Source organism: Mesoplodon bidens (genome assembly GCF_964165515.1).
Source record: "Mesoplodon bidens genome assembly, chromosome: X".
Classification (NCBI taxonomy): Eukaryota; Metazoa; Chordata; class Mammalia; order Artiodactyla; family Ziphiidae; genus Mesoplodon; species Mesoplodon bidens.
Genome location: NC_138163.1, coordinates 100,880,653 through 101,169,010, shown reverse-complemented (window position 1 = coordinate 101,169,010; position 288,358 = coordinate 100,880,653). Strand labels below are relative to the sequence as shown.

At 40.5% G+C, this 288,358-nt stretch overlaps 2 protein-coding genes, 1 long non-coding RNA gene and 1 pseudogene across 4 annotated transcripts; 1 reads left to right on the top strand and 3 right to left on the bottom strand.

Annotated features, from left to right (window-relative positions):
* Nucleotides 1-65,153: 65,153 nt before the first annotated feature.
* LOC308608961 lies at nucleotides 65,154-66,206 on the bottom strand. Its single transcript, XR_014014253.1, has 2 exons — nucleotides 65,971-66,206; nucleotides 65,154-65,524 (listed from the first exon to the last, which is right to left on the bottom strand). It is a non-coding gene; the product is annotated as an uncharacterized lncRNA (long non-coding RNA).
* Nucleotides 66,207-108,621: 42,415 nt separating this feature from the next.
* On the bottom strand, nucleotides 108,622-109,647 carry LOC308608960 (protein FAM3C-like; annotated as a pseudogene). Its single transcript has one exon. The product of its transcript is annotated as a protein FAM3C-like (transcript).
* A 12,130-nt stretch (nucleotides 109,648-121,777) lies between these two features.
* On the bottom strand, nucleotides 121,778-283,755 carry EFHC2 (EF-hand domain containing 2; the record flags this gene model as incomplete). Its single annotated transcript, XM_081222351.1, is given in 18 exon segments — nucleotides 121,778-121,977; nucleotides 121,980-122,029; nucleotides 133,540-133,580; nucleotides 133,584-133,632; nucleotides 135,361-135,515; nucleotides 135,519-135,541; nucleotides 135,544-135,554; nucleotides 178,725-178,855; nucleotides 181,811-182,001; nucleotides 184,870-185,006; nucleotides 193,455-193,611; nucleotides 199,669-199,803; nucleotides 200,189-200,306; nucleotides 202,468-202,719; nucleotides 205,589-205,812; nucleotides 216,821-216,971; nucleotides 256,922-257,110; nucleotides 283,629-283,755. Coding segments are annotated over 18 exon segments (2,256 nt in total). The 5' UTR covers nucleotides 283,671-283,755.
* On the top strand, nucleotides 226,415-228,939 carry LOC308608835 (putative deoxyribonuclease TATDN2; the record flags this gene model as incomplete). Its single annotated transcript, XM_081222167.1, has 4 exons — nucleotides 226,415-226,439; nucleotides 226,761-226,822; nucleotides 226,987-226,994; nucleotides 227,094-228,939. The coding sequence occupies 4 exons, from the start codon at nucleotides 226,415-226,417 to the stop codon at nucleotides 228,937-228,939; spliced, it is 1,941 nt and encodes a 646-aa protein (XP_081078293.1).
* Nucleotides 283,756-288,358: the final 4,603 nt, after the last annotated feature.

The window sequence follows — 288,358 nt, the reverse complement described above, 5'->3', positions numbered from 1 at the left end:
AGGGACTTTCTCATCGAAGGAAGCCGGATGGGAGGAGTAAAGGAGAAGACTGCCTGGTAGCCAGATGGGGAGGCAGAAGAGCCCTGAGGAAATATGGTGAAAATAGGGAAGACAGAGATATGAACCTCCCTCCCTCACTCCCCCACCTGTCTCCATCCCCACTCCATTCAGGTGCCCTATCCTGAGCCAGTGTACTCATATTCTAGTCACTACTGCTGCAAAACAAATCATCCCCCCGCCAAGAAAACCTCTGGCTTAAAACAACAATCATTTTATTATCTTTCCTAGTTTTTGCAAGTCAGGAAGTCGGGAAGGGCTCTGCTGGTCGGTTCTGGCATGAAATGTCGGCCAGTGACCTCAGATGGAACAATGAGGGGTCCAGAGCAGCTGGGGCTTGGCTGGGCATCTCTTTCTCTCTCCATGATGTCTCAGGGCCTCTCTACGTGGTCCCTCCATGTGGCCTAATCTGGGCTTCCCTAAAGCATGCGGACTTCAGGGTAGTCAGTCTGCTTCAGTGAAGGCTCAGGGCAGTGAACATTAGTGTTGCAGTGAGCAAGGTGGCAGTTGAGTTGCCTTTTATGATCTAACTTCAGAAGCCTCATAGTGTTACTTCTGTCATACTTTATTGGTTGAAGTAGTTCCAACAGTCCACCCAGCTTTGTACTCCCACCTCGTGATGGGAGGAGTGTCAAAGCCACACTGTAGAAGAGTGTGTGAGATGGAAGTTACTGGTTTGGGCCATCTTTGGGGAACATACATGGTTTGCCATGGACAGGAAGAGAGCTAACAGCTATGGGGTCTCTTTCCTTCCCACCAAATTTTTTTCCTTATACCCCTCACTCACCCACCCACACATACACCATACTTGTTATTCTGGTTGTATTTTTCTTTTTGTTTTACACTAAGGGAATCTGGCACAACGTTAATCTTAAATACCTTAAGGTTTCTGTCTAATGCATCTGAGTTTAGATTTCGTAAGACTTAAAAATACCACAGGTTTGATTGTTCACACACATTCCCAAGTAATTTTCCCAAGGAAATACTATTTCAAATTCTCCATTAGGGGGAAAAAAAGTTAAATGAAAATCAATACTGATGGGTAGTGCTGTACAGAAAATGTGTGTTGTAAGTTATTTTACCACAGAGGTAGTTTCCTGTGGAAACTGTGACTGGTGGTAAACTCAGTTTTAAAATATTTTGAGATACAAGCCAAAATCTTGGGTGGGGAAAAATAATTTGCTATTACCCAAAGAAAAGTCAATTACTTAGTACTAACATCTTAAAAGGTATGATTCAAGTACGTATCGTTTCGAAAAGTAATTTGTAGCATGTTCAACAGTAGCAAGGATGTATTGGCAATTAATTACTAATAAATTCAATTCACAACTTGTAGACAACTTTCTCCTTCTAGTAATTATAGTTTTCTTAATAAAGAATTACGATGTTTTTAAATTTCACTGAAAATATCTAAAGCAAGCAGCAAATGGCTATTGAGTTTGGTGAGATAATGACTATTATCCTTAATTACCTCAGTAGCAAAAGCTGGCACCATTCAATATATTCTATATATAAATTATTGCAAAGGGAAGATTCAAACCATCACAGATTTGTATTTCAAAAAGGAATATAAATTACCCCTGTCTCTGTTTTCCACATTGATGACCTGTGTAATGAGCTGGAGAGGTAAAATTCAGGAAACCATCTTCATTAACAGTAAACTAAGGACAATTAATAATATTTTTAAAAGAAGAGGGAGGGCTTCCCTGGTGGCGCAGTGGTTGAGAGTCCGCCTGCCGATGCAGGGGACACGGGTTCGTGCCCCGGTCCGGGAAGATCCCACATGCCGCGGAGCGGCTGGGCCCGTGAGCCATGGCCGTTGGGCCTGCGCGTCCGGAGCCTGTGCTCCGCAACGGGAGAGGCCACAACAGTGAGAGGCCCGCATACAGCAAAAAAAATTTAAAAAAAAAAAAAAAAAAAAAGAAGAGGGAGAAATCATTACCCAGGACTGGATAATTGAATTGTAGAAACATGTTGAACCTTCACTCTAACTATAAATGCATTTGCAAGTAATTATTACCCACAGCATAAATAACTTCATAAAATCTACCTGAGTCAACATTAGTCAGATTTGCAAAGCACCAAGGAAAATAAGCAATTAGTTGATCCCTTATCCAAGAAAAACATATTACTTAGTTACAAATAATTCTAAAATTTCCAAAGGAATGAGTGGGTGGAGGCTGGTTCTGTACAGCCAATGACCCAGTTTCAGGAGATGTGGCAGGGGACCTGCTGATCAGAAGGTCACCTTCTGGTAAACTGTGGCTCAAGCTTCCTTTACTTTTGTGAAAGCCCATAATAATAACACAGAGCTGTAAGATGTTGAAGTCTGAGAGCTATTACTACGTAACCTGCCCATAAATAGTACCTGAAGCACATCTCTTGATGGGCCCCAGAACCAAGTTTTCCAAAGACCCTCTGCCAAGAGCTTCAGGTCTGTGAGAAAAAGGCCTCAAAGTGAACCATGTAATCAGACTGTGAAATTCCTGAACTATACTATACCAAAACTATCTGAATAGTATCATGACATAATTTTTAGTACAAATGTATTCATCTTCCCCTCCCTACAAAAACTTCTGGCTGCTCTGCTGAATCCTATCAAATAATTATTGGGGACTTGTTTTTCTAGAATAAACAAAGGGCAGGACCAACCTTTTAAGAGCTAAAGTTCAGAAGAACATCCGTGTTTGAAATCTCACTTGTATACTCTCAGCTGCCATATTGCCCATAGTTCTTGTGGACAAGGAACCAGCCAAGGCAGGTGCTGGAATAATTATGGTCTCTTAGCTCTAGCTTCAGACTGATAAATTGCTGGGCACTGACTCCTCACTGAAAGCATTTCTGCCCAGCTCAGTCTGAGTTGTCACAGCTGTTTCTTTGAGGTACATATGGGACGTGGTGCCCTAGCTCATCTTAGGAATGAGCTCCTGTGAATGAAGGAAACATGTTACCTGCTTCCTATCTGATTATTTGTTTATAAACACATACCTACCTCTAACCTTGTCCACATGCCAGTTCTGGATCAGCCCAAGGCACTCATTTGTTGTCTTAACTTTAGAAATTCTATCCCAATAATCAAAGAAAGCCTAAATCAGTAAAAGTCATCAAATTTCTAGGGAAACTATTTTATAATACACAAGGTATTATTAAGCAGAGCAACTGAGTCTGCGCTTCTTTCCTTTTATTCCCCTTCTAAAAATCTCCATTCACAACTGAGAGTAGACTGTAGTAATATAAATCGTCTACATATACACCGGTTTATTTCTCCCTAGATTCTCTGCGTGACAGTCCTCCGGGAAACTGAGAACTTTTCCTCCCTTGTTGCCAGTGAAGATGCTCTATGATCTTGAGAGTTCTGCTGTCAGTGGAGAGTGACCATTTAACCCAGAAAGATCCCCATGTGTAGTAAAAGACTCTACACATGGGTGTAGTTATATCGTCCTGGATTGTTTATTTGAAAAGATCATTTTATACTCAGAGTTTCAGACCTCTGAACTCACTCACTCAGGTTAAAGGAAAGAGCCAGAATTCATCAAAGTCATATACAAAAGACAGCAATATTTTTCTTTGTGTTTTATTTAAAATGTTCTATCTTTTAAAACAATACATATGTATAATAGCCATCCATCTTTAGCTTTCAAATTATAGAGTTTTATTATTATTTGTACCTAGTTTTCAAAGTATAAAACTGTTTTCATACTCGCTTCAAGGCCCACTCATGAGGTAGTAAAGACATGAGAAGCTGAAGGTCTGTGAACCAGCCACCCTCACGCAGGCACTTTGGTGGTACTCTCTGAGTAACATTTGGATATGCTCTTCTTTAAAAATTGGATTCAGAGGAAAATCAGATTTAGGACTTTGTGGTTGGCATAGGGGTAAGTGTTGAGAAATGTTTCCCTGGCTTGCATGAAGGAAAGAATATGGCCATCCAGAACCTTTTTTAAAAAAACAAACAACCCCTTAATCTTCCTGTTATATTCAATTTCCTTTTATATGAGGAGTGTGGGACTAGAATTGCTTATTTGAAAGAACTGTAAGGAAATAGTAAAGAAGAATGGGAAAGGGGGCAGCTCTCAGTTCCCTCTGTTAGGTCCTATTCTTTTGAAAAAACATATATGTATTTTATTGAAGTATAGTTAATTTACAATGTTGTGTTACTTTCAAATGTACAACAAAGTGATTCAGTTACACACACATATATATACATATATATATTTTTCATACTCTTTTCCATTGTAGTTTATTACAACATATTGAGTAGAGTTCCCTGTGCTATACAGTAGGTCCTTGTTGGTTATCTATTTTATATATAGTAGTGTGTGTATGGTAATCCCAAACTCCTAGTTTATCCCTCCCCACCTCTTCCCCATTTGGTAACCATAAGTTTGTTTTATATGTCTGTGAGTCTATTTCTGTTTTGTAAATAAGTTCATTTTAGATCATATTCTTTATATAATGTGTACAAAGACACACACACACACACACACACACATTTTCTTATCACACCTCCCCACCCATGTACATCGTGTTCATCAATATCCACTGGTCCCAATACCTTTTCTTGGCTTGGTTCACTCACACCGACTTTGCATTTCTGAGGTAGGAGCAATTACATATCCCACATGCGTTCCTGTCCTCGATCTGTTTTCTAAATATGTTTCCTGACCACAACCTTTCCTTTGTCTCCTTAGGGCAAGCATGGAGTCTGCTTCTTTGGCATCTCCCATTGCATGATAGGACAATGCTGGGGACAAATGTCCGTGAGACATACTTAAAGAATGTCAGTGACAGTGAACACATTTCCTACTTGTCATGAAACACATTTTCCTACTTGTCAGATTCATTTTGAATCTGAATGTCCCACAACACTACTAATCGTTTCCTAGATGATGCCTGACATCTTTTATGGACTTCACACCTACATAGAGTGCCTTAGGACCGTCTTATGTGCAGAGTGTGATTCTTGCACATTTTTACTTTCATCCAGTTTAATCCTACCCGAACTCCAATTTTGCATATGATACTTGATTCTGTCTGCTGAAGTCAACATCTAGCAATCCTGAAGCTCTGCAACAGGAAGACAAGGGACAGTCCCCTTTCAATAGCATATTTATCACAGTAGAAGAGGAATCAGGCAGTGTTTGCTCTGTTGTATTTTCCAGGGAAGATTCGTGGGTGTTGCTGTATTAGTGTAGATCAGCAGGTGAAGGCGACATAGTTAGGTGTCTGCCTGACTCGACTTTGTCCCAGAAAAGAGTGCGAGCTCCTGTTTCCCTGATATCTTTAAGGACAATTCAGGGCTTTTCTCTCCACGTTTATTAAGACTTCATTGGAAGCAATCGATGAGATATCTAAATGTGTTTGTGTGCTGTTATCTAGAGGAAATATTGACTTCTAGGTACAAAAGCAAAATCTGAACTAAAGAAAGTCTTACACAAATTTTGCATGGTTATTACAAGGCTCAGCAACACAAAATACACATCCCTAGCAGTTTCAGTGAAAATCTTAGTCCGTCTAAGAGACTGACATGGTTCCCTGGGATGTTGGTCAGTTAGAGAACTACATGATGGTCCTGGCAAGGACAGTCATTTTTCACACCATAAGCTACATAATCTTCACCCACGCCCAACTGTAAAATAGCCAGGGGGAAAGTGAGGAGATTTGTGAACAAACATATCCGAAAGAGCTGTAGAATTAGCCACATGATTTATACTAGCATCAATAATTAAAGAATGAAAAGCCTTACTACCAAGTCTGAGTTATACGTGAATGGCTTAGAAGCCTTTTATTATTTTATTTTAAAAAAATTTTATATTGGAGTATTGTTGATTTATAATGTGTTTGTTTCAGGTGTACAGCAAAGTGATTTAGTTATGCATGTTCATATATCTATTCTTTTTCAGATTCTTTTCCCATATAGGTTATTACAGAGTATTGAGTACAGTTCCCTGTACTATACAGTAGGTCCTTGGTGATTACCTATTTTATATATAGTAGTGTGTATATGTTAATCCCAACTTCCTGATTTATCCCTTCCCCCTTTCCCCTTTGGTAACCATGTTTGTTTTCAAAGTCTGTGAGTCTGTTTCTGTTTTGTAAATAAGTTCATTTGTATCATTTTTCTTTAGATTCCACATAAAGTGATATCATATGATATTTGTCTTTCTCTGTCTGGCTTACTTCACTTAGTATGATAATCTCTAGGCCCATCCATGTTGCTGCAAATGGCATGATTTCATTCTTTTTTATGGTTGAGTAATATTCTGTTGTGTGTGTGTGTGTGTGTGTGTGTGTGTGTGTGTATACCACATCTTCTTTATCCATTCATCTGTCAATGGACATCTAGGTTGTTAGAAGCCTTTTATGCACTCAAAGGTCTCCAAGGATCTGCGGACAGTCAGGATGCATCAGTGAATCCACTAGTCAGATATCTTCCCTGTGTCCCTTCATCTCCAGTCTCCACCTTTCTCTCCCCTGCTCTGTGCCCAGACCCTGCAGGTCTGGACTACATCAACAGGGCTCCCATGTCCTCTGGCCCCAGTTGTGTTTGGCCAATGGAAAGCATCTTCAGATGATCAGAGATAAAGGAGAGTGAGCTCGGGGTATTATGGCCTTGGTTCCCTGCCTGAAGTGTTGCCTCGGGTGGGCTGCATCCCTCAACCACCTTTTCTGGGTAGCTAACTCTCTGACAACTCCAAGACTCACTCATCCCTTCCCAATTCTACTACCCATCTCCTTCCCTCAACCCTTCAGGCCTAGAAGTGGTAACAATTTGGTGTCTACTAGTTACAGGTTACTGCACTATCCTTCGTAGTTCCCCTATACCAATCAACCCTTAAATTATCTTTCTGGAGTATGTCAGCTATTTCCTGTTAGAACTCTGACCGATATACCCATCGACTAGAATGTTTGGATTTTTCAAGTTCTCTGAAGGACACTTACAAGGCAGTGCATACAATGAAAGCGAAGTGCCAACCACTCACAAGGTCAGTGTGGAGTGTGGGAGCTGAGGTCTGGGTGTGTGGGGATGCCCGTGGGGAGCAGCTGGGAGAGCTAGTCACATTTTTGTAATTCATCATTTTCCATCATCAGGGTACACTTCTCTACTGCTCCACTCACAGGTGAGTGGAGAGAAACTATAGGACACTGAGTCAAGAAAAAGGGTCCCAGTCTCCCACCTCATGTCCCCCTCCAGGGAACTATGTCCTGAGCTTGTAAGACTCTTCATTGACCGACTTCCCCATGAAGGTCAGCTTAAGCCAGCTTTATAATTAAGACGTGAGTGTCCTTTGGAACTATTTTTCTTAAATCTTTTAAACTCTGTAGGAAAGAGTCAAGTAATGAAAAGTTATAGCATGATAAGTTTATGGTAGAGAGATGGCATTTAAACACTCTTAGCCCATGTATTTATGAAAATAAAGAAACATCAAATTAGCTGAAAGTACCAGATACTTTCTTAATGACACTGAAATAAAGAATTGTGAAAAATCATCCAAGTCAACTTGCTCCCCCCAGGTAGGATTAATCATGTTTATTCCATCCAATTCTGCCTATTGCAGAAGATCTTTAGAGAAATGGTAAGGTAACCATCTTTCTTACTATCCAGCTCTACAATGAAACAGAAATGAAGAGTTAACAGTTATCTTTGTAACTGAGGCTGTATAAGTGGTGACTATGGGATAGGCCAGATCAACATTCAATCTCTAATAGAATGTTTTTCTTCCTGTCTCACCCATCCAGCGTTGGAATTCAGGAACTAGACACCTGCTTCAAGTTTTTAAAAATATAAATATATATTATGTCTGGGCTGATGATAAAATGTCCTGGGGGAAATTTCTGAAACTAATACACAATCATTATGGTGCCTCCTGGCTTGATCTGTCTATAGATTATCTTGGTTAATTTCTACTACACTGTATACCCAATTTTTTAGAAATTTATATTTATTTATTTTTTTTTGCTGCGTTGGGTCTTTGGTGCTGCATGCGGGCTTTCTCTAGTTGTGGTGAGTGGGGACTACTCTTCGTTGCTGTGCAGGGGCTTCTCATTGTGGTGCCTTCTCTTGTTGCGGAGCACAGGCTCTAGGAGTGCAGGCTTCAGTAGTTGTGGCACATGGGCTAAGTAGTTGTGACTCGTGGGCTCTAGAGTGCAGGCTCAGTAGTTGTGGCGCAGGGGCTTAGCTGCTCTGTGGCATGTGGGATCTTCCCTGACCAGGGGTTGAACCCATGTCCCCTGCGTTGGCAGTGGGTTCTTTACCACTGCGCCACCAGGGAAGTCCCTACCCAATGTTTATATGAACATGACACATGATTGCTTGATTGGAAAACTGTTTTCTAAGTAAAATTAAGGATTTATTTTTTCATGACATGGGAATATAAATATTTGAGGTCAGGCCCTGACTCTGCTACCTAACACCTGTACCTCAAGAGTTTGTCACCTTACTGCCAGGGGCTTGTCATCTCAGTGACATGGCTTTGGTGTTAATGGGGGGTAGGGGTAGATGATAACTAATGACCTCTTCAGCTGGAATTAAAATCCTACTATTTGAACATGGGAAGACTAAGGCACCCAAGTGTATTAATCAGGATTGTGCTGAAATAGTTCTGTGTAACAAATGACTCTAAAACTTGATGACTTTTAACAATAAGCATTTATTTCTAGTTCAGGGATCTGAAGATTAGCTGTAGTTCAGCTGGGCTCCACCACAAGATTCAACTTGGGTTCCGGTTTGCTCCACATTTTTCTTCATTCTGGGGCCAGCAGCTACCTGGGGCATCTTGTTCTCATGGTTGATGGCAGAAGGACAAAAAATAAACAAATAAAGAAGTGAGTGGAAATACACAATGCCTTTTAAGATCTTAGCAGGAAACTGACACCCTTTCACTTCTACTAACATTCCATTGGTCAAAGCAAGTCACATGGTCAAGACCAAAGTCAATGGGTCAGGGATAATCTTTTGCTCCTGAGGGGCACTGCAAACTCACATGGCAAAGGGCGTGGAAGTGCACTTCCATTGCAAGAAAGGAATAAGGAATTAGAAAAACAAATTAAATCTACTACCCATTATCCACAAGGCACAGCCTATAATCTCTAAATTTTCTAGTTCTGATCCATGTGCTTGTTCATGCCCTCATGTACAGCAGTAAACCTACACATCATCAGTGAACTTTACCAACCAAGCAGAGTTCCAGTTCTTAGAGAGGGGGCCACTGGTTGTCTGAGACAAGGCACCCTGCTATTGGCCAACCACCCCAAGACAATGCTGAGTTGACATCAGTGGTCTAAATCAGATGGCCATTTCTTGAGGGCCCACATTCATCTAAATTCAGGACAGAACAGAGCTGTCTTCAGGTCCCAGAGACATTTTATTCACCCTGATGCTTCTCCAAATGATTCCACAACAGTCTTTAGGTTCTCCAGTACAGTATATTTCTTAGCTCTTCTCAAAAGTTCTCATATAAGCAATTCAATAGAAAACTCTGGAAGTTTCCCACAGTGGCTGGCCCAGAAGGCCTGACAGTGTTGTTGACTGCCAGAAATGCAAATCACCAGACTTGCATCAACAGAAATCAGGAGTTTCATCTCTCACTCAAAATCGATTCAGTCCTCTTGAAATCTGATCTTTAGTCTTGCGTGAGTGAAGATGTGCATCTAAGTCTGAGTCAGGAAAATCACCAACCTACTCTTCTCAGACCCCTGTAGGGTATTCTCTTCCTTTGTACCCATTTGACCCTTAGAATTATGGGTTGTAGTGGAAATGGCGCAATCTGAACTCTAGCTGCAGACTGTACAAGGGGGCCTCATGTTTATAATTTTCTTTACATGTAAGCTGCCAAGACATATACCCGTAATGTAAACTTCCTTGGTTTGGGTTTATGAATTGGATGTTTTTTTACAAACTCTAAGATCTGCAGGGAAATCACTCTGTCATTAACAACTCTGTTTATTTAATGAGCCATTAGTGAAAGAAAGTGTGGGAGAGAAGCTCAACTTGTATCTATGTTCCAAGCCTCAACCGAAGAAATACAATTCCTTTCAAATGGGGAGACCTCCCTTCTATGGACAGTCATTCACCAAACCTGTGAGAAACCATCATGGGCTGTTTCCAGGCTGAATCACAGCCATGACTTCATCCAGCTGCTTCACTGTTAGACCAGACAGCTTCAGTTGGATGAACTTGCTGGCCAGAGAGGGAGAGAAAGGATCCTACAAACAAGCTACTGGCCATGGGCCAAGATGGTCATCTCCCAATAGTGACGCAAGCTTAGAGCTACTCCTGGAAAAGAGGCTGTCTCCAAAGGATGTGGAAATGAGCTCAAGCATGAAATAAGACTTGTTCAGAGAAGATATGATTCTGTTTATATGACTGCTTTAATTAATATCCTCTCTGGAGTCCATTCCAGCATATTCTGTTGATAAAAATTGATTTTAAAAAAATGTCATTAAGATCAAGTTAGTGAAAGATAACTTTCCCTTCAAGAGGAAGTGGAGATTTAAAAAAGGAAATATGGAATAAAAATTGGCCTTTGATCAAAGATGAATTTTAACATTCTATAATACTAACAAGGGGCATTGCTGTGGCGGACCATTATATTCAGTTTACCAGAACTTCCTGGGAGAATTGTTTCTGCTGATTATTTAGTCCCTTTAGGAGATTTCTTCACTGACGTTTTAGAATCTTTAACTACGTAAAAATCTCAGTTTTTAAAATTTTATATAGATATATTGAAATAATGTTCTTTATAGGCAGAGAACAGCAGAAAGAGATGTTTTTTTGTTCGATCATTCCATACTAGTGATCCTGTGTTAACTATTACTGTGTAACAAATTACCCTCAAAATTGGTGTCTTAAAATTTAAATTTATTATCATTTACATTAATTATTTCTTATAAACAAATTTATTATCTGACAGTTTCTGTGGGTCAGGAATCTAGGTGTGGTTTACCTGGATCCTTTGTCTCAGGGTCTCTCACAAAACTACAGTCAAGGTGTTCGCAGGGCTGTGCGTTCATCTGAAGGCTCTACTGGGGAAGATCTGCTTCCAAGCTCACTCACATGGTTGTTGACCAAATTCAGGTCCTCACAGGTTATTGGACTGAGAATCTCATTGGTTGTTACCTGGAGGGCTTCCTCTGTCCCTTCGTCCCTTGCTGAATGGGCCTCTCCAGAGGGTGGCTTACAACATGATAGCTTACTTCCTCCAGAGCAAGGGCTCCAAAAGAGAAAGGGTGTTTAAGAGATCACAAGCAAGAAGGAAGTCAGTCTTTTTGTAACCCAGTCTCAAAGTGACATCCCATCAACTTTGCTGATATCTATTTATTAGGAGCAAGGCACTAGGTCCAGCCCCCACTCAAGGATGTGAATACTAACAGGCAGAGAGCGCTGTGAGGCTTTTAGAGACTGCTTGACACTGATCTTTTAGCCATTTAATAAAATATTGCTTAAGGTAAAGAAAAATATGTTTACACAAACATATCAGAAATTGAAACTTAAATGTATGTTGTCCCTATTGAACTAGACAACTTATAAGGCTCTAACTATTCCAGCAATGATACCCTTACTCAAGTATTTTCTGATCAATTTTTAAAATTCTTTTTCAGAGTTTCATTTAGTACCTGTGGCACATTCCATTCTTTGCAGTCCCCAAGTTCACCCCAGCCCAAAGTTATGGCTTTGCAGGTAGATTTGAATGATAGGAAGAGTTAAGAGTTATTCAGATAAATAAGGTTAGTGACCAATGTCAGTAATGCTGTTTTTCGTCTTGGCTTTTGTAAATATGAAATAAAAAAGACTGATTTCTGTATGTGGCTCAAAATCAGCCCAGAAGGCAGAGCCTGAAAAGGATTATTTTGATTTAACCTTCATTTGAGTGTTTAAAATCTGGTACTCATCTGAAGATTTTCAATCTGCATCCTTCTTAGCTATGGTTTATGTGTTTACACATCTTACTCTGCATCTGATACTCCAGGGCAAATAGAAAGCATAAGGCCACGTTGGGGCATGTTGGAACAGAAGGAGACACTAGGGAGAGACTCAGAGTTCCCTAAGTGGGTTGCAGCGTGCACCTCCACCCCACAAACAGACAGTGCTTTTACAGCGGTACACACGGGGATCACCCATGTGTGCATCAAGACCGCCTTCGGGTTTGTAGTTAGTGAGTCAGTATGAGACTGATATGTCCCACCCACACCCTGGGACCCCTTCAGGACTAAGGGAAATCTGAGAACACCCACAGCTACCACCCTTAACCTGGTTGGGAGGAGAGAGGCAGAGTAACATTACATCACAAATGAGGGGGGATTCTTTTCTGGGGATCCCCTCCAAACTCAAAATCTTCAGGACTACAAACTATTTACAAACAGAATGCATCCTATTTGTTCAATAAACATCTCGGATTTTGTCAAGCTTAACAAAACTGTCATTTCCATTAAGCTCCATTTTCCTAGGTCCAGGGCTGGAGGTGAGAAGCTGGGCTCTAGTTCTGTGCTGACTCCTTACCCTGTGCAAAACGACCTTGAGCTTCATCCTCCTGTTCCCTCTAATCACTCCTCCTCCCTCCCCAAGACACCTCTTTCCCTTTCTCTAAACCTAAAGAGCAAACCTGTTACCCCAAGAGCTCCAATAATGACTTTCCTGGATGAAGAATTGCATTATTACTGTATGTTAAACAAACCCTCATAAAACCCGGAAGCAGTGCTGCTCACGCTCACAGCAACAAACTTTTGAGCATGTCATATATTTACCTTCATAAAACTAAGGTAGCAGGATGATCCTGGCAAGTTTTGATTTCTTGATTCTTTTCTGCATCATTTCACTTTGGTGATGACCCCTCATGCACTTTGGTGACCAGATTCTCTCACTTTCTGTGGTGGGCTTACATTCCTGGCCCCTGATGGATTGACTATACCTCCTGTATCTGTGCCCTTCTGTAGGACCCTCCCACAATGCCTTAGAGTTTGATCATGTGCCATGTGACCTGCTTTGGCCAATGAGACATTAGCAAGCACGATGCAAGGACTCATCTTCTTAGAACACCTTTTGGAAGATCATTGCCATGCTGTAAAGAAGCCCAGGGTAGATGACTGAAAGGATTTTGGGAGGCCACGCACAGAGAAACCCTGAAGGACGAGAGGCCAGCTTAGATGCTGCTACCCCAACAAAGCTCCCAGCTGAATGCAGTCAAGTGAGTGATCTCGACTATGTGACATGAAGCATAAGATGACGCCAGCTAAGACCTGTCCACACAGAGAATTGTGAGAAATAATAAATCATTGTCTTTTTGTTGTTTAATTTAATTTTTATTTTATATTGGTGTATAGTTGATTTACAATGTGTTAGTTTTCAGGTGTATGGCAAAGTGATTCAGATATATATAAATCCATTCTTTTTCAGGCTCTTTTCCCATATAGGTTATTACACCAAGTTTTGGAGTGATTTGTGGTGCAGTAGAAGATAACTGAAGACTCCTCCTTCCCTTCCCCAATCTTAAAACCTGAAAGTATAATACATTAGTCTTTACACTTGGGGATTGATGACCTGGTTGGAGGTGGTCTGAAGGTATCTCAGCCAATAACTGAGGTCTGCATTTCTAATTGTGGATTGGAAGGTGAGGTCTTTTGGGGAAAGGTCTCTTCTCTACATGGGTATAATGAAAAGAGGACTTATTAGGCTGCAACTTCTAGGATTCCACTCTGAGAAGTAGCCAGGAAGAGAGGATCCCTTGTCCCTCATGGCTCAGTCCATTCCTTCCTCTCTTACCTTTTCCACTGACCAGCACCCAACTTTTATTTCCTTTCATGCTCAATCTTTTCATCCATTTCTTTTTTGTGTGTGTGGTACGCGGGCCTCTCACTGTTGTGGCCTCTACTGTTGTGGAGCACAGGCTCCAGACGTGCAGGCTCAGCGGCCATGGCTCATGGGCCCAGCCACTCCACGGCACGTAGGATCTTCCTGGACCGGGGCACAAACCTGTGTCCCCTGCATCGGCAGGCGTACTCTCAACCACTGCGCCACCAGGGAAGTCCTCATATTTTCTATTGCATTAAAAGATGTTCATCTGGCGAGCCCCTCAGTTTGCTCTTCCATACCCATGTTCCTCCCCTCTCTGTGCCCTGAGGCTGACCTCTACGGTGCTGCATCAGTTGGGCTCACCAGGCCTATGGTTTCTGATTGGGTTGGGCCATTGTGAGGCACTGACAGGAAGTCAGAGGGGTGGCGGAGAGAGGCCAGGAAATGTATCTCACCCTTACCCTACCTCCCTGCCAAGCCACAGTTTCCTCTATCAACAAGGCAGCATCAGTCAGGTAGCCCCTCTCCCAAAGCCATAGTTCTTTCTGGGTTCCAGGAACAGTGCCCACAACTTGCCCCTTTAATTCTAGGGTGGTAATGGCCTCTTACTTTTGTTAGTACCTGGGGTGCATCACCAACCTTGTTGGTTCCCTTGACCCTGTCCACAATTTGATTAATAGTCCCTTTCTCTTCAATAACTCCTAGAGTGTGTCATCTGTTTTCTGCAGGATCCTGACAAAGACGTTAACTGAAAAACAAATCATACTCATTTTAAAGCAATTTTAAAATTTCTTATTAATTAGAGATATGCATAACTGTTAATATCTTCTCACCTACATCAAGCCAAGAGCTCCCGTGATGAATTGGTATCATTCCAGCCAAAAGCTAAGTTGCATGGGGAAGTAGAAGGAGCAAAATGACCATGTTGGTATTTATAAAAATTTATTTTCTTATTGAAGTATAGTTGATTTACAATGTTGTGTTAATTTCTGCTATACAGCAAAGTGACTCAATTATACATATATATACATTTTAAAAAATATTCTTTTCCATTATGGTTTATCCCATGATATTGAATATAGTTCCCTGTGCTCTACAGTAGGACCTTGTTGTTTATCCATTCTGCATATAATGGTTTGCATCTGCTAACTCCAAGCTCCCAATCCATCCCTCCACCACACCCCTCCCCCTTGGCAACCACAAGTCTGTTCCCTATGTCTGTGAGTCTGTTTCTGTTTCGTAGATAAGTTCATTTGTGCCATATTTTAGATTCCACATATAAGTGATATCATATGGTATTTGTCTTTCACTTAGAATGATAATCTCTAGTTGCATCCATGTTGCTGCAAATGGCATTATTTCATTCTTTTTTTATGGCTGAGTAGTATTTCATTGTACAATATATATGTACCACATCTTCTTTATCCATTCATCTGTGGCTGGACATTTAGGTTGTTTCCATGTTTTGGCTATTGTGAATAGTGCTGTTATGAACATAGGGGTTTGTGTATCTTTTTGAATTATAGTTTTGTCTGGATATATGCCCAGAAGTGGGATTGCTGGAACATATGGTAGTTCTATTTTTAGTTTTTTGAGGAACTTCCATACTGTTTTCCATAGTGCCTGTACCAATTTACATTCCTACCAACAGTGTAGGAAGTTTCCCTTTTCTCCACACTCTCTCTAGCATTTGTTATTTGTAGACATTTTTTTCCCACGCTGCTTGGCATGTGGGATTTTAGTTCCCCGACCAGGGATCGAACCCATGCCCCCTGCAGTGGAAGCACGAAGCCTTAACCACGGGACCACCAGGGAAGTCCCTGTAGTCTTTTTAATGATGGCCATTCTGACCGGTGTGAGGTGGTACCTCATTGTAGTTTTGATTTACATTTCTCTAATAATTAGCGATGTTGAGCATCATTTCATGTGCCTATTGGTCATCTGTAAGAAAATGACCACTTTGTGTTTCAAGGGGTAAAAAGAGGCTGTACTGCCATCCCTGAGATGGAGTCCCCAGGACTGGAAAAAACAGTGGTGTATGTAGCTCTGCCGGGAGTGGATGCCTGAACTCCATCTGGCTGGGAGATTGTGCTCTCCTAATGGGCCACAGTGGCCTGGGGCCAGCAAGATTTCACTGTAACAAAGCCAGCAGCAGCAGGCAGATGGAGGGGACCATGGAGGGGCTTTCGGGTGTCCAAGAGCACAGACCCTAAGCAACTGGTGGGGTACGGGAGATGGTTGACACAAATGGAAGAGGCTGGGCCCCTTGCCAATCTGGCTCTTAAGTCATTGTAAATTTAATTTGAAGAAAGTTGATGTGCTGGAACTGGATCCCTGAGGGTTATGGAATGGATTTTGGAGAGCTGCTTTGTACTGACTATTTTTTCGATTATGGAGATGTTTACAGTAAAAATGTCTTTCATGTGAAATAAGATTCTATAAATACACAGAAAACCACCTCAAATCTCTGTTGCGAGTCACAAGTCAATCTAGAAGAGGAGGGTATCTGTTGTAAAACTCACTTGAGAACAATGGTCTAATCAGGTCCAGCCATGGGTTAGGGTTAGGTGGTTAATGGGAAAAAGTCAAGTTCAATTCCTAGAGACTGGTTTTTGCTATGACTTTCATATGTAACACACGGAGTCGCAGGACAGATAATTTGAAAGGATACAGTTAAATGTTGGGACAACAAGGAAGGAAGGAAGAAGGAAGGAAAGAAGGAGAAAGAAGCTGTTGAAAAAATAGAAAACATTTTGTGTAGAGAGGTTACCAAAAGATCTCTCTAGAAACATGGCCACATCTTCCCCATGTGCATCACAGAAAAAAAAAAATAGGCTTGTATATCTGCTATGATGATTCTACTCCACTACTCCCTTCATCCCACAGTCACTTCTGTAAAGTCTTGAATTATGCATTTTTTCTTTATTTCCATCTTACAAATTAGAACTCCCAAACTGGACACGAGGAATGAGACTTTAAATGTATAGAGATATTACTACAGAACAGGTGCTATATAAACATTATCTCCTGGAATCCTCGCAGCAATTCTAAGCAATAGATATGGGTGCCTCAGTTTTGCAAATAAGGAAACAAGCATAAAGAGAATCAGTGAAACGCTCAAAACCTCATGACCAGAAAGCAGTGGGGCTGGGGTTTGAGCCCAAGTTCGTGTTCTTACAACTATGCTGTCTTCTACATTGGAAGTGGGAAAAAAGATTGGTGGGGGGTGGTGGCAGGGAATGGGATCAAGTAATTGGCATTTTTGGAAAGTTGATTTATGGAAACTTTTAAATATCTCCTTTTAAAAAAATCCTACTATTTTGTTCATTATTATTAATGCCAACTCTGTATTGGTTTTTAATAGTGGTTTTTGACTACAGACAAAACATTTGATTAGGAGTGAAAATAGGAGATTTGGGGGAGGGCGTCTTATCCCACCAAGTTGGGTGGGTAATCCAACCACTTCTCTCTGTTTCACCTTCTCGTTCCTTGATGGGCTCTTAGAAGGGGACAGCCTTCTCCCTTTCAATTAATTTTGAGATGTGTTTTTAGTGCCTGTTCATCAAGGCATAAACATCTAAATCTGCAGAAATAAAATGATTTAGATATTCATGCAATTCTCCAGAACATTTGGTATGAATTCCAGGACAAAAAGCTCCTCTTTCTGCAGAAAAAGTATATGGATAAATTGGAAGATGCTCATTTGCATTGAATATGAAAAATAAACTCCCAGCATGCAGTGAGTTGGATCAAATTTTCTCCTCTGCCTCTCAGATGGAGCAAGTCCACTTCTAACCTGCTACAGCTCACCATGTCAATACGAGTTGATCTCTCTTGGCTGCCTTTCTTTCCAGGGACAGAGAGAGACACCATCCACAGGACACAAGGGTATTTGCCCAGTCTGCTTTGGGCATATAAATCTGTGCCAGATCAATAAAGAGAGAGGAAAAAAAGGGAGGTCAAACGACTGAAAATGACAAAGTGTCATATGCTCGACCTAGTTGACCTCTGACCTATTCCTTATTTCCTATAAGATCATAACCCATGTGACCTTTGCCATGGAAACTGGGTCTGTGTGGCAAGGTGGATTTTGAGCATATTATTTATCTCTGATAATATTCTGAGCAGGTTGCTGATATCTGTGCAGCAGGAATCTGCTTCTGAAAGTGAAATGTTAGCTTCTTCTGGATCACTCCAAGCCGATATAAGCAAAGCCTTAGTTATTCATGTAAATCAAATTACAGGTGTGAAAATGAAGCTGTGGGAGTCTAGGTGTGTGTTAATGAGCATTAATGTCTGAGGAAAACAGTGTCAGTTTATTCTTTAACATATGTTTGACTTTCAAAGCTGCAAATGTGGGAAAACTCACAGGATGCTAGCATGTGTGAATGTGGCAAGATTCACAGTCAAAAGGAGACCGGGGTGATGAAACCATTGCAGCGGCAGCATCCTCTTGCTCATCTCCATCCCACTTTCGGCTCAAGAGCAGCTGCCTGTGGGTGATGCAGAAGATCAAGAAAAATATGTTTGGTCCTAGGTGAAAAGCAGAATTAAAGCTGTATCACAGATGTATTTGCAGTAGGATGGTCTCCGGAACCAGTGCCCAGTGGTGTGCTGGTAAATGTTTAATAACCAGATTTCCAGGAAATAAAAATCCCTGATCTGTAGGGATGCCAATTTCCATAGCATCAGTACTTCTACCATAGTCAATTTCAAGCTATCAACCTGACCTCACTCAATGCAGAATTGGGAAGAAATGTGGAGCTGGTTCCAAGACACCAGAGTATGACCCTTCCCTTCTCCAACCCCAAGCGCTCCACTTGAACGGGACACCCCACTGAGTGATATGAAATTGACCAGTTTCTGTTTCAGAGGAAAAATGACAGAACAATCCTCAGGGTTTTTGCTCACGCTGCCTCCTCTACATCAAACACTCTTCTCTATCCATCCTTCAGGTTAGTGTAGAAATCTTACTTGGCTCTCCACCCCCAAACCAGGTGAGGTTCCCTTCCTACAACCCTGGGGTTCCTACCCAGCGAACATTCATTTTAAGAGTCTTTTTAGTGCTTTGGGAGCTCCTTGAGAGCAGGACCTGATCCCCTTCACCTTTAAGACTCCGGAGTTTGGAACAGTACCTCGCACAGAATAAAAGCTTATTTATTCATTCATTCATTCATTCATTTATTTATTTATTTATTAAACATCTTTATTGGAGTATAATTGCTTTACAATGGTATGTTAGTTTCTGATTTATAACAAAGTGAATCAGTTATACATATACACATATCCCCATATCTCCTCCCTCTTGCATCTGTCTCCCACCCTCCCTATCCCACCCCTCTAGGTGGTCACAAAGCACGGAGCTGATCTCCCTGTGCTATGAGGTTGCTTCCCACTAGCTATCTATTTTACATTTCTTACTGTATATATGTCCATGCCACTCTCTCACTTCGTCACAGCTTCCCCTTCCCCTTCCCCGTGTCCTCAAGTCCATTATGTCATACAGAGTGAAGTAAGTCAGAAAGAGAAAAACAAATACCGTATGCTAACACATGTATATGGAATCTAAAAGAAAAAAAAAAGGTCATGAAGAACCTAGGGGCAAGATGAAAAGCTTAGTTATTGATTGAAGCTGGGAGGAAGGGAGAGAAAGAGTGAGGGACAGACCTTGAATTACCATCCTCTAGCTGCTTCCTCCAAGAAACACAGCTGAACAATTGATAGAGTCACAAAAACAATCTGTGGTTTGAAATGTGCTCATTTACTTGATCACTTGGATTACAAGTCATTTATTTAGCTATCTAGCATTTCCATGCGGGCTGCATAATGTGGCTTTGGACTGAGACTCCCTGGTTTGAACTCAGTTCCTTCACTTACAAGCTCTGTAAGTTGGGGACCAGCTCCGTATTTTTTTCTGTGCCTTAATTTCCTCTTCTGCAAAATGGGGAGAATTATTCGTAGCATGTAGCTCATAGAGAGGTTGCAAGAAACGAGGAAGCAGCGTGTTCAGCACTTAGCTGAATATCTGGTTCATTTGACTCATAACTAATACTGATAAATTGTTCTCCATATTTTCTGTCAATTGATTTAACCAGAACAAAAAGTCTTCCCCAAGCCGTAAACACCCAGCTCAAGAATGTCATTTGCATACGGACAGCCAGTGATTGGTTCCTTGCCTTTGCCTTTGTCTGCCCACCCCGTGACTGCTCCTGTTAACAGATGCAGTGGCAGGCACCAGGGCCAATGGTGCTTGGCCACCACCTCCTTCCTTGTCTTTTAGATTATGTACATCTTTTTTTTGTTTTACATCTTTATTGGAGTATAAGTGCTTTACAATGGTGTGTTAGTTTCTGCTTTATAACAAAGTGAATCAGTCATACATATACATATGTTCCCATATCTCTTCCCTCTTGCGTCTCCCTGCCTCCCACCCTCCCTATCCCTCCCCTCTAGGTGGTCACAAAGCATCGAGCTGATCTCCCTGTGCTATGCAGCTGCTTCCCACTAGCTATCTACCTTACGTTTGGTAGTGTATATATGTCCATGCCTCTCTCTTGCTTTGTCACAGCTTACCCTTCCCCCTCCCCATATCCTCAAGTCCATTCTCTAGTAGGTCTATGTCTTTATTCCTGTCTTACCCCTAAGTTCTTCATGACATTTTTTTCCTTAAATTCCATATATATGTGTTAGCATACAGTATTTGTCTTTCTCTTTCTGACTTACTTCACTCTGTATGACAGACTCTAGGTCCAGCCACCTCATTACAAATAGCTCAATTTCATTTCTTTTTATGGCTAATATTCCACTGTATATATGTGCCATAGAGTCATGTACCAAAATGTTCATTGCAGCTCTATTTACAATAGCCAGGAGATGGAAACAACCTAAGTGTCCATCATCGGATGAATGGATAAAGAAGATTATGTACATCTTAATTCATTCCATCTTGGGCGATCCTGCTCCTCCTCTTCGCTCCTCTTTGCCTTGTCTCTGTTACTACACATGCTCTCTGTTTATTCCCCCATCCCTCTTCCACTTTTTCTCCCTCCTCCATTTGTGAGCTCCAAACAGACATCAACATGAGGGAGACAGAAAGTGAAATAAGGCAAAATAGAAAATCATCGCAAGTAACCTCTACAGACCTTTAAAGAAACCTGGAAGATTCCCCCAGTCACATTTTATATTTTCAAATGCTTCCAAGCGTGCTTTTATCCCAAACCCCAGCATTCTAAATCATTAAAAACAAAACATGTATTTTTTAATTCCAATTTTATCGAGATATAATTGACATACAGCACTGTATAAGTTTAAGGCGTACAGCGTAATGATTTGACTTACATACATCATGAAATGATTACCACAATGGTGTGTTAGTTTCTGCTTTATAACAAAGTGAATCAGTTATACATATACATATGTTCCCATATCTCTTCTCTCTTGCGTCTCCCTCCCTCCCACCCTCCCTATCCCACCCCTCTAGGTGGTCACAAAGCACCGAGCTTATACTCCAATAAAGATGTAAAAAAAAAAGTAAAAAAAATAAAAAATAAAAAAATGAAATGATTACCACAATAACTTTAGTGAACATCTATCATCTCCTATAGATACAAAATTAAAGACATAGAAAAAAATTATTTTCCTCTTGATGAGAACTCTTAGGATTTACTCCCTAACAATTTTCATACATAACATAGAGCAACATATATTATATTTATCGTGTTGTACATTACATCCCTAGTACTTATTTATCTTCTAACTGGAAGTTTGTGCCTTTTGACTGCCTTCATCCCCAAACAAAACACATATATAAAAATTTTTTTCCTTAATAACTCATTTTGCCAAAGCTTTCTTTCCAACTAAATGTACATTATTTGTACTAATAATATCCTAACTAAAACTTTTCTGCTAAAAATATTCTAAAATGATTCCAACTCAAATGTACATTCTGATTAGTGTTGTTTTTCTTGGGGGGGTGATACAGACTAACCTGGGAACCTGAATACCCCAATAACATTGCTTCTATAGGAAAATATTGTAGAGCATGAACTATAAAGGGAGAACTCCTTGTCTATGCTGTTGATTACAAATAGTTGAAATTATGGGCTTCTTTTGTCACTCGGTGTCTTTTTAGGCCCAGGGAGGCCGGGGCAAGGAGAGATTACCCCAAGCACCACATATGCACCAACAAAGACACACTCAGGGTACAACCTTTTCAAGGGACATGTGTTTTGCTACAAGGAAACGATCCTTTGCTTTTGTAAGACAGTCTGTTCAGAATGTGTGGAGAGCGAGTACAGCAGGACCCAGCAGGATGTGTGTTTTGCTGAATATCAGCATGTTGATCCTAGACACAAAGCTTATCTGCTTTGCTCAGAAAAACATTACTTCTGCAATTCTGTAGAATTGGATAGCAATCAACATGGGGACTCTACACTGGCTCACCATGAACGCTGTTTAACTGGAAAGCTAGGGTGTTAGGGAAACTGCCCTTTAGAAGTCTGAACTGAGTTCAACTATTTCTTATCCAGTGACCTTTAACCTTGTTTTGAAAAACTCTTCTCAGTGCAGGAATAACCGCTTTATGATTCCAAATATATGGTTACTATATAAATGATATAGTCATGATATTAAATTAAGATATACTGGTAGGCTAGCAAGAAAGTCTTTATAAGGAGTAGAATACTGGGATGTGTTCCCTAATGGCAGTTATCTGGAGAAGAAGTATTCCTTTAAACCAAAGCCAGACCTGAAAATAAGGTTTTAGGTAGGTAGAGGAAACTTGGTAAGTGAAATCAAGTTATGTCGAAAAGCCCTGGGTGATGGGCAGGGCCACTAAGTACAGTTGGGCAGGTTGTTCACTGTGCAAAAGTGCCTGGTTGGGGGAGTAAGTTGAGGCTGCAGTTCAGGCCACCCTCTGCTCCCCAAGAGAAGAAACCACAGAGCATATGCCCAGAGGGGGCACCTTTGTCAAATTCACACAAAGATGCCTTATAGGCTAACCAAGACCCTGGGTGACAGGCTTCATGATGGCACCAGTCAGATGGCAACAGAAGCAGAGATATAAAGGGGTCAGGTAAGAGCCTGACAACTGGGGCTTCAGTACACAAATCTCAACACAGCACATGAAAGGGCCTATGGGCTAAAAGCCCTGGAAACACCCTGACCAAACCAGGGTCAAAAAAACTATTTGTGAATCTTGTACCTCTGTCTGTGTTTATTTCCCTTTGTTTTTCCTTAGAATTGTACAAAACTTTTAGAGTTCCAGCCTGCCTTGACTATGTTTAGAGGAACCTTGGGAAAGGTTTTGTTTGACGTTTGGGTCACAGTATTAGAGAGTCATCTGCCCCCAGTGCCCAGAAATGTGATTACGGAAGAAATTAGCACGGCCTACCTTCCCTCCACCCCTCCCTCTCAGGGGGTCTTATAGAGTTCAGCCTATTTGGGAACACCCTTTGGTCTGATTTTCTTTTGAATTCATTGAAGTTAGGGAACTTAGTAGAATTTCTTTATGTCTCTTATGGGGGAGGGGGGTAAATGCTGAGGGCCTTCCAGCCATTCCCATAGTTGATTTTCTTTGGGGGGAACAAAGGAAATTGTCCAGAAAGAGAGTGATGAAATACTACTTTCTGCTTTTTGTGAGAATCTTCAAGGAATGCCACAAGATTGTAACTTTCATCTCAGCCTCTCCAAAGGAGACTCAGGCACTCACTCTAGCAACCGTCTGAGTAGGAAGCCATCTGTTTGGGTGTCTTCTCCTCATAAAGTTGTGAAAAAAAATTTTTGCTCTTTCTAGCACTGTCGAGGCTTCCAGCAGGGCCTGAAATCATCACACAGTTGGCAAGCAAGTGAACAGAATCAACTGTTGATTCCTTCAGCCCTTAGAGTGAGGACTTGTCTTGTTTCTTCCCATTAGGACAGGATAGCTCTGGGTCATCTTAAGATGGCACATAAGAATGTTTGGGAATTTTAGAGATGAAGCCGGATTGCCTGTGTTGTCAAAAATGCCTTCTATGGCCCTGGACTCAGTAAGAACTGCCTTTCATTCTCAGTATGTAGCTCTAAGGCCAGAGAAAGAACAATGTCTTGGACTGTACTGGATGCACACTTAATGTGCACCACGGCCTGGGGAAATCTGAAAGCTCACCAGTGCTATCACTTTCCATTTTTTTGGCCACGCCATATGGCTTGTGGAGTCTTAGTTCCCTGACCAGGGACTGAACTCGGACCCCGGCAGTGAAAGCACCGAGTCCTAACCACAGGACCGCCAGGGAATTCCCACTTTCCATTTACTCTTTTTTCTTTTTCTGTTTTTAATTTTTAAAATGAAAACATTTTGTAAATTGTAGTGAAATACACATAACATAAAATTTACTATCTTAACCATTTTTAAGTGTATGGTTCAGGGGTATTAAGTACATTCACATTATTATGCAACCACTGCCACCATCCTTTTCCAGAATTCTTTTTGTCTTCCCAAACTGAAATTCTGGACCCATTAAACAACAATTTCCCATTCCTCCCTCCCCTCAGCCCCTGGAAAACATCACCCTACTTTCTGTCTCTGTGAGTCTGAGTAGGTACTTGAGTGGAATTCAACAGTGTTTTTCCTTTTGTGCCTGGCTTATTTCACTTAGCGTAACGTCATCTAGGTTCAGCCATGAGGTAGGATGTGTCAGAATTCTTTTTTACAGCTGAATATTATTCCATTGTGTGTATATACCACATTTGTCTATTCACTCATCTGTCAATGGACACTTGGCTGGTTTCTACCTTTGGGCTATTGTGAATACTGCTGGTATAAACATTGGGGTACAAATATCTCTTCAAGACTCTGCTTCGAATTCTTTTAGATATATACCAATAAGTGGGGTTGCTGGATCATATGGTAATTCTATTTTTAATTTTTTGAGGAACCATGGTATTTTCCATGGTGGCTGCACAACACAGCTTTTCATTTAGACCCATGCATCCTCTGGGTCCTTTTTAGGAGTTTCTACGCATAAGGATGAAAAGGACCAACTTGGTCATTTGTAACAGTCTTTCCCCTGCCCCTCATCCTCCACCAAAAGCAGGACACCTAAGTGGAAGAGACTCTTCTGATTAGCCTCAATGACAGTTTTGTTTCTTGAATTGGGAAAAAGACATCAAAGTTCCCATAATGGTATAGGTCAACCCATGTTCTCTTTTCTTGGGGATATTCTGACCAAGACTAGTCACTGAATTATTGGTAATAATCCCTTGGTCTTTATATGGCTTTGTACTTCCAATCATTCCTTTCATCTCAGGTTCACAAAAGACTTCTCTCCCAAGTAACTATGACTGAGGACTATCATTTTATGATTGTGGAAGAAATGAAGAGCAGAACATTTAAATGACTTGCCCAGGGTGACTGGGGGTGGCAGGGGCGGAGCCAAGAAGGAAAGCCAAGAGTCTGTGGTCCCCTGTCTGAATCCTCAACCTGCACTTATTCTAAGCCGCACTGGTGGATCCAGAGAGGGCCGTGGTTTCCAGAAGCTGCCCTCTGAGGGGCTGACAGGTTAGCCAGATCCAGCCGAAGAGAACAAGCAGCATTTGCCACTGGGTTTACCCTACCAAGGACAGGAGAGTGTGACCTCGGACAGTAGAAAAACAGCTCGAGGAAGGTTATTTTCTAGTGGGGGGTGTAAGGAAGAAGTTATTCTCTTGAGACTATTATAAACAAATAAGAAAGCAAGTCATCAAGTTCAGTTTGGCAAAAGGATGCTCTTTAAAGCATCTGCTTCCTCAGTTAAAATGCATGTCTGAGGGTTCACAGAATACTACCAACCAATGAAAAATTAGGGCGCATCTTGGCTTATCGAAGCATTCCGGTCTAGTAAAAGTAAACATGGGTGATATGGATCAGCAAGGCAGCCAAACACCTCTGGGGCCCAGTGAGCACAGACCCTGGTTCTAATAAAAGACTTCATCCTGTTCTTTGAGAGGGTATACACAGCTCCCTAAGGGATTCTGTAAAATTCCTTTGACTTGCCTACAACCTCCCTATATTTGAGTGTTTTGTATTTTCTAGATTATGTAACAAGGAGAAAAACAATACGTGCCCAACTGCATTGAATTTTGCTTGTTTTCTGTGACATGATGGTTATTGTGTATAATTTACAGTGATGCAGAGGAGAAAACACACTCCTTTCTCACAGAAACACTGCATAAACAGAGCTGTTAATCTTCCAAAATGAACATATCGTTCTTTGTATTGTATGTCTCTGGAAAATGTTCAACCCAGTTGGGGTCATGTGGGTTCTGTAAAAGTTACAAACCAGTTAGACCTTGCCCTTTCAGCAGCCATGCAGGAGTTAGAGATTGAGGAAAACGGAGGGGCTCTTCCAGAATTTTCCTGTTGCCTATTCCCTACACATGCAAACAACAAGAGAATGTTTTAAGTGATTAATTTCGATAAGGGTATTGGGTACGCAAGAGTCTATTTCTGGTACATAAATCATCCGTAAAAGATAGACCCCAATCGGAGAACTTTCTTTCTTTTTAAGAGATTTTAGGAAACGTTTCTCTAATCATGACAGCCTAGACAGAGCCAGTCTTAGGGGACTGGGGACAATGGTGCCTCATGCTAGAGTGACTCAGGAGGCATGAGAGGGGAGAAGGATGTGGCTCTATGAACTGGTGCTAAAAATAGCTGGAGACATAGGCAAGAGTGCCATCTCCCCAGGACTCACGCCCAAGGCCAGGTGGGCAGTACTACCCGTTCTCCCTTGGTGCATCCCTTCAAGCTACAGACCTTTGTGTGGTTTTAATCTGCTTCAAGGCTGTCTGAGGTTTATTTTAGCTTCATTTTAAGCTAACAAAAATGCTGTGTTTAGAAGATAGGGAAAGAAGGGAGGGAAGGAATGTATACTTTGTCCCAAGGTTTAAACACCCTGCCTCTGAGTCACCTTTATTTTGTTTGTTAGGTCATATTCTATCATGTGTTGCAAATCACATCCACAAAGACTATCCAAAGGGCTTCGAATCTTACTCTGTGTGAAAATTTTGCACTGGCAGTTACCTCACTGACCAGAGAGTAGTAAATCTACAGTAGTAAATTGGTTAGCCTCAATCTACAAAAGCCTTTAGCAAAATGTACAGCCATGTGAATGATGGTGGCCTTGTCCAGAATTTGTCACAATCCTGCAATGCATTATGAATTGCCTCCCAGCTTGGGGTAAACCAGGCTTTCCATATTTATTATTTATTTTTTCATCGAAGCCAAAAGAACAAAGCAAAATGCATTCAGTGCCAGAGACAAGATGAGACATCCAGGATGATAAAAGCCTGAGCAAGTGCTGATAGGTCACTAAAATGTACCGAAGACTCTTCCTTTGCCTTCTTGTTTTAAAGAAGTTCCCCAACTATGTGGTGATTGCATTTGATTTATGCTCACCGAGCTCAAAGAGAAAAGCAGCCATTTTCCCCAAATGACTTTCATAGTTTTTCCCCTTCCAAAGCATTTTTACATCTCTTTGGCTTCACAAAATCCTTGGAACTCTAAGTAGGACAGGAATTCGTACTGACTCAGCTTGGCAGGGGGCTGAGGGTGTTCTCCCAGGTGGTATAACACTTCTGTAAAGCAGGAATTGGACTCTCCCTGGAGTAAGGAAGACCCAGACTAGCCCACAAGATCTCCACGCCAGTGTGTCTCAGCTGATGCTTAAAGGTCAATTTCTCTCCTCAGTGGCTCTGTTCTCCTTACTGGCCCAGGCTACCCAATGAGAGCCAGCCCAAATCACTTTCCAAGAAGCAAATCACACGAAAGATAGCTACAACAGGGAGGGGGTGCCTTCTCCCTGCTTTCAATTTCATTGGGACACCGAGAAGCTATTAGTGACCTGAGCTGTCCCCAAATGGGAATCAAAATAACTAACTTGTCAGGAAAGAGAGCCTGACTAGGGTCAACAGGCTCCTTATATTTTGGTTCCTAAATGCTCTGCATTTCTTTGTTTTCTGTGCCAATTAGTCCATCGTGGTATGTATCTCATGTAGAGAACACCCTCATAAATCTAACTGGAAACCAGAATGTAGCACGATCATTTGATTCTGGGAAAAATCCATTTGATTTATGAGGTATTATGACCCAGTGAGCCGTATTGTACTTTCTTCTCTGCTGCCTGGCTTAACTATGCTGGCAATCAAGTTGGCCTCTCGGCCTCACAATCCCAGGATTCATGGCCTGCTTCTAGCAGCCACATGGGTCAGGGAGGGAAGGGTGAAGAGAAGGGAGGAAGAGTTGCTCTTTAATTACCGCTTATTTGAATATTAAATTATTCCTCATGAAAATAGCTAGATTCAGCAGTCTGGGGCTGGGGCCACATTTTTCTGTGAATATGACCAACAGCTTTGCTTCAGAAGAACTCTGGGAAAGCCCACACTTGAGTAAACGTCCTGGGAAGTCTTGTGAATCAAAGGCAAGCTGACATTTCCAAAAGGGACACCATTACAAAGGCCTCACAATTCGGTTACTTTAAGGGAATTTGGTCTAGAGAGCACATCAAGTAAATGACGATTCCTCTGAGAATACTGCCATGTACCTACTTCTGGCACTCCGAACGGCATTTTGATGGAGGCTGGTGATTTCCTTTGCTGCGTGCTTGGGAACAGAAATTGACTTTGCTTCCATCCGTGAGGCTAGCGTAGGTGAACCCAAAGAGGGGGCAATGGCTCGTCCTCCCACACAGGTGCAAAGTAGCCAATTACCGGAGCAGCCCACCAAGGAGCACTGCTTTCAAAGGAAGCACAGCAAAGTGATCTGTGCTTCTTACCTCTGCAGAGGGCCCAGCCCAAGGGCACGCTGGGAACTCCTGGTCACAAAGAAAGCACAAGCCAAGGAGGGCTGGGGTAAGAATGGAAAGTGGGGAGTCCTCTGGGGCCAGCAAATGTTCCTCTCTTGACAGGGAGGGTATGTCAGAGCAAATCTCTAAATCTAAATGGGCATAGCAATCCAGGTCTGTCAAAATATAGGGCAGGGAGGCAACAAGGCTCCCAAGCATGTGAATGGTGCCTATTTGAGCAGACACGAATGAGTCTGAAAGAAGGAGCCAGGCTGGGGAAGGGGGCAGAACCTACACTATAAGCTCCATGAGAGCAGAGGTCCCATCTGTTTCATGTCCACACTCCCCTGTGCTGAGGGCATGGTCAGGTACACATTAGGGGCTCGATAACAATGTGTGGAATGAACGAGATGGTTGGGGCTCCCCAGCTGGTAATGGGTGTAATAATAGTTGTACCCGTATCGAAGAGTAATACTTAACAGGTAGCATGATATTCATTTAGTTAATGCATGTACAATGCTCAGCCCAGTGCCTGACGCATAATGACTCCCCCTGGCATGTCTATTAATGAATAAGATGCTATATCCATTCCTTCAAACTATTGGTGAGGGGGCTTCCCCCATCAAGACACGCCTCCATTGATTCCAGAACTTATTGGGGTCCAGCCCATAGATGGATGAAGATAAGACTGGCAGGGACCAACAGACACATTCAGGCCTGAGTGAAGTCCCAACTTGGGTCTTCTTCCTCACTTTTCTATAGTTAAGAGTTGAGGCTTTTAAGTCAGAGAGTCGGGTTCAAATCCCTGCTCTGCCAGGCAAGTTGCAAAATTCTCTGAGCTTCAGATCCCTCATTTGTAAAATGGGGATGTTAATAGTACTTACTGAAGGGTTATTGTGAGGACTAAATGAAAAAATGTTAGATTTTAAGCACAGGGGCTGACTGTTGAATACGGTGACCATTACTGACGCACCCAATAATGGTAGCTATAGCTAGTACTTTTGTTAATCAGACATACTATGATCTAGTGTCTCATTCTTCCCATTGTTCTCATGCTTGGGACCCTGAGACAGTGCCTTACGTAGGGTGAGTATTTAATAGGTGCACGTGCCTAACTCTTCCTCTTTTCTCTACCCCTCTGTTGGGATGCCAGTCAACAGAAGAGCTAAGCTCTACTTCAAGCTGCAGGTCCAGCTGGCTCAAGGGAGTCCCAAGTGTGTCTCGTCTTCTTCTCGGGACCAGTAGTTGAGGCATGTTCTTCTCATGGTGGTGTCTAAAGCACAAGAGTGCAAGCCCAACCATACAGGCACATTTTAAGCCCCTGCTTGAGTCATATTTGCAAACATCCCATTGGCAAAGTATGTTGCATGGCCAAGTCTAAAGTCAAAGTGTGGGGAAATACACTCTAAGGGAAGAATTGCCATTACATGGCAAAAGTCATAGCTATAGGGAGGGGTGAAAAATCAAGATCAATCATCAGAAAGCCTTCCCTGATGGTGCCCCAAGATACTCAATCCCAATCCTATATATAGTATGCCTCCACACCAGCACTGACCACACCAGCTTCTAGATATGTTTCCTAGGCTCCCTGCAAGACTGGAAGTGTTTCAAAGGGAAGAATGGTGTCTTTTTTTTCTTTTTTTTAAATTTTTTAAATTAGTTTCTGCTTTATAACAAAGTGAATCAGTCATACATATACATCTGTTCCCACATCCCTTCCCTCATGCATCTCCCTCCCTCCCACCCTCCCCATCCCACCCCTCCAGGCGGTCACAAAGCACCAAGCTGATCTCCCTGTGCTCTGCGGCTGCTTCCCACTATCTATCTACCTTACATTTGGTAGTGTATATATGTCCATGCCTCTCTTTTGCTTTGTCACAGCTTACCCTTCCCCCTCCCCATATCCTCAAGTCCATTCTCAAGTAGGTCTGTGTCTTTATTCCCGTTTTGCCCCTAGGTCCATCATGACTTTTTTTTTTTAATTCCGTATATATGTGTTAGCATACGGTATTTGTCTTTCTCTTTCTGACTTACTTCACTCTGTATGACAGACTCTAGGTCTATCCACCTCATTACAAATAGCTCAGTTTCGTTTCTTTTTATGGCTGAGTAATATTCCATTGTATATATGTGCCACATCTTCTTTATCCATTCATCTGATGATGGACACTTAGGTTGTTTCCAGCTCCGGGCTATTGTGAATAGAGCTGCAATGAACATTTTGGTACATGTCTCTTTTGGAATTATGGTTTTCTCAGGGTATATGCCTAGTAGTGGGATTGCTGGGTCATATGGTAGTTCTATTTTTAGTTTTTTAAGGAACCTCCATACTGTTCTCCATAGTGGCTGTACCAATTCACATTCCCACCAGCAGTGCAAGAGTGTTCCCTTTTCTCCACACCCTCTCCAGCATTTATTGTTTCTAGATTTCTTGATGATGGCCATTCTGACTGGTGTGAGATGATATCTCATTGTAGTTTTGATTTGCATTTCTCTAATGATTAATGATGTTGAGCAAAGAATGGTGTCTTATTCCTTTCTCTAATTCCAGCACCTAGCACAGTGCTTGGCACACAGTAGGTATCTCATGAATGAATGTTTGTTTTCATTAATGAATACATGTTTTTTCCCATGAATGAATGGATGTTTGTTCTCGTGAATGAATGGATGTTCATTACCCTTGTTTAATCATCTCTCATCAGTGTGTGGACAATCAAGGTTTGGGATAACTGGGGCTTTGGGAGATGGTGATGAGCCCACTCACCATCATTAGGGACCTGTGTCCCAGATAGAACCCTCTTCCATAAGTGGCTCACAGACCTCCTCATTGGTTGTCTTCATCGTTCTCCAAAGCTCCAGTTCACCTTCTCACCCATATTTAGGACCACTTTTAGGGGCAGGTCTCTGTTTTGTTTCATTCCTAAAGAAGGGAAGTGTTTTCCTCTCAAATAAATATAGTTTTTAGCCTTCCTGGGTGCTTTAACCGCAACTCTTTTTAGGTCTTCAGAAGTCACCTTTATCTCCCCAACATGAAACGGTTGTTTATCCAGCATCTTGAAGCAAGTTTTAGGGGGATAGGTCCAAAGAGTATTTGAGCAATGACCAACAAATATCTGAAAGCCAAACACCTTTCAGCTCTGTCCCTCTCCAGAATGAGTTCCCAGTGACAATCCTTAACTCCCCACACACAATCCAAAGATTTATGCAGCTTTCTTCCCTTTCTGTCTTGATCCTTAATCCCAGTAACCCAGGAGGCCAGGAAGCCTTCATGCAACTAGAACTAAAGTCTTGCCCTGAAAGCTCAGATTTCTGAAGGTAGATAGCAGATTAGGCCCGTTGCATAACTGCATTTGATACGTACTGCAAACAGATCAACCAAGAATGTCAGGAGTTGTTGGTTTTATTATAGAAACATATTTGGAGGGCTCAGTTTACTTTTTATTCTTCATTGGATTTCATAATAGTGGACACTTCTATGCTCTGTCATAGATTATTTGCTTTTCTAAATACACTTTTACAGTAAATTAAGAAACATTTTACTCAATAAGACACTTTTTGAATTTCCAATGGGAGTATTTTTGCCCAAAAGGGAACTAGTATTGTCAAAGTTGTCTTTGTGATTTGCACTTGAGGTCAAATTAAAAACAGCCTTTGGAGCCCAATTAAAGAATCATAGAAATCGTAGGCCTTGAAGGAAAAATATCTCTTTGACTTCCTGGAAAAACAGTCAGACTTGAACTTCTAAAGGTTGAGCTAGAGTGAGAACTATGAAAGGAATATTTTCTCTCTTATTCCAGGGTTGGGTTCAACTAAAAACTGGACCAATCTTACAACAAAAGTACCCCTAACACCTTTTCTGTGCCCAGCTAAGTGCTGTGGGAGAGAGAAAAAAATTAGAAAACTTTAGATTCACCAGTCACACCCTGGAAGCGACCAGAAAGAATACTGTATAGTGTGTTCTAGTCTAGAGCTTCTTAAACTTTAATGTGCATACAGATCACCTCTGATTCAGGAGTTCTGGCATGGGGCCCAAGAGTCTGCATTCCTAACAAGCTCCTAGGTGATGCTAATGTTGCTTGTCTGTGGCCCACACTTTGAGTAACAAGGTTCTACTTGTGGAACATTCCAGAATATTGTGGAAGAACATAAAGGTGAGAGAGATAATAAAGGTGAAAGTGCGGAGGAATTCTTCTCAGAGGAAGTATGCAGGTCTGAAAACAATGTACATCTAGCAGAGTCAAATTCCCACCAAGCATTCTCACTTACAAAGGCCCCGTGAGGAGCCCAAAACAATCCTAGAGTTAATTATAAACATGGTGCCCATTAACTCAGGTTTGCTCATGCATATTCTCACTCAATTGGTGAAACGTAAAATTGATTCTGCTCCCACCTAAGAAGACAGGGTCCTAATAATATATACATAATATATTTATATATATACTTACATATTACATATGTGTAAATTCATATTCCTTGCTGATCTATTTCCATTGAATGTTTTGTGACACAAACACGCAAGTACAACCTCCAAAGATCTTACTACCCACCTAAGACTAATTACAGTCAACCGAACTTCTGAACCTGAGTAAAATTTGGTGCGGAGTGCCTACCAGAAAAGAGTGATAGACTTAATAAACTGCCTTTTAAACCCCATAATACGCTTCCACAAAAGTTATGTGACTTGGAAAATGATAAAAGAAAACTGAAGAGAGAGCAGAAACTACTTAAAAGACAAAGAATTTGGTTGATTTTTTTCACGTTTGGAGGTTTTTAATTCACTTTTATGAAACCTGAGCTGTCTGAGAGCATCAGGATACAGGCACAACGCAGAGAACAGTGGGATTATCTGCTGGTCCTCGCCTTCCCAGGTCAGGGAGAAGGAGGTTTCATTACAAGGACTGCAAGTCCTCTCAGCTCCCAGTCAATGCTCTTGGCTCAAACAGGGGGAAGGGGAGAAAATAGGGGATGGGGGGACGTTCCTGAGGCTCAGACACTGCTTGCTTCTCCCTTCTCCTTATTCCCTTCCCTTCCCAGCAGATCGTGGCTGGCCTTGGGCAAAACAGAGGCCCAGGGGCAGTTGGAGGGAGGGGGATGGGACAGAGCATTAAGGGGAAGGCCCTTGGCCCAAGGACCCAGCCCTCCCCCCTATAGCTCCCCACTGAGTTCACAGCACAGCAAATACCTCTAGTCCAACAGCTCTACTTGGAAGTATACTGAGTCCAGGGTCCAAAGGGGCAGGTGTGTGTTGAGCACTTGGAAGGGAATTAGAAAGTGAATCTGTTTCTTTATGTTATTTTTATTAATTAAAAAAAACTGTTGGGAGTTTGGGATTAGCAGATGCAAACTGGTATATATAGGATGGATAAATGGCAAGGCCCTGCTGTACAGCACAGGGAACTATATTCCATATCCTGTGATAAACCATAATGGAAAAGAATGTATATATATATGTATAACTAAGTCACTTTGTTGTACAGCAGTAATTAACACAACCCTGTAATTCAACTATACTTCAATAAAAACCAAATTTTGAAAAATCTAGCTTTTCCCTCCATCACACCTACTAAAAATGTTGAATAAACATTTATAGAATATCAGTGTGAAAAAGCACACAGCTATTATCCCGGTGTCCCCATCACCTCTCTCTAAAGGAAAATGCTTTAGCCTGGTTGAAGAGTATTTTAGGCAGGAAGACAGTTCAGGCAACGGTGGCAGTACTGTTTGCTTAGAGCTGGAAAGAAGGTTGTGGAAACTCAGGTCGCCAAGGCAGGTTGTGGCCAGATGGTGGGGAACCAGCTGAATGCCAAGCTGAGAGTCTGGGCACTCTTCTTTTTTAGGTAAGCATGTTTTTGACCCAGAGATGAAATAAAATCTGAAATTGGCCGTATTGAAGTACTTGGTAATTGGCACTTGGTGCTGCTTGCTGTAGGCCATTCACCCACTTGACAGCTCCTCAGGGAGTTCTAAGGGTGGTTCAGTAGGGAGGGGCATCCAAGTTCAAGGTAAATGCAACAGCAGACCTCTGAAAACAACAGGCTAATCCCCAGCACCTTGGGCCCAGACTCAAACCAGAGACTTCTCAGTGAGCTCCAAAAGACATAGAGAGTAACTGGCCCTCAGAGGGGCACAATGGCCGGCAGGTCCCCCAGATGGGGGCATCCATATTTTTCTCATTAACTTCTTCGTGGCATGAAGTATTATGTCTTGCTGAGGATGGTGGAAAATATTTCACTGAAGTCTTAAGTTGGAAAAAAAAAGAAAAGAAAAGTTAAATTTTTTTCTTTCTCTTTATGACCCCAGGCCAAAGAAAAAGTTTGTCACTCTGAATGTTTATGAGAGGGGTAAGCCAGAAGAGCAGACATAGCCAAATCCCTCTGACTCATTATGAGCAGTAGTAGTGGCACGCTCAATTAGTAGGCAATATAATTTACCGAGCCCCTAGGGTTGGAGGTGGTGGGACATGGGGTTGGGGGTGGCGGAGTGAGGTGGAAATTAGAATTTTCAAAGTTATAAATTTACCCAAGTGAATGAGATAGCGGGTGACCCCTCTGAGTGAAGCCAGGGCTACCTGGCCATCAGTCACCTGTGAGCTCCGTTAGGTCACTTGTTTGACCCTGCTGTCTATATTGCTAAAATGAGTAATGTATTAGCAATGTGAGAAGCCTTGGATCATAAAACCAAAGGGGAATAAATCCGCCAAGACTGTCAGGATGTGGAAGAGGCAGAAATTTAGAGCTGGGACCCGCTGGGCTGGGTGATGCTCTTCTCGCTCTGAGGATGCCAATTTCTTCCTCCCATGGTCAGGTCAGCTCCAGGGCTGCCCTGTACAAGAAGCAGCCCAGGACTGAATTTTCTGCTGCTCCTGGTGAGGGAGGGCTGTTGGTGATAAATAGCATCCCATGGAGATTTTCTTGATTGGTGTGATTTTTAACACACTTTTGCTCTCTGTTTCACCCTGGCGTGCTCGTTCATTATTTTCTTCATTTATTTGTTCATTCAGCTAAGATCATTTACACACCAGCTGTGTGCCAAGTGCTGTGCAAAGCATGGGTGACTACAGTGCTGGCCAAGACCCAGGCCTGCCTTCAAAGGGCTTTCAGTAAAGAGGGGCATGCTAGTCTGAAAGTTTTGGGTTCTAGATGATTGCAGAATGGCCCATGCAAGAGGCCGCTCCAGACCACAGGGCAGTATACGTCCTCAGGGAAAACTGAATCTGGCTTGGACTGAACAAGAAAGATTTCTCTGACTGCCTCGTGGTTTGAGAGGGAAAGAGGTTTGGTGGAAATTAGTCTAGAACTTTTTTCTCCCTGTCATCCTGTGTGAGTGATAAGATCTCTACATGGATTCCCAGACTCAAACCCGGACCAACGTACATGAGGCTTCACTTCCTCTTCTGCCCAAGCCTGAGTGTCACACACCCCCAGCCCCAGTGTCATTCTCACACTCAAAGCTGCCCTGTCCCATATTGGCAGTTCTGTCAGAATTAAACACTGGCTCTTCCATAGTGGATATAATCGCTCGATGGTGAAACCAGAGAAATCTAAGAGTGAAAGACTAATTTTCATACCTGGAGAGTAAAAATAGTATACGTACTACAACATTCCTGAATAGGGATGGGCCTCTCAGGAAGACTATTCTGTTCCATCTTAATGTGACAAGATAATTTTTGAGGTCTTAATTGATGTCCTCCCTCTCCCTATGTATTTTTCCCTTTTCTTTTTCCTGTTTCCAGCTGATAACCAGACTCTGGGCTTCCTCATCTCAGAGAAAACTGGCAGTGGGACAACTGAAGTTGATAAAGTGGAGCGCCGCTGGGGCCACAGGGAGAGGAGATGCCTTAAGGCAGTGAGTCTAGAGGAGAGAGAGCCAGAGAAACCCAGGATGGGTCGCATTTTGTGGCTTCTGAGAATAGAGGAGATCTGCAGATCTGCAGCCTGGGGGCCAAGCAAACGTCATAGGGGAAGGACTGTGAGATACTCCTTAGGGAAGCTTCCACTGGCCACAGGGGCTCCCATTCTAGAGCAGAGCGCTGTGCTCCAAGCACACCTGGGGAGCAGGGGAGCATATGGGCTGTGAGGAAGGACTTCTCAACAGTCACAAGTATGGCAGTTGACCTAAAGACTTAAAGATACGTGTATGTGGTCTTGTCACTTGGAAAACCACAGGATGTTTGCATCACCCTAGGAGTCGGGGGAGCTTCTTTTTTTTAATTTTTATTTAATTTTATTTTATCTATTTTTGGCTGCGTTGGGTCTTCGTTGCTGCGCACAGACTTTCTCTAGTTGTGACGAGCGGGGGCTACTCTTCATTGTGGTGCGCGGTCTTCTCATTGCGATGCCTTCTCTTGTTGTGGAGCACGGGCTCTAGGTGCGCAGGCTTCAGTAGTTGTGGCACGCGGGCTCAGTAGTTATGGCGCACAGGCTCAGTAATCGTGGCACATGGGCTTAGTTGCTCCGTGGCATGCGGGATCTTCCCAGACCAGGGCTTGAACCCATGTCCCCTGCATTGGCAGGTGGATTCTTAACCACTGAGCCACCAGGGAAGCCCGGGGGAGCTTCTAAAGCTTTGGATTTCCTATCAATCCAGCCTGATGGGATCATAGTATAAATGAAATTGATTTAAGTACAATTAAGAATTGCAATATTCCTACAATCCTGAGAGTATCTACTGAGTCATACCTGTTACTCTCCCCAGATATTTCTTTCTTTACCTGTTTTGGCCAGAGTGGGGATATCAGGTCTAGCATTCAGATTGATCTTAGTGTAAAGCCTGCCCCTCTGAGGTAGACAGCCTCACCTGAATAAAAGCTTTTCTGGAGTAGCATCCTCCAGGACGTACATATACATTTTATGCTCCTACATGTACATTCTGTGCTCCATGCCTCCCTTCTCTCTCTCTCTCTCTTTCTCTCTCTCTTCTCCACCTTTCCTCCCTCCCTCCCTTTTCCCCTCCTTCTCTCCCTGCTTTGGCTTCAGGGTTTATGCTCTTAACCATTACGCTATACTCCTTGTCTGTCACTTTGCAAATACCAAGAAAGGATGGTCAGTTCTATATGGGTTAATATGAAAATATATCTACAAGAATCAAGGTGCAGAAGAGTGTGTATGGAATGATTTTTTGTGTGTAAATAAAGGTAGAAATTTGAATGGCTAGACAGATAGACTGATTGATTGATTTCTTGGTATATACCTAAATAATTTGGGGGGTGGGGCGGGAGAGACGAAATGTATTAATAGTAGTTGCCTTTGGGGAGAGAGACTAGAGGTGCAAGGAGAGAAATGTTTACCTTCAATTTTGTTCATTTATGTACTATTTGAATTTTCTAACCACGTATATGCTTTACTTTTTAAAACTATCTACCAAGATCATATAAAAAGTGAGATTTATATAAAGCTTTTTAAAACTTTCTTCCCCAGACATCTTTTTGTACAAACAACTCATAAATACAAGTTACCAAAAAAATAATAATAATTGCATTATGCTTGTCAAATAATTCTAATATTCTTATGCTTCCCCCTATAGGCCAGGAGAATTCTGAGGTGATCCTTAAGACACCGCCCATCATGGCTGGCTTTGTCAGGGGGTCGGATTCTAGATTGGTCTGGATGTGAAGAGGCTTGTGTAACAGATGGAGAAGGTACCTGTTGATTACATCTGCTTTCCCCACCCCCAAACCCTCAAAGACCCTGTGAGGAATCTAGAAACTGCTATGAGGATGAAGCTGACATAGCCAAAGCATTGTTTTAACATCTTTATTGGAGTATTGCTTTACAATGTTGTGTTAGTTTCTGCTGTATAACAAAGTGAATCAGCTATATATATACATATATCCCCATACCTCCTCCCTATCCCACCCCTCTAGGTGATCACAAAGCACCGAGCTGATCTCCCTGGGCTATGTTGTTGCTTCCCACTAGCTATCTATTTTACGTTTGGTAGTGTACTATGTCCATGCCACTCTCTCACTTCGTCCCAGCTTCCACTTCCCCTTCCCCGTACCCTCAGGTCCATTCTCTATGTCTGTGTCCTTATTCCTGTCCTGCTCCTAGGTTCTTCAGAACCATTTTTTTTAAAGATTCCATATATATGTGTTAGCATATGGTATTTGTTTTTCTCTTTCTGACTTATTTCACTCTGTATGACAGGTTGTAGGTCCATCCACCTCATTACAAATAACTCAATTTCATTTCTTTATATGGCTGAGTAACATTCCATTGTATATATGTGCCACATCTTTTTTTAAATAACATCTTTATTGGAGTATAATTGTTTTACAATGGTGTTTTGGTTTCTGCTTTATAACAAAGTGAATCAGTTATACATATACGTATGTTCCCATATCTCTTCCCTCTTGTGTCTCCCTCCCTCCCACCCTCCCCATCCCACCCCTCGAGGCGGTCACAAAGCACCGAGCCCATCTCCCTGTGCTATGCAGCTGCTTCCCACTAGCTATCTACTTTATGTTTGGTAGTGTAATATGTCCATGCCACTCTCTCACTTTGTCACAGCTTACCCTTCCCCCTCCCCATATCCTCAAGTCCATTCTCTAGTAGGTCTCTGTCTTTATTCCCGTCTTGCCCCTAGCTTCTTCATGACCTTTTTTTTTTTCTTCTTAGATTCCATATATGTGTGTTAGCATACGGTATTTGTTTTTCTCTTTCTGACTTACTTCACTCTGTAGGACAGACTCCAGCTCCATCCACCTCACTACAAATAATTCAATTTCGTTTCTTTTTATGGCTGAGTAATATTCCATTGTACGTATGTGCCACATCTTCTTTATCCATTCAACGGTCGATGGACACTTAGGTTGCTTCTATGTCCTGGCTATTGTAAATAGAGCTGCAATGAACATTTTGGTACATGACTCTTTTTGAATTATGGTTTTCTCCGGGTATATGCCCAGTAGTGGGATTGCTGGGTCATATGGTAGCTCTGCTTTTAGTTTTCTAAGGAACCTCTATACTGTTCTCCATAGTGGCTGTATCAATTCACATTCCCACTAACAGTGCAAGAGGGTTACCTTTTCTCCACACCCTCTCCAGCATTTATTGTTTGTAGATGTTTTGATGAAGGCCATTCTGACCGGTGTGAGGTGATACCTCATTGTAGTTTTGATTTGCATTTCTCTAATGATTAGTGATGTTGAGCATCCTTTCATGTATTTGTTGGCAATCTGTATATTTTCTTTGGAGAAAATCTATTTAGGTCTTCTGCCCGGTTTTGGATTGGGTTGTTTGTTTTTTTGATATTGAGCTTCATGAGCTGCTTGTAAATTTTGGAGATTAATCCTTTGTCAGTTGCTTCATTTGCAAATGTTTTCTCCCATTCTGAGGGTTGTCTTTTCATCATGTTTATGGTTTCCTTTGCTGTGCAAAAGCTTTAAGTTTCATTAGGTCCCATTTGTTTATTTTTGTTTTTATTTCCATTTCTCTAGGAGGTGGGTCAAAAAGAATCTTGCTGTGATGTATGTCATAGAATGTTCTGCCTATGTTTTCCTCTAAGGGTTTGATGGTGTCTGGCCTTACATTTAGGTCTTTAATCCATTTTGAGTTTATTTTTGTGTATGGTGTTAGGGAGTGTTCTAATTTCATTCTTTTACATGTAGCTGTCCAGTTTTCCCAGCACCACTTATTGAAGAGGCTGTCTTTTCTCCACTGTATATTCTTGCCTCCTTTATCAAAGATAAGGTGACCATAGGTGCGTGGGTTTATCTCTGCACATTCTATCCTGTTCCATTGATCCATATTTCTTTTTTTGTGCCAGTACCATACTGTCTTGATTACTGTAGCTTTGTAGTATAGTCTGATGTCAGGGAGCCTGGTTCCTCCAGCTCCGTTTTTCTTTCTCAAGATTTCTTTGGCTATTTGGAGTCTTTTGTATTTCCATACAAATTGTGAATTTTTTTTGTTCTAGTTCTGTGAAAAATGCCATTGGTAGTTTGATAGGGATTGCACTGAATCTGTAGATTGCTTTGGGTAGTAGAGTCATTTTCACAATGTTGATTCTTCCAATCCAAGAACATGGTATATCTCTCCATCTGTTTGTATCATCTTTTATTTCTTTCATCAGTGTCTTATAGTTTTCTGCATACAGGTCTTTTGTCTCCTTAGGTAGGTTTATTCCGAGGTATTTTATTCTTTTTGTTGCAGTGGTAAATGGGAGTGTTTCCTTAATTTCTCTTTCAGATTTTTCATCATCAGTGTATAGGAATGCAAGAGATTTCTGTGCATTAATTTTGTATCCTGCTACTTTACCAAATTCATTGATTAGCTCTAGTAGTTTTCTGGTAGCATCTTTAGGATTCTTTATGTATAGTATCATGTCATCTGCAAACAGTGACAGCTTTACTTCTTCTTTTCCAATTTGGATTCTTTTTATTTCTTTTTCTTCTCTGCTGTGGCTAAAACTTCCAAAACTATGTTGAATAATTGTGGTGAGAGTGGGCAACCTTGTCTTGTTCCTGATCTTAGTGGAAATGGTTTCAATTTTTCACCATGGAGAATGATGTTAGTTGTGGGTTTGTCATATATGGCCTTTATTATGTTGAGCTAAGCTCCCTCTATGCCTACTTTCTGGAGAGATTTTATCATAAATGGGTGTTGAATTTTGTCAAAAGCTTTTTCTGCATCTATTGAGACTATCACATGGTTTTTATCCTTCAATTTGTTAACATGGTGTATCACGTTGATCGATTTGCAGATATTGAAGAATCCTTGCATTCCTGGAGTAAACCTCACTTGGTCATGGTGTATGATCCTTTTAATGTGCTGTTGGATTCCGTTTGCTACAATTTTGTTGAGGATTTTTGCATCTCTGTTCATCAGTGATATTGGCCTGTAGTTTTCTTTCTTTGTGACATCTTTGTCTGGTTTTGGTATCAGGGTGATGGTGGCCTCATAGAATGAGTTTGGGAGTGTTCCTCCCTCTGCTATACTTTGGAAGAGTTTGAGAAGGATAGGTGTTAGCGCTTCTCTAAATGTTTGATGGAATTTGCCTGTGAATCCATCTGGTCCTGGGCTTCTGTTTGTTGGAAGATTTTTTATCACAGTTTCAATTTCAGTGCTTGTGATTGGTCTGTTCATATTTTCTATTTCTTCCTGCTTCAGTCTTGGAAGGTTGTGCTTTTCTAAGGATTTGTCCATTTCCTCCAGGTTGTCCATTTTATTGGCATATAGTTGCTTGTAGTAATCTCTCATGATCCTTTGTGTTTCTGCAGTGTCAGTTGTTACTTCTCCTTTTTCATTTCTAATTCTATTGATTTTAGTCTTCTCCCTTTTTTTCTTGGTGCGTCTGGCTAGTGGTTTATCAATTTTGTTAATCTTCTCAAAGAACCAGCTTTTAGTTTCATTGATCTTAGGTATTGTTTCCTTCATTTCTCTTTCATTTATTTCTGATCTGATCTTTATGATTTCTTTCCTTCTGCTAACTTTGGGGTATTTTTGTTCTTCTTCCTCTAATTGCTTTAGCTGTAAGGTTAGGTTGTTTATTTGAGATTTTCTTGTTTCTTGAGGTACGACTGTATTGCTATAAACTTCCCTCTTAGAACTGCTTTTGCTGCATCCCATAGGTTTTGGGTCATCGTGTTTTCATTGTCATTTGTTTATAGGTATTTTTTGATTTCCTCTTTGATTTCTTCAGTGATCTCTTGGTTATCTAGTAGTGTATTGTTTAGCCTCCATGTGCTTGTATTTTTTACAGTTTACTTCCTGTAATTGATATCTAGACTCATACTGTGTGGTTGGAAAAGATACTTGATATAATTTCAATTTTCTTAAATTTACCAAGGCTTGTCTTGTGACCCAAGATATGATCTATTCTGGAGAATGTTCCATGAGCACTTGAGAAGAAAGTGTATTTTTGGATGGGATGTCCTATAAATATGAATTAAGTCCATCTTGTTTAATGTGTCATTTAAAGCTTTTGTTTCCTTATTTATATTTTGAGATGTCCAAGCAATATTAGAATGCAAATATCTGGGCAGCAGTTGAATGGGCAAGTCTAAAGTACATGATAATAAATTAGGTCAGAGGTACAGATTTAAGATACATGACATACAGAATAAATGTCAAAGATATATATAGGGGCTTCCCTGGTGGCGCAGTGGTTGAGAGTCTGCCTGCTGATGCAGAGGACACGGGTTCGTGCCCCAGTCCGGGATGATCCCACATGCCGTGGAGTGGCTGGGCCCGTGAGCCATGGCCGTGGAGCCTGTGCTCCGCAACGGGAGAGGCCACAACAGTGAGAGGCCTGTGTACCGCAAAAAAAAAAAAAAAAAAAAAAAAAAAAAAAAATATATATATATATATATATATATATATATATATATATATATACACAATGGACTACTACTTGGCCATAAAAAATAATGATATTTTGCCATTTGCAACAACATGGATGGACCTGGAGGGTATTATGCTTAGTGAAATAAGTCAGACAGAGAAAGACACAAACTGTATGTTTTACTTATATGTGGAATCTAAAAAATAAAACAGAAGAATAAATATAATAAAACAGAAACAGACTCACAGATACAGAGAACAAACTAGTGGTTTCCAGTGGTGAAGTGGGGCTAGGGAAGGGGGAGGGACAAGGTACAGGTAGGGAATTAAGAGGTACAAACCAGGTATAAAATAAATAAGATACAAGGATGTAATGTACAGCACAGGGAATATAACCAATAGTTCATAATAACTTTAAACAGAGTATAATCTCTATAAAAATATTGAATCAGTATGCTGTACACCTGAAACTAATATAATATTGTAAGTCAACCATACCTCAATTTAAGAAAAGAAACAATTGTGAGATTTTGATAATATTTGGCCAGGAAGCCAGGAGTGCCCAAATCCTGTTTATGATAACTGTTCCTGGCTCCCACAAGTAGGATTCGGCTCCAGGAGCAGTGTCTGTGAGTAGGGGAATGAAGCAAGCCTGGTAGCTGGAGCCAGGCCCACATCTGCAAGGCAGAGGCTCTGGTAAGAGGGGCTACATGATGGCATCCAGCAAATATATAGATGCTCAGGGGGCAAAGGGCACAACCCATCTTGGTTTGCCCCAGACTGCCCCCATATCCCAGAAAATCCCTCAATTCCAGGCAAACAGGATGATTGCTGTTCATTCTACCAGTTGGTGTCCTCACAGAATTTTAGACCCAGAAGGGATCTTGGTGACTAATTCAATTTTCTGTCTACCCAAAATTTAAGTAACAAAGGTTATTATTTGATTCAATTTGCTTTATATGTAAAAGTTGTGTGTGTGTGTGTGTGTGTGTGTGTGTGTGTGTGTGAGAGAGAGAGAGAGAGAGAGAGAGAGAGACAGAGAGAGGGAGGGAGGGAGGGAAAGGGTTGTGAGAGAGAGAAGAGAGGGAGATTCAAAGTGGGGAAGGAAATTGCTTTGTTCATCCAACAGTGATTTACTGAACACCTACAGCATTCTAGGAACTGTGTTCAGTAAAGGTTTGGTGCAGTCTTCAGAAAGAAATAACTAGAATTTCCATAATATTTTTAATTTTAAACAATAAGAAATTAAATAGACTTTGATGATATTTAGTATGCTGGTTGAATTGGCATCCTCTCAGAGGTCACATGAGACACACAGTAGGCACCTTATTCTGAGAAAAAGGAGGGAGCTTCAAAACACAATGGGGACCAAAGGCAGATGGGGGAATTGCCAGGGGCTGGGGAGAGGGTAGAATGGGGAGTGACTGTTTTAAAGTAAAAAATTTCTTTTTGAGGTGATGAAAACATTCTGGAATTAGATAGTGGTGATGGTTGTACAACAATGTAAATATGCCAAAAATCACTGAATTCTACATTTTAAATGATTAAAATGGTAAATTTTATGTTATGTGAATTTTATCTCGATTAAAAGAAAAAATATTAAATACAACGGGATGGCCAAGGCATCCTTACAAGTTCACTTGCCACCTGCCTTGTGAGGGATTGAAGTTTGAATGCTCATTTAGGTAGATTTATGGTTTATGGATTATATTACCTTAAATAGCAGAATCTGTATAAAACTTCCTGGTGGGATGGGTAATAATCATCTTCCGCTTGCACCATATGGGGAAGATCTTGTTGGAAAGGAATTTTAAAAGTAGTGAAACTGAAAGATGACTACTGCATTTTTTTTTTACTCTAAATAAGGGTTCCAAATTTGCTAACCTTTACTAGGATGTCAAGTGATCCTAACTTTTGTTATTTAGCATAAACTAAAGAAAGCACATGATCTATCCATTTGAGATTAAAAAATTGAAATTTTTTAAATGAATGAGAAATTAACTACTTTTTGAAAGAAATCTACGCTATGGAGAGAGCATAGATATTTGGAAGATTCCTTCATTGTGTTATTTTTGTTGCAGAAAACAATGTGTATGGGTGACACTTATAAAAACTTTCATATCTTCACACATTAAAAAAATAGAAATGAAATTTTCAATCCTGTTTACCTATCTTCCAAATGAGGATATCTTCCAAATGTTGCATCTTCTATTTGTTTTCTTAGAACAATGTGACATTAAGAGATAGAAATTCACTAGTCAATTTTCAACAAAAATCTTTGCAGAGTTGGTATATGGCTTGAAAAGAAGATTGTTGCAATTAGTCAGTGCAGCCAATGATCCACTTCTTCCTTTTTTTTTTTTTTTTTTTTTTTTTTTGCGGTACACGGGCCTCTCACTGTTGTGGCCTCTCCCGTTGCGGAGCACAGGCTCCAGGCACGCAGGCCCAGCGGCCATGGCTCACGGGCCCAGCTGCTCCACGGCATGTGGGATCTTCCCGGACTGGGGCACGAACCTGTGTCCCCTGCATTGGCAGGCGAACTCTAAACCGCTGCGCCACCAGGGAAGCCCCACTTCTTCCTTTTGAATTTACATCTTTGTCAATGTCTTTTCCAGCCATGTCAAGCCATTACAACCAAGTTTCATCAAAATAAATGAAACTTAGAACCAGACGTTCAAATCACATTTTTACAAAGTGTTAAACTGAGATTTTGCAAAAGTACAAAGCATATTCAATCACATTGCTTTCACTTACAAAGGAATTTTAGTAAGATCAAAAAGAGGTTTTGTTCCTCTATTTAATAATAATAATAAAAATATTTTTTACCAAGCGGGATTTATTCCAGGTATGCGAGACTAGGTCAATGTTCAAAAATCAATTAATGTAATCTGTCACTTCAATAGGCTAAAGGAGAAAAATCTCATGATCATATCAATAGATGCAGAAAAAGCATTTGACAAAACCCAACATCCGTTCATAATTAAAAACTCTCGGTGAGCTAGGAATAGGGGGAAACTTTCTCAACTTGATAAAATCAGAACATTTACAAAAAACCTACAGCTAATATCATACTTAATGGTGAGAAACTTGAAGTTTCCAACTAAGATCAGGAACAAGGCAAGGATGTCCCCTCTTACCACTCCTCTTCAACACTGTACTGGAAGTCCTAACTAATGCAATAAGAAAAGTAAGTAAAATGTATACCGATTGGGATAGAAGAAATAAAACTATCTTTGTTCATAGAAAACATGACTGTCTGTGTAGAAAATCTGAAAGCACAAACAAACAAAAAAACTCCTGGAACTAATAAGTGATTTTAGCAAGGTTGCAGAATACAAGGATACTATACAAAAATTAATCACCTTCCTAAATGCCAGCAGTGAACAAGTGGAATTTGAAATTAAAATAAAGTTTATTAACAAAAAATAGAATGACTACAGTCTATAGCAGTGATCTATATAATTTTTTACGTGCATCACGTCAGTAAAATATTTAGCATATGCTTCCTCAGTGAATGCCCATTTATCTTTTATAAATTTTGTAAGTAGTGACTATGATTATACTAACACATTGTGCACACTATAACAAACTGAAAACAGACATTCAAAAATTATTTTTATAATAATTGTTTATTTTTATGTTTATTTCATCCTTTCAGAACTTCTTAGTGTATATTTTACAGCATATATAATAAAATAATCATGCATATAATTTATAAATAAACAAATATGCATTCATTAGGGGTGGACTCAGAATTTTTTTTATTAAAAGGGGTTCAAGTTCCACCAGAAACAGAGCTGAGACAAAACCTTGGTGCAGGGATTTCATCTGGTAGGTGATCCTGGAAGCAAGAGTGAAGGAAGAGGGAACATGAGACAGGGAAGCTGGCAAAGCCAATACATGGTTGAGCTGGTTACCTCTGTGGGCAACTGAAGCTCAGTCCTACTAGGAACCCCCTGAAGAACTACCAAGTGTACCTTGGAATTGGAAGTGTTCCTTCAAAGATGGGAAGGTGGAGCATTTATCTGCTGACTCCCATCTCTCACTGATGAAAGGTCCCTCCCACCCCCTAGTGTTAACTCCACCCACACACGCTTCCAGACTACCCTGTGTGGGCTGAATGAGTTCCTGAAAGCAGACAGAAGTGACTAACACTTGGGGTGGGACTCTAAATGTGTATGGAAACTGTCCACCACAAGCGATGTGGTGTGGAACACCAAAAGCATTTGCTACAAGGACTATGTTAAAACAAAAGTTTGGAGAATCCCTGGTTGGTTGAAATGAAGATAGGATCCCCCTTCACCCTGTAAAGGAAACACATCCACGCAAACGTCAATGGTATTATCACACTAATTATTATTGCTGTTTACATATATATTTCTTTCCACTGTCCTGAAAGTGGTTCCATGAGGTTCTGACATCAGACTGAACTCGGTGAATATCCCTGACCCTTTTCTTACTGGCTATGTGACTCTGAGAAAGTGACTTTCTTTTTCTCAGTCTCAGTTTCACCAGCTGTACACTAGAGATAATAATGCCTACCTCAAGGTTTAAAGTTAGGATTAAAAGCAGATATATGTGTAAAGTGCCTGGCACAAAGACACCACCAATAAATAAGATTTGTGGTTTTCTTTTTTCATTCTTTGCCTCTCCTATACCCTGAGGCAGTAGTCACATAGCTTGGGGGTTAACGGTATAAATCTTAAGACACAAACACTTCAGAGCCAGGCTTGGTCAAGTACCAATTTCAGAAACTTGAACAAGATCTTTCAAGTCTTGTTGAAACTCTTTCTTGCTAATTAATCCACCTCTTTATCTAAGCATATATAGAATATTGAGCATAATTTAAATAGGGTGCCTATCACTGTACTTCACACTTGCATCATGCATCTATTTCTTTTTTTTTTTTTTTTTTTTGCGGTAGGCGGGCCTCTCACTGTTGTGGCCTCTCCCCTTGCAGAGCACAGGCTCCGGATGCGCAGGCTCAGCAGCCATGGCTCACGGGCCTAGCCGCTCTGCGGCATGTGGGATCTTCCCAGACCGGGGCACGAACCCGTGTCCCCTGCATCGGCAGGCGGACTCTCAACCACTGCGCCACCAGGGAAGCCCTATGCATCTATTTCTTGATTTTATTTTCTCTCTTGAGATTTAGGATCTCACAGTGTCTTGGATTATCTTTTCTTAAATTATGGAAAAGTTTAAATGGATACAAAAGAAAGAGAATAGTATAATGAGCCCCTATTACCCAACTTCAACAACTACTACTTTTCTTTCATCTATACCCTCACTCACTTCTTCCTCTCCCATATTATTTTGCAACAAATCACAAACATAAGATCACCTTATCCAAAAAGATTTCAATACGCATCTCCAAATGATAAGGACTCTTTAAAAAAACATAAAGACAATACTATTATCACAGCTTAAAAATTAATAATTCCTTAAGATTATCAAACACCCTTAAGATTATCAGTGCTCAAATTTCCATTTATCTCCTAAATCTTTTTTAAGCATTTATTTGTTTGAACTAGTATCTAAATAAAGTCATCACATTGTGATGGAATAATCTGCCTTTTAAATATCTTTAATTCTGTAGATACTCCTTGTATCTCTTTTTTTTTTTCTTTCAATTTGTGAAGACACTGGATTGTTTGTCCTGTAGACTCCCTAAAGTTTAGATTTTGCGGATTGCATCTTCATGGTGTCAATTAATAGGTTTTCTGTCTTTGTATTTCCTGTAAATTGGTCGCAGGATCTAGAGATTTGATCAGATTCAGGCTTGCTCTTTTTGAGAGGAATGCTTCATAAATGGCAGTGTGTTCTTCCATCAGGAAGTACATAATATATGATTGTCTCTTTGTGATGTTACCAGCCATTGATGATCAATGCCTAGATCCATTAATTTCCTAGGGGTGGCACACTGACACTCTAGGTCATTAATAAAGATGTTAGATAAGGACTCATCTGAAAGTGACCCCCAGCAGCTCTGTTAGATGTCTCTTTCATAAATTGGAAAGCCATGGAAGGGTGAACTTAAGCAGGATACTTTGCATTATCCCAACGTCCCTTTGTTCATGATGTTTCAATCTGCTTGAATTCGTTGAAACAACTTTGAAGTCCAGATTCAAATCAAATCTAGTGTGTTGCCTACAAACATCTCCTTAGGCTCTGGAACAAACTCATCAATCATTAAATACCAAACATGTGCCATGCTCCACACTCTCTGAATGTACCATTTCTATAAGTTACTGAAAGGGAATAGTTCATTGTGATAACATAAAGTGTCCTTTTTCACCATTCTGGGGCTTTCTAACTGAGCCAGCTGTGGCAGTGGGGTGGCGGGGGCGGGGGCATTTGCTATCAGCTAACTCCTTATTTCACATCTTTACTAATGACCTAGAGTACATCAAACTACCCATGAGTGAGTGACCCACTGAACTGGAAATAAGGACAGGTCACACCTGAAATGGAGAGGAAAATAGCAATGTGTTGTGACGTCGTGTATGAACAAGTCCCTTGTATAATGGTCCGGGGAATGGGCCAGACCTGTTTCTTCACTCCAGGATATGTAGGAAAGCAACTGGTCTGCCACCTGGGAGAAGGTCTGGACTGAAAAAGGTGTGTGAGAATTATAAAAATAAATGCCTGTGCATATCTTACATAACAAAAACTGAAGAGGAATGGCCCCAGAAATTACAGAACAACACATGTCATTTCTGTTTTTTGGAAAATGTAGGAATAACTGAAGCAAGATAAACTGTTAAGTTCTAAGCATAAAATGGATACAGGAAAGTAACCTTCATAGCTTTGTAAGGAATTAACTCAACAGAATTTCCCATCTTAAATCACTGCATAGACAATATGCGTACTTGCTCTTGACTTTAAAGAGCCTTTGATTTTGTTTGGAACAACAGATTCATTAGCAAACTAGAAAAATCCATGCAGTCCAAACCACACAGTTTGGGGGAAGGGCAGAAGTTCATACCCAGAGACTCATTATGAATGGAGCGGTCACCAAATAGCAATCTCTTGGCTATGCCAAGCGCTTTACAAACTCCAATAATCCTGACAACTTCGTGAGGTTGCTATTATTATCTCTATTTTATTGACGAGGAAATTGAGGCTCAAAGAGGCTAAGTGGCTTGTCCAAGGTCCCTCAGCCAGTAAGTGGCAGAGCCTGCTTTTAAACCCTAGGTCTGTCCGTCCAAGCCTCATACTACTCTGCCTCATGACATTTTGGAAACAGCACAAGGACATGACATTTATAGAGCGTCTTCATCTAAATTGCCCATCAAGGGCCACCACTTAGCTTGCCCAAAGATCAACAAATAAACACAGTGCTCTTAACAGCTATACTCTACCACCAATGGGAAGGTAGTATGAGACCTCACACTTGAACGATGACCCTGAAGGTCAGTCTTAAATCCATTACAAAAGTGACCTGGGGGACAGAACAAGTCTGATCAACATGTTTACACATAATGGCATTCTGGACATGGGGAATCCCAGGGAAGAAGCTGCCCTGGAATCTAGGGACTACAGTATTGAAAGCCCCTAGTAAAACTCAGGAAACAGTTATAAAGCAAGAGGAAAGAGATCAGTAAAGGTAATCGCTAGGATTCAATACAATAAAATTCAACAGCCATGCCCATGTATGACTAAAATACCTGCAGACTTAATTCCTAAACATGTTAGCTAAGTAGCTCTATTATTTAACAAAGATCCAAGAGAGACATATAAGCAGGAATACTGCATACAGGGGCTAAAAGAATTTTTTCACTGTAGGGTATCCCCTTCTGATTTCTACCATTTAAAAATTCAGAAAGTCTGCATGAAAAGTTGTAGAGATGATCGAACAGTCCTACTATAAAATCTACAAAAGAAAGTGAAAGAAACTAGGAGTTTTACAATAGCCAAAAAAGAAAAATAGGAATAATTTAATCATGGGCTCTAAGGAAATTACAGATTTAATCTTGTTGGAGATATTCAATTGCTAGGCATGATCTTAATATTAATCCATTGTAATGAAATAATTAGCTCTATCAGGGAAGTTTTTCTTCTACTCAACCCAAATTCCAGATTTTCTTATTCCTTTCTTTCCCTGGAATGGTGTGAGACAGTAACTCTTTTGTGTAGCTAATTCTTTAATAATTATTTTAATATAATCTGGCCTTTCCATTTTAAATGTTCAAAGAAAAACTGAAACAAACTAATTGGCTAGGCCATCTTGGGGGAAAGTCCTGTAGGAACTAAAAGTAATAAAATGTGGATATTTCTATTCATAAAAGAATGGCCGGGCTTCCCTGGTGGCGCAGTGGTTGGGGGTCCGCCTGCCAATGCAGGGGACACAGGTTCGTGTCCCGGTCCGGGAAGATCCCACATGCCGCGGAGCGGCTGGGCCCGTGAGCCATGGCCGCTGGGCCTGCGCGTCCAGAGCCTGTGCTCCGCAACGGGAGAGGCCACAACAGTGAGAGGCCCGCATACCGCAAAAAAAAAAACCCAAAAAAACAAACAAACATAAAAGAATGGCCCAAGAGTAAAAACAATCACACAGCACCAGCATTGTAGTCAAATTGTTCTTTCCAGATGGGTGATTGGTTCTAACTTATCCTTTTGGCTTAAGTTTCACTTTGAAGCAACCCAGAAAACAAGAGTGAAGAAGTGCAACAACAGTTTAGTTTTATAAAGAACTTTACAGTTTATAAATCATTTTTTCATTCTTTTCCCATTTGATCAGCCAGCAAACTCTGTGAGAGAGATGGTGTGGGAATTTTGGTTCTCTTCTGGCAGATAAAGGCCCTCTCTTCTCAGAAACTGTTGGCAAAATGGTTGGGATAGAACTAATAAGATATTCAATTGTCCCCTGCATTAGGATTCTCCAGAGAAGCAGAACCAATAGGAAATAGGAGATATATCTATACCTATACCTATTGATATAGAGATAAAAGGAGATTTATTTTAAAGGATTGGTTCATTAGATTATGGAGGCTGAGAAGTCCCAAGATCTACAGTTGGTAAGCTGGAGACCCATGAGGGCTGATGGCATAAGTTCCTGCCCAGGTCTGAAGGCCTGACAGAGAGCCAATGGTATAATCCCAATTTGAGGGCAAGAAGACTGATGTCTGAACTCAGTCAGACAGAAGAGGTGAATACTCCCTCCACCTTTTTGTTTTTTTCAGACCCTCAACAGATTGGGTGAGGCCCACCCACAATGGGGAGGGCAATCTGCTTTACTCAGTCTACAGATTCAAATGTTGGTCTCTACCAGAAACACCCTCACAGACATACTCAGAAATCATGTTTAGCCAAATATCTGAGTACCCTATGGCCCAGTCAAATTGACATATAACATTAATCATCACATCCCCTAATCTCATCTCAAGGAGGCAGTTTCCACCTCTGAGGGGCTCTACATTTACTCTACCCTGGTGGTCACCTCAAGACATTTCCTCCCAAGGAGGCCTGGATAAAATCCCCTCTGAAGATCTCATGCAATGCTGGACACCAGAAACCTATCCATGTGAAAACATAAACTCATTAATAAAAGTCAGGACAGGGTAGCCACCAGTGAGAATTAAAGAGACTCTCCAAATGCAGAGAACAGTAGCACAGAATTCATTTAAAAATACAATCTCAAATATTTGGTGTGGTGCAACCTGAGGGAGAGTTTGAGATGATTCTTAAGTCAGACTGAGAAGGATGCTAATACCAGCTCTGACCCTTCTCATATGACCAGGGCAAGTTCGCTAATCTCTCCAATCTTCCGTTTACTCACAGGTAACATGGGGATTAAAATATCTCACCAGGAACTGCTAATAAACACAATAACAGCCTCCCACAGACCTCATGTGGAGTGAAAAAAGACAGACACAAAAGAATAACACACTGTATAATTCCATTTATATGAACTCTCAGTAGAGCCAAAACGAATCTATGGGGATAGAAGTCAGAATAGTACTAGCCTCTGGAGTGGAGAGAATTGACTGAAAAGGAGCAGAAGAGAACCCACTGTGGTGATGAAAATGGCCTGCATCTTGACTGTGGTGTGGGTTACCACACCAAAATTCATTTACCTGGATGCTTAAAATCTATGCATTTTACTATATAGTATATTTCAATAAAATTTCAAAAAAATGCATATCTCATTGGGCTGTTGTGAGGGATGAAGGAGATAATATAAGAAAAATATCTTCTGGTGGAGTACTTAAACACACATCAAGAAATGATGGCTAAAGCATCTTTCTTAAAAGTTACCAACTAAATGTCCATCAACAGATGAATGGATAAAGAAGATGTAGAATATATACACAATGGAATATTACTCAGCCATAAAAAAGAGTGAAATAATGTCATTTGCAGCAACATGGATGGACCTAGAGATTATCCTATACTGTTGGTGGGCTCCTCCTACACTGTTGGTGGGAATGTAAATTGGTGCAGTCACTATGGAGAATAGTATGGAGGTTCCTTAAAAAACTAAAAGTAGAGCTACCATATGATCCAGCAATCCCACTCTTGGGCATGTATCTGGAAAAGATGAAAACTCTAATTCAAAAAGATACATGCACCCCAGTGTTCATAGCAGCACTATTTACAATAGCCAAGACATGGAAGCCACCTAAATGTCCATTGACAGATGAATGGATAAAGAAGATGTGGCACATATATACAATGGAATATTACTCAGCCATAAAAAGAAACAAAACTGAGCTATTTGTAATGAGGTGGATAGACCTAGAGTCTGTCATACAGAGTGAAGTAAGTCAGAAAAAGAAAGACAAATACCGTATGCTAACACATATATATGGAATTAAAAAAAAAAGTCATGAAGGACCTAGGGGCAAAACGGGAATAAAGACACAGACCTACTTGAGAATGGACTTGAGGATATGGGGAGGGGGAAGGGTAAGCTGTGACAAAGCGAAAGAGAGGCATGGACATATATACACTACCAAACGTAAGGTAGATAGATAGTGGGAAGCAGCCGCAGAGCACAGGGAGATCAGCTCGGTGCTCTGTGACCACCTGGAGGGGTGGGATGGGGAGGGTGGGAGGGAGGGAGATGCATGAGGGAAGGGATGTGGGAACAGATGTATATGTATGACTGATTCACTTTGTTATAAAGCAGAAACTAATAAAAAAAAAGAAGATGTGATACACACACACACACACACGCACACACACACACACACTGGAATATTACTCAGCCATAAAAAAGAATGAAATAATGCCATTTGAAGTAACATGGATGGACCTAGACATTATCATACTAAGTGAAGTAAGTCAGAGAAAGACAAATGTCATATGATATCACTTATATGTGGAATCTAAAAAAATGATACAAATGAACTTATTTACAAAACAGAAATAGACCCACAGACATAGAAAACAGTTATGGTTACCAGAGGGGAAAGGGGGGAGAGACAAATTAAGAGTTTAACAGATACACACTACCATATATAAAATAGATAAACAAAAAAGACATGCTGTAGAGCACAGGGAACTATATTCAATATCTTGTAATAACCTATAATGGAAAAGAATCTGAAAAAGAATATATATGTACATACATATGTATGTACAACTGAATTAATTTGCTGTACACTTGAAATTAACACATCGTAAATTAACTATACTTTGATTAAAAAATAATGTGGTGGTATAAATACGGAAAAGAAGAGTAACTGACCTCAGAAATCTTAATTAGTCTGCATAATCCAGAAATCCCAGAGGATTCCAGAGTGGGGTGGATATTAGAGATTTTCTCCCTCCTTCAGTAGCCTATTGTGGTCTCCCACCAGCACAGCACCTTGGCCTCACCGAGCAGGCAGGTGAGTACTGTTCAAAGAAGCTGACAGCAGGCAAGGACCCATAGGTGCATGGGTCTGAGATGGCCCTGGGCAGGGCTGCAGTCCCAGGAGGCTAAGGAGGGGACTGGCGAGGGAGGGATTCCCAATCCAGAGGAAATGAGTCCCAGTCTGGGGCCCCAGAGACTGAACTAGGGAGTAGGAGAGAAGGGGCAGGGCAAGGACCTGGCTTCTGGAACTCAGTGTCAAGTCAGGGCCTGGGCAGGAGGCTGGGTCCACCTTCTAGGACAAGCGAGGAGGAAAATAAAGGTCTTCCTGAGGATTAGGCTTACCCTGGAGCCTGCGGTGAAATCAATCCTGGGTGAATCCAGTTGACTCTGCTACCACTCAAGTTGTCTAGAATTGTCCTGGGATGAACACTAGAGCAACACTTCTCAAAGGTTAATGTGCACATGAATCACCTGGGGATCCTGTTGAAATGCAGATTCTGATTCAGTAGATCTAAGATGATGCCTGAAATTCTGCGTTTCTAACAAGTTCCCAGGTGATATCCATGGATCACTGGGATTACCAAGAACCTCCTAGGAGATGCACAGTGTGGCAGCACGCAGGTGACCGGGATGACTCCTGGAACTCTTCAATTATCTGTTTCCTCTGACTCTGGGCTCAGATGAAGAGAGAGGGGAACAACCCCCAAAACACACACACACACACGTACCTGCACACACAACTTTAAAATCATGGAAGTCAATATTCTATGAGCCATTCTAAGAACCTCACTCCTATTTACTATGGGTTTAAAACACTGCCATAGGGCCTCCCTGGTGGCGCAGTGGTTGAGAGTCCGCCTGCGGATGCAGGGGATACGGGTTCGTGCCCCGGTCTGGGAGGATCCCACATGCCGCGGAGCAGCTGGGCCCGTGAGCCATGGCCGCTGGGCCTGCGCATCCGGAGCCTGTGCTCCGCAACGGGAGAGGCCACAACAGTGAGAGGCCCGCATACCGCAAAAAGAAAAAAAAAAAAAAAAAAAAAAAAAAAAAAAACACTGCCATAGATGGTGTTGCAAAGAGATTTATAGCTTTTAATCTTCTCATATGGCACAACTGCTAAATACAGTATAATATATGTGACAGGAATTAGTCCGGAATTTATTTAAGACTTTATCCCCTCAGTTCATATGTCAAAAGATTGCCATTTCCAATTATTTATTAGGAATGTGATGTTTTTCAAGGTGGATGCATTACTGTTGTTATCTGCTTTCAATTAGCTGAGAATTTACTATGCTCAGCCAAACGTCCATTCATCAGCAAATTCCAGATTCCTGGCAGTCTGATTAACTTCCCAGGGCTCTTCCTTTATAGTTAAAATAAATGAGGCTGTCTATATCCCTTGCTTTCTTGCTTATGGAAGGAAAAAGAGTAGGTTTTGGAATTGAAGAAGAGGAGGGGGAGGAGGAGGGGGAGGGAAGAAAATAAAGCTTCCTCAAACAATCAGGAAATATTATAGATAGTGATAAATGCTTACCTTAGACCAAAAGCTACTCCACGCTAGAGTTTTTTGAGCCCTATCAAAGCTACCAGTTCGGTAGTATTATACAATGCCTTCAGTGAAGGGCTGAAGGACTTGAACTTGGCACATTAGTCATAGCTGTGGGGCCTGGTGTAATGGGAGAAGCATAAGCTTTGGAACCAATGGGGCCTGGCTCTTAAAACTGGGGTGCATGGGCTAAGTTTTCTAACCTCCATTTTAAACGCTCTAAGCTTCATTTTCTGTAAAATCATGGCAATAATGACTAACTTGCAGATTTACCATGAATGTAAATGAAATCGGGTTTATGAAAAAAACATGTCAACTAAGGTAACCGGACCTTGAGTTTCAAACATTTGTTCAAACTGCATCCACTATGTGTGGAAGATCTCAAATCTCTCCCAGTCTCTCTGGGGACTTGAGGAGGGACTGGGGATAAAGGGATGGGGATGGTTAATGTTTGTCCTGGCCATGGCTGGCCACTAGCTCTTCTACCTTCTGAATTAGTCCTGTTCGGGATTCCCCACTGTATGTACGACATAGGTCACCCCTGCTCTTGCCAGTGTATTAGCACCCATCCCCAAATCAAGCCACTCATGCAAGGTCATGTGTGTGTAGCAGATTTTATTACTGAAGATAAAGAGGAGGCTTACCTTGCAGCAATCACACACTTAGAATCAAATATTTGCCACCCTGCACTTACAAGCTTACAACGCCATTTTTGTTAACTATGACTCCTGTTGTCAAACACGTGACTTGGCCCTCTTTTGGCCTTCTCTCTATCTGTCTCTTTCTCTTCCCCTTCTTCTTGGGTCGGTGGGAGGAGGCAATAAAACGAAACCTAAAATCTCTTGCATCCCCTCGCTCGTATCGGTTTAGCTCCCAATTGGCACTGACCTTACTTTTGGGAGCCCACCTTGAACCTGAGTCATGACATCTCATTGACTCTTCAATGTGCTCTTCTAGGGAAGCACAATTCCTCACTCTCAGGGATTTCTGTCTGAGTGGTTCAGATCACTGTATTAGAGCCCTACATCAGTCAGACACATACAGTGCAAGCTTGATGCATGGCACATATAGGTACTGGACAAAGGTCGCTCTCACCTTAAAGTTTGCCGAATACCAGGCCTGCCTTGGGGGAAAGTGGCAAGGCTGGTGAAATGTGCCTTCCATCTGATTTTCTAATTTTTCTCCCCTGTGTTTCATTTCTTAGTCTTTTTTTTGTATTTTCTGGGAAAATTTTTTTCGGCCACAATGCATGGCTTGTGGGGCCTTAGTTCCCCGACCAGGGATCAAACCCAGGCCCTCAGCAATGAAAGCACGGAGTCTCAACTACTGGACCACCAGGGAATTCCCTGGGAAAAGTATTTTCAACATTATCTTGCAACCCTCTACCCAAACTTGTAAACACCCTATTTTAACTTCCAAGAATTTGTACTTATCTTCCATTTGTTCTGCTTTATCATGTCATGTTCTTGATTCACGAATTCAGTGTCTTCTCTTACAAATTTAGGAGCATTAATTATTATTGGATTTTTTCTTTGCTGTTATTGTTGAAGTTTTCTCTGTCCCCTGAATTTTCTCTAGGTCCCTTCATTTCATGAATTTACTTGTTTGATCTCTGTCTTTTGGGTGATGGCTTTCTCCAAATGTCTGCTGACCTTTGTCTGTCTATCATATTTAACAGAGCTAAGCTGATTGGAGGTTGTGTGTGTGAGGGTAACCTTTGTCAACTGGTAGCCTTCACTGAAGGGAAACCTGGCAAAAAAATGAGCTGTTTCATTGGTTTTACTAAAGAACTTTGGTCTAGGATCACTCAGTTTCCTGAGAAAGAATCTTTTCATTTTCCACGCTTAAGGCAAAGGTAGTAAAGAGTGGGAAAAAGAGTGAAGAAACATAAGCCTGGAAGGCAGCACTCTTGGAGTGGGATACGGAGAGAAAAGAGGTGGGGGTCTCATGACGGAGCATGGGATCTTTAATTCTTCAGCTTTTCTGGAGTTCTATGCCATAGAGCATAATGTGTTTCTCAAACTTTAGCTCACATAAAAATTACCTGGAGGGCTTGTTAAAATACACATTGCTGGGTCTCACCTCCAGAATTCTGATTCATCTGAAGAAGTGACACAAGCCCTGAGATGTTTTCCTCTACCAGTCAAATCTATTGGACAGTTGAAAGTGGCTGATGGTATGACACGAGACACTAAAAAACGAACAAACAAACCCCTCTCTTCCAGCAACTATAGCAAATAAATGTCCGGAGTTAAAGAGTCCTTCCCCTTGGTTAATAAACTCCCCCTTTAAACTATGACTATTCATGGAATGCAACTCATTGAGGAGTAACATCTATGGCCCCCCTCCCCTTGAGTCTGGATAGGCTGATGACTGTCTAGACCAATGGACTAGGTGAATGTAAGACTGGGTAATTTCCACCTCTGGGTCAAAAAGGCAACACAGCTTGTGTTTAGTTCTCCTGAAACATTCACTCTTTGATGGCCCTCTTGGAATGCTCCCTCTTGGAATTGAGCTGCCCTGATCTGCTGAGCCCGAGCCACATGGAGAGACCACACGTAGGGGCTTCGGTTAACAGACCCTGCTGAGTCCAGTCTTCAAGGCATCCCAGCCCAGGCTCCAACTGGATGAGTCATCTCCAGATGTCTGCAGCCCCAGGCTTCAAGCCATCCCAGGTGAAGCCCAGACACCAGGGAGCAGAGACAAGCTATTCTCGCCATGCCTTGTCTAAACTCCCAGCCTTCCTCATCCAGAAAAGACTCTGTGCTTCACACCTGCTCAGAGCAGCACGAACGGGAGCTGCAGGTTCACATGGATGCATGTGGTGATGTGCTTCCTGCCTTTCTCCTTAAGGACTGTGAACAACTTGAGGTCAGAGACACACTGCTTTGTTCATTTCTATATATCCAGGGCTTAAAACAGCGCCTGGCATATGTAGAAGCCCAATTATTTCACCTTACTTATTTATAAATGGAGCACTCTAAGCAAAGCCTTTCAATTACTGTGTTAATAAGTCCAAATTCTGCTCTTCACTTGGCTCAGAAGAACAAGTATTGCCTAGTGCAAGGCTCGGTGGTCACACAGGTGGGCTTTGAGGCTGGTCTGCCAGAATGTGAAGCCCAGCTCTGCTTCTTTCTGGCTGTGTGATCTTAGGTGAGCTAAATGCCTTTCTGGGCCTCATTTTTCTCATCTGTAAAATGGAGATAATGACTGTACCTACCTTTTAGAAGCATTGGGAGGATTAAATACATGTATGTGTAATATGCTTAGTACATCATTTAACATTTAGTAGGCACTCAATGGCTGCTAGCTATTTGATTATTGTTGTTGTTACTGCTATTATTATTATTACAAGGCAATTCCTCCAGGAACCAAATTGCAAATTTCCCCTTCTCGTAAAAGCAGCTCCAAAAGGATGCTCCTGGCTCTGAGCCAGCTGTTGCCAGTGCCCATGGCACTTCTCTCCACTAGACTTTTTTTATTGGCCTTAGTTACAAGGGGTCTTATTGAGTTTGCTACTCACCACGCATCTGCACATATCATGTGTGCCATTGGGGACTTGTAAAATCTGTTGCTTTTTACACAATGACTCTTGGGTGCAGAAGGATCACCACGGAAGCTTGCTAAAAATGAAGATTCTAAGGCTCTGCTTTAGCCAGTCTGGAGTAGGGCCCAGAAACATGCTCTTTTAATAAGCCTCCCCAGGAAGCTGCAATGCAGGGGTCCCTGGAAGATCTGTTTCAGCAGGTGGTCTCCTTAAGACACACACCACCCAAACCTTGACATCACCACTGATTACTCAAATAACTGGAGTGGATTTTTTTCAAATTCTTTGACACAGAGTATCCAAAAAAATCAAGAACCTCCAGGATAAATGTATATTTAAACAATAATGTTAGTTTCTATTTCAGATAATATGCTCTGTACATTTTTTTCCAACTTCAGAAATCTCCTAAGGTGAAATACCTCTAAATTTAAAGCAATGGGTCCAATAGTTAATTATGAAAAAAAGTTATATATAATATATTAAATATATGACAATCACTATATTACAGAAAGCTAAAAGAGTGTATTTATAAATACACATTTGTCACTTATAAATAAATACACTCCAGAGTGTCCATAAAGTCTAGAAACATTTGAAAATGTAGCTAACATACTGCTTGATAATAAACGTATCCTGTGTTTCCCGGACGTTCAGACACCTTGTAGAATGTCAGTACATCACTGTAGTTACATGATTCTGATATATCAGTGCCCACATCAAGCCTCCCTCCCTCCCTTCCTTCCCTCCCTCCCCCTTTCCCTCCTTCCTTTCCTTTCTTCCTCCTTCCCTCCATGTCTTTCTCTTTCCTTCTACCATCATTTCCTGAGCTCCTAAAATATGGGGGAGGCAGAATCCATACTCTTAAGGAACATTCTCCTTGGGGTGTAAAATATAAACATGTGACACATTTAAATGTTATTATAAGCCACATCTCAATTGGGTGAGTGATTCAGAGAGTGTGTGCTATAAAATTCTGGGGCAGAGGTGTCAGGCTGTCCGGGACAGTCCAGATCACTTTCAAGGCATTTCATTATGCTGTGTGTAGACTTTCTTCACTATCTCTCTATCTAGGAAACAATCACACAAAAGTCCAACAGCAGGTCATAAATGAGCCCTATGATACAGTGAGAAAAAAAAATGTTTTTCAAATTTTATATGAAAGGAGATCTTGATTCAAGGAGATTATGCTTAATTTTCCATGCTGTGGGACCTGACCCCAACTCAGGGATGAGGACAACGGCATGTCACCCAGTTTCTATTCCAAGGTTCTGACACAGGTTGGACATTGACATAGGTAGCGAAGTGAATTTCCTTTGTTTAATTTTGACTGAAATAATGTTTATCTGTTTTTAATATTGTTTATGCATAATATTCATCATTTACATAATGTTACTATTTTATGAGGTTGATTTGCATTCAATTTTTTTTGAGGCTATGGAAAATTTTTTTTTATTGAAGTACAGTTGATTTACAAAGTTGTGTTAGTTTCAAGGAAGTAAATTTTTTCATCTCATTTCTTCTGGTTCCTTTCATGCAGGTTACTTCTTTGAGGAGGTGAAGAGATGAAGGAGATATCATCATCAGTCTCCAGAAGGCAGGAGAGAGGAGAAATTTCCTTGCTCAAAATTATCATTCATCATCCTGACCAAGAGAGTCTGCTGAGACAAAGCCTCAGACTTTTACAGAGATCATCCATGAGAATTTGCCCAGAGTAGGGTTTCTCAACCTAGGCATGATCACCACTTGGGGCTGGATAATTCTTTGCTGTGGGGGGCTGTTCTGTGCACTGGAGGATGTCTAGCAGCATCCCTGGCCTCTACCCACTAAATACCAGTAGCACCCGCCCCCAGTTGTGACAACCAAAAAATGTCTCTAGACACTGCCAAATGTCCTCTGGCGGAAGTGGTCAACAATTACCCTGGGGAACAAAATCACATCTGGGCTGCACACTGGAACCACCAGAGGAGCCTTAGAAAGTACTGATGCCTGGGACTCTCCCCCAGAGTGTCTTATTTGATTGGTCTGGGGGTGGCCTGCACTGTAGGATTTTTAAACACTTCCCAAGGAATTTCATTGTGGACCAGGGTTCATCTCAGATTTACCCACAAATTCTGACTCTGACACGGACCCCCTCGCAAATCGCATGTTCAATGCCATGTTGGCCTCGTGATTACCCCAGCCTGCATCCTCCTGGCTTATTGGCTCAGCGTCGGCTTTGGTTTTTCAGGTTAGAACATTGCCTTTTCCACAACTATTTGTCATCCATTTATATGTTTTACCAAGGAAATTCAGATATCGACATCAGGCCAATGGGGGACATTTTGGGGTCAAGGGGTCTTTGTGACATTCCCACAAAACACCTCAAGAAGGCTTCTCTTTGCAACCCATCTTGTGAGAACGGAGGCCACGTGTGCATGCCTGGGTATGTGCTCAGGAGAAAGCACACGAAGTAAAGCAAAGGGGGAAAGACCACAGTTTCTCCTCTTGGAATTTTCTCAGACTAGCCCTGGAATGGCAACACACCAAAATAATGAGCATCCGTGCTTCCACTTCTTTCAACCAAACTTCTCCTGAATGAATTAGGACAGGTAGAGTTCTGATCTAGGAACTCTGTTCCTAGCTCTCCATCCAACAGAAATGTTTACTTATATTACCAAAAGATAAGTACTATAATGTTCATAGCAGCACTCTCCATAATAGTCACAACTAGGAATTACCCAGATGCCCATCAACAGTGGGCTGGATAAACAGTGATGTATTCACACAAGGGAATACTACACAGCCATGAGAATGAACGGGCTATAACTTCACACAACACACTGATGAATTTCACAGATAAAATGTCGAGCCAGGGCTTCCCTGGTGGCGCAGTGGTTGAGAGTCTGCCTGCCAATGCAGGAGACGCGGGTTCGTGCCCTGGTCTGGGAGGATCCTGCATGCCGCGGAGCGGCTGGGCCCGTGGGCCATGGCCGCTGAGCCTGCGCATCCGGAGTCTGTGCTCCGCAATGGGAGAGGCCACGACAGTGAGAGGCCCGCGTACGGCAAAAAAAAAAAAAAAAAAAAATGTCAAGCCATAGAAACCAGACCCCAAAAAGTGTATATATTGATGACTTAATTTATATACGTTCCCCCAAAACAGACGAAACTTATTGGTACTGTTAGATGTTAGGATAGGGGCCACTCTTAGGAATGGGGATAACGAGTGGAGAGCATAAAGGGGCTTCTGGGATGTTTCAGGTCACACTTCGTTTCTTTTTTTTTTTTTTTTTTTTTTTTTTTCTGTACGCGGGCCTCTCACTGCTGTGGCCTCTCCCGTTGCGGAGCACAGGCTCCGGACACACAGGCTCCGCGGCCATGGCTCGCGGGCCCAGCCGCTGCGCGGCATGTGGGATCTTCCGGGATAGGGGCACGAACCCGTGTCCCCTGCATCGGCAGGCGGACTCTCAACCACTGCGCCACCAGGGAAGCCCTTTTTTTTTTTTTTTTTTTTTCGTTTCTTGATCTGGGTATTGGTTATGTGAGTGTGTTTGGTTTGAGAAAATGTATCGATGTGTACATTTATAATTTGTGTACTTTTCTGCTTGTCTATACTTCAATAAAAATATTTAGAACTTAAAAATTACCTTCTGTTTCTCAGCTGCTGCCTCTTCCCTCCCAAGCTGGGAGATTGGGGGCTTTGACACAACACTGGTGAGTTGGGAGCTGGGCAAGTCCCAGATAACCCCTCTTATCCTTGTCATCATCCCCACCCCTACACTGCTGCCCTCCACTCAGGTAGTCATGCATAGGCTGGAAGCAGATAGCCTAGAAGTGAGGGGACTCAGTGTCCCATGGCCTGTCTGCTGGAACCAAGACAGTTCTACTGACGATCAACCTCCTGAGACCACAAACAGAGTCCAGCTCCAAACTGGGCAGAGAGCTGTGCGATTTTTTTTTCCTTTAGTCTAGATTGTTTATCCCTAAATCAACAATCTTGCAGCAATGACAGAATCGGGCTGCAGCTCGAGGGTGGGATCCACTGGTGTGGCCTTTTGGCATGCACCACCCCAGCACGTCACACTCCAGGCTGCACATCAACTCTGTCCAGGGCCTCTGCCCCTCGCAGCAGCTAATGTGTTTTTCCCACAGATGATACCACTGTATTTGTCCCAACATCTGGATAATATTCTGGATCGCTCTCATATGTGAATCAGGTGTTTATTTTACTAGTGAACTACACCTGCAGCCTAAATAGCGTGTGCTGAGCAGCTGTTGGTGACTCTGAATTGAGACCTAGGTGAGGAGTCATAAACCCGGGAGGTTCATCCTTAGCCAGAAGGATCCAAGACTTTCCAATTCAATAAATCTGGACACTATTGAGAGAAGGGAGACATCATTACAGACAGATAATGGTCCAAAATCCCAGCCAGTGATGACTGGGGAAGCAGATGTAAGCCAGGATGATTTTTATATGTTCCGATAGCCCCTGCCGGGTGGGAGATGAAATAAACAAAAGGTCTGATTGGTAACTACATTTGGGCCACTGAGCAATTGCAGAGGTAAAAGCAATCACATTGCCTGTGCTTGCCAGAAGGAAAAGGATGGGGCAATCGACTTGTCACATAGCTTTATGTACTCAGACATTCTCAAACCCAGTTACATAATCCACCTAAGATGCTGCCCATCTGGGACAGTTACTGTCCCCCACCCCAATGTATTCAGTTGTTCAGCCAGTCCTTCTGATGTTTGAAAATTTAAAAAAAAAGAATATTTATGCATGAAGTGAAGAACTGGGAATATAATAATGAAAAACGTGACCCCTCCCCTCAAGGAGTTCATCATCAGGGTGGCCTGGTTATTGGCTGTTACATAAGAAGCCACCCCAAAACTTAGGGTTTCAATATAATAACAGCCAGGGTGACTGTCTTAGTCAGCTCAGGCTGCCCTAACGAATACCATACACTGGGAGGCTTAAACAACAGAAATTTATTTCTCATAGTTCTAGAAACTGGAAGTTCAAGATCAAAGTGTCAGTAGATTGGGTTCCTGATGGGGACCCTCTTACTGGCTTGCACTGTGTCCTCACATGGCTTTTCTTCTGTGTGTGTTCGGAAAAAGAGATCTCACCCTCTTCATCTTCTTATAAGGGGACTAATCTCACCATAAGGGCCCCACCCTCATGACCCCATCTAAACCTAATTACCTCCCAAAGGCCCCACCTCCAAATACCATCACATTGGGTGGTTATGGCTTCAACATATGAATTGGGGTGGGGAGACTCAAACATTTAGTCCACAACAATGACCAACTGTACTAGTTTGCTCCGGCTGCCATAACAAATATCACAGGCCAGGTGGCTTAAGCAACAGAAATTTATTTTCTCACAGTTCTGGAGATAAGTCTGAGATCAACGTGTCAGCAAGCTGGGTTTCTTCTCAACCTCTCTCCTTGTCTTGCAGATGGCTGTCCTCTCACTGCGTCCCCACATAGTCACCCCTCAGTCTGTGTGTTGTTTGTGTCCTAATCTCCTCTTCTTAGAAGGATACCAGGGCTTCCCTGGTGGCGCAGTGGTTGGGGGTCCGCCTGCTGATGCGGGGGGTGTGGGTTCGTGCCCCGGTCCGGGAGGATCCCCCGTGCCGTGGAGCGGCTGGGCCCGTGAGCCATGGCCGCTGGGCCTGCGCATCCAGAGCCTGTGCTCCGCAGTGGGAGAGGCCGCAGCAGTGAGAGGCCTGCGTACCGAAAAAAAAAAAAAAAAAGAAGGATACCAGTCAGAATGGATTAGGGCCCACCCTAACGATCTCATTTTACCTTGATCATATTTTTAAAGACCCTGTCATCAAATACAGTCACATTCTGAGGTCCTGGGGGTTAGGACTTCAACAGATGAATTTGGTGGGACACAACTCAGCCCGTTAACACAAACCATCTTGGTTTGCCCAGGACTGAGGGGATTCCTGGGATGCAAGACCTTCAGTGCTAAACTCAGGAAAGACCCAGGCAAGCTGGGACACATTGGTCATCCTAAAAAACATTTCTTTTGCTCTGTAACATGGGTAGGGCTCAAAGGAGACAGCTCATATCTGCTCTAGTCATTGGCTGGGGCACCTGAAAAGCTGGGGGTTGGACCCATCCTAGGTTCATTCAAAATCTGGCAATTGACACTGGGGAGACTCACACAGCTGCAGGCTGGGACAGCTGTTGCTTCTTCGGCATCTATCTTCTGTGGTCTCTCTTTGTGGCCTCTCTGGCATGGTGGCCTCCAGGTAGCCAGACTTCCTACATGGTAGCTCCAGAATCCCAAAGCCTCTTTCCCAAGAAAGCCAGGCAGAAGCTGTGTTCTCTTTGATGACCCAGCCTTTTAAAGCCACGTAGCAGCACCTCTTCCACTTTCTATGTTACCATGGCAGTTAACGAGGGCCATCCCAGGTTCAAAGGGAATAGAGAGAGACTCCGTCATGTGGTGGTGGATTGACCAGAACATATGGGCATACAACATATTGTTGTAGCCCCTTTTAAAGTTTTTTAATTGTGGTAAAATACACAAAACATAAAATATATTATCTTAACCATTTTTAAGTGTATAGTTTAATGGCATTAATTACATTCACATTGTTGTACAACCAATCTCCAGAACTCCTTTCATGTTGCAAAACTGAAATTCTATGCCAGTTAAACACTAACTCCCCATTCCTCTTCCCCTCAGGCCCTGGCAACCACCATTCTACTTTCTGTTTCTATGAATTTGACTCCATTAGGTACCTCGGATAATTGGAACCACACAGTATTTGTCCTTTTGTGACTGACTTATTTCATTTAGCACAATGTCCTCAAGGTTCATCCATGTTGTAGCACGTGTCAGAATTCCCTTCCTTTTTCAGGCTGAATAATATTCTGTTGTATGCATCGACCGTGTGTTCTGGCCATTTCTGATCCAATCTACCACACTAGAGGACGACAGAGCCTGGTCAACTCAGTTATAGGACAGTGGGGTGGGTACTGTGATTAGAATACCATAGAATGCTATGAGGGCACAGAGGAGGGGGAAAGGCTTCCTGGAGGAGGTGATGGGTTTTAGGTAGGCAGACATTGTCAACTCTGCCTTCCGGACAGAGAGAGCAGGAAGCATAAGGTCCCTGGGGACAAAAGTGAGCAGGGTGTTTTGGAGAGCTGCTGGCAAGGGTAGGGCAGGGCTGCCTGGTTCAGGTTGTGCACTCTGAGCTCTAGAGGACACCACTCACAAGACGGCAATGGCGCCCTCCACAATGGCGCTGTGTCCGACCGGCTCATCCATCTTCAGCGGTCCCGTGAAAGAACAGGGCGGGGGCAGGGAAGGGGGGAGAAAGCAGGGAGATGAAGTGCTCAGAGACTAGGTCGCCAGAGCTCAGATCAAGAAGAGTCTTCTACAAGATCCTGAGGGTTTGGGAATTGATCCTGGAGACAATGGGAAACTGCCAAAGGATTTTAAATGGGGAGGAGCAGTAACCAAATTCAGGAATTACTATGATTAATGGAAATAAAGGTACCATCATGGACTGCGGGAAGGGGGCAGATCTCTTCTAGCTCTCTCTTTTTATCTCCAATGACTGATTCACCAATCAATACCTGGAAGCCTCAGGAAGCCTGGTCAGGAAGTGAGATAAGTACATACATTTTCTTCCTGAGTCCAGCATTCAGAACTCCCAGCTCTAAGCCTACATGGCATTTCCATTCCAGTCAAGGGAGAAAGACAACAGGAAGTGAAAGAATGACTGGAGTCATTTTGGATGGAGACTAGTGTATGGGGAAATAAAGCCAAGTGAGCTGGTAGAGAGTGACTGGGTAGAGGCAGGTGATCACTGAAGGGCTCTCTGAAGAGGGGACTTTTTTTTGCCTCTCAGACATCACTTAAGACCTTCTCAGCCTCACCTGTTGATGGTGCCTTTGGCAAGGTTGTCTGCCCTGGTACAATGGTGACCAGCTCTGTATGAGCTTGTGATTAACTTCAAATAGACAGAATCCAACATCACCTCACCTCCTATCTCCTCCATGTGCCTCTCACCTCCCCTTGGGATTTTCCCCCTTCACAAGGAGGCATGTATACCCCTAAGTGCAGGGAGTTGATGTCTTATGTGGAGCTGATGTCTTCTGACCCACAGGAGACAGAAGTTGGTATATTCCTCCACCTTCCTCCCCTTGGACAGACTGTCTTGAGATGCAATCCTTACATGGCTTCTTGGAAGCCAGCCCATCAGCTCGAGCAATCAGTTTCACTTGATACTAAATCTGTAATACACGCTCCATTGGCTCGCCACCCTTCCCTGCCTCACTTCCTTCGTCCCTCACTCCAGTTTCCTGGGATTGCACATCCTAATGTCATAGGACCACGTGAGCTTTCCTACAGACTATCTGGGGCTAAAATAGACATATGCAGATTTGCCTTTTACAAAGGTCACTCTGATTTCTGTGTGGGTGGTGATTATGCAGAGACTAGTGTGGAAGTCGGGAGAGACACATGAAGAGGCTCTTGCAGTTGTCCAGGCAAAAGACGATGGCTCCTGAGAGGAAGGGATGGTACTGGAGATGGAGGAGTGGATAGGTTCATGGTATATCTTGGAGGCAGAGCTGACAAGAACAGCTACTGAATTGGATGTGGCACAAGAGACAGATCAAGGCTGAATTCTAGGTTTAGGGCTTGGGCAACTAGCCAGTGATGGTGCCTTTTACCGAGAAGGAGAACATTGGAAAAGGAGCAAGTTTGGAATACTTAATTTGCTCATCAAATGTTTTTGGAGCATCTACCGTGTGCCAGTGAAGGGGTTCAGAATATGCCACAGTGACATAAGGGTTATTTTGAACTGAAGATATTCAAGATTCAACAGCTGCAGGAAGAGACTTTTTCTAGCTTTCCCCTTATCTTCCTAAAAGCAAAGCCTCCCCAAATAATTCAAAACTCATAAATATCCTCCCAGGAGTTTCACAACCAGGGACAATTGACTCTTATCAATGAAGAGGAGAAGTAAACACAAGTCAGCATTTGGATAAGAAGTCACTTCAAACAGATATTGTCATAAAACTATCATATCTCCTATCTATTCTCTTAAGTGCCCATTTGCCCTTCCTAAAAGTCATTTGTTCTCCCAGAAGTACTCCTCTGCCCTTCCCCATCTCCTATTAAGGTGATATGTAAAAATTGTAACCACCTCCTTGGGTCACATTTTTTTTTCTGAACTCCTGAGCATAGGTACTTAATTAAATCTGTTTTCCCCCCTCTTGCTAATCTGTCTTTTGTCACTTTAATTTGCAGACCTCCAATTACTGAACCTAAGAGGATAGAGGAAAAGTTTTTCCTCCTCAACACTAGGCAATGTGTTAGGTGCTTTGGACACAGGTCTGAGAGGCCCAGTCTTTGCTACAAGGGGCTCAGCAATGACAGTATTGTGGAACCATGAAAATACCAAGGGACATCAAATGTCACCTCTGGGGAGGATAGAAGGAGTCAGGGAGGGAATCCTGGAAAAGCTTAGGAGGAGTTTAAAGTGTGAGAGACTTACTCAGAAAAAAGGAGCAGGGAAAAGGTGATTAAGGTAGCAAATGCAAATATGCAGCAATGTGAGAAGGCTTGGTCCAAGGAATTAAGAATGCTTAGGGAGGGGCTTCCCTGGTGGCCCAGTGGTTGAGAGTCCGCCTGCCGATGCAGGGGACACGGGTTCGTGCCCCGGTCCGGGAAGATCCTACATGCCGCAGAGCGGCTAGGCCTGTGAGCCATGGCCGCTGAGCCTGCGCGCCCGGAGCCTGCGCGTCCGGAGCCTGGGCGTCCGAAGCCTGTGTTCCGCAACGGGAGAGGCCGCAACAGTGAGAGGCCCGCGTACCACAAAAACAAACAAACAAAAAAAGAATGCTTAGGGAGAAGGTAAAGGAAGGGAAAGAATGAAAGAAAAATTTCAGAAGCAGAGAGGCCAGCCAAGTGAAGGGCTTTGTAGGCATGCTGCCATGTTTGCCCTTTAGCATAACAGCTAAGGGGAGCCACTGAAGTGATTCCCCAAACCATACAAATATTTGACTATTTTGTGCTTTTGTACATGGGGTTTCCTCAGCCTGGAACATTCTCCCCCGTCCCCAACTCCTGACAAAGTCCTACTCATCTTTTAAGGTCTTAGTCTTTGGCTATCCTCTCTCTGTTGGATCCCTCTTGAAACCTAGCAGGACCCTGTGGGGTTCCTGGGCATGGGAGCCTTTCTGTTCAGCCTCCATGACCTTCCCTGAGTTCCAAAGGGCAGGTTCAAACAGCCACTAATTAGGGAAGGGAGGGGATGCGGAGACAAGGGAGGAGCAGTCAAGAGAACCAATAGTGCAGCCTTGGGGCAGGGTCCTGGCTCTGCCTCAAGGGATACACATAACAATATCTTTGAGCTTTTCTGCAGAACTAAAACCTCCAACAAATGGAAGATGTTAACTACTTGATGAAGCATTCTTCGTTCCAGAGAGAACATCAGGAGACCGACTGAGGCCAGATTAAAGGAATGCAGGCCCTTCATACACCCTGATCCTTATCAGCAACCCCACCCGCTGTAAAACTCCTTACCACCCCCCACCCCCGGGTAGGGACACACAGTTTTGGAGAAAGCCTCATGGAGAAGGCTTCCTTTTTTTTTTTTTTTTTTTTTATTTGGCCGCACCCTGTGGCTTGCGGGGATCTTAGTTCCCTGACAAGGGATTGAACCTGGGCCCCTTGCAGTGGAAGCGCAGAGTCCTAACCACTGGACCACCAGGGAATTCCCAGGGTCACACAGTTTTGAAGGGCACAAGCCCACTGTGTCTCCCTTTGCCTGGCAAAGCAATGAAGCTATTCTATTCTACGTCACCCAGAACTCCGACTCTGAGATTCAATTTGGCACTAGTGCACAAAGGCCAAGTTTCGGTATCATTCTCTGTCCCCCAAGCCATAGTTGACTGCAACTCATTGCCGCTCAGCTCCAGGATGCCATGAGCTGGCTATGGCCTTGGCTTCCCCCTTTCCTGCCAGGCTATGAGATCCTTAAGGCTTGGACTCTCTCTTTCAGGTTAGAGCCCAACCCAGGGTCCAGAGAATGTAGAATCTGCTCAGTAATTGGCTGAATTGAATGTCTTTAAAATGTGAGAGAAGCTTGAAGCCATAGAGAAGAGACACCACCCACATCCTTGGGAAGAAGAGCTGTCTATACAGTCAGATGAGAGGAGGCACTGAAAATCCATCAAAGACTGTCTAAGAATGTCTCACATCAGCCTCAATCCAGAGACATGGGAGACACTTTCCATTGGGTCCAACCACTCTTCAGCTTCTGTGCCCTGGAGTCAGATCTGTTGGGCTCGGGCCAGTGATGTAGGCAGTTATCCACATAGACCCACCAGACCAAGATCATCAACCTTTTTTACACAGCACAAGACATGGCATTCATTGAAAGGCTGATATGTTCTGCCAGTGCAGACCCGGGTCGGCCCTGAACCAATGGTTGGAGGGAGAAGGTGAAAATTTCCATGTCTCCTTTTCTGCTGTTATTCCCTCTTGCACATATGGGAATTATTCTTTACAGGTTTAAATGTTACATTGAAAATAAACTCAAATGACCAAAATGTTTCACTGAACAATCCATAATAAAGATAAAAGCCACCTGCATTGAGGGAAGCACCGACAGCCATCTCTCAATTGCTCTAGTGTTTGGAACTTCCTGAATGGACTTCTCAAGTGCTTTCTGAGCAATTTAAAGAACTCATCTGTCCAGGGTTGATTAGAACTGTCCCAAACTGGGCTCATCATACCTCAATCAAACAAAAAATGGAGGAAAACAAAACTTCCTGGGAAGACAGAAACAAAATAAAATAAAATAAAACAAAGTCACAACTGCCCCCAGTGGATTTGAATAGCATGGAGTTTCCTTATTCTTGTACAGAATCCAGTATATATATGTATATATGTGTATGTGTGTATATATGTATGTGTTTATATATATATATATACATATACACACACACACACACACACACATATATATGTATATACACATATACACAGACACACATATAATTTTCCTTTTATCCCACCATGGAATCTCAGTCTAAGATGGTAATGTAATGAAGAGACTTTTATGGTCATCTCTACTTTTATGGTCATCTTTATGATTGACCTCACAAAATAATGTGAGTTATATACATGCATGTACACATAGGCCAGATTCTCAACTGATGTAATTCTATGGGAATTCACAGAGTTATATTGGTTGAGAATTTGGCTTCAGCTTCACTTATTGTAGAAATTCCCATCAACTAGCCTGAGATGAGTCTCCACACACATTGCCACAAAGCTTCATAGGCTGAGAATCTGGCTGACGGAGCACAGAATAATGTCCATCTAAACATCGGCTTGGATTTTATCTGGCCTTGCTTTCCAGAGCAGCTTGCATGATGGAATGAGCAAATGCCTTTGGCCTCTGGAGCTTTATGAATCAGTGTGACCCACTATGGGAAGCCCCAGGCTGTCCATCCATCCTGGAGGGGCAGAGTCCCTTCCCACCTCAGTCTCCCTACCTGGGAATTGGGTGGGACAATCACTTGCCTCTCCCTTCTCCCTCTGAACATTCTCTGCTATTTATGAAAGTACAGTTTGTAAATAGAACTCCCAGAAAATAAGCATTAAGAGCTGGAAACCAGCATTGGGTGCCAGGGAAAATGCATTCATTTGCTAAGTTAGCAAGTGCCAATACCATTAATTGAATTTGTGCCAAAACATGCATTTTTGCAAATGTTGTTCTGTTCCATTCATTATTTATAGAACATCACCTAAGGGCAGTGCATGCTACAAGCCAAAAATCTCATCCTGCATTTTATCAGAAACCCATTGCAGGGAAGGGGAGAAGGGAGACGGAGGGAAACTATAAAATGAGATTTCTGGAAAAAGCTAAAAGAACTTGTCTGGCATGTTTTGTCTGGACAAGTAATGCCCACAGGGCGACTTGATAATAATCTCCAAATGCAAGGGGACTGGAAACAGCAGCTGCTCTTTCTTGCCACTCAGGACAGAAGAAGAAATGAACCTCCACTGCCACATGAAAGAGTTAGGCTAGTTAGAAGGGAAAGCTTCTTTAACACGGACTGTTATCAAGAGAAACTGAGAGCAGAAAAGACCTTTAGATGTGGGAAGTACTTCATGTGTTCCAGATAGTCTAAGGGTAAGAAGTCAATTCAATATTTCCTCAACCCTGAGACAATAGATGTCCCTGGAGGTCACTGCCACAGTAGGAAATTGTCCTGGTCCTGATGGTTTGTCATCACATTAGAGGCATGGGTTTTGGTGCGAGAAACCTGCTTTGACATGCCACATTTGGACAAATTATTTGATCTCTCTCTATGCCTACTTAAGCATTTGTAAAATAGGAATAATTACTCATTCAACACTATTACTGCACCAGGCATTGTTCTAGGGGATGGGGGTACAGCAGTGAATACAACAGATTCAAAAACCCTTGCTGATTCTAATGGAGAGGGAGGCTTAATATAATAATAAAGGATAAAGAAGTAAAATATACAACGTATCAGATGGTGATAAGTGCTATGGAGATAAATTAAGGAGGGAAGGGGATGGCAGTAGGGAAGTTTCCACTTTAAGTAGGGTTGGGGGTGGGGAGGTCGTACACTGAGGAAAGATTTGAAGGAAGTGAAGGAGTGAGCTAAGAGGGTGCAGTGGGTTTGGGTTGAATGGTGGCCCCCAAAATGTTATGTCCATGTTCTAATCCAGGAACCTATGAATGTGACTTTATTTGGAAAAATGGTCTTTGCAGATGTGATTAAGTTAAAGTTCTTGAGATGAGATCATCCTGGATTATCCGGGTGGGCCCTAAATCTAATGGCATGTGTCCTTGTAAGAGAGAAGGGGAGAAGACAGACACAGAGAAGCCATCAGAAGATGGAGGCAAAGATTGGAGTGATACAGCCACAAGCCAAGAAACACCTGGACCAAAGAAGCTGGAAGAGGCAAGGAAGGATTCTCTCTTAGAGCCTTCAGAGGGACCATGGCCTTGTGGCACCTGGATTTCAGACTTCTGGCCTCCAGAACTATGAGAGAATCAATTTCTTTTGTTTTAAGCCACCAAGCTCGTGGTGTTTTTCATGGCAGCCCTAGGAGATTAATACAGAGGGTATCGAAGAAGTGGTTAAGCAAGAGAACAGCAGGTGCAAAGGCTCTGAGGCAGGTCTTTTGCCTGTCTGCTTGGGAAAGAGCCAGGAAGCTTGTGTCTTTGGAGTGGCAGGAGTGATGGGAGTCTGCAGCTGAAGCAGACTCTGAAGGAGTTAACAGCTGAAGGCTCTCTGCTGATGGTGCTTCCCACAGAGGAACAGCAACTGGGTGGCACATCTCTGTGCCCAACACAAGCAGTGAGTCTAGGGGTAATGTCATTGCAAAACAATGATGGCTTGGACCAGGTTGATAGGAGTGGAAGAAATGAGATTCTGAATATGTTTTTGAGGCATAGAAACAAGTGGATTTATGGTAGATTGGATATGGGATATAAGATAAAGAGGGAGGTCAAGAATGGCTCCGAGCATTTTGGCCTGAGCAACTAGAAGAATGGAACTGCCATCAACTGAGTTGGGGAAGGCTGTAGATGGAACCGGTTTTGGGGAAAAGATCAAGAGTTTGCTTTAGGACACGTTAGATTTAAGATGCTTGTTAAACATCCAAGTGCAGATATCAGATAGATATATGACTGAAGGGGACATTTCTGATCTGGAGATATACATATGGAAAAATTTTTTACTTTATTTCTTAACTTACAGAAAAATTCTTGCTTTCTGTTGTACAGTTTTATGAGCTTCGAAAAATACATAGTCATATAACCACCACCACAGTTAAGATACAGAACTGTTCCATTATCCTAATAAAATCCCTTATGTCACCCTTTTGTACTCAGACTCACCCTTCATCTCCAGCCCTTGGCAACCACTGATCTATTCTCCATCCCTAGAGTTTTGCCTCTTCCATAATTCATATAAATAAAATCATACGGTATGTAGCATTTTGAATCTGGTTTCTTTTTTCAGCACAATGTATTTGAGATTCATCCATGTCGTGTTTATCAACTCCACTGTATGGATGTACCATAGTTTGTTCACCCATTGACCCATTGAAGGACATCTGGGTTGTCTCCCCTTATTAGCAGTTATGATAAAGCTAGTATAAAAATTCATGGTCTTTTGTGTAAACAAAAGTTTTCAGATTTCTTGAATATATAATGAGGAGTAGGATTGCTGGGTCATCCAGTAAGTATATGTTTTCAAAACTGCCTACTGTTTTCCAAAGTGGTTGTGCCATTTTGTGTTTCCCGCAGCAATGTCAGATTTTAAATTATTTTTTAAATTTATTTTTAACCACCCTAACAGGTGTGTAATAGTGTCTCATTGTGGTTTTCATTTGTCTTTCCCTAATGAATAATGATGTTGTGTGTCTTTTCATGTGCTTATTTTCCATACAAATTTCTTCTTTGGTGAGGTATCCATTAAAATCTGTGCCCATTTTTAATTGGGTTATTTGTTTTCATACTGTTGAGTATGGAAAATTCTTTATATAGTCTGCTTACAAGTCCTTTGTCAGATATGTGATTTGTAAATATATTTTCCAAGTCTGTAGCTTGTTTTTTTATTCTCTTAAAAGAGTTTTTGGCAGAGCAAAAGTTTTACATTTTTTTAAAGATTTTTTTTATGTAGACCATTTTTAAAGTCTTTATTGAATTTGTTACAGTATTGCTTCTGTTTTATGTTTTGGTTTTTTGGCCACGAGGCATGTGGGATCTTAGCTCCCCGAGCAGGGATTGAACCTGCACCCCCTGCGTTGGAAGGTGAAGTCTTAACCACTGGACCACCAGGGAAGTCCCAAAAGTTTTAAATGTTGATGAATCCCAGTTTATCATTTTTTTCTTTTACAGATCATGATTTTGGTTTCATATCCAAGAACTCATTGCCTAAATCAAGGTCACAAAGATATTCTCCTTTATCTCCTTTTAAAAGTCTGATGGATTTATGTTTTATATTTAGGTCTCTGAACCATTTTTAGTTAATTTTTTACAAGCCTTGAGGTACAGTCAAGGTACATTCTCTTTTGCGTATTGGGTGTCCAAGTTTTCCAGCAGCATTAGTTGAATCTCTACTTTCCTTTTTAATTTTAATCCTCTTTTAGTTCTCCAGATTTGATAATTTCTAATTACCTATTTTTAAGTTCACTTACTTTTTCCTCTATCATCTCTATTCTACTGTTGAAGTTATCCAGTGATTTTTTAAAAATTTTAAGGTATCATATTTTTCAGTCCTAAAATTTCAATTTGGTTCTTTCCATAATAATTTCTATTTCCTTCTTGAGAGTTTTTATCTTTCCATTCATTTCAAGAATGTTCACCCTTACTTCATGGAACATGGTTACGATAGCTGCTTGAAAGTCTTTGCTAATTCAAACATCTGGACCATCACGGTGTTGGCATCTGTTTATTGTTCTTTCTCTTGAGAATTGGTCAGATTTTTCTGGTTCTTTGTATGTTAAATAATTTTAGATTTCTTTCTGGACATATTGACTATTATATTCTGAGACTGGGTCCTGCTAAAATTCTCTTGAGAATGGAATGTCAATAGATTTGTTGTTGTTTTAGCAGGAAGTAAACACCTTAGGTTAAGACCATAAGTTTTGTCCTGCTTTCTGTGGGCGGTGGTTCAAATATCATTTCAGGAGTCAATGCCATTGTTTTTACTGCCCAGTATATGTGACACTCAGGAGTGTGTTTGGGACTTGGGAGTGGTTTGTATCACAGCTCAGTTTTCAGAGATTTTACTCTGCTCCTTTTGGGTCTGTGCTGCTCATGCACAGCTTGGTGGTGAGCCCAGGATTTGTGTTAGTTCATACACAGAATTAGAGGGATTCCTTTTTCCAATTCTTTTCTCTCTGGGATTTTCTCCACATTCTCTGGCTCCCAATATCCCCCTTTTCCAATTCCTTTGGCCAGAAAAATGGATTTTTCTCAGACTTTTAGCCCTCCCTCCCCCACCACACTGTCTTACAATTCTATGTCACTGGAACCACCCTCAGGGTGAAGCAGCAAGAAAAAAAATAATGGGGTTTCCTCCTACACTCTTCACACACAGGGATTCCTTTTTCCGGTTCCACTAGTCAGAGAGACAAGGTTCAGGTATCTGCACCACCTGTTGGTGGACCTCCACAATGTGGTGACCAACATTGTCACCACAGCAGTACAGATCCACAACTGGGGTTGGCCTCCAAGACAAAGCCAGGAGAGACAAAAAGAGAAAAAAGCAAAAAATGAGGATTACCCACCCCCCCACTTACTGTTGGCTCTCAGGGATCTCTTTCTCCAATCCTCTGGCCAGAAAGAGTGGGATTTCTATTGGAGTTTTGGGTGCCCACCCGCATTTCAAAATTCTGTGACTCAGATCTCCAGGCCACCCTCATATCAAGTCCAGAGACACAAGAAGAAAAAAAGAAAAGGAATCTCCCTGGTACTGGTCGTTCTTCCAGTTTTGATTGCTATTGTTTACTTACCAGAGTCATCAGGTAGTTGCTTTGTATATTCTGCCCAGAGTTTTCGGTTGTCATCAGTGGGAAAGATAGACTAAGTAGGCTTACTCTATCTTGGTCGGCCCTGGAAGTTCTGGGAATTTTATGTGTGTGTGCATGCATGATATTTATGATATTTCAACCATTTAGATTGGATAGTTATGATATTGAAGCAATTATTCAGATTAAATGAGATCACCAAAGGAGTGGGTTTAGATAGAAAAGAGAAGGGGTCCAAGAACTGAGGCCTGGGGCACTCCAACAATTAGAAGTCAGGTAAATGAGGAAGAATGAGAAGACCAGAGATAAGATGAAAACTCAGAGAACCGAGTGTCCTGGATGCTAATAACAGTGTTTCAAGTAGGAGGAAGTGATCCATTGGGTCAATTACTGGCAATAAGTAATATGAAGACTGAGAATTTGCCTTTGGATAATTCCTATGGTTGTGGGGGGAATTAAGTGAGATGCTAAGTAGAACAAATTCAATGCAATCCCTTTCAAAATACCAAGGCCATTTTTCAGAGAACTAGAGCAAATAATTTTAAAATTTATATGGAAACACAAAAGACACCAAATAACCAAAACAATCTTGAGAAAGAATGGAGCTGGAGGACTCATGCTCCTTGACTTCAGATTATACTACAAAGCTATAGTAATCAAAATAGTATGGTACTGGCATAAAAACAGACACATAGGTCATCGAACAAGACAGAAAGCCCAGAAATAAACCCACGCTTACATGGTTAATTGATGGCAAAGGAGGCAAGAATATACATTGGGGAAAAGACAGCCTCTTCAATAAATGGTGTTGGGAAAACTGGACAGCCACATGCAAAAGAATCATACTGGACTACTTTCTCAAACCATATACAAAAATAAACTCAAATTGAGCTGGTTATTTTTTAAAAACCAGCAGACATGGGAGAAGCTTTGAAAACCAATAAAAGTTACCATTTTGTAAGAGATATTTATAAGGCAAATCTCCATTTGTAAGAGTGTCTCCCTCTATGTACCAGAAAGAGAAGGATGACTAAATCTCTAGAAACTCTTACCAATGAAGATGGCAACTGACTTGAATGTGTATAACAACCTTATCCTTGTTTACTATGCTTTTCCTGATAACCACCCATACCTGGCCCCTGCACCCCCCCACCTCCCCCCACACCCCCAAACACACAACATCTTCTTTTGCTTTAGCTGGAGATGGTATTTAAGGTGGTGGCTTGGGCCATTTTGGAGAGTTACTCAGTTCTCCTGGGTATCTTCCATTTATATAAGAGGTATACATGTTATTAAACTTCTGTTTGTTTTTCTCCTGTTTATCTGTCTTTTAATAAAAGGATGGTCTTATCCAAGATCCTAAAAGGGTAGAGGGAAAATTATTTTTCCTCCCTTACAATTCCATATATGATATCCTCTCAATTAAGATAAGGAAATCAGTGATCAGTCAAGATTGTTTCCTATTTCAACCATTGATCCTACAGTAGCCATCTTCCTGCATGACCAATACAAATTTGCAATGAACTTGAAGGAACAGACTCCTTTTTATCTATTCTTCCTCTCACTTGGAGAAAACCACCCTCTATGTTGAATTACCTGTGAAAGACACGACACCATCCTGTATTTCTTGGGGTCACAAATGGTGGCTTACTATCTTATTTATGGTCCTGATCCCATTTTCTGAAAACTGTGTCATGGTTGTTCTAATAAAAGGGAGATGCCTTCGGAGAGACATTGACGATTTTTAGGGAGAAATTAATTTATAGTAAATAAGTTGTATGCTTTGTTTGTATCCTACATCAGCCTCACCTCTGGACTGGACCAAGCTTTGGTGCATCGGCCATTACTGTGATTTATCATTAGCTGATTACCTAGTCAATTGTTCTCTTATTGAAATAAAGTGAGAAAAATCAAACCTTCCATTCAATGGAAGGTATTACAAATGGCAGTTCCTTTTACACTCAGGAGACTCCAGGCAGCCCAGATGATCACCTGGTATGATGTGATACACACAACTGCCTAGCAGGTACAATGTGGCTCTCCAAGGGCACATCCACCTCCAGTCATTTAGTGCTTGTCTTTGGCCATGTGTGTGTGTGTGTGTGTGTGTGTGTGTGTGTGTGTGTGTGTGTGTAAGCAGGCAACGAGAGTTATTTGGGAGGCCAGGACTGATGCAATAAGTCAAAATTCTTAACACCAGATGCATGTTCATCCTTCTGTGTTAAATTATTGTGGGATACTATTATTATTATTATTCACACAAAGGGAGGCTACATTTACTTTCCTGGGTGTGGAAAGGCAGAACTGGACATTTAACTCTAAAAAGTACTAAAGAAGAGTGAAGCCACGCTGGGGTTGGGGATGGTGGTGGGGGATGGAGGCTTTGAAGTCAGCAGCTCACGACTTTCCAAGAGGGAAGAGCCAAGTGTCAGCACAGAGCATTCACCCAGGTTGGCTTAAGCTGGGCCTATACAGCTCCTTGATACCTATACCAAAACTCCTCTGGATAAAGTGACATGGGAACATGCTTAGAGAGGAAAGCACATTTTTCTTAAGTGGCTGGGTTTATTTATTAAAAATTAATATGCCTCTGTGGGGACTAGTTTTGTGACACGTTGTGTCATTTGCAGAACTGGTTGGGGGTCCATACACCACAGCTGTTCATTTTCTCAGGTGCTGCATATTCCCCATGAGCTAGTCTTCATCCGCCATTAGCCTCATCCCTAATGGCCTATATTAATTTATAACTGAGGGGAATTGCAAAAATGCACTATGTTTCACAGAAGCAAGGCGAGCTCTTGCAACCCTCTAAAGTCATAATAAATTAAGCTGCAAAGTATGCCCATATTTATCTTGCATCATTTTTAGAGTTATTGCTGCTATTTTTCTTATGCTACCTTAATTAAGATATGTCTTTGGAGGATTAACTTCTGTTGGAAAAAAAAAAGCAGAATTTTAAAAAATAGGTTTGTTTTGTTTCTGTGAATAAACAGTAGGTGCTTTGGGTTGACCAGATGGTAGAAAGAGGTGGGGAGCTCTGGCCTGGGAGTCTCATTCTGTTTCTACCTTATACTAGCCAGGTGACTTGGGTGTTACTTGCCCCCCTCTGGGCTTCAGTTCTGGAAAAAGAAGAAGTTGGACTAGCCAATCTCTGGGGCCCTTTCCTTGGTTCTTTGACCGGCCCCTCCCATTGATAACTAAGCAATCAAGCCAATGGCTATCAGATTTGTTCATGTTCGTCATGAAATTCACTGAAATAGTTAAAATCTGAGTTAGTTTTTAATGACTGAACTGAGTAGGCTACTCAGTATCCAGATAGATCATTCCACAGCTGGTTGTTAGGACAACCAGAAACAATGCTGCAAAAGCCAAGGACTGAGTGGAGAGAAATGGTCACAACCAGTGGCCCCTCTGCTATGGGAGCTTTCAAAGGGCCAAGTTGGCCCTGTGGATTTGTCCTCTCCAGCCCAGGGCCAACAGTGGCCCCATTAGTCTTTCTGATATGAGGTTTTGCACTTAGTTATTTTACAACAGCTTTGTATTTAATCTACAAAGCAACCCTGAAAAATCCCTTGGTGTAGCCAACCGTAGCCTGCTCTTCAAGCTAATTATTTTTCTTTGTTAATGAAAAAGTATCCATATGCCTAGTAAATTCTTGTCCGTATACATCTTTATTTTCATTAATTTTATGCAACATAGCTCAAGCAATAGGTCAATCTGTCTGGTTAAGAAGGGCATACAATGCCCTTTTTTTTTTTTTTTTTTTTTTTCTTTTTGCGGTATGCGGGCCTCTCACTGTTGTGGCCTCTCCCGTTGCGGAGCACAGGCTCCGGACGCGCAGGCCCAGCGGCCATGGCTCACGGGCCCAGCCGCTCCGCGGCATATGGGATCCCCCCAGACCGGGGCACGAACCCGTATCCCCTGCATCGGCAGGCGGACTCTCAACCACTGCGCCACCAGGGAGGCCCAATACAATGCCCTTTTAAGGTTTTACAATCACAAAAGATTTCCCCTCTTTAGTTCCTCTTGAAGAGGCATACTTTTTTTCCAGGTCAAAGAGAAATAACACAGCAATCCTTCCAGCCAGGCTCTCCTTCAACAGGCCACACTCCACCAAGCAGGAGGTTGGCCGTTACCACTTTCGGTAAATCACTAGACAGTGGAGCCATCTTTGCCAGTCAGAAATATTTCCTCACCACACTGGTTCTGTTTGATTGGTCTTGGGTTTATGCAGTTCCTGGCACAGGGAGGGCCTTTTCCTCCTCTGCCAGGTTTCTTTCAGCCTTGCTACAGCCTAGTTTCAACTCTGGCTTAGAATCCAACCCACAAAACTACCTTTCCAATTGCTCCTTTTGGCCCAAAGAATGTCATCCGGTTTCCAGTGAAGGCCTCAGTCAAAGGCCTTGTTGTTCTGGGAGGTGGTACCCCAGTGGGATGGGCCATTGCCAACCATGTCTCCCTCACCCACCCCAGCCCTGGGGACTATTGGGGGACTTTGCGTTCCCACAGCTCCATAAGCAGGCACTGAGGGTCTGGGATGCCTTTGGACGAGGTGGCAGGGCGTAATTAAGGGGTTCTGAAACTCATGACTTATAAAGACCCTGGTCAAGCTGACTCTGAAAATAAAAGAAAAAAAAAGGTTTTCAAGCAATAGCAAATAATAATAATATGGATTAGGTCTCAAACTAACACAAAGTAGTTTAGGATTTGAGGCCACTTCGCAGGAAACCTCCCATTCATGTTCCCAGAACTCTATCCCTCCCTGTTGTCCACACACAATGTTCCCTTTCTCAGGAAGTAATTTCTGTTAAAAAGCTTTTATTGCTCAGTTTATGGGGATTTCATACTCGGATTTACAATACTTCTCAGGCTCCATACACACAAGTCATGGGATCTTGATTTCTGAAGAGGGAGTAGCTACTGATATCTTAAAGAAGACATCAGCTTTGGCCAATGCCCCAACTTCTTTAGGGGAAGACTTTGTCCCTAGAACCGAGAAAGGAATAATGCTGGAAATGCCATGTGGTCAGTGGTGGCTGAACCTCATATGAACCACACGTCACCTGACCCCACCTCTCTCCATCCCTGCCCCTCTCACTGCTGCTCCCACTTATTTGATAATGGGATGGGAGACATCAGGCCAAAATATTTATTAAGCACACTGTGAATGCAGAACAAAGTCCAAGGCAAAAAGAATGGGGAGAAGGGAATCAAAACTTATAGTCCAGACCTTAATAGTCTTTCAGTAGGACTCTCACTACAGCCTGATAAATGGTCTTCATGCTGCTAGCTTCTCCTCCATACTCTAATCTAGTGGTTCTCAAACTTTAGGGGCATCAGATTTACCTGGGGGGGATGATTATTAAAGCACAAGTTTCTGGGCCTCACTCTCAGATCGTCTGATACAGCAGGTCTGAGGTGGAAGCAAGAATTTGCAGTATTAGAAGCTTCCAGATGATTCTTATATTCATGGACCAGGGACCACACTTTGAGAACCACTGCTCTTATCCATTCTTCTCCCTGTTTCCAGAATGATCCTCTAGCATAGGAGTCTGATCAAGCACTCACCACCCAGTCACCATGGAATAAAGTCTCAACTCAACATGACATTTAGGGCCTCCCCACCAGGGTCCCAGCTGATGTGTGCAGTCACAACATCACACATCCCATGTTTTAGCTTTTAGCTTGGGTTCCCTCAGAAGCAAACCCAGAGACAAGGATTTGAAGGGTAATGCCAGGAAGCAATAGTGTAGGAGGCAGTAAGTAAGACAGGGAAAAAAAGGAAACCAATACAGAGTTAGTTAAAGAGAAGATTACTGCTGTGGGCAACTGGGGTCCAATCTCACTGGGGGCCTCTGGAGGACTGCATAGAGAACACCTCAGAGCTATCCTGCCCAAGAGCTGAAGTACCTGGGGAATTATCCACCAATTTCTGTCAGTCTTTCGTTGAGGGCTACCTCTAGACCCATCAACTGCCTGTCACTTCCGGCGTGCCCCTATGCAAATCTAGGTCACTGTGGAGGCCAGAGAAAGCACTCAGGCAGAGCCCTAGGTACTTGAAGTAGGAAGCCATCAGGTCAGAGTACATGCAAATGGTGACTGCTGAGCGTTCTTTGATGAGCCGCCATCAGCTTCTACTCTACAAGTCCTCTTCATACCCAGTTCTTTCACACATCTCTTCTCTTGTGCAGAAGGGCCCAAGCCTGCCTTCTCCTGCTCTGGCTCTCTGGAAGACAGAGTTTTGGATGGGGCTGAGATGATTCTTTAGGGCTTAGGTTGGCAGTAGGCTGGGTGATTATCAGCTCAGTAGCACACAAGTCTGTATGACCAGACATAGTTAAGGAGCCCAGGGGCAGGTGGTGAGTAGAAACAGCAGCACCAAGAGGGCCATGAGCACTAAGGAAAGACGCTGCAGGGTGGGGTGGCGGCGTGGGGTGCTGATAAAGCAGCTGAGGGGGTGTCTGCAGGCAGTATTTTGAAGTCATCCTTTGGGACAAATTTTGAGCCTTTTGGCCTTTAGGCCTTTGGTGGCCACCTGCCCTGCAGTGATTATGAAACACAATCGAATGCGAGATGAAATAGTGGAATTACATCATCCTGTTGCCCAAATGGTAAGTCTTAGAGCACAGGCTGGTGAAGAAGGGTTTGCACAGCACTCGTGGGTGTGGTTACTGTGACCATACCCTGGCACTTAGGTGACATGCTGCCCCTTCCAAGTGCTGTTAGAACCCCCTCCTTCTCAGTCAGTCTTTGCCTCAGGCACTGAGCCTCAGATATTGTTAATTTCTTGAGAACCCACCAAGGTGAGAATATTCTCTCCCTTGATTTTCAGACTTCTTGTTCGGCTATTGGGGTTATGGGAGTGCAGAGTTATGGATGGCTTAAAGTGATTCCGGGCAACAAGGATGTGTAACACTGGTGTGTGTGGGTGGGCAAGAAAGACAAGAATAATAAACAATCAAAAATTCCCATTTAATGTTATATAGTAACTTAATATTCACTATATAAAAATAAAATGTCTTCTGTAAAAAAAAAAATAGAAAATTTTTCCTAAGGAAATCTTCTGACTGAAACAGTCTTAAGCTCATGAAAATGTTAGTGAGTGGCTGGTTCATATCCTTTTTTTTTTTAACCCCTTTATCCTTTTTAATCACAGTTGAAGTGATATATGCATGAACTTTGCAAGGCATAAGAAAACATAATTTACTTGACATGATTTGGGGAGAGAAAAACTGAAATATATTAAACATCACTCAACCACATTATTTAGAGAGAATAAAATCAGAGACACTAATTGCCCATGATGGCTATTTATACAATGCGCCACTGGAGTGAAGGGATCCTGGCGGCTCTTGAAATAGGCAGTTTAAATTTGATCCAGAAGGCAACCAGCGGAGCCAGTAAAGACACATAATCTGGGAGGTGACATGTTTTCTCTGTTAAAGTACAGCTATTGAGACGGTAAAGAAACAAGAACAGGCCCTAGTCTAGTCTCAAGTGAGACTGCAGGGTGGAAAAACTTTGCCCCCTTTCCTATCTCATTCTCCTGCTTGATGTCCTTCCTTCAGGTGTCCTGAAGATGACCCCTAAGTGTCCCAAACTCAACTAGGCAATGACTTCTGCTTTAGAATGATCCTTTCTTTCCTCCACATCCACCAAAATGTACCTGTTCTATGTCTTAATCTTCAAAAGTTTGCTATGTGATTAATTAGCTATCATCTATAACCTAATACACAAATTCCCATAGAGACTCAAGGACAAATGGTGGCACAAGGAGAATCCATCAGTTTCCCATGTCAATTTGGGGATCACATAGAGAGGTCTTCTTTTTCTTAATGCATCCTGTTAGTGTGAATAAAATTCAAGTGAATAAATGCACCCGAATAAAAACACCTCAGGGTTTTAAGGATTCTAGTACTTCCCAAAGAAGTTGTGATGGGGATGCATAGGTTCAGTGGCCAAATCATTTTGTTCATGGTGTTGACATTTGAGGATCCCGATTAGAGAAAGGAGAAAGGTCTACATTCACATTCTTCCAAATATATAGGCTTGCTTGCATTTCCTAAAAATAAAAAGGTCTAAGGAAGTTACCTTAGAATTTTCAGTTCTAATAAGTTAGAAATAGATTTTTACCTTTCCCTGGTGAAATTTAAGTTCTAGTTTCCAATTTCTCAAATCATTCCTTTAAGCACTATACTACCTGGAATGGCACTGGTCTCTCTAAGCCTTGACGTATCTTTGTTTTTACGCACTGCCAGGCAATATGAATGCCATCAGAGTAATAAAGAGCCAGAACAGCCACACAAAAGACACTAACCAATTTGTGCCGATGGTATAAAGGCTCACCCCCAGGTTCTCCACAAACGGCATGTGCCCACTGCCAGGTGCCCTTCACACCCAAAACACTATTCCTTTGCTCCCAAAGATGTTGCAGTTAATACCATCAATTAAGATTACTTTCGGGGGGCTTCCCTGGTGGCGCAGTGGTTGAGAGTCCGCCTGCTGATGCAGGGGACACGGGTTCGTGCCCCGGTCTGGGAGGATCCCACATGCCGCGGAGCGGCTGGGCCCGTGAGCCATGGCCGCTGAGCCTGCGCATCCAGAGCCTGTGCTCCGCAGCGGGAGAGGACACAACAGTGAGAGGCCCGACTGCCGCAAAAAAAAAAAAAAAAGATTACTTTGGGGAAGGGAATGGAAACTAAGTTAAACTAGTAGTACGTGCAATATACCAGGCAATGTATTAAGGTGCTTTCATAGACCTTTATTTCCTTTACTTGCCCCAAACACTTGTAAAATCGGCATTATAATTCTCTACTCCTCAAAGAGAAACCTGAAAAAGAAAAAGTTACTTGCCACCTAAATTAAGTAGCAGAACAAAAACTGGCTCCAAGACCCATGCTATTTCCTCCAAATTAGTGGTTCTCAAATGTGTCACTCCCCAGACCAGCAGCGTCAGCATCACCTGAGAACTTGTTAGAAATGCACATTCTCGGGCCTTGCTCCAGATCCACTGGATGAGAAACTCAGATAATTTGAGAAGCTCAGGAATTTGTGTCTTAACAAGCCCTCCAGTGAGGCCGATACTCCACAAAATTGGAGAACCCCTGTCCTAGAGCACAAATCCACATGACGATACCCAGAAATGAGCTGATCACAGTGTGGCCCCTTACCAGGAGCATTTAATCGTTATAAGCCCAGATACAAGCTCCCTCCTCTGTAACCTCCCTGTTCTCAGACGATCTCTTAGTCTTAACAGCTATCATTGTCCACATCATGTTTTTGCCATTTATCACTTATGTCTCACAACAACTCTTCCACTGGGGCCTGAAACTCTTAGATCTTTGTAGTGATTTAATTTTTCACATCTGTCTTCCACTTAACAGTGCCTGACAACAGTGGCTTGCATAAAGCTACAAGCTCTATAAATATTAGTTTCCATGATGAATGGACATATCAGAAGAGCTTACAATCACTTTGTATGCCTCAAAAATATTGGAATATTCTTCAGTCTGGAGAGAACCTATTAAATGAAATGCTGACAAACGAGAATGTGTTCTCCTCAAGGTCAGTGCTTCTTCAAGTCCGATGTGCCCACAAACCACTTGAGGATCTTGTTAAGATGCAGATTTCATTCAGAAGTCTAACTTCCTACAAGCTCCCAAGTGATGTCCATGCTGCTGGTCCACAGACCACACTTTGAGTAGTGTGGTTAGGGTGTCCATGATCTCAAAGGGTCTGAAAACTGGGACACAGGAAGAATAGTTGCGGTGGAGTCCTCTGTGGTTGGATTTGGATATTTGGAGGTGAAGGGTAGTACATTCACTCTTAGCTGGCCCAAGGGCAGTGACGGGATGTTATATTACATTTAGAAGATTTTGATTTCAGCTCAACAGACAGGAACTCCCAAACCATCAGAATTGTCTATGCAGTAAATGGGTTGCCTGAAATTATCTGTGCCCTCCCCACCTTCCCCAGTCCGGGAAGTGTTCCATGGCAGATGAGAGATCAATGGGCAGGGGTATCACAGAAGGGAATCCTGAATGGGACAAGTTGGACAAGATGGCCCCAGGGCCGATCCAGTAAGGTTTAGGTACAGTCTTTCCTTCTCCAACTGAGAGCAGAGACCACGTCTCTTCTTCTTTTTTTTTTTTTTTGCGGTTCGCGGGCCTCTCACTGTTGTGGCCTCCCCAGTTGCGGAGCACAGGCTCCGGACGCGCAGGCTCAGCGGCCATGGCTCACGGGCCCAGCCGCTCCGCGGCATGTGGGATCTTCCCGGACCAGGGCACAAGCCCGTGTCCCCTGCATCGGCAGGCGGACTCTCAACCACTGCACCACCAGGGAAGCCCATGTCTCTTCTAATTAATAATGTTGTCAGTGCTCCTAATATAGGTCAAACATATATTCTGAAGAAAATATGAATTTATAAAAGTGCAAAGGAAAAGTGAAAAATCAATTAAGTACTATTACCCAGAAATAACTACTGTGAACATTATAGACTATTTCCTTCAAACTCTTTTCTAAGCATATATTTTTAAACGGTTGAGATTTTCTTGATATAAAATTTTGAACTCTGATTTTTTTCCCTTAGTATTTATATCTTAAGTAATTCCTGTCACTAAAAAATGCTTCATAATGCTTCTTAATCGCTGCATCATATTGTTTTCTTGTACGTACTGAAATGGATTTAATCAACCCCTAATCACAGGCCATTTCTGCTATTTCCATATCCTCACTACTTTACATGTTACAAAGATTAACTTAGTGCATAAATCTTGGTCTGCATCTCTGATTATTTCCTTAGGTTGCATTACTAGAGTATGGATATTTTAAGGCTCTAAATAGATATTCTCCAATTGCTTTTTAGAAAACTTGTACCACCAGAAATGAGAGAAAGCATGGATTCCCCATTTTCCTCAGCAATAGGGAAATTACCACTTTAAAAAATTTATGACATTGATTTCATAGAAATAGACTCATTCTAGTATTCCAGTTATATTTCTCTGACTCCATTTAAGGTTAAATACAATTTTAGGTTTGTCAGCCATTTTTATTTCTGTTTTGTGACTGAATTCTTGGCTTATTTTCCATTAGTCCTAGAATATTCCTTATCAAATGTGTATGACATTCTTTTTACATATTGAAGATAAATCTGATAAGCCATCATTTGTTGTATCTGCTTAAACTATTTATTGTCTAATGTTATGTTTTCAATGTTCCAAAAGTTTTAATTTCATTATCAAATCTATTAATATTTTTCTCCTCCCTTCAACGTCTTTTATACTTGGAAAGTCTTCTCCAAGTACAAAGATATACTTAGTCAATAAATGTTCAATTTTTATGGTTTGAATTTTGACAGTGAACTTTAATCCACGTATAATTAATGTTCAGGTGGGCTATATAGGTTTCTTTTCCAAAGAAATACATTCTAACGAATGTATTGAATAATGTGTATCTTCTCTCACTGAATTTTTCTACATTGAAAACTTTTGTTTGTTAAAGGTACAAAAACACTTTGTTCTGTCAGTTTATTAATATTTCTAGCGAGAGCATATGACTGAGTATGCATCATTTAAAAAAAGTCTTGATTTAAGACTTGCAATTTCAAAGTCTCAAACCAAGTTTATTTCTCAAATTTTCACTTTGAAAAATTTCAAAACTACAGAAAAATTAAAATAATAATACAATGAATACCCATATACTCTCCACCTATATTCACCAATTGTTTATAGTTCAACTTTTTATACGTTCTCCCTCCCCTCCCTTCCCCTTCCCCCTGTTTTGTTTTGTTTTCCTGAACCACTTGATAGATGCAATCATTTTGACACTTGAACTTCACCCCAAAATCTTCACTATGTATCTCCTAAAAACAAGAGCATCTTCTTACATAAACAAAATACTTGGGAAACAACATTCATACAGTAGTACCATTAGCTAATAAATTGTCCATACTCAAATTTCCCCAATTGTCCCAGTTATATTCTTTATAGTTTTCCTTTTCCTAATATAGAATTCAATCAAGGATTATACATTGTATTTAGTTCTTGTGGCCCTTTAGTCTCCTTCTTTTGTCTCTCATGATACTGACAGTTTTTCAATATTTCAGGCCAGTTGCCTTATAGACTGTCTCACACTCTGGCTAGCCTGAGAGTTTATTCAAGAGTAGATCCTAGTTAAATATTTTTGTTAGAAAAACTTCATAGGTAGTGTTGTGTCTTCTCAGAGCATCACATCAGGAAACTCCTATTGATTTTTTTTAATCAGCTTAATTGACATATAATGTACATGCACTAAAATTAGCCAATTTTAAGTGTAAAATCGAATGGATATTGACAAATTTATAGTCATGTAACCACCACTTCAGTCATGATTTAGAACACCTGCAACATCCCAAAAGGCTCCCATGTGGCCCTTTGCAATCAGTCTCCTGCCCACAATCTTGGCATCAACTGACCTGCTTTCTGTCACTATAGTTTTGACTCTTCTAGAATGTCATACGAATATATCACACAGACTTCTCTTGTCTGTCTTCTTTCGCTTAACATAATACTTTTGGATTCATCCATGTTGTTGTATGTATCAATACATCATAGCTTGTTTATTCATTCACCAGTTGATTGACATTTGGAGTCTCTTCTTTTTCCTCTCTTTTTTTTTGGCTTGCACCCATGGCTTGCGGGATCTGAGTTCCCTGACCAGGGATCGAACCTGTGCCTCCTGCAGTGGAAGCGCGGTGTCTTAACCACTGGACCGCCACGGAAGTCCCTGACATCTTTTCAATTTGGGGCTATTATTAACAAAACTGCTATGAATACTTGAATACAAGTCTTTGGACACATGTTTTCATTTCTCTGGGGTATATACCTAGGCATGGGATCAATGGGTCATATGGTAGGTATGCTTAACTTTATAAGAGACTCGCAAACTATTTTGCAAAGTGAGTGGACCATTTTGCATTCCCACCAATTGCTCTGCACCCTAGCCAGCACTTGGTATTATTAATATTTTTTTTTAAATGCTAGCCATTCTAATGGGTGTGTAATGGTGGCACATTGTGGCTTTGATTTGCATTCCCTTAAGAGCAAATAATGTTGAACTCCTTTTTGTGTGTTTCTTCGCCATTTGAATACCTTCACTGGTGAAGTATCTCTTCAAATCTTTTGCCCATTTTTTAAATTGGGTTGTTTGTTTTCCTAATCTTGAGTTTTGAAAGTTCTTTATATATTCCGGATACAAGTCTTTTGTTGGATATGCTATTTACAAATATTTTTTTTCTCCGAGTCTGTGGCTTCCCTTTTAATTTTCTTACTATATCTTTTGAAGAACAGAAGTTTTACAGTTCGATCAACTTCAATTAGTCAATTTATATGCTATAAATATCCACATATAGGTTTTTGTATGAACATATGTTTGCATTTCTCTGGATTAAATGCCCAGGAGTGAAGTTGCTGGGTCATATGAAAGGACACGTTTAGTTTTTTTTAAAACATTTTTATTAGAGTATAATTGCTTTACAATGGTGTGTTAGTTTCTGCTTTATAACAAAGTGAATCAGTTATACATATACATATGTCCCCATATCTCTTCCCTCTTGCATCTCCCTCCCTCCCACCCTCTCTATCCAACCCCTCTAGGTGGTCACAAAGCACCGAGCTGATCTCTCTGTGCTATGCAGCTGCTTCCCACCAGCTATCTATTTTACATTTGGTAGTGTATATATGTCCATGCCACTCTCTCACTTTGTCCCAGCTTACCCTTCCCCCTCCCCGTGTCCTCAAGTCCATTCTCTAGTAGGTCTGCATCTTTATTCCCGTCTTGTCCCTAGGTTCTTCTGACCATTTTCTTTTTTCTTTTTTTTTTAGATTGCATATATATGTGTTAGCATACAGTATTTGTTTTCCTCTTTCTGACTTACTTCACTCTGTATGAGACTCTAGGTCCATCCACCTCACTACAAATAACTCAGTTTCGTTTCTTTTTATGGCTGAGTAATATTCCATTGTATATATGTGCCACATCTTCTTTATCCATTCATCTGTCGATGGACACTTAGGTTGCTTCCATGTCCTGGCTATTGTAAATAGAGCTGCAGTGAACATTGTGGTACATGACTCTTTTTGAATTATGGTTTTCTCAGGGTATATGCCCAGTAGTGGGATTGCTGGGTCGTATGGTAGTTCTGTTTTTAGTTTTTTAAGGAACCTCCATACTGTTCTCCATAGTGGCTGTATCAATTTACATTCCCATCAACACATGTTTAGTTTTTAAGAAAGTGCCAAGTTGTTTTATAGAGTGGCTATACCATTTTACATCCCCACCAGCAAAGTGCAAGAGATTCAGCTTCTCCACATCCAGTCAGTATTTGTTGTTGTCACTAATTTTTTTAGGCACTCTGAGAGATGTGTACTAATATTGCATTGTGACTGTTTGCCTTTCCTTAATGGATAAATGATATTGAGTGTCTTTTTATGTGCTTATTTTTCTGCTTATTTTTCATTTTTTGGTGAAATTTCTGTTCATGTCTTTTGTTCCTTTTGTAATTGATTGTTTACTATTGAGCTTTCTTTATATGTATCTTTTGTTGGATATATGGTTTGCAAAGATTTTCTCTTGGTCTGTAGCTTGTCTTCTCATCCTCTTAACAGGGTCTTTTGCAAAGCAAATATTTAAATGTGATGAAGTCCAATTTATCTTTCTTTTTCTTTTATGTATCATGCTTTTGATATCAAGTCTAAGAACTCTTCACTTGCCCCTTACCCTGAATGTTTTCTCCTGGGTTTTATTTTTCTGAAAGTTTTATGGCTTACCATATTACATGTAAGTCCATGATCCATCTTGAGGTGATAGTATAAAGTGTGAAGTTTAAGTCAAAGTTCTTTTTTTTTTTGACTTATGGATGTTCAATTACTTCAGTATCATTTGTTGAAATGCTATCTTTCCTCCACTGACTTAGCTTTGCTCATTTGTCAAAGATCAGTTTGTACCATTTGTGTGGGTCTATTTCTGGGTTCTCTCTTCCCTTCCATTGATTTATGTGTCTATCATTCCACCAATGACAAACAATCTAGATGATTATAGATATATGATAAATCTTTAAATCAGATAGACTGATTCTTCTTACTTTGTTCTTCTTTTTCAAGATTGCTATAACTCTTCTAGTTCCTTTCTTTCCCATATAAATTTTAGAATAATGTTGTCTATATCTCCAGAAATTCTTACTGAAATTTTGATAGAAATTGCATTAAATCTGTATACCAATTTGGGAGAATTCACACCTTTAGTATACTGAGTTTTCCAGACCATGCTCAATTGGTATATTTTTATTGAGGTGAAGTTTACATAACATTAACTATTTTAAAGTGTAACTTTTAGGGGAAATTAGTACATTCACAATTTTGTATAACCATCACCTCTACCTAGTTCCAAAACATTTTCATTGACCCAAAATAAAACTCTCTATCCATTAAGCAATTGCTCCCCATTCCTCTCTCCTTCCAGTCCACTCTGCTTTGTCTCTATAGATTTAGCTATTCTGGATATTTCATATAAATGAAATCATACAATATGTGAACCTTTTCTGTCTGCCTTCTTTCACACAGCATAATGTGTTTGAGGTTCATCCATTTTGTAGCATATATCAGTACCTCATTCCTTTTAACAGCTGAATAATATTCCACTGCATGTTAATACCACAATTTGTTTGTCCATTTATCTGTTGATAAACATTTGAGTTGTTTCATTTTTAGTTATTATGAATAATGCTGCTATGAACATTTGTGCATAAATATTTGTTTGAGTACCTGTTCTGCCTTCATTTTTGAAAGATATTTTTACTGCGCATAACATTCTACATTATCAGTTTACTACTTCAGTATTTTAAAGACATTAGTCCATTTTCTTCTTCCTGCATTTTTCCTGATGAAAAATCTGCTGAAATCCTTATTTTTGTTCCTCTGTGCATAACGTGTCATTTTTCTGTGGCTGGTTTTAAGATTTTCACTCTATATCTAGCTTTGAGCTGTTTATGATATTCCTTGGTATAGTTTTGTTCATATTTCTTGCGCTTGGGTTGAGATTCTTACATCCATGTGTTACTTATTTTCATAAAATTTGGAAATTTTTAGGCCATTATTTCCCTTTCTTCTCCCTCTGTTATAATAATTGCATATTAGAGTGCTTTAAGCTGTCCTGCAGCTCACCAATGTCCTGTTCACTTTTTTCCAATTTTTTACTCTTTGTGTTTCATTTTGGATAATTTCTATTAGTATGTCCTCAGGTTCATTAATCTTTTTCTTCTGCAAAGTCTAATCTGCCATTAATCCCATTCATTATATTTTTCATCTCACCTCATACACTGTAGTTTTTATCAACAGAAGTTTGAGTTGTGTCTTTTTAAATATTCCATGTCTCTCCTTAACTTTTTGACTATATGGAAAACGGTTTTAATAGCTGTTTGATTGTCCATTTCTGCTAATTATAACATCTGTGTCAGTCTGGGTCAGTTTCTATTGATTTCTTTTTTTTCCTCGTTGTAAGCTGAAGTTTCCTTTTCTTTGCATGCCTGGTAATTTTTTATTGGAGGCAAGACCTTGTGAATTTTACCTTTTTGGTTGCTGAATATTTATGTATCTCTATCAGTATGCTTAAGCTTTTTTTTGGTGAGACGTAGCTAAATTATTTGGAAACAGTTGGATCCTTTTAGGTATTCCTTTTCAAATGTGTCAAGTGGGATAAGAACCATGTTTAATCTAACGTTCATTATTCCTTATTATTGGGGCAAGAACTTTCTGAGTACAATTCTCCATGAGAGACTTTACAGTCAGGTTGTTGAGAATAGGCACTATTATCAGCTTTGTGCAGACACTAAGTACCATTCTCTCTAATCCTTTCAGGTGGTTCCCCAGTCTTGGGTAGTTTCCTCACACACATGCACTGCTCAGTACTCCACTGAATACTCAAGGAGCCTTCTGAAGATCTCTGAAGCTCTATCTCTGTGCAGTTCTCTTCTCTCAAGTAATATGTCCTTTTGAACTCTAGCAACCTTGGTATTCCTAGACTCTCAGTCCCATCTCTTCTAATCAGAGAGGCCACCATATTCTATTTCGTTTCCCTCTTCTTGTGCCATAGGCCAGAAACTTTCTCAAGGCAGTAATCTGCGGCAATAGTGGGGTTCACCACACTTGTTTCCTGTCTCTCATGGATTACTCTCCTTCTCTACCTGAAATCCAGTGCCTTAAAAAGCATTGTTTGATATATTTTGCCTGTTTTTCAGTTCTTTCAGGGAGAAAGGTAAATCTGGACCCTGTTACTACATCTTGGCCAGAAGCAGAACTCTAACAGTAATCATTTTTAAAATTATTACTCCAACATAAAAGTGAGATCTCGAAGAGATATCTGTATTCCCACGTTCACTGCAGCATTATTCACAATCGCCAAGATATGGAAACAACCTAAGTTTCTATCAATGGATGAATGGGTAAAGATATACATATATACAATGGAATATTATTCAGCTATGAGAAAGAAGGAAACCCTGCCATTTTGTAAAAATATGGATGAACCTTGAGGGTATTATGCTAAATGTAATAAGTCAGACAGAGAAAGCAAATACTGTATGATCTCATTTATGTAGAATCTAAAAAGGTTGAACTCAGAAGAACAGATAGTAGAGTAATGGTTATCAAGGACTTGGGGTGGAGGAAATGGGAAGATGTTGGTCAAAGGGTACAAGCTTCTAGTTATAAGATGAATAAGTTCTGGGGAATCTAGTGTACAGCATGGTGATTATAGTCAAAAATGTTGTACTGTATACTTGAAATTTGCTGAGAGTAGATCTTAAATGTTTTCACCACAAAAAAGAAATGGTAATTATGTGACATGATGGAGGTGTTAGCTAACACTACAGTGGTTATCATTTTGCAATATATAAATGTATCAGATTAACATGTTGTACACATTAAACTATGCAAAGAAGAGCAAAACTGGAGAATTAAAACTACTGATTTCAAGACTTATTATAAAGTTACAGTAATCAAGACAGTGTGGTATTGGTGTAAAGACAGACACACAAATGAATGGAACAGAAGGTCCAGACCTACACATAGATCTACACATATATCAACAACTGACTTTCAGCAAAGGTACAAAGGCAATTCAGTGGAGAAACAATGATCTTTTCAACAAATGGTACTGTAATAATTGGATACCCATTTGAAAAAAAATGAACTTGGAGACATACCTCACACCATAACAAAAATTAACTAGAAATGGATTACAAAACTAAGTGAAAAGCCTAAAACTATAAAACTTCTAGAAGAAAACATAAAAGAAAACCCTTGTGACCTTGGTTTAGTAAAGATTTATTAGATATAACACCAACAGCACAATCCATTAAGAAATGAATTGATAAAATAGACTTAATCGGAATTTAAAACTTTTGCTCTCCAAAAGGCCCTGTCAAGAGAATGAAAAGACTACCAGAGTTTGGGAGAAAATATTTAGAAATAACATATCTGATAAAGGACTTATATGTAGAACATACAAGGTACTCTCAAAACTCAATAATTAGAAAATAGGCAACCATAATACGATACTACTGTTAGGGGAACCACTGACTGAAACCGCCCGCCCTGGCCAGGCACCATAATAACCACTTGCATGAGTTATCTTACAGCAGGAGGTCCTGGTAAGGAATGCGGAACTAACAAGCTACCACCTACTGGAAGAATTCCGGAAAGGTCAAAAGGAGAGAGGAGACGCCAGTCCGTCTGTCCCACCGTCCTCCCAGAATCCTTCTCGCTGGAATCCATCTTGGCTGAGCCATGCACGCGCCACCAGGAAGGACCCTGAGTCAGAATGAGTGGCCAGAGACAACCCGAAAACTAACCGCATCACCATAAAACCCCAGACTGTGAGCCACGTGGCAGGGCAGTCCTCCTGGGTTCCCTTACCCTCCTGCTCTTGGCCCGGCGCCCCTCCCCAATAAAGTCTCTTGCTCTGTCAGCACATATGTCTCTTTGGACAACTCATTTCCGAGTGTTAGACAAGAACCCACTCTTCGGCCCTGGAAGGGGTTCCCCTTCCTGCAACACTACTACACATCTATTAGAATGGTTAAAATTAAAAGGGTTGGTCATACCAAGTATTTGCAAAAACATGGAGGAACTAGGACTTCATACAGTGCTGGAAGGGAAAATAAAATGATTCAATCACTTTGGAAAATAGTTTGTCAGTGACTGAAAAAGTTAAACATTGTTAAAAAGGAGACAGCAGGCCCCAAATGATGTGCTAAACCCCATGTCATCAAACCAAGACTTAATATCTAGCCTAACTGCAACCTCAACACCCCCACCCCGCCCAGGAATGTAACATTTAGCTAGTCAACCTGGAATTACCTAGTCAGCACTGGTGAGGTCATCTCCCCTGCCCCGCCCCCCAAATAGACCCCTTCCACTCCCCTTAGGAGGGTGACTGTCCCTGAAACAATGCATTCTTTGCTCGTAATTTTCTTTTTCTGCCCCCTTTTCACCTTCAAAAAGTTTACCTTTTCTACAGCTCAGCAGAGCTCCTTTCTATTTGCTAGATGAGATGCTGCCCCATTCATGAGTCATTTAATAAAGCCAATTTGATCTTTAAATTTACTCATTTTGTTGAATTTTTGTTAGTTAACAATATATATCGACCATTGGATCCAGCCACTCTACTGCTGGGTATTTACCTAAGAGAAATGAAAGCATATATCCACATATAAACCTGTACACAAATGTTCACAGCAGCTTTATTTGTAATAGGTAATAACTGGAAATAACCCAAATTTCCATCAATGTGTGAATGAATTAAACATGGTATATCCATACAATGGAATACTACTGAGCAATAAAATGAAATGAAATACTGGTATATGCAAAAACATGGATGAATCTCAAAATAATTATGCTGAGTGAAAGAAAGCAGACAAAAAAAAAGTACCTACTGTATAATTCCATTTATATAAAATTCTAGAGAATGCTAACTTTTCCATAGTGACAGAAAGCAGCTAACTGGCATGGGGGATGTTGAAGACTAGCAGAATATGCCACCCCCAAATACTCCTCTTTGGCATAAGGATTATTTTGAGCTGCCCATTTTGAGAAATAATCACAGCAGACACAGGAGAAGCTCTGAAAACAGAAGCTATCCTTTTGTAAGGGACGTTTATATCTATAATGGAAATCTCCATTTGTAAGAATGTCACCCTCTCGGTACCAGGAAGTGTGGATGGTGCAAAATCACAAGAAGCTCCTATTAATGAAGAAGGCACTGACTTACACCTGCAAAACAAATCTAACCCTTGTTTACCTTGCGTTTCCTGGTCATCTTCCCCTCCTCCACAACACACACCTTTCTTCTGTCTTCAGCTGAAGATGGCATTTAAGGTGGTGGCTTAGGTCACCTTGGAGAGTTACGGCTTTTTTCTGGATATCTCCCATGTATACCTTCTGGGTTTTTTCTCGTTAATCTGTCTTTTATTACAGGGGGTCTCATCCAAGAACTCAGAACGGTAGAGGGAAAATTATTTTTCCTTCCCTACAGTGGGGCTGTGTAGAAGGGAGGGATTTCAAAGGAGCGTGAGGAAATTTGGGGGGAATAGGTTCATTATATCTTGATTGGGATGACATTTCATGGGTACATAGATGTGTTAGTTTATCAGATTGTACACTTTAATATGTGCAGTTCATTGTATGACAAAAAAAGCTCTTTAAAAAAAATTAGTAAGTAATACACTAGGCACTGTGATTCTCAGACAACAGGCTCCCCCTAGCCAATCTTACCTAAGCTCACAATTACCATCAAACGTGCATCTCCAGCGCTGGTCATTCTGCTGAGATTTAGACCTGTTCATCTAGTTGCCTTATCAACATCTCCACTTCTCTGTCCCACAGGCACCCTAATTTTAATTTCGCATGCCCAAGGCAGAATTCTTGATTCCCCCTCAAACCTGATTTTTTCCTGGTATAGCCCAGCACAATGAATGGCAACTCCACCTACCCAGCTGCCAAAATGACCCAGTCCTAATTCTGACTTCTTCTTCTCCCTTATCTTCAACATCCTGAACATGTCCTGAATCTACCCACTTCACAGCAACCTCACAACCTCACTGACGTTACATTAATCCAAACCAGCCATCACTTTTCTGGCAACAGCGTCATAGTCAGCCTTCTCACTGCCAAACTCACTCTTGTAGTTCACACACACAAAGCAGCCAGAGATTTTTAAATGCAGACGTGATCTTTTCATTCTCCAGATTAAAATCCTTCAGTAACTTCTCATGCCCTTAGGATGAAGTTCGAACGCTTTAGCATGTGACGTGACACGCACAAGGTGGTCCCTATTCTCATCTGGCTCCCCTCTGCAGTTGTCATCTCTTGCCCCTCCCCTTCTCTCTCTCCACTCTCTGGTCATAGTTCAGACTAGCGCTATCTGCTGCAGTCTGAAATGGCTTGTCAGCTCCGGTTCTGTATGCAGGGAGTGGCTTCACAACGAGAAGGAAGAACGGTGGTAGCAAGGGAGAAAAAAGCAGGCAAAAGTAATTTTATCAAGTTCCTTTTTCAGTCAGCTGTTCTTGTACAGGCAAAGTAAGAAAAAGTAAACACAAAGATGACTTTGGTGGAACTATTTCTAAAGGAGAATGTATTTTGTGTTTTTCACCAAGCCATCAGCCCCTCTGGATTTTAATATTATAGTGGGGTCATAACAAGCATTTCCTCTATTGTTGGCTTTATACAGAAGCAAAGCAGTTGCTCAGGAAGCTGGGAGACTGATGAATAGTTGGTTTGATGTGTTTGGACCATTCACCACTTTGAGTTAAATGTGCATATTCTGTTCAAAATAGACAATGGGGAGGGGCGGTCCCCTTTTCCCTCTATAACTTGCATAACATCAGGCCTCACTGCTTAAACTAATGAGTATTTAGAAGTAAAGGCTCCTACTGATTCTAGCCAGTCATTAATTCTCTGCTTGCAGAGCCACTGTGGAGTTTTTCATCAGCCACATTTTTCAGCAGTTTCCAGTTGCTTCTGAGCAGCAGTGCTGACCCTTGGCTTCCTGTGCCATGCACCAGACACATAATGGGCTCGGCAGTCCCCTTGGAAGGAATTTTACTGGCGACCAGGAACAAACGCAAAGAAGATGCACATTCTAGTGTTAGAACTCTTAGTTTGGGGGAACGTAATTGAACACGAAATGAAAATGTTTATTTAAACCAATATATAACCTGGTAGAAGAAGGCGAGTGGGTGTGAATTCCAACTTCTTTTAAACTAATTGCAGAGTCAGCGTTACCCTTTGTAATAATGTTGTTTGCTCCATTATCACTCCAGGTTTATTTGTTAAATAGCTTCATTGATCTTGCCTCAGTAGGTTTTCCATTTTTACACATCACATTCTCTTGGGAACTGAAAAGCACTGTGCTTCTGAAGACGCTCAGTCAACTTGAAGAGACTCATTTTTGAGAAAGTCTTAACCTGCTTTCAACTGGAAGCAATTCAAACTTTGCCCAAACAAGTATTAGGGCAGAGACTCACTACTTGAGTATATGTTTAATATCATCATTTGGAAGCTGTTTGTCTGAAGGACCATTTACAGACCAATCCTAAAGGGTATTCAAAAATTCAGGAATCTATATTCTTAACTAAAAGGAATATACATATAATTGGGAACATGACTATTCATTATTCAGTGGATTCTGAACTATGAAGCAACATAAATATTTTGTGGAAAACCCTACTGTTCCATTAAGCTACTAGTGAAGACTCCAACTGCCAACTTATAGCAAAATCAGAATGTATGGAAGAAGGGGTCACGGAAATGAGGAGCAAGTGGAAAAGGCTATGATGATGAAGCAGTCCTCACTCAAAGTAAGATAAATAAATCCAAGTTGGAAAGGCAAGAGTTTTTTTTTTTTTAATTTGGAGAGATTTCATTTTGTTCAATAATTCCCTACTATTTGAAAGAAGGAAGGGCAATTTAAATATCCTAAACTCATGACTGAGGTATCCATAAAGCCTGGAAGCAATACAACCTCCCAAAAAACCAACTTCAAAACAAAGACCAAGAATGGTACGTTTGACATTAATTGGATCAGAGGCAATACATAGACTAAAGTAGGCAAAATGTCTAAACTACTGTAATACTTAAAAGTACAATGCTCTTTATCTCCTCTCTATTGTCTAAAATTTTAACTACTTAGTAAGCACTAAAGCCAACTAAAGATGCAGCAACTATGGAAAACAATATGGAGGTTCCTCAAAAAAACTAAAAATAGAGTTGCCATATGATCCAGCAATCCCACTCCTGGGCATATACCCAGACAAAACTATAATTCAAAAAGATACGTGTACCCCCCTATGTTCACAGCAGCACTACTCACAATAGCCACGGCATGGAAACAACCTAAATGTCCATCGACAGATGAACGGATAAAGAAGATGTGATATACATACACAATGGAATACTACTCAACCAAAAAAAGAATGACATAATGCCATTAGCAGCAACATGGATGGACCTAGAGATTATCATACTAAATGAAGTCAGAAAGAGAAAGACAAATACCATATGACATCACTTATATGTGGAATCTAAAATATGACACAAATGAACTTACCTACGAAACAGAAACAGAATCACAGACATAGAGAACAGACTTGTGGTTGCCAAGGGGGAGAGGTGGTGGGGGAGGAATGGATTGGGAGTTTGGAGTTAGCAGGTGCAAAGCATTATATGCAGAATGGATCAACAAGGTTCTACTGTAGAGCACAGGGAACTATATTCAATATCCTGTGGTAAACCATAATGGAAAAGAATATGAAAAGGAATATATATGTATAACTGAGTTACTTTGCTGTACAGCAGAAACTAACACAACACTGTAAATCAGTTATACTTCAATAAAAATAAATAAATAAACTCAACCTATAGACATATCCACATTGCTCTTCAAATGGTTAGGTCCAAACGGTTCAGTTAGGTTAAAAAGGGCGGGGTGGGGGGAGGCAAATAAACACTGAACATGAGTAATCTGCTGACAACATCCATACTTTACAACAGTGACTCAGCAAACCACTTAATGTGAACTTCAACAGCTTTGAATCAGTTCCTTATGCAAAGACATGATTTGATTTGGGCTTTCAAATGACTTTATCAATCATTCCCATGGTTCCAGGAATACTGAAAAACAATGTTCTTAGTACAAAAGGTTTGCCTATATTAAACTTCAACTCACCCAGACATCCACAGGCAGCACCTGCTTTTCCATCAAAATGAGAAATATTAGCAGCTAAGAATATAAGTATATGCAAAGGTTGTGAAACTTCTTTAAAAATTATTACCCAGGAACAATGACAATAGTTGAGATTTCTCTTTTTTAGAGGAAAGAGAAGAGGCAGCAAAAATCTAAGTGTACGCAAAGGTGGTGAAACGTTGAAAAGTTATTGCTCTGGAATAATGGCAATAGTTGGGACTTCTCTTTTTCAGAGGGTAGAGGAGACACAGAAATTACGGCCATCTTCCCCACATCCCCCAAAGATTTGAGTCACAGGGTTTATTTGTGCTGAAAACCAGAGTTATCTACTGCTTGAAACCTAAGCAGACTGCATCAGCATTTCAGGACCACCTGGGACCAAGGAGGTGAGGGCTGGGAGATTTCCAGATGGACTGTAAGACAATTCATTGATATTTACATAACGAGAATAAATGTTTTTCCTAAGATAGCATTTCCCTTCAGTGTCTTGAGACCACCAGCAAAAGAGGGAGGTACAGAAATTCTATTACATTAATAGTCTTTGTTTTTATGGCTTTGGCATTTATTAACTAGTGGGAGCTGTTTATTGGGTCATAAACTTTACTAATGGGCATATTATCTCTAAATTATAAATCTCCTTCAGTATATGGCTTAGTTATAAAAAGAATAATTATTTAAAGTGTCTGTATGACTGCAATGTATCATGTTTATCGGCATGATTCCTATAATGGCTGTTTAATTGCTAATCGTGGGCTTGTACTGTGAATAACCAGGGCAGTGACACACATCTATGTAACAGAACAAGCAGTTGTCATCCTACAAACTCAGGAGCATATCACTGGCTTGCTTCCTTTCCTTTTCTCCTCCTACTTCTCAAATGAACTATATTACAAGCCTATACAGGGGCTAAATTATCTACATATTTAAAATCTTGAGGGAAAGACAACTGACTGAAGAGTTGAATAGGTAACTGACGAATGTGTCAGCCTGAAAAGTTCCAGGAAAGTGTCATCCTTCTAAAAGCTTGCTCTTTGGGGAATGGAAAATCTTAAAGTGACAAAATGGCTTGGCACTGTCAGTTGTCTTTGGAAAAAAAAAAATCAAGAAGTCAAAATTAGACTTTATGGGTAAATGGTTCTAGTATATAAATTGAGTATTCTAGTTTATTGGAAAATCCTATGGGATCTATTTTAACAATGGCACATGTGGAATTATCCTAGGTTTATATATAGAAATGGTTTACTGATGAACTTCAAATTTAAAAAATGAAGGAGCTGTTGTTGTCAAGCGGATTGGTACATCTGAGTGCCAAGAAGCCAGCTCATTTCTAGGCAAAACGCTGCAAATGTGGAGTGAAAGAATAAGAAGATAGAAGGGGCCCTTGAGATGTCATCAGTTCCTCTTCCTCCCCTCAGAGCAGTCCCTGAACGTCAATGTTGAGGACCCTTCTCCATAGGCCTCCATCGTCTCTGAGAACACCAGACAATTGGATTTATGATACCTAGCACCCAGCACTGAAGAATGGGGTACACTGAGACAAACTTTTCACACTGAATTCCCAGAGGTCCATGGTTATGACTTGTAATCGAATATACACTACATGACAAAAGTTCTGCTGAGACTCACAATGTATAGTCCTAGAAGAAAACTAAAAATAGGACTAGAGAAAAGCAAAAGGGAAACATGCTGTAGTCTTAGAATATTAAAACCTTTGGGGTAGGCGGTTATGTATATGTGGAGAATGAACCAAAACAGACCTCTGAAGATCTTCAGCGTTCACATCCTTAAATATTTCAGACATAATACATTTTTGGTCATACTATAATTATATACACATGCATATATTCCTAAGTTAACAAGCTAACTTTAGATATTAAAAGAGCATTAAAAACATAAACACTGCATATGTTTTAATTTCTCTCCCCAATTTTTCGTGTGTGTATGTGTTGTGAGGGAGGGTTTTTTCTTCTCATAGCTTTGCTAATTTCAGAAAATAAATACCTTCACTCTGCAGAGGTTTAAGGATTATTTTGAAAAGGTGAGTTGCTACAAAGTTTAATTATATAAGTGATAAGCGTGTGTCAAAAAGATTTCAAAAAATGTTTAATAGAGTCACAACTTATTGCTCTGATATAATTTGATTTTATATTGTCATATATAGCTGTCAAAAGTCATTTTCTTTTTGTGTTGTAATGAATCAAATTATGTTGGATAGAAAATTACCATAAGATTCTTGGTATTAATAAATCATATGTATAATAAGAATGCTCAACCTTTCTTTAAATGGCATTTTTAATAGTACTGGTACATCAGCAATATAATATGATGTTCTGAAAAACTGAAATGACAAAAGGAGATTAATTTTGGAATATGGATTTTAATTCAATATGAACCTTGTTTTTTTTGTTTTTAATGGAATCATATCTACTGAAATAAACTTGGCAAAATTAGAGCAGGAAATCAGGAAATCAAAGGGAGTTAACCAACCAAAACTGCATGGTTACTCCTCCTCTAAGCCAAACACATCCTTTAAAAGGTTTAAATAGTAAATGTATTTCACAGGAATAGGTGATGGCATCCCAAGCCACTCATCTTCACATCTCCGGGAAAAAAACCCAAAGATGGATATAATTAGAACTACATTTCAAAGTGCAGCTTTGTAAATGCAACATCAAATTGTTCCTTGTCAAGCTCTTGGCTAAGTAGTTTATTTCCAAAGCAGATATTTCTACCATCGACTTTCAGATCATAAAGACTCTGTGGTAGATTGGATTCTTGCCCTCAATCCTTCGTCCTTCCCTGTATTAGAACTATACACTGTGCTCTTTGCCATGTGAATTTGCAGAACCTCCTATGGAGTCCTTTTTCCTGCCCCTTTGACATGAACTTGACCACACGGCTGGCTTTGGCCTATGTAATCTTAGCAGATATACCACAGCCAGAGGCCCTAATGTGCTGGCATGATTTGGCTTGGCCCTCTGTGCCTCTGCCATCACCATGAGAAGAACATGGCCCAAGATGCTGCTGGTCCCAGAATGACACAGGTGGAGAAAGCCCAGCTGGAGCCAAGCCCAGCAGATCTACGGGTCCATGGACAAGAAAAATAAACATCTGCTGTTGTGAACTGCTGAAATTTGGGGGGGTTGTTATGCAGCATTATTGCAGTGATAGCTCCTCCTATACTTTATTAAGAACTCAATTTTTAAAATCCAAACTGCTAGCGTATTATACTGGCTGCTTGGTTACTGTTTCTTCAATCTAACAGTGAAATGAGCACTAGATCATTCAAGGTATGTTCTTAGGGATAAGCTACTTTAAATACGTGTGTATAAATACATATACACATATGCTTTATATATATATATATATATATATATACGATACATATATGTGTATATATTTGTTAATTTCAGAAAAAATAAATACCTTCACTCTAAAGAGGTTTAAGAATTATTTTGATAAGGTGGGTTGCAACAAAATGTAATTATATAAGTAACATCAAGGAGATTTCAAAAATCTTGTATATATACATCTATACACATATACGCATACACACTTTTTACTTATGCTGCAATGGTGAATTAATATTACTATCAATGGTGGTGGGGGGTGAGTCCATAACTACGGCTGCTTTTATTTCTACTGTCAAGGTTAATTGTTGCATATAAGAGGTGTTAAATCTTTCCTAGTGCCGAATTAGTATCCAGAGTCACAAGATGTCACAGAAACACAGGAAAGGGCTCAATAATTCTATGTGATGGAATTGTGGAAGCAACCTGAGTCAGTGATATCTCACTTGGGCTTTATGGGATGAGGAGCAGTTCAGCAGGGGGTTAAAGTGATGAAAGGTGTTCTAGGCATAGTGAACAGCATAAGCAAAGGCCTAGAGACCTAAAAATCTATTTTCAAGAAAGGGTGACTAGCCCAGCGGGTTTGGGGTACATGGTACAAAGTGGCAAGAGAGGCAGCTGGAAGGAAAAGGTGGGGCCGAACTTGAGGGCTTCTGTGGTAGTTTATATTTTATGCTGTGGCTAGGGAAAGGCACTGGTGGGTCTCAGTGAAATCGGATTGGAAGTTTATTAGATAACTCATTGGATGTATGAAGAATGAAATGAAGGAGGAAAATCACTCTGGAGGTTACTGCAATAATCCTGGGGAGAGATGACTGTGCCATAACCAGGGCAGCTGAGCCTGGGTGAACAAGGGCTACATCTGAAAGGTTCTGCTGCAGTAGAACATACAGTACCTGGAAGGTGACTGATGTGAAGTGGTGATAAAAGAAGGGGGTCATGTTATGGGTTGAACTGTGTCCCCTCGAAAAAGATATGTTGAAGTCCTAACCCCCTGATATCTCAGAATGTGACCTTATTTGGAAATAAGGTCATTGCAGATATAATTAGCTAAGATGCAGTCATACTGGAGTAGGGTAGGCCCCCTAACTCAATATGACCGGTGACCTTATAAACTAATACAGATAAGGATGGTTCTAAGACTTCTAAATTTAGTTACAGCCGACGATGTCTGTATTAGTTTCCTAGGGCTGCCATAACAAATTACCACAAACTGAGAGGCTTAAAGCAACAAAATTTATTCTGTCACTGTGCAGGAGGCCAGATGTCCAAAATCCAGGTGTTGCCAGGGCTGGTTCTTTCTGGAGGCTCTAAGGGAGACTGTCCCATGCTCCTCTCCTAGCTTCTGGTGGTTGATGGCTATCCTTTGATTTCTTTGGCTTGTAGATACATCACCCCAATCTCTGCCTATATCTTGTTCCCTGTGTGTGCGTGTGTGTGTGTGCGTGTGTGTGTGTCTGGCTTCACATGGCCTTCTTTTTTTTGTTTGTTTGTTTGTTTGTTTGTTTGTTTTTGCGGTACGCAGGCCTCTCACTGCTGTGGCCTCTCCCGTTGCGGAGCACAGGCTCCGGACGCGCAGGCTCAGCGGCCATGGCTCACGGGCCCAGCCACTCCGCGGCATGTGGGATCTTCCCAGACCGGGGCACGAACCCGCGTCCCCTGCATCGGCAGGCGGACTCTCAACCACTGCGCCACCGGGGAAGCCCAACATGGCCTTCTTATAATAAAACCAATTACTGGATTTAGGGGCCACTCTAATCCAGTATGACCTCTTTTTAACTTTCAGTAGATGTTTTAATTATACCTGCAAAGACCCTATTTCCAAATAAGTTCACATTCTGAGGTTCTGGTAGACATGAATCTGTGCGGGATGATGTTCAACCCAGGGCAACATTATAAGCAAAATAAGGAAAGCAAGAAGAAGAAGAGTTTTAAACATTTTTAACTGGGAAAATAAGGATCAGAGGGAGAAACTAAGTTCAATTTTGGGCATTTTTATTTGAGGTACCCATAGGTACCTCAAATCTTTATCAAAGTAAAGATTCTGGTAAACACCTGTAAATAGAGCTCTGTATAGCACAGACCTAGAGTCCAGAACTGTGCAAAGATGTGGAAGTCACTTAAATATGGGTGATATGTAAAACTATGGTAATTAATAACATTAATGCAGAATCAGGAGAGCACCAAGAACTGGCATCTATAACTAAAGCATAAAGCCTTAGCTTAAGAGATGATTTATGATGATGATGAACTAATAGCAGACTTTTTCAGGATTATAGGCATCATAATTACCTAGTAGTGATGAAGATGATGATGATAATAATAAATTTTGGATATTTACTATACGACAGGCATTCTTTTAAGCGTTTTACAAGTACTGAGCTATTTAATTACTGCAGTTTAAAAAATTAATAAACAGAAACTTCAATTAAATAGAGCCAGGAGACCAGAAGGGGAAGCTTTCATGCCCTGCAATGATAGCAGAGCACAACAGGAAGAAAAAGACTCCTCTTCTTTCCTGGTAAGGACTCAGCCAATGAAAAGCCATGGACTCTTTATTATTGCTCTCCCAACTTCCTTTTCCTCTCTATAAAAGTGTTCTCCTTCCTTTGCCATGAAGGAACTTGCACATGGCTTACCATGGTTGCAGACCCCAAAATGCAGTTCTCTGCTGATCCCAAATAAATCCATCTTTGCTGGAGAAATATCTGGCAGTCTATTTATTCTTAGGTCAGTAGCAGAAAACCCTAAGAGGTAGGTATTATTATGATACCCATCCACAGAAAAGGAAACTGAGGCAAGAGAAGGGTTAAGTAGCTTGTCCAAAGTCAAACTGCCGGTAAGTGGAGGAGCCTGGACCGTAACCCCAGTATTAGCGCTCCAGAGCTCTGCTTATCTGCTGGGCTACCCTCCAAAACCCAGGAAAGGAGTGGGCCTATTCAGAAGCATCTGGCTCTCATCCGACATGGCTACATTTGGTCCTACCACTTTCAACAAGAAAAGTTAAGGAAAAAAAAAAACATGATTCTTGAAGTGACACTACACTTCTCTTTCAAGAATGCCTCCTGTTGGATGTTGGAGGTTGAGCCCAAACTGCCAACCAGCTGTGTAAAGAAGGAAATGACCATTCAGATGGATGATGGCTAAACCAACTCCTAGGGTGTGTTCTGTGCAATTCATGCTACATGGAACTTAGTGAAATATGCTTCCTATGCCCAAAAGCAGTAAATCGTTGTGCGTCTGTGCGTGTGCATATACAAAATGTGTGTGTATTTCATGTGTGTGTATATGTATATATACATGTACACACATACAAATATATTTTTTAGCCCAATATCTTTTTATTTATTTACTTATTTATTATTTTTTTTACAACTTTATTGGAGTATAATTGCTTCACAATGGTGTATCAGTTTCTGCTTTACAACAAAGTGAATCAGCCATAAATATACATCTGTTCCCATATCCCTTCCCAATATTTTTTTAATTTAAAAGATACTATCATCAAAAAGCCATATAATATATATATATATATATATATATATATATATATATATATAAAACAAAATCTCCTTCCTAAAATCCACATTATTCCATGATAGATTTTCACAGCGACTACTATATATATCAATATATTTTTCAAATCTGTTCAGTTATCTATTGGGTAATGCTTTTAGAATTAAAAGATGCCATTATCATCGCAGACTGAACACTGTACCATTAGGGAGATGTGCTTAGAAATGGTTCAGTGATTTGCTCATTATGATGACTATTTACAAAGATGTCTATTTACATTAGCAATAACTAATCCTGATATCAAAAGAGATAATGGTCATGCACACACCGAGATGGCTGCATGCTCTTAAAATACTTACATGTAGGTTTTCGGTTAGGGCTTTCCCATTAGCAAGTGAAAGTGTGCTCCCTTCACTTTTCTCCACATCGGTCTGGCTTCTGGGGGATGCATCCTTCCACTTCTACAACTTCGGGCCATCCTTCATATCTGTTTGTGTCCTTATTGTTCTTTATGTGCTGTTCAAAAGGGCTTTTTGTCTTAATGCCTTATCCACCACAGAAGACCCAGTTGTCTCTAAAACCAAGATGAGTAATAGATGTACTCCCCAATTCAGCAATGACCTGCCGGGCCTCATCATTGAGTTTGGTTGCTCCATCATCATATGTTCCCATTAAGACTATTGTTCCATCTTGTATGGCCTTCAGAAACTCAATAAATGGGGCCACATTTCCTCCCCACATGTCAAAATATCTGGTGTCTATTAGATCTCCTGTTTTTCCATTTACCAAGGCAACATTGATTCCTCTTCCAACATTATTCTTAACACCACTCATTAAAACATTATCCTCCAGGCAGATTTTGGGTCCCACCACATTGGCTGCTCCACTTGCCATTTTAAAAGCAAAATGCTTCTCAGGGCAAGTTTTTGAGATCCCGCATTTCTATCTGGGAGGTTTTGTAGAACGTGCAACTGCGTCCAATGCTGACCTTGCAAATAGATTTCCTAAACTTGCATCCACTTTTATTTCAAATACTTGAGAAATAACATAGAATGCCAGCAAAAATACTGCCACAGCTACCACCAACTTTGCAGCACCTGCTACCCTCATGTTTGCTTTTTCGGCCTGTGGCACTTTTCATTAAATAAGCTCCTCCAACTTAGAAGACACTAAAGCTTTACAAGTGAGCCAAGACCGCCCTCCACAGATGCAACATACAACTCCATCCAAGCCTCTTTAGAGCACTCGGCCCCCATTTCCGACCCGAGATGGAGCTCCCGCGTGCCCCACGTGCCAGCCACTGGCCAGAGCACCAGGCACCGCGCCACCCCGCCCTCCGTGGAGCCGGAGGACTGCTATATATTTCTTTTTTTTTTTTTTTTTTTTTTTTGCAGTATGCGGGCCTCTCACTGTTGTGGCCTCTCCTGTTGCGGAGCACAGGCTCCGGACGCGCAGGCTCAGCGGCCATGGCTCACAGGACCAGCTGCTCCGAGGCATGTGGGACCTTCCCGGACCGGGGCATGAACCCGTGTCCCCTGCATCGGCAGGCGGACTCTCAACCACTGCGCCACCAGGGAAGCCCTTGATAGTTTTTTTTAAACACAAGTTTTCAATACAAAAAGAAATATATTATGCAATTCATAACATTACAAGGAGATTATTTGGGTAAAGGATTCTCTCATGAAACAGGTCAATACTAGAAGATCTTTCCTCATACCTTATTAGGCAGCAAAAGTTTTGGTTTGTTTGGTTTTTTGCTTGTTTGTTTTTTGAGCAAGGAATCATGATTTAAATCCTAACAACAAAAGAAAAAGAAATAGAAGAATTTATACTGGAATAATGATAACTCAAGAATTTGGAGATGAGAATTAAATTTATTAGCAACAAGCCAAACTTGGGTAAATGAAACTCAAGTAAATACCCCGAGATTTGAAATTAAGGATAATTTAAGATGAAAAAATAATGTAGGGGAGCAAAATCTGCCACCCCAAAATGTGTCTCTCTGGCATGAAGATTATTTTAAGTTGATTATTTTTTTTATTGGGGTATAGTTGTTTTACAATGTTGTGTTAGTTTCTACTGTACAGTGAAGTGGAGTTCCCTGTGCTATACAGTAGGTTCTCATTAGTTATCTATTTTATACATATTAGTGTATATATGTTATCTATTTTATACATATATGTATGTTATCTATTTTATACATATTAGTGTATATATGTTAATCCCAATCTCCCAATTCATCCCACCCCCCCCCTTTCCCCTTTGGTGTCCATATGTTTGTCCTCCACATCTGTGTCTCTATTTCTGCCTTGCAAACCAGTTCATCTGTACCTAGAGACTGTCATACAGAGTTGATTATTTTTAAAAAACAAAAGACTCAGGAGGCACTTTTACCTCCCCCTTAACTGCCTAAAAGAATTTAGATACAGGGCCTATACCAAGAATGGAGCTATCACTGTTAGATAACTACATGTGAGGTAGACAGGGAGGAACCTAGCAAAGTCTGTTTGTTAAAAATTCCTCACTGTGTCCCATTGTTTCTGCATGGCCCTGCAAACATTTGCTCTTTTCATCTTCCTGTGAATTGCTTTACTTCCCTTTGCAGTCCCAGACCCCTAGCCCCTTCTCCTTAGCCCCTTGGTCAAGAATGCAGATAAACCTCATTTTGCCTGACTGTCTTTGGAATCTCCCATGTTTATAGGGATTCCCTATACACATGTAACTAAATTTTGTTTTTTTCTCCTGTTAATCTGTCTTAATCTCATTTTAATTATTCAACCAGCCAAAAGAACCTAGAAGGGTGGGAGGAAATTACCCCCCCCAAAAGTAACAATAATGCATTTCTTTTAACCCTGATCACTTTAAATCCCATGGCTCACACAATACCTTCCTGACTGCTCCAGCCCCCCTATGCTCTCTTTCTAAAATCAATACCACTTCCCTCAAATTTATTTCCCTTTGTCACTTTTCTCCAGGTTCTAGGTGGGAGTGACTTTTTCTGCCTAAATATCTGATAAATGCCACAGGCATATTTGCAGTGCTTGAGGAACCCAAGGTCTGTACATTGGCAATATGATACGGTGATTTATAATAAGAAATATATATTTGGCTTTTGTCCCCATTTCTGGCACAGAGTTCTTAAAACTTTTAGAATTTCCTAAGTGATGAGAGCGATAAGGTCTCTTTTGTTACGTTAATGAAACATTATTGAAAAGCACCAGGATGGGGGCTGGTTGCCAGTGGAGCCAACCACGTGATTAGAGGGTTGGAACTTTCAGTCCCTCGCCTCCACTCCCCATTCCCACACCTCCCGGGAGGGGAAGGGGTGGGAATTTGAGTTTATTCACCAACTGGCCAATGATTTAATCAATCGTGTCTCTATAAAGAAGCCCCTGTGAACACCCAAAATGACAGGGTTTGGAGAGCTTCTGAGTTGGCAAACACGTGGAGATGTGGGGAGAGTGGTGAGCCCAGGGAGGGCATGGAAGCTCTGTGCCCTTTCCACCATACCTTGCCCTATGCATGTCTACCATCTGGCTGTTCCTGAGTTATATCCTTTTATAATAAACAGGTTATCTAGTAAGTAAAAGTGTTTCTCTGAGTCCTATGAGCAGCTCCTCCGAAGGAGGAGGTCATGGGAACCTCCAATCCACAGCCAGTTGGTCAGAAGCACAGGCGACAATCTGGACTTGTGAATGGCATCTGAAGGAGGGGAGGTAGTCTTGTGGAACTGAGCCCATCATCTGTGGGATCTGAGGTTATCTCCAGGTAGATAGTGCCAGAACTGAGTTGACTTGCAGGACACTCAGCTGCTGTTGAGAATTGCTTGGTACAGGGGAAAAATACACACTGGACCTGGTACCAGAATTGTAGGTAGCCCCCAGTTTTAGGGAGATTTTCACAGGTACTCGTTTAAATGAACTAACAGGAATCAAATTGGGATCTAAAGGAAGGAGGAAGCAGGAGATAAGAGTTAAGAAACTCGGGGGGATGGGGCATCGGTAAAGTAGAGGGAAAAATCTATCTTCCTCATAATTTTGCCTGTAATTGGGTCCACCTAAAGGAATCACATGGCCAATCTCTTTGTAAAATAAAGAGGTCTTTGCTAACATGAGAAATCCCCTCACTACCACTGCCTAATTGTTCTAATAAATCTGCAAATGCTCCAAACGTTACATAATATTTATGACTGGGCAGTGAGTTAAAATATTCTTTGTCCTCACTGACCTTTTATTCATCCCACACTACAAAATTCGAAGAAAACTCCAGATCATGTTGTTTCCCAGCAGTGCACATAAATTTTAAGCGGAAATAACTGCATGGTGATTTTATAACAGGTGAGCTCATCCACAGCAGTCAATCCCTCCTGTTCTAGACGAGGACGGGCCTGCTTGTATTTCTGTAAAACACCCGCCTAAAGGTGCATGATCAGAATCTTAAATATCTGTGTGTATCAGGTTCTGCCTGAACCTCTCCTGATCCTCTCACGCTTTCCACTTTGGTGCACACCAACCTAACTTCCAGCCATCAGCACCTGCATTCCTTCTCCTGAGACCTTCCCTTTGGCCTCTGAGGCCTGATTTGGCTGTCCCTGTAACATGCCACAAGTGCCTGGGAATTCATTATTTTCACCCACTTCAGGAACAGCTCTCAAACAATGACAGGAGTTGATGGATGGGATAACGCTGAGGTACCTATCAGCCACTGGGTCCCTGTGTTTCCCAGAGGCATTATGCTCCGGTCATTCACATTTTTACTGGTTTGATAATATGCCCTGTATTAACTCCTTCTCTTCTATTTCTCACTTCCCTACTCCCTTGCTAGTTATTCCCTTCACTTCGTCCAAAAAACTATTTATACTCAAATCCTTGTCTCCGAGTCAGCTTCCAGAGGAAGTCAAAGATTCTATGCAATTTTGCATTTTTAAAAATTAATAAAATGTCTATGAAAGTCACAGTATAGCTCGGAACAAAGCAACTTCTTGACAAACTGTGGATGGATCCAAAGTCTCCAATGTGACTTCCAGGTAATTCCAGAGACAGTACCCAAATCTCAAAACAAAATTCAGTTTAATCTGGAGCATAAACAGCATGTGCCACGTAGCATTTTCTGGAAGAAGGAAGAACTATGAAATGCAGAGTGAAATTCAGCAATAATGCAAAATCATGACTCTAAAATGGCTGGAAATCATTGTCTGCAAGAGGGCCCCATGACAGCTTTCAATCTGGCTGTCACTAGAGCTACTTAAGATGTCAGAGAAGTTGGCAATAAATTACTTATTCATCAATGGTGAAAAAAAATGTAGCTGCCGATCTGTAAAACCACATATCCTTGAAATGGGAAGCAAAGATGGCACTGGATGGAAACCCAGTAAACAGCAGCTGCCCAGTGAGAACAGCAAAGCTGTGTGTGAGCTCATAGGCCCTGGATTTATTTGCTTTGACATTTTTAAAAGGAAATTTAATTGGATTATGTCTCCTTCTAGTTTAAAATTTTCTACTGTAGTACTGGCCACCAGATGCATGAGGGGAAAAGATCGGGAGCCAATTAAATTCCACGCTTCACTGAAACAAGGTTATTTTTATTCGTCCCAAATGTAAGGCTGATAGAGTCATGTTAGTGATTTCACTCTGCTACTCCCCCTCTGCTCAATCAAAAAAAGGATGTTTTTATCCATGAATTTGTAGAAAAATCCAGCACTGTGTATGGAATTGAAATTGTGGTTTTCTTGGATTTTCTTCCTTCTACTAGGTTGACATGACCTTGGAAATAATCAAATTAAGTTGACAGAAATCATAAAAACAATTAAATTTCAGTAAAATCAAATTGAAATTAATTTGGGGAAGAAATTTTACAGATACTTGTTGAGATAATCAAGAGCATTCTGATGACATAAGGAAAAGCTCAAAACCAGGAGATTTGCTTATATGCCTATCCATTTCTGCCTTTACTGTAATGCCAATATTTCACAATTGCTTCTCTTTGCCCTAGACAAAGCTTCAGTAGAGTTGTCATCTGTGTGACTGCAGCTAAAACACGGTTGTAACTTTTAAACAAGAAATCTTTCCTTGAAATTGCATTACGGGGCAAGTAAAGTTTTCAAGGAGACATGGATATTTTTTAGCTTTAGTGATAGTCTTATCCATACAATTCAAGTAGACATCATCCAACCCTTTAAATCACAGTAGATTCTGGAAGTTTCCTACTAGGTCACTGCTTTGTGTTACATAATCAGTATGTGTTTACCAGTTATTTTTTTAAGTCCTATGAGAATGATTAATAATCTTTTATTTCAACTGTTAAATTCAACTTGAAATATTAGACATAACTTCGCTTACTTAAAGAGCTGGCACTAGCCCCTAACTATATAATCTTGACCTTTAGGAATGCCTTTGAGTCTCAGCTTCCTATCTATAAATTGGGAATGATACTTATTCTCACAAAATGGTTGGGACAATAAAATGTCACAGGGTATTCCACTCTCTAAATACCAAAAGGAGATCCTCGACAAGTGGGGTGCCCAAAGATATATCCCAAGGTGTACCCCACCGTCCCCTACTCCTCAGTGCCAAGGCTATATAGCATCCTGTTGTGACAAGAGGAAACTTTAGAGCCAATTGTTAATGCTTCTGCAATTCTAGTGCTCGTAAAATGAAGCCACATCCAATTTTTCTCAGAAACGTCAAAGGATAAGATGCCAGTCACACAGTGCAAGTTATAAAGTTTATATGAGAACCGATTTAGTGTTATTTTTTAAAACGTGACTTCTGAGATTAACCAGGCAGGCTCTAAACAGCGGGACCTCTTTTGCCAGTTTTACAGCTACCATCTGTGAGCAAGCACAATAGAATGGAATTGGGGTCTCTAGGCCGTGACAGCACCAGGGCAACATGCTGAGACCACAGATAGTCACATAATGGAGTGAGAATTAAATGACAGCCCCAGTGGCTCACCATGGGCTGCAGTGGAGGCCAGGCAGAGGCCCGGCCAAGGGAGCTCCTGAGAATCCAGGCTACAGGCCACAGTCAGCAATCCTGGAGGGTGACAGTCAGCTTCCACCCATCCACATAGGGAAACCTCTCACCAAATCAAAGCTGGACTCGCTACAACCACAGTCCTCTCTGTGAATTCTGCTTCTTTGTTGTTGATCCCCAGGCCTACGAGCTGATGCCATGTAACAATCACATGTAGGTGGAGCCCCATCGGAGTCAGAGGGACCAGTCCTAACATCCAGCAGACCCAGCTTCAGGAGCTGTTAGTCTTAAAAGCTGGCTGTGAGGCTTGCTCACTGGAGCCCAAGTCTTTACTCTGGTAACAGACTGTACTGGCTCATCCTCCATTTGCCCCTCAAGATCCAATTTTTGCCCTTCTCACCAAGCTCTCTGCCCTGGGAGACTGACCTCTGTGGACTACATCACTTCTCGAGCTTCCTTGGTTCTCTGGCTTCCAAATGGGTCCAGCCAATGGGAAGCAGCGAGAGTTCAGGGTATTGATTCCACTTCCCCTCTCCCTGCTCCCTCCCTGCCCAACCACGTTCCTCCACTGGGCTCCAGTAATACCAGTCCCTCCCTGCTTCTCCAGACCCAGGGATGGTAAAGGCTTCCCACTCTAGCTAGGCCCTGGGCACTCCACTGCCCTGATCGGTTCCCTTAACCCTACCCTCTCCTCTGTCAAGAGTCCCTGCATTAAATCCATATCCCAACTCCTCTGAGTGGGCCGTGTGTCTCCTGCTAGAACCTCACTGGTATAGGGACTCAGCCTGCTCTGTCCCCTGGTCGCGGCTGAAGGCTTGGTTCAAGCCTGCTGACTGGCCCCCTCTGGTTGCTAAATAGTGCTAACTTCAGGATTCCCCATCAGTGTGCTCCCTGTTTTGGAGAGACTCCCTGCTAGAACTCCCTGAGGTGCGGCCCTTCCAATCCCAAGTACTGTGTACCGGACCATGCCCCTACTCAGCCTGTGGTTGGCTAAAGCCCCTGGTCCTGTTCCTCTTTTTTTTTTTTTTTTTGTCCATTCCTGCTTCCATTCACTGTAGTTAATCAAGCTAGGGAAGCTGTCCCAAATCTCCACCCCTACCATCCATCCTATCCATTAATGCTGATGCAAACGGAACTGGTGTTGAATCTAGTACTGAGACCTGCTCAGCTTTCATCAGCTAAGCAGTCTCTTTTCATTTTTGAGTAAGATCCCTAGTTCATGGAAGAGAGACCGTTGAGGACAACATTCAGCCCAAGGGTAAGGATACCCAGGTTCCGAGTGGAGGCCGGTAACTTCTGGAACTTCAGCCAGAGACAGCTTGTCCAGCTCATACACTGGAGGAAGCACACAGCTGCCCCACTGCTGGCTTCCACCTGGGCCATACTTCCACACAGGAGCTCAGCCTGCCATTCCTTGTTCTCAACAGAACTTTAATCTGTCACGTCACATTCAAGGCCGGGTCACTTTCACAACCTGGTGGATCTTGTCCTGAAGTCCCACGTATGATTTTTGGGCTACAGCAGACTCCCTGAGTGTTGGCAATCCCCAAAGCTCGAAGTGAGAGGTTTTGTTTGCCCAACTGGGCCCCACAGACCTACGCACCTGGTCCAACTCCTCTACCACTTCCTCTTCTGCCACAATCACGGCCTCTTCTGGCATAACCACTTTCTTCTCAGTTCCCTGCCACGGGTGAAAGCTCAGACAATAATAGAGGAGCAGGTGTGTGGAGAAGGCTGTGCCACAGTCCAGGCCTCCAGTTCATACCAAGAATAATCAAGAGTGGTTGGTTGCCAAGACATGATATACCATCCAGGATCCCCTTGAGGAAGGACTTGGTGGCCCAGTTGCTGGGAGACCCCTTCAGGGATTACCTCAGCTACAGAGCTGTCTTGGCTGCAAAGAGCCACATTGCCCCAGGTCATACCCCTTTCTAAACCAACCCACAGGGATAAAGTCCAGTCCGTTTTGGCCCAACTCAGGACAGCTCTGAAAGGCCATTCTAGATCCAGAGTTCCCTTCGGACTAGCCAAGGCTGTCTTTGGACCTGCATCGAAGCTCAACTTCTCCCTCTGCCCACTCTTATGTCCCTCCCCTCCCTTCCACAGGTATTGATCCCAAGGACTCTCCCAATTAAATATACTGCACATTAAACTCCATCTGCTTCCTGGAGAACCCAACCTGTGACAGGCTCTGACCCAGAGTGTGTCAGGGCATTATTAGATATTAACATTTAAGTACACTTATATGGTTCAGGAGACACTATACTTTTCATTACTCATTCTATTCTCTGAACTATGCAATATTACACTCAACCCATTCACAGTAAATATTTTCACATAGATTACAGACTCACTGATACCATTCCCAAGCTATCTTGTATCCTCTTTAATGGAACGATAGCAAGCTCAGGAGTACCAGAGTGCTTCAGACTCTGGAATTTAGTTAAGTTCTCATAATTGGTTAAATTGATCAGGTACCATTTTATAACTATGTTCTTTCTTTTCTTAAAAAAAATGGCTGGAAAAGGACGGCCCCATCCAAATGTCTCCCACAGACTGAACTTCTTCTAGGCTTGGTCATCAGAATTGACAAGAGACCCTAAGAGTAAAGTTCTTCTCCCCATAAATGAGTAGCAGTTGAAAGAGCTGACTTACTGCTAAAGCACAGGCCCTATCTCATGCTACACTGCTGTTCTGTAGCTGTTCTAACTCTTACGTTTAACGATAGAATCACTGATCTTAGTCTTGGAAGTTGACTCCTCAAGGCCCAGCCCACTGACTTGAAGACGTAAGACACCTCCATTTTACGAACAACAGTAATAGCTAACATTTAAGCCGTTACTATGGGACAGGTACTGTGATAAGTGTCTCACGTGTATCAATTCAATCCTTACAAGCAACCTGACAGAAGCACTACTTTTATCTCCATTTTTGAAATGGGGCAATGTGAAAGGTTGAATAACTTACACAGTCACCCAGTGAGTCAATCATAGAGCTAAGGATTTGAGTTCAGCTTCATGTGATTCCAGACCTTCTGCTCTACACTATCTCTCTAAAGAACCTGAGGTCCATGGCTCAGTAACTGCCCCAGTTGACAGAGTAGGTAAGAGATGAAATGGGGGAGGGGTGGCTAAAGGGAAAGTGGATCTCTGGCCTTTCCATGCACTGACTCCTCTTCCAACATGGGTGGTGATCCTTTTGTAGGTCCTTAAGTCAATTTAATGGGTAATGGACTACATTCAAAAGAAAGAAAGAAGGCGGGAGGAGAGAAAAGAAAAGAGAAAGGAAAGAAAAAAAATCATACATCATCACATGCAGTTAGAATAGTATTGTTTCATGAGACGTTTGGGCCATTGTATATGTGCATGCTGGGTTGCTAGGGAAAAATGTCTCTCTTACTGTAGGTTGTACTACCAAAAGGTAATTAAATTTCATTCATGCTCAATAGTCATCAGGAAAATAAAAATTCAAGTAACAAGATACCACATGTTTTCAAAGGCAAAAATGTAAAAATAACTTGAATGCCTATCAATAGAGAAATGGATGAATAAATGATTCCATATGCATATTACAGTATTAAAGAATGGCTTAGGTCTACACATATTAAACTAGAGAAATATCCCATGGTGTACTATTAAGAAAAACACACTGCAGATAAATGCCTGTGGTATGATTATATTTTTGTGCATGAAATGATGAAACCCCCAACCCATAGGTAAACATTTGGGTGGTGGATTGGGTGGAATGGAAAAGGAGAGAAGGAGGAAGTAAGGAAAAAAACACAACAAAGGCTGTTGCTAACTAGCAAAAATAAGTATGTGTGTCTTTCAGGATCCCAGAAGAAATAGCGGACATATGCAAACTGTGTAAATTGAGAAGAGTTTAATAAAGAGACTATTTACAGAGTTGTGGCAAGTGTTTAGGAAAAGCAACAAGGGATCCTCCAGACCCCCAGGGACTGTTGCCACCACCTGGGGCTGAAGGGGCACGTGAGGGTGGCTGCCAGAGCCTGGAGTAGACAGCTATGTGGAGAGACCCTCCAGACAGGTACTGTGGCCCTGGGCAGGAGGAGGCAGTCAATCTCTTGTGACTGTCAGGGAGGGAGATGACTTCTGTCTCGTCCCACCCTCTACTCTCCTGCTGGTGTGTCCCATTGGCTCCCCCAACTGGAGGCCAGAGGGCTAGGGGTCCCATTGATGAAGCCCACAAAGATCAGCTTTCTAGGATTCAGAAGAGCAGGGTAGATGGGGTTGGAGAAAAGTCCCAATGGGACAAATGGATGATATCCAACACAGAATACTGTAACATTAAATGAAAAGGTGGAATATAATCTCCATCTATCAGTGTTCTTTTTACATGTAAAAATTACATATTTGCATGGATAAGAATTAAAAGGTTACCAAATGACAGTATTTATTTGTTTTTGTGAGAGTATCTTGGACTTTAGTTAATTAAATCCAATATCTTCAATACGACTGTATTTAAATGATTTTTTCCTTTTTCATGCTTTGCAGTAAAACAGACCTGAGTTAAAATTCTAACTCTACCATACCCTGGCTGTTCCCCTAACTCCCTCATCTCTAAAATGGGAATGATAAAAGTATCTACTGTGACAGGGTGGGAGAGTGGCATGCACATATATACACTACCAAACGTGAAATGGATGGCTGGTGGGAGGCAGCCCTATAGCGCAGGGAGATCAGCTCCGTGCTTTGTGGCCACCTCGAGGGGTGGGATAGGGAGGGTGGGAGGGAGGGAGACCCAAGAGGGAAGGGACATGGGAGCATATGTATATGTATAACTGATTCACTTTGTTATAAAGCAGAAACTAACACACCATTGTAAAGCAATTATACTCCAATAAAGATGTTACAAAAAAAAAAGTATCTACCCTCAGAAAGTTGCTCTGAGGATTAAATGAGCGAATAGATTTTGAGGTCTTAGAACAGTGCTTGACACATAGTAAATGCTTTAAAGTGTTTGCTGTTGTTATGGTGACGAAGGGTCGTCAAGAGCCTCCTACGGGGTCTACTTGTCTCCTTGTCCTCTCTCCAACCTACCCACCACCCAACCAGAGCAAGCTCCCTTTAAAGGGCATACCTGATCATGTCACCCTCTTCCTTGAAATTTGTCCACGGTCTGCGGACTTTGTAGGACGATACTCAGACCTCACCCGTGCAGGTGTCTCCAGCTTCATTCATCTCCAGCTTCATTCATCTCCACTCCTCCCTCTGTGCCTCCATCCCAGCCACACCAATTCTTTCCGGTTCTGCACAAGAGCCCTGTCGTCTCATGCCCTAGAGCCTCTGTTGGGAATGCCTCTGGGCATACCATGCCACTTTTCCTACCTAGCTCTTACTATTCATCACTGAAATTTCAAGCATCACCTCCCCTAAGACTTCCTGTGCCCCCCAACCCTCCTTAAGGTAGCAATAATGACTGTCTCTAGACCCCAGCGCAGAGCATAGAAACTTCTGAGAATGGATACTTAAACATGATTTGTCTGAGAATTAAATTTATAAATGAATGAGTTAAGTAACTGCCCCAAAGTCACTCAGCTACGTAAGTGGCAGAGCCAGAATTCAACCCCAGCTCTGTTTGACTCCAAAGGCCACCAGTGTCTCCCAATCATCTGGAAGTTCTAAGGCTGCCTGACACTCCAGAGTAGCTGCATGCCTGAGGGAACTCCCCAAGGGCACTAGACCAGTTCAGGCCAGAATGAGCTGGTCATCAGAGACCGGGAGGAATAAATGCCTCCTTTCTGGGAGTTATCAACCACATGACACTTGCTTTATCAAGGGACTTTCCCAAGAAAATCAATTTCTGCAGCATGTTAAAATATAAACAAACCACCACCCACCCACCCACTCCTTAAAGACAATTGGTCCAAAGAGATCTTAGAGAATTCAGACAATTCCAGAATGTTGAGAGCATCATCCGATCACATGAACTCTGTTTTCCCTAACCAAGCATTTTTCTACTGAATTTTTATTTTAAATTTGGCCCCACTATGAAATATACATCTCCATACTATAATGTTTCACCCAAGGCAAACCTGCGTGCACAGCCACAAATACACTGGGGATTCTTGACATATGCACTATTTGAGACTTGCTCTTGTAGCTTATGATGATATTACCAGAATCCCTTGATAACAGTGTTTGTATCTATTTATAACTGTAACCTATTATCCTATTTTCCATATAATTGGATACGACTTGGGTTAAAAAACATTCAGCTGCATAAGAAAAATCACGCTCTTATACAGCAGATGTTCACTCAGTATGGAAAGTGAATTAGACTTTAACACAAATACCCAGAAATACATAGTGCTCTTTCCAAAAGCACTGATGTTACTCTTTTACATTGAAAAATAATTTTAAGATAAAGGATATTAAAAACGCAAGGGAGGTAGCCACAGCTGGTTTTTAAAACAGGTGTTACTTTTACCTCTTTAATGTACCATACTGCTTCCAATTCGGGCATCGGATTCACTCTCCAGTCAGGGCACAGAAAAATGACTCGTAATTTATTTGTTTTTCACTGTCTTCAAACCTAAAAATATAATTATAACATATGATTTGACTCAATCTGCAGATTTCAGGACCAAACTGTCAGCTTAAATCCACCATGAAAACATACTACTAGATGTGCTTCAATACTGATATTTTTCTTATTTCTTATTACCTTGTTTTCTGTTTCTAACCCTCCAGAATGTAAATTCTTTGAGAGCAGAGACCTCACACATCTAATTCACCAAAGTATCCCCAGGACCTAGATCAATGCTGGCACATAGTAGGTGTTCAACAAATACTTGTTGCAGTTGCCATAGAAACAAATTAATTTATTCAGCTGCTAAGACCATTGTTATATTCTGTTAACAGTATTGAAGTTCCTCTTAGTTTACCAGGTTGATACTATGCCAGTAAAATTTTTAAAACGTCTTCATTTTTCTTAAATTGTATGCCTTTTAAATCTTTAAAGCAAGCCTAGATTCATTTTGTCTACTAATATATTTTTAGGAAAAATAAAAGGCACTTTAATCATTTATCATGTAGCCATTAAAAGGAGTTATGTAGATCCATATATGTTGTCATGGAAATGTGTTAATAATATATTGTTGAGTGGAAAGGAGGTTATAAAATAGAATGTAGAGTTATGGTCTCACTTTAGGTTTATATTTGTACAAAACAACATTTAACAAGTCTAGCAACAATACATGGAATTATTAAGAACAGCTACCTGTAGCAAGAGAGAGTGTAATTTTTGCTTTTTCTTTAGACTTTTCTGTATCATCTGAATTGTTTTAAATTCATAATCAGAAAATATTAAGCCCATTTTCATTTTGAAAAACAACAACAACAACAAATGATTACCCTGCACCATAAAACTATAGGTCAAAAATAACTAATCTGTTTGACTGCTATTTCCTAATTATGGAAATTGACATAAATTTATCCTTAACCATAAGAAAGTTTTGGCAATTAAGACCCCAAAATTTCAAGACAATTGCTATAATGACCTAAACACAAACAAAATATTTCTTACTGTAATACCTCAATGCTATTTTTCTATTCTGAATTTGACCACCTCTGGCAATTTCTAAGGCTAAACACATACTGGTTACGTAACACAATTTTTTGAAGAAAAAGACAAAGGTGGTCACTAAGGCACTGTTACAAGCACCCTGCTCCAGGCTCCTGCCCTTCTCTCAGGACCTCTAACTCAACATGCCCCTCCAACCAGCAAGTGAGGTGCGCAAAGTTACTACTGCTAGGATGAACAGAGGATAATTAATTATAAGAAAACTCAGTGATAACAGAAGCAGGAAAAAAAAAACCCTATTCATAATCAGTCAAAAGGCTTTTCTCTTTTTTTTAATCAAAGCATTAAGAAAATAATAGCTCATATTTATAAACTAATAACAATTAGCAGCAATAAATTAAATGTTACATGATGAAGTTACATAGACTCATTAAGCTAAACAAAGTAGAATAAACAGAGTGATCAGAAGAGGGGAAAGGGAATTCAGTCATTCTTTTGTGTACATTTTCTTTGGCCAAGGATTCTGGGATACAACTCCAATATGCTGCCCCCTACCACTGTTTATCCTTTGAATTTTGGCTCACTCATCATTTGAACTCCTTGAAAGGACATGTTCTGTTTATGGAAATATTTGTAGCCAAAATGCAGGACCATTATGTCTTTTATTTGCATGTGTTTAGGGAGAAGAACTAAAACTCAATCAAGTAGAGATATTTTATAAGAAACTCCTTTAGCATGGTGCCTCAAAGAAAAGTATTCCCTAATACTCTGAATAGGAGCTGAGGTCACAGAATGAGATCATGGAGGGCCTTTGACTTTCATACTAAGGACAACTAAGAGCCATTGGAGTATATTGTACAGAACAGTTACCAGATCTAAGTTATATTTTCTGAAGATCACTCTAGCTGATATATTGCAAATACAATGTAGGGGCAAGGCCAAAGTGGCAAGGGCAGTTAGCGGTCTTCTGCAGTAATCCAGACAAGAGATAATGGTGGCTTAGGTGACAGTGGTGGCAGTGGAGGGAGGGCAGTGAGGAGTGGTGAAGCCTGAATATATTTTGAGTGTAAGACTCCTGCAGGATTGTATATAGTGTGTAGGGGAGGTGAGGGGGAGAATGAATAGGAACGGATTCAGGACAACTCTCAGGGTTTTGCTTGAGCAGCTGGAAAAACAGAGTTGCCCGAACTGAGATGGGAAGGACTGCAGGAGCTACAGGTTGGGAGAAAAGATTGGGAGCTTGGTTTTGGATGTGTTACATTTTGATGGGACGTGAGCAGTTGGGTATATGAGTCTGTAGTTCAGGGAAGATGTTTGAGTTAGAGATAGAAGTATGGGAGTCATTAGCATATAGATGATATTTAAAGCCACCAGACTGGAAGACTGAATGAGATCCCCAATGAACAAAATTTCTTCATCTGTTCCTACAATACAGAATTTAATTGTTGGTAAATTCCCATCACATCAATGACAGGAGGCACGTATTGAATCCTAGAGGTTTCAGAAGTATAATATCCCAGTAATTTGGGAACCAGTCAAAAGACTACCAAACAGATTTAGAATTACACCATCCCTCATACAGAGTCCACTAACCAATCCTGTAGGTTCTACCACCATAGCATATCACAAGTCTCTTTCTCTCCATATTTTCTACTATTCACTAATTCCAAGCCACCATCATCTCTCACCTGGACTACAGGAATACCTTTTGTATCTTGGTCTTGTTGCTTCTACTCTTACCTTGCTGCAAACCATCCTCCACCAGAATGATCTTTCTAAAACATGGATCTGATCAATTACTTCCTTGTTTACAACTGTGCAATGGCTTTCTAATCCACTTAGAACGCAAGCTGAACTCCTTACCAAGGTTTATAAAACTGCACATAATCTGGTCCCTGCTGACCTCTCTGACCTCCTCTGAAAACTCTCTCCTGTTCACAATGTTCCAGGTACACCAGCTTTCTTCTTGCTCTCTGAGCATACCAAGATCGTTCCCAGCAATGCAAGGCATTTGCACCTTCTGGTTCCTTTGTCTGGAAAGTCTCAATTCCAAAGTCTCAATTCAAAGGCCTCAGAAAGGCCTTCCTGCAGTTCCTCTTACCTAACCGAGTCCCCATGCCTAAGTCTGCATTTGCCCTGGATGATGGCACTGAATGGTACAGGAAAACTTCTGGAAGTCACCACTGGAAGTCCTATTATCAGACCTCCTTACCAATCCGTCTTATATTTATTCATGCTCACCTGTTAATCCTGGGCCCCCAGCACTCTTTCCTGCCCAACTCATGATATGTCAGACTCAACACATCTAACCATTTACCCATCTCAAAAGATATTTGGGAAGGATATTCCTGAATCAAATGATATTCGGGAAGGATCAAAAGCTGTAAATGAAAGAGTACACAGCTTAGAAATGATGTATAAAATCTTTCTGAGGAAAAATGTTTGAAAGATTTAATCTTTCCAAAGTCCCAAAGCCAGGCCTCAGGGAAGAGTTGAGTTAATGTGGTAAAATACTCCAAGTTTCTCTTTTCAGTTCTGTCTTGGAGGATTTCAATGGATATGGGAATCCCCCCAAAAGGAGCAAGGGAGAAAAGAACAAAGAATCTTTCAATTAAAAGGGATAAAATTAGCCAATGCTTCTTGGAAGAGTTCTTTGCTCTTGGGAAGTGGATAGAGTTGCAGTAAATCACGATGGGTCACTCACAAATATTTATCTCCCTTTCCCACCAAAATCTCACCAAAATGACAACAAAGAAATAAAAATAGGTGATAACCCCCAATGGCAAAGATAGCTGGAAAACAAGGCAACAGTGGACGAGAGATTTCAAAATCGTTTGCAAGATGGAAATCAGACTAAGGATTGGTAACTGGCTCGGCAGAGCTGAGGAAGGGAAGCTGAATTCGAAATGTCCATGGCAGAGGCAGGGGGCACTTAAAGATTAGCCAGTGTGGCCCACAACACTTCTGAGAGGCTCAGCAATTACAGACTCCAGGTGCCAATAAAGGCAGGGATACAGTGGGGGTCGGAAAACAAGGACTGTTTGAAAGCCTAAATAAAGCAAGAGCAGCTGAACCCTCAAGTATCTCCTTGTACACTGTACTCTTCCCTACAGGGGAGTGAGGCTTGTTCTCCAGAGAAATTCAACAAAAGCAGTTCTAGTCTTGGGGAGAGGAAGCATAATGGAGGGTAGAGAAGAACATTACACACTACACTGAACTTGGGTCTCTCAGCCCCCTTCCTTCTCCTTTTCTGTTTCCAGAACACCAGTGGCCATACTTAAATTCTCTTCCTTTCCCCTATCCCACCCTCCCTCCTAGCCCCACAGAAGATAGGATTCTCCTCTCAATACTCTGAAAGGCCCCAAACTCTGGCTTCTGGGGAGTACCCAATGAAAATGTAGGCTAGGAGATGACTCATGCAGTGAAACCCACTAATCAACAAGACCCACCCCAAAAGCTTCCAACATTAAGGACAGAAGTCAAAATGGCAATAGGAAAAAAAAAAAGGTATCAAGCAACAAAGTTAATTCAGGTAGCAGAGGGAAAGATGTGAGATAAGAGGATATATTACACCCACGAAAAAGAAACAGAAGACTAAAAATAGGAACCAAAAGTGTTCTCTTCGAATAAAAAAACATGATAGTAGTAACTAGATGCAGAAGAAGGGGTGGAATGTAAAGTTGAGGAAACCCCTTAGTAAGGACATCATAATGACAAAGAAAAATTGGGGAGAGAAAGATCCAAATTCAAGAGAGCCAAAATCTTAATGATAGGAGTTCTCACAAGAGAAAAATAAAAATGGAGGAAAGGAAATTATTTTAAAATTAATGGAAAATTTATCAGAGCCAAAGGACAGAGTCTCCAGACCGGAAGGGCCCATAAATTGTTAAGCACAATGAATCTATATACAGACACACACACACACACACACACACACACACACACACACACAAGCCCCATCATGAACTTCCAGAACACCAGGAATAAAGAGACGATCCTAAGAGCATCCAGAAAGAACACCAGTAATGGGAATCAATATTATGCTAAATTCTCAAGCATCGTTAACAGGAAGTAGTAGCAGTATCTAAAAATGAGAAATCCAGAAATAGCAGTACGTACATGCTATTTAAAGGTCTGCAGAAACAGCTAGAAGGACTGAAAGGCTGTTTCTTGAGAACGGGTCTGGGAGGTGGGGAGCGATGTGGCTGGAAACTGCTGTTGTCGGAATAAGCTTTTTAGAATGATTTGATTTTTTTTTCTTACTATAAAGCATGTATCCGTTTGACATAAATAAAAATGTAAGAAGTGTAAAAAGCACATGAGAGACCTTGAAGCGTGCTTTCCAAGGTGGTAAACTCATACAAGTCAGACTTGGCAAGGCAGGAGCACCACTCATTGGGACCATGTCCCGGTTTTCCTCCATGCTCCAAAGCTCAGCACAGAGCTTCCTCCCCCTGGACCACTGATACAGTGAGATTTTTCACGCCCTCATTTGTTACTATACACTATATCTACTATACGCTACTGTTAGATGAGGTTGTGAGAGAGAAAAGACTAGGATACAAAGGAGTGCTGCAGCTCTAAAAACAGTCCAGGTTGGAGAAGGAGCCGAGAGGGAGCAGTTTGGAGACAGAGGAACGCTTGATTATTAGGGGAGTGAGGACAAGTAGGTCAATTTCCCCTGAATACTATCTCCCCAGCCGTCCCTCCTGCCTCATGACTACAGGTAATCATTCACCAAATCCTCTCCGTCCTTTCAAAGTATTTTGGAAAAGCCTATGAATCGTATAGAAAATGGATCTCCTTACTTCAGGGTCGTGCTGTGCTTCTGATCAAAAATGTTAGCATCCTGGTTCTCCACCTGAATCCCCTACTTCGCTCCTTGCCAAATGACATTTGACTCTTGCTTAGGCCCTGATTCATGGTCAAAGGACAAAGATTTGCCACTCTGGAGGAAATTCTTTTGAAAAGGCTGTGAAGGCAATTCCAAAGAGGAGCTTTCTATGGTGACATTGTTGGAATCAGCGCACAGCCTTCCAGGGGGACTGCCCTAAAGGGCAACACTAATTCTGGCTTTTAAGTGTGTCGATGCTTGTTAAAAAGTCAGCCTCCTTACTTTAAAGTCCCAGCTCACAGTGCTAAAGTGTTTTCCTAAAACCTCCATAAATTCTTCTTTCCCTTTGATACTTGGGCAAGCCACCATTTCCTTCCCTACACAAACTAAAGGACATGTTTGTGGAAGAAGAGGGAGGGAAGGCAATTTCTCTGGTTCTCCTCTAGATAATAATGAACCGCAAGCAGGCTTCCCAATGCCTTACTAGGTGGGAGTTCTAAGAAGTGAGTCTAACGTGTCATTTGACAGGTGCTCCTGGTCCCCCTCCCAAAAATGATGAATGGCTTGAAAACCGCAGAAGCCATCCATCTCCTTGCTGCGGGGAATAATCCTGATCTGCTTTATTTCCACCATCTGTGGAGGTAATAGGCACAGCAGCTGTATTCTGCTGAAGAGTAACATGGGTCCCCCTCTGCCGCAAAGGCCATCTCATAACTTAGGGGAATGGGCTGGCGGCAGGACCAGGGCTGAAAGGGAGGGAGGGTAGTGAAGACGCATTTTTGACTCACTTGGTTGTGTTTGGTTTCAGTTCATTACCCAACAAACCCAGGGGTGCACACTGAAACACCTGGTGAGAGTCTTAAAGACCAGACACTTAAGGAAAAAAAGTGGAGCTCTAGGCCACCCTAGCCGGTTGGTCACAAAAACTTAGGAGTCGGCAAGATGGCACTGCCCAAGTTGCCAATGAGTTAACTCCTGTGATCTCAAATCGCCAGGCCTCTAAATTCCAACTGTGAGCCCAGCACAGATCTCCTTAGGGACCAAATCACCTTATATTTGAAAAGGTAGAAAGCATCTGTGTGTGTGTGTGTGTGTGTGTGTGTGTGTGTGTGTGTGAGAGAGAGAGAGAGAGAGAGAGAGAGAGAGAGAAGGAGAGAGAGAGAAGGAGAGGGACAGAAGAGGGTTTCTCTCTGAAAACTTCCCAGTGCACCAAACACTCTGCAACATTAGCAAGCACATGGTTCAACCCTTGCCCCTCAGCTTCACTGCCACGTATTGTTAGGTGAAATCACTTGAGCCCCAACCATGCCTCTGGGAGCGGGGGCAGAGGGAGAGGCTGGGTAGAGTATAATGAGATGATTTTAAAGCCCTGTTAACTTTTTCCATTTTAACTGATATTTCTGGATGAGGCACCAGCTCTCTTGGGAGGCCAGTTCTAAGGCATTCCATGGAGCCCAAAGACAGCTGTAAAAGACTAGCTTGGGGCAGAGCTGCTGGGGAAAGAGTCGCGCTTGAATTTCCAGCTATTCCAAGTCCCAATTCGGAAGGCTACAATTAGGGGAGGAGGCTGCCTCTTTACTCCCCAGTCCCATCAGGAACACAGTATGGAATGACCTCAGAATACTCTCTACCTCTTATGGTTTGAGAACCAGGATTTCTTGCTTACTAGTACAGGGGAAATATTAATAACCCTAATGAAGGCGGAGAGGGGTTGACTCCATTTACAGGGATCACCTGGGCAGAAGACAGTAGGGCTGGACTTCAGAAGCAGCTCTGGTAGAAATCAAGCCCATGTGTTTCTCCCCGCTGCCCAGTGTACCAGCACAGGACAAGTCTCCGGGACTGCAAAGGTGAATGAGATATCGTTCCTACCCCTAGGAGCTCAGATAGAAACAAAGGTTTAGGGTATCTTAGGGAGCTGTCATTTTAATTCCATTAGAGATCCATTCAGGCCTGAAGCAAGCTCTTTGAGAGTCTCCTTATGCCTCAACGTTTGCACTCATGAAATGAGGTATCATGCCTACCATCCACTAAAATGTACCTTTTAATGTGCTCAAGGATTTACAAAATATTCTAGGGCCCTAGGCACTATGTCAATACAGAGTGCCACTCCTATTATGAATGGGTAGTAGCTACCACTACCTCGAACATTTAAGTCTGATGCTCTGTGCATTAGTGAAATGACTTCTGACTTCGTTTGGCAAGTAAAGTGACCTCATACCAGCTACCACAGCACAAACTGACAGGGGCTGGGTAACCAGATGTGAAGAGATTTTGAAGTGCTGATTCCAGCAGGACTTCTGCTCATAAGGAAAAGACCTAACTGAATCACAAGAGAAATGGAAATGGAGTAGACGGGAAATCTTCGTGCCCACATGCCGGGTCAGGAGAAATTCACAGGTGACAATCTGGAGTGGGTGAAAGAAATCATCCGAATCTTTAGCCACAGAGGTTTTCGTCTCCTGATCTGAATTCACACAGCAGCAGCCCAGCTCCATCCCAAGGCAGGTAAAACTGCCCCTGGGCAGAGTGTGTGCTGAACCAAGTCAACAGACTCCGGGCCTGTCTCCCACGGGAGACTGCAGACGTCAGAGGGGCTCTGGCTTAGCGTGCCACAGAAGGGGTGTGTAGAAAGAGAGTCTGGTCAAGGCTCTGGAAAGCCCTGTGGAGTCTGTGGGGAACAATAAGAATGCAGAATATAAATGTAAGCTGCAGGCTGATGGGCCCATTAGGAATTAGGGCAGTCTTTGAAAGGAATCTGCGGAGATGATGCAAAACACCAAGCATGTGACCCAAATCGTGGCAGGGCATATTGGAGGGAGAGGGGAATGGGAATGAGACATTTTCTAATCTGATTAGTCTGAAGTTTCCCCTGAGTGTGGAGAAGGGTCAGTGCACAATTAGAGGCAAAGTTAGACTGCTTAGCGGCTCAGAGGGATGACCTCCTCGGAGCTAAGCCGGGCTCAGAGGCGGATATGATCTGAGACTGAACCGGCTTCGCAACGAGTTGGGGAATCGTCTTTCTGCCTTTAATGTCAAATCGTCAAGGCAAAGACAAAACAGTCTGCTGAGAGGATGATGACTTGGTGGCCTCAGTGCTGGATAGGAAACATCTAGGTCCCCCGGAGGCCACGCTCCCACATTACTGGACTTTCCAGTACAACTCATCCTCGAGGCCATCAAGAGATAATCTAATAAACATCCGCAGCTTCCTGACTAGAAGACAGCTTAATGTGTGAAAGGCATTCAGATCCAACTGTTTAAAAACAAGGCTTCCTCTATGTGGAAGGATGCAGGTCTCTTCCAGTTCATTTCTAAGTCAGAGTGTGTGGTCTATGGTCCCTGATGGAAACGCCTCTCCTAGTCCCCAGTCAGTACTTAGTACCAGGTGCTATGGCACTGGGGAATTTATGTATGTTATCTCAAGTCACTCTGAGAACCGCGAGGAAGTAGGTAGTGTTATCTCATTCTAGAGGTAAGGAATCTGGGGTTCAGGCAGGTCAAAAATCTTGCACAAGATTACACAGCTAGCAAGTAGATTCAAAGAGTATAGGAGACAAGGTAGGGGTAAAACTGTCAAGATGTGACAAGCTACTGCTTATTTTTAGGCAGTAAATCAAACAGGTTAGAAGCAGGTCTCTGTATCTAAGTGGATCAAATGTCTAGTCACAAGTCTTCATTACAAGGTAAGAGACAAAAAAAAGAAACATAAATAGTGCTGTGAGAATCCTCAGGAGGAGATAATCACTGCCAGGCAAGCAAATCCAAGAGGGCTTCATGGATACGGTGCTATTTGAAATGGGTCGTAAAGAAAAGCTTTCAGCGGGTGAAGAAAATTGGAAGCTAGTTCCTACTGAAGAAACAGCAAGAGAAAAGGCAAAAAAGTGGGAATGCAGGAGGAATACATGTGAAATGCTAAACGAGCCATTTGGCTGGACTGTTGGGAATGAGAAGACGAGCTTTGGGAATGTGATAACTGTGGAGAAACCGGGCTCCTAAGCCTGCCTATTTCATCTCAGGTCCTTTACACCGGGATGGCCTATTTATCCCTCATACTGCTGCTAGCAAATGAAAGCAAATAGAGCTGGTAGTCTAGAAGATAACCCCAGGTCAATCCAATGCATATACACACATCCAACTGAATTGGCCTCTTCTTGATTCCCCTCCTGATACCTTGGACTCTAGTTCTCCCACATGGGATTTAGTTTTGTCTGCTTCCTTTTGTTTCTATTTTTGTCTCAGATGAGGACTCCCCACTCCAGCCCCTGCTTGAGAATAATGCCCTAGTGACAACCCTAAGCCCCACAATGGAGAAGGGGGAGAAGGAGCTCAAAGCTAAGGAGTTTGGTCATTCCTTAGAGAACAAAGAAATGGTACAGAAGGCTTATGAGTAGAAGAGTGACACTATGATATTCTTACTCTTAGAAGGTACTTAGCTGCAAGAATGTAAAGATGGATTTAAAAATTTAGAGGCCGTTAGAAGAAAGACCAATGTGGAAGCCCTGCAACAGTCAAGAAGAAAGGTGGGTCAGAACAAGAGTGAAAATGGCGGGAATGGAGGGGAGAGAGTAGAAAGGAGGTAGGACTGTCAAGACATTCTAATCTACTGGCTAGTTGTAGACAATAATTCAAAATGGTTAGAAGCAGAAGATGTGCATTTTAAAGGTTCAGGGGTTAAGTCACAGCTCTTCTTTTTCTAGACTACGTGACTTTAGGCAAAATTTTATCTCTCTAGACCTCAGCATCCTCTTGTAAGATAGGATAATAGCTCTAACCTCACCAAGTTGTCCTCACAAAGTAAAGGAGGTAATGTATTCAAAGCAATGATAACAATGCCTAGAACACAGCCCCAAATATCAGAATTATCAAGATAAGTACGCTAGAGGGGGGGCTGGAGTCATGCCATGGTAAGCATAAAAGATGACCAGAGTCTGGGTGGCTAGGAGGGTGGTGCCAGAAGTCAAGAGTCAGGGTCAGTACAAGAACTGAGGTGTTTCAGAAAGCGGTTGACTGTGCTTCCCTTTTGCAACATCATAATCTCTACACTTTACATCTAGTGTTCTAGCAGGACAGAGCTCTGTGCTAATAACATGAGGTGCTCTTACCGCATGTCTGTGGCCACTAGAAACTACTGCTTTGAAAAATCTGCCCTAAATTTTACATCTAAGACTCTCATAACCAATGAGGTTGTACATTTTCATTTTGTCCCAGGAAATCTGTGTGCATATAAGTATATATTAATGTTAAAAAGATAAAATGATAATTCATAATAGGCTCTCTAACATTCAAAATCATGACTCATTTTTCCTTTTTAACACTTAAATGGAGATGTGTCATCGGTGATAAATAAAAACGGTCAAGGGTAAATCAAGGGCAATTAAAAGTAGATGTAGGGCTTCTCTGGTGGCGCAGTGGTTGAGAGTCTGCCTGCCGATGCAGGGGACACGGGTTCGTGCCCCGGTCCGAGAAGATCCCACATGCCGCGGAGCGGCTAGGCCCGTGAGCCATGGCCGGTGAGCCTGCGCGTCCGGAGCCGGTGCTCCGCAACGGGAGAGGCCACAACAGTGAGACGCCCGCGTACCGCAAAAAAAAAGAAAAAAAATAAAAAAGTAGATGTAAAACCAGGAATAGTCTCCGAAACAAAAATATGCAGGACATTGCCCATGAGGGTGGAGTTCTCACTTACCTGGAGAGTAAGGATCCCAGAAGATCATCATTCAAAGGTAATCAGGAGGACCTGCACAGCCTTTTGATGTCTTTGCTGGGTAATAATTTTTCCCTGCATTAAAACAAAGTAAATGGGCTTGTATATACTTTGTGTCTCTTGAGTAACAATTACACTCTATAGGAAAGAAAACACAGATGTGTCCTAAAAGCATGCACCTGGAAATAAGTATGAAAACTGGTACTGGAATCACAGTAAGGAAAAACAGTAATACTGCATTTCACCAACTATTTTTCCATTTCAGAAGTCACTAGATTCTGTCCTTACAAAGGTCTTTCCATCAAGATTCAGATTCTTGGTTGGTGATAGTACAGCCTATTAAGGCTGTAGCCACGAGTGTTGCTCTAAGTAATCGATCTGCATTCTTGACCACTAGTCAAAAATGATTCTGATATTTGAAAACATCTCTTAATCTGACAGGCATCTAGAGCCTCCAACACAAGTATTATATGACTGGAGGGTGTTTTTCTAGTCTTTTCCTTGGACCCAAACCTTATAACCTAGAAGCCCCAACTGGGGCCTTAACATTCACCTCAATTTTTTCTCCAGACCAGCCCAACAGTCATTTTCCCCAGCCTGCTGAGGGCACAGAAATGCTTGTCCAATGTTCTAACTCAGACAGTGTTCTTCCAGGCATCAGGCAAAATTAGAACCAAAAGGAAAGAAAGTGGGCTTCTTTCTCTGCAGGGGGTTATAAAATGATAAGAGAATGTTTATGTCTAGAATTGGAGCTTGTTGGATCTGGAGAACCTCAGAGTTGTCTGATCAACTAGCCCCATTTTCCCAGGAGGTGTTCTTTTAGTGAAGGAGGGTCACAATTCTCACCCTGGGAAGGGGTACCTCTAGGGTGGAAGGCAAGGCCAGGGTCATGCAAAGCTCAGGCCGCACATCCTCCAGGAGGCTCAGAGAAGCTTAAAGATTCAAGGAAAAATACCATCTTTATAACAACTCAACAAGGGTGTATTATGGATTAGGAAAAAAAAACACATATTCACAACTAAAATAAACTATGGGATCTTCAAAGATATTTAGGGTATGTAGGTAGCCACTTGGGTGCAGACTTCAGGTTTGGGGATGAAGGAAGGGGTCATGGGGAAAAGAGATGGCAGTGGTCTGTAGTAATAAAATCAGAGGCTAGAGTTTGACCTAAGGTTTTCTAACTCCAGTTGAGTATTCCACCCACCCCTCACTATATCAGTCTGTGGATAAGATGAACACCAAAACATATTAAGATGGAGCTCCAGTTGTTTGTAACAGTGACTTAATAAAACTCAATGCAAACACGATAAATGTATTCGAAATAGATTATGCTGAGCTTCATTATCTTCAAGGAGAAATAATTTCAAAGATATTCTATAGAAAGCTTACCGCAAATCCCCTGTTCTGTGTATTATAAAAGTCACACTTAAAAATCCCACTTATCACTAAAATAATGTAAAGAGACGACATCTCAGAATTAAACCTTCTAACATTGATTTACTATGCTTCAATTGAAAACCTCTAGAAACCAATTAAAAGAAAATGCAAAGGGGCAATCCTATTCTTTTGAAGATACAGGGCCTCCCCTATTCCATCAACAAGCAAAGCTCACCATCCATCACTATGAAATATCTGTACCCAGTTAATCTCCAAAAATGATTTAAGGTGGCTTTGCTACATGGTGGAGTATGAGAAGACATGTCAATTTTCTTTTTGCCCTTTTTGATAAAATACAAATTCCTTCATTAGTCAGGTTCACAGAAACGTAAATGATTTATTAGAATCAATAAAATAAAAGCTTACTTTTCCCGATCTTGGTATACACAGGTAGCAATGAGTCTTTCAAAATTCTCAAAAGTATTTTTCTTGAGCTGTTCATGGGCCTGTGCAATTAGGACATTCATATCTGGACGGGGGTCCTCAGGCACCCAGTAGTGACGTGCAATGGTTATAACTTCTTAGTCTGTGAGTTTTCCGACAGACTCATCATTATTTCTCTGTAAAGAAAATGGAAAAACACTCAAGAAATTATATCTAAGACTATTTTACCTTTCTTTCTATTAAAAATATCCATATCCCATTTTACAAAACTTTACCAACTGCCTAGAGACAGGTTATTATTTTTCTTTAATTTAATTTCTCTACCTATGAGCAACAGGAAGGCACTCGTGCTAGAATGGAAAACAATAAGCACAACAGCTTATAAATAAAATGGCACTTTGCCCACAGTCAAACTTCTACCACATAACAGCCTACAACCAGGAAGTAAATTCCATTTTTTTTTTTTTTTTTTTTGCGGTATGCGGGCCTCTCACTGTTGTGGCCTCTCCCGTTGCGGAGCACAGGCTCCGGACGCGCAGGCTCAGCGGCCATGGCTCACGGGCCCAGCCACTCCGCGGCATGTGGGATCTTCCTGGACTGGGGCACGAACCCGCGTCCCCTGCATAGGCAGGCGGACTCTCAACCACTGTGCCATCAGGGAAGCCCCAGGAAGTAAATTCTTAAAGTCCTCGAATGGTCAAAAATCCTGTGACTAAATACATGATTTCATTCAATACCTATTAACCTTACTGTATACAAAATAGTAACAGACTTGGGGTTCTGTTTTCCCAGGGTATAAAACTTATAAATCAGTAAGTTAGAAAGGTGTTTTGGAGATGGGGAAAGCGATTATGCACATTTCTGTAGTAAAAAGTAAAAACTGACACACCCTACCAGTGAGAGAAAAAAGTGAAAAGTGAAAAGAGCTGTGTAAAGGTACAGTTGTCTGAGTCTTTAAAAGGCAAATGGCACTGATATCATTTGGCAGAGAAAACAAACAACAAAAAAACAAATGACAGGAACACATTCACAATGAGGCCTCAAAGCTTAACAAATTGGCTGACAGGTTTTCAATATATTCGCTATATGAAAGCCATAAACCATGCAACAGGCATTAGAAAGAATTACATCAAAATGGTTAAAATGCAAACTGTTAACGGTAGTTAAATGAATAAGCTTCCACCATCTAGAAAATCTACTTACTGGAAAAAAATTCAGTTCCCAAGAATCCCAAATAAATGAGGGAATACAAGATTTGTTCTTCTGTTATAGACTGGTCTTTTGGAATAATATGGTTTTTAGTTCTTTTAAATATTTCTTGTCATTTTCACTATCATTTAAGAGATCTATAGGTTCTTCTGGTCAAGAATTTCCTTAGATAGAGTGTAGGAAAGCCCACAGCTATGATGTTGACCTACCTGAAGGAACTGTATTTCACCTACATCCACTTATTAGGGTCTCTGGGGTTTTTGTTTTGTTTTGCTCTGCTTTTGTTTTTTTAATGGGAAATGGAGGCCAAATTCAACCAAGAGGACCCCACCATTGCAGCAAGTCAGTTTGGGTTAGAGGATCAATCAGTAACATTGGCCGGGGGCTCACTATCTGGAAGACACTGTAGTCACTTTGGCATCTGAACTTTTCAGAGTCTATAATCTATTTGGGCTGTCCAGGCATCCAGATGAGCTCCCTAGCTACTAACTGGGAGGGCCACTTGAATGAACTGAGTAATAATAATAACCCTCACCCCTTGTTGAGTTCTTGCTATGTGCCAGGTCCTGTGCTGCTGGGTCCTTTTGGCATGGATCATCTCATCTGGCCCAGAAGGTAGATACTAGTATTAGCCCCATTTTACAGATGAGAACACTGAAGCAGAGAAATGTGAAGTAATATGTCCAATGTCATGAAGTCAGAATGCAAACCCCTGCAGTCTGGCTCCAGAGCCCATGCTCCTGCATACTATTCTGTCCCTCTTCTGTTGGGACACAGAAGAAAGAGTGACCGCATGGAGTGGGGCTCATTCAGGGAAAGCTGAAGGCAGTGGCTTTTGAGCTGATTTTTTAACAGACCTCTCTATTCCCTTTTCCATCCATGACCTGTGCTTTGAGGGCTATCACTAACCCACATAAATAAGTAAGAGAAAGTAATTTCAGAAACCCTGAGTCACCAACCATCTCTGACAGAGAGCCAAGTGACCACGGAGGAAGCACTCCAAGGGAAGCCCCCAGCTCATTTACAACACTGGTCATGGAATAATCAGTCATGACACATGCACAGAATTGAACACTATGCAACCATGAAAAGTAGGCTGTTGACTGGCATTAATTGGTATGAAAGACATCCATGCTATGTTGATAAATGTAGTATGATCCCAATGAAACTAAAGATACCGGTACATATTGACATATATATGCACAGAAAAAAAGACTGGAAGGATACATACCAAAACATCTATAGCATTATCCCTGATTGCTGAGCTTTCTTTATATATAGGTATAAAAATGATTTTATACCTATATATAAAATATCTGCTTTTTCTGAATTTTTATAATTATCAAATATTACTTTTATTGTCAGAAAAATACCCATTTGAAATCTTTTTCTTTTTGAGGGTAGAAAATGGCATGAAGAAGAAGTGGCACACTCCCAAGGATGAGGGAAAAGAGCGTCTGCAGCAGTAACTAGAAACTTACCACGTACCTTTAACTAAACCTACTCTAGCCCTACCAGGTCATAAAAGTTTATTTTCCTCTACAGGGGTGGGATAGGGAGGGTGGGAGGGAGACGCAAGAGGGAGGAGATATGGGGATATATGTATATGTATAGCTGATTCACTTTGTTATAAAGCAGAAACTAACACATCATTGTAAAGCAATTATACTCCAATAAAGATGTTTAAAAAAAAAGTTTATTTTCCTTTTCATTGGATAAACTGAAATTATCCTGACCTCACTGCAGTGAAAATTTATATCTGCTGGGTTCTGCATGCCTGGGTTTTAAACACCTCAGTATTCCACTGCTTTCCATGTCTTTTAAAAAATTTTTATTATTATTATTATTTTTTTGTGTGTGTGTGTGTGGTACGCGGGCCTCTCACTGTTGTGGCCTCTCCCGTCACGCAGCACAGGCTCCGGACACGCAGGCTCAGCGGCCATGGCTCACGGGCCTAGCCGCTCCGCGGCATGTGGGATCTTCCTGGACTGGGGCACGAACCCGTGTCCCCTACATCGGCAGGCGGACTCTCAACCACTGAGCCGCCAAGGAAGCCCCCAAACTTCATTTTAAAGGTCTGAATCTCAGGGTATTTTCTTACATATCCAATTGTTAAAGTGTAAGCAATGTCTTTCAAACAAACTAAAAAAATTACTTTCAATGTAAACAAGGGCTCAAGAGTCTAAGCCTTGGGCCCTAAGGCTTACAAGAAAATCTGGTAGAGCCTAAATTAAACCAAGCAGCAATTTTAATGACAGTTAGATAGCACCCTGTATCATCTCCTTCAATTTGATATTCAACAAATAAAATGTGTTTCACTTTGTCTAATCAGAAGCCAGGCACACCTGCTCACATCCTACATTCCCTCAGGTTTTCTGTCACTTGTGGGCCTAAGCTGCCCACACAGAGTAGAACCCTGACTTCCCATAACTTACATCCTAGCCTGGCATAGTGCTGGACTAGTGTGTTGCCAGACCGCAGAGAGTAGTAGGGACAGCTGGTAGAATATGTGTCAGAGGAAGGAGAAATGGAAAGATAGATCAAATGGAGCCAGTACAAATGTCTTACCAGATTTTGCTACCAGCCTAACCATAGCTCAAAACCATTTACAGAGCTCTTCAATCTCACTGGAGAACAAAGCCGTTACATATGGCCATGTTGGCTGGGTACCGCCCACCTCCAGGGAGAACATTTATAGACTTATGGTATAAATTGTGTCCCCTGGAGTTGTGTGACATGGTGGCCTCGCCAGAGAAGCCAAGGGACTCTGGAGAAAAAAGAAAAAAAGAGGTCACCACAGACTATAAGAAAATCATCTACGCCAGCTTGGGTCACAACCTGTTTGCAATTGGGAGGCAGTGTGGTTTAGTGGGGAAAATGTGAGCTTCCAAATTACACAGACCTGGATTAAAATTGCAGCCCCACAATTTTGCTAATAAATGGGAACTTTGGTAAATTTTTAACTTTTCTGAGGCTCTGTTCCTTATCTGTGAAATTGGACAAGACCACTTGCTTCACAGAATTTTATGTTACCGCAGGAGCCAGGATGATCCTGTGAAAACGTTAAGTCAGATCATATCATGCCTCTGTTCAAAAGCCTCTGAGGGCTTGCCATCTCTCCTGAAGTTGCACCCAAAAGCCTCATGATGGCCTACCAGGCCCGACATGATGTGTCCCCTCTTCTGCTCTCTCTCTTAGACTTCGTCCCCTCTCTTTCTCTCTGCACCCACCATACTGCACTCCTTGCTCTTCCTCAAACAAGGCAGGCACATCTGTTTGCGTGTCATCTTCTCCATGAGGCCTTCTCTAACCATCCTTTTCAAAAGTGTGACCCCTCCCCCTGTAAGTCTGGCATTCCCTAACCCCTTCTCTGCTCTCTCTTCCTCAGTGGCATTCATCATACACCAACCTAGTATATCATTTATTTTCTTATTCTGTATATCGTCTTTATTCCCCTGCCAGAACGTAAGCTCCACAGAGGGCAGGGCTATTTGTCTGTTTTGTTCATTGCTGAATCCCCAACACATTCAATAGCCCCTGACACATAGTAAGCACTCTGTAATAAATAGTTTTCTGAATAAATGAAAAATGAGGGTTAAGTTTGCAAGGTATGAAAAGCATCTAGCTTTCTATAGTGCCTGGAGCTGTATGAATGCTCAGTAAACAATAGCAATTTTTATTCTCATCATCCCAAAATGAAGACAGTTTCATGTTGTATTAAACTAGATGAGTTACTTCCTTTAAGCAAGTTTATCTTGGAAAAATGTGAAATGTCTTTGATGAGTGAAATCATGGAATTTATCACAGAATGTAAATGGAAGATGGTACACTTGTTTTAAATCGTCAAATTCAGGATTTAAGTCTGAAGTGATAAAGTAATAAGCTCCAGGTGTGCCTTCCTTTATATAATGGATAGATTTGAGACTCTGCACAAATGCTTAACTCTTAGAACTCAAATTAGATGCCCCCTTTCACTCTCTATTACATATAAAGATACTCTATCTTCATTTTGGTCATTTTTTTTTTTTTTTTTTTTTTTTTTGTTTTTTTTTTTTTTCTTTTTGCGGTATGCGGGCCTCTCACTGCCGTGGCCTCTCCCGTTGCGGAGCACAGGCTCCAGACGCGCAGGCCCAGCGGCCACGGCTCACGGGCCCAGCCGCTCCGCGGCACATGGGATCCTCCCAGACCGGGGCACGAACCCGCATCCCCTGCATCGGCAGGCGGACTCTCAACCACTGCGCCACCAGGGAGGCCCCTTTTTTGGTCATTTTTAATTGGCAATGGCACCTAACACCTTAGCTTTAAATTCCTCTCATATCTGTTAAGTTGTTAACGACAAGCAAGCACACTGAACTCTGAAATAAGTTCTTCGGAAACTAAAGAATCTTTTGATAGTATAATAATTACTGCCAAATTTCTCTGCTTTGTAAATTGATTTTCTGATGTATTTTCTCAAAGAAAAGTACATCTGCGTTGAAAATCATTGAGCTTGTTTTCTTATTCCAAATAAATGTAAGCAGCTTCTAGTTTTCTCTCTATTACTGCTCTAATCTTCATTTCACATCAAATACTATGGCTTTTCCTGTTTTGACATGTAGTGGAATGTACATGGTAATTTTGATTTATTTAGTTTGAAATCCAGTATGTATTGGTGCACTCAACTTTGGGGTTGTTTAAGTGTAGCCAAACAAAATGAGATATTCTCATGCAGTTAACAGTAATTGCTGTATATTATTAGCAATATTCTTCATAGAGGTACAATTTTAGAAACTCTTTAAAACGCTCATCTATAATTCTTCTACAATTTGGTACAATATGCATTTAAGCAAGCTAAGACAACAGTGAGGTTTCTTTTGTTTTTTGTTTTTTAAATCATGTCAAGATTTTTGCATCCAGCAAGTGGACACCGGGATGATGGTGCTTAACTTGTGATGTGGGCAGAAAAGAATGAATATGCATTTCATTTACAAGCAAAGTGATTCATTTTCTACCACCTTCCTTTTCATTAACACACACCCTGTGTTCAGGGATTATTTGTCTCCAAGCAAACCTCACTTGTTTGGCTTTTTGTTTTTAACTCTTTCTCATTGGTGGCCAGATGTGATGTTTTAGAGGCCATGCTAAGCCCTGTGACAACTGTGGGTTCTTACATGGAGGGTGACCTCATATAAGCCCACAGGTTATTTACTGGTCACACGATCGGCTGAACATAAGACCAGATCTGTGCCCTCCGGTACTTAAAATCAACTTTGTAATTTAAGACTTACTCATGTCAAAACATATCAAACAAAATATAATCAGATTCTTAATTGTTTCTGAGCACACACTTTAAAATATAAAATTTATTGGCTTTACTCCATTGTAAAAGGAACACATTTCTAAATATAGAGAATTTGGATAATATATAAAAGCAGGAAAAAAACCCCATACACACTCCCACCATCCAAATATAACCAAGTAATCATTCTGGTATACTTCCTCACACTCTCTTTTCTATGCATGGGTATCTACTTGTCTTTTTTTTCTTAATAGTTGTGAACATATTCTATAGTCTGCTTTTTTCCTTTAACTAATACATTTCTTATCATCACATTCTTCTGAAACCAAAATGCTAATCCATTCTTCTATTATTGGATATTTTGTGGGCTTTTCTCAAATTTTTATATAATGTCATAATGTACATATTTATGCATAAACATTTGTTTGTATTTAAAATTATTTCTGTTACTGTCCCAGAAGTACAATTAGGTGGGCAAAAGAAAAGGACATTTTAAAGGATCTTGATACATGGTGTTAAATTGCTTTTACCCTCCCACCAGCAACAAGAAAGAGGCCACAGAAATAGATACTATCATTTTTAAAAGTGTTTCCTAATTCATCAGGTAAAAATGATGTCTCATTTTAATCAACAGTGATTTGATTACTAATAAACTTGAACATCTCTTATTTGCTTGGAAATTATATTTCTTCTACAATGTTCTGTCTGCACATGTCCCTTACCTATGTATTCATTTATTTATTCATTCATTCATTCATTCATTCAACAAACACTAAATGAGTACTTAGTCCATGTCAGGCCACATCAACTGATGGAAAATAAGAGAAGAATGGACTAGATTTGACTCCCAGCCCTCCATGCCTGCACCCTACAGCTAATCACAGACCAAGAGGAAGGCCAAGTCAACAAAGTAGAAAAAGGGCTATAATAAAGATATGCCCAGCTCAGAAAAAGTACCCCTCATCGAGTCTAGCATGTATACACATCAAGGGGGAAATCTAGAAATGCTCCACAGTCGAGGTGTCAATAGAGCAGACAGACCCTGCAGATGAAGGACAATTTGCTAGTCAGAAAAGTAGGGTGGGGAGGGGAAGGAGGTTGGGAGGAATGGGAGAAAACCATATCCTCAAAGACACAAGGAGAGCAAGAGGACGGTACATCTTAGGAGCTGTGCAAAGTACTAATAACAGGAGCTACCATTTATCACGTGCTTAGTGTATGCCAGACAGCGATCTAACTGCTTCACATGTATGAACTCATTTAACCTCACAACAACCCTTTAAGTAGGAACTTGGACTATCCCCATTTTACAGATGAAGAACTAAGGCCCAGAGGGCTCTAGCAAATTGCCCAAGGGCACACGGCTAGTACGTGGTGGAGCCACGATTTGAAGCCAGACAGTCAGGATTCTTAGGATGACTAGAACATAGGGAAATGAAGCAAGAGATAAGTTAGAGAGTTGGCAGGTGGGGCCCAATCATGAAAGGCACACATGGGGCATCTGGGTTTTCTTCCACAGGTGAAGGGAATCTCTTGAAGGATGTCAAGCAAGCAAGCACTATGAACAGAGATTTGGACGTCAGGGCACTCAGGAAGCAATGTGAGTGTAGGCATACCAGTAAGGGCTGCTGGGGCAGAGGAAACAGGGCAAGAGGGTGAGCTGAGAGGCATCAACTAGGGTTGGATGTGCTTGGCTGAGGATGGGTCCCAGTCTCTTTCTTGTTCAGTGTCTGGGAAACAGGGCCATCATGGAAGCTAGCTTTGGACAGCAGAGGGGACGCCTTTTCTACTGAGGTGACAAGGGAGGAATGCGAAGCTGTGGATGCAGGGGCATGGGGGAGGTTTGTATCTCAGGACCTCTATATTCTCTGTTAACCTGGAGATGAGGTTTTCTGCCATCCATGATGGAGACTGGGCAAAGGCATAACTATGCCTTGACCCATCCTTAACTGCTTCTTCATCCCTAACTGCCCACTGACCCATCAACTATCCAGTCTGTCATCTATGTCATCGATTTCTTGGTCCCTATTGATCCTTTCTCTTCAGCTTATAGACATGTTCATGTCTCTCTTAAAACAACAGCAAAACCTAGCCGTTGATCTTCTGGCCAGCTAAGTCATCCCAGTGGCATCCATCAGTCTGGCAGGACCAGTGTCCCACAGCAGCTTTGTGAAGCAAGGAGCCACAGCAGTGGTGTTGGACAGTGGTCTGACCCTCCTTGGACAAAGTCACCCTACTGGGGTTCCTGGACAACTAAGGGGGAAGGGGAAGGGAAGAGGCCTCAGGAGGAATATACTGATTATTCCTCAAGAGGAATTCCTGATAATATGGCCCATGGGAGCTCAAGGAATTAAATAGGAAAGTAAAAGAGAGATGATCATATGCCAACCTCAAGAAGACAGAATGTGTCATAATGGCTGCAGGGGCCATCAGGGAGTTCACATTTATGGTCAGCAATTCTCCTAGGACTTTCTTTTCCCCTGTCTTCTGGTTTTGTTTTCACTTTTTTATGTACTGTTGCCATTACCTTCTATTGCTACTTGTCTTTTGCCATAAAGACTACACTAGGTTTGCTCTTAGATTCTGCAATTTATTTTTCTAAAAAGGAACACTATGCCTTATGCTTGTCTTTGTTTCCTAATAATAGGTTTTAAAATAATAAAATATGTCATCAAATTCAAAAAATATAAAAAGTTATATAATGATCTCCTCACCACCTCAAGCTCCAGTCCCACTCCTCAGAATTCTTTTTTCACTCAGCTTTATTGGCATATAAATGACAAAATTATATATATTTAAATGTGATGATTTGATATACATATACATTGTGAAATGATTATTAGATTCTGCAATTCTATTTGGAATTTTATCTTGGTTAAGTTGAAATTTCCCTAAAATATTTTAAACTTATAACTAACTGATTTTCAAAGGTAAGCATGAAATATGATTTTACTATCAAGATCAAATATGAAGAATTCAGCCCTTAGTTTCCCAACTCTCTTTATTTGGCTATTTTATCTGTGGTACAAACCATGTCATCTTCCTTTTCAATTTTTCTAACAATATTCACTTCTTGAAATAATGTTTTATCCTTGAATTTAGCTGTATAACCGTGTGTGTGTGTGCATGTGTGTGTGTGTGTGTGTGAAACCTGTTTTAGTGTTCAATGCTGGTCCAGTCTTTCAAGATAAGATGTCCTCCTTGAGTTCTTAATTTTGATTTTCTCTTCATGTTCTGGAGTAGTTTATGAAAGTAATAGGTTACTTTGAGTAATGTATCAAAGAAACTATATTATAGTCCGTTTTCTTGAAGATTTAAAAACATTTCTATTGTCTCCATGTATGAAAAACTTGTCCCTAATTTGCTTACTCTCAAAGTACTGAAGATTTGATCCATTTTCTCCTTGCGTTACCTGAAGCCACATCTTTGTGGTTTTCAGGTCACTGGTTCTGCTGGTGGTGGTGGTGTTTTCAAGCTTTATTTTGTGTGTTTGTTTTGCTTTGATGCTCCTTATAAGATTCTTTCCTCATATATGACCTTTAAATTTTTACCAAGGTGTATCTGGTGATCCCTTTTCACATATTTTGCTTGGAACAGAGTGAAATCTCTCAATTTCCAGATGTTTTTTTTTTCACTTAGAAAAGGATTTTTCTTTAAATATTATCATTGATTATTACCATAGTTCCACTTGTTCAGTTCCCTCTCTACCTCCATTTCTGCTCTCTTCTTTCTCAACATTTTAATCTCTTTCTTGTTTTGCTCTGTTTGAGAGTGTTTCTAAAGATAGTTCTCTGGTTTACTACTGAGTTTTCTGCAGTGTCCAGTCTCCTATTAGTGCCTCCTGTTTAATTTTTAATTCAGAAAATATGTGTTTTGCACATTTTAATACAACTCTTTCCCTATTTTGGTCTGTTTGCTTCTCAAAATGGTCTGCTCTTGCTGAGACCATCATACATCTGGTTGTGACCATTAACTAGGTTCTAAAAACAAATAAACAAAAAATTTTTCATACAATAAATCACTTTTGGAATCTGCATGGAACCTCCTACACTGCACGGTTTAGTTTCTGTTTGTGCAACCTTACAAAAAGGTTTATAGAGCAGTCTGGGCATTGGTGTGGGGCTGCACTTAACCAGATTCCATAGGATCTGTCACAGATGGGGCGTATGTGTATCTGTGTGGGGGGGGGCGTTAAGGAAAGGAGGGATCCAATCATGTCCATCCTCAATAAATGTGCCCAAGTCAACATGAAAGACAGAGGGAGAGACAAGCTTTTGATTTGGAGACCAAGAAGCCAAATTTGGGGTGGGGTGTTGGTAGGGAAAAAAAGATTAAGTAGCAGAGAAAAGGCTGGGAGCCTTGTCCCAGTACCCCAACCACTGAGAGAGGGACTAGAAAAGAGCCTCTCCATGCTTGGTGTCTCCAGAATTGTGCAGTCCACAATCTGTACAACCCTTACTGTGGCCCTTCCCTAGGACCACTTAATGACATAGAAGCCCCAAGATAGACTATTTGGTTTACGCTCAATTGACAGATCATCATTAAGGCAACTGGGTCTCCTATGCCAGGAAATAAATCAGAAGAGGAAGAAACATATGTCCATTGATGAATACAACAATTTACTTCCTTATCAGAATCTGAAGTAGGAAAATTTCTTACATTTTACTGTCATGTCCTATTTTTTTATTTGTTTTGGTCTTCTATGAAGAATTCTGAGCTTGGGAGAGGGCAGCACTGACGTGAGAATTAAATCACTTATCTGAATCAGAAGTCACAGACACAACTTAGGCAATCGACCGGACTACACTCTGACAGTGGCTGCAACTATTAAACTTTATAATGTCAGTGAGAAATCATTTTCAGTCCAGATAATATAATGAGAACTTGTTCCTGGCTCCTTGTTCTAAACACCCTGTGCTTAAATTATGTAATGAATCCTAGTGTGTAACCACAGAACATCAGACCTAAAAATAGCAGTTTTAAACGTAATTCAGAAATCCATATGCTGATACCTCATCTATAAAGCATAAATGGCTCTAAATCAAAAATAAAGTAAATATGCTCATCTATTAAGAGTCTGACATTTCTATAAAAAATAAAGGGAAAATGAGCAGGAATGAATTAAGATAAAACGAAATAGGGAAGCTGGTTGTCAGTCACAAATCTAACTTCCCTGCCATTTCAGAAGCCATCTTCTCCACTCTGGGAAGGAGGGAGATTCTCTAGCAAGTGCTGGAGCACAGTCTCTCCTAAGCCACACAGTGGTCACTCCCAGGGTCAAGTTTGCCCAGAGCTGATTTGCAGCAACAGTGACTAGTCACGGTCACAGTGACTTCAGGCCTAAGCCTCCTGCAGGCCGAATTAACCCACATGGTGGCAGCAGGTACAACCAGAACAGGGAAGGGCCTCATACCCAGAGAAAACTCAAATTCAAAAAGATACACCCAGGGTTTCCCTGGTGGTGCAGTGGTTGAGAGTCCGCCTGCTGATGCGGGGGACACGGGTTCATGCCCCGGTCTGGGAAGATCCCACATGCCGCGGAGCGGCTGGGCCCGTGAGCCATGGCCGCTGGGCCTGCGCGTCCGGAGCCTGTGCTCTGCAACGGGAGAGGCTACAACAGTGAGAGTCCCGCGTACCGCAGAAAAAAAAAAAAAAAAAGAAAAAGAAAGATACACCCAACCCAATGTTCACAGCAGCACTATTTACAATAGCCAAGACATGGAAGCAATCTAAATGTCCATGGACAGATGAATGGATAAAGAAGATGTGGTACATATATACAATAGAGTATTACTCAGCCATAAAAAAAGAATGAAATAATGCTATTTACAGCAACATGGATGGACCTGGACATTATCAGACCAAGTGAAGTTAAGTCAGACAGAGAAAGACAAATATCATGTGACATCACTTATATGTGGAATCTAAAAACAGAAAACAAATGAACTTATGTACAAAATAGAAATAGACCCACAAACATAGAAAACAAACTTATGGTTACCAAAGGGGAAGGAGGGGAGGGATAAATTAGGAGTTTGGGATTAACATATACACACTTCTATACATAAAAAAAGATAATCAACAAGGACCTAATGTAATACTCCAACATAAAATAAAAATTAAAGAAAAATAAATTTCACACTGTCAGGAACATCTTCCCTGATCAGGACACCAAAAAGAGCCTAACCCTCCCCTCAGTCCTGCACTCTATCCCCTGCCCTTTTTCCTCACAACGCTCAGCTTTAGCTGACCTATTATATATTTTTGTCTATAATCTACCTGTCTCCACTAGAATGTAAGCTCCACGAGGGCAGCCATTCCTGTCAGTTTAAGTCACAGCTCGTACCCTCAGTGCCTAGAACAGGTCCCGGCGCACAGTAGGTGCTCCACAATGTCTGTCCAAAGCGTGACTGTGTAAAACACTTGAAGTGGTGCCTTTGACATGGCAGACATTCATAAATGGTTGTTGAATGAATCCATCAATGAATCAATGCATGAAGGCATGAATGAGGAGCTGAACCCCATCCCATCTTGGGTCCTAGAGCTGCCCTCTCCCCCATCTCAACCCCAGAAGACCTGGGAGCCAGCCATCGGCACAACCACAGGGACTTTATTTACAAACACAAGGCTGGGGCTGGAGGCGGGTGGGAAGGTGGACAGTGGCAAGGCTGGAAGTCTCCTACTTCTGCTCCCGCCTCCAGACGATGACCATGCCGCTAGCGTTGCTGGAAGCCAGCAGGCTCTCATCGCAGTTGAAGCTGACATCCAGCACGGGCGCGCTGTGGCCCTGCAGCTTGTTGACAGCGGCCTTGGCTGCCTGCTCCACATGAAAGAAATGCACGCACATGTCCTTGCTGCCCGTCACTGCCCAGATGAGAGAAGACCATCAGGAGGTGTTGCAGGAGGCAGCGGGGTGCCCTGCATGTGAAGTCTCTGAGGTGTTGAGGGATTTATGTCCAAGGTGTGAGGTCTCGGGACTGGGGGCTCTGGGGTGGACCCCAGATGCATCCCCAGATGCAAGGTCACCTAGCTGTTTTGGTTCTGTGTCCAGAGTGTGAGGTCTCTGAGCTCTCTGTTGGTGGCGGGGAGGGGTCTGTGTCTTAGGCTGTGAGGTTTCTGGGCTGTTTGGGGGGTCTGTGTTCAAAGTGTGAGGTTGCTGGGGTGTGAGAGTTCTTGAGGCCCAGGAAGTCAGGGCATTAGGATGTCGTGACAGCTGAGCCAGATCAGCACCAGCCCTGGTCCCTGCCCCTCCCTGGCCACCCAGACACCCCGACCCCATGGGACTCACCCACACAGGCCCCCTGGCGGAAGGACATGAGGGGGCAGAAAATGCTGCATATGGGGTGCGAGCTCTGCTCAATGGGGAAGCTTCTCTTCAGCTGCAGGGTCCCCTCATTGTCCACCACCCTGAGAGGAGGAAGAGAGCGGGTCAGGGGGCAGCCTCAGCCCCAGAGGGGGATGAACGGTGGGCCAGTCTTGTGCTCTGTATTAGGATTCCTTCTGCTAAGCAATGGGCTTATTGTTGCTTTATGCTCGTGGTCTCTTATTTGGTGCTGACCTCTAGGAAGGTCAGAGCCAGCCTATGGCTGACCTCTGGTAAACGCCCATGACTTCATGGTCTGTAAATACACTCTGTGTCAACTCCACCCTGGATCCACAGTTCGTTCCTATATTTATTTTTTTTCTCTCACTTTTATTATTTGTATATCCATCTTGTGTTATAGAACTGTTTGCATCTTAGTAACTCAACTTAATCCCATTTCTGAAACAAGGCAAAATAGAAGTAAGTATAAAACCACACATAATAGAAGAAAAACTGAAGGGGTATATGCCCAGGAAGTTTTTTTAATCCCACCCCAACTGCGCTCCTTCCAGCACAGAGCCATCCAGAAAGGGTAAAGTCAAGAAAGAAAATTTCAATGAGAGCAAAGATCTCAAGGTTTGTACAGACAGCTGCTGGACCATCTGGAAGCACACACATGCCTTCTAGAACCAGAAAGTATAAGTTCCATGTGGCCAGTGGGGAGGGGACGTGAATGGAATGAATGTAACTGGGCATTTACGGGCTTGGTGTTTAACATATATTAACTTATTTTATCCCCTCAGTCATCTCCTGAATTATTCTCATTTCACAGGTGAAGACCATAAGGCATTAGAGAGGCACAATGAGGAGTCAAACTTACCTAGTTTTATTCTAAATCTTAGAACTTGTGATGAAACTGCTAGACTGCTGGGTGCAAATCCCAGCTCTGCAACTTAGTATGTGATCCTGGGTAGCTTCCTTAAGCTCTCTGTGCCTCAGTTTCCTCATCTACAAAATGGGTATAAGAATAGTATGTACTTTTAAGGATTGCTGTGAGGATTAAGTGAGTTAGTATATAGAAAGCATTTAGTACAGCACCCGTCATGGGGTAAGTAGCATGTAAGTATTAGCTCTTTTTTTTATTGAAGTGTAGTTGATTTACAATATTATATTAGTTTCAGTTGTACAACAGAGTGATTAAATATTATTATAGATTATCCTTCATTTAAAGTTATTACAAAATAATGGGTATATTTTCCTATGCAGGACAATATATCCTTGTTGCTTATTTATTTTATACATACTAGTTTGTGTCTTTTAATCCCATACCCTTATCTCCTCCCGCCTCCCTCTCCCTACTGGCAACCACTAGTTTCTTCTCTGTATCTGAGAGTCTGTTTCTGCTTTTTTATATACATTCCGTTGTTTTACTTTTTATATTCCACACATAAGTGACAGCATAGAGTATTTGTTTTTCTCTATCTGACTTACTTCACTAAGCGTAATACCCTCTAGGTCCACCCACATTGTCACAAATGGCAGAATTTCATTCTTTTTATAGTGGGGTAATATTCCATTGTATATCTATACCACATCTTCTTTATCCATTTATTTATTAGTTCTAATAGTTTTTGGGTGGAGACGTTAGGATTTTCTATATGTAGTGTCATGTCATATGCAAATAGTGACAGTTTTACTTTTTACCTTCCAGTTTTGATGCCTTTTATTTCTCTTTCTTGTCTGATTACTGCGGTTAGTACTTCCAATACTATTTTAAATAGAAGTGGCAAGAGTGTGCATCCTTGTCTTGTTCCTGACTTTGGAGGAAAAGCTTTCAGTTTTTCACCATTGAGTATGGTGTTAGCTGTGGGTTTGTCATAAATGGCTTTTATTATGTTGAGACATGTTCTCTCTAAACCAACTTTGATGAGAGTTTTTACCATGAATGGATGTTGAATTTTGTCAAATGCTTCTTCTGCATCTACTGAGATTATCATGTGATTTTTAATCCTTCCTTTTAGTAATGTGGTGTATCACACTGATTGATTTGCAAATAATTGAACCATTTTTGCATCCCTGGAATACATCTCACTTGATCATGGTATATGATCCTTTTTATATACTCTTGAATTCCATTTGCTAATATTTTGTTGAGGAATTTTGCATCTATATTCATCAGAGATGCTGGCGTGTGATTTTTTTTTATACTGTCTTTGTCTGGTTTTGGTATCCAGGTAATGGTGGCCTCGTAGAATGAATTTACGAGTGTTCCATCCTCTTCAATTTTTTGTAATAGTTTAAGAAGAACAGGTATTAGCTCTTGTTTATATGTTCGGTAGAATTCCCCTGTGAAGCTGTTTAGTCCCAGACTTTTATTTGCTGGGAGTTTTTATTATTAAAAATTCAATTTCACTACTAGTGTTCAGTCTGTTCAGATTGTCTGTTTGTTCCTGATTCAGTCTTGGAAGGTTGTATGTTTCTAGAAATTTGTCCATTTCTTCTAGGTTGTCCAATTTGTTGGCATATAACTGTTCATATTATTCTTTTATGATTTTTTGTATCTCTGTGGTATTGGTTGTTATTTCTCCTCTTTCATTTCTTATCTTTTTATTTGGGTCCTCTCTCTTTTCTTGAGGATTCTGGTTAAAGGTTTATTAATTTTGTTTTTCTTTTCAAAGAACTGGCTCCTGGTTTCATCTTTTCTATTTTTTTTTGGTCTCTATTTTATTTATTTCCTCTCTGATCTTTATTATTTCCTTCCTTCTGCTGACTTTGGGCTTTGTTTATTCTTCTTTTTCTAATTTCTTTAGATGGAAGGCTAAGTTGTTTACATGAGATTTTTCTTGTTTCTTGAGGTAGGCCTGTATTGCTATAAACTTCCCTCTTAGAACTGCTTTTACTGCATCCCATAGATTTTGGAAAGTTATGCTTCCATTTTCATTTGTTGCAAGGTATTTCCTGATTTCTTCTTTGATTTCTTCATGGACCCATTTGTTTTTACTTAAAAAACCCACCAATGTTGTTTAGTCTCCACATGTTTGTGCTTTTCCCATTTTTCTTCCTGTAAGTGATTTCTAGTTTCATACTGTTGTAGTTAGAAAAAAAAATGCTTGATATAATTTTTATCTTCTTAAATTTGTTGAGACTTGTTTTGTGGCCTAGCATGTGATCTATCCTGGAGAACATTCCATGTGCAATTGAGAAGAATGTGTATCCTGTTATTTTTGGGTGGAATGTCCTGGAGATATCTATTAAGTCCAACTGGTCTATTTTGTCATTTAAGATCAGTGTTGTCTTGGTGATTTTCTGTCTGGATGATCTGTCTACTGATGTAAGTGGGATGTTTAAGTCCCCTACTATTATTGTATTGTTCTCAATTTCTCTGATTAGGTCTGTTAGTATTTGTTTTATATATTTAGGTGCTCCTATATTGGATGCATACATGTTAACAAGTAAAATATCCTCTTCTTATACTGATCCCTTTAACATTATACAATGCCCTTCTTTGCCTTTTGTTACAGACTTTGTTTCAAAGTCCATTTTGTCTGATATAAATATTGCTTTCTTGTCATTTCCATTTGCATGAAATATCTTTTTCCATCCCCTAACTTTCAGTCTGTGTGTGTCTTTAGCTCTGAAGTGAGTCTCTTGTAAGCAGCATACAGATGGGTCTTGTTTTTTAATCCAATCAGCCACCCAATGTCTTTTGATTGGAGTATTTAGTCCATTGACACTTAAATTATTGATATGTATGTATTTATTGCCATTTTACTACTTGTTTTCTGGTTGCATTTGTAGTTCTTCCCTGTTCTTTTCTTCTTCATTTACTTTCTCCCTTTGTGGTCTGATGATTTTCTTTAGTGCTATGCTTATGTTCCTTTCTTTCTTGTTTTTGTGTATTTGTTGTAGGTTTTTGATCTGTGGTTTCCATGGGGTTCATATAAGTTAATGTATAACTATATCTATTTGTGTGTGTGTGTATGTGTGTGTATATATATACACACACATATACATACACACACACACACACACACACACACACACCACATCTTCTTTATCCATTCATCTCTTGATGGATACTTAGGTGGCTTCCATACTCTGGCAATTGTAAATAATGCTGCTATGAATACTGGGATGCATGTAACTTTTCAAATGAGACTTTTGGGGTTTTTTTGGATATATATACAGGAGTGGAATTGCTGGGTTATATGGTAGCCCTATTTTTAGTTTTTTGAGGAACCTCCATACTGTTTTCCACAGTGGCGGCACCAATTTACATTCCCACCAATGATGTCGGGGGTTCCCTTTTCTCCACATCCTCACCAACATTTGTCATTTGTGTTCCTTTCGACTATATATTCTATTTCCTTGTTAAAATTCTCACTGTGTTCATCTATTTTTTCCCCTAATTCATTTAGCATTCTTATTACTAATGCTTTGAATTCTTTATCTGGTAAATTGTTTATTTCTGTTTCAAAAGTTGTTTTTTTCAGAGGTCTTCTCTTGCGCTTCCAATTGAGACAAATTCCTCTGTCTTCTCATTTTGCTTCTTTCTCTGTCTCTATGAAATTAGGTGAAACAGTTACCTATGGTGGTCTTGAAGAGGTATCCTTATGTGGGAGCAACCCTATACAGTCTGTATGTGCCCAGTAGCTTTGGTGAGACAGCTGGATTTGATGTAAACACAAGTCATGTCTTTCCTCAGGGTGTGCTGGCAGGTATCACCTAGGTAGACAATGGGGCTGGAGATGGAGGGGTTAGAGCAGAGCAAGGTGTGAGGGGGGCCTCTCCTCTGCTCAGTGGCCATCACCACCCTATGAGGGGTAGAGTCAGGTCCCAAGTTGCTGAAGCAGAAGCCCTGAGGGTCGGGGCTGAGCAGGCTCAGTTCCATTTAAGTGTGTGCTGTTCCTCCTCCCAGCACCAGCACCAGCACCTTCACCCAAGAGGGGAGCAGTGCTGGAGCAAAAAGGGCTGGTGTGGGTACTCAGTGAGAGTCATGGCATGGGCTGTGGTGGTCTGGCCACTGCCAGAGATCCAGACCGCCTCTGATGCACCACCTGCATGATCACCAGAAGTGGCTACCCCCTCCTTGCTCAGACTCTGCTTAGGGTTTGAGCCACCTCAGTGTCTATTAGCCAGGCTTCTTCCTCAGTCATAACAGCCCTCACTCCAGTGTGGAGCTACAACACAAGGCAAACAGTGCTGGAGTGTTCACTCGGCTCAGGCTGGGGCGTGTGCCAGGGCAGTCACAGGAAACCAATCAGCCACCTGTGTAGTTTCAATCACCCATTCCACCCTGCTTCAGTAGCAAGCAAGCATTAGTGTGCTCCTCATGAGTGGAGTCCAGGCTTCTCACAGCCTTCATATTAGTCCCACTGGCTCTCTAACTAGCCAAGGGGGCTCATCTTCTCTTTGTCAGGCCCCAGGACTGAGGCACTCAATATGTGGCTTGAAATGGTCACTTCCCAAGGAGGGTCTCCACCTGTGTAATTTCCCTTTTCCTCTGAGACCCCTCCCAGGGGCAGAGGTCCCAACCTGATTGCTCCTTTTCCCTTCCTACCCAATTCCATGTAGATCTTTCTTATAGCCTTGGATGTACAGGAGGCTTTCTGCTATTTTCAGTTTTCAGTGAAAATTGTGCCATACGCAGATGTATTTTTTTTTTCTGAGTATACATCTTGTCTCCTCGTAGATGTATTTTTGATGTGTTTGTGCAGGGAGGTGAGTTCCACATCCTCCTACTCCACCATCTTGATTCAAGTCTCCAAACTCAAGTATTAGCTATTATTATAATTATTAGTCGGTAGTAGAATGAACTTTCCTTCAAGGAAGGCCAAAATCAGTTAAGAATCCCCTTTCTATAGGATCCTAACTACTATGTAGTTGAAAGTTGAATGAAAGTTGAATCCAAACAAAGGTCATTGCCTTTGTTCACGCCCGTATTCATTCACTTATTCCTCAACTAACATTCATGAGGGAATAAAAAGATGTGCTGAGTGGCACCAGCCATAAATGCAAGGAGATCAAAGAGACAGAGATCACTGTGAGCTGGGGTGTTCAGGAACATCTTAGAGAAAAAATGTAAACTGGAATATCTTTAAGGGTAGGAGAAAGCTGGACAGCAAAGGAGAGATCCCTTCCAAATGGTGTGGAAAGAGAATGACATGAATTGGGTGGCCCAGAAACATCAGTGTCAGGTCCTGTGGTGATTGATTGAGGTTCAAAGATGAGGCTGGCATTCTCCAAGGGCAGCTCATTCATCTCTGAACCCACCATGAGACCTGATACAGGAGTAGGTGCCTAATATATGTTTATTGAATGAATGCTAAATGTACATGGCTAAACACCACACTGAGAGGCACACCCTCCACACCCAGTACTTTGGGTTGTAAAATTTACTTGAATGAAAAACAGCCAGGTAGGGCTTGCCCTATGGTGGTTTAAGTGTCATTCCCCTCCTGCTCTGTAATATTCTCTCATTTTATATCATAATTGTTACATCATAATTCTCCCTCTTAGGAACTAAAAATTAGCATTTAGTTACTGTTTTCTTTCTTTTTTTTTTTTTTTTGTGATACGCGGGCCTCTCACTGTTGTGGCCTCTCCCATTGCGGAACACAGGCTCCGGACGCGCAGGCTCAGCGGCCATGGCTCATGGGCCCAGCCGCTCCGTGGCATGTGGGATCTTCCCAGACTGGGGCACGAACCCGCGTCCCCTGCATTGGCAGGCGGACTCAACCACTGCACCACCAGGGAAGCCCTGTTTTCATTTTTTAAAACAAAACTGGGACTCTAATTAAAGAAGAAAGCCTGGGTAGCACTAACCTGGTCATTTGTTAGCAACTAATGGCCACACAGCTGCCTTGCTTTTATTCTTCAAAAAGACACCATTAGAACACTGTATTTTGGATGAAATAGTAGTTTCACTGTTAATGATTTACCCACTCCCACAAGAATATAATCATGGAAAAAGAAATAAGAGAAACACAGTATAAATATACATGTATATATAAAACCTCAGAAAAAGAGTTGGTCCTTTTTCCACTCTTTAGAAACATAAGAAATAGTCTATCTGTTTTGGCACAACATTATATGGTTTATTTATTCTAAAATGCCAAGAATTTTTTCTAGCATCCCATAAAACTCAAGGCTATAAGAATGGATATGCTTCAAAAATAGAAAAAGAAAAGCCTGAGAGTTATTAAGATTTTAAATAGTGGAGCTGATTTTAACTAGGTCTACACAAGCAAAGACAAATCCACTTCAGCATAGGTATTTATAATGATGTTACATTCCCCAGTAATGTGTCTAGTCTGTATTTTCTCCAGTGTAAGTTGAGAGTCCGTATGGCATAGTAAAGAGATTATGTGTGGCAAAATGGTAGACGAGATAGCAATTGAAACTCTAACTGCTGGCTCAGCTTGTGAAAAAGGAGAGAAAATGTCGCAGGTACCAAGGCATACAGGTAGCTGGTACAGCCAGAGAGGAAGGTGTACAAACTAACAGGGTGGCACCTGGGGGAGGTGGGAATCGAACACTATTAACAGGTAAGAGCTTGGATTTTAATGTTCACTCAGGCACAAGAAACAAGGCCTCTGGCCAAGGTGAGTAGCAGTTTGGAACTCCTACATACAAAACCTGTGTATAAAGTTAGAACTGTAAAAGGCTACAACTGAAGTGAAAGAAGGATTAATAAACTCTAACCATTGTCTTAGAGAGATGACAATGGACCTTTTTTCTGAGTCTCTGTATAAAAAGGGAGGGAGAGAGGAAAAAAGGGAGGGAGAGAGGAAAAAAGGGAGGGAGGGAGGAAGATGGGTAGATTACCTGCTAGATCACAAAGCCAATATTCTGACTAAGAAGAATTTGTAGTACAAATTTATTTTACCCACTAACTATGGAAAGCTCCAAGGCAATAAATTAACATCAAAATTAAGATTAAATTAAGTTCAGTTTATAAGCCCGCCTGGAGAGGCAAAATCAATACTCTGAAAGTTCTACTGCTGGATGCTAAAATTAGTGGGTGAAAGCTTGAGGAAAAGCAGGATTTGCATAGTCTCAAAGTATCTCTCTCAAGGTATTTATTCACTACAAAAGGAACGATAGTAACTTTACAATGGAGAAATCTGACAGACACCATCTTAATAAAGTGATCAAGGTCAGTATCACCAGTAATAAGACATATTGACATCATGAGCTCCTTGATGTGATGCACTAAGAAGGATGCATCATTTCTGTAGAATTTTTACAGAAAATTGACAAGATTACGCCAAAAATGCATAATCTTAGACCAACCATGAGAAAACATCAAAAAAAAAAATCCAAGTTGAGGGGTATTCTACAAAATAACTGATTCAAAAAACTTATTCAAAAATATCAGGGCCATAAAAGACAAGGATAGACCGAGGATCTGTTATAGATCACAGAAGACTAAGAAGAAAGAACAACTAATGCTGTGTAGGATCCTAAATAGGATCCTGGGAAAGAAAAAAAGACATTGGTGAAATTCAAATAAGATGTTTAGTATATCGTACCAATGTTAATTTCCTGGTTTTGATAATGGCACTATGGTAAGATGCTAACATTAGGAGAAACTGAGTGAGAGGTATATGAGAACTCTCCATACTATTTTGGAACTGTTTTGTAAGTCTACAATTAGTTCAAAATAAAAGGGTTTAAAACAAAACGAAACAAAAACAACTCTGAAAGGCCAACCCAAGCAGCAAAGGAACACTGCAGTGGGGGAAGAAAGTCCAGTTTAAGGTGAGCTTAGAAAACATAAAAGGAAATAATCCACCATGAGTGAGAGTCAGCAGATGTAACAGAAGGAGTAGTACCCCATGAATTTGGGACAACAGTACAAAAATCAGTAATGGACTATGAAATTATTATGTTTAAAATACAAAACAGATTAAAAAATAAAGAAACCATAAGAAAAGAACACAGATGCCATGGAAAATAACAGAAACATTTAAAACACACATGAGTGCGTGTACACACACACACTCATGCACACACAACTAAACAGCACTTAAGGAATTGGAAGGTAAAGTCACTTAATCAATGAACTGGATGACGGATTTAAGGAAAATTCCAAGAATGCAGCACAGAATAAAAAATCAATGAAAAGAATGAATGAGAGGTTAAAAGACATGGAATAGAGAGAGAAGTTTGACTAGTTAAGAGGAAAACAGAAAACAGCTTGAGAGTTTGAGAAGAAAAACAGAACAGACAAGAGATTTGAAGAGATAATGGCTGAGAATAATTTTCAAATTGAAGAATTACAAATACTTCCAAGATACACTGTAATGAAACTGCAGGACACCAAAAACAAAGAGAAAGGCAACCAGAGAGAAAAAAAAAAAGGCATATGACTACAAAGGAACGATTATATTAATAAGAGACTTACCAACAACCACAATGGAGGGCAGAAGACAACAGAATAATATCTTCAAAAGGTCAAGGGAAAATAACTATAAATCTAGAATTCTTTACCCAGTTAAACTTCAAAAGTAAGAGAAAAAATACATTTCAGAAAATAAGTTTATTCATTCCCAGAGTTACAAAGCAAGTCTCAATAAATATCAAAGAATTGGTATCATGCAAACCATATTCTCCAACTAAATGTAACAAAAAGAGAAAAAAGAACTATAAAGCTAACGTCGTACACATCTGAAAATTTAAAAACAAACAAATAATTAATTGGCCAATTTTAGGAAATATTTACACAGGAAGGACAAAAAACACTAAACACACTAAAGCCAAAGTAGTATTTACAAGGCAAATTAAGCCTCAAGTGCATTTCTTAGAAAATAAAGACTGATAATCAGTGAAACAAATGTCCAAGTCAAGAAATTAGAAAATAAGCACAGAGAAAATAGAAAGAAGGACATAATAAAAATAAGAGTAGGAATTAATAAAATAGAAGTTAAAGGTAAAAATTGGGGGGGATTAACAAATTGAAATCTGGTTCTTTTTAAAATTAATCAAATAACTCTAGTAAAACTGACTTAAAAAAAACAGAAAAGGCACAAATCAACAGTAATAGGGCTTAAAAAGGTGATTAATTTTAAAAATTAGACGAAATGGAAAAGTTTCTAGAAAACATATATAATTTTCAAAACCAACTCAAGAAAAAATAGAAATCTAGAATAGCATGTACTCTCCTTAGAGAAAGTGAACCATTAGTTAAAAAATCCACCCACAGAAAAAAAAGGAATGGCTATATGGTTTTACACGCAACTTCTACAAAACCTTCAGAGAACTAATAATACCTACTTTTTACAGAGAGTGAATGTTCTGAAACTTATTTTATAAGACTATTATAAAACACTGATATCTAAACTGGACAAAGACAGTATGAGAAAGTAAAAGTATAGGCCTGTTTCCTATGTGAACAAAGATGTGAAAATCCTAAATAGAATACCTGCATCTACCAAGAAACCTATGACCTTAATGGTGAAATATTAGAAATACCTCTTTTAAAATCAGGAAAAAGGTAAGGATCCCTGCTATTACTACTTATCTTACATATTACATTGCAGCTGTTAGCCAAAATATTATAATAAGAAGAACAGAAAGAACTCATATAGATTAAAAGGGAAGAAGCAGGTCTGTCATTATTTACAGTTTATATGATATGGTCCAAAATAATATCCAAAAGACACTACATATTCTGAGGACTCAAGAGGGAAAATGAGACCAGCATACAAAAAAATAAAATACAAAAATCAATAGCATTCATATACACCAGCAACAACCAACTGGAAAATGTAATTCTAAAATTAAAAGGCAATATTTGCAATGACAACAAAACTGTACAGTATTATAAAACAAGATACACTATATTCAAAGATGGGAAATCTCTATTTCATAGTGACAGCAGTTCTGCCCCCTAGTTAATCTATAAATTCAACACAATTCCAGTCAAAATCCAATCTGGCTTTTTAAAGAACTAGAAAGTGGTCATAAAATTGATATGGAAAATTAAAAGCTTAAGAATAGTCAGAAGAAGAAAAATTAGAACCCTGCTCTGTATCACAACTTATGATGCCATAGTAACAAATAAAACAGGTGATACTAGCCTATGGCTAGACAAGTAGACAAATTTAACAAAATAGAGAGCTTAGAAACAGATTCATATGGATATGGGACTATGAAATATGTCAGATGTGTCAATACAAACCACTGGGGGAAAAAAAGGATAGACTTAATGCATGGTGCTGGAACAACTGGAAATTCATATGGTACTCATAATTTCTTAAAGAGGATGCAAAATTCACTAACTATAACGGAAAAAAGCCCATAAATTCATCTACAATTAAAAATTTAAACTTCCACATGACAAAAGACACAGTACAGGAAGTGAATAGAGAAGCCAGACGTAGAATACATCTGCAATGCACATAACCAACAGAGGACTCGCATGCAAAATGTATCAAGAACAAAGACTTTAAAAAAGACTTAAATCTCAACAGAAAAATGAGCAATGTGCAAAGGATGAAAATATAAATTGATGCTTCCACTTTCTAAGAAAAATTTAACAATCCTTAGTGAAGTTGAAGATACAGCTTATAGCCTAGCAATTCTACTTTTATGTTCCTATTCTAGAGAAACTAGCACATATCCACAGAGACATGCACAAGGATGTTCCCTTGCAGCTGTCTGTAATAGCAAAATGGCTGTTCATAAGTACAGGAGACTGAAGAATGATCCCCAAAGATATCAGGTCCTAATCTCCGGAACCCGTGAATGTGACTCTATATGGAAAACGGGTCTTTGCTGATGTGATTAATTTAAGATCTTGAAATAGATTACCCGAGATTACCCTGGATTATCTAGGTGGGCCCTAACTGCCATCACATGTATCCTTATAAGAGAGAGTGAAAGAGATTTCTCTCATGCACGCACGCACGCACGCACACACGAGGAGGAAGCGATGTGAAGGTAAAGACAGAGGTTGGAGTAATACCACAAGCCGAGGACTGCCAGCAGCCACAGAAACTGAAGAAGAAGGGATCAGATTCTCCCAGAGGGAGCATCACCCTGCCAGCTCCTTTATTTCAGCCCAGTGATACTGATTTGGGACTTCTGGCCTCTAGAACTGTGAGAGAATAAACTTCTGTTGTTTTAAGCCACCTAGTTTGCTTTTGTTACAGTAGCCACAGAAAACTAACATAATAAGAAATTGGTAAACTGTAGTTTATTCATAAAATGAAATACTATAAAACAATGAGACTAAATAAACCAGAGCTACATGTATTGACATGGAAATAACTCAAAATCATATGTTGATCAAAAATAGCAAGTCACAAAAGGATACAGTGTTTACCATTATGTACATTTTTTTTTTTTTTTTGCGGTAGGCGGGCCTCTCACTGTTGTGGCCTCTCCCATTGCGGAGCACAGGCTCCGGACGCGCAGGCTCAGCAGCCATGGCTCACGGGCCCAGCTGCTCCGCGGCATGTGGGATCTTCCCAGACCGGGTCATGAACCCGCGTCCCCTGCATCGGCAGGCGGACTCTCAACCACTGCGCCACCAGGGAAGCCCTCCATTTAAGTTTTGAAAGAGAAAATATCAGATTTGGAATCAAACAGACTTAGGTCTGAATCCCAGTTGTGCCCGTGACCTTGAGCTGATTAATGAGTCTGCCTTGCAGGGTTATTTGAAGGATGAGACGAGTTTTATATAATTGTCTAATACAACCTCAAAGACTAATAGCAAAGTGTTCCAGGTGGGAAAAGACTGAGGCCTATGAGAAAGCCTAGTCCTGATGGCCAGGAGAATTATATACAGCACTGTTTCCAAAATTGTTTGATCGAGCAGCACCACACCGTTGAAAAGTTTTTGAGCAGTCACCCTCAATTTACCACTTAACAGTAATATGCTTATGCTATTGTACTTTTATATGTAATAAAAGATATGCAAAATAATTTAAAGGGTTAAATGAAGATAAATGTAAATCATGGGAAAATAAATATGAATAATGGAAAATAACAGATAGATCATCAATCCAGCCTCTTTCTTTTACAAGTAAGGAAATGAAATCCCAACAGGTAAAGTGACCTGGTCACCATTACAGGCACAGAACTCATTCTGTGAGGCTTCATGAAGATACAGGCAAAAACTCTACACAAAATTTTCACAGATTAAATACAACAACTATAAAAGGGAAAACAACATAATGACCAAGTGAAATTTATCCCAGAAATGCAAGTGTTAACATTTGAAAATCAATCAATGTAAGTTATTAAATTAACAAACTAAAACAACTAATCCGATCATATCGACAGATGCAGAAAAAGGACTTGACAAAATCTAACACTCAACAACATAGGAATGACAAGGAACTTCCGCAACCTGATAAAAGACAATTACCAAAAACTCTTAACTAACATTACACCTAATGTTAAAAGATTAAATGCCTTCCCCCTAATTTTAGGAACAAGAGAATGATGTCAAATGAATCCAGTTTGGAAATAAAGAAGTAAAACTGCCTTTATTCTCAGATGACATGACTGTCAATATAAAAAAACCTGATGGAATAAAAAAGAAAGCTATTAGGACAAATAGGTGAGTTCAGCAATGTATCGGAATATAAGATCAATACACAAATATCAATCCTATTTATATATACTAGCAATATACAATTGGAAATTAAAATTAAAAACAATACAATTTACAAAAGCATCAAAAATATGAAATGTTCAGGGATAAATCTGACAAGAGATGTGCAAGACCTGTACCCTGAAAACTATAAAGTATGTCTGAGACAAATTAAATTCCAAGTAAGTGGAGAGATACACCATGTTCATGAGTCAGAAGACTCAATGTTGTCCACAAGTTTATCTATAGATTTAATGCTATTGCAATCAAAATCCCAACAGGGCTTGTTATATAAATTGACAGGCTGATTCCAAAGTACCAAAGGAAATACAACAACCTAGTATAGCCAAAATAACTTTGAAAGAGAAGAACAAAGTTGGAGAACTAATACTACCTGATTTCAACATTTATTATAGAGATACAGTAATCAAGAAAGCGTGGTATCAGTGACGAGACAGACAGATCAACGGAACAGAACAGAAAAAGGCTCATCATATATGGACACTGATTTTCAACAACAGTTCTAAGGCAATTCAGTGGAGAAATGATAGTGTTTTTTTCAACAAACGGTGCTGAAAAAATGCATATCTACATATAAACAAATAAAGCTTCAATCCTTATTTCACACCACGAACAAAAAATTAACTTAAAGTGAATCATAGACCTGATTGTAAAACTATAATGCCTCTAGAAGATAACTTCTGTGACCTTGAATTAGTCAAAGATTTCTTAGATCTAATTCCAAAATCATGATCCATAAAAGCAAATATTGATAAATTGAACTTAATCAGAATTTAAACCTTTTTCTCTTCAAAAGATACTTTTTTAAGGGAATAAAATCACAAGCCACAGACAAATATATTTGGCAAGCATATATCTGATAAGGGACTTGTATCCAGAATAAATAAAGAACTCACAAAACAGGAACAAGAAAACAAAAAACTCAAAAAATGTTTGGGAAAAAGACCTGAAATCTCCTCTGGCTTCACCAAAGATTTATGGATGGCAAAGAAGCTCATGAAAATATGTTTAACATCATTAATCATTAGGAAAACTCAAGTAAAAACAACAATGAAATACTACTACTCATCCATTAGGATGGCTAAAATTAAACAAATGGACCATACCACGTGTGGTAAGCATGCAGAGGAATTGGAACTCTCAAAGACTCTTGGTAAAAATGAAGATGATACAATCACTTTAAAAAAACAATTTGGGAAGTAAAAAGCTGAAGAAACTGAAAAATCAACAATTCTTCTTAGATCCATCTGAGAAGGGAGGTCACTGGGCAAACCACTGTCCCTCAAACTGGAAAGACAAATAGACACTCAGATACAGAGAATCATGACTTATCAGAGCAGAAACCCACAAGCAGAAACCTCGGTGGGAACCAGTAGCAGGGTAGGAAAATCTGAACTGTAACTGATGAGTTTCTGGAGGCTCCATGTGGACAAATCTAAGAGATAAAAACTCCTGGGGAGGCCAGTCATCAAGGGAGCCCCACACTTGTGTGAGCTGTATCTCCAGGAGCTTTACCAGGTTCTCACAGTGAATATCAAGGAAAAATTCTCTCTGGCTTCCGGCAGGAGAGGAGAAAAGTAACCAATTTGAAATGTGCAAGAGCATTCTGTCCTTCTTAACAATGCCTGCCTTCAAGGGAAACCATTTTACCAATGGGGTTTTATCAGAGCCTAACCCACCCTGGGAAAGGGAAATACTCAACTCCAGCCCCCTCGAGCCTTACACATAAGGGAAGGGAAATACCCAAATCTAGCCCCCTCCGGCCATCCTATCCCACCTAGAGGGGTGGGGGAGGAAACTAAAATGTACTTATGAAGTTCACAGCTGAGGGACACAGGCACACTAAAAAGACTGAAGCCTAATCATAGCGATAGAGAACACTTCTCCCCCGGCACCTTACCACCACATCACCAAAGGCTTATTTACCAGAGTTTCTTTTATCTAGTACATCATGTCTGGTTTCAGCAAAGAATTAAAAGGCAAAAAACATAGCTTGAAGGGACAGAGCAAGCATCAGAAGCAGACTCAGATAGGGCAGGGATGTTGTAATTATCAGTCTGCGAATTTAAAACGACTATGATTAACATGCTAAGGCCTCTAATGCAAAAAGCAGACAACATGTAGGAATAGATGGATAACAGAGAGATGGAAATTCTAAGAAATAATCAAGAAGAAATGGTAGAGCTCAAAAACACTACCAGAAATGAAGAATGCCTTTGATGGGCTCATTAGTATATAGCTGAGGAAAGCACCTCTGCATTTGAGGATAGAAACATCAATAGAAACGTCCAAAACTGAAAAACAAAGAGAAAAAAGACTTAAAAAATGGAACAGAATATCCGAGAACTTCTGGAAAACTACAAAAAGTTACAGCATATATGTAATGGGAATACCAGAAGGAGAGGAAAGAGAGAAAGGGACGGCAGAAATACGTGAAGCAATGACAAATTAAAATTTCCCCAAATTAATGTCAAACACCAACCATGGATCCAGGAGCCCAGTGAACACCAGGCAGGATAAATGCTCCCCCGAAACTACACCTAGGCACATCATATTTAATCTGTAGAAAGTCAAAGATAAAGAAAAAAATCTTGAAAGAAGTCAAAGGGAAAAAAATACCTTACCTATAGACGGGCAAAGATAAGAATTACATCCTATTTCTCCTCAAAAACCATGCAGGCAAGAAGAGGGTGATGTGAAATATTTAAAGTGTTGAGAGAAAAAAACCAAGCTAGAATTCTGTATCCTGTGAAACTATCCCTCAAAAGTGAAGGAGAAATAAAGACTTTCTCAGACAAACACATGCTGAGGGAATTTGTTGCCAGTAGACCTGCCCTCCAAGAAATGTTTAAAAGAAGTTCTTCAGAAAGAAGGAAATTGATATAGGTCAGAAACTTGTATCTATATAAAGAAAGAGCATTAGGGATTGTTAGGGAGTTTGAGATTGACGTGTACACACTGCCATATTTAAAATGGATAAGGACCTACTGTATAGCATAGGGAACTCTATTCAGTATTATGTAACAACCTAAATGGGAAACCAATTTGAAAAAGAATAGATACGTGTATATGTATAACTGAATCACTTTGCTGTACACCTGAAAACTATCATGACATTGTTAATCAACTATACTCCAATATAAAGGAAAAAGTTAAAAAAAAGAGCATTAGAGAAGGAATAAGTAAGTCGATAAAAAACTTATTTTTCTTAAGTGATCTAACATATAATTTGCTCAAAATAATAGCAACAATGTATTCAATTATGTGCATATACATGTATATGAACATATAGATGCTTCTGTATAAGTGAAATGAATGACCGTGATGCTATTATAAGGTTTCCTCACTACTCATGAAGTGGTATAGTGCTATTTAAAAGTGGACTTGGACTAACTGTAAACGTGTACAGTATTGCAAACTCTGGGGCAACCACTAAAAAAGATGCCATTTATAATGGCACCCAAAGTATGAAATATCCAGGGGAAAATGTAACAAAAGATGTAAAAAAAACTTCTAAAACAACAACAAAAAATACCAGTTTGGTAGTTTCTCAAAAAGTGAAACATATGCCTACCGTATGATTCACACATTCCACTCCTAGGTATTTACTCAAGAGAAGGCATTATTCCCGTTTTGGGGGTGGGGGTGTGTGTGAGGGGGCAGGTGTGATGGAACTGTTCTGTATCTTTATTGCAGCGGCAGTTGCACAACTCTAGGAATTTGTCACAATCATAGAATTGTACACCAAAAAGAGTGAATCTTAGTGTATGTAAATTTAAAAATAAATTAGTGCCTAAAAAAATCAAATGTGTTCTTGGAAAATGAGACCACATCTTCTTCTTCGGATGTAAAACGTATCTAAATTCACAAAAGCCTCCACCGCCACCTCACCTGGCTCAGTTCGGGTAGAAGAAGGAAATTTTACTACTATTCTTCCAGATGGAAGGTACACATACTAAGAATTATTTCTTTACTTTTTTTTCCCCACCCAGCATATACTGTGTTCTAACTGATGTGGAGGTCTTTTCACAAGAGCAACTTCCAAGATGTGGCACAGGATTTCTCCACCTCTGCAGTTAAAGAACTGGGAAGCCAGGTCTCTGAGGCACTAAAAGACATCAGACTGTTTCTCAAAAAAATAAAAATCGAATACTTAATTTGAGGGCTGCATATTTTCAGTATTCTAATTCCCCAAAATGTGTTGGTGCATGCTGCTTCAGTTAATATTGTTGTTTAACAAATTACCCTAAAAATCAAGTGCTTAAAGCAACTCTTTTGTTATGTTCATGGATTCTGTGGGTCAGGAATTCTGACAGGGCACAAAAGAAGGTCTGGAGTTTCAACTTGGGAGATTCTGTAACTGGGGGCTTGAATTATGTGAAGGTGTCTTAGCTCATAAATCCAGTGCATGGCAAGGGCCATCAGCTGAGATTTCAGTTTGGGCTGTCACTTGAATTACCATCTACAAGTGGTTTCCCTATGTAGCTTGGGCTTCTTCATAGCATGGCAACCTCAAGGTGGTAGAACTTCTTACACGGTAGTACAGGGTTCCAAAAGTAAGTGTCACGTCATACAATGTAGAAGCTGCATCATCTTTTCTGAACTGGCCTCAGTTGTCTCACACAGCATCACTTCTGTCACATTCTATTGGTTACAAGTGAATCACAAAGCCACTCAAGATTCAAGGGGAAATGGCATAGACCCCACCTCTCAGTGGAACGAGTGTCAAGTTCACATGTTGGACACTGCTGCAGCCATCTTTGAAAAATACAATCTGTCATACATGTGTAGTATACAGTTTCCTTCAGTTATCAAGATCATTAGTATCTAGCATTCCTCAGTTAACTGGGATATTAATGTAGTGAGAATATTTCAATTCTCAAGAAGTGGGAATGTACTACATAAGGAAATTGGTGGAAGTATAAAAGATCAGCATTTCAGTTTCTTTTGTGAAGGAGAATTTGCAATTTTAATAGTCAAAACTAAGTCACAGAACAAGAAGAAAATGAATGGGGAAGACACTGTCACTAATTTAATAAGAATTTAAAAAAATTTTAAACTCTTCCATTTCAAAATTATATTTTAAAGCTCTGGAATTGTTTTACTTCAATATAAAATATTCTGGCTTATAATAGAAAACTTTGGAATAAGCATTTTAAGAATTTAAGTAAAATAAACCTGCATGCTGATCCCACAGCATATATAAAATTTAATTTGAGATGAATCATACACTTAAAAGTAAAAGCTAAAATCATAAAGCTATTAGAGAAAAACATAGGAGTCTATCTTGGTGACTTTGAGGCAGCCAAAGACATCTTAAGCAGAAAGCAATAACCTTAAAAGAAAAGACTGACAATTTGGACTTCATCAAAATTTAAAATATATACAGTATTCATCAAAGGACACCACTGAGAAAGTGAATAGGAAAGCCAGAGACTGGGAGAAAAACATTTGCAAAACGTGTATCTGACAAATGACTTGTATCCAGGAAATATAAAGAATTCCAACAACTCAATAATAATACAACAAACCACCAATAAATATTGGCAAAAGATCTGAAAAGACACTTCACACACACACACAAAATACAAATAGCCAATAAACACATGAAAAAAAGTGCTCGGGGCTTCCCTGGTGGCGCAGTGGTTGAGAGTCCGCCTGCCGATGCAGGGGACACGGGTTCGTGCCCCAGTCCGGGAAGATCCCACATGCTGTGGAGCGGCTGGACCCGTTAGCCATGGCCGTTGAGCCTGCGCGTCCGGAGCCTGTGCTCCGCAATGTGAGAGGCCACAACAGTGAGAGGCCCACATACCGCAAAAAAAAAAAAAAAAAAAAAAAGTGCTCAACATCATGGGTTGTCACGAAAATGCAAATTTAACTACAATGGGATACTACTACATGTCTACCAGAGTGCTTAAATTAAAAAGCCTAATGATAGCAAATGTTGGCAAGATTGTGAAGCAATTAGAACCTTTGTACGTTGTTAGGGGAAATGTAAACTGGTATAACCTCTTTTGGTAAAAGGTCTGCCAGTTTCTTAAAAAAACTAAACATACACCTATGTCCTAGCAATTCCATTCATAATTATGTAACCAAGAGAAAGAAAATTATGTTCACAAAAATATTTGTACAAGAATGTTCAGAGCGGGTTTATTTATATTAGCCAAAAGTTGGAAGTAACCCAGGTATCTATCAGCAGGGGAAAGAATAAACAAATTGTGGTATTCTCATACAATGGAACACTACTCAGCAATATGAAAGAATGAATTACTGATACACTCAACAATATGGATAATTCTCAAAATCATACTTAATAAGAGAATCCACAAAAGAATATATGCTGTATAATTTCATTTATATGAAATTCTAGAACAGGAAAAAAGCCATTTACTGTGAAAAAAATCAGAAAAGTGGCTGCCCCTTGAATGGGGGAGGTGGGCAGGGACTGACTAGGATGGGGTGTGAGGGAACTTTCTGGGTGACAGGAATGTTGCACATCTTAATAGGGATTTGTGTTGCACAGGTGTATGCATTTGTCAAAATTAAGCAAATGTATACTTAAGGTTGATGCGTTTTATTGAATATAAATTTTATATCAAAAGGAAAAAAATGTAAATAAATGGTAAGCATGCTGATATATTTAGAGGGAAGTAATTGATGTCTGTGATTTTCTTTGAAATGCACGAAAGTTAAGATGGATTAATGGATGGATAGAGGGGTGTATGAATGGAGAGATGCATGATAAAGCAAATAATAGTAAAATATTAATGATTCAGTCTAAGTGGGGAAAATAAATGGGTAAGAATTTGTTGCTAATTTGACAAGAATTTGAAAATTATAAAAACGATTCCATCCTAAATTTAATTGCGAAGCTCTGGAACTTTGTAACAGAAATTTAAAATATTATGGCCCATAATAAAAGAATTTTAAGTAAGCACATTAAAATTATTTGACTCTAATCAATAATCAGAGTAGAGCATTAAGTGGAACAACTCATACCCTGCTCTATGATTATGAGACTCTTGACTTCTGCTCTAAGCATTCTGCCAGCATTTGTCATTAGCTCTTTCTGGAAACTGAAGCAAGAAACGAAAAATGCTCAGTGCTCTTTGCCCAGGCTTTTTGGTTTTATTTGCTTGAGCTTTATTTATCTTTTTAATTTTTTTTCTACAATTGCTCATTGTTAAAAAAAAAAAAATCAAAGAATGAGGCAGCTTGGTGTGCAGCCTGCTAGGATTTCTTCAAAGGATACACAACCCCTGAAATATTTATATAAATATACATGCACACATAACCTTTAGACTTTTGGCATAAATAGGATCATATTATACAGACTTCTGAATTTTGCTTTATCTACAAAACAGCATGATATATATATGGTAGCCATTAGTGCTGTTTACCTAACATCTGGTTTCCCTCTTTCCTCTGAACATATGGGTGGAGCCATGTGACTAGTACTGGCCGATGAATTGAGTGTAAATGATATGTATTTCTTCCCAGCTGAGACTTATTGGGCTTGACCCTCCAAAGCTCTCTTCTCTCTCTGGTATATTCAAGGTAGTGGCTGTTCTGTCAGATTCAGTCCCTGAGTGGCTACTGTGAACAAAGCTCCCTCTGACAACAACAATGGATACACAGAGTAAACAAGAAATAACCTTTGTTGATTTAGTTCCCTGAGATTTGGGGGTTAGTTATTACTGCAGCATTACTTAACCAAACCTGACTAACACATTGAACATTTTCTCAAGTATGCATATTTGGCCTATCTCATTCTTTCTGATGGCTAAATAGTACAGTCTTAAACCAAAGCAGTAGAATTTATCCAACTACTCCCCTATTGTTGGACATTTGATTTTTCCAAATTTGTGCTGTTACAAAGCTTGCTGCAATAAATATTGTGTGTGCACACACACACATACACACACACATATCTATTACAATCCACTTGTCAAATTTTTTCTGAGTAAAAAGTTTCTAAACGTGCAATGACTAGGTAAAAGGGTCTAAGCATTAGATACTGCCAATTGCCCTCTAAAATGCTGAACCAATTTAAACTCCTATCAATAGAAAATGAAAGTACCTGTTATCCCACATGCTCATCTGGAGCCAGTTATGTCATTCTTTTTAAATGTCACCAATATAATAGGTGGAAATATTTTATTGTCGTTTCAGCTTACGTGATTATTGGGCTTCTTTTCATAGGTTTAAAGGCTGTTTGTATTGCTTCTGAGAATTGTTTATTCCTGTCCTTAACCCATTTTTGTCTGTTGATTTTACAGTTTTTCATAAATCCTTAATGTCAATCCCCTGGTTCTTATACTGGTTGTAAATATTTTCTCTCAGTCTGTCCCTTGTCTTTTAAATTTGTTTACAGTATTTTTTGCCTAGAGAAATAGAAAATTTTCCTGTAGTCAATACAGTCAACTTTTCCTTTATGGTTTTTGGAAACTGTGCCCTACCTACCACAAAATTAAAATGTATTAAATGTTTCCTAATCAATTATCACTAAAACCTTTATTATTAATCCATTCATTGTCCGCTGAATTGAGAATTTCTCTGTACCTTATAATAAAGTCCATAAAAATGAATCTTTTATGGGCTCTAATACTCTGTTTCACTGATATTTTAGTTTAATCCTCTATTAGTATATTACAGTGTTTTCAAATATCTATAAACTACATAAATTCTAGTATCTTGACTGTAATATTCTTCCTTTTCAACATTTTTTTAATCCCTGATTTTTATTGAGGGACCTCAAAATCAATGAGCCAATTTCTCTCCCTTAACCCTGCAAAACAAAACCAAATCTAACAACAGCAACAACAAAAACCCACATTGTAAATTCTGATTTGAATTGCTTCAAATCTAGATTAATTTGGACAGATTAGAATTTTTAAAATAGTGTCTTCCCATTCAGAGATATGATAAAATTTTGAAATTGTATTCATTTTAGTCTTATACATTTCTTGTCCAATTTATTCCCAGGTATTTCATAATTTTTGTTGCTATAGTGAATAGTACCCCCCATTGCATAATATTTCCTGTTTATTACTAGTAAAACTATTGCTTTTTATGTAGTTTTCTTGTATTTAGCTACTTTCCTAAATATTCTTAATATTTCTAATCATTTTTAAATTGAGTTTTTTGGATTTTTAGATATAAAATCACACTTGGGTTCTGATTTAAAAATCAGTCTCCAGTTCTATTTTGGGCTATTTACACAATTGGTTCCTGAATGCCCATTTCCACTATACCTAGGGTACAAAATAATGGAATTTTATGGCTGGAAGGGACCTTAAAATGATCTAATCCAAGGGTTACCTCGTCAAATACCTTCTGGGATATGCAGGTAAGATAAATGGGAGAAGGTATACGACAATAAGGAATTGTAGAGACTGGGGAAGAGTGCAGAGAACAGGCACAGTCTGAAGCGGACAGTTGCCACTCACTCCCAACTGACAGTTGACATGGGGAAACGTAGGCCCAGGTTCTATTTTTCAAGAGGAGAGAGAAATATAGACCTTTATGTTTAAAGTCTTAATTTTAAAAAACATTAAACGAAAACCAAACAGAACACGATTGCCAGCTATCAATCCATGAACTTGAAAGTAATCCAATGCCTTCACTGAAGGCAACTGAAACTCAGAAAGGCGTGTCAGAGATTGCAAAAGTAGTGGAATATAGGGGAGGAGTTTGTATTTTGTTTAGCGGCTCGGGTGGATCAGAACAGTATTTGCAAAGTGCTAAAACCAGGCAAGTGTTTTGCTTGGTTTGTTTACAAACAAGGAGTTCCGTTCCTAATGTTGTCATTTTATGCCCCCTGTTTGGCTCATCTTGGCTTGGATTTGCCGTCATAGCAAATGAAGAGGGTACCTTTTAAATCACCAATCTATATTTGGGGAAATTACCAGGTTATTTTCTCCGTCACCCCAACATGGAAGTCAGAGCTCAATTTCCCAGGCTTCCTTGCAGTTAGAAACATGCTGGTGACCCAGGCTCTGCCAATCGGGGAAGCTTACATGAGACCTTGACTTGGAAGGGATTAACAAGAGAAAACCAGCTAGGCGTGGCCACCTTTGGTGTCAGAGGGGTCCAGTTTTCAGCGGTAGCAAAGGACACAAGGTTGCCAAAAGTAGTGGCAGTGATGGCTGTGGTAAAATCAAGTTCTTGGCAGCAGCGCAAATGTAGCAACGAGTGTGGGTGGTGCAGTAGGAACAGAGGCCATTTTCTCATCAGACAAGTTCTACAGCCCAGTTCTGGGCACTGTTCCTAGAACTGAGCCTCAAGCTTGTTGCTCCAGCCCTTCCAAAGATACTGTGAACCACCCAGGATCCTTTTTAAAAATTCCTTTTCTGCTTAACTAGCCAGAGAGGATTCTGCTTTTTAAAAACTAAGCCCTCACCAGTACAAACAACACCATCAGGCAGTGACAGAATCAAATCAAAGATCTCGGTCTTTTTGATTCCCAGGCCAGCATTTTTTCTATGACATCACATTTATTTATATTTAATGCTTTTAGGAAGGTTCAAAATGCTGTTTTCAAAAATGTATGCTGAGGCTCGTATCTCAAAGATATGGTATGGACACTGTCAAAGTGTCTACTTGGTTCAAGATGAGAGTACATGTTTGAGTGCTTTTGGAATTTGTCTTGGTTTTTCCTTCTGTTCATATAGATTCATAGACTAGTGGCTTCCTTAAAAGATGTTAGTTAGGCTTACAATAAAAACACCAATAACAATGTACACAGAGTTGTTCAAAAAAAGAGCAAAACCACATAAAAGGAGAGATAACTGTCTGAGATAAATCAGGATGAGATCATTACAATTTTCTAAGCACTAAATTTATAATCTTCTTCCTTTAAGTAAAGGACAGTAATGGGGTGGATTATATTAATGTTTCCCAACCTCGGTCCACCAACGGTGATGTTTATTTTCCACCTTCATGGCCTCCAAGTTTTTAAAGGGCTTCTTCCAACCTCATTTATTAAAGAATGCTTTCAATGACCTCATCAAGAGTAAATACAGAACTTAGTGAAATATCGAAAACAGGACATAAATTCCTACTACTATTTTCAGTGACTATTTCAAACTATTCCAACTATTGGGATAAAGGGTTTTCATTTTCTAGTGTCCGCTATGCACTACAGTGTGCTACAATAAGAACTTTACATATGTTATATCAGATTTATTCATCACAACAGCTCTATGCAGTAGGTATTATTACCATCCCCATTTTGTAGGTGGAAACATTGTTCAGCAACTTACTCAAGGCCCCCAAGCTGACAAATGGCAGAGCTGAGATTTGGATGCAAGTCTACAAGTCTAAAATTGAATCTGTTTACTACATTATACTATCTCTCTCAGGAAGAATTTTAAGTTTACAAGAACGAAAATTTCCTCGAGGCTGTAAATCTTGGGATTTATTACATTGATGCTCACAGGAAATCTCCTGATCCCACAGTTGATAATGGGGGTCTGAGGAAGAATGGTGTAATAATTCACTACATTCACTGAGGCCTGAGACATGGGGTGCTGGAGGTATCTAGGAAAGACTCCAGGGTGAACCGGGCATGTGCCCTGCCCTTGAAAAAGAGGTGAGCACTGAGCACACAGAAACCCAAAATACATGCAGGCTACATGGGGCGGGTGTCATCTCTGATGGAGAGATCAAGGCTCGGGGAGGTGGCTGGAGGGAGGGGCTGGCCACGTCTTCCCTGGCACAGGGCCCTCGCTGCTGCTGTCGCCTAGGGTTCTAAGTCCAGGGCCCCCATCAGGAAGCCTCACCCTGCCCATGTTCCCAACTGCACGAAACACTAGCCCTGCCAAGCCTAGTCCCTGCCTGGCTCCCTGCTGAAACCTGCCCGTCAGGTATCGAGGCTCTGAGAAAGGCTCTCTGCACTCTCTTCGATTACAATCCACGGCTGTCACAGGCCAATCTGGCAGACCATGAAAAAAGGGTCCCAGAGAAATAGGTCCAGCCTAGAGGCAGAGCCAGCTAGCCCCACAAGGCAGAAGAGAAACACTCCCTCCCAAAACTGCCCTCTGTTTCCACCTGTCCCTGCATTCCTTCAGGTCAATTTTGAGGCAAATATCTCAGGAAGGCCCACAAGTTAATCCAGTAACCCATTATCAACCATGGCACCTTATGCAGAGATAGTTTATTAGCTCCTGCCCACAAGGTTTCCCTGAGAAGCGGTGCAAATCTCTGAGAAGAAAGAAAATGCCCGGGGCTTGGACTGCTGCCCAAAGCAGTAAGCTTGGGCTCTGGGGCGCCAGGTACATACTGAGAGGGCCAGGTATGTAAGCAGGGGAGAAAATGAGGGCCACAGAGGTGAAGCCCAGAGGCCTACACTGCAGTCCTGCCTCTGCCTGCCCACTCTACTACTTCGATGCACAAATTTGAAAAGGGAACATTTTACAAGTGTATTCATAAACCTACAGAAAGTTTCAGAATGTCAGCGCCTAGAAGGGGCCTTAGAGACCATTATATGGACCAAAGAGTGAGGTGTAGGTAGGTGAAGTGAGTTGCCCAAGTCACTTGACTTGTGAGAGTCAGGACTAGCTCTCCCTGACTTCCCTAGAGTCAGAGACAGATTTCCCTTCCCCAGAGCAAGGTAATCAATTATTTACTTGTTTGATGCAAACTTTAGACAGAATGTTCCTTGAGAAATAGGACCATTCATTAAATTATTCAACGAACACCTACTGTACTTGGCTGGAGCCAACTGTGGAGGCAGGGAAATAAACGAATAACTCAACACGGGCTACCAGTGGATAATACAGGAAAAGCATTTAGCACGATGCATGGTCCACAGTAAGTGCTTGATAAACAGTGACTTCTCCAAAAGAATAATTCGAGTGAGATGGAAATAAGGGAAGAGATGGAGGCAAGGGTCAGATCATGACCAAACTCACATGAAACACTAAAAGGTTGGGATTTGCCCTAGAGCAAAGGAACGACATGATCAGATTTTAGGGAGGTCACTCTGGCACAGCTTTGGAGGATGAGTGTTAAGACAAGGAGTCCAGGTGAACAGATGAAAAGCTGAACTGCAACAGTGAAGCTAGAGATGGAGAGAGGTAGTTTAAGAAGTGCAATTTCAAGAGGGTGGGAGAGGCCAAGATAGGGGAAAGACAAGGTAGACCCTGGCCCAGGCCCTGGGGACAAGTATGGTGGCCTTTACCAAGACAGGGTCCCCGGCTGCAACTTTACGGGAGAAGAAAAAGAGGTCAATTTAGGGAAAGTTATTTGGGGATGCCTTAGGGACATCCAAAGGGGAGATGTCTCGGAGGCATTCGTATTTCAAGATTTATAACTCAGGAAAAAGGTCTGAGCATGAGGAACTAAATGGAGAACTCAGCCTTTAGCTGACAGCCAAAGCAGGGGGGGCTGGATAAAATGCAGCCACTCAACAAATATTCACACCCAGGCACTGTGAAAAGTGATAAACTTAAAGCAAAAAACAAGAAAGAGAAGGTCCTTGCCCTCAAAGAGGTTACGTTCTGGCGAGAAGAGCCAGAATATACACTCATACATCCATACAGAAATAAAAGAAAAATATTAGCTAGTAAAAGCTCCAAGCACATAATTAAATTAGGATGCGGTGTGATAGCAACTGACTATGTACTTTCTTTGCCTTTGCCCAGGGAAGAACGTGAAGAGCAAAAAAGAGGGCTGAAGACCATGAACTAGGGACCCACAGATGGCGCAGTGCCCGACACCAAGCATATCACACGGACCAGGACCTCTTGAGGCCTCTTCTGCACTCTCATCTGGAGACAGAACCCCCAAGAATAATCCTAGCATCTCATTATTCTATTCAGGAACTGTGATATGTAGTGAGCCCAGCATGAGGTGCCAGGTTTAGGGCAGTGAACAGGGCTGTCGAGGACCCCGCTCCTCAGAAAGCTCACATTCTAATAGGAGAAGACACACCCAGGCACACACACACCAAGTACAGCTATCTAAATAAACTTAACTGCAAGTTGTGCTAAGTGCTATGAAAAATATAAACAAGGGGCTAAGAAAAACAGTGAGCGATCTACTTTAGGTAGACTAGAAAGAAATCCCCTCCGAGGAAGCAGCCTTTACAATGAGTCCCAGGGTTTGCCACGAGAAGGATGGTGGTGTGGACATTCTGAGCAGAGAGAACTGCGTGTGCATAGGCTTGGAGGAGGGAAAGAGCTTGACGTGTTTGAGAAAGCAAGTGACTGATGGTCAGCAAGGCCAGAGGACAGAGCTGGAGGAAAAGAAGTGATGACACTGGAAATACAGAGTTGCATCGCTCAAGGCCCTGCCGGCTGCAGTAAAACGTTTGGATCTTACTGTAAGCCACTGAAGGGTTTTTCAAACCAGGTACAGCCTGATCTGATTTCTGTCTTAAGGAATTTCTGGCCAGGAGAGGGCCTAAATATTGGGAGCTAGTTCTTTCTGATCATCTTTCTGAGCCCTGAGGTCGCCCTGCAATCACACAGTGTGGCCATCCTTTATTCCACCCACAATTAGGGTCAGGCCGCAGAGCAACTTTTCCTCCTTGGATCTCCTGCCTGGCCTAAGTGTTTCCCCCAAAGCCCTATAAACTTACTAAAGTGTTTCCAATAGACACTGCTAGAGTACTAGGAGAATGGACGCTTTTGTAAAAGAACACAAAATAATAAAACGAAACCACTCCCTCATTTCTGATGGAAATTCGCTTTCCCCTCCACTGCTTTCCATTAGTCCATGGCCTGAGCAATTGTCTCTGCTCTTTACCCTGTCTCCATTTATCTTCCAAGAGGCCATGAACATGTGTACTGCTATGAACAATAACAAAGAACTATAAATTCTTATTGATCCCAGAAGCTCGGGAATTCTAAACAATAAAAATATGTCCTCTGACTGCTGCTCTCAAAAGAATATTTTGGAGGCACAGAAGAGCTTTGTTAAAATAACAAATGAGCTTTGGGGACACTCTGGGCCTAATGGAGGGCTCGGGTCACCAGGTATTGATGCAACAGGCAACTTCAGACACAAAAGTTAGAAAGACCTCCCTGCCACCCTCTCCTGGGCTCACGTCTTCATTTCTCAGCCACATCTTGACTGTATCAAGCTGAGTTTCCTATATAGCTTTCAGCCACTATTGTTTTTAGGGGCCAGCATTCTCAGCCTAAAGAGAAAGTCCCCTTTGTCCTCCATCTGTGATTTAATTTACATTCTCCTGAACGCTCCATTCACTTTGTTTTCAGGCTAAGAAGTCTCACAATTGTACCAGACCCTGAATTTGAATTTCCCTGTGTTTCTGCTGTTTGGAAATTTGCCTAGGTCAGTCACTGGACAGTCCTAGAATTCAGCTTAACCTTAGAGAATATCTTTATTGTTCATGATTTCTTATAATACTTCTAACCTCTGTCATATATTTTCCCCTTGATTTCTACATTTTTGTGTCTTGCAAAATACATACGTGTGTGAGCACACATACACACAGATGCATACATAGCACCTTTCCTCTGATAACTGCCGAAGTTTCCACTGTCTTTTCCAACTGGATCGCATTCCTAAGGAGATGTCCCTCCTAGGTTCCTCAGATTTCAGAGGGGTGCTCTTAGCTGCACTGTTTTCAGCCTTCCTCATTCAGATGCAGCCTTCCTGGCATTCCCCTGATCCTTCAATGCCCTGCATGATTCACAAGACAATGTGCCCAACTGACATACTATGCCTTTGCCTCTCTGTTCTCCCCTAGGAACTTCTTTTATATGCAAATGCATAAAATTTACTAGAAATGGGCAAAACTTGACCACAAAGTAATACGAATGTAAAGAAATACCAATTCCTAGTAAAAAAAAAGTACGTAGGAAATTAATGAAGAAACACTAGGGAAGAAAGTGAGTTCTTTCTGTTCTTTGGACAATCTTGAGGAGAAAATAGATTACTGCTAGCAGAATATGTCTTACCTGAATGTATTATAATCCACCATTTTCGTGTGCATGCAATCAGCAGCTGTAAACACCTGCTTGAGCTCTCTGGATTTTGATTCTTCTTGTTTTATCTTTTGTAGGGCAAGTTCAATGTTGCTCATAGGAAACTGGAAAGGAGAAAAGAAAGGTATTTAAGATGGGGAGCCCAATCTCCCTGGTGGCCAGCAAAGAGACTTCATACTGTGAACCTTGACTTAGCTGGCTATGTCTTTCCATAGAGACCAACACAGAGAAGACATGACCAGATTTCTTCAGCTATGGCTCCAGGACAACAAGTGACATTAGCACAGGGCCAGATCTGAGAGAAATGCACTTAAGGGACAGCGGGCCACAGGAATCAGAAAAGAACCACTACTCGGACCTCAGCCTCCTCCCTTTAACCCTTGGACATTGACCCAACATGTTGGGAGACCCTAATGGAGAGCATGGGGATTCAAAATTGAATAAATGGACCCCCAACTTTCTCAGATCTTTAGAGTGCGCCCCCAGAACTGTCAACCACCAGGTGATACACGCACTGCAGTCCCCTTACACTCACTCTCCAGGCAGCCCCCAGTTCCTGTCTCCTACACTGTGATTTGGCTTCTGACTCTGTAAGAATACTTCTTATTCAATTCACTAAAGCATAAGCTTGTAAATAACTAGAGCAAGAGCTAGAAAAGGAGAAGACTAAATACAAAAAGAAAAACATTGATGGTAACTTAGAATAAAGTTCATCTCTGCCCTGGGAAGGGGGAGGCATTCCCTCCCTTTTTTGCATTTCCTTTAATCTGTTTCCATGATAGGATCTATTAGCTCTTTTGAAAAGACTCCTCAGACTGATATTAATCTTTCTCTGCTTAGAATGTCTTTGTTAAGGGTAGTTTTAAGATAATGCAGTTTTCACTTGGGATGCTGATACTAGATAATGTCCTACCCTGCTTTTATCTTTCTGAAAGGAGAAAAGCCCTTTATGTCTCATATATATATGAGATATATATGTGTGTGTGTCTGTGTGTGTGTATTCATGCTATATATTTTTTATATTAAAGTACAGGTTTGCACTGTGTTTGAAAATGGAGCTCTAGTGACAACAGCTATTGTAAATTGTACACCGACTGAGCTTGCTATGGGGCACATAGAGCTAAGCACTTAAAAGATTTTTGCATCCAATCTTCATAGTAGCTCTCTGAAATAGGCACTGTTGGTACTCCCATTTTAAAGATGTGGAAAACAAAGCTCAGGGAAGATACACGTCTAAGGCCCCTCAGCTTTTAAGGAGTCAGGTTTCCTAGCCAAGCCTGCTGGTCTCCAGGAATGTAACTGCCCCATTATTGAGCCTCTCACCTGACTTCAGTGCTTTTGAAGAGCTACCGGCTCATGGTGTCACGCTAACCCAAGTTCCTAACGCTGCAAATGAAGAGATGGTGTGGCAGCCCCAGAGGGTGCTGCCCAGGCCTGCCCTCAAGAGGGACCACGCAGAGAAGAGCACTGTTAGCGGACAGCCCCCAGCTGCTGCACCTTCATGATCACTGCAGCGCTGCAGCTTTCAGAGACCCCACGGAGGCCACACTCTCCCCAGACTCTTACCATCCAGTGACTGAGCAGGAAGGAGGCACCAGAGCTGGGCCATTCCTGCCTGACATGGGATTTCTCTGATAACTAGTGTTTGCTCCAGGGCTCCCCATCGGCCTGGTGCAGACTTTCTCAGAGCTACGCTGTGTCTGAGGCTCTTCCCACCCCATCCTCCTTCCTTCCCTCTACTTTCTCAGGGATCAGACCTACATCCCAGTCTCCCCACCTACTCCTGTTCCCTCCCCCTTTATCCTTCATACGCATTTCCCTCAAGACATCTCTCGCATGTCTAAGTCTGTCTTGGTACCTGCTTCTCAGAGGACCCAAACTGATCCGGGTAATGTGCTATACACAGTGAGACTGGCCTTAGCAACTTACCCCGAGCATTTTACATATAAATGAAACGGAATTGGTACTATATCTATATAAATGGCACATAAATATTATTATTTTCAGGCAGACTTTTTAAATACATTATTTCTAGATAGATTCTTCAATAGTAGGCAATGATTCTGAAATATACGTGTTTGCACACCAGACTAGTTCACACTTAAAAATCAAGATTTTGGGGCTTCCCTGGTGGCGCAGTGGTTGGGCGTCTGCCTGCTAGTGCAGGGGACGCGGGTTTGAGCCCTGGTCTGGGAGGATCCCACGTGCCGCGGAGCGGCTGGACCCGTGAGCCACAACTACTGAGCCTGCGCGTCTGGAGCCTGTGCTCCGCGACGGGAGAGGCCGCAACAGTGAGAGGCCTGTGCACTGCGATGAAGAGTGGACCCCACTCGCCACAACTAGAGAAAGCCCTCACACAGAAACGAAGACCCAACACAGCCAAAGATAATAAATAAATAAATAAATAAAATGTGACACCTTTTAAAAAAAAAAAATCAAGATTTTGTCAACATGTTATTTTTACTGAACGGCACTGCCATAATGGAACTTTTAGAAATAGTACCCACGTGCCATACTATTGCAAATGAAAAAACTCTTGGCGCTCACTGTTGCCAGTTTGTCCTTGGATTCCCATTTAGGCCTCAGGTGGCTCCTGTTATGGGAAGCTGCAATCCCAGCAACTATCAGGTTCCCTTGGGGTTTCTGTTTGTTTAGGTCTTGGCCTTCTCTGCAGGCCTGTGCCAATTAACTGGGACAGCACAGTGTGTGGCACCAGATTGTCTTCCTTTCCGATCATGGCTGAATTTTTTTCTGAAAACATTGTTAGCGTCAGCAGAAAACCCAGGAAACTTGATTCAACCTTGGGCCTGCCTCCTGCCTGTGCCTGGCATCCATGATGCTGGACAGTGGAAAACCCAGCACATAAACAGAGGAGACCAGGCCCTGGCCTCTGTGACGGGACCTGTGGCCAAGTCGTGCAGATCCATTATTCATGCCCACATGTGTGAAAGCACAATGTAAAACTGGTGGCAAGATGAAGAAGAAAAGGCCTGGAGTAAGAAAAACACAGACTGCAGAGTGCTGAGAGGTGAGTCAAGAATTACACCAAGTGAGTTCACCTTATCTGAATTCCTTTCCATGTAGTTTAAGGTATACACATCAGCACTGACCAAAAGAAATAGGTAGCCATTCACGTTCACTTTGGCTCCAACATACAGCTCCTCAGCCTTGATATATTCTGAGAGTTTAAAGACTTCTTGTCTAGGCTTCTTAACACGAATTCTTTTTAAGAACATCCCACCAGTATACCCTATAGGAAAAGAGAAAAAAAGTTAATGAGTAGGTCTTGTTTTTAAAAGAACCATACAGGGCTTCCCTGGTGGCGCAGTGGTTAACAATCCGCCTGCCAATGCAGGGGACACGGGTTCGAGCCCTGGTCCGGGAAGATCCCACATGCCGCGGAGCAACTAAGCCCGTGCGCCACAACTACTGAGCCTGTGCTCTAGAGCCCGCGAGCCACAACGACTGAGCCCGTGTGCCGCAACTACTGAAGCCCACACGCCTAGAGCTGGTGCTCCGCAACAAGAGAAGCCACGGCAATGGGAAGCCTGTGCATCGCAACGAAGAGTAGCCCCTGCTTGCTGCAATCAGAGGAAAGCCCACGTGCAGCAAGGAAGACCCAGTGCAGCCAAAAATCAAATCAATTAAATAAATTAATTTTAAAAAAGAGAACAGTACAACTTGTCTTTAGAGTTACTTCATGCTCAAACACAGACCATACAACTTAGCTATGAACTTGTGAACTCATACTGCGTATGGTACTTAAGGGACGAATGAAGCAGTGGGTGAAGAAATGAGACCTCCTAGATGAGTGTGTAAAGAAGAAAAGTGGCATGGCATTCCAGCCTTTTCTTTTCTCGCTCCACTCCCTTCCCAGTCCAAACACTTAAGTAAACACTTAGCAAGGACTTGCTATATGCCCAGAAGCATCCTGGAAACTGGGACATTAGGAACATCTTTAGAGCCTGCCTGAACAGTACCAGGTAGAAAATGTCTCACCTGAGCTCATCTCCACCTATTTGTCCTTATACTTCTGCTGACATACAGATGAAATGTAAGATGCGCCATTTCCGGAAAGGAGCTTACTTAATTGTTTGAAGATAACTATGGGAGTCCCCTGAACTCTTTTTTTCTACAGGCAAAATATCTTTGCTTCTTTTAGCGATGCCTCATTTTTCTTACTTTCCAGAATTCTCACCATTTCCTCTGCTCTTTTCTGGGCATTATTTGGTTTTTGAGCTCTTGGAAAGCAGTGAGCAGAGTTGAATGTGGGACTCCATTACCTTCTAACTGAAAGTGAACTGAAATCTTCAAACCTGTGAATACAACCTGAGACCAGATGAGCTTTGGGGATCAGCTTCATCACACTCCTACCACTTGCAGAAACCAGGAGTGGTGGAAAGACATAGCCTTTGTAGCCAAACAGAGCTGGAGTCCATCCTGGCTCTGTCACTTGCTTGCTGGATGATCTTTAGGAGTCATTTAACCTCTTTGAACCCCTCTGAATTCTCATTGGTAAATGAGAATAATATTTGTGGGGGGCCATAAAAATGTACTTCTCAGATTGCCTGCTGTGGGGAACAAAGTTGACAGAAGGCTCCAACTGCTATGTTCTGAAATCTATCCCCAGATTTGTGCCGAGGTCATGCTTCCCAGAGGCTGCTGCCAACACATGACTGAGCAAGGCAGGGATACTAAGGCAGGCCCATTCCTGCAAGATGGGAGCTCCTCCGGCTGGTGACTTTGGTCCCAGGACTCCCAGTCAGCCTTGGCAAAACTTTCTTAGAGTTTCACTGCAGTCTAAGACCTTCCCCTTTTTCCCTTTCCTCTGTCCTTCACAGGAGTCAGACATGCACTGCAGTCTGATGGCTCTCCTGGCCTCTTCTGGCTCCTGCCACATTTTCCCTCACCAGCATTTCCCCTAATAAATCTCTTGTACATTTAATCTCATCTTGGGGTTTGCCTCTTGGAGGACCTGGACTAACACACAAAACGTAACGGTCTTCTAAGTTTAATAGTAGGTACTCAATCAGGACTGCTTTATTACCAGCAAGCTTGTAGTTGACTGCCATCACCCTTTCTGTTTTATGAATGCTGCAATTGGTTTTGGCCATATTGTCCCCATTCTAGATGTATAGAGTTGATTTTTTGACCTTCAAGAGCATGACTTTATATTCATCCCTATTTGATTTCATATTTTAAGATTTGATCCATTATTCAAATCACCGTGGACCCTGACTTAGTTATACAAATGATTCATTATTCATTGGTGTGCTGAGTGGCTCATACCAGCTCATAAGGGCTGGTTGTTAAATTTTCAAGGGATTTTGCAAGCCAGTTGTTAAAACTGTTGGTTGCTTGAAATTGGCCATGGTTTGGGTATTTGCATCATGGAAATTGACAAACAGTACAAAATAGAGCTTTTCAAATTTTTTCAGAGAGCCAGTTAACCAGCACACCATTGATTATTCTTCTCAAACGTGTGTCTTTGGCACAGATAAAAATGTTGAACGTGTTGGGACAAAGAAGAGAGCCCTACAGTTCCATAATTTGGTAAGTCAAAATCAATGGCTCTCTTCAGCAATGGCCACCCTATCAGTCTACTGCAGAGAGGCACTCCGTGGGCCCTGCAGCTGGAACCTTGGCAACAGCCTCAACAGCCAGAGGGAAATAGACTCTGAAGATTAAATTTGTTAATCTGGGATTCTTGTCCTAGAGCTAGACAAAAATTTCGTACGTGGTACTATCAAGAATACAGATTTCTTCTTGTCTTGCTAGCTGTGCATGGAACTGGTGGTAGCCAGACCATGATTTTGAAGCTGCTGGATTCCACAGAGGTGCCTCAGAGGCCACGGAGGAAGTAGGGAGAGTGTCCAAAAGGAGATGTCCCAAGTCCCCCAGTCCTGAGCCAACCAAAACTGTTCCTCTTTTATCATTTTATATGTCTGGGTTCGCATTTAAGAGATCTTTGTAAAATGAACTTTAGTGGTTAAAAAAAAAAAAAAGAAAGCCACTCTCTTAGATCATCTAGGCTATAAAAATCAGACCATAGTCCCTTTCAACATGAAGAGACAGTTAATTATTCTGAGGAAACTGCTGTGAGAGGTATGTCTCTTACCTGAATTCCTCTCCATAGCTTCAAACACTGAAATTGTGTCATCACTGAGAAAATATGAAATAACAAACGTCCCTTCCACATCAGCACACTTGTGGGTGATTAGTTTTGCAAAAAAACAGAGTGTATTGCTTATGTTGCTGTAGTTAAATGGAAGAAAAATGAGGGTTATAGCATTATACAAGTAATCTTCCACATATTATGCGTGTAAAAAAACCTGCAAAAGGTATGCCATGTTTTTTTATTGAAGTTTAATTGACATATAACATTATATTAGCTTCAGGTGTACAACACAATGATCTGATATTTGTATATATTGTGAGATGATCACCACAGTAAGTCTAGTTAACATCCATCACCACACTTAGTTACAAAAATATTTTTCTCATCATGATAGCTTTTAAGATCTATTCTCTCAGCAGCTTTGAAATATGTACTATAGTATTATTAACTATAGTCATCATGCTATACATTATATCCCCGTAACTTATTTATTTTATAACTGGAAGTTTGTACCTTTGACCCCCTTCACCCATTTCACCTACCTCCCATCCCCCAGGTGCGCTATGGTTTTAAGATAGTAGCATAAACCCTCAGAGGTGAAAAAGTTCTACCACCTTCTTATTAAGGCTCTAAATCTATATGCAGAGGCATTTTCTCAGTTTATTAAAATATCTCTTATTCTTTTGATGTCCAGGGTAACACATTGGGAAAATGTACCCAAAACAGATGTCATAAACACACTGCTCAAACCATCTGCATTACATGGTTGTTCCCTACTCACGAGGCTGGTCAACAATCACTATCATGTCAGCAGGAAGCACAGCACCTGGGCCTCACTGCCTGAGCAGGCCAGAGGCTGCGCTCTGCTGGTGCCTAGAGCCACCTCCCCATTTCACTGCCCACTTTCTCATGCCCATTCCTTATCTTTCTTCAAACCCCACATCGTCTCCTCGCTGAGTCACTCTCCCAGTTCCCCAGCAGCCCCCTAACTCCCTTCGAGGGAAAGTTTACCTTTTCCCTTTCAAATGCTATATTATACATGATAGACCTGCCTTTCGTAACATTTATCACCCATATCATAAGTCGCCATTACTTACAAGTCTGTTTTCTGAAGGCAAGGACTGCATCTTATTAATCATTGTCTGAGACAACATTTTTTACATTCTAAGTGCTCAAATGTTTGTAGAAAGTTTTTATAAGATCCGTATAGATTGGAATTTGCACTTAGAATTCTGTGCATGAATAGTCTAGAAGAATGAAGATGGGATTGAATTCTAGAATCAAAAGTTCCCAAAATTGATTGCCTGGTCTTGGAAGAAATTAATTTATGGTCTCCCAGCAGAAGCATGTCTGTGGATATCAGCTAGTGAAAGGTGGACTTCATGACAAATACTGAACCCTTTGGGAGGTCTCTGATAATCAAAATCATTACCCCAAGGAGGCACAGAGTAAAATAAACCATGTACTTCATCCCTTCCCTGTCACAACTCTAAGCAGAGAGGTCCTCACTTTCAGTCTCTCATGCTGAAATTCATTCTTTCCTTGTGATCACACTGATTTAAAAACAAACAAACAGGAAAACTTATTTGTGATTTGCAGAGGCAGAAGGTGCTTTTCTCTGCTCCTTTCTTTGATTGTCCAAGGAAGGAGGGATGAAAAAGCATGGGGCCATGATTCACAGCTTGAGGCCTCAAGTGAGATGGGAAGTAGCAATCTGGAAGGCTACCCCCAGGGCAGCCCTGGCAAAACAGCCAGATCTCCATAGCTGTTTTCTTAGTCCCTAGCTTCCCAGGCTTCAGGCAGACCTCATACAGCATAGGGGAGGAGGGCAGCTATACCTTCTCAACCATCTTCTCTGGTACATAATTGGATTTAGAAGTAACAAACAGATTTGGTAATCCCTTCTCATGAAAGACCCATACTTTTACAGATGCCTGAAATATCATTCAAACAACTGAATGAGGTCTAATGTCAGGCCAAATGAATACAACTGCAAATTTAGCTTCTTAGAACTTACATAAATGTATAAGAGTGTACGTTAAGTATGGATTTTTCACGTTTAATATGCCCTTTTTTTTTAACCTAATTCTAGTGTTCTGGACAGCTTATCAATCAGGAATATAATCTACTCAAACAAAATCTTTAGACCAGTCATTCACAAACTTTGTCATGTATGAAAGTCACCTGGGAGCTTGTTAAATATACAGAATCCAGAGTCCTACCCCCAGAGGTATGGATTCAGTAGTTAGCTTGCAGCTCCAGAAACCTGCATTTTTAATAAGCTCCCCAGGAGATTCTGATGAAGTCATCCCCAGAGCACACTTTGAAAAACACTTGCAAGTAGCTTCAGACATTTCCTTGGCTAATAAGCTAATTATCAAACTTTTCTAAACACTCTTTTTATCACAATATGCCCAGCACTCAAAAAATTTTTAGCATTTTCCCTGCTTCTGATCATACCACCTATACTGCTCAATCTGGCTTCCTGGGCCATTGATAGTCAGGTTCAAATACCTACACATACAGCTATTTGTCATAACTGCCAATAATACACTCTCTACTCAAGTCACACAAGCCACTTCACTTAGTGCCCCACACTGTGCTTGTTTCTACTTCCAGGCCTTCGCTTGGTGTCATCCCCTCCCCCAGGGTACACCTTCATCCTGTCCTATGCCTGTCCAGAGTCCTGTCCATCCATTTGGGCTCCAATCAGTAGAGCTCTCTTTGACCATGGCTGCCCACCCAGCTGACCACCTATTCACGCCTCCTGCACCGACCATTATGCGTGGCACCCAATTTAGCACTGTATAGACTTGTATTCTTGACTGTTTTTTTTAAAAATGTGTTTATTGAATACCGTTGTCTCCAAACAAATGATAAATTCCTAGGTCCAGCAGCCATGTCTTAACTTTTTCTACACACAGCCCAGAGTTATCTATAATCACTGTCTTGACTTCTTCTCCCATTCTCTCTCAAATCCACTTCCATTAGGTTAGCTCTACCTAAACTATCCTTGTCAAGGTCAACAATGATCTATCTCCACAATGCCAATTCCAATGGTTCATTTTTGTCTAACTCGACCAATCAGCAGCAGTGGTACAAATGATCACTCCTTCTTCCATGACATTCTTGTTTCACTTGGCTTCCAGGATCCTGTATTTTCTCTTGGTTTTGCTCCTACCTCCTTGCTTATTCCTTTTCACATCCTTTGCTGGTTCCTCCTCTTTTCCTCAATCTCTTTATTTGGGGTGTCCCAGGGATAACAAGGAATAACGTGGTCATCCACTTCTCTGTGTATATTCACTCCTTTGGTGATCTCTTCTAGTCTCAGGCTTTAAATACTACCTACATGCTGATGATTTCCAAAGTTCTATCTCTAGCTCAGACCTCTCTCCCGGAACCCCAGACTTGTATATCTAACGGCCAACTTAACATCTCTACTTGATATCTGACATCTCAAACTTAACTTGTTCCAAAACTGAACTTCTGCTCTTGCCTCAAACCTACTCTAACTATAGTCTTTCCCATCTCACTAGATGGCAACTCCATCTTTCTAGTTGGAGAAATCTTGGGAGTCATCTGTATCTCCTCTCTTCTTTCACACCTCATATCCAATCTGCCAGGAAATCCTATTGGCACAACCTTCAAAATATTTCCAGAATCTGCTGTATCTCATCATTTTCATGGTACTCGCCCTCATGGAGCCATCATAACTTTTCTCTTGGACTACTGCAGTAGCCTCTTAAGTGGTCTTTACTTCCACCATTGCCCTTCTACAGTCTTCGCTCAACACTGCATCTGCAGTCATTCTTTTAATATGTAAATCAGATCAAGTCACTCTTCTTCTGTTCAAATCTCCCAATGAGTCCCCTTATCACTTGAAGTCAAAAGAATCCTGACAATGGTCTGCAAGGCCCTATGTTATCTGATCACCCATTACTTTTCTTAATCTGTCTACTCTGCCTATTACTCATCTGTTCTATCCTTGTCAGCCTCCTGCCTGTTCCTTGTGCATCCCAAGCCTGCTCCTTGCTCAGGGTCTTTACACTGACTGTTCCTTCTCCCTAGAACATGTTTCCTCTCCTCAGTAAAGTCCATCCAAACCACACCATTTAAAATTGAAACCAGGGGTGCTCTTCAGGCCCATATTCCAAGTCCCCTTTATTCTTTTCATAGCTACCTTCTTTATTTTTTCCATGGCACTTTAATACCTTCTATATACTATAGAATGTACTTACGTATTACCTTAATTGTTTATTATCTGCCTCCGCAGCTAGAATGTAAGTTCTATGAGGGCAGGGCTTTGTATCTGTTTTGTTCACTGATGTGTCCCAAGATCAGTGCTCGGCACATAGTGGGTACTCAGTAAATATTTGCTGACTAAGAAAATGAATGGCTCACCCAGGGCTACATCCCTGCTGAGAACCTTAAAGATAGCTATAGCTATAGTCTTATGGTTAGAAGAGACATGAAGGCTTATTATTATTGATGGGGGAAACTGGTTTAAAGAGGAAAAAAATGACTGATGGAGACAACAGATGGACAATATCTGAAACAAGTCAGAGATTAAGATTAAACCGTGAATTTTTAGATGCTATATGATTATGAATAGCACAAGTCTGGGATAATAGCCTTCCTGGTAGGAAGTCATCCATCTCTTCTATCCATCATTAAGAACTAAAAGGGTGAATGCTCATTCTACTTACTCACTTATTCATCATTCGTCCTCTTACGGACAAAATATCTATTAAACCCCAAGTACATAGCCAACACTGTTCCAACTCTAAGAGAAGCAATAAAGCCAGTCCCTGCCCTCAAGGAGTGCTTGGTCTCGATATAAACAAGTAATTGCCACACACTGTGATAAGTACAGATTCTGGGGCAAGAGAGGTGAACTCTAGGAGTCAGACTTCCTTGTGTTCAAATCCTACGTCAACTAAAAATTAGCTGTATGAGCTTGGGCAAATTGTATAGCCTCTCTGAGCCTCAATTTCCTCATGTGAAGAATGGGTACAATAATATTACCGACTTTATGAGGTTGTTTTGAGGATTAAATGAGATCAAGTATTGTAGTTAGCATACCATAACCATAAACTGCTTTTTATTAGTAATATTATTATTGTGAGAGGTATGATCAGCAGAGTATTGTAAGCACACAGAGAACAAAGTACGTAATTCAGCCAGGTGCAGTGAGAAAGATATTCTTCTGGTTTTCCCAAGTCAGACTAGACAATCTGCCCAGCGGGCCACCACAGTGAATTTTTACCCAGACAATAAAGGTCTTCATTCCATCAAAAACCTCATACGCTTTAACTTGAAACTATCTCCTCCAATGACTCACAGTAGGTCACCATTAACCTCATACAACAATAAGCAGCCAGTACATTTTTAATAGCAATATATATAATCAATATATATCATGCAGTATTGCACGTCTCAATTCATGGTTTGTTTATTTGCATTAAGAAACTGTTCTTTGTATGCTTTGTGAGATCATCTTCCTTAGGTTCTCACGGTTCTAAAACCTTGGGTTATTCAAACTCATGTATAAGTCTCCAGCTGAATGTGCCAGTTTCTATGGAAACAAGGTCACTGTGTGGGAGGAGCTTGAGGGAAGTGTATTCCTGGCACAGAACAAGCAGTGGACAGAAAGAAAAGAAATTAGACCCATTCGTGCCTGTACCACCATCCTCTGGCCACAACAGCATGACAAGAACGTGGAATGCTGTCTACAGTCAGTGCTCTGTGGGCAAGTTGACATGGTGCAGACAGAAGGAGAGACTAAGGCAACTACCCACAAGGAACTCTTTTCCCCCTGGATTCCAGAAGTAACACACTGGATCGTGTTTCATCCTGTTTACTTATAAGAAAAATTCCCTCTCCTTTTACAATAGGGACATTCTTTCTGCCCACCTCCTTTGGTGGCTGCCCTTCAAAACAGCAGTTAGTGAAAAGCATCCATCAAAAGTCCTGCCCTCGAACTTCACTGTAAACACTGCTACCTATAAGGGAGGATGGAGTATGAGTTGGTGTTCCTCTTATATGATCGAAATCAGTGGTTCTCAAACCCTGGTGCCCATCACCAGAACCCCCTGGAAGTCTTATTAAAACACAGTACCAGGCCCCCCGCACAGAGATTGGGCCTCGATAGGTCTGGGATGAAGCACGGGAATTTGTATTTCTAACCAGTGTGGAGGCCACACCTTGAGTAGCATCAACTCTGAAACTTAATAACAAAACTCCCAAGTCCTTACAAATAAAAGATTATTTCTTAAAAGACAAAGGACATCGTGTCAGGGCAAAGGCAGCCTTTTAGACATTCTACACAATTCGTAACATATTTTCACCATGTTTACAGTTAGAGCAGAACTATTCTCTCCACCTCAAAATATTCTACAATGGTATCTGACGCCATTAAATTTTTATCAAATTCAGGGTGCTGTCTTGTTCTTCTCCTTCTCCTGCTCTTACTCCATGTTCCCTTTATCATTTTTCTCCACAGGTTCTCCTGATCCACTATTTCCCTCATGCCAGGACTTCGGTGTTTAGCCCGCATCCTATTCAAACATCTGCAACATTTTCCCACCACTCTTCCCCCCTGACTTCTTTCTCCAGGGCCTCCATTCTCTGAAGAAGCAAAAAGTAGCCATGGGCAGTGCTCACAGCTATACACATGACTCAGAGGCAGATTTTTCCTCATATATATTAGGAACACTTCTGAAAGTCCATCTTTTTTTTTTTTTTTTTTTTCGGTACGCGGGCCTCTCACTGTTGCGGCCTCTCCCGTTGCGGAGCACAGGCTCTGGACGCGCAGGCTCAGCGGCCATGGCTCACAGGCCCAGCCGCTCCGCGGCATGTGGGATCTTCCCGGACCGGGGCACGAACCCGTGTCCCCTGCATCGGCAGGCGGACTCTCAACCACTGCGCCACCAGGGAAGCCCTGAAAGTCCATCTTTTGAAATCATATTCCACCACACGAGCAAGCTATGGTTACTGAACTCAACCAAATCTCTCAAGTTAAAACCACGTTAGTTGCCAAATAACATGCTAAAAAACACTTATAAATCACTGAAGCCACTACAGCCTATGGGCCAAATACAGCCAGTGACCTGTTTTGGTATGGCCTATGAGCAAAGAATGATTTTTATATTTTTAAATGATTGAAAACAATCGGAAGAATAATATTTTGTGATATGTAAAAATCATATGAAATTCAAATGTCAGTGTCCATAAACAGTTTTATCGGAGTGTAGTTACATATTGTCTGTGGCTGTTCTCATGCTACAATGACAGAGCTAAGTGGTTGTGACAGAGGCTGCATGGTCTGCAAAGCAGAAAATATTTGCTACCTGACCCTTTAAGAAAAAGTCTGATGACTCTTACTCTACACCATTTCTTAGGGACCATCTTGAGGAGATATATATATGGAAAGGCATATATATACACATATACATGGAAAGGCAATATAGATTGTGGATAATATGGCTTTAGTAGCTTCCAGATGACACATTAAAATAACCACTCAATGTGAGGGTGTGGAGAAAAGGGAACACCTTGTGCACTGTTGGTGGGGATGTAAATTGGTGCAGTCACTGTGGAGAACAGTATGGAGGCTCCTCAAAAAACTAAAAATAGAACTACCATATCATCCAGCAATTTCACTTTTGGATATATATGCAAAGGAAATGAAATCACTGTCCCAAAAAGAGATCTGCATCCCCATTTCAATGCAGTATTATTTGCAATAGCTAAAAGAGAGAAACAATCTAAGTGTCTACTGACAGATGAATGGATAAATAAAAACATATATATATATATGTGTGTGTGTGTGTGTATATATACATATATCTATATTTATATAAGATACATACACATAATGAAATATTATTCAGCCATAGAAAAGAAGGAAATCCTGACATCTGCGACGGCATGGATGGACCTTGAGGATATTATGCTAAGTAAAATAAGTCAGACAGAGAAAGACAAATACTGCATGATCTCACTTATATGTAGATTATGTAGAATCTACAAAAACCAAATTCATAGAAACAGAGATCAGACTGGTGATTGCCAGAGGTGTGCGGAGCAGGGGAGAATTGGGTGAAGGTGACCAAAAGGTACTAACTTCCAGCAATAAGATAAATAAGTTCTGGGAACATAACATACAACATGATGACTAGAGTTAGTGAAAATGTATACTTGTAAGTTTCTGAGAGAGTAAATCTTAAAAGTTCTCATCACAAGAAAAAAAAACTATAACTATGTGAGAATGATGAATGTTAACTAATCTTATTGTGATGATCATTTTTCAATACATACATATATCAAATCATTATGTTGCATACCTTAAACTTATACAATGTTATATGTCAATTATTTCTCAAAAAGCTGGAAAAAATAAAATAACCACTGAAGAACCTGGTAATACTTACATATTAATCAACTTCGTTAAAAAGGTATAACAACATGTCCCTGGACTTGAAATCAGACAAATTAAGTGTCATCTGTTTTGTCATGAGGACAATATTATAAACCCTGAACACATTTGGGGAAGATCAGACTAAAACAGTGGTTCCCTCAAGCACCTGTCATTTTCCATGAAGTTCCTCTGATGAGGTGTGGGCACGAGGCCTATGCAGGAGCAGAGAGAATCCTCTTCAGAACCAAAGCCGGTGTAACGTGGAAATTTCCTTTCTATATTTGGAGGAGGTGGGGCCTTGCATGAAATCGAGGTAAAGTTCTCTATAACAAAACAAAGGCAGATGAAACATCAATATTTTTTTTTGCCCTGATTATGGCTGTTTTGAAAGGTTTGTTATGTTTTCAAGATGAACATGGAGATCTTTGTAGACTATTTTAAACTCTTTCAAACAAAACACAGCAAAATCCTGGGAGGGTAGGTTTCAATCGTGTTTACAAAAACCACAAAACTCACTCAATAGTTGCCATTGGTTCAAAAGAAAGAAAAAAAAAGAGAGAGAGACTGTGTCGAATAAGTAAACATTTATCTTTTGTCATCGCATCCCCATTTCAGAATATTTTTTGTTCTTCCCTGATTTTTCCAATGATAGGAAAATTCAAACTTGGAACTTTATGCCACCCATGCCATATTTTAACCTGTAATGTAGCCCTGTCCTATCTTTAGTCAACAGTCACTAATCAAATTCCTTTCCAAACAGGACTGACTCCTAAGTGTTTTGCTTTACCTTCCCCATCTGATGTCCCCTCCTCTTGTGCCTACTTTTTAAACCCTCTCCCTTTCTTCCAACTCAGCTCCAGGCCATGACACTTCACTGTCTAGATCAAAAACAAAAACAAAACTTCTTCTCACCAACCACCACTCCAGGGTGCTTCTGTTATTGCCCAAGTAAAGACTGCAATCGTACTGAAATGTGATGAAGCAAAAATAAATAAATAAATAAATAAATAAGGAATAAAACCAAAACCAAACAAACGAACAAAACCTTTAAAACAGCCACTACCTACTCTCAAAGGGAGTGTTAAGTGGTAAATACTTGTTGACTTTCTTTATTCATTTGTTATCTGTGAAGAAGGAGAGACATATTTATAATAGCCTAGGAGCTGTTGGTACTCATTTGTGAGGCTGTACAATCTCTGAGAAGCAAGTGTGTTCTCCAAAGCAAATAATACATTGACTCAACAGATCCCAGTCACCTGTGTTTGTCACACCACAAATGGAAAAGAAGATGTCAGGGTCTTTCTTAAAACAAAACAAAACAAAGCAACAAAACAAAACAACCCATGGAATCTAATTTCTACCTCTTCCCCAAGGTTGACTATCCCATAGGCGTTTCCATTAGTGCGTGAAAGGAGGTTCACATAAGCAAAGATTTCCTTTTCCATTGCCAAAGTTCTAATAGAAGGAAGAGTACAGATTTAGCGCATACCTCTCACATCAATTTGTCATCCAAGGCAACCTAACTCTTAAAATTGAGGGAGTTTTTTTTTTGTACTGATTGATCAAAAGGCTAAGGGTTTGAGGCTGTTTCTAACTCTGATTTGAAAACATTTTCAACTTTCACATTTACTTAGACTTCTTAACAGCCTTTGTGTGAAATCTCTTCAAGCAGAATCCCCAAAAGAGTATTGTTCCATCCTAACAGAAACTGCTTACAGAAGACATATTGGCAAAGAGAATGCCATCAAATATTTCTCACTGACTCAGTGAAAGGGGGCAGCCAGACTGCTGGTACGGAAGTGACTGGTGAGCCTCTCCTATTGCTATTTTTGTGGCAATTAAAGAGAAGCTTTGGTAATAAAGAGAAAGTTCAAATCTTGGAATTAGGCAGAATTACAGTAGACCCTTTCATTGCTAATTGTTACATGAAACACACCACTAACTGGTACCTTCATTTTAGGAAAAGGACCATAGGGATTGCAGGGAGAGCTCTGCATGATTATTAGAAAATTGGGGCATGATTGGTTTCTTCTAACAGGGGACATACGCATACAACTCTATATACTAATCTACGCAGCCTAACCAAAAGAGGAACACATATTGAATCTCATAGTAATTAAGAATGCATTCTACACCTCCCCCCCAATATTACAGGTTTTATAACACAGTGTTGTTTTCTCAACTACATAATTTTTGCCACAGATTTAAGTAACAAAAGAATCAATTTAGAGCTTTCCTCTGCACCCACAGTGCCATCTAGTGTATAAATGCCGAGAACTGTTCCACTCCACCATGTCTGACTTTTTTAACAATCCAGTCTTTTTGGATACCCTGACTGAAGATCTCATTTTTCTGGGTAATTGCGTATATTCACAAAGGTTTGAACTCGCACCTGAATAACTTTCTGTCTTTGGTTTTCCATCACCCCAGCATCCTGCATGTTTCAGGTGTTAAAAAAATATTTAATGAAAAAGTATACCTTTTTTTTTTTTTTACAAAGCATCTTCCCAAATATCTCCTTAAACTGACACTCTGATGGATCCTGAGACACATCTGTCTTTCAAATAGTCTGATTCCTCTAATTCCAAAAGACTTGTAAAAACATATATATTGAATGTCCATCCACACTGACCAGATTGCAACAAATTTACTGAGAAGTGATAGATTTTTTAAAAGGATATGTCTTAATGCTCCTTCACAGTGATTTACGATTCATCATCTCATTTGGAAACGATTCTGGAAAGAGCCTTCATCGAAGTTCATCTCTGATGTACTAGTAACCCAGATATGGACCCAGGTTTAAAGCTTATATAATTTTGGAGAAGCTCTTAAAGACTAAAAATGTCAAATAATTAAGACAAAATTAGGCCCAGGGCCTTGGAGTGGGGCCCCTGCAAAGAAAGAACCCTAAAGCTTAAGCTTCATTAACTTCAAGGTAAATCCACCTCTGCTTGTACCCCATACCCAGGTCAAATGATTTTGGTGGGACGTTCATTTTTGGGTCAAATAATTAGTGAATCACATAATTTTCTAGCTCTAGCTAGAAAACCCTTAGAAATCATCTAATCCTCAACCCTCTTCACTTCATAGGAGAGGTTAAAAAAAAAAGGTTTAATTGTTAGCTCTATCAAAGCCATGTGGAGAGACTAGAAGCAAATTCTACCTCTGTCACTGCACCTTGGGATGGCTAATTTGCTCAAATGATCATTAGACTCTCATCTTGGATGCCCTGCTGCTTCTAACACCAAGAGTTCAGAGGCGGCCATAAACAACTCCACAAAATTAAAGGTGCTCTAATTTTTTGCTTATCCTTAATGTCGGTATAGCCTAATAAGTATTCGAGAACAGTGTGAATGAATGGTCTTATTACTACTTTGGCTGTCCCAACCACTAAGAATCGATAATAAGAAACTCCTCTTATAGACAAAGAAATAATAACCCAAGGCAGGAATTCTAGGTAAGAACAGTTTACATTCAAATCCCTGTCTCTTCAGTGAAAGAAACACCTGCTAGAGCCCCTGGAGCCTTTTCCAACCTTCAGGCTACAGGAAAGTCCGACAGGCCTCCATCTGCCAGTCCGTGTTCATGCACATGAAATAATGAGGGAGTGACAAGCTCCCGCCCGGCAGACAAGCCAGGGCCAGCGGGATGGCCAAGCTGCCTAGTGGGGGATTCACACTGGACTGTTTTGTGGAAGAAGTTGCCTTCTCCTTAGAATCCTTAAATACACAAAACAATCACATCTTTTTAGGAGTCAGATTGGGTTTTATGCAGGGGTTACATATATCTCTTGGAATTCTATCAAGCCCTCTGCTTCCACATAATAGAAAGCTTACTCATGCACAATTCTTGGGACTGTGGCCAACTCCATCTCTTAGTCTGTCTGCCATTTTTTCTCCCCCAAAATATGTTGGGGCGGCATTAGGTAAGAGAAGGTACTGAAGCACCCAGGCTGTATACTGCATTAGAAATTTCCCCCTGGCTTCCTCTTAGGGAGGTCCCTAGCTGTGTCGTTGGCAGTTGTCAGCTCCTTCCTGTGGAGACCACAATTACTGACAAGGAAGGAAATGTGACCACAGTTATTGCCAGGACTTTGTCCTGGTTTGGGCTTCAAGGATACCAAAATATAATGTATAAAACTTGGTCAGTCTCATGAATTTTTACAACCAGATGAGTTATAAAAAAATTAAAATGTCAGAAGTAACTGTATCTAAGTAACATTAAGTCTATTAATTTAATGTTACCAAAAGTCAGGAAAAGCAAATGTAAAAATTATCAGAGAATATTGATTCACTCCCCTCCACCCTGAATCATGGATATAATTTCCAGTCATTAGTTACATTAAGTACACTGCTGTTACTCAAGAAATGTTGTGTAATAATAGTGTCTGTTAAATGGGGTATTTTAACATATGTTATGAGAAATATAAAAAGTCAGCGTGACTATAAAATGCATCATAATTTTGCATTTGCATAATTTTCTGTTTAAGTGCATAATGCTCACGTTATATTAGCCTTAAAGGCACAAATGACATTTTTTTAACGTAATACAGTAAGTCTATAGAGTGAGCAAAAGAAGTGAGCAGAAAGAAATTAAGCACTAGGGCTCAACTGAAATGGAGCATAGGGCATTTGAAGCTGATACATTTGCCGAGGATGGCTAGATGTGGAGCGCACCGGTGGATTTACTCTGCCTCTGAAAGTTCCCTGCAAACCCGTTAAAAGCCTAACAGTGTACCGTGTCTCTCCAGCATTACGTTCATTTTCCCAAATGCGACCTTTATATTCTCAAAATCAAGCTGACAGACAAACATCAACCGAATGTTGGACTTGCTATTTAAGGGATCATATGACGTTTTGAACCTTTACCACGCCCTTTAAATTAAGGCAATCTTTCAGTAGGATACAGGTAAATGTCTTCAGTGACTCATTTCATATATATATCATTTAAAAAAATTTTCCAAGTCTACACTGAAGACTTGCTGATTCTGAACAGGTACTTAAACTTATTAAAAAGCAAACTATCCTTCCCAAATATCTAAGGGTCACTAGCAGCTTCTCTACAGCAGCCACTACCTGCACATTCCTGGCTGCTTCTTGTCCTCAGTCCCTAAAACAAATATGCTCAACTGTGTCCACTAAATAGGACTAATTTTAGAAAATAATATAAGAAGAGGCCACCAATTTGGCTCCATTTTGACTAATCTGGCACGCAGATGCTGTGGAACAAGTTCCCTTAATGTACAGAGGAGGGAAATTGAAATTCTTTTTTATTCCAGCCCCTTTGTATGCTGTGTGCCTTCTCCCATAATATAAAGATTCCCAGGAGGCCAGGAATACAACACAGTGGGGATACCAAGACACGTAAGGTGGGCCTCGTCTCATTCTAAAGACAAAGCACCTTGTCTTTTAGGAAGCTGTGGTTGCTTCTGGCTTCCAACTCATCGCTCAGGAAGTGAGCTCATATGAATACTCCAAGGTTCAGAGAGGGGTAAACATCCCCCATCAGAGCTCCAAACCCCAGTCTGGGAGGTTGGCATCTTCCACCACCCCACTTCGCCAAGCACCAGTAGGTACCTGGAGCCTGGGGTAGAGGGCCCAGGTGGGGGCACAGCTGGCCGGCAGGTTTAACAAATGGAGGGGCTTGTTTTTCAGGTTTCGCCTCAGATCCTCCACCTGCTTCTGTGACTCTTATAACACCGTTTAACATGCGGTAGGTCTCTGCTCCCCTTCAGGCCTAGAAACTCCTTACACAACTCTGCAGCTCCTCTGTCTACTGCAGTGACCTGCATGTGGTAGGTGCTTAATAAATCACTGGTTTTCATTCTGAACGGTGCTAACCTGATCTGAATGGAATGGATACCTAAGAAGAGAGAAGCTGGAAGCCTGGCTGAGCCTCACCAGGAAAGGTAGAGCAAACTGGCACAATTCCCCAGAGAGCTCAAATAAGTATATCCTCTGCGGTAAGCAAGAATTCAGTGAAAAGAAGAGTGTTCGGATTTCCATTTCAATTGCTTAACCAGAGCATTTCCCCCATACTCTAGTGAGGCAGGGGCCTATATGGGCAAATGGAAGCCTTTGGCATCAGGCACACAAGTTCAAGTCTTGGCTCACCCTTTACTTGCTGCATGACCTTCGACAAGTAAGCCCCTTGTACGCCATAGTTTCTTCACCTCTAAAATGGGGATAATGAGCCTACCCTTCTAGAATTGTTGTTAGGAATAAATAAGACAACAGATGCCCAGCAGTTAGCAAAGGCTCAATAAACGGTAGCTATTATGAGCTTAGAATGTGAAACTCAAAAGTCAGATCAAACCTAACTAGGGAACAAAGACTCTAAGTTTTAAATATTATTTTCTAACTGACAGATATATCACTTACCAATTCCATATTTAGCCTTACAATAAGTCTTCATGAATTCATCACAGTCACAAAGGAGCACTTTCCTTCCCCACACATTGATGGTGGTTCCTATGGACAGGTCACTATCTTTGTAAAACTTTTGGTCTACTTTTCCTAGCTAATAAAAACAAAGGAACGTGACATTGACACCACAGACCCACCAAAGACACTGGCACCCACCCCAAAAGGGAAAAAGAAATTTTTAAAAATCAATTATATCATTCATAACCAAAATGTTTAAATCAAATCAAAAGACAACCGCTCAATATTAACATTTTAAAACATTCTTTTAGCAATGTAGTGCTGCCAAATGGCAGTGTAATGCATATATTTATACATGCACTTAAGCATGTTTATTATTGATAAACAGCAGTGCAACACCTACATTTATATACTCATCGATTTCATTCACAATCAATCTCCCAGAAGCAGAACACGTAACTCACCCCACATTCCAGGTTCCAGGGAAGTCACACTGGAAACAGTAATAAAACGTAACTTATCTTGTATTTATCCAACAGGCAGCCATACACTCGGTTCTCTGACAAGCCACCATCTACATTGAGAACTGTCTGGTCTGTTATCTGGCCTGGTTGATAGACTCCAGGGGGGCCATACTGGAAGATAAAAATCAAATCAAGATATAGTGGATGGCCTCTAAACACAAACATGCTCCTGTTGAGGGACTCAAGTGGGAAGAGGCACCGTATGGTTCTCCTCTGCCATCCCGAGGAAGACAGGACACAGACTCCAGCCACCTTTCCCCATGCTTCCCCACCCGCTGCAGCCTGGTCTACACTCCCCCCCTCCTTCAAGGCCCTGATAAAGTCCCATCTTTCCCCCTGACCTCTCCCATCCTACTGGCCTGTCCCCAATTCAAACTTCCGTAGCACCTACCTCAGGGTTAAACCACTTTTTGTTGCTCTCTAATCGTTTCATTGGCAGTCATCTTTAAACTCCAAAACGCCCTGATGGAGAAACCCTGCCTTGCCTTCTTTACTTGCTTAGCACCCTGCCTGATCCTGAGCAAGGATGCACTCGTTGGCAATGGAGTGCAGTCAGCCTCTAATAGAAACTGTGGCCCAGAGCAAGCCAAGGAGGGCACTCCTCAGTTCCACCCGCACTGGAGGTGGTCCAGGCAGGAAATATCTGAACTAACTTATAGAAATTGATAGTGATCCGTTTATCCCATACACATGAGAAATCTGAATCATGCCAGATACGTGTGATAGAATATGTTTAAGTTGCAATGTGTGAACTTATGATGTGTGGGGTGTCAGTAAGCCACGTAACAAAGAAAAAACAGTACGTTTAGATGCAAACTCTCTCTTTGCTGTTTCCTAGCTACAGGACATGGGGCCAGGCATTTATCTTCTCAGAACTTCAGTTGTGTCATCTAACCGCAACAACAGTACTTACTCCTCGCTTTCTCAAAGGATGCTGTGAGTGTCAAGGGAACACCCACTGCTACTGTATCTCTCCCGAGAATGGAAGCTCCACAAAGCAGGATTTTATCCATTTTCTTTCTCACTGTAACCCCAGAGCTGGCACATAGCTGACACTTACTAAGTATTTGTTGAATGAACGAATAAATGAAGCAACTGATGTCAAGGAACACTACAAATGTCAGGTATGTCATTATTATTTTATATTTAGCCTATTTTTCAAAGCCATTCTAAAAACAGGCTTCCCTGGCACCTCCTGGCCACCTGCTGTGCATACGCCCAGAGTTCGCTCTGGGACAAATCCTGCCCCCGCCCCAAGAAACAACACAGCAGGACTTCTGGCAGGAGACTCAGAGAATCTGGAAGAGTCTCCCGTGATAAGCAAATAACCAGTGGTTGTTTGCATCAGAAATGAGCATTACAGTAATCTTTTCAGTAGCACTAAGAATTAAGTTTCAAAATACTTTATCCAAATAAGAAATAAAATATAACATAGAGCTGCGAATAAGCCTTGATACTTTCACGTGTCCTTATAGGTGTTTATCGGTCCTTAGATAGTGTTTTTTACTATATTATCTCATTCAGTCTTTACAGTTATCTCAGGAGGGAAGCCTAGTTAACTGCACTTTAGAGATAGGGAAATACACTCAGAGGTTAATGACTTGCCCAAGGTCACATAGCTGTTAAGTGGCAGACTCACAATTCTAACCCAGGTCTTCTGTCTCTGCCATTTCTGCTGCACCCAGGTTACATTAGCTCTCAAATGGCCATAAACATGTGTAGAAATCACTTGGATAACTCTTTTTTAATAGTAAAAATGCAAAAGCTATCATTGTTGCTAGCCAGTGGCTAGTTGCTGACTGGTGGCTACTCTCAGAAGAGTCACTCCTGTGTGTGTGCGTGTGTGTGTGTGTGTGTGCTTGTGTGTGTGTGTGTATTCACAACCCAGACCAATACAATGGGATCTCCTCAGTAGGCTACAGAGGCCAGAGGCCAGTGCCCTGCCCAAGGCCACGAGCAATCCTTTTACTAGAGAGTCATTTACCTTCATAAGACTCATAGTGAACTCAATGATGAATAGGTAGTTCTCTTGCATTTGACATTTTTCCTTTGCTTGCCTCAAGCCCTGAATATTCCAACTCCAATTTGTCATATCCTCTGTATTACTTTCATAGATGTACGTTAACAGAGGGCACAAAGTGAAAGTTTTCTAAACACTTGCACTAATACATGGTGACTTGTCATCACACAGTCATAACACATGACATTCTAGACAGTGAGTGACTAGAGTCTTCAGCCCACAAGCAAACTCGGAAAGCAGTCCATTGCTCACCTTAGGTAGCTTTCTCCTCTGGAGGAACAATGACGTAGCACCTCTTCCTGAGTTGTGTGGCAATACTCCTTTGATTTCAATGGTATCATCAGACAGAAAGTAATGCAGGATGAGTTCTCTATGGTCCCCAAACACTGAGCGTGAGTTGTCCCACAGGCAGAAGAAACACAAAACCTTCCTATCATACTCAAGGAACTGTTTCAGAGTGTCGAAGGACTCATAGGGACGTAAGGGCTCCATGCAGTCTAGCTTCTGCCAATGGAGAAAAGGTTAATGAGAGTGGAAGTTTTTCCACAGTTGCTTCTGGGACGCAAGCAATCAAAGAATATAAAGGTATCTTTTCTATAGACTATTCAGTGACATTTTTAAAAATTTCAACTAACAACATACATGATATGCATATATAACCAGTTTCAACCTTAGAAATACAGACAATCAAGTATTAGGAAGCCTTTCGTTGTTATTTTAACACACTAAAATATACTTCTATAATGTTTTTGAAAACTGACTTTTCTCAAAGACTTAAAATTCTTGTTTAAGAACAGACAAAACTAATATGTGGTGACAGAAATTAGAACAGTTATTGCCTCTGGGGAGAGGACTGACTGGAAAGGGGAACAAGGGGTGATGGAAATATTCTCTATCTTGATTTTTGTGTTGGTTACTAAATTGTATACATTTTTAAAGACTTGTCAACGGGTATGCTTAAGATTTGTACATCCAAGTCTATGTTAATTATATTTCAACCAAAAAATTCTTTTCACTGAAAATTCATATCTGTATATGCTTCTTACTCATCCAAAGATTTTTGTGAAGGTAAAAGAGAAGAAATATATTCACAGTTTTATTTTGCTCAAAAGCTTTGGACAGTGAAGATCTGAAAGGCCATGGAAACACGAGCAGAGCAAATGGAGAACTTCCCAATCTGTACAGAACTACTGTGCGGGCTCTGGCCCCCAAATCAGGAAGCAGTAGCTCGGCAGTCTTCTCAGCCCAACTCCTCTCTTTGCACAGTCTCAGCCCTGTCTTGGAGCAAACCGCCCCCATTCTATCTAATGTAGCCTAATAGGATGGTTATATAAGGAAGTGCTCACTAGCAAGGGAGATGTAGTCCCACATCGGGTTATGTAATCCTACTTGTAAGTTCGCAAAATTTTGTATCTGTCCAGGGCAGTCTAGGTGCAGACTTATCCCAAGACAGTGGGGGAGACATGATGGCCTTTCCAGAGGCTCTTCAGTCTTATCCATGATATTTAAATGAAATCACGAGATCTCTACTTTCAACGATTGAAAAATCTTTCTTTGGCATTATAAGGCCTCTAAGAAATGCATTATTGATTATATACCATCGAGGCTCTTTTCAGTTCAAGTTAAATTGTTTAATTTTAACTTTACATTTCAAGGCAGCAAACACTGGAGAAGTAAATGCATTAAAGTCAATATAAAAGCCTCTTACTAAACTCCTAATTTTCCACAGATTTCTATATTTATTGAAGAGCTTTCTCCCTGAGGGAATAAATGCTAAAACGATTCTCCCAATCTGAAAGGAAATTATTTAAAACATTTCTTGGCTGTTCTTGGTATTTATTCTTGATTCCTGGAACAAAAGATTTTTTCCTTATAAACTTATGAAATAACACAGTGTTCTAAGTATTTCATATAATGTATCATCATTCACAATCACTATCATATAATACCAGCTGTTAGTGAATGAATGTAGCCAGATGCAAAGGGTGGTAAATCATATAGATCCATTTCTTTTAGGTTTTCTCTGCTGTCTACAGACTTTTGTATTTATCTAGACTCCTTCTTCTAGGGCATTTGGAAAAAGTAGAAATGAACCCAAACCATAAATCTCCTTGCATGCCAATACACACAAGTATAATGCCACAGGGATTTCACCTTAGATATTCCAGGATCAACAATATATATTTCTCAGGAGGGTTGTATGCCTACAGCATTAGAGGGTAATTCTGCTGGGGCTAGGAGGCAGGAATAGATGAATGATCCTACATGCAGCTTTTAACAAGAGATCAAAGCAGAATCAAAGGAGATTTTTATTCTAAATTTTATGTTATCTTTCTGCAAAGAAGTTAATTACAAGTTTTAGAAACAACAAAAATGAGACTAATCTATAGGGATAGAAATGAGAACTGTGCTTATCCCTGGGTGGGGAGAAGGATAGATTGGAAAAAGGCATGCGGGAACTTTCTGGGGGGATGGAAATCTATGCCATGATTTTGGATGTGGGTTACATGGGTGTATGCATTTTTTAAGACCCATCGAACTGTATACTTAATTTCTGTGTATTTTACTGTGTATAATCATACTTCAATAAAAAGAGAAACAAATGACAATAATGAAAATCAGGATAAGAAGCAAGAGATTTGAGTTCAAGGCCCAGCAAGAAGATTGGTGAGGTATGTGACCTTCCACATGACACTTGCCCTTTTGGGTATTCAGATTTTTCTGTAAAACATAAAATTTGGGCCAAGGGATCATTAAAAAAAACTTTGGAACGACTACAGTAATACTACTAACACTGATTCTTTCCTCCCTACACTAGCTGGGGTCAGCCTTCGAAAACAAGCATCCTGTTATCATAGGAGTACGTCGAAATCATGGCCCTCCTCACTCCTGAACACCTCTGCGTCTGATAACACCATAAAGGGAGCTGGGAGTCCCAAGGAAGAAGGAAAAAGGCGTACCCAAAGGGTTCAGTAAATCGGTAGCACAGGAGCAAAGATTTTCCCAGAGTTAGGCAACTAAAATGGGAAAAGAAAAGCCAGGTAAGTGTGGACCCAACTCTTTCACTGTCAGTGACCACAAAGCCAATCACGGACTCTTAGAAACCATCCCATGCGGGCAGCTCACTGAAGACTCCTACTGCCTGGAAGGGAGACTCTCCGTGGAGAGAAGTGGGGGCAGGGGCAGAAAGTGAGCACCTCCTGCACCGAAGCCAACACCCAGCCTTCCCTCCAGCCCAGAGGAAAACAGGACAACTCCAGTGACCATGGCCCCCAAAGTTCTTTCACATCTGCATCAGGAGTACCAATACCCTTTATTGACATTGAAGGGATTCTCATCTTGAAGATACGAGTTCATGGATGAATCAACTTACCTCCCTCCGTGTCTTCAGGTAAGGGTCTTCTGGACACTGTCCTGGGGGGTTTACTCTGACTCCTATTTTCTTCAAAAAGTTTTTTGTGAATGTATCACAGTCATAAATCTTGAATGTCCGACCATAAAAGGCAATGTCTATGTTGATATTAAAATGATGCACAGGATAAAACTGATCCTCATCAGGAGGCGGGAGAGAAATCCAATGACACCGGATAAAAATTCCTATGGTGTGAAATAAAACACAATTGTTTCATCACGTGGCTCACCAGAAAGAGACCACAGTACATCTTTATAACAACCCTGAATGCTTTCCCACCACAGTGAAGCGGGCAAAGGGTTGGTTCTTGGAGAAGTAGCATCAGTATGTTCAAACTCTCAGGGTGCCAGAGGGAGCTGAGACTTCTGAGGCCCAGGGTAATTTGACCAGCCTTGCATGTTGTTACAGTTGCCTAAGTGGTACTAGGGTTTACTCTATTAAAGTAAACCATAAAGACTAGGGCAGGGGGGAAGGAGGAGGGGGTATGAACAGAGTGACCTAATGTGCCAGACACTACCATCATGTCTTTTCCCAAAACAAGCATGCTCACTTTCACCCACTAGCTCTCAATGTGAGCACAGTATGCAAGGAACTAAGACCCCAAAGCAGAGTACTCACAAAAATGCACACCCTTGGTTGAAAAAAGTAAGCTAATAAGCTTCACTATGGTAGATGCCAACACCATGATTTACAGCTTCTATAAGCATGAATGACTTTATGCTGCTTTGAAGCTTCTTGGAATCTTCTTCCCTCTACCAACCTCTTCTCCCTCCTTCTTCCTCTATAGACTCTGTCCACCACCACCCATCCACTCCCCCAAAGTGAGAGTTATCAGAGGCTTCATAGTTTTAACCAGTGCTCTGGGCTAAAGGTTCTGGATCCCATCCCCTCTTCTACTTCCAACCCTATGACGCCCATTCACTTCTCCTCTTAAGAATATGGACCCAGGGTCCCCAAGTACACCCAAATGGCAATTAGCCACTGGAGGTAAAAAGGTTCACTAACTAGATGAATGTACCAACTACACCACACCATACCAGCCAACTTACCCAAACACTGCTGAAACCTGTTGTCAAGAAGTGTTTAGGGTTTGAGAGTTTATCCTACTTTCAAGCTAGCAAGTTAGCCTGCCACAATTTCATGGATGCTGGTAGAAGACATGAGATGCTTTGGTTAGAGACAAAGGGCAGTTTATTACTCACAGTAATAAGAGTAGCCAGAACATCAGCATTTTTGTACCAGTTTCCTGAGCCCCAATTCCCACAGGGTGACACAACAAGGGCCAGGTAACTTCAGCACATGCAGTAGGTTACACATTATAGGACAGCAACCCTGAGATGAGAGAACCTGAGTCTATTATAAGGGCAATAAGCATCCCTGCCTTTTGTCTCAGAGGGAGAAATTACCTTTATTAGACTGGACAGTAAACATGTCTGCCTTTTGTTCTAGAGGGAGACATCACCTCTATGTTCCAAGGCTGTGAGCAAACCTGCACTTTGCTCCAGAAGGAGAGACTATCTTTGTCTTCCAAAGCTGTGTGCTATATAAACATCCTTGAAAAGATAATCCAGAACAAAGAGCAGACAGTGTCTCTGCTTGCAAGATCCACAGAAATGCAAGATACCTGCGGAGAATTGTCTCTCAACCTCTGTAAACTGACTTTAAGCCTGAGAATCTACTCCAGGAGCAAAGACAAAAGGAGAAAAGACAAGCAGAGCAAACTGAGGGTCTAATGGTTCAAGAAAAATTGGCTTGTGTGACCCGTGTATGGAGGCATTTTAGTATAAAGATGTCAAGCAATCTTCTCCACATTTTGTATAACACTGAGAATGGTGCCTTTTCCCAAAGTCTAGAAATACTTAGAAATTATTCATTCCTTATTCATTAAGGAACAGTTAATGAATATCTTTATGTGCCAGGAACTGTGTTGAGCTCTGTTCCATTATTCTACTAATCATCTTTTCACTCTGTTGAGGGGAAATTAACTAAAATCATTTTCATCTTCTTTTCTTTGTAGCAATTTTTAATTACTCGGTACATTAAAGTAAAATAATAAAACTATAAAATTAGAACTGGCCTAGAATATTTTAAAATGTACTACATAAAAGATGATATAATTTTATGGCAAAAAATTATACTTCAATTAGCCCTTAATTCATGCCACTGAAAACAGTATGCAAATTATTTAATCATTCAAGATTAGACATTTAGAACAAATTGCATACTAAACACCCATAAAAGCGTGGGCATTTCAGGTATTTTCACGAACCACTATATATCTCTTTAAAAATACTTATATTGGGCTTCCCTGGTGGTGCAGTGGTTGGGGGTCCGCCTGCCGATGCAGGGGGCGCAGGTTCGTGCCCCAGTCCGGGAGGATCCCACGTGCCGCGGAGCGGCTGGGCCCGTGGGCCATGGCCGCTGGGCCTGCGCGTCCGGAGCCTGTGCTCCGCAACGGGAGAGGCTACAACAGTGAGAGGCCCGCGTACTGCAAAAAAAACAAAACAAAAAAACTTAATTGTGACAGTTTTTTAAATATATGAAATTTATTCAACAGCCAAGAGCTTCTTTAGGAATTCCATCTATCTTGCATTTGTACTCCACTATAAAAATTCAAATAAGCAAATTAGTGCTGATTTCTGTTCAGTAAGACTTCAAATAGAAATCCTATATTTTTCTAGGTGGGAAGAACTGGCCCACCTACTGAGCTTTTAAATAGTAATCATCACAATCATCATCATAGTCCTAGCATATGCTTTCATATATTTTTCTCATTTAATCTTCAATAATCCCACCAGGCAGATAATGCATGAAATACAAATATTCAGTTTATGGATGGGAAAACCAAAGCTCAGGATGGTTAAGTGACATGCCCAAGGTCATGCACTCACAAATGGCAGAAGAAGATCTCGAACCTGGGTTTTTCAAGCTCTAAGTAAATACCATTACTTTCCACAGTTTGCACTGAACTGTATCTCACTGTATGACAGCCACAAATTACTTAAGTGAAGGAGGGGAGGGAGTGTCTTAGGCAAAACAGGATAGAAAGGGGGAGAAGAGCAGCCAGACACTGTGAAACAGAGATGATGGAGTTGCTCTTCCAAAAGAACAGCTTCTCTCTTCTCTAAGAGTACATTTCTGGAGAGGGCCCACTTGCCAGCAGCAGCAATCCCCTGCCAGGGTCAACACCACTGTGTCACCTGTCCCCGCCCCCCCCAGGAGCCCACATATCTGCAACGTCCACACTCTTCCTTATCTTAGGTCCCACACTCCTCTCACTAGATGGTTCTCAGAAGAGGCCAGGGAAGTTCTCTGTGGTAACAGAAGGCAGTCCTGACCATTCATGGATTGGAAAGAGAAGGCAGGTCTAACACTAAACAAGAAAATTTTAACAACGAGAAATCCAAAGTCACGATCCCATGTTAATCAGAAAAGTAACGTGGGCATTTGAAATGTAGTTACACATAAGAGCTTTCAAAAATACATTTGTGGGACCTCTCAACTGTGCCCTCTGGGAATTAAAATTTCTATTCATTGGTATTTGTATGCTTATAGTTTTCCATGATAAATGGCAGAAACTCCACCAGCAGAAGTTTGTTCTGGAATATCAAAGAAATATGCAGGATGCCATGTCTTTGGCACACATTGAAGAGCACCCAAGACCATCAAGATATATAAATAAAAATAACATTACAAAATGGAAAAACAACAACAAAAGCACTATATCTGCCCTTGAAATGTTCAGATATTTATCTTCTTAATTGGTCCATAAAGACAATTTGGGCAGATGTCCAGGCATCAGGTGTCTGCTTTTAAGCTCTTCTTTATCTTCATATTTCTCATCTCTCTTTCTTTTTAAAGGCCCTGCTATCTGATTATACTCTGCAAGCTTTAACTTTCTAACACTCCCCTGTGGTTTAGATCAAAATGATGATATATCCATTTATGTTTAATGCGTTTTCATTTCATTCAGTTCGGAATTGCTTTAGATCTTTGCTCAAACCACTAAATTTAGTTTTTAGGAATTCACCTTCAAGAATTAAGACTCCAACCTCTCACTTCTATCTTAAGTATGTTTAGTTCATTTTAGTAACACTGCAGACCTAGGGTACATCCCAGTCTAGAGGCAGGTACTTCTTGGGTGAATGAATATACAAGTGGAATTGCCACTTGTCATCATGTGTATCCTACAAATACTAAGACCATTCACTGTGATCAGCCATGACAGAGTATCTTTTCCTCTTATGCTCACTATAATTCCTTCACTAAAATTACTATTCCATTTCTATTTTTATAAAATGTCATCTTTGTGGAGTTTGATTTAATGAGAATAACTTTTTAAATATAGCTAACTTGACACTTGCCTTGCAGCAAAAGAATAAAAAAATTTGAATTCCATATCTTTGATCACAGTAAGAAACAATAATCCTATGCATCTCCCCCTACCCACTGAATGAGCCGCAAATGACAGCCTGTTGGGTATTCTGTCCTCTTGCTCCTGCATTACCACCTTCTTGCCTAGTTTTCCTTACACACTCTATGATCTGCTCCCAGTACCTCCCAACTCCTCGCCTCACCACTTTCCTACCTCTTTACCTCGTGCTGTTCCTTTTGACTAATGTGCCTTCCTCTTCCAACTTTATCTGGAGAAACGTTTGAGGTACCACTCAAATGCCTTATTCTCTAATGGATACTGGCGTTTCCTCCTCTGATCCCTCAAAGTACCTTATAGCATTCATGATGACTACACTGTGTTATGGACATTGTCTGTCACATTCCTTTCCTTTTTGCCTCCCTCCCTCCCTCCCTTTTTCTTCCTTTCTTCATGAAATTTACTGAGCAGCCATCATGCACTAAGCACCTATCTTCACGGTGACTTACCTCCACTCCTATACTCCACTCTGCTCCATTCAGCGACAGTTCTCTCCACAAAGTCCACCCTCTGGGGTTGCCAGATTTACCGAACTGAAAAGCGAGATGCCTGGTTAAATCTGAATTCCAGATAAACAATGAATAATTTTTTTTTTTTTTTTTTTTTGGCTGTATGTGGGCCTCTCACTGTTGTGGCCTCTCCCCTTGTGGAGCACAGGCTCCGGACGCCAGGCTCAGCGGCCATGGCTCACGGGCCCAGCCGCTCCACAGCATGTGGGATCTTCCCGAACCGGGGCACGAACCCGTGTCCCCTGCATCGGCAGGCGGACTCTCAACCACTGCGCCACCAGGGAAGCCCAAGAATGAATAATTTTTAGTATAAGTATGTCCCGTGTAATATTTGGGGCATAGTTACAAATTTAACCAGGTATCCTGTATTTTATCTGGCAACTCTACTACCATCCCACCATTGCACTTTATGGGATGCATACTTATTAGATATAGCATATACCCAATATAAATAAATGACTTCTATTTTGTGATTATATATATATATAATATATATATATTTATATATATATATATGAAATACTACCCTGTTGAGGGGCCAAAACAAGTCACTAGTGGAGATCAGTATTCTTAACCAAGGATGCACTGAAAATCAAGTAGAAGCCATTTCTTTTTCTTTCTTTCTTTCCTTTTTTTTTTGGCCGCACCTCGCAGCATGTGGGATCTTAGTTCCCTGACCAGGGATCAAACCCAGGCCCCCTGCATTGGGAGCATGAAGTCTTAACCACTGGAGTCTTAACCACTGGACTGCCAGGGAAGTCCCAGAAGCCATTTCTTGACCCCAGGCCTACAGAATCAGAAATTCTGCGGGTGGGCCAGGAGATTCTGATGATTGCTCTCCACTGAGAACAACTGGTACAGACCTTACCAGAAAATCATGGCATGTTTCTAACGGTTATCCTTTCTTTAGTATAGCTTAGTTGGGACTTGGCAGCATTTGACAAACAGTTGTTCTGTTCGACAATCGGAGGTAAAACTACTGGGATTAACCTCTGACATTCCTGGCTTGGCATAACATCGTTTTAACTATATTCCAGCAGAACAGCAACAAATTCTATGAATATAACACATCTAACCCAAAAGAGAATGATGTCCTGGCAAGAAATGAAAGCAAGCCTCGACATGCATCAGTGACTTGACTTTTCACACACATATATCTCTCTGCCAACAAGGATTCGTGAATATGTTGTTCTGATGAGAAGCTACACAAAACTGAATGCCTATTTTGGCACCATGCTAAGGGATGCCTCTTTTATTTCTGGCTTATTCTAAACTCCCCCTCCCTAAAAAAATTACATGATAGGAGAGGCAACTAAGAAGGGAGGCTATAATTCATCCAGGTGCACTAATTTCTGAATGGTCAGCTCTACAAAAAAAAAACAGGTGCATCTGACCTTCCAGTTCATTGGGAAAATATCAAAACCCTATGGAAGTAACAGGAGCACCATCAGTGCCCAGCACCTAAATGTGACCCCTAACCCCTTCTGAGGGCCCACAGGCACATGAAAAGCAGTCCCAGGCCACTCAAGACACAACTGAGTGTCCCCATCCCACTGAGGTCTGAGCCCCTGGCTCAGTAAGCTCATTTCTTTTTTCCCAATCGTTTAATTTAGGAAAGCCTGAAGAAGGCATTTCAATGAATTTCCAAAGTTTCCTCTGTCCTAACGGACCTTCCTTAACAAGAATCATCATATTAATTAATTAATTAATTAATATTTCAAGAGAGACCGGTTTCTCTCTAAACAAAACTTGATGATACAGTGGTTATTTTTGTTTGCCTTCCACAGGAACTGCTAGAGCCTGCCAAGTATCTCCACTCTGCTGACAAATTCAGTCTTATTACATATCGTGATTACTAATGTATTCTGTACATACCCCTTGAGCTGCGTCTCACTCAGGGAAATGTCCTTATCAGAGTGAGCCCATCAGAAATTCTGAAAATTTCAAAAGAGACTTTAAAATTGTCTTCTCCTAAGGTTTTTTTCCCCCCGAGTCTTTATGAATAACATTCCCTCCTACTTACATAAAAATTATTTTCGGGCCTCCCTGGTGGTGCAGTGGTTGAGAGTCCGCCTGCCGATGCAGGGGATACGGGTTCGTGCCCCGGTCTGGGAGGATCCCATATGCCGCGGAGCGGCTGGGCCCGTGAGCCATGGCCGCTGGGCCTGCACGTCCGGAGCCTGTGCTCCGCAACGGGAGAGGCCACAACAGTGAGAGGCCCGCGTACCGCAAAAAAAAAAAAAAAAAAAAAAAGAAAAAAAAAAATTATTTTCAAGTAACTCATTATAACTATCTTCAATTTGCCTTTGGAATCTGCCTATGTGAGATTTGAAATCAAGAGGCTGAGAGAATCGAAAAGTCTTAATGAAAGCCTTTCCAAGATCCTCATAGAGGATGTATTTTATTTTTCTTCTTGGAGTTTAATAAAACTAAGATTCACTGGACAGGGGCCAGTGAGCTACAGGAATATGAACTTTTGCCTTAAAAGTAATAAAAATAAAAACATAATGCAAGTCACTAATGCAGGTTCAGGATGTCGTATGACCTCCAGTCCATCACTTGTGTAAATCTGATGTCATGTGGGGAAGGTAATCAAAAAATAAGCAAAGCTGGGCTTCCCTGGTGGCGCAGTGGTTGAGAGTCCGCCTGCCGATGCAGGGGACATGGGTTCATGCCCCGGTCTGGGAAGATCCCACATGCCGCGGAGTGGCTGGGCCCGTGAGCCATGGCCGCTGAGCCTGCACGTCCGGAGCCTGTGCTCCGCAACGGGAGAGGCCACAACAGTGAGAGGCCCGTGTACCGCAAAAAAACAAAACAAAACTAAACTAAACTAAACAAAAAAAAAAGAGCAAAGCTTAGATAGGGAATATCAGAGTAAAGCATTTAAGTGAAAATGTATAAAAAAATATTTTTTTGCTAAAGCAGTAGTCACTTACCTAAACAAATGCACTTATGCAAGACAGATGTTCATAGAAATTAAAACTTGTCAATTTTCTTAATGTTTTGAAATAATTCTTTAAACATTTTCTAATACATTACTGTCAATATTTAAGAACTGCATTATATATGTTTAAAATGACCCTGAAGAGTATAAAGACCTACAAATATCATATGATACTGCTTATATGTGGAATCTTAAAAAATGGTACAAATGAACTTATTTACAAAACAGAAATAGAGTCACAGATATAGAAAACAACCTTATGGTTAGCAGCGGGGAAAGCGGGGGAAGGGATAAATTGGGAGATTGGGATTGACATATACACACTACTATATATAAAAGAGATAACTAATAAGGACCTACTGTACAGCACAGGGAACTCTACTCAATACTCCATAATGACCTACATGGGAAAAGAGAATCTACAAAAGAGTGGATATATGTATATGTATAACTGATTCACTTTGCTGTATACCTGAAACTAACACAACATTGTAAATCAACTAGACTCCAATAAAAACTTTTTTAAAAGAGTATAAAGACCTCTTGTCCCTTTACAAAATAAAATATCACACTTCCAACTTTAAAAGTTTTTAACTTTAACTTTAAAGTTCCAACTTTAAAAGTGAAAGTCTTTTCTTAAATATCAAAGCATTTCCATATTTCCTAAAAGATTTATCATTAAGCCACAAATTCTCCAAATAAAAGCCAGGGAGTAGATACTGTAACAGCTGGAACACAAAGTATCATGAGGACAGTTCATATTGCCTCCCTATACCAATCCTCACCTGCTCCCTCCACCAGTAAAACCAAGCACAACACTAAATCAAATCTTCTTCCTCTTTCCACCACCTCAACAGTGGCTCTCTCCCAACGTGGCACAACAGCCTGATTCTGCTCATGATCTGGGCACCCCTGATTCCCAATCCACAACTCCAGTGTTGACTTTTTTCCTGAGAACACATCCTAAGGTTCCACCTGCCTTGTGGGCAACACCATACAGATGTTCCAACACAACATGAAAAGCCTCATGACCCAAACACACCCCAGCTCCAACTCCAATGCCGCTCCTTGCTCCATGTTCCTGGGCTCTATTAACGCATCACCATCCTCTCAACCACAGCATGAGGTCTGAGACAAGCGGTTAAGATTCAGATGGAGCAAATTACTTCTCTAAGCCTGCTTCCTTTCTGTAAAAGCTGATGATAACCTCCTGTAGATGGTCACTGGGGTGATTAAATGAGATAATGATAAAGTAGGTACCTTATCGTTAGATATTCCCCTTCCTCACTCTCTATATTCAATCGCTTGCCAAGGCCTATTAACTGCCAATCAAATGTGTCTACAATCTTTCCCCTATGTCCTCTTCCTACCATCATTGTCCTGGTTTGGATACTCAGCACTTCTACCCTGAACAATTGCAAAACTCCTGGACTAGTCACCTTGCTCCCTTTCCTCTCCAACCTGCTTGCCTACGAGCTCCATGAGATAGGGATATAATGAGTCTTATTCCTTTTGTCCATTTTCCCAAAACCCAGCACAGTGCCTAGCATGGAGTAGACGCTCAACAAACACTTCATGACAATGCTGACTGGCTCCAAATTAATCATCCAGACATAACGAAGCCATGCTCTAAGAACAATCTCCATCTCATGAGCACTGAAGGAAGTCCTTTGCATACTGACTCGTCATAACATTATGCTCAGAGGCCTACGGTCCTAAAACTTCTCTGTTTCTCCCCCATGGAACCCACTGTGGTATATCAATATGGAGGCACTGGGCCCAGATAAGTAGTTAGTAAGCAAAAAGTTTATTCAACATAGGCAGAAAATCATAAGATGTGTTAAATAACGATAATTTGATAGTAAGTAGAGCGTGTATATGTTAAACACAGAAAGAAAGGGATAGGAGGACCAAGAGACAACTATTTTTCAGTATGTATTAAATATACATGAGGTACCTGGGCTCTGAATATTCATGATACACTAAATATACAAGAGGCACTAAATATTCATGGTACTCAATATTCATGAGGCCTTAATTTGGCCACTCATTCATTGGTGACACCCATTCTAGCCCCATGTGTCCTTTGCCCAAGAAACACAAATAAAACCCATGACTATTCAGCAGGCTGACTGGCAAGCTACAGCTGTGGCCAGGCCCACTTGTCCCTACATCTTTCCAACAGAGTAAGTGTGTGCCATTAGCCTAAGGTCCCTTCTGTCTGTGCTCTTCCTTGAACTTTAACTCTGGTCTCCAAACCATACTATTGTCAGAAAAGCCTGATGCAACGGAAAAAGAGAGAGACAACCATTGCCTACCCCAGGATTCAGGCAGGGTGGTCCTTCCACCCGCTTGTACCTTGTCCTAAGTATGTGAACCTCTCTGCCAAAAAATTATTCCTCTTACTGACCTGAGTTCTGACCCCCTAGGTCCTGTCCTTGAGGATACAGAAAATTAGGTCACCCCTCCCCCATGTGACAGCCCTTTAGATTCCTTAAGACATTTATCAGGCACACCTGAGTCTTCCCTTTACAGACAAATATCCCTTTTCACTATTCTCCCTTACACATAAATTTTCAGTCCTTTCACCAACATGGTTGCTGTCCCTTGAGGGCATCCAGAACTTGGCATTGTCCAAAGTAAAGGACTTACAGCACACACAGAAGAAATCAATTACCTCCCTTGACCTCTGCCATGCTTCTACTAATGCAACCTAGGATTAGCTTCTCCATTGGCCACGTTGCAGAGCTAACTCTTGTCTGGCTGAAGTGGAGTATGGGTAAAGATGACTGGCATACGTGGGGTGAAGGAGCAATGGCCCTCTCTTGAAGCACTATGAAAGTCTGTAGTTAATAGGTATGAAGATGAAGAGAGAGTTGTTGAAGCAAACAGCAGTGAATTCAAGAAAGGAGAGAGAAGCCCAATCTGGAAGTGGCAGTGGAGACCAGTCTTCCCTCTACCCCTGAGGGTGTTATGAAGGAAGTAATGTGGTCATAGCAAAAAGACAAAAAAGAGTTTGAAGAAAAAAGTCAAAGACACAGGAGAGTTTGCTCATACTAGAGCAGCATGTGAAAGATACACGGATGACACAGAAGAGTGAGTGAAATGGCCAGTGTTGAAGTGTGGAGGGTAGAAAGCTGATAAGTCAGCATCAATAACTACAAGCTATCAGCATGTTTACATTCACCATTGCCAACAAGTTAGATACCTACGCAGTAGCATGGGGTCTTTCAAAAAGCGAGAGAAAGATAGTATATAAAGGCAGTAGTTAGAAGTGAAAGAACCATAACTCTGCTTTAAATAGATACCTTGAGGCAGTCCGTTATTTTTCAATGCTGGTTCATTTACTTGAATTGTGTCATCTTCAAGGTAGAAGTAGATTTTATAGCATCTTATTCTATAGTTTTCTTGAATTTTATCAGGCACTTCATCTTCTAAATAGGCATCAAAAGATAATACCTGTTGGGATCATAATTAGAAACTAAGAAATGAAAAAAATTCAGCAAACTTAAAATCAATAAAGCTACTGCCTGTATACTTTTTGTTAACGTAAAGAAAAAATTTGAGGAAGTTTTTGCAAGAAGACATTCTACACATCAGCTATGAGAATGGATATACAGTCTAGGTTACAGTATATAAAGATTATTTTATATTTTCATCACTGTCTGGTTAGAATGAGGAAATGATATTCAAGCAATAAATCCATCATTCAGCTCCACCATAAAGTGAACTAGCGCCTGTCTTTGGAATCTCACAGTGGGATTCCATATGTATGTGTTACAGACAAAATAATATTCTTTCCCACAAGACGAATATAAGTTTTGCCATTTTTTTCTCATTAAAAATACCACAAAGCTACCTTGGTTCTAGGATAATAAAATTGTTCTCATCTCTGGTCCTGCTGGTTGCTTGCCTTGAGGCAATTCAAACAGGCGGAGCTGAAATTCTTCCAATGCACTGGAGACCCCACCCTACACTTCTCCAGGAACCTCAAAGAGCCTAGCTCAATGCTAGACCCAGCCTCATTTTATTGTGTGTGTCGGGGTGGGGGTGGGGGGTAGACGTGGGTAGGAGAGGTGGATTCTAAAGTAGTTACGGTAAAAATCAGAGAGAGTCAAAAATACCCTTGAAAATTCCTTAACTACTTTGGAAAACTGTGCCTCTCAGTAAGTACAACACAGCCCGTTTTTCTCCCATGTTGAAGCAGAAGACTGACTGCCTCTTCAGTTGAAGACCAGTTGAAATAGCTTCCTTAGGTTTAGGTGCCATGTTGTATGAATAATACATACCCTTCACCATTAGAATCACTCTCAACACAACGACCTGCTTACACACACTAAGAAAGACATGGTAATTGAGGACAATTGAAGGAACAGTAGATTCAGGCTACCATTTCAAGCTTGGCCTGGGGCACAGGCTCCTTCAGAGCTCCATTTTAATACTTCCTTTGCTCTCATTTTTGTTCAATTTTTATAATTAAAGTTGCAGAAGTTAAGTGTACATCTGTCGTAACACCAAGTTAATTCAACATAGACAATGTATATGTGAGTGAGGCTGTTAGGCACAATCTAACCTCTAGGGGTGGTCAGTTACCCTAATTAGGAATATATGCTCCAGGATTGTTTGGCAAATTTCTATCAGAAGCCCATGCTTCAGAAGTGGCTGACAAAATGCCTCAGTAGTTTATCTCTGATCAACAGAAGAGGCTTTGCTAATCACCATAAAGAATATTAGAAATGAGTTTTAGCTAGTGAAATAATTGTATTCAAAATGAATGGATCAGTTACAAATATTGACCAGCCACTGTCTTTACCAGAACAGGTTCTAGGAATCTAGTGAGCCCAGAGACCTATACCTTCAAAATGGCACCTTTGTCTTCATTCCAAAACGGTCCTATGTTCAGCTGCTTTCTTGGGGAATTTATCTGGCCTGATTCCAGTTAGAAAGTTAGCTAAACTCACTACTAGAATGTTGTCATATTTGTGTTGAGTGAACATTTCCGATAAGATGCTGTTGGATGGGTACAGGGTTTCCTTCTGGGGTGATGAAAATGTCTTGGAACCAAATAGAGGTGATGGTTGTACAACACTGTGAATATATTAGATGCCACTGAACTGCACGCTTTAAAATGCCTAAGGGTTAATTTTGTTATGTAAATTTTACCTCAATTTTTTAAAAAAATTGTGGGATGCCGAATTATATTGAACACTAAAATAGTAAATGTTATGTTATATGAATATTGTCTCAATTTTTTTAAAGTAGGGGGGGAAAAGATGTTGTTGGAACACCTAAAAGGACAAGAGAGCTGGGGTTCCATCAAGCTTTCAGTAGAGGTAGTGAGGAAGAGCAAAATATGCCACCCTAGAAGGTGCCACTTTAGAATGTGGATTATTTTGAGCTGAAGACAGAGCCCAGCAGACCCAGGAAGAACTTTTTACCTCTCCCTTAACTGCCTAAAAGAACTTAGACACGAAACCTGCACCAGGAAGAGAGCTATTACTAGAGAAAACTTATTTATATCAGAAAGTCTTATCCAGCATGGCATGGCAAACATTTGTTTACCAAACACTTGCTCTTCTCATTTTCCTGTGAATGATCTTTGAAGCCCCAGACCTCTACCCTCGTCTACTTAGCTCAGGATGGTATATAAGCATCAAGTACCCGACTGCCAAAGAGTCTCATATTTTTATGGGGCTCTGATATGTACAAAATTTCCTTTTTTTCCATTAATCTGTATTATGTCAATTTAACTATTAGTCCAGAGAAAGAATCTAGAAGGGAAGAAGGGAAAAGTTTTCTGCTCCTACAGTAATATTCAATCTGAAACTTTTTTTCTTTGTAATTGGGTAGGAAAGTGTAGAGAGACTATTCATACCCCACCTACCTTTATGTATTGAATGCTACTGGTATAAATTTGTGCATGACCAAACTGCCAGAGATCAGCTGACAATATTGTCAAGCATATAATCATTAAATACTTATCAAGCAAATGATGCACTGAAAGAGAATAAACGATGCTCAGTGGAAACAAAGAGAAAGAAAGACATGATTTTAGGTTGGACTTCAATATTTCCAGAAGAGGGACAGACTGATAGTTCATGTTCTGGTCCCCTGAGAATACAGGGCTGACGAACTCCAGCATGAAAGGTAGAGAGCAAGTCAGAGCAGTAGAGATGGAAAGATAGAAAAAGAAGAGGGAGAGGAAACTGTAAAATGTAGCAAAATGGCATTTGAGGGAAGAGATACCAAAGAGATTAAAAGTGATCTCACAAAGGTGAAAGACCTAATTGCAATGGAACTTGATGTACCAGAGAATCCAGAGAGAACAATCTAAAATAAAAACTGCGAGAAATGAAAATTTATAGAAACATAATTATGATACAAGGTTTCATCATAATTTATGATGTCAAGCAGAGACTAGATAAATAAGGTCCTAGAGGATGTAATTGGCTGTAATTTTCTTGAAAACGGAATGTAAATGTCATTTGGCAGGTTGTGTGATCTTCCATTCCCCACAGGCCTCTACAAGCCCTGTATTATATGAGGTTACCTGCCTGATCCCCAAGGCATTCAGATTTTTGATGCTAGCCAAGAGGATATAAAATCTGAAATCAATTAGCTTTAAATACTAGATATGTGATATTTCCTCATATAATGGAAAAAAATTTAATGTTAATATTTCTGAAATCAGATTCTTCCTACAAGTAAAGCCAAAAGAAACTCAAAGCAGTCAGGAATGCATTTTAATGAGGAACATAGATGTAACTTGATGTAAGGTGTAAATTTAGCCTTGTGGGGAAGGAGTTAGTTCTGTTTTCATGTCAACTGAGTTCTCTGCTTTGCACTGCATATCCCAAATAGCTGGATTTTAACATCAGTTTGGAATCCTAATTTTCACTTAAAATGTTTTCAAAATGTTAATGTCTGATGTAGCATTGACATAAAAATGCTAGAAGATTGTCCATCGTGTGCTAGGCAATGCAATCATAAGGCAAAAACAAAAGTCTAATCTCTCAGAATAAATCACAGAATTTTAAAAGATCGTGAAGCTGGTATGACCAATGCATGAGTCATAAAGACTATTACTCAGGAACCAAACATCTGAGTGTCAAAAGCTTACAGCTGAATTCCTAGAGAAGCTGTTAGGGAAGAAAGAAGCACCAGTAATATTCAATAAGGCTCAACATTTTATAAAGAGATCAACATCATAAGTCTAATATGTTCTATTTAATGAAAAAGGCTCAGATTTAAATTGCGAGGTACTAAAGAAGAAGGTACATAATAGTAAGGATAAATGCATGCTATCATAGGTTAGTTAGTAGACAATAAAAATTTGTGTACATTTAATGCAGTGTTGTTTATTCTTCTGGAAAAAGATGTTATTATTATGTTTTTTTGATGTGGACCATTTTTAAACTCTTTATTGAATTTGTTACAATACTGCTTCTGTTTTATGTTTTGGTTTTCTGGCCATGAGGCATGTGGGATCTTAGCTCCCCGACCAGGGAACGAACCTGCACCCACTGCATTGGAAGGCGAAGTCTTAACTACTGGACTGCCAGGGAAGTCCCCAAGCTGTTATTAAATCAATGGTTTCTCTTATGACTATGGAATCTCAGAATTAAGGAAATAAACTATAATGAGTTTTGTATTGCATATAGAGGATGGCTCCTTTATACATGACAATGGTATATTTTAAGAAATTTATCATATGTGAAGGGCAGCACAACACAACATCCCAAAATATGCTTCTTTGGCATAAGAATTATCTTGAGCTGATCATTTTTAAGAAACAGCTGAGAAAGGAGAAGCTCTGAAATGTGAGTAAAAGTTATCCTTTTGTAAGAGACTTTTACATTTTTAATGGAAATCTCCATTGCTAAGGGTTTCTCCCTCTTTGTGCCAGAAAAAGGAAGATAACTATATCTCTAGAAATGCATCAATGGAGAAAGCGTGAACTTAAATCTGCATAACTGTACCGACCTTTACTGTGCTTTGCCAGATAACCTCCCATAACTGGCTCCCCATACCCCAAACATCTTTTGCCTTTAGCTGGAACTAGTATTTAAGGTGGTGGCTTGGGATATTTGGGAAAGTTACTCAGTTTTCCTGGTATCTCCCATGTATACAGGAGGTAAACATGCTATTAAACTTGTTTGTTTTTCTCCTGTTAAGCTGTCTTTCATTACAGGGGGCATCTCAGCCAAAAACCTAGAAGGGTAAAAGGAAAATTATTTTCCTCCCCTACAAAGGCTAATTTACAAAAAAAAATTTTTTTTAATAAATTTAAACTACAGAAATCATAGCCATCAATCACAAACAATACAACTAAAAATGTATCATGTAACTATAAACAAATATTGTCACCTCTAATAATTATTGTGAGGAGAGTAAATTTTAAAAGACAAAAAATAAGTAGAGAATTTAATAAAATTTAAAGAGGTACAAACCTATAAGATACAAGCAAATCTGTAATCTTGGGTAAATTACTGGATTTAGATTATAACATATGAGAATTTAGAGTTAAAGACAGCCAACACAGGTAAATGTACTAACTCAGTGATTCTCAGCCTTCTTGGCTTCTCATTAGGAACTTAAAAAACAAAAAACAAAAAAAAACATACCCAAGCCTAAATAAATTAAACAGGAATCTTGGAGGCAGTTAAGAGGGGCATTAGTATTTTTTTTAAAGCTCCACAAGTAATTCTGAAATGCAGTCACAGTGAGCAATGGATTGAACAAAAATTTTTGAAAGTGCAAAAATTTGTTATAAGGAAAACAAGTCTAAAGCAAAAAAGGATAAAAGCACAAATAGATAAACTCAAAAGGAGAAAAACAACTGCAATAAATAAATTCAAGAGTTTTTATTAATAAATAAAATAGGTAAGATTCTAGCGTCAGGGAGGGAAAAAACTTTCCTCTACCCTTCTAGGTTCTTCTGACTGGTCTAACGAATTAAACTGACATGAGACAGATTAACAGGAGAAAAACCAAATTTCATTATGTACGTATAGGGGCTCCATAAGAATATGAAGCCCAAAGACAAGTTAGGCAATTGAAGCTTATATGCCATCTGAGAGAAGGGGAAGGGGATAGGGGTTGAGACTTCAAAAGGGAGGAAGGCAATTCACAAGAAGATGAAAAAAAGCAAATGTTTGGTAAACAAACGTTTGCTGGGCCATACAGAAGCAATGGGAGAAAGAGAGGAATTTTAACTGACACTTTGCTAGGTTCCTCCCTGTCTCCCTTCATTGAACAGGTCCTGTATCTAAATTCTTTTAGGCAGTTAGGGAGAAAGTCAAAGGTTCTTCCTTAGCCTTTTGGGCCTTGACTGTTTTCAGCTCAGGATAATCCACATGCCTAAGAGACACTATTTGGGGTGGCAAATTTTGCTCCCCTGCACTAGCAAAGATAATCAACGAATGTAAATAAATAAAATCAGAAACAAGATAGTGCACGACATAGAGATGTAATAAATTATAAGATGTAAGTTATCTTATTATAATAAATTATTCAAGCTTTTATGAACATAATTTTTTTTTTTTTTTTTTTTTTTTTTTTTTTTTTGTGGTATGCGGGCCTCTCACTGTTGTGGCCTCTCCCGTTGCGGAGCACAGGCTCCGGACGCGCAGGCCCAGCGGCCACGGCTCACGGGCCCAGCCGCTCCGCGGCATATGGGATCCTCCCAGACCGGGGCACGAACCCGTGTCCCCTGCATCGGCAGGCGGACTCTCAACCACTGCGCCACCAGGGAGGCCCAACATAAATTTTAAAACCACAATTAAATAAGTGATTTTCTGTAAGAATTGTGAAGTATCAAAACACAATGAATAAACTAATAACCAAGTAAGAAGTAAAAAAATTACCGAAGTATTGCCCCAACAAAGGCTCCAACCAGGATGATTTACTAATAGATTCTTTCAAGCTCTCAAGGAAAAGAAAAGCACCACTTTATATAACTCCCGCAGGATACCAAAAAAGATGGAAAGCTACAAAGGTGAATTCCAATGCCTAATACACAAGGTATTAAAAAAAAAAAAAAGAAAACTATGGAGCAATAGTTTTCACCCTGGCTTCACATTAGAATCACCTGTAGAGCTTTATAAAATCGTGATGTTCGGGCCACATCCACTCCTATACACACCCACACACAATGAAATCAGAATCCCTCAGGTCAGGCCCAGGTATCAGTGGTTTTTAAGCTCCCCAAGTGATTACAGTGTGCAAGCCTAGGTTGAGAACTACTGTTCCAGAGCAATTTCACTACTTATGATTTATAGAGCAAAGATCCTAACTAAAATACAAGCAAACAAAATTCAAGAGTCCATAACAGTCATAAGCAAACTACACAAAAAGCATTTTCCTCACAGATGCAAAGATGTTTCTAAATTAGGAAGTAACAGCAAATATATAATGATCTCAAACTGTTTCCTACCACATACGTTTTAAAATTCAAGAGTAATTCCTTAACAGGATAAAAAAGCATCTGCTTTAAAACAATAGCCTAAATATCCAGTATTATATGTAATTGAACTATGTGTCTGCTACAATCAGGAACAGAACAAAAATGCCCCTACCAACATCATGATTTAATATTTTTTAGGAGTTCTGGACAATGTAAGAAGTAAAAATATTAGCAAGAAAGAGACAAAAGCTATCATTATAGATAGATAAAATAATGGCATAGGGAAATGCTAAAAAAACTAAGAATAAATAAAAGATTTCAGCATAACCACAACTGAATCAAAAATATTCTTATGTACTAGCAATAACCACCTGAAAATACAGTGGAAGAAAAAGGTATGTTCACAATAGAATAAAAAATTACAGAACACTTAAAAATAGTTTTAATGAAAACTCTGTGACCCAGATAAAACTCTGAAAGTATTATATAGGAAAACTTGACAAATAATAGGACAGGCGAAGTATATTCTGGATAAACAGACTAAAATAACATATTTCAAATGGATATTTCATTGGTGTTTTGGAAGGACTTGAAAAAATAATTCTAATTTCATCTGATAAACAGTCAGCCTATTAAAGATAATTATGAAAATTAAGAGTAATGTAGAAGACCTAACTCTCCTAGATTTTATATCTTACTTACTATTATGCTTCAGTTATTAAAACAGTGCAAAACCAGAGTAATAAGAGACACACTAGTGTGTGGAAAAGAATAGATAGTCTGGAAATAGGCTCTATTACATATAGGAATTTAACACATGATGAAAGAGGAATCATATCAGCAAGTGAAAAAAGTACTAACTTGGAAAACCATCAATGTATATCTCCACTTAAAATAAATTATAACCCAAAATAAATACCAGATGGATTATCAGCTTAAATATAACAAATCAATCGCTTTTACCCTCCAAAAAAAATTATATATGTGGCAAAGCCCTGAAAGGGAGGATGACCATTCCAGACTTAAGAGAAAAAGACAAAATCATGAAAGAAAATATTAAAATTTAACTACAAAAACAAGTTATAACTTCAATAGGCTAAAATATAAATTAAAAACAAGCAACATACAAATAAGAAATTTAGAACATATGACAAAAGCTTAATTTATAAAAAAAATTTTAATTAATCCTTAAAGGATCTTTAAAAAGAAATGAAAACAGAACTTAAAATGCAGGAGAGGTTCAATTTAAAAAAGGAAAATATTCACTCTAAATAAGTATCAGGTAAGTACAAATTAAAATAACAGTGAGGTGCCGGTTTTGTTTGTTTCTCCTATTAAATGAGCCTGGTAGGGTTATTCATTACCCATGGTATTTTAAATTATTACAGTTCTTCTGAGGTAGTGTGATGCTCTGAAGAGCCATTTTAAAATTCCTATACTTCTTCTCAGGAACTCCATTTCCGGGCATGCAGCCCAAAGAACCAAACCAAAATATGGAGAAACATACGTGCAAAGATGTTCTTTGCAGCATTTTTTTTATTACACAAAAAAATTAGAATGGGGTAAATTAAAGATCTAACAAGAAAGGAAGGATCTGGTGAATTACGGCACATGTATGTATTCTATGGAATATTACGAAGGCAGTAGTATGATGTTTTTTAAAACGATGCAGCAATAAGAGAAATGCTTAGGATATGCACAAATGTCCAGTGGAAAAAACCCACAGGACTGAAAATGGTAACATACTACAATTATGTTTTCAAAACCATGTATACTTAAACTATGCTTTATAAACCATAATTATGCTTTTCAAAAACACTGGCGGGGGTGGGGAGAAAGTAACAAAATGCAAGTAATGGCCGCAACTCCAGTGGCGGGCTGGCTGCGATGGACACGAGGGGCAGGGGGCAGTAACACAAAGCAAGCAATGGCGGCAACTCCAGTAGCGGGCTGGCTGCGACGCACACGAGGGGCAGGGGGCAGTAACACAAAGCAAGCAATGGCGGCAACTCCAGTGGCGGGCTGGCTGCGACGCACATGAAGGGTGGGGAGCAGTAACACAAAGCAAGCAATGGCGGCAACTCCAGTGACGGGCTGGCTGCGACGCACACGCACACGAGGCGGGGTGGGGGAGTAACACAAAGCAAGCAATGGCGGCAACTCCAGTGGCGGGCTCGCTGCGACGCACACGAGGCAGGGGCGGGGGGGAGGGGCAGCTGTGGAGAGGCGGGAACAGACCTGAGGTAGAAGCAGAATGGGGGGGTGACCCCGTGTTGGGGGAGTATTTCCGGTGGCCAGGGCGGGTGGGCGGAAGGAGCTGTGCCCTCCCCCCACCTCCTCCAGCGCTGGGCTCAGCCCCGCCCTCCTGCACTCCCTCGGCAGCCTGGACCTCTAGGCCACCAGCCCAACTCAGGGGCGCCTGTATGGGGTCCCTAAATTACCTTGCAGCCTTTTCGAGGGCTCTGACATCTCACAAGGGCCTTGTATTCCAAACCAAATGGAAAAGCTTTCTAGTCCCAGAAGTGCTTTGATATCCTGTAAGTGCCTTGAAACCCCAGAAGTGCCTTGACGCCCCGGAAGTAATTGCCACCAAAAAAAAAAAGTCGCCGCCACTCTTCTCCGGAGCTCGCTGAGGGGTTGCGCGCCAAACCAATCCTTCGGTCGATCCTGGATCTTTGTGACTTTTCCAAATAGTTTTGAGATCACAAACTCAGTGGAAGGACTTCGACATCTCTGGAACACAGAGAACTGTGATGAGCGAGTGAAAGAAAGGAGAAAGTTCCCTAAGCCGCGGGAGCGGGAGCGGCGCAAGGTAAAGGACCACAGGAGCGGCACTTAGGTAGGATCCCCCAGCAAACGCGGATGCCTCTGGGGGCCCAGTGACGTGGCCTCCTCCAGCCAGCCAGCTTAGGGCTCTGCATTACGTTCTGGGGAGCCTAGCCGCCCGGGTGCCTGAAAGCTCAGAAGGAGGTCCTTGTGGCCTTCAAGCCAAGGCTTCCTGGGCTTCATCCTGTCAGGGAAATTCCACCTCCTCATTTTACTTCTCTTTATACTCTTCCCATTCCTCAGGTTCGCGTGTGGGTGGAGCAACCTCCAAAGACTACCTGATTCGGAGCACTCCGGGTTCCTCTCGTCCGTGGAATCGCCTCAGCGCCATCCCCTTTGTGCTTTGCCAGCCCCGTTCTAGAAGAAATGGCTTCTCCAGAGGATGCCTACAACCTGACAGGTATTTCCAAACATAGTTTCTGTAGCTCCGTAAACCCTAAATTTGCAGCCATAGCTGAGGGTCAGAATAATGAGACCGAGGAAGCAGACGAGGGCCAGAGAAGCTGGGCTAGACAGCAAGACCAAGGCTCTTCAATGATATTTGTGAAGGCAATCCAGGGCATCCTGGGAACATTGATGGCAGAAGGAGAGGCTGCCACTAGTACAGAATGGAGCACAAGACAGCAGCCCAGCTCTGGAGGAAGATCAGCCACGGATGTCCCCTTTTCTGCTCCTCAAAGAATAGTGTCTGCCTCAGAGGTCAGAGAGAAGATAGAGATCAACGACTTCTGTGACAGGAGAATGATGGTACATCGTGAGAAGCCACTTGGTGACCCAGGGGCACTCATTTTTGAAGAAGCCTCTCCAGCCCTAAAATTTCTAGGCGGACCTGACTATCATTCACAAATCCAAAAGCATCAAGATAAGAGTATGGTAATTGAGCACCCTTCTTCAGGAGGTGGCTGGTCTGACGTGGATGAGATTTCTGCCCTCAGATTCCCTCAGGAGGAGCCAGTCTCACTCAGTCCTGCAAGAATTTCAACGCCTCCATCCTTCACAGCTGAGCCTTTCATCTACTGGCCTAATTTGTATAGTGGTCCTTGGCATGACTCTGTCAGCTACTGGCCCAGTAGTCCCAAGCCTCCTTGCTCTTTCTTCATGGGCGGCAGCAGCAGCAGCAACACACCCCAGGCTGGGAAGAGCAGCCAGAGTTCCTTGAGTGGTCATACCTTCAATCTTCCAGTGTACTCCCCAACCTGGCCCGGAGAACTGAAGGCATCAGAAGAAGATCAGTCTCCGAATTCTCATTCATTTCATTTCTCTACAAGTTCAGAAGCCGGGATGAAGGAGAGGAGACACCATCTCCAAGAGGAGACACCATCACATTCTTGGGGAGGACATGCATCTTGTTCCCTGCCAAGGAGCCACTGGAAACAAAACCTACAGGAGGGTTTCATTGATACCCATTGTCACCTGGACATGCTCTATTCCAAGTTGTCTTTCAAAGGGACGTTTAACGAGTTCAGAGACGTCTATAGCTGGTCCTTCCCTAAGGAATTTCACGGGTGCATCACTGATTTCTCTGATCCTCGCACACTGAAGGATGGTCTATGGGAGGAGCTGTTGAAAGAGGATCTGGTCTGGGGGGCCTTTGGTTGTCACCCCCATTTTGCACGTTACTACCAGTTGTATCACGAAATCGATATTGTGCAAGCCTTACAGCACCCCAAGGCTGTAGCATATGGAGAAATTGGCTTGGATTACTCCCATAAGTGCAGCACACGTATCCCACAGCAGTGCAAGATATTTGAGAGACAGCTGCAGCTGGCCGTGTCTCTAAAGAAGCCCGTGGTGATCCACTGCCGAGGAGCTGAGGAAGATCTGATGGTCATCCTGAAAAAATATGTGCCCTCTGACTACAAGATCCATAGGCATTGCTTCATTGGCAGTTACGCAGTCATCAAGCCCCTTCTGGACTACTTCCCCAACATGTTTGTGGGCTTCACTGCAGTCCTGACTTACCCTAACGCCTGGGGGGTCCGGTATGCTGTGAAACACATCCCACTGGAGAGAATCATCGTGGAAACCGATGCTCCCTACTTCCTCCCTCGTGCAGTTCCCAAAAGCCTTTGCCCGTTTGCCCACCCAGGCCTGGCCCTGCATACGGTTCGAGAGATTGCCAGAATCAAAGAACAGCCACTCTCCCACACCTTGGCCACCTTACGAGAGAACACTAGACGCCTCTACAATATTTAAGCAGAGAGGGCACAGTCAGGAGTCTTCCAGAAAAGGGAGACCAGCAGGCTGACAGCATAGACTTGGTTTGAACTCTGCCTGTGTCCCAGGTCAAGGATGTGTTTGGCAAGCCCATTGGAACAGAAGAAACCAGGACAGGATGTTCTCCGCAAAACTTCTTCATGAGACTCCTGCTTCTGGCTGGTAGGGTGGGGTGCAGTGGGATGGGAGGAAGACTAAGGGGAACTGCCCTTGATGTTATTAGGGGTTTCCTTCCCTCCCAGTTGTGCCAGGGTAGTCAGTAGAGAAGAAAGAGTTCCATAAGGTTCTGGCTTGCTAATCCAAATCCCCGTTCTCTGCAGCCTGTGTTTCTGAGCAGTTGGTGACTAAAGTCACCCACCTACTTGTCTCTGAAAAAAAAAAAGCAAGGAATGTTGAATTTTAGAAGTGAGCTAGGTGATTTGTTCCGTTTGTTCCCAAAATGTATTTGTTACTATAGGAATTCTATAGTCCATATGGGTTGTTATTAAATTTATAAATTCAGTGACTGTTCAACTTGCAATTTCTTATTTCTAAAGATAAACCAACAGTAGCATTTCATCTAAGAGGAAGTGAATTTAGATAAAAATTAGTTAATAGTCATAATGTGCCAGGGAGGGCTGTGGGGGACCTTAGAATCGATGGGAGCCAAATCGGTTGAATTTTACAACCACTGAGGAGATGAGTTTTGAATCTGAACTGAACTCCCTTCTCACACTTGGATAATTCCAAAGCTCTTCAGATAACTAGCATACTAGTAATAGCAACTCTTCATTCAAATTGCTCTGATTCTTAACAAGGCCCAAATGTATATCACTTAGAAATACCATTCTCCACAAGGGCAGAAACAGAGAAGAGCTTCAGCTGCCCATTTGGCAAACAGCCTTCCTCCTTGAGAAATTAAAATGAACTCACATTTTAAGGAAAACATTTGAGTTAGGAAATTCAGCTTTGCCATCCAAGGCACACACCTAAGTCTAGGAGTCCGATTACTGGATGAGAAATTCCATTTTTAAAATGGAAAATCTCTTTTACTCTTGAAAACTAAATCAATGAAAAGAGGCCCAGCATACTTCAGACTTCTCTAGTTTCCTTTGTGCCTATTTATGAGGATCCAGAAAAATCAGCTGGCTCCTCACCATCTGGTTCTCAGCTCAGAAGTCTCCTCCACAGAGAAGCCCTCCCTGACCACCAATCTGTAAGTGTTCACCTCACCTGGGAGGAAAAAAATCCTGGACTTACTATTTTGATTTAATCCTAGCACTTAGCCCTGTCTGAGATTGTGTTGTTAATAGATATGTGTGTTCATTGGTTATCTTCCCCACTATATTGTAAGTTTACAAGCTTGTCAGTCTCGTTCACACTGTACACACACCCGATGTTAGAAGAGTGCCTGGAACGGAGCAGGCACTCAGCAAAGATTTCTTGGATTAACATACGAATGAATAACTAACTTCATTAACACCTGGCAGTTAATGATAGTATTTGGGCGAGGTGGCAGATATTAGTAAGAGAATAGAGTAATAAGCCATCCTAGTTCTAGCATTCCTCTTTAATTTACAAGGCAAGGCAAGGTTGAAAGGCCACCTATATTCTGCAGGTAGATGTAATCCATAATAAAAGAAATAAATGAAAAAGATCAAGCTCTACCAGGAACTTGACAGTTCATATTTCCTATAAATAACACTGAATAGAGCATAGATTTCCCCTTTGTTGGGAATCCAGTCTTTTGAGAAGAAGAAAGCCATAGCTGAAGTGCTTCACTTTCCTTAGTAGAACAAAAGAAGCTGATGCAGTGTTAAAGGTGCAACTTGATTATATTTTTCAAGACAGAAGACGTTCAAAAATTAAGCCAATGTTTTGAGTTAGGAAGGTTTTTTTTTCCATTTAATGTACACTTTAAATAGACATTGTTCACAGTGTGTCCCTCAACCCACTGGAGCCCTGAGCTTGTGATAAACAATTTTAGGGAAGAGGGTTCCACGGGCACACACTTCTGGTAAATAATGAGTTGTACAAAGTTCCTCAGATTTTTTTTTCATTTCACATTTCCTGTGATATGCTAATGTGAGTCACAAATACCCAAGAAGGTGTTTCTCCAAGTTACTTTTAGATTAATTTGATTAACTTGAGGTACAATTCAATGAGCTCAAGTTCTTTGGAAACACGACCTTAGTCACACTCTTGCTGTTGCGATGCCCTTATCACATTTTGTACATATCTCCACTCATCACATTCTAACATCCTCTTTCATTTACCTTTCTCACAACATAAGATCTGTGGAGAACACAATGTTATTCATCTGGTTCTAGCAAAGTGACATTACCAAGTGCGAATTTTAAAAATGGGTGTGAATGAATGGTTGCTTTTGTAAGTGCACAATCAACAAGATAAACAGGATATACACATATTATAATTAAAGTAAGTTTCCTTTCCAAAAAAAAAAAAAATGATCTCCTTCTTACATGGAGAAAATACTTTCCTTACCTGCTCCTCTCCCTCTACAATTTTGATGGCAAATGCACAGACCATACTCTGCAGTGTTTCTAACGTGCAGGAGAGAACCTTGCCATAATTCAGCCTTATTTCTTTAGGAAGGGGAGTGAGCAATATAGTCTTTTCTGAGTGTAGTACATCCAGAGTGGCCTAAGTCAAAACTCACAATCTTCCTTTACTTATTTCTTTTTTTTTTTAATTTATTTATTTATTTTTAAATTTTTTGCTTTATAACAAATTTAATCAGTTATACATATACATGTTTCCATATCCCCTCCCTTTTGCGTCTCCCTCCCACCCTCCCTATCCCACCCCTCCAGGCGGTCACAAAGCACCGAGCTGATCTCCCTGTGCTATGCGGCTGCTTCCCACTAGCTATCTACCTTACGTTTGGTAGTGTATATATGTCCATGCCGCTCTTTCACTTTGTCACAGCTTACCCTTCCCCCTCCCCATATCCTCAAGTCCATTCTCTAGTAGGTCTGTGTCTTTATTCCTGTCTTACCCCTATGTTCTTCATGACATTTTTTTTTCTTAAATTCCATATATATGTGTTAGCATACAGTATTTGTCTTTCTCTTTCTGACTTACTTCACTCTGTATGACAGACTCTAGGTCTATCCACCTCATTACAAATAGCTCAATTTCATTTCTTTTTATGGCTGAGTAATATTCCATTGTATATATGTGCCACATCTTCTTTATCCATTCATCCGATGATGGACACTTAGGTTGTTTCCATCTCCGGGCTATTGTAAATAGGGCTGCTATGAACATTTTGGTACATGTCTCTTTTGGAATTATGGTTTTCTCAGGGTATATGCCCAGTAGTGGGATTGCTGGGTCATATGGTAGTTCTATTTGTAGTTTTTTAAGGAACCTCCATACCGTTCTCCATAGCGGCTGTACCAATTCACATTCCCACCAGCAGTGCAAGAGGGTTCCCTTTTTTCCACACCCTCTCCAGCATTTATTGTTTCTAGATTTTTTGATGATGGCCATTCTGACTGGTGTGAGATGATATCTCATTGTAGTTTTGATTTGCATTTCTCTAATGAGTAAAGATGTTGAGCATCCTTTCATGTGTTTGTTGGCAGTCTGTATATCTTCTGTGGAGAAATGTCTATTTAGGTCTTCTGCCCATTTTTGGATTGGGTTGTTTGTTTTTTTGTTATTGAGCTGCATGAGCTGCTTATAAATTTTGGAGATTAATCCTTTGTCAGTTGCTTCATTTACAAATATTTTCTCCCATTCTGAGGGTTGTCTTTTGGTCTTGTTTATGGTTTCCTTTGCTGTGCAAAAGCTTTTAAGTCTCATTAGGTCCCATGTGTTTATTTTTGTCTTTATTTCCATTTCTCTAGGAGGTGGGTCAAAAAGGATCTTGCCGTGATTTATGTCATAGAGTGTTCTGCCTATGTTTTCCTCTAAGAGTTTGATAGTGTCTGGCCTTACATTTAGGTCTTTAATCCATTTTGAGCTTATTTTTGTGTATGGTGTTAGGGAGTGATCTAATCTCATACTTTTACATGTCCCTATCCAGTTTTCCCAGCACCACTTATTGAAGAGACTGTCCTTTCTCCACTGTACATTCCTGCCTCCTTTATCAAAGATAAGGTGACCATATGTCCGTGGGTTTAACTCTGGGCTTTCTATCCTGTTCCATTGATCTATCTTTCTGTTTTTGTGCCAGTACCATACTGTCTTGATTACTGTAGCTTTGTAGTATAGTCTGAAGTCAGGGAGCCTGATTCCTCCAGCTCCGTTTTTCGTTCTCAAGATTGCTTTGGCTATTCGGGGTCTTTTGTGTTTCCATACAAATTGTGAAATTTTTTGTTTTAGTTCTGTGAAAAATGCCAGTGGTAGTTTGATAGGGATTGCATTGAATCTGTAGATTGCTTTGGGTAGTAGAGTCATTTTCACAATGTTGATTCTTCCAATCCAAGAACATGGTACATCTCTCCATCTATTTGTATCATCTTTAATTTCTTTCACCAGGGTCTTATAATTTTCTGCATACAGGTCTTTTGTCTCCTTAGGGAGGTTTATTCCTAGATATTTTATTCTTTTTGCTGCAATGGTAAATGGGAGTGTTTCCTTGATTTCACTTTCAGATTTTTCATCATTAGTATATAGGAATGCCAGAGATTTCTGTGCATTAATTTTGTATCCTGCAACTTTACCAAATTCATTGATTAGCTCTAGTAGTTTTCTGGTAGCATCTTTAGGATTCTCTATGTATAGTATCATGTCATCTGCAAACAGTGACAGCTTTACTTCTTCTTTTCCAATTTGGATTCCTTTTATTTCCTTTTCTTCTCTGATTGCTGTGGCTAAAACTTCCAAAACTAGGTTGAATAAGAGTGGTGAGAGTGGGCAACCTTGTCTTGTTCCTGATCTTAGTGGAAATGGTTTCAGTTTTTCACCATTGAGGACGATGCTGGCTGTGGGTTTGTCATATATGGCCTTTATTATGTTGAGGAAAGTTCCCTCTATGCCTACTTTCTGTAGGGTTTTTATCATAAATGGGTGTTGAATTTTGTCGAAAGCTTTCTCTGCATCTATTGAGACGATCATATGGTTTTTCTCCTTCAATTTGTTAATATGGTGTATCACGTTGATTGATTTGCGTATATTGAAGAATCCTTGCATTCCTGGAATAAACCCCACTTGATCATGGTGTATGATCCTTTTAATGTGCTGTTGGATTCTGTTTGCTAGTATTTTGTTGAGGAGTTTTGCATCTATGTTCATCAGTGATATTGGCCTGTAGTTTTCTTTCTTTGTGACATCCTTGTGTGGTTTTGGTATCAAGGTGATGGTGGCCTCGTAGAATGAGTTTTGGAGTGTTCCTCCCTCTGCTATATTTTGGAAGAGTTTCAGAAGGATAGGTGTTAGCTCTTCTCTAAATGCTTGATAGAATTCGCCTATGAAGCCATCTGGTCCTGGGCTTTTGTTTGTTGGAAGGTTTTTTATCACAGTTTCAATTTCAGTGCTTGTGATTGGTCTGTTCATATTTTCTATTTCTTCCTGATTCAGTCTTGGCAGGTTGTGCATTTCTAAGAATTTGTCCATTTCTTCCAGGTTGTCCATTTTATTGGCATAGAGTTGCTTATAGTAATCTCTCATGATCTTTTGTATTTCTGCAGTGTCAGTTGTTACTTCTCCTTTTTCATTTCTAATTCTATTGATTTGAGTCTTCTCCCTTTTTTTCTTGATGAGTCTGGCTAATGGTTTATCAATTTTGTTTATCTTCTCAAAGAACCAGCTTTTAGTTTTATTGATCTTTGCTATCGTTTCCTTCATTTCTTTTTCATTTATTTCTGATCTGATTTTTATGATTTCTTTCCTTCTGCTAACTTTGGGATGTTTTTGTTCTTCTTTCTCTAATTGCTTTAGGTGCAAGGTTAGGTTGTTTATTCGAGATGTTTCCTGTTTCTTAAGGTGGGATTGTATTGCTATAAACTTCCCTCTTAGAACTGCTTTTGCTGCATCCCATAGGTTTTGGGTCGTCGTGTCTCCATTGTCATTTGTTTCTAGGTATTTTTTTATTTCCTCTTTGATTTTTTCAGTGATCACTTCGTTATTAAGTAGTGTATTGTTTAGCCTCCATGTGTTTGTATTTTTTACAGCTCTTTTCCTGTAATTGATATCTAGTCTCATAGCATTGTGGTCGGAAAAGATACTTGATACAATTTCAATTTTCTTAAATTTACCAAGGCTTGATTTGTGACCCAAGATATGATCTATCCTGGAGAATGTTCCATGAGCACTTGAGAAAAATGTGTATTCTGTTGTTTTTGGATGGAATGTCCTATAAATATCAATTAAGTCCATCTTGTTTAATGTATCATTTAAAGCTTGTGTTTCCTTATTTATTTTCATTTTGGATGATCTGTCCATTGGTGAAAGTGGGGTGTTAAAGTCCCCTACTATGATTGTGTTACTGTCGATTTCTCCTTTTATGGCTGTTAGTATTTGCCTTATGTATTGAGGTGCTCCTATGTTTGGTGCATAAATATTTATAATTGTTATATCTTCTTCTTGGATCGATCCCTTGATCATTAGGTAGTGTCCTTCTTTGTCTCTTCTAGTAGTCTTTATTTTAAAGTCTATTTTGTCTGATATGAGAATTGCTACTCCAGCTTTCTTTTGGTTTCCATTTGCATGGAATATCTTTTTCCATCCCCTTACTTTCAGTCTGTATGTGTCTCTAGGTCTGAAGTGGGTCTCTTGTAGACAGCATATATATGGGTCTTGTTTTTGTATCCATTCAGCCAATCTGTATCTTTTGGTGGGAGCATTTAGTCCATTTACATTTAAGGTAATTATCGATATGTATGTTCCTGTTCCCATTTTCTTAATTGTTTTGGGTTCGTTATTGTAGGTCTTTTACTTCTGTTGTGTTTCTTGCCTAGAGAAGTTCCTTTAGCATTTGTTGTAAAGCTGGTTTGGTGGTGCTGAACTCTCTCAGCTTTTGCTTGTCTGTAAACGTTTTAATTTCTCCATCAAATCTGAATGAGATTCTTGCTGGGTAGAGTAATCTTGGTTGCAGGTTTTTCTCCTTCATCACTTTAATTATGTCCTGCCACTCCCTTCTGGCTTGTAGAGTTTCTGCTGAGAGATCAGCTGTTATCCTGATGGGGATTCCCTTGTGTGTTATTTGTTGTTTTTGCCTTGCTGCTTTTAATATGATTTGTGTTTAATTTTTGACAGTTTGATTAATATGTGTCTTGGCGTATTCCTCCTTGGATTTATTCTGTATGGGACTCTCTGTGCCTCCTGGACTTGATTAACTATTTCCTTTCCCATATTAGGGAAGTTTTCAACTATAATCTCTTCAAATATTTTCTCAGTCCCTTTCTTTTTCTCTTCTTCTTCTGGAACCCCTATAATTCGAATGTTGGTGCGTTTAATGTTGTCCCAGAGGTCTCTGAGACTCTCCTCTGTTCTTTTCATTCTTTTTTCTTTATTTTGCTCTGCAGCAGTTATTTCCACTATTTTATCTTCCACCTCACTTATCCGTTCTTCTGCCTCAGTTATTCTGCTATTGATCCCATCTAGAGTATTTTTTATTTCATGTATTGTGTTTTTAATCGATGCTTGATTCATCTTTAGTTCTTCTAGGTCCTTGTTAACTGTTTCTTGCATTTTGTCTATTCTATTTCCAAGATTTTGGATCTGGGAAATAGAATCTTGGATCATCTTTACCATCATTATTCTGAATTCTTTTTCAGGTAGACTGCCTATTACCTCTTCATTTGTTAGATCTGGTGGGTTTTTATCTTGCTCCTTCTCCTGCTGTGTGTTTTTCTGTCTTCTCATTTTGCTTATGTTACTGTGTTTGGGGTCTCCTTTCTGCAGGCTGCAGGTTCGTAGTTCCCGTTGTTTTTGGTGTCTGTCCCCAGTGGCTAAGGTTGGTTTAGTGGGTTGTGTAAGCTTCCTGGTGGAGGGGACTAGTGCCTGTGTTCTGGCGGATGAGGCTGGATCTTGTCTTTCTGGTGGGCAGGTCCACGTCTGGTGGTGTGTTTTGGGGTGTCTGCAGACTTTTTATGATTTTAGGCCGCCTCTCTGCTAATGGGTGGCGTTGTGTTCCTGTCTTGCTAGTTGTTTGGCTTAGGGTGTCCAGCACTGTAGCTTGCTGGTCGTTGAGTGAAGCTGGGTGCTGGTGTTGAGATGGAGATCTCTGGAAGATTTTTGCCGTTTGATATTATGTGGAGCTGGGAGGTCTCTTGTGGACCAGTGTCCTGAAGTTGGCTCTCCCACCTCAGAGGCACAGCACTGACTCCGGGCTCCTCAATTTGGGATGATGTGTTGTCTATTCATGTATTCCACAGATGCAGGGTACATCAAGTTGATTGTGGAGCTTTAATCCGCTGCTTCTGAGGCTGCTGGGAGAGGTTTCCCTTTCTCTTCTTTGTTCTCACAGCTCCTGGGTCTCAGCTTTGGATTTGGCCCCGCCTCTGCGTGTAGGTCACCGGAGGGCGTCTGTTCTTCGCTCAGACAGGACAGGGTTAAAGGAGCAGCCTCTTCGGGGACTCTGGCTCACTCAGTCCGGGCGGGAGGAAGGGGCACGGAGTGCGGGGCGAGCCTGCAGCGGCAGAGGTCGGCGTGACGTTGCACCAGCCCGAGGCGCGCCGTGCGTTCTCCCAGGGAAGCCGCCCCTAGATCCCGGGACCCCGGCAGTGGCTGGCTGCACAGGCTCCCGGAAGGGCGGTGTGGGCAGTGACCTGCGCTTGCACACAGGCTTCTTGGCGGCGGCAGCAGCAGCCCCAGCGTCCCACGCCCGTCACTGGGCTCCGCGCTTTCAGTCGCGACTCGCGCCCGTCTGTGGAGCCCCTTTAAGCAGCGCTCTTAATCCCCTCTCCTCGCGCACCAGGAAACCAAGAGGGAAGAAAAAGTCTCTTGCCTCTTCAGCAGCTCCAGAGTTTTCCCGGACTCCCTCCCGGCTAGCTGTGGCACATTAGCCCCCTTCAGGCTGAGTTCTCGCCGCCAGCCCCAGTCCTCTCCCTGCGCTCTGACCGAAGCCCGAGCCTCAGCTTCCAGCGCTGCGCGCCCCGGCAGGCGAGCAGACAAGCCTCTCGGGCTGGTGAGTGCCGCTCGGCACCGATCCTCTGTGTGGGGATCTCTCCGCTTTGCCCTACCCAGGTATGTGGGGGGTTTCTTGCCTTTTGGGAGGTCTGGGGTCTTCTGCCAGCGTTCAGTAGGTGTTCTGTAGGAGTTGTTCCACGTGTAGCTGTATTTCTGGTGTATCCGTGGGGAGGAAGGTTATCTCCGCGTCTTACTCTAGCGCCATCTTACCCGGAAGTCTACTTATTTCTTGAATACAGTAAAGAACACTTGTTTCATCTATTCATGTTACTAGTAAAAAAACAAAAACAAAAACAAAAAAACACAAAAAACAAGAACCAAAGAAACCACAAACAAAAAAACCACAAAAAATTCCACAAAAACGAACCAAAAAAACCTCATGATCCAGATGTCCCTCCCTATCCCACCCCTCTAGGCAGTCACAGAGCATGGAGCTGATCTCGCTATGTTATGCGGCTTTGAGACTACCAAAGAGCACAAAGTGGGGGGAAAAGTCCACAATCCTACTACTTAGAGACAATCACTTTAACAACTGGAGTAGCTCTTTGGAGGTTTTCTCTAATATTTCCCTAGTTATTGGCCAATTCCACTGTTGTACTCCTTGAGTCAACTTTGCTACTTAATATTTACTATAATATTCACTTCACTTTATAATTAGCATAAGCAGTGCATTTTATTTCCTCTGAATTTTTGATTTAAATACATTATTTTGTGTATTTTTGTTTGCTTTCCTGAGTAAATAAACTAGAAGTTTGTTAATTCTGTTGTTTTTAAGACTCAACTCTTTGACTTCTTGTTCAAATCTATTCTGTTTACTGATTTATAAAATTCTGCTTTTAAGTTTATTAATTTTTTCCTTCAGTTCTCAGATGTATTTTTTTGTGTTATGCTTTTTCTAATGCCTTAATTAAATGCTTGGTTTATTTTTAATTTGGGGGGGAAGAACAAAGCATTCAATATTATAAATCTGCCTTACTTATAACTCTGCCTTATCTATAGGATTTTTTATTTTAATGAAGTTTATTTTCTCACTATAAAAATTAATACATATGCATTACAAAAATATGAAAATAGGAACAGAAAGAAGTGTAGGATATTCCTACTACCTAGAACCCACTGTTTTGTTAATGTCTTTCCTTAACATAATTGTGATTCTACGTCATTATGTATTCTTTTAAAAAATTCATATTTTCATTATGCCAAATTATATATACTTTTGTGTGTGTGTGTGATACGCGGGCCTCTCACTGTTGTGGCCTCTCCCATTGCGGAGCACAGGCTCCGGACGCGCAGGCTCAGTGGCCATGGCTCACGGGCCTAGCTGCTCCGCGGCATGTGGGATCTTCCCAGACCGGGGCACGAACCCGTGTCCCCTACATCGGCAGGCGGACTCTGAACCACTGCGCCACCAGGGAAGCCCCCAAATTATATATACTTTTAAAAAATGATTATGTTTTCACGCCCATACTCACTGAAGAGTTATGTGCCACAAAATCCCACCACCAATCTATATACAATTTTCATGTTCTGGTGTATTTTTACTTTAAAAGTCTTTTTTCTTTTTTTTCTTTTTTAACGTAGTTAAAAACACAAAGTATATATGTTTATTAAGCAGAGTTAAAGAAGGAATATTTACAGGTCCTAGAGAAAGATGATATAAGAAGCTTTTTTCCCCATTGATTGAGAGAGATTTCAACTCTATTCATTGTTACTTTTAATTTGTAAAGAATTGTCGGTTCAGGCTTCCCTGGTGGCACAGTGGTTGAGAGTCCGCCTGCCAATGCAGGGGACACGGGGTCGTGCCCCGGTCTGGGAAGATCCCACATGCCGCGGACCGGCTGGGCCCGTGAGCCATGGCCACTGAGCCTGCACGTCCGGAGCCTGTGCTCCGCAATGGGAGAGGCCACAACAGTGAGAGGCCCGCGTACCTCAAAAAAAAAAAAAAAGAATTGTCAGTTCAAGTGTGAATTCCAAAAATTAACATCTATTGGAACAACTCCCTTGAATGGCGAAAAATACTATATGTTTTCTTTTTATATCCCTATCTTGCATTTGTCATTTTATTATTGTTTATTGTGCTTTTATCTTCCAGTAAACATTTAAAATGTTTACACTGTTTTCAACTTTATTTATATTTTATAATTACTTATAAGTTTGTTTCCATTGCTCACCACTAACCCTTTTATTTCATGACTTCCCTCATGGTTGAACTGTTTAATTTGCTTTACAACTGGCTGGAGTACATGTTCAAGCAACTTTCTCAGGAAAAGTATGTGGATGGCATATTTGTGAGAAATCATATATCTGAGAACATCCTTCTGCGGCTTTCACTAGTAACACCTTGGCTGAGTCTAGAATTTGTGGGTCACAAACATTTTCCCCTAAAAGTTACAGACATTGCTTCCCTGTCTTCTGGCATTTAAGACTGCAGAGAATTCTGATGTCAACTTCTCCTTCTTTGGGGGTTAAACTACTTTTTCTCTCAGGATGCTAGGTAATTTCTTTGCTTTATCCTTGAAATTAACATAAAAAATACCAGACTATATCTAATTATTGGTCTCTTTTTTTGTTATTTTCTCTGGTACACAGTAAGCATTTGATCTGTAGATCTGTGTCTTTTTATAGGCTAGAAAGTTGGTTTTGTTTTTATTATTTTCTTATGGCATGCTTAACTGATTTGGTTGCTTTTAATCTAGCTTCTAATTCTTTAGGAACAATTGTCTATATATTATAAGAGCTCCATCCTCTGTCCAACCTTTCATTACCTATCTCAAGCTCTCATATCTGACCTTTTCCTCTGCATTCTGGGAGAATTTCTCAAGTTTGCCTTTTCCATCACTCATCTCATTTTCTCCAGTTTCTTTTTTTTAAATTTTACTACATATAATGCTTTTTAGTTTCCTCACATTTCTTCCTTCTTCAGCAAGTTCCCTTTCCTTTTCACCTACAGTCTCATTCAGCAATATTTTAAACGTATTCTCTTGTTCTCTTTTCTCCTTCTAGACTTCACTTCAGTTTGCTTTAAACGCTTACTTTGTTTTGTATACTTCTTTGCACTCAATAGAAAGCACAAAGCAAATCGTTATCAAAAATATTCGTTTTCCTATAGAAAGCATATTTTTAAAATAAATATTTTTTTCCTCTGCCTCTTAAATACTATGTTCTCCTCCATTTATGTTGCAGAGCCTTTTCAGAAACCTTCTGTTGGGTTTCTTTGTTCATTCTTGAACAAAGAGCAGTCTATCCTGTTTTTCTAAAAATAGGGTGGGCAGGTCTTCTTTCCTTCCTTCACCGTTCATTCCAATGTTCTGATTCCTCCTCTCAGTGGGAAGCTGGTTGATAGAAATTCATATACAGCACGTTAAGGGAAGCAGGGAGGGAATTGGGGCCATGGAGAGTCCCCTGCAGGAAAAACTTCAGATTTTTCCACACAAAAATTTTATAAATTGACCCGACCTCCACTCCGGGAACAGAGCGAATATAGCTAGTCCTTCGTGTGTATTGCCTGTCGCATCAGAGAAATGCCCTAATGCAGGGCCTGCTTTTTCCCTCAGTGTGACTATTCCTGGGCCTCCTAGTGACACTCTTAATCCATCAATAGCTGTGAAAGTAAGCCAAGTGGAAGCCCCTACAGGTTGTCCTAACCCCCCAACTCAATTCTTGTCACTTTCTTAGGAAGTGAAATTGCATGTTGGTTTTGGTATAATTCTTCAATATGATTTCATCTGCACTGTATCTAGTGGAAATTCTTCACAGTTTGCAACAAGAAGATGGACCTCCCCCCTGGCCTCCAACACTATTATGGTTTCTCCGTATTTAAAAATTTTGAAGTCATTTTAATTGGGATTGTGAAGGTGGAGAGGTTCATCTAAATATCAATGCCTAAGTTATAATCTCACTCCAAATTCTCATTTTTTCCTCACTTTTTTTGGATAAATTTATGTTCCTATGGATACTGTGTTTAAATAGGCATATCATTTTAGAAAATTCAAGTTATACAAATCTGAATCTCATTTAGCTTGTTGAACATAAGAGATGGTCAATAAAGGTAAATTCAATAAATAAATGACAAAAAATACAAACTATAGAAAGGTGATTTCCAGAAATTTTTCATATTATAAAAATATTATCATCATGAATCCATTTATAATTTATGCTCAAATCTTCATGACTAAATCTAGGGTGGGTTTAAGATGAAATGCACCTAACCTATATGGACAGCATAAACATTCATCAAATTTATTTTTACTTGTCTGCTTCTTCTTAAGACCTGATTTTATGGTTTATAAAAGGGGAAAAAGATGTGATTCGAATGCTAGAATATTATTCTTGTAGCTGTATCACTAATTAACCATATAACTGGTGCAAACCACTTAAAGTCTTTGTTCCCTGCTTAACCTTTTAGCAAAAATTAGAAAATCAACACTTGCTCACCACAGGACAGTGCAGCACTATTTAAAGGATTAAGAAAATTATGTATATATAACAGCACTTTGGAGAGAAAATGAATGTATAAAAATACTGAATAATATATAAATCAGTGTAGGATGCAAAGCTAGAAGCTTAAAAATACTGTCAAAACCACATCTAAAATTGTCTTTTCACATCCTTATGGAATCTATTGGGCAAGGCAATTTAAAAGCACTTGATATTACTAAGAGAAGAGGTTCAGACCCACTGCTTAAAAATAAGTCTTCCTGGAAAAATAATTAGGTTGAAAAGAAGGGGGTAACCCTATCCAACAGAAATCCCATTGCTAATCATGGGGTTTTATAAACTGAATAGAGAAAAATGAATATTCAAATATTCAATATTAAAGATACAAAAGAAAAACAGCACCTACAATATAAAAGACAAAGAAAAATATTTGGTAATATATATATATATATATATATATATATATATATATATATATATATATATATATATATATATATATATAATTTACCAAGTATTTTATATATATATATTCAGAGGGAATAATAATGGGACCTGAGGCAAAAACACTCTTTCTTGCCATCATTTTGAGATATGTACTTTAAAAGGCTGGATTCCTCCCAAAAGAGTAAGAAGAAAGATGCTTAGATAAGATGCCTTTTATGTTCTCCTCCAATCAAAAGAATCTGTTCTATACTTCTAATAATTACTCAATAAACTGGACTCCCCTGTACATTAGATTGTCCTACTAGTTTCAAAGTATGTCACTTACTTCCCACAAGTGCATCAACAGCTGAGATCACAAAATGGATACTTCATATGGAAAGGCTCCTGTATCAAAAGCAAAGTAACACAGACCAACCCAGTTACAGAGCACCTGCTAAGTTCAAAGCTCTATGCGGAGGGTACAGCATTCAATAAAACAATCTCTCCAGCTACAAGGATTACACAGTCAAGTAAGGGAGATTAGACTATATGCAAATAATTGCAAAACAGGGAATGGTACCTCCAAATAATTATAATGCGCTGGAGATAAAGTGAAAAGCCATTAGGAGAGACAAAATAATATTCTTACAAAGCCATTCAGTATACATCGCTGAGCACCTGTGATGTGTCAGGCACTGTGCTAGGCTCTGAGAATTCAAAGATAAATGAAAATAGCCAACTCTGATTAAGTAGTTATAATGGGTCAGGCAATGTGTTAAGTTCTTTTACACTCTATCTCATTTACTCCTCACAACACAGCTCTAAAATAGGTAATATTGTGATCCTTGTTTTACAGAAGTCAAGGTTTAGGAAGTTAAATAATTTACCCAAGGTCTCGAGATAAGAGAATAGGACAGCTGGGGTTAGAACTCACACTGCCTAGCTTCAGAGGCCACCTTCAGAGGTTAAGCATTATGTCCTGAACTGCCACAAAATCCCCAGCACACTCCAGCTCAGTGAAGGACACAGAGAAGAGTAACAGGGCTATTCTAACAGGGGTTTGAAAATGCTCCAGTAGGAGGGGGAAGTGCAAACCACCTGAGAGAGCATCAAGAAGAACACGTCACAGTGGAGGTGACAAGTGAAATGAGTCTTCAAGGCTGAGAGATGAAAGAAGAACTGCATGCGTGGGCAGGTGGGTAAGGGCATTCTCTGTGGAGGGAACAGCATGTACAAAGTTACAAGAGCATGGTAGTATATGGTATGTGGGGTCCTGCGAGTCATTTTGTGTGGCTGAGGGCTGAGTGGGGAAGGGGTGGCAGAGGAGATGAGATGAGTAAGGTACAAGAGCCAAAAGACAGGTGGTCCCCAGGCCATGCAAAGCTAAGTCAAAGGATTCTAAATATTTTAGAAAGTTAACCCTGTAGCAGAGTGGGCAGTTGAAAGGGGAATCAGATTGAAGGCAGGGATGGCGCTGAAGAGGCTACTCTCTGGATGAAAGATATGAAATAGGATAGCAGCAGTGGCCTTTGAAAGGAGACTGATGAAAGGGAGATTTCAGAGGGAAACAAGAGAGGAGTGGGGTCAACTGATCAGTGACAGAGGGTAATGGTGGCTCTCTTACTTGTTTAAATATAAACAAAAATGTATAATTTAGTGACTTAACATTTAGATGTAACTCAAATAATGAGCCAATGTGGACCAGGCCCAGCATGGTAATATAGTCCAAGAAAAGGCTGAGCAACCAACAGCAATTGAAAACTCTGTCTCACCTTAGCTCCCTGAAGAAACTCTAAAGGTGATCCAATTTATGCTCCACATCTCCACTTCTCACAAAAATGCCTTTCCTCTCTTTTTCAAGTCTTGTTAGTCTCACATTTCCTCACCATCAGTGCTAAGACATCTCTCTCCCTCTCTCTCTCCTCCCCCCAGCTCTTTCCAGCCCTTCTCCCTTTTCTGCATCCCCCAAAGCCTGAGAATCCGGCTGAAAAACTCAGAAGAATCCTTAGAGGATGGAGCTGGGGGTGGGGGGTGGGAAGTGGAATGAGCAAAGACAAATTTTTGTTCAGCAGGCAGGGTGTGGGGAAAAGGAGAAAGCTGGGAACACACATTAATAATATTATCCCCATTACGTATCAGTAAGAACCAAAGCTTCAATTAATAAAGCTGACTGTAAAAGCCAACTAGACCAGAATTGAAAAACAGCTTTATTTTTGAAATTCAAACACAAATGTAAAAATAAATGCTCTGAAAATCATCAGAGAAATGCAAACCAAAACCACAAGGAGACATCACCTCACACCTGTCAGAATGGCTATCATCAAAAAGTCTACAAATAACAAATGTTGGCGAGGATGCAGAGAAAGGGGAACCCTTGTACACTGCTGGTGGGAGTGTAAATTGGTGCAGCCACTATGGAAGAAAGTAAGGAGGTTCCTCAAAAAACTAAAAATAGAACTATCACATGATCCAGAAATTCCACTCCTGGGTATGTATCTGAAAAAAACAAAAACACTAATTCAAAAAGATACATGCACCCCAATGTTAACAGGAGAATTATTTACAATAGCCAAAATATGGAAGCAATCCAAGTGTTTATCAACATATGAATGGATAAAGAAGATGTGATATATACAGACACACAATGGAATACTACTCAGCCATAAAAAAGAATGGAATTCTGCTGTTTGAAACAATGTGGATAGACCTAGAGGGTATTAGGCTTAGTGAAGTAAGTCAAAAAAAAGACAAATACTGTATGTTATCACTGATACGTGGAATCTAAAAAATAAAATAAATGAATTAATATCACAAACAGACTCACAGATATAGAGAACAAACTACTGGTTACCAGTGGGGAGGGGGAGGGGCAAAATAAGGGTAGGTTTTAAGAGATACAAACACCTATGTATAAAATAAATAAGCAACTAGGATATATTGTATAGCACAGGGAAATATAGCCATTATTTATTTTATAATAACTTGAAATGGCAATTCAATCTATAAAAGTATTGAATCACTATGTTATATACCTGAAACTAATACAATATTATAAATCAACTATATTTCAATAAAAAGTTTAAAATAAAAACATAAATAAATGCCATGAAACACCAGATGAAAAAAATCAACAAGTAGAACCAGAGATAGAATAAAATACACTCAAAAACAGATTTTACATTTTAGGCTAAAAAGGAGGGAAACAACAGGGTAGACTACAAAGGAAGTAAAATTTTGATAAACATAAAAGGGCCTACATGAAGTTTCTAGAACCTAGATGACAATGGTGTAAAATCTTTGAGTTTAGACTAATCGGAATGTAAATACAATTGTAGTAGTCTATTACTGACTGCTATTAGTTCAGAATAGTGAAAAAGTAAAACAATAATAAATGTAGTTATTTATCACCTTTCCCCTAAAAGACCATTAAGTGAATTTGCTAAAATAGAAGACACATGACAAACTCTTAAACAATAGAAGACTTTTTAAACTACCTTAATACCCACAGAATAAATGGAACACTGGGGAACAACTGGAAAGAGCAATGCATCGATAGCTTAATGGCTACTTTTTAGAATTCACTGGTCTCAATGGTGGCATCTCCAAACTGATTCTTCTGGAATATGGCAGAATTTGTGCCAAAGAAAAATGCAAGAATCCTGCAGCACAGGTGATGACTGGGGTAGTCCCAGCTTATGCTTCACTTTCCCTAGGAACACCGCCCTCCCTACCCCACGTAAGAAAATAAGCCAGGCCTTAAGCAAAGGAGGAGAGTTAATTCTTCAGGACTACATACGATGAGCTGGGCACTTGATGTGCATTGTCCATCTGATGCTCACGGCAACTCTAAAATAGGTTTGTTACTCTTACTTGACAGATGAGGGAATTAAGACCAAGAGAGGTTAAAAAGATAGCTCAGATGAAATAGGTAACAAATGGTAAATCCAGGTTCTGAACCCATCTGTCTAAAACCCTTGCTCTCTCCACTACACCAGAGAGCCTCCCATTACAGGGGTGTTGCAGGAGGACCATGTTCCCAAGGGATACCCCAACCAATGTACACAAAGTTCATTCAAACAATGCTCCATCTGGGGAGACATACATACCCTGGGTTCAATCCTAGAGGTAAAGGGAAAGGAAAAGACCCTGGCAATAATGATGATGATGATGATGATGATGATTCTACTTTCCTAAGAAGAGAAGTCAGCAATTGCAAGGCCTGGGACAGAGGAAGACAAAGCAGGCAAAGGGAAGAAAGTTAAATAGGGCACACATGATGGAAGATGAATAAAAATGCATGAAAGGAAAGAGAATGAGGATGAAGAGACAGACGAAGTCCAATAAGAGAGAAAAAGAAATAGAGAAAGAGGTCAAAAGAATGGAAGGGGAAAGATTAAGGAGGTTGAGAGATGGGATATAAGAAAAGGAAATGGGACAACATTGAAAAAAGAATGGAGATAAGCATTTCTGTCCCCCTTTCAATAATGTGGAATTCATGCCCTCCCTGCCACCTCCCCATTTCTGATGTCCTAGAATGAACAGCCATGCGCCCTCAATTATTTGTACCTCTGATAAAAGGTTTATGATAATGACATGTGTCCCTGAAGAATCCTCTTTATTAAAAGAACTATTACCACACTAAACACCACAATGAATTTCATACTCAGAATAGGTATTTAAATAGAGGAGCATAATTAAAATAAGTAGAAGGATATGAACAATTCTAACATGTTTAAATTTAGAAATTAACAATGCTAAATGTTTTTAAACCTCTGGAGTTAGGAGAGCAATTTATTTGAAAAAAATTAAATCCAGTATGTTTAAAAATAAAGGAATATCAATCCAGAGAATGAAAAACAATTATAAAAGTAACCAGAAATCTGCCATGGTGAATTATTACATGTGAATTGGCTGCACTTTCTTTATATACATACACAGCATCAAAGCTGTGCCTCAAATCTTAAATCCCAAACAGTGAGCCAGACTCCCGAGAAGACACACTATAAGATTCCATTTATATGAAGTTCAAGAATAGGCAAAAGTATAGTGATACAAGTCAGAGCCATGGAGGAGGGCTGAATGGAAGGGGGCATGAGGGAACTGTCTAGGGTGGTAGAGATGTTCTATATGGTGTCTGGGGTGGGGTTATCTGTGTATACATTTGTTAGAGCTCATGAGACTGTATGCTTAAAATGGGTACATTTTATCATATACAAATTATACCTCAGTAAAGTTGATTAAAATAAAGACTCAAACAACAAAATCCTAGAGGAATAGTTTTCTGTGTCCTGATTGTGGTGGTGGTTACATGAATCCGTACCTGTGATAAAATTTCATAGAACTATAAACTGAAGGGGAAATATGAGTGCATGTAAAAACTGGTGAAATTCGGGCTTCCCTGGTGGCGCAGTGGTTGAGAGTCCGCCTGCCGATGCAGGGGACACGGGTTCGTGCCCCGGTCCGGGAAGGTCCCGCATGCCGCGAGTGGCTGGGCCCGTGAGCCATGGCCGCTGAGCCTGCGCGTCCGGAGCCTGTGCTCTGCAACGGGAGAGGCCACAACAGTGAGAGGCCCGCGTACCGAAAAAAAAAAAAAAAAAAAACTGGTGAAATTCAATTAAGGTCTGCAAGTTTAATAGTATACTAATGTCAATTTCCTGGTTTTGATAATGTACTATAATTGTATAAGATGTTGTTGGGGAAAGCTGGGAAAAGAGACACAGGAACTGTCTTGTGCCATTTTTGTGATTTCCTGTAAGTACAAAATTATTTCAAAAATATTTTTTAGGGGCTTCCCTGGTGGCGCAGTGGTTGGGAGTCCGCCTGCCGATGCAGGGGACGCGGGTTCGTGCCCCGGTCCGGGAGGATCCCACGTGCCGCGGAGCGGCTGGGCCCGTGAGCCATGGCTGCTGGGCCTGCGCGTCCGGAGCCTGTGCTCCGCAATGGGAGAGGCCACGACAGTGAGAGGCCCGTGTACCACAAAAAAAATAAAAAAATAAAAAAATATTTTTTTTAAAAAGAACATAGATTATATAGTCAGTATTTGTACCACCACCCACCATCAGTGTTAAAAAAGGGTGAGCTTACTATAGGGTAGAATCCTGCAAATACAAAATTCAGGAAGGTAAATAATCTTTTAAATGTTTCCAATAAACCTGCGGCTGGTCTGAATTCAGAGAGGGAAGTACTTTTTAAAAAATAAACATTACTGTATAGATTAAAAATTCATATCAAAATATAAATCAGCCTAAAATATAAGTCAACAAATCAAACAGTAACTATCAGTTCCTAATTTGTGAACTAAAATGTTATACATGACGAAGATTTTTGTGTTCAAAAAAAAAAATCAGTATGTACAGAGAACAGCCATGTGAAGAGGCAGCAAGAGGGCGGCCATCTGCAACCCAAGGAGAGAGGCCTTAAGAGAAACCAACCCTGCCAGCACCGTGATCTTGGACTTCTAACATCCAGAACTATGAGAAAATAAATTTCTGTGGTTTAAGGCACCCAGTCTATGGTATTTTGTTATGGCAGTCCTAGACTAATATATTAAACTGTAATTTATATGCCATAAACTCACCTCTTGTCAGTATACAGTTCAATGACTTTTCATAAATTTATAGACCTGTGTGATCATCACCTCAATCCGGTTTAGAACACTTCTTTCACCCCCAAAACATTCCCTCTCCCACTGCCAACCCAGGCAACTATGATCTGCTTTCTCTGATATATTTGCCTTTTTTAGAATTTCAGATAGATGGAATCATACAATATGAAGTCTTCTGTGTCTGCTTTCTTTTACTTAGTATGTTTTTGAGGTTTATCCATATTGTACTATATACCAGTAGTTTCTTTTTATTGACAAATAGTTTCCATTGTATGGCTATACCACATTTTGTTCATCCATTCATCAGTTGATGGACATTTGGGTTGTTCCTTGTTTTTGGCTATTATGAATAATGACGCTATAATCATTCACATACAAGTTTTTGCATGAACGTATGTTTTAATTTCTCTTAGAAATATATGTAGGAGTGGAATTAACCAAGTCATGTGTTAGCATATGTTTAACTATTTAAGAAACTGCCAAACTGTCTTTCAAAATGGCAGTACCATTTTATATTCCTTCCAGGAATATATAGAAGTTTCAGTTTCTTAACATCCTTGTCAGCACTTGGTATTGTCAGTCTTTTTAAGTTATAGCCATTCTAATGGGTGTGTAGTGGTATCTACTCAGGTTTAAGCTCAAAAAGACAAGTTTAACTTTGGGCTAATGAGAATAAGCCACAGGCCTACTTATTGATAAAAAGTATAACCCTGAGGGGAGGGTCTTAAAATTTTGCCTGGTAACCACACTCTAGGTTTTAGAAAAGAGGGGAGGAAGAACTCTCTCTTCTTCAGTCAGAGACTCATTTATGAACCTCATTCTTTTTATTCCAAAAACATTTATTCCAGATTTGGGGGTTTTTATTAAATGCCTTCTGAATTTCAAAAGATTAAAGAAAGCCATAATGCATGATGAAATTAGAAACTTTACCAGTTTAACATAAATTTAAAGAAGGTAATTTTGTGTTTTAGAAATAGATGCAGAATATACAGTTGAGAATTTGGGGTATGACATGTTTGATTTCAGGCAAACCTTTTGATTTCATCTTTAAAGCTAAGTAGCTAAAGATTATGTAACTGTGACCTAAAATATGGGATTTAAATGGCAATGTATTACAATCACATTGTGTTATAATTATACATATCAGTGTCTTTTATGAAATGATTCTAACAGGTTTCAGATAATCTGAAAGTTACATAAACATACAGAAATTTTTCATTTGACCTTTGGGGTATGGTTTAAAGGTATAGTATCTGACACATTTTCTAGTTATTTTTAAATTTTTAATTGTATTTTATTTTTATATATGCTGATTATATTTTGTAACATTCCTAATTGGCTTTAGGCAAAACTTCAAGGATCTGTAGTCATGTACTGTTCTTTGCCAATACAAAATTCTAGCCTACTTGATCACTCCTTGATCCCCCGTGGGAAAACTAAAACTTTTGGCTGGTATTGGGTAAGGAGAAAAGCAGCCCCTGACATGCAGGAGCCAGCCTGGCACTATCAGCTGGTCTTGGTGCTGCTACAAGCTGGTCTGGCAGCCACAGCAAAGTGTTGGTGTTCTCCCGCTGAACATGAACACTTCCAGAAAATACCATCCTCAGACAAGGCTGCTCTGTGACCACAGTGGATCAAGACCAAAAAAACAGACCACTCCATAGCTACATCTAAACACAGACAGAACATAAACATTGTCCAAGCCACAAAATGCCAAGTATCCTCCTGTCCTAGCTCATGGGAGTGACGGCTGCTTCTCTCCCAATTACAGATGTAGCCTCACTCTAGTCTGCTGTCCCCATAGATGAGATTTATTAAGATACACAGTCATAAAAAATGGGCAGAAGAACTGAATAGACATTTTTCCAAAGAGGAATGCAGATGACCAACAGGCACATGAAAAGATGCTCAACATCACTAATCATCAGGGTAATGCAAAACCACAATAAGATATCAACTCAAATCTATCAGAATGGCTATTATCACAAAGACAACAAATAACAAGTGTTGCTGAGGATGTGGAGAAAAGGGAACCCTCGTATACTTTTGGTGGGAACGTAAACTGGTGCAGCCACTGTGCAAACAGTATGGAGGGTTCTCAAAAACTAAAAACAGAACTACCATAGGATCCAGCGATTCCACTCCTGAATATGTATCTGAAAAAAAACCCAAACCACTAATTCGAAAAGTTACATGCACCCCAATGTTCACATTGGCATTATTTACAATTGCCAAGCTATGGAAGCAAACTAAGTGTCCATCAGCAGATAAATGGATAAAGAAGAAGTGGTGTGTACACACACACACACACACACACACACACACACACACACACAATGGAATACTACTCAGCCATAAAAAAGAATGAAAATTTTTGCCATTTGCAACAACATGGATGAACTTGGAGGGCATTATGCTAAGTAAGGTAAGTCAGACAGAGAAAGACAAACACTGTATGATATCACTTATAGGTGGAATCTAAAAAACACAATAAACTAGTGAATATAACAAAAAAGAAGCAGACTCACAGATATAGAGAACAAACTAGTGGTTACCAGTGGGGAGAGGGAAGTGGGGAGGGGCACTGGGAGTAGGGGACTAAGAGGAACAAACTATTAGGTATAAAATAAGCTGCCAGAATACATTGTACAACGTGGGGAATATAGCCAATATTTTATAATAACTGTAAATGGATGGAATATAACCTTTAAAAATTGTGACTCACTATATTGTACACCTGTAACTTACATAATACTGTACAGCAACTATACTTCAATTAAAAAAAAAAGATACACAGTCATAGAAGTACCCCCGCTTCTGGAGAGCACCCAATCCAGAGCAAGGCCTCACTTCCTTCAATCCTCTCCAAAATTACCTAACACAAGCCCAAATCTTATAGTAAGTCTTTTCTAACACCTGCTTACTTAGACATCCCACAGTTACTCAGGGTATATGTTTTCCCTCACTGCAAGGAATAATAAACCAACTTGTTCAATTAAAAAAATACATCAAGGTGACCCAAGAGATCAAATTATACTTAAAATTTTTATTTTCATATTGTTCAAAGCATAGAGATCCACACAGTACTAAATAATCAGCTCACCATAAACTCAATGTCAATGAATGCAGTTATTAAAATTCTAATTCTGTGGTCAGTAGGTTTGATTATAATTATTATGTATACAGTAGATGGAAAAAATGAAATATTTCTAAATGCATGCATACCCCATAGGATCAACCTTTATCCTGCCACTTACTATAATAGAGTCATTTGCAAATCAGCCAACAAATTAGGCTAACTAGGAGCCATTGACAAATGAAGAGAAATGAGTGTATAATTGTAGAGTCTATGTAAATGATGCTTAACATCCAGATAAAAGTCATTAAAAAACCTTCAGTCATTTGAGTATTTCTAACTAGTCTGACTTTTTTATAAAAGCAGGTAACGATAGCAACGGCGGCATATTATAAACTACTAAGTGCCCAACTTCAATCAACAATGAAGTAGTAGGTGCCTGATGTAATTAGAAAGAGCCCCAGGCCAGGAGATCCAGGGTCTGGGCTCAGTTCTAGGATGAATTTCCCTGTAATCATAGACTACGTGCCACAGACTAAGACTCAAGACTTAGAGACTGCTAGAGGTAAAGGGGTATTAGCAACCAGCTAGCCAAGTCCCACATCACGGTCAAGGAAACTCAGGCTCAGACGCATAAGGTGAAAAAGCCACAATCAGAACCCTGACCCCTGCCCCACTTCTTGCCAATGATTCCTCATTTATAAAATGAGAACAATCATCCACGTTTGCTTCTTCCTGATAGAGGTGCTGGGATGATGACTGGAACTAACTGGTTGAATGAATATGTGCTTGCTTGTATTTAAATGAATTCAACGAAATAAGCAGTCTTTGGGCAGTAGGTGCAGTATCAGGCAAAATTATGTTTGGCTATTTGCATAAATCCTCCCACTGCCAAGGGTTTTAAGCAAGTTAGGACTGTGTTTCTCAATGGGAGCAGTACTGGCATTTTAGGCAGAATATTCTGCCCGGTGGGGGGTTGCCCTCCCCACGGTGCAGGATGTAAAATACAAGGCTGGCCCCCAGCTACTCAAATAGCAGCAGCACCTCTGGGTCAGGTCTGGCCCTAGGGCGAGGCAATTTAAAACATCAAAACTAATGCCAGAAGTCCATGATGAACAAAATACCACCATGTTAAACAAATATGGAATCAGTGCTACTGACTTTTCTTTTTGCCTCAGGCTCCAGTATGGCTCAGCATGGCAGTTACTGATCCTGTCTTTATTATAACATGCGGGCATTTTATTCAACCTGAATTTTTTGCATTAATTTTTAAGAGATTTCATTAAAATATTATCTGGCGGATTACTGAGTTTTGGGGTGCCTCTTAAATTCTGTACCCAAGACAAGTGCCTCACTTGCTTTACCCTAGTCCAGTGCTGCTCCCCGTCACTGTGACAACTTAAAACACCTCCACACATTTCTAGACGCCTCCCTGGGTTGAGAACCTCTGAAATAGGGGCTAATTTTTCTCATTTAACAAGAAGTCCCGAGAGACACAGCCCAGGCCTGAAACAGTGGCTGCATGATGCCATCGGGGCCCTAGATTCCCTTTATCTCTGCTGCAGTCACAAGATGGCTGATGTGCCCCCAAGGAATTATGTCCTAGTTCCAGAGAGGAAAACAAGGCAGGGCGAAGGGCAGGAAAAACATACCAGTGGAGCCTGACTCCTTTAATTAGAAAAATACCTTTCCCAGGAGCCCCACCCAATAAACCTTAACTCACATATCATTGGCTAGAAGTGAGCCAAGTGGCCGGCCCGAGCTGCAGGGAGCCTGGCGGAGGTGAACACCTGTAAGTGGGCACATCTCCAGCCTGATAAAACTAGTGTTCTCTCCATAAGAATGAAGGGGAGAGTGAAGAAAAGATAAATAGCTAGAAGTGTCTGCCATGAGGGCCAGGCAGGATGATAAATGCTGGCTCTTTTGCGTGACTGCAAATAGCATCTTTTCTGCTTGTAATTTGATGGTCTGCCTGAGCAGAGCATTTTGATGGTCACTTTTAGAATTATGGATAGAAACTGGAACATTGTCTTAGGTTGGGCTCCATAGAAGCAGAACCTAAAACAGGGATTTAGGTGCGTGTGATTTATTAAGGGCGTACTCTTGGGAGAAACCTGTAAGGGAGTGAGGGGAACAGCCAAAGGAAGAGAAATGATCTAAGCGAGGATGCATTCTCACATGAAGCTTTGCCGAGGCTTAACACCACAAGGGGCTATGAGCCTAAATCACAACACAAAGTTGTCCCACCTTAAAGAAGTTCAGCCTTTTACTCCTGACAAATCAGTCAGCCATTTGCTACCCGGTCCTGTGATGAAGGGGCCATTGTAACCTCCCAGGTTACCTCTCTGGGTGATGCAATGCCCATTGGCCAAGAGCAACACTCCATGGAGGGTTACAGGTGTGAGTTGTTTGCCAAAGCACTTGCTACAGCTGTGGGGGAGGGGTGCCCCACCCCTATCATGGGTCTGGGTGGGCACCAAGAGCATCTACTGCAAATATTAATTTTGATGCACTTTCCAAAGAACTGCCTTTATTTCTACTTTGTATTGTTTGAGAATGGAACCCTAGGTATATTGCTATGATTAAAAGCTGTTGGAAAAACTGGCAATGAGTTGAAAGTGTCTCATTTTCAAGAAAAACGATTAACAGGCGTTGACTTGTTTTGTTGAACCACAAATGCAGAAAGTGCTTTATAATTTGCTCTGGGTATTAACCAGGATCCAATCTGTAGTTCACAATCTCATCAGAGCACGTAAATATTTCATAGTCTTAGTGTCTCATTTAAAGCTCAATGAATATTTAATTGAAGTTGACCAACAAAATAACTGAAAGAATTATGTCGCATTTAGTTAGGCCTGAAATGAGCAAGCTCTTCATTTTCTCAGGTAGTTTAAAGCTAAAATTATTCCAACTTCATGAAATATTCTACATAATTTTATAAGTAATTAAAGGGCTATAAAATAGGCTCGAAAGGCACATATTAAACACTGAGAAAAACATGAAATAAAATGAATTTTCAACTTTAAATGCAAGAGAATAGTTTAATATATGGTGGCCTACATTATTTATTCAGTGGTGGATTACGCTATTGTCAATACCCTCTTTTTGACACAAGAAGTAAAAATAGAATCTTTTTTTTGACCCTTGCAAATTAAATAGTCGAGAATGGTGATGTGCAAACACCTATAAGATTGATGTTAACAGGAAGCCATGCATGATCTACCCAAGTCAGTCAGCCCAGAGATTGTTTCTGAACTCTGGGTCCAGCACTAAGCCAGGTACTGAAAATAATTTTTTTAAAAAGAGAAATATTGGTCCACGTTCAAAGTACAGATGGTTTCCCAGGAAAGAAGCTTTCCCATGGTCTGTTAGACCTCCGTAAGTGTCAGAATGGGGCTTCAAAAGAAATATGTGCTCTAATTGATTGACCCTAACTCAGATGACATGGGATATGTCACTTCTACCAAATTTGAAGACATTTTAATTGGAATCAAAGTATTGCCAACCAATCCATGCTAAGGCTGCTAAAAACTTCCTGGTAAACTTAGCATACTATGGTTTGAATTCTTTAGTCCTGAGTTATTTTTTAATTACAGGACCTAAATAATCTAATACCAAGTTCTTTTTTGGAGAACAGACCATGGGGCCGTGATACAAGGTTGTGTGATAAACAGAGCATATCCATATAGCTGCCTTGTGGGAAATAACTGGTTACCTTGGGTTTTTTCCCTTTGATCTTAGTCTCTTTTTAAGATACTCAAAAGGATCGCCTTCTACAATTGTCAATATGCCAGTATACGTGCACGTGTTATGTATACAAACGCATATCACTAAAAAGTTCAGACTCTTGTCTAATAATGGCACCTCTTTCCTTCACTTCTACAATTCATGCCATGTCACCCTATGGTCCTCAGGGATGAGGAACCATAATTAGTACGGAGAAAAGAAGAGAAGGCATTTTCCCGTTGTATTCAATGGCACATTCAGAATCAAACAAAATTCTTTAGTTAATGGCAATCACTAAGCAAAAGTGGCAGTCTGACCAGACTCTTATAGTCTACAGAAGGACATTATCCTGTCCAGGGCAGGAGATGAGAGAAAGGTTGATAAGTATTAGCCAAGAAAGGTGATGAACATTAAGCATCCTGCAGCCAATGTACCTAGTCAGAAACAGGAGCAGGGATAACTTTGCTTTGTTTAGGGTACTTTTGTTCTAGAATGTGTCATTTCAGATGAACATTTATTTACATTGAGGACTCTTATTTTCTCACATCTACTTAATATTTAGTACATGGAACATTTTAAGACTGCATTTCTCCCAGTATCATGTGACTTACCTGTTTATCAAAAGCCACCCAGGATGGTGAATCAGTTCCCATTCCTTTAGGAAATACACTATGTTTTGGCTTTATCTTTTGTCTGAGAAGCAGTTCTCCACCTATTCCTGGTTTATCTTCACTCACCAGCATCCTAACATTGTTGCAAAAGCCCCAATGTTGAGATTTGTGGAATTTCTCTTTTCCCATCTGTGAACACAAGAGACAACATAAAATGGCCAAAGTTACTCTTTGTGACTTTTCTTATTTGTTTGAAAAGGTAAACACACTTCCCATCATTTATTTTCCCATTACAAAATGCAAATGAGAGTGGCAAATAATTATGATCAATCTTCATCATAAAGTTGTGTCTCATTTTAAATTCAATTCATTTTAACAAATTCAAAACCTTGAAAAGCAATAAGAATAAACCCAACGCTCCATGCTATTTTAAAACATTTAAAAATTATTACTGCAAGTGAACATTTAGGACATTAGCTTGCTAATTGGTCTATTCTACTTATTTGCCAAGAACGTAAACAGGAAAAAAAAAAAACTCTTCTACTTCAGAGTAAAAATGTAACAGTTTTCCCACCGAAGTCTAAATATTATTTTCATCAAAACAGAGAATAAAGTCTTTTCCTCATTAAAGTAAATGTCACAGGAAATTCGTCAGAGCTGACATTCTCCTCCTAATTGTAGAACCTTGCCCTCCCTCTTCCCCACTCCCCTCCCATCTTTTCTGAGGATCTGGGCAGAGAGGGCAAAGCCTAGATAATGCTACCAAGGATTGGCAAAATGTGAGCCAACACCAACATGCAGGCACTGCTAGTAGGAAAGTAAAAGAGAAAAATCCCTCTGAGGAAAGACATGGCAATACCTAGCAAAGTGAAAGGTGTATATGCCCTGAGGCCTAGCAAGTCCACTCCTAAATATCTTTTTTTTTTCTTTTTTTTTTTTTTTGCAGTATGCGGGCCTCTCCCTGTTGTGGCCTCTCCCGTTGCGGAGCACAGGCTCCAGACGCGCAGGCTCAGCAGCCATGGCTCACGGGCCCAGCCGCTCCGCGGCATGTGGGATCTTCCCGGACCGGTGCACGAACCTGTGTCCCCTGCATCGGCAGGCGGACTCTCAACCACTGTGCCACCAGGGAAGCCTCTAAATGTCTTTTGTGCCGTGCATGGGGAGCTACAGATCAGATTATTTGTTACAGCAGTGTTGGTAAGAGTGAAAAATAGGAAACAATCTAAATGTCCATCAATAGCAAAAAAGATACCTCAATTAACATTAATATTAATACAGAGGTCTAAAATTATATGCATCGATATGGACAAATCTCAAAAAAATGTCAAGCAAAAAAAAGGTAGTAGAAAGGCACACAAAATTTGATCATTCCACTTACATAAAGTCTGAAAACATTCAAAAATACAGTATTATTTATGGATAATATAAGCATGGAAATAAGCAGCAAATTCAAGTTAATATAATATCCAAGATAATATATGATACAATAAATATTGTATATATTTATTATGATATATGATATTTGTTGTATCATATGCATATCATATCGTGAACATCCATGTACACCACAGCCCTGTATAAAATATAAAACATTTCAGATACAATTAAAGCACTCTCTTATCCCAAGCTCCTGATTTCGGTATCTGTGTCTGTTTCTGTTTTGTAAATAAGTTCATTTGTATCTTTTTTAAACTACATGCCACATATGAGTGATATATGATAATTGTGGATGAACATACAAATACTACTATATATAAGACAGATAACCAACAAGGACCTACTGTATAAATAGCACAGGGAACTCTACTCAATATTCTGTGATAACCTATATGAGAAAAGAATCTGAATCACTTTGCTGTACACCTGAAACTAACACAACATTGTAAATCAACTATACTCCAATGAAATTAAAATATTAAAAAAAGAAAGAAAGAAACAAATAAAGCCCTCTCTCGGAGTTCATGCCCCTTGCCTCCCTCTCCAGAGGTAACCAGTATCCTGAATTTACTGCTTGAACTTTACACTTTGCCAGGATTATATACGCCAGAGCAATAGCCTCCTGCAAAGCATGATGCATTGGCAGGAATTCTGAAAGGACGTTTGAAAATACTTTGTTTCAAGGCAACCTATGAAATGAGGTAAAATATTTGCAAATAATATATCTGATAATGAGTTAATATCCAAAATATATAAAGAACTCACACAACTCAATGGCAAAAAAAAGTGTGATTAAAAATGGACAGAGGATCTGAATACACATTTTTCCAAAGAAGACATACAAATGGCCAACAGGTACATGAAAAGATGCTCAACATCACTAATCATCAGGGAAATGCAAAGCAAACCCACAATGAGATATCACCCCACACCTGTTGGGATGGTTACTGTCAAAAAGATAAGAAATAACAAGTGTTGGCAAGGATGTGGAGAAAAGGGAATCCTTGTGCACTGTTGGTGGGAATGTAAATTGGTGTGTATGGAAGTTCTTTAAAAAATTAAAAATAGAACTACCATATGACTCAGCAATTCCACTTCTGGGTATTTATCCAAAGAAAATGAAAACACTAATTTGAAAAGATATGTGTACCACATGTCCATCTGCAGCGTTATTTACAATAGCCAAAACACAGAAACAACCTAAGTGGCCACTGACGATGAATGAATAAAGAAAATGTGGTGTATATATGTATATACAATGGATATTATTCAGCCATAAAAAAATGAAATCCTGCCACAACATGGATGGACCTTGAGGGCATTACGCTAAGTGAAATAAGTCAGACAGAAAAAGACAAATATCATATGATCTCACTTATATGTGGAATCTCAAAAAAAAATCAAGCTAAAAAATTCTAAAAAGCAAGCTCATAGATACAGAGAACAGATTGGTGGTTGCCAGAGGTGGAGGGTGGGGAGTGGGCAAAATGGGTGAAGGGGATCAAAAGGTACAAACTTCCAGTTATAAACTAAGTAAGTCCTCGGGATGTAATGCACAGCATGGTGACTATAGGTAATAATTACTGTATATTTGAAAGTGGCTAACAGAGTAAATCTGAAAAGTTCTGATCACCAGAAAAAAAAAACTTGTAACTATGTGTGGTGGTGGACCTAACTAGACTTACTGTGATCATTTTGCAATATATACAACTATTGCATCATTACATTGCACACCTGCAACTCATATAATGTTATATGTCAATTACACCTCAATAAAACTAAAAATTAAATACTCAATATTAAAAGGAAAAGACAAGACCTCCTTTCCTCTTATAGTGAAGACAGCCTGGAAGAATGGGGAAGAGCCTGAGCAGCCTTGCCCAGGAGAGCCGGGGCCACTACAGCTGCCCTGGGCAGAGGAACAGCCCAGCTTGAAGGCTGCGGGAGGAAAGCTAGAGGCAGCGGTTAGGACGGTGACCTGCAGTCCGGCTCTGTCCCACAGAGAATCCATTGCCACAACCTCGACCACCACCCCACTCCCCCCTGACACACACACACACACACACACACTCACACACATACTCAGTTTACCACAAGTCAGTCCCACATCACCACAGCAAAGCAACAGTTGGGTTGGTTAAAATGAATGGAGGAATAACATAGAATTTTACAACAATGTTCCCTCTTTTAAAGCAAGTAATTTCAGGTAAGCACAAACTCACCTCAGGTCAAACCAACAAATGTTTGTTAAGCATTTACTATATTCCTAGCTTTGTGCCAGTCATGCTATTTAAAATTATGTTTTAGCTCCGTACAGTTTTTTTTTTTTTGGCTGCATTGAGTCTTCGTTGCCGCATGTGGGCTTTCTCTAGTTGCGGCGAGGGGGGGGCTACTCTTCGTTGTGATGCGGTGTGGTGCACAGGCTTCTCATGGCGATGGCTTCTCTTGTTGTGGAGCACAGGCTCTAGAGTGCAGGCTCAGTAGTTGTGGCACGTGGGCTCAGTAGTTGTGGCACGTGGGCTCAGTAGTTGTGGCTCACAGGCTCTAGAGCGCAGGCTCAGTAGTTGTGGTGCACGGGCTTAGTTGCTCCACGGCATGTGGGATCTCCCCGGACCAGGGCTCGAACCCGTGTCCTCTGCATTGGCAGGCGGATTCTTAACCACTGCGCCACCAGGGAAGTCCCCAGATATGCTACTTAAAACAAGCATAAAACTCCACCCCTGTCTTGAAGAGGAAACCCACTCTCTTGCTGATGAGCCAAGACTTAGATATATATAAAACAACTAGGAAGCAGTACAGCTACCATTTTCAACCACTTACTATGACCTAGACCCTTTACTAAGGGCTTTATGTACATTACCTAATTTTACCATCACAAAACTATTTGATATGCATTATCACTGCCATTTTACCAATGAGGAAACCAAGGCAGAGACAAGTAGGCTAGCACACCCACGGTTATATGGTAACTAGTGGAGCCTGCATCTGAATCTAAGCTCATTGACCCTAAGCTCTGGTAAGTTTATCTACGTAGAGCCATAAACTGATGGGCTGGAGTAGTAGTGTTGAGGTCCTGCAGGTAGTTGGATACTGCCTTGGGCCTGGAGGAATGGGATGAATTAGACAGGAGAGGAGGGAAATAGGAACCCTAATGCTTTGCTGATGGGAGAGTTAACTGCCATTCTGGAAAGCAATGTGGTACTACTTGGCAAAACTAAGGATGTATATTCCCTGTGATTCAAGAATCCCACTCCTGGATATGTATCTCAGAGAAATTCTCACAGTAGCCAACAAATGGACATATATGAGAATGTGCAATGGTATTGGGTTGGCCAAAAAGTTCGTTCAGGTTTTTCTGTAACATTGTGGAAAAACCCAAATGAACTTTTTGGCCAACCCAATATTTTGGGAAAGTTGGAGGCAGGCAAGCTAGATATTTATGTTGAAGAAATGGATAAGAAAATATGGTTTAATGGATAAGTACTCTATGGTAGATTTTCACTTCACTTCACTTCATTGCTTTGAAGCAATAAACCAGATGTATTAGCTTAGGCTGCCGTAACAAAATATCATAGACTAGGAGGCTGAAACAACAGAAACTGATTTCTCACAGTTCTCACAGTTCAAGATAAAGGTGCTGGCCAGGCCAATTCAGCTGCCCAGTGAGGGTTCTATTCTTGGTTTGCAGACTGCTAATTTCTCACTGTGTCCTCACAGGGCAGTGAGAGAGAGAGCAAGCTCTCTGGTGTCTTTTTCATAAGGGCGTCAATTTCATCATGGGAGCCCCACCCTCATGACCTCATCTAAATCTAATGACCTCCTAAGGTCCCATCTCCAAATACCATCACGCTGCAGGGTTAGGGCTTCTATATATGGATTTGGGGAGGACATATAGCACCAGATGTACATATAGCAAAACAGATCCTTAAAACATATCGTTGGGTGAAAAATGGTATCTGCAGCATACGATATCATTTATACATCTTTTAAAAACAAAAAATAATGCTACATATTTTTTAAGAACACATGCAGATTCAAGAATGTGCATCAAAGACATCTGTATGGAAGCCTATATAAAGTGGAAAGGGAATGAGACTAGGGGTTGGGAATGATGAGGAACAAAAATACATAAAACAAGAGAGAGACCTTGCACAGATCAATGATGATATTGGGCCATAAATGGAGGAATATAATTAATTCACCTCTTCGCACCTCACATTAAAAAAATGATGGATTGGAATGAGAGGTGAGAAAGTAGGCAGACGAGGCAAGCTGCTAGTGCAGCTGAGCAGGCACAAGGTGAGAAAGGCCTGCACAAGGGTGAAGACAATGGGAATGGGAAGGAAGGGACATCCTATAGGACAAGGACATGCAAACTATTATTGAGGAAGGGCAAGTTTGATTGTTTCTTTTCCCAAATCATTTCAGACCCATACTTTTATAAAATACAATAAAATTAATTATAAAAAACTGAAACAAAGACATAAAAACTTACAAGCCCACTGAATCACACCCTTGGATATCATGGCAAGGTCATATTGCTATATAAGTTTCTAAAGACTCCCAATGTCACAAACACACACCACACTTGGAGTAGCACTGCTACAGTAGACAGCAGGTAATAAAACCAACATCTGTGACTGGATGTGTTAAGAAAGGAAGAATGATGGGAGGTGACTTGCAAGTTTCATGCCAGCCTCACTTCCACTTTGGAAGGGATAGGGGGGACAGCAGAAAAACCAATAAGGAGGATGAAGTACTTCTTTCACCTGGCTCCTTAGCCTATATATTGCTACAGCTCCCAAGCATGGCCATAACAGCACTGGCTGAGTTTCTCACTTCTGAAATTTCTGAAAGAAACTAAAGCAGTGGACTGAACCTGAAGAGCCCTCAGCAAGGCTGGCATTCCCTTTCCTGGTCACCCTCACAGCAGCAAGGGAAAGAGGAGGGACTGGAAGAAGTAAAGGGATTCCTCCCCACCAACCATACACATACACAACTGCTATGAACTCTTGTCAGTACATTTTTGTCCAGCTAGTGACAATGACTAAGTATACCGTACAATGGGGCCTTTTTCTTTAAACATAAGATGTATCAGTGCTATGAAAATGGAAGAGAAACCACAATGTGTAAAATTCAAAAGGTAGTTCAATCAAGTTCCTGCTAAATTGATGAGCAATTTCTCTATGCAGAGTATTAGCTGGATACTTGTTAAATATTTCCAATTCTTTTGCTAAATAAAATCAAATCAGCCAGACCAAATTCTTAAATATTTTTTAACATGAAAGGAACTATTACTAAATCCTTCCCAAAACTCTTGGTTTGTGTAACACATTCAAACCCCCAAAATCGACAATACACATATGCTTCTTTAAAGTTCAGTAATGTCAATTTCTATTGTTATTCTCACCAGCATAGCATGCAAAATTCCATTTCTAACTTGAAATTTCAATTCAAAATTCTATACCTCAGAAACTAATTGCTTGAGGATTTGTTTGGTATGATGTAAAAGCCCATAGGGCACCTGTTTCAAATGTTTGCCCCTCCCAATACACACACACACATACACACACACACACACAAACTTGAGATTTGCCATTATAATCTCTTAGGATCACATGTCAACCTGCCCTTTGCCCTAGTAACTGTGAAATGGTGCTCAGTCTCAGTCCAAAGAAATTAGGCAAATGTCTTAGCACATGATAAAATCAGGAACATACTATCCACAGATCCAGTGTTCCTTGATATCTCAACTCCTTGGGTCCCATCCCACTTACGGCACCACTACTGGAAAGGCAGCAGCCAAATCCAGACTCTCCTTGATGTTTCACATCAAATTAATAGCTGGTACCACCATCCCTTCCTTGTTGCTAAAGATTGGAAGAGCAATTTTATCACATGAATGGATTGATTAATAAATAATCAGTAAGTTGCCAGGGCGACTACAGAAACCGTAAAGCTAACCCAAACTGAGAAGCAGGTTATAGTCATCAGTATCAGGAGTTGTTTATCCATTTATAATCTCTCTTTTAGAGCTTCAGCACATCAGAGTCTCTTTGTTTCTATCTAGACTGCGTCCAAAGCCCAGATGCTTGACAACCACATGACAAAGGCAAGAAGAATAAGGTGCTTGGTAAGAACCTGATAGCTCATTAGGGCCACCATTAGCTAGAAGCCTATCTTTGCAGATGTGAATATCATTATCATAGCCATAAAAGCTGACATGTGTAGCAGTGCGCTAAGTACTTTAGAAGCACTAAATTCTTTTAATTTTCAGAGCAAATCTCTGAGTATGCTTTATCATTATCCCTATTTTATAGATGGGGATACTCAGGAACAGAGTTTAAGTAATTTGTCCAAGGTCAGTCAACTAGTATAGTGAATCCAGGACGAAAACTCAGTGCCTGAGCCCTTAGGCATTAGGCCTTGCATTGTCTGTGCTCTCTTAGAGAAAAGGGATAGATCTCCTCTTGTTTAAGTCATCAGGGTAGAATTACTACTTTTGCTTTTGACAAACATAACAATGAGAATGACCACCATGACATGGAAGAGAGGAAACAGATCAGATAATTGGACCTGGGCTCAATCCCTTAAAAGCAGAACAGGTATTAGAGAGTACTGTAGATACCCTTTTACAGTCACCAGAAGTTACTAAAAATTTGGGGCCTGAAGAAAGCCAGTTAATATTTAATATTTTAATATATATTAACAACACTTACTTTTCTAACTACTTTTTGAGGCTTATGGAAATTATGAATTACCTAAAACTATCACTCTTAGATATTCCTGCCTGATCAGGTTTGAGACTAGTTTGCTTCTGCTCCATGAATAGGTTTTTTTCTCTCCCTTCATAGCATATTTATTTCAGAAATTCATTTTCTCTTTTTCTTCTTTTCTGTACTTTTATAGAGAAAAAGAAGTCATTCAGCAAATACCGTGAACCTCCCAGAGAAAATAACAACAAAATTGCCTTGGGTAGAGCTCAGGACCATGAGAGCATGAAAGCTATCATTACTTATTAATAAAGCTAAATCACTCAAAAAGAAACCCTAAATATAAAAATAAAAAGTCATATCAAAGAAAACTTCAAACATTTTTAAGCTAATTTTCCTCTCTTTCCAAACCTAACTTGAAAAAATGTGCTCATGAATCTTAGTCATTCAAGTCAATATAACAAGATTGGTTTTATATATTTAATAATGTATTTAAATCAGTAGAGTAGGGGGCTTCCCTGGTGGTGCAGTGGTTGAGAGTCCACCTGCCGATGCAGGGGACACGGGTTTGTGCCCCAGTCCGGGAAGATCCCACATGCCGTGGAGCGGGTGGGCCCGTGAGCCATGGCCGCTGAGCCTGCATGTCCGGAGCCTGTGCTCCGCAACGGAAGAGGGCACAGCAGTGAGAGGCCCGCGTAACGCAAAAAAAAAAAAAAAAATCAGTAGAGTCAAAATTAAAATTAGATCGGTAAGATCTAGAAGGATGTGCAGCCCCTTCCTCAGAAAACACTGTCCTGTTTTTTTCCTCTAAATAATTCAAATCAAAGTACCAATCAAAAGAATTCTAAAGACTTCCCCCAAAGTCAGTTAACATCACTGGCTCATTGTAGCTGATTAGTACATCCATTTCCAAATTCCTTCTCCCTTGCTGGTCTCCATTTAGAAGCTAGAAAAGGCTAAATACTCCACTTGTTTCCTCAGCCTCCTTTTCAGAATTCTGTTCTGGGATTCTAGAAAAGGCTTTTGTCCTCCTGAGCCACGGGACAAATGCAGGTGATGCTGCCCCTAGCTCACCTTTTCTTGCCTTGAAATGTATACATAATGCCTGGAGCTGCAGCGGCCACCTTGGGATCATGGCAGGAAGGTGAGGAGGATTGCAGAGATGCTGGCTCAAAGTTGAGCCTTTCAATGTATGCCAGCAGCCACCTACCTCCAGACTTCCTGCTTGGTTAAAAAAAATAAATCCCTGCTTGTTTAAGCCTCTATTGGTCAGGTATTCCATTACTTGCAGTATAAAGCGTTACAAATTAATGCATTTAGTCTTTAAAAGCTGTGCTTTAATGCCCTTTTTTTTTTTTTTTTGAGGTACGCGGGCCTCTCACTGTTGCAGCCTCTCCCGTTGTGGAGCACAGGCTCCGGACGCACAGGCTCAGCGGCCATGGCCCACGGGCCCACCTGCTCCGCGGCTTATGGGATCTTCCCAGACAGGGGCACGAACCCATGTCCCCTGCATCAGCAGGCGGACTCTCAACCACTGTGCCACCAGGGAAGCCCTTTAATGCCTTTTTTAAAAAACAGAATAAGATTATTAAGTGACCTATCTAAAGTGTAATTTTCTTTATACATTGAGAAAAATAAATATCTTCTCAAACTCTGAACACAACAAATATTAGTAAAGTTTATTACCTTCACTGACTTAAGGGATATGTTTGAGATTAATTCTAGAATCTATGGAGAGGGACAACTGATTCTACTGATAAGACTAGAAGAATAGAAAAGCTAAAGGCAGCTGTGAGTTGTATACACATGAGCAGTACATCTGGAGATGGAAACCACAAGTTCATGATCTGTCCCAATACCTGCCTTATGAATATTATGGAGGAAAGTCTACGTCAAGGTAAAAGCAGAGAGTTGTTCATGGGATGGAGGTTCATGAGTGTGTGTGTGTGTGTGTGTGTGTGTGTGTGTGTGAGTGCGCACGCATGCGCATTGGAAGTATGTAGGCTGAAGTAAGCTCCTTGTAACATCCAAGTTCAGCACTCCTGTAATAACATACTGGCTATACTAGCATCTGATGCAAGTTGATGGTCAGAGGAAGTGGCACCAAGAAACAAAGCACCTGCAACACAGTACAACAGTCACATCTGACCTCCCTCTCCCCCAGCAAAGGATCTGTGGGCTTTAGGAACCATGGGCCACTCAGGGTAAGACCTATGGATTAAAAAATCTTGGGTCAGAGTGGAGGGGTGAGATAGAAGGGCAGCACAGCTTCCAACTATACTTCATGAATTGCTAAAGACTTTCAGGGACAGAGGCAGCCTTTTCCCATAGCTGTGAGGTAAGTAAGTGGATGATGGAAGCCCAATGGTAGGAGGGGGTGGTGACTGTGTAATTGTGCTGGGTGTGTTTTAGGACTGGAATCTGAACATCTGCATCAACAGTCCGTGATGCCACAAGATCAAGGATTAAAACAAAAATTATAACATAATCTGATACTCATGACAATGATATTTAAAAGTGGGAAACATTAAAGGTACCAAAATGAAAGTGAGGTTTCCATACTTCATTTGAAGTGGTAAAACACTGATAGCAATAGACCAAAGTCTATATAAGTCACATATATATACTGCAATATCCAGAACAACCACTATGAAAATTATACTAAGAGATATACTCAAAAACACTATAAATAAATCAAAATAGAATCCTAAAAAAAGTCCCAGTAACCCATAGGAAGGTAAGAAAAGAGAAACAAAGAAACAGAAAACAGATAATAATATATCCAACATAAGCATTAACAAATCAATCACCTTAAATGTAAATGATCTAAATACATTAATCAAAAGATAGAGATTTGCAGAGTAGATTTTAAAAGCATGACAAACTACATGCTGTACACAGGAAACTCATTTCAAATTCAATATACAGGTCAGTTGGAAGTAAAAGGATGGAAAAAAATACACCAGGGAAACACTAATTTTAAAAAAGCAAGAATGGCTATATCAGTATCTGATAACCTAGACTTCAGAGCAAAGAAAATTACTAGAGAAAAGAGGGACATTACATAATGATAAAAGAATCAATCCACCAGGAAGACACAACAAACTTAAATGTGTATGCACAGGACTTCCCTGGTGGCCCACTGGTTAAGGACCCACCTGCCAATGCAGAAGACATGGGTTCAAGTCCTGGTACGGGAAGATCCCACACACCGTGGAGCAACTAAGCCCATGTGCCACAACTACTGAAGCCCGTGTGCCTAGAGCCTGTGCTCTGCAACAAGAGAAGCCACCACACCACAACGAAGAGTAGCCCCCGCTCACCGCAACTAGAGAAAGCCCACATGCAGCAATGAAGACCCAACGCAGCCAAAAATAAATAAATAAATAAATTCATTAAAAAAAAATGTGTATGCACAAAACAACAGAACCTCAAAATATATGAAGCAAAACCAACAGAGCTAAAAGGAGAAATAGACAAAGCCACAATTATAGTTGGGGACTTCTACAATCCTCTCAGCAACCAACAGAACCTAATTAATATATATAGAACACTCCACCCAACAATGGCAGAATACAAACTCTTTTCAAGTGTGCATGAAACATTCACCAAGACAGAATATATTCAGGTCCATAAAAGAAATGTCAACAAATTTAAAAGAATGAAAATCATATAGATTATATTCTTTTGATAATGGAATGAGACTAGAAATCAGTAACAGAAAGATAGCAGGAAAATCTCCAAATGCTTGGAAATTAAACAACACACTTCTAAATAGTCTATGGGTCAAAGAGGAAATTGCAAAAGGAACTTTTAAAAATAGATATAACTGAAAGAAATGAAAATACAACATACCAAAATAAGTGGAATGCAGCTAAAGCAGTGTTGAGAGGGAAATTTACAACACTAAATAATTATATTAGAAATGAGGAAAGATCTCAAATCAACAGCCTAAGTTCCTACTTCAAGAAATTAGAAAAAGATGAGTAAAATACCCTAAAAGCAAGCATAAATAAGGAAACAACAAAAATTAGAGCAGAAATCAATGAAATTGATGAAAACAACAGAGAAAATCAATCAAATACAAAGCTTGTTCTTCAAAAAATATATCAATAAAATTGACAAATCTCTAGCAAGACTGAAAAAAATTTTTAAAGAGAAAAGATACAAATCACCAATACCAGAAATGAAACAGGGGTTATCCTCACAGATCCTAGAGCCATTAAAAAGATAATGAGGGAATATTTTGACCAACTTTACATATGTAAATTCAAACACTTAGAAAAAAATTGATAAATTTCTCAAAACCACAAACTAACAAAACTCAATCAAGATGAAATAATCTAAATAGTCCTATAACTTTTAAAGAGCCTGGATTTTTAACTAAAAGCCAAAAAGAAACTCCTATGCCCAGCTGGCTTTACTGGAGAATTTCACCAAATATTTAAACAAGAATTAACACCAATTTTATGCAATCTCTTCCAGAAAATAAAAGAGGAAAGAACTCTTCCCACTTCATTTCATTAAGTCAGTATTATCTTGGTACCAAAACTAGATAACACAGTTCAATCAAAGAAAACTACAGACCAGTATCTCTCATGAACGTAGATGCAAAAATCCTCCACCAAAAAACTAGCAAATTAAGTCCAGCTATGTGTACAAAGAATTATATACTATGACCAAGGGGGATTTACTATGCAAGGCTGGATCAACATTCAAAACGCAATCAATGTAATCCACCATATCAACAAGTAAAGAAGAAAATTCAAATGACCATATCAATTGATACAGGTAAACACATTTGACAAAATCCAACACCCATTCAAGATTTTTTAAAAAACTCTCAGCAAGTTAGGAACAGAGGGGAATTTCTTGATAATGAGCATCTACAAGAAACCTACAGCTCACATCATACTTAATAGAAAAGACTAAATGTACTTCCCCTAAGATCAGGAACAAGGCAAAAATATCTGCTTTCATCACTCTTATTCAACATATTACGAGAAGTTCTACTCACTGCAATAAGGCAAGAAAATCAAGTAAAAAGGATACAGATTGGAATGGAAGAAATATAACTGTCTCTATTTGTAGGTGACAAGATTGTCTATATTTTAAAAATCCCACAGAATTTTACCCCCAAAATTCTTAAAACTAATATTGAGTTCATCAGGGCCACAGGATACAAGATCAACATAAAAAATCAATCACACTTCTATATACTAACAATGAACACAGGAAACTGAAATTTAAAACATAATGTCATTTACAATCACTCCAAAGAAAACAAAACACAAAGCATGTACAGGATCTGTAAGCTGAAAATTACAAAATGCTGATGAAAAAAAATCAAAGATGACCTAAAGAAATGGAGAGACATATCATGTTCATGAATTGGAAGACTCGACATAGTAAAGATGCCAATGCTCCACTTATCGATCTAAGGTTTAATACAATTCCTATCAAAATTCCAGCGAAGTTATTTGTAGACTTAGATGAACTTATTCTAAAATTCATATGGAAAGGTGCAGGCCCTAGACAAAGAAGAATCTTGACAAAGAAAAATAAAGTGGGAAAAATCACTATACCTGATATTAAGGTTTACTATATTACTACAGTAATAAAAACAGTGTGGCACTGGCAGAGGGATAGACATAGACCAATGGAACAGAATAAAGAACACGGAAAGAAACCCACACAAATATGCTCAAATGATTTTTTCCAAAGCTGTAAAAGCAATTCAGTGGAGCAAAGATACCCTTTTCAACAAACGGTGCTGGAGTAATTGAACATCCATAGGCAAAATCAAATGAACCCTGACCTAAAGCTCACACTTTATACAAAAATTAACTCAAAACAGATCACAGACTTGAACAGAAAGTGTAAAACTACAAAAATTTTAGGAAAAAAGACAGGAAAAATTCTTCAGGATCTAGGGCTGAGCAGAGACTTAGTATCAAAGCATGATCCATAAAAGGAAAAAAATTGATAAGTTGGAGCTCATCAAAATTTGAAATTTTTTTGTTCTGCAAAAGACAGTTAACAGGACAAAATGACAAGCTACAGATTGGAAGAAAATATGTGCAAACCACATCTTAGACAAAGGGCTAGTATCTAGAATGTATAAAGAATTCTCAAAACTCAACAGTTAAAAAAACAATCCAATTAGAAACAGGCAAAAGCCATAAAAAGACATTTCACCAAGGTGGATATACAGATGGCAAATAAGCACATGAAAAGATACTCAACTCATTAGCCATCACAGAAGTGACAACTAAACCCACAATAAGATATCATTACACACCTATCAGACAGCTAAAATGAAAAATAGTGACAACACTAAATGCTGACTAGGATGCAGAGAAACTAGATCACTCATACACTGTTGCTGGGACTGTAAAATGGTGCATTTGCTCTCAAAAACAGTTTGGTAGTTTTTTTATAAAACTAAACATGCAATTATCGTAAGATCCAGCAATTGCACTCTTGGGCATTTATCCCAGAAAATGAAAACACATGTCCACACCAAAACCTGTACATCAATGTTTGTTAGCAGCTTTATTCTTAACAACCAAAAGCTGGAAATAGCCCAGATATCCTTCAATAGGTAAATGGTTAAAGAAACTGTGGTACATACACAGAATACTACTCAGCGATAAAATGAACAACTGATAAACACAACTACCTGGATAAATCTCCAGAGAATTATGCCAAGTGAAAAAAAAAATCCCAAGAGGTACATACTTTATGATTCCATTTATCTAATATTTTCAAAGTAATAAAATTTTAGATATAGAGAACAGGAATTAGGATGTGGTGAGGAATGGCAAGACGGGGTGGGGGGAGGTGCGGAGGTTGATGGGAAGGAGGTAAGTGTGGTTATAAAAGGGCAACAGGAGGGATCCTTGTGATAATGGGACTGTTCCATATCTTCACTGTCATGGTGGTCACAGTAACCTACACATGTGATGAACTGTATAGACAAAATGCACACATGCAAATGAGTACAAGTAAAACTGGGAAAATCTGAATAAGATCAGTATATTATATTAATGTTAATATCCTGGTTGCACTATTATACTATAGTTTTGCAATGTTACCAGTGGGAAAGTGGGTAAAGGGTACACAGGATCTCTCTCTGTGTTATTTCTTATAGCTGCATGTAAATGTACAAGTATCTCCATAAAAATTTCAATTAACAATAAAAGGAAAGAGAGGGTTTACTTTCCTCAGTAACTAGGAGAGGTTCTACTCAGGTGCCTTTTATAAGGTATTAAGTATGAACATGAATACAGGTGAGCAATGAATGACTGAAGTCTCACAGAAATGAGATGGAAGATAGTCCTATAAATGACAAAACAAACATCTCTGTTTCAATCACCAAACACAAGTGAAGAAGAAAAGGTGGCCTAAATTAACCATTAAGCCATGTGAACTGACCTGTTCTCCCCCCAAACTCTAGCAGTTTGTTACCATTCTCTTCTTTGGAATGCCAAATACATAGTTAGGAAAGCAAAGAATTTGGCCTTCACCTGGCCAAGCTTGTCACTTTGTCACAGTGGAGTTCCCAGGTCAAATTCCGGCATCCTGGGGCCTGGTTAATGAGGGAGTGAAAATGCCTACCTCTCCCTTCTTTTTGCTTTGCGGAATTCCCCCTACAAAGCTGGCTCTGCCCTTTCTACAACTGTAGGAACAGGATAAACTCAGGAAATGACCCAAGAAGTCCCTTTACATTTGCACTAGTGCGTATCTGGAATCCTATTCTTGGGAGACTGGTCTGCTAAAGGGTCCTGCCTGATGAATGAGCAGAGAAAAATCTGCTGCCTCCAGAAAAAGCCAAACTGGATGCCAACAAGGAAAAGAGAAGCTTCCCACTGCATGGCACAACAGGCCACAGAGAGGCTTTGAGTCACAACTTGCATGGTGACATCTTCAGGCTGTCCTGGCTGCTTTGTATAAACCACGCATCCTGAGAGGCTTATCGCCAATTGAAGTCACAAAAGCAAATGCCTTTCTTCCTCCTTTATATTCACTCTTGCTAAAATAAATATTTTTTCCCACAGGGGCAGTGGAAAACACTAGTGAGTAGCATTCCAAAGATGATTCTCCTAAACTGTGTCTATCCCTGCTAGTTTCTAGGCATGGCTGCTACAGGTAGACAGGGGCAATCGACAGGCACCTATTCATGGCCTGCCCTGGGTAAGGAAGGGCAACCCAAAGGGCATCAATCCTAGTTTCTCAGTCAGCTGAGGAATGTTACAACCACACATAAAGAATGCAAAACACAACACAGCCAATAAACCAGTAAATGAGTGGTCTGGACAATATGAGTGTTCAGGGTTATGGAGCCAGAGAGATGGCTCCTACTGAGATGATCAGGGAAGGCTTTAATGAGGAGGGGGGATTAGAGCCAGGTTTCGAGGGAAGACTAGGATCTGGATGGGAAGAGGAAGAGGTATGAGAATGCTGTTGGGGAAAGGAGCAAGTAAACCAATAGTTGAGTGGAAAAGTCCAAAATATATTCAAAGGACAGACAGTGAGCTTACCGGTTTAACTGGAGTGTTTTCCATTATGAAAAAGAAGATTGTTAAGAAAGAATGGTATTGTTTGAATTTTTACAATGATAATATACTCGTGTTACTTGTATAATTAAAAAACACAAAAAAATTTTAAAGAAAGGGATGCTAAGGCTGAGGAGAGCATCTAGACTCACAGGTTTGAGTCTGTGGCTGGTGTGGCAAACAAAGTTTCCTGGCTCCCAACAGCCATTAATTGCTCCCTTTTCTCTTTCCCAGCTCCAAAAATAGATGGTGAAAAATCAAGCTCCCAATGTCCCTTGTAGCAAAGGATAGCCATGTGACTCAAGTTTAGCCAATAAGAGGTAGGGTAGAAACCTAATGGGGGACTGGGAAACATTTTGTTTTCTGATATAAGAGCCTTCCCCCACCCCTCCTTCCTGCTTGTCTTGAACACTGTTGTAAGAAGTTGTGATGTCCGGAACTGAGGCAACCATCTTGCAACCATGAGGACACAAGCCTAAGAAAGTAAAGCCAACATTCTGAAGATGGCAAAATGGAGAGAGAAAAAGAATCTGAGTATCCTAAGTGACATAGCTATAAAGTTCAGGACAGAATATAAAAATGACCGAAGTTAGGTGTTTGATCCCTGAATAGGCAAAGTGACTCTAATTTCTGAAATGCAAATTAACATTTAGGAATAGCAATGGAGTTTTATGTCATTTCCAAAGTTATGAATAGCAGCTTCAAGAAGTGGCCCAGTCTGAAATCATGTGATTTCAAGGACATTTCAATAGTTACCAGGAACAAGTAACAGAAAACTAAATCAAAACCATCCTGTGATCTGGCACAGTAAACACCTATTGTTTGTCCAGCAATTCCCCACCACCAACTCCTTTCTTTGGCTATTTATTTTTTTAACAGTTTCACTGAGGTATAATTTATATATCATATGGTAGTTCTAATTTTAGTTTTTTTGAGGAACCTCCATATGTTTTCCATAGTGGCTTACATTCCCACAAACAGTGTACAAGGGTTCTCTTTTCTCCATATCCTTGCCAACATTTGTTACTTGTGTTCTATTTGATGATAGCATTCTAAGAGGTGTGAGGTGATATCTCATTGTAGTTTTGATTTGCATTTCTCTGATGATCAGCAATGTTGAGCATATTTTTCATGTGCCTGTTGGCCATCTGTATGTCTTCTTTGGGAAAATGTCTATTTAGGTCTTCTGCCCATTTTTAAATTGGGTTATTTGTTTTTTTGATATTGAGTTACACAGGCTGTTTATATATTTTGGATATTAGTCCCTTAACTGAGTATAGAGCCAAAGAAAATGAAAACACTAATTCAAAAAGATACATGCACCCTAATGTTCATAGCAGCATTATTTACAATAGTCAAGATGTAGAAGGAAACTGTTTATCATAAAGTTCAATCATTTAAAATATACAATACAAAGGAGTTTACTATAAATACAAAGTTGCACAATCTTTGCCATAATCTAATTTCAGAAAACTTTCATCATCGCAAAAAGAAACCCCATATGCATTAGCAGTCGCTCCCCACTTCCTCCCTTCCCCCACACAGGTCTAGGCAACGATTAATCTTTCTGTCACTATAGATTTGCCTGTTCTGTACATTTCACATAAATGGGATCATACAATATGTAGTCTTTTGCATATCGCTTGTGGTATAATGTTTTTGAGGTTCATCTATGTTGTGGTATGTATCAATATTTCATTCCTTGCTATGGCTAAATAATATTCCATTGTATTGATATACCACATTTTGTTTATCCATTCGCCAGCTGATGGACATTTGGGTTGTTTCTACTTTTTGGCTATTATAAATAATGCTGTTATGAACATTCATGTACACATTTTTTGTGGACATATGTTTCCTTTTCTCTTGGGTCTATACCTAGGAGTGCTGTGTCATATAGTAACTCTATGTTTAAACTTTCATGGAACTGCAGACTTTTCCATAGCAGCAGCACTATTATACATTCCTACCAGCAACATAAGAGGGTTTCAATTACTACACATCCTTGTCAACACTTGGTATTGTCTGTTTTGTTATAGCCATTCTAGTGAGTGTGAAGTAATATCTCATTGTGGTTTTAATTTCCATCTCTCTAATGACTAATGATATTGAGCATCTTTTCATGTGTTTATTGGATATTTGAGTGTCTTTGGAGTAATGTCTACTCAGATCTTTTGCTCATTTTTAACTGGATTATTTATCTCTTTATTGTTGAGTTTTTAGAGTTCTTTATATATACTGGATATAAATCCCTCATCATATATATGCTTTGCAACTATTTTCTCCCTGTTAAAATAACTCTAGTTGCCTTTTCAGTTTTTTGATGGTTTCTTCTGAAGCACAACTTTGGCTATTTATTTCAGCATTATTTATAATAGCAAAAGCCTGGAAATAATACAACTATACATCAAGAGGGGATGAGTTAAACAAACTATGGTATGTCCACACAATGGAGTACTATGTAGCTACAAACGGAATACACATTCCAATGGAATGAGTATAGCTCTGCATACGACTATTAAGAAATCTCCAAGATATACCTGTTAAAACGAAAAATGGAAGGTGCAAGAGAATACATAGAGTATGCTACCATTTATTTAATAAGAGGCCATGTAAATATAGTTAAGAATTTGCTGTTTTAAAAAACAAAAACAAAAAAGGAAGGATAACCCAAGCTAAATAGTTTTTTTTTAATGTTACTTCTAGAGGGAGTGAGGGAGGGAACAAGACTGAAGGGACAGGGAGAAAAGCTAGGACTTGTCTGAACGCACCTCACTTTGTAAATTTGACTTTGAAACCACAGAAATGTTTTACTTTTACATTATAATAGAACAAAAAATTTTAAGTTAAAAATGAAAAGCAAAATGCAACAATCAACCTAACTGGGTATTGAGTTGGTGACTTAACCATACTTAAATGAAATTAAAACCCATAATTTGACCATACATTCCTAGGGGGATAAATGCTAAAAACAATAAGAAATACAAAGAAATCTTAACCTATTTTCAAAACTCAAATTGTTAATAATAATGTTATTATTACTCAAAAACTATTATATGGATATATTTTTTTATTTATGGTAGAATAAAGCAAGTAATTATGTTAATGTCCTTATGAATCAAGATTTTCAATGTAAGTAAAAGATAAGTAAAGAATCAAAGAAGTTAAATAAAAATCCTATAATCCTTACTTGGCATTTCAAATATCAGTGTGGATTCATGTGGTATTTTATCTTTAAAAATGTATACATATTTTCTAGCCTTGTTTTAAGAGAATGAAAATTCAAGCCACAGACTGGGAGAAAATATTTGTAAACCACATATCCAACAACGGACTTGTATCCGGAATATATAAAGAACTCTCAAAACTCAACAGTAAGGAAACAACTCAATTAAAGATGGGCAAAAGACACAAACAGACATTTCACCAAAGAGGATATACGGATGGCAAATAAGCACATGAAAAGATGTTCAACATCATTCCTAAGCCATTAGGGAAATAAAAGTTTAAATCAGGATGAGTTACCACTATACACCTATGAGATTGCCTAGAATCCAAAACACTGCCCATGACAAATGCTTTCAAGAACCGGAAGAACAGGAACTCTCATTTGTTGCTGGTGGGAATGCAAACTGGTACAGCCACTTTGGAAGACTGTTCAGCAATTTCTTATAAAATTAAACATACACCTATGGCCAGTTCCAAATTTACATGAAAATCAAGGATCCTGCCATTCATAGGAAAGCAGTGAGCATTTTGCTGCAGTTTTCAACTTCTCACATATATAAGCAAAGCTTTCCTTGTTTAACAAGTATCAAGAGAAAGGTGAGAAATCTTCTCATGTCAGTTGAAAATGAAGTCTGTGACTGCTTATCTCAAATTTGACTCAGAATTACGTGTCTATGTGGCAAAATACAAGCATCGGTTTCACACTGAAGAGCTAATTTTTATTCTTTATTTTTAGCTTTTTAAAAATCATATTCTTATGTATATAGGTCTACAAGGAGATTAAGATTATAATGATTGTATAACTGCCTATATTTGAGCCTGATCATGCCAGTCAGTAAAAAAAAACCTTAATTTTTAGGTCTCACATAAAATTGTGTCTTAGGCTCTATTTTTATTCATATTGCTTTGTCAATATGATTTTAGTAGCTTTGCTTATTTAACACTGTCTATATTTTCATGTTGTAAACAGCATTAATTAAAATGAATTTATAACCTTAATTTAAATTAAGTCAACTGAACCTACTTTTTGAAAAAGTAAATCCCACCTTGGATTAAAACAGTTATTTAACAGAAATGTATGATGCTGCCTTATGAATTTTTTTAATGTATGAAAAGGAAACAAAGGAAAGCTAAGCTTAACTACCTGTTTGTTTCTCAAGAAAACCTGGCTAAAAGTCATTTTTCGTTTTAAATAAGGGAGAAAACTACTCTTGCTCATACCATTATACCACATTTCATACCTTACGGCACTCTCTACAGTAGAAACTCTGAGAGGATTTTTAGGCCTACTTGAATAAGGAGAAAAGAGGAGAAACCAAGTAGGAAATTTTACAATACAACAAGAAAGAAACCCTTGACCTTTCCCCTAGTACACTCCCACTGGTGTTAGAGTTGAGATCCCTTGTGAGAAAAGGAAACCACACAGACTAGGTTAATTAGTTTGCTGAAATCAACAAATCCACAGAAAACTATTAGGCAAAAAGACAATTATTATTGGATCACTACATCTACAACTCATGGATCATGTTAAGGTACCATGGGCTATAGAAATCATCTTTATGCAGGAGTTCCCCAAGACCTGAAAATCATTTCAAAGGTTCCTCTGGGGTAAAAAGATTGTGGAATGATGAAAATATGTTGGAACTAGTTAGATAGAGGTGACAGTTGCAAAACACTGTGAATGTACTAAATGCCACTGAATTGTACACTTTGAAATGGTTAATGGTTTATTTTATGTTATGTGAATTGTACCTTAATAAAAAACAGAAACTAAAAAACACTGAGAAAGGCTGACGAGGATCAGTTGAGACTTCCTGAAGGGTAAGAGACTAGATTTGGCCTTGAAGGATGTTGAAGATCAGAATTTAAATCAGAGGCAAGAATTGGTGGAGATGGCTCTAATGAGAGTGTTTTTCAAACGCTGACTGCCACAATAACAGATTTCAGCGCAACCCAGTTCACGCACACACGTGACAGAAACGAAAGTTCATGAAACAATACTTACTCTTCCCAAGCATAATACACTGATTCTTTTATTCTATTCTACCCTAGTCTGTTTATGTTTTTCTTTTTCTTTTTCCTAAATCCTGGTCATGATTCATTAAATTGATCTCACAAAATGAGTGCCAAACTCTAATGGCCTGGGCTCTCAGGTTAAGGGCTTTGGACCTGATGCAGGTTATTTTAAGGCCATGGAATTGACCACTAAGAACATAGCCAGGAATCTGCAGGCAGAATTTTAGGCTGGAAAACCCTCTACCTTGTGAATAAAGTGATTGTTTTACGATTATATTTGTCATTGAGCTAAATTTAAATTGGCTTAGCTAACACCACACGATGAAATCAATATGTGTACTATGTATTACTCAGTTTTTCTCTCTCAGTTGTTTATCATTTAAATTGCTGGTAAATTTCCCAAAGAGTGATTTTTCCTACATTAATATATAGGCTTATATTAATCTAGATAAAAATAAATTTCAAGGTATTTCTGTAAGAGAGACAGTTTCTAAATATGCTTTATTTTACTGTTGTGAATTCAAAAAAATTCTTTTTCTTCTTAAGGAAACAGTTGCTTCACTATAAATTAGAGGATAGACTATTTACGACAAACCCTCCTAAGATGGTGGCGAGGTAGCTTCATAAAAAACAGAAAGTGTGCTCCTCATTATTCATTAGAGACATTCAGGATCAGCTACACAACCATCTGTCTAAAATGCTGTAGAAAGGATTTTCAGCTTTGGCTGGAAGTGTCCCTTTTAACTTTAATATCCTATCATTCTTGACAATATGCCTGAGATTCTCTTAGCTCAATACAAATCCAGCATGTAAATTCTTGGAAAAAAGATACTTCGGGTCCGGAATTGTGATCTTTCCCTAAGGTTTGCAATTAATTCACATCAGAATAATTTTAACATCATCAGTGATATAAATGCTTATATTTTAGAAAGCACAATACTTCTTGTATTTCAGATATAGGAGAGGTTGCACATCACCTAGCTGTGGACAGAAACCAATCTATCGCTCATGACTGACTACCAGCAGCTAATTAAGGGGGGGAGCAAGTTCCTTCTTTAATTTCTAAGAAAAAGCACAAAGTTAGTTAGCTTGTGTTATAATTTTAAACCCAAACAGCCAGTAATTATGCTATCTCCAGGAGGCCAAGCTTTTTCTCTCAATAATTTAATTAAGCAGACAAAGCTCTGTAATAGGCAGGAGGGAGGCGGGGATAGAAAGGCCAGATTTGGCTTTACTGACTCTCTGACCATTTCGTGCCAGAGAACATCCAATCTTTTAACTAAGTGCACGGTTTTAAAAATATCAATTTTTTGGCAACATATAGCACATTTAGCCCCAAGGCTAGTGTAACAATTTTTTTTAATGCAGCCACCTGCTTTGGGCACATACTAGGACACTCAGTATATAAATACTGATTTGTTGAATGACAGCCCAAGGTATCTAATAAGTATACTATCATTCTCTAGTTCTCACACACACACACCCTCCTATTGGTCTGAGGCATGAAGTAAATAAATATTTTTAAAAATACACTCACAAGTCTAGAAGCAGACCCACACATATTTTGGATACTTGACTTATGACAAAAGTAGCTCTGCAGAGAAGTGGAGAAAAGGTGGCCATTTCTAAAAAATGTATTAAGGACGACAGAACCCAAATGGAGTTGCTTATGCTAAGCCCCATGTTACCAAACTGAAATTTAACTTAGTTACAGTTCCAGCTCTCCCAGAAATAGAATCTTAAACCAATCAACCATGAATCTCCTAATCAGCATTAGTTAGGTAATCTGCCTGATAAACCCCTGCCATTCCCTATAAGGAAAGTAACCTTACAATAACCAATCCGATTTTTTGCCTAGTACAACTTCCCTACAAAATCTCTTGCCTTGTATAGCTCTTCAGAGCTCCTTTCCATCTGCCTGATTCATTAATCACTGAATAAAGCCAGTAAGCTCTTTAAAATTTACTCAGAATTTTGTTTTTTAACAAATGGTTCTGGGTTAACTGAATATCCACATGGGGAAAAATACAACCTGACCCCTACCTCTTTTCATACACACACACGAAAATGTATTCTAGTTAGATTATAGATCTAAACATGAAAGGTAAAGACAACGAAATTTCCAGATGACACAGGGAAATATCATCATGAACTTGGTGTAAGGAACTATTTCTTAAATAGGAAACAAAAAGCACTAATTTAAAGGAAAAATTCTTCATCAAAAACATCATTAAGAGAGGAAAAAGGCCAACCACAGACTAAAAGATTCTTACGACACAAATATCTGACAAAGGAGCCATATCCAAAATCTGTGTAGAACTCCTACAAATCACTAAGAAAAGGGCAGGCAACCCAACAGAGATTAGACAAACGACAAATAGACACCACACAAAAGAGAATATCCAAATGACCAATAAATGTGTGAAATGTGCTCAATTTTGTTAGGAATCAGAGAATCATGGATTAAAACTACAGAGTCACACTACACCCACTGACCGAAACAACTAAAATTTAAGAGACTAACAATATCAAGTGTTAGAAAGGCTATGGAGCAACAGGAACATAAAATGCTGGTGGGAATTTAAATTGGTATAAGCACTGTGACAACATCCACCAAAGCTGAACATAAGAATGCCATTTGAAAAATTAAAAATTAAAAAAATATATTAAAAAAAGAACTTTACTAAAAAATTTGATCTGGCAATTGTACTGAGAGACATGAACAGGAATAGTCACAGCAAACTATTCTTAATAACCCCAAACAAACCAAATCTCTATCAAGAGTAAAATGTGTATATAAATGATGTCATACTCATACAGTGGAATACTCTAGAGCAATGAAAACATACAAACTATCTCTAAAGACAGCCACATGAACAAATCCCACAAACAATGTTGAGCTTAAAAAAAAAAAAAAAAAAAAGCCAGTCACAAAAGAATAAAAACCGGACATTTGCATTGATAGAAATTTCAAAAGCAAGCCAAACTGAACTATAGTGGTAGCAGCCAGGAGAGGGGTAGCCTTTGGAGAATAGGGAAGGGGTAAAGACCAGAAAGGGTCATAGATAGGGTTTCCATGTAAAATACAAGCTGCTCAGTTAAATTTGAATTTCAGATAAACAACAAAGAATCTTTTAATATATGTAGGTCCCATGCAATATTTGGGACATGTATTTTTACTTGGTAAATCCGGCAACCCTAGTCAACGTTGATGCTTTGGGAGTCCTGGTAATATTTTCTATCCTGATGTTCATTCTGTGATCATCCATTGTGCATTTTTCTGTATATGTGTTATACTTCACAATTAAAAAAAACTTTAAAAAAAGCAAAAGTACACTCAGTGCAGCCTTGCAGATTTTAAAATATCTCATTCAACCACTGTTCTTCCTTCCCACCCTTAATCACTGCATGTGAGAGCTGTGGATCTGAAGTGTCGCTAGGCCCAAAGCTGTGGGCTCTACGTTCAATTTTGATTACAATTACTTTTACACAGCATGCTTCTTTACTTCTGGAATCTTTTTTCATGCCCTGCCTTTCAGGGGTCTTACTTAATTTGTGTGACTGGCTTAATCTTACCAAAGGGCAACGTTAGGCTGGAAGGCCAGCCTCTACGCATCAGCCAAGAAATGCACAAACCAGTGGTCAAGAAACAAGTTGAACTGGCCAGCTAACCTGTGGGGGGGGGGGGGGTCAGAATGCAGCGGCCTGAAGCTATAAAGATAAGTGGTACTTTAGGGCCAACAACTTGGATGCAGACACTGTTCAGGATCCATAAAGTCGAATGCTTCAATCTGCTGCCTGCTTTCTAACTTAACACAGGTTTACACAAATACGTTGAGTGGCTCCAGCAAGTTCCATTCCATCAGTGTATTACTTACCTACTTCCTACAGACACAACTGGAAAACCCAAGTAAAGAGTAGTGACCCGTGCAAACAAAAATCTGAATCATTTTTCTGCTGTGGTTTAAATAAGATGCTATTTACTAGCAAAAGTTCTTGCACGCTCAGGGTTTTTAATGTTGTGTTGTGTCGTTTGGTACTTTCATCTTGTTTTGAAATAAACCATTCCCAATTCTAAATGAAGAAAGAACTCCTCCAACTTTGGATCCTTCACTATAAAGTTTAGGATCAAACTTTATAGGCAGGTGGAACCCTTATCTGCCCCCTACCAGCCTTGAGAGTGCCAGGTTTCTTCACTCTAATAGCAAACTCTTTCACAAAGGGTATTAGGGTCGTGATTAGGCTCCTGGGCTGTGGAGACTGGTTGCCTGGAGGGAACCCAGCTTCACCACTGAGATTGTGTAGCTCTGGCCAGTGAGTGACTGACTCATCACTCTGTGCCTCAGTTTCCTCCACTGCAAAATGGGAATTAAAAATAGTAGCTAATACAAAGGGCTGTTGGGAACATCTAATGCTGTGTAAGGTGATTAAAGCACAGCTCCTGGCACACCTTCAACGCTCATCGATGATTATCATCATCAACCTACCATCGGCTACCTTCGAGGGTCCTAACACCTATAAGGACTCTACTTCTGTATCTAACGTAGGAAAAGTATCCAGATGCAGTTGGAGAGAGGTGGAAGGGGAGGTAGAGAGTAAGGGTTCCACCAGCCTACAAATTTTGGTCCAAGCTGCGCCCAGTCCACAGAAGGCGAAGCAGCGTCAGGAGGCCTCCCGTAGGGGCCGAGGAAGTGTCCACACTTGGACCCCAGACTCCGGCAGGAACCTCTGACCTCGGGCGCCCTCACTACTCACGTTGCGGTTGAAGCTGTTGCCCGGCAGCAGCGGCAGCGCCATGGCTCTCAGCGTCCGAGGGTCAAGGGGCCGAGAAGAGGGGCCGGCAGGCAGCTGCCACCCTGCGGCCGCGCTGTTTGACCCCCGACCCCACGTTACCTAGAGACCGAAATGGGTGTCACGAAAGGAGAAGGGGCTTCGGCAGGCCGTGGGCTCGGGGCGGGGCCGGGGCGGGGCTAGGGGAAACGCTCCCCGCCCGCACCTCCCCCCGCCCAACCCACCCACTCAGCCGGGTACGGGTCTCCAGAGGCTTTTCTCTCCACTCGCATTGTGCAGGCACAAAGGCTGAAGAGCGCACCATTCCCCGCCCCCGCGGCTCGCTGGTTTAACCCTTGGATAGGGCTCAAAGCCTTTCATGTACTGAAGCTCCTCTGCCGCTTGCACATTTCTTGCCATTTGGTTATTAAATTTAGTTCAAACACACAGAAAAGTGCAGAAAATAAGATGACACCGTGTGCTCACAGAAATGTAACACCAGTGAATGTTACATTTACATCAGCTTTAATTTTGTAATTAAAACGTTCCAGATGAATCCAAAGCCACACATACCCCCGTCTGTCTCCCCACCCCCACCCGCGCGATCACCAGCACCGGAGAAAACCCATTCAGCGGTAACCACCATCCTCAGTCCTTCCTCTGTATCTTTTTATATGTGAACTAAACGTTTGTAAGATGCTCGTTCCTGGTGCAATCATGGTGGCCAGGGGCCGCGTGAGTTGGCACAAAATGCAACCTCTGTCAGTCCATCATGCACCCAAGATGCCCAAGCCAGAAGCTCCTCTCCCCACGCCTACAGCTAATCCCTCCCTGAGTCCTACTCTACTGTTTGGACACGCTGGGTATCTCTCAGCCACCACCCCTTCTGTCTCAATCGAGACCCCATTATTTCTTGTCCGGTTTTCTTTTAAAACGAGCAAACAACAACAAAGAAAACAACTAAATAATCTTGCCTCCAGAGCCATCCTCTTATATAATTCATGATGCACCTGTTAACTCTTCTGCTTCAATATTCTTCTATCCTTCACGAGGCAGGCCAGCTCCTTAGCCCAGTCAGAGCCTATGTCAGGAGGCGCCCACGAACTCCCTCCATCCCTTTCTTTGCCCCGCTCCTCTACTGCAGCTCCGAGAAACCACTGGCAGTTTCCAAACCGGGCTCTGCAGTTTCTCCCCTCTGGGATTTTGCAAATGTCACTATCTGCTAGAAAACACCCTTCCTTCCTATCTTTAACCTGGGTAACCACTTCTTGTCTTTCAGGACTTGGTTAAGTGTGGGAGAGGGGTGTGGAAGGCTTTGTCATTTCTGGGAAAACTTCCTGCACCTTCTCCAACTCCCCCATCTGTATTAGGTGCCCATTCTAATGGTGGCTTTTGTGGTACTGCATTGTAATCATGGTTTTACTTGACTCTCTTCAAATGCCCCCAAGTTCTTCCAGGGCAGGGACTCTATCTCCTTTTTTATTCATTAAAAGCATACATTATTGTTTTTCTGTGTTTATAAATTTTACACCATAAATTTCTTTTTTTTAAAATTAATTTATTTTATTTATTCATCTTTGGCTGTGTTGGGTCTTCGTTGCTACGCGTGGGCTTTCTCTAGTTGCAGCTAGTGGGGGCTACTCTTCGTTGCGGTGCGCAGGCTTCTCATTGCAGTGGCTTCTCTTGTTGCGGAGCACAGGCTCTAGGCATGTGAGCTTCAGTAGTTGTGGCACACGGGCTCAGTAGTTGTGGCTCCCTGGCTCTAGAGTGCAGGCTCAGTAGTTGTGGCGCACGGGCTTAGTTGCTCTGCGGCATGTGGGATCTTCCCGGACCAGGGCTCGAACCCGTGTCCCCTGCATTGGCAGGTGGATTCTTAACTGCTGTGCCACCAGGGAAGCCCTACACTATAAATTTCTGCTACCTGCTTTTCTCACCTAAGATTTTTGTTTTTGAGATTTCTACATGTTAACACATGTAGATCTATTTCATTCATTTTAAACGAATTGTATGATTATACCACAAATCACTGATCCCTCTGTTGTCGTCTGTTGATGACGATGAGGTTGTTTCCAATTTTTCAGTAGTTATCAACAATGCTGCAAAGAACAACCCTCTCCTGTTTCTTTGGAGATTATCTAGGCTATATACCTAAAGGTGGAATTGTTCACACCTTCATCTGTACTAGATCTCCAGAATCTTTGAACCAATTAAGAAAGTTCCCCTTTCACCTTCATCCTTTCAACAATAGGTATTATCAAATTGTATAATTTTGAACAGTCATCTGAATAAATGTGAAATAGTATGCCATTGTTATTTTAATTTGTTCCCCCCTAATTCCTAGTGCAATTGGTCATCCTTTCACAGGCTTGTTACCTTCTTCTGTGACTCATCCATTCATATCCTTTGCTGATTTCTCTATTTGATCATTTGTAATTTTTAGTATATATTCTGGATACTAATCTTAGGCATAGCAAATATCTTCTCATCATTTGTGGTTTGTCTTCTCCATTTATAGATTCCTTTATTGTACATGAATATGTCATTTTACTTAGATCATTCTTTCCCATTATGGTTTGTGCTTTGTATGTAAATTCAGAAACTCCTATAGAACAAAATTATTCTCCTACATGTTCTTACAAATATTTTTAAATGGTTCTTTTTTCTTACTTTTTAAATTGAAATAATTTCAAACTAATAGAAAACTAGCAAGAATAATACGAAGAACTCCTGTTAGCCCTTCACCCAGATTCCCCCAATTGTTTTATATTTTACCATTTGGGTTTTATCATTCCTTCTGTATATACAAATTTTCCATTTTAGAGTAAATACCAGACATCATGTCCCTTTACCCCTAAATACTACAGTGTATATTTCCTAATAACAAGGACATTCTCTTACATAACTGAAGTACAATAATCAAAATCAGAAAATTGGTATTAATTGAGTACTATTTCCTAATCTAAAATATTTAATTCAAATTTTGTCAATTGTCCCCAAAACGTTCTTTTTAGCAAAAAAATTAGTTTCAAAAATCTGGTCCAGAATCTCATCTAACATCACAAATTAGTTGTCACATCTCTTTATTCTCCTTTGATCTGGAACTGTTCTTCCATCTTTCTTTGTCTTTCCTGACCTTGATATTGTTGAAGAGAATAGGCTTCTTCAACAAAAATAAGAACATTATTTGGTAGAATGTTCTTCAGTTTCGGTTTGACCAGTGTTTTCTCCTGAGTAAATTACTGTCCTTTTGTTCATGGCATTTTAGCAGGAACACCACAAGAGGAACGCTGTGTCCTTCTCATTCATCAAAGGAGCAGGTACATAATGTGTATTTTAACCATCAATACTGAAGTTAACTTTGATCACTGGTTAAGTGGTGCATGCCAAGTTTCTCCACTGTAGTGACTTTTTTTTGCCTTTCTTATTAATAAGAATTCTGCGAGGTGATCATTTGGAACTATGTAAATACCAAGTTCCTCATTAAACTACTAGCATCAATGATGATTTTGCCCAAATCATTTATTACCACTGTGATTGCCAAAGGATGATTTCTTAACTCCACCATTCCTTCTACATATGTTAGTTGGCATTCTTCTACAAGGAATAACTTTTCTTTCTCTCCATTTATTTATTTATTCATTCATTTACATCAGAATGGTCTACAGACTCTTGTTATATTCCGTGCATTATAATCTGTTACTATTATTATTTATTTTGATGTTAAAATCGTCCTACATTTGGTCAGTGGGAGTCCCTCTAAGCTGACTCCTCTGTTCTTTTGATTTTCCCTACCATTTTTCAAGTACTTCCTTGTACTCTCACTACAAGATATTCGAGATATCTATAGTATAGGTAGACATAGATGGGCACAGATAGCTATGTCTCTTTCCATTTCTGTCTTTGGATGGATAGGTAGATAGATAGATAGATAGAAAGACATAGCAAAACCCTTGAGTTTATATTGATAAGTCCAATTTCAGTCAACACAATAGAGTATGTGGTCGAGTTCCCCTTTCCACATCTATAATGCCCTTCTCAAACTGTAAGAAATCTGATTCCAATTACCCTCAAAATATTTACTTATTTGCTCAATACTAAAAGACCCCCAAAGCAGTTTCAGAATAGCTAACTCATGTCATTGTGAAAACAAACCTACTAACTAAAGTTCAATATATGTTTTCAGGGGTTTTTTTTTCTTTAGTCTTAACGTATTTAGTCATAATACTGTGTTTCAAAATGAGTTGGGTGTGTTGCCCCACTCTTGTCCTCTCCTCCCTGTTTAGAGTGATTATGTTACTCATTTGAAAAACAGTCTGGTTCATTCTTTTCCCATTTGTAGCTCTCGCTCAGTGTTTTGCTCCATCCTTGTCTGTTTCTCCTTTCTCTTTCTTATTTTGTAGTTGTGTTTCTCCCCTTTCCATTTGATTAATTTAGCTAGTGGTTTATATATTTTGTTACTTTTTTTCAAAGAACCAGAATTTTGATTTATTACTCTGACCTACTGTTTTCTATTCCTAATCTTCATTATTTTTCTGCTTTTACCTTTATTTTTTTCTTCTTTGTCCTTTTTTGTGGCTCATTTGTTGTTCTTTCTCTCACTTTTTAAGTTGATATAATTCATTCATTTTTATTGATTTAAGTGTTTAAGTGTATGAATTTTTCCTCTGAGTTCTACTTTAAATGTATCCAATAGTGTCTGATATGTAGTGTTTTCA